We start from the raw sequence: 288,358 nt of genomic DNA on the forward strand, positions 1-288,358 counted from the left end.
TAGTTTAGTTTTAATTCAGTTAGCAGAAACAATACCTTTATTTGGCCAGTAGGTGGTGCTAAAACAAATACTTACCTGTCCTGTAGTAAGTGAATATAAAACAGTTGGAAGTTTCCAGTTAGGAACATAAGAACATAAGAAAGTTTAAAAACGAGAGGAGGCCATTCAGCCCATCTTGCTCGTTTGGTTGTTAGTAGCTTACTGATCCCAGATTCTCATGAAACAGCTTCTTGAAGGATCCCAGGGTGTCAGCTTCAACAACATTACTGGGGAGTAGGTTCCAGACCCTCACGATTCTCTGTTGAACTGTGCAAGTCGGTGTTCTGCGTGGTTATTGTAAAATAATACTAAATACAGATTTAGAAGCTTTTAAGAAACACTTCAGTAACACCGGTGTATAAGTCACTCCCCCTTTCAGGACCCAAACAAACTACAGTATGGATTTGCTGGGAGTGGCAGCAGTTGCAGCAGCAGTAGCACCAGACTAAGACCAGGTGGGACTTGCGACCAGCCCCGCCCCGCACTGTTGCTGATGCTGATGCACTTACTACTGCTGCTGTTTCCTCCGTCCACTTCTTCCCATTATTATTATTATTATTATTATTATTATTATTATTATTTTTTTTTTTTTTTTTTTTTTTTCCCAAAAAAACACTTCTGTTGCAAAAACAAAAACCTGCAGTATTCCTGGTCTGACACTTGGAGGCGCTGTCATACCAGTTCTAACACCAACAGTGAACAGGATAGCTGCACGCCAGAAATGGCCAGAAACCACAACAAGGAAATGGCGGTGTAAACTGACACGCCACAGCGCTCAGCATTTTATTAAATAATAAACAAAAGATTTAAACAAACACAAAACACCAAACAAAAAGGCACGTTGGCCAAACAAACAAGTATCATGCTGGTTTTTAGCCAGTACGTATAGCAATTGTTTACTCTAGTGTAATACTTTTACCTCCTAACTCCTCACTTGTTCTTCACTCTCGAACACCCTCTTCTCTGATCGCAGACAGCTGCAGGCTTTTATATTCTGGCCGAGGGGTTAACTAGCTATTAATTAATTACCTTATTACCCCTCGGCCATAGTCTGCACAAGATTAATAAGGATGCGTGACTGTCAGCTAGTTAAATAATCAGTAGCTGATCAATCACGCATCCTCACAAGGTTTTAAAATCAAAAATACAATACAATAACAAATAATTATGGCGGCTTTACATCTGCACCGCAAACAATAAGACGATAAATAATAATAAAACAACGCATAGGGGCGGGACATTCTGCCACAGCCATATAGGAAAAATAAATACTTTAACTGATTAGAAGACCTTATTGTTGTTCTCCAAATTACTGTAGTGACATTGTTGATGCTAGTGTAACAAAATACTGTTTTAGCAGACAGTATTTCATCATACTACAACTCGAGCACGTACCCGGTTTATGTGGTTTATAGAAATGTGGTATAAGACTACCTAGATAATTCAATATTTGTAGTTATGAAAATATTTTAGCGTTTTCTATACTTGTGGTTATGAATGAGATTTATTCACTCATTCCCTCGTTTTAACCATTTATAACCTTATGGAACATTTGTTGTATTGCTAAAATTATATACCATTATTTGCATCCAGTGTAATGTTACTACCAAGAAACTGTCAATGCAACTGTATAACTCTGGATACATACATTATATGGCAACTGGCCGCTACTGTAGTACTCTACAGTAATGTTATTTGAATTATACAAATAAAAACCTAAGAGTAAATAATGAAATCTTGGTATAGAAAACAGCATAATATAACAATAAAGCCTCCTTAGAGGTGTTTGCGTATTTGCAATGCGTCTTTGTTAGGGCTTTTTTATTTCCTTTTGGCTGCTGCTCGCTGGTGGGAGAGCCGTCCCCCTCTACACTAGCAATTTCCATAACAGCATTCCATTATTTGTCTTCATCTCGTTAACATGCATTTTGATTATCGAGTTCCCCTTATCTAGTCGTTGAGATTCAGTTTGAAAATCACTGGCTACTAAAGCTATTGTTACTATACCGCAAGTTCGATAAAATAATGCTGATGTTTGAAAATCCCCCCCACTAAGTCAAAATGTGTCAGTCTTGGACTAAACCTGTAATGGAACTTACTTGAGAAAATGTTCAGGACATGGTCACCATTATATTTTGCATACAGTGTTTTTACAGTGGCTCTTAAAAGTATTCACCCCTCCTTGGACGTTTCAACGTTTTATTGTGTTACAACTTGGAATCAAAATGGATTTAATTAGGTGTTTTTTGCCACTGATTAACACAAAAAAGTCCATAATGTTAAAGTGAAAAATAAAATCTACAAATTGTTCTAAATTAATTACAAATACAAAACAGAAAATAATTGATTGCATAAGTATTCACCCCCTTGAGTCAATATTTGGTAGAGGCTCCTTTGGTAGCAATTACAGGCATGGGTCTATTTGAATAAGTGTCTACCAGCTTTGCACAACTGGACACTACAATTTTTGCCCATTCTTCTTTGCAAAATTGCTCAAGCTCCGTCAAGTTGGATGGATGGATCTTTGGTGAACAGCAATTTTCAACTTTTTTCCACATATTCTCAATTGGATTGAGGTCTGGGCTTTGACAGGGCCCCTCCAGGATATTGGCCTTTTTGTTTTTAAGCCACTCCAGTGTGGCTTTGGCTGTATGTTTGGGCTCATTGTCCTGCTAGAAGATGAATCTTCTCCCAAGTCCTAGGTCTCTTGTAGACTTCAACAGGTCTTCCTCCAGGATTTCTCTGTACTTTTCTGCATCCATTTTGCCCTCTATCTTCACAAGCTTTCCAGGCCCTGACGAAGAGAAGAATCCCCATAGCATGATGCTGCCACCACCATGCTTCACGGTAGGGATGGTGTTCTCAGGATGATGTGCGGTGTTAGGCTTGCGCCAAACATAGCACTTAGAGTTGAGGCAAAATAGATCTATTTTGGTCTCATTAGACCATAGAATCTTCTTACACTTGGTCTCAGAGTCTCCCACAAGACTTCTTGCAAACTTTAGCTGAGATTTGATGTGAGTTTTTTTCAAAAATGGCTTTCTTTTTGCCACTCTCCCATAAACGCCAGTATTGTGAAGCACCCGGGGTATTGTTGCTGTATGCACAGTGTCTCCCAGCTCAGCCATGGAAGACTGTAACTCCTTTAGAGTTGCCATAGGCCTCTTGGTGGTCTCCCTGACTAGTGCCCTTCTCTCCCAGATATGGCCTGTTCTAGACAGATTCACAGTTATGCCATATTCTCTCTATTTCATAATAATGGACTCTACTGTGCTCCGGGGGATATTCAATGCCTTGGAAATGTTTTTATATCCTACCCCTGACTGGTGCTTTTGAAGAACCTTATTCTGGATTTGCTTTGAATGTTCCTTCGTCTTCATGATGTAGTTTTTGTTAGGAAATTTATTAACCAACCGTGGGACCTCCCAGAGACAGGTGTATTTAACCTGAAATCATGTGAAACACCTTAATTGCACACAGGTGGACTCCATTCAACTAATTATGTAACTTCTAAAGACAATTGGTTGCACCAGAGCTTATTTAGGTGTGTCATAGCAAAGGGTGAATACTTATGCAATCAATTATATTCTGTTTTATATTTGTAATTAATTTAGAACAATTTGTAGATTTTATTTTTCACTGACATTATGGAAAATTTTGTGTTGATCAGTGGCAAAAACTCCTAATTAAATCCATTTTGATTCTATGTTGTAACACAATAAAATGTGAAAAAGTCCAAGGGGGTGAATACTTTTGAGAGCTACTGTATATACTGTAACTTTGCACATTTGCAATTAGTCATTTGCAGTGCACAGCAGCATCATTCATTTCTTTCACTTTACCTATAGCATCCTATTACCTACAGAATACACTTATGTGCCAACTAGGACAATAATAAAACCACAATTGTATCGTCTGGTAACCAAATATTGACATGAATATAATGTGGTAGCCATCTTAGGACACAGGACAAAATGAAGGACTCTGTTGTATTTAGGCCAATTCCATAGCACAAACTATGTTGTCAAGCATCTCAAGCTGTTTTGAGATACTAGTAGTGAATTGACATAAGTTCATACTGTATAAGCTCCCCTCATGGGGATAGACTGCGAAAATGAGCACATAACCTGTAGGATCTATACTTATTAGGAAGCAGACCACGGTATTTAAATAAAGTGAAACGAGGTCAATTTAATATGCGTGTCCGATATCATGTTTTCATTTTATATCTTCAGATATTCTAGCACTTTCTCCTTGGGTGGACATTATCAGAAATATTATTCTTGACATAAAGATGTTAAATATATGGGTCACTGATGATGGCTTGAAACCTAGCAGTGCTGTTGGGTGCACTTGCAGAATAGGCTCTTGTGCTGTAAATAGCGTGTCCACGATAAACAGGCATACAGGCAATCTTTTAAGGTGATTCAGTACCTCCCCACCCCCCACCCCCACCAACTCTTACCCACACACACTTTTTACAAAATATAAATTAATACAAGGGGCAAAGCTACATTATAAATATTGTCTAACATTGTGCCTTATCATATAATTATTGTATAAATACATAGCTAAAGAATTCGTACACTTGTATTTTATAAAACACACTAGAATTACTCACAAGGAAGAAACCAAAATACTGTTTCTCAATGAGGTGGAGCTGGACATAGACCGGCAGCAAGGGATTGATTTCATGGTCATGCAAATGTAATGAGATTTGCTAAAGACTAAGCCTCACAACCAAAAGTGTTATCCCCAGTGAGTAGAGGAAGGAGTAGAGGAGAACACAATAGTATGTAAAGAACCCGTGGCTTGAATATTGTCCAGTACTAGATATGTGTATTCAGTGGAGCTGGCAGCAGAGAGGAATGTTTTTTTACCAAAGGATTTTAAATGAAAAAAGGTAACCAAAAAATGTATCGATCACAAAAAAATCAGTTCACATGTTTCAGTAGCTGCCCCCCCCACCCACATCCAATTACGTGGATATGTCCGGAGGTAATGGTCTCTTCACCTCCTGTAATTTTTCTTTACAATCACTTTGTCACAAAGTTGATGAATGCAGCATGCTCAACCCAAATCTTGAAAAAACACAATGTGAGATGCCATATGTGAAGCTGGGACATTAAAAAGCCAAGCGCCTGGTGTAGAAAAGGAAAAATGAAAGACATGCCTGGTGTCAGTTTTGTTGAAGGAGACATGATGGGGTTTCAAATCAGCAGCTTGAAACTAAATAATTGTATTCTGAAACAAATGAAGAAAATGCAGTTGACAGAATGCCTACAGGTAAAATAACTACAGGTATGACATGTTATTGCTTTTTAAACCCAGCACTGGTATTGATTCTGCCCCCCCTAACCATTTGGTGGCAAACTTAATTCTTAGCAGCATTATCAAACAAAAAGTACTCCCTGTTTTCTGTGAATATATTATATATGTGAATATATTCTGTGAATATGTTACACAGTGTAACAATTTTTTTTTTTTTTTTTTTTTGTTCCTGGGTAGTAAGTGTTATTTCCTAATTGCTTATGCCTCAAAAGTATAGAAAATGGCTATTATTCCCCACAAACTTTGCTTTTGTGACCAGAACAGGTACATTTCAAAATATCACTATTTCCAATGAGAAAACGGGCGCTTTTGTGTCTTTTCGTTCACATAAAGTCAGAAAAAAACAACATATGAATCCAAATTAACATACTAAAAAGTAATACTTTTATACTAAAGTAATACATAAATGACTACAAAAGATTTAGAAGTGAGTAGTTTTTCGAGATTTACGATTATACTGTAAATTTACTTACTACCCAGGAACAAAAATTGTGTTAGATAGTGTTATGATTCCAAGCAACTGGAGCTTACAAACTTAAAACACTTATCCATTAAAACATCCAATATGGGTTTCCTTAAATGAATGGTCATTTCAATTCCATTCTTCAGAGCTGCGATTGGTTGGAGAGAGTCTTCAAAATACTTTAGCGTCACCTGGTAAAGTCATGGCCGTGAGGTGTATAGGGTAAATCATAGCATGCCCTCATTCACTGTTGTGCTCCTGGATAGCTTGTCCATATAACCTCCAAGGTGCGTTACCCGTGCTCTTTGTCCAGAATTGATCTTCCATTGTTATTGTTAAAGGAAATAAAATGGATTAACATAAATAAGTGTCCAAACATGCACATGAATATATAGCATGCAGATAAACCCGACATGCCAATAATATAGATTTCTTGTTTATTATGTCTCTGCCCCTTGCTTTTTCATCCTATACTTTGGGCAGTTTAACCTCTCTAATTTGGATGAGGTCAAATGAAATAAAAGGACAGAGGGTGTTGGAAAAAAAAAAGGAAATAGATTTGTTTGAGAATTCATGACGTTTGGACATTTAAAAATCACGTTCATGATGGAATTCAAGTCATGATGGTAAAAAGCCAGCTGGCTGATTGAAAGCAGGCTCTCAGTTGACCATGTTGATGCAATGTTCATGAATTCTTTTATGGCAGATGTTTTCTAGGAGACTTGTTGGGGTAAATCTCTACTTTATTCACATGGTAAGCTCTGATTTTCAATGTTTACTCAACCAAGCCTCTTTGCTAAAATGATCCAACAAATGTATCTCTTTATAGGTAATGTTCTATACATTCCCTTTAGTAAAATGAGTTTGGATTTGTATTTATTTCAACACCCACATTCATGCATGAACAGCATTTTCTCGTGCATACTGCTGTTGCATTGACGATTTTTTTCTTGTTTTGTACACATTCATTTTGTAGCTGTAGGGTTTTTAAATACAATGTTGTAGATACTTGTAATGAAACTGAGCAACAGCATTGGAAGTGATTCTTTATCAGGAAGTAACAGAGCTGAAGGATGAAATAGTAGCAAAACTATCTTCAACACAAGAAAAGGGGGACCAGTAATAATTTGGGTAGTAACAGGGTGGAGACCTCACTCACTGCAAGTAAGCGCCTTAACCACTATGCAAAGAGTTGGCTCATCTACATCCATGGTTCTAGAGCTTTCAACCTCATCTCATCACAGAGGACAGAATCAGTAACAGCAGTGCATCACGCAACACTGTCCATTATACTAGTGCAAATGAGAGGTATTACAATTGTAAAAACCTTGCTAATCCTCTTTTATGCCTGACATAATGCCTGACTTTAAACACTAAAGACACAGAAAATACACTTTGTCTAACGTAGGAATCCACAAAATGAGTTTCTGAGGGATAGTTTAGCCAATTTATTTAACCATTTCTGTTGATTGTTTTGTATTACTATCTGTCTATTATATAATATATATATATATATATATATATATATATATTATATATATATATATATATATATATATATGGTTGATACTTTACTTTCAGAGAGGTGATGGAACAGAGGTTTGCAACATTGGAGACTGAAGATACTGCATACCAAGGTGCCCTTAATATTGAAGAGGATTTATACTGCCAGCATTAGGACATCTTTGAAGTATTTTTCTTCAAGGTTCTTTTCTGCAGTAGCTGCAGCATGTCTTATATGTGACCTGCAAGCACAGTTGTAGCACAAAACTAAAATGTTAGCAAAATGTTTCTTCAAAATAACCCAGTTAATTTTCCTGTTGACTGGCATGCTTTCAGCCATAACATGCTGTGACCCTGAAGACACTGCTGAGGTGCAGGAAGTGCAAATGTAACAGAGGTCCTGAGAATAAGGCATAGAAACTGAGAACTTTATTTAGCCTTAACAAGTACCAGATATCATGTTTGAAAATTAAAATACATCTTTGCACATTTGAGACCTATGCAGCCAATGGAAGTGAACAGCAGGCAAGATTGCAGATAATACATTGGGTATTGTCAGTGTGTTCCTTTCCAATCTCGTCCCAGAATGAAAAGGTCCCTCATAATATATCATGCCTGAAAGAGTTCCTATATTATTGAAATTGTGCTGTGTGATCACATTTGTTATAATGGAGAAGAGATGGGATATTCATTTTCATCTTTATTATTTTTTTTTTATATATACATGATGTCCTGTAAGTTATAGGTAGGGCTGTATTTGTTAAAAAAATGATTTATATCATAGTCTAAAAATAGGTATTTAAAGATATTTCACAATCAAATATAATATTTATTAAAGTAGAAAAATTGCGTTGTCACATTCAAAATTGAAAATGTTCTCTCAATCATTTAATGGAAGCAAACTAAACCAGCTGCTAGGTTACTAAATTCAGTGTAACATGTAGTCAGTCAGTAAGGCAGCAATTTGCTGGATTTGTTTATAAGTGATGAAAAATGTACATATTTACACTATTCTTTCAGAATTTACATTTTTCATGGAGGACTGCATATTGCATGGCAATGGGTACATTTCATGGAAATTGTGAAATCTGTGATAACCGTGAACAAAATAGGCATATCATAATACATATCATATTATGCCTCAAAGGATTTATATTAAAAAGGGCATGTTCATCTTCAAACCTGTTCAACACTCACTTCTTAAAAACAAAACAGTCCTTTCTTAGCCATTTGTCATCCTGCTTAGTGAACTACAGTCCCGATCTTCGAAAGGTTTGCGCACCCTGCAGAGGGGTATACGCGTCGCAAATGGCCGTTGTGCCGAAATTGGGCCAAGTTGCCATATTCGAAACGTCCTTTTGCACATCGCAATCCATTCTGCGCTGTGCAGAAATAAAATGTATGCATTGCGCAATATGGGGGGAGTGGCCGACAGTATGAATGATCCTGGTATATTCGATGTTATGAGCCAAGCACAAAACCAGGTTTGTGACACACAGAATAAGGATTGTAAAAGGACTGCATTAACTCCGAGCACACTACCATTCCAGAACTGACTACAAACAGGCAACAATGGGAAATGTGGGTAGCATGCAGCGTGTCCATCGACATGTGGATGTGAATGATGCAAGGCACACCCAGCAACAGCAACCCCGACATAGGCGAAGATATGCTGAAAGGATGTACCAGCCTCGGCACACATAGAGGAGCTCAGCAATGAGCAAGTCGTGTCCAGATATCGTCTCGACTCATCTATGCCACATGCTGCATGATGACCTGGCCAGAACAAACCTGCGCGGTCATGCCTTGTCTGAGCAATTGATAGTGTCTGTCTGTATGTGTATCTTGGCTGCCGGGACCTTCTAGAAGGTAGCAGGTGATACAGTGGGGATCACCCAGTCAGCCTTGTCCGGCGACCTCGACAGGTTCATAACCGCGGTGTTGTGACGTGCTGAGGAACATATTAAATTTTCCAGTACCAGAGTAAACAGGGAGGAGATAATGCAGGGTTTTTTTGAGGTCGGCGTAGTAGGTGCAATTGACTGCACCCATATTGCTATCCGGATACCTGTTCAGGTTGTCCTGTTCTATCAGGATTCCAGTTGTAATAGGAATAGTGAGAAATTTGAATAGCTATTCCATGCCATGTAAACAGGGTATTTCCAAATTAATCCATCTGTATTCTAGATACCAGTATTCCCAAAACGTGATATCGAATACCCACTTAGTATTAGGACACTATCAGAATACTAGCCCTTCTAGACACCTTATTCAGAAAAGGCAGTTTATTTCTAGACACACGAGTCGCGATTTTATAATGTATAATATATAAGACAACGGCTTGTGTGCCCAACACAGCCTTTGCAAAAATTGTGCACAAATATATTAGTACTTGTATGACCCCAAACTGGCTGGACTATGCAATATCTTCCTTTTTTTTTTTTTTTTTTTTTTTTTTTTTTTTAGTTTTTTAGTAGATCAACAGTCAATACCAGGAGAGAGATATAATCCTTTATCTAACTAGGTAGTCACACTGAGATTAAAACCTCTTTTACGAGTAAGACCTAGCCAAGCAGTTAGCAACAAGTCAATCGGACAACAAGAACAAATACACGATAAAATACAATTAAGACACGGGCAAATCACATTTAAAACAATAACACCGTGTAACAATTTTTTTTTTTTTTTTTGGTTCCTGGGTAGTAAGTGTTATTTCCTAATTGCTTAGGCCTGAAAAGTATAGAAAATGGCTATTATTCCCCACAAACTTTGCTTTTGTGAACAGGACAGTGATATTTTGAAATTTACCTATTTTTCAGAACATTCCAGATAGATTCAGTGCTGAGTAAACTTGGAGTAACTTCTAGAACTTTCTAGAACTTTCCAGTAATATAAATAGTAGTATAAATACAGGGGCCTTAAGCCCACCAGTTCAGTTTAGTTCCAGCTGTCTAAGTGGATACATATCTGCATTTTTCTGAGACGGCATCAAGAGGCTGCAAGCATCCGGCAGACGCATTTTGCTATGTCTGCGGCCAATTTGTCAAGACAAGAGCGAAAAAGTACTCCGTGGAAGCCTCTGCTGAGATGTGTGAGGCCTACAATGCATATTTCGGCATCCCTGTCGGGGATCCAGAGAAACCCTGGGAACCTCATTAAAAATTATTAAAATTGTAAAAGTTTTTAATTTAAAAATGTTTTACAATTTTCAATGTTATTGAAAAAATATATCATATATGAAAAATGTTGCGAGAATCTCTTACACATTAATCATGGGTGAAATAAATGTATTTTTGTAGGATGGTACAGAGGGGAAAAGAGAGCCATGAAGTTCGCTATCCCAAGAATTTGGCGGGAACCCACTGACCACTCAAGCAACTGCTACTTCTGCATGGTGGACCCTTCCAAACGTCGGACCGGCAAGAATGCACCTGCTATCAAGTATCCGGACCTTCCTTCATCCATCGCCCTGGTGCCACACTGCCATGAGCTCCCCATACCCACTCCTCCTTGGAACAGCTTTGTCGCAGAGGTTCGGGGCTTCCTGGGCAATCACAAGGCCGAAAACTATGTGGAACTGGTTGAGACTCTGGTGAAGAACTACGGCACAATGGGCTGTAGGATGTCCCTCAAAGTCCATATCCTTGATGCTCATCTTGATAAATTCAAGGAGAACATGGGAGCGTACTCGGAGGAGCAAGGCGAGCGCTTCCACCAGGATTTACTGGACTTTGAACGCCGCTACCAAGGACAGTATAACGAGAACATGATGGGAGACTACATTTGGGGGCTGATTCATGAAAGTGATTTACAGTATAATCGTAAATCTCGAAAAACTACTCACTTTTAAATCTTTTGTAGTCATTTTTGTATTACTTTAGTATAAATACATGTTAATTTGGATTCATATGTTGTTTTTTCTGACTTTATGTGAACAAAAAGACACAAATTCGCCCATTTTCTCTTTGGAAATAGGTACATTTCAAAATATCACTGTCCTGGTCACAAAAGCAAAGTTTGTGGGGAATAATAGCCATTTTCTATACTTTTGAGGCCTAAGCAATTAGGAAATAACACTTACTACCCAGGAACAAAAATTGTATTACATAGTGTAATCAAAATACACAAAAGTAGTCAACTATTTAAAACAATTACAACTCTCAGTCACAAAACCATGCAGTTTTAAATTGCATTAAAGATATCTGGGTCTGTAGCTTTAGTTTGGACTGGAACTCATACCATAATAAGCAAAGGATCCTTTAACAGCCTCAGTACGCACATTTGGGATTTTAAAATGCAAAAAGAAAGAATGAGATCTGAGGCTATGGTTACTATGGGAAGCTATACAGTATTTATTTAAATAAGAAGGTAATTTACATTGAATAGCCCTGTATGTCAGAACATACCAGTCTTCAACCTGCGTAAAGCCAAAGAAGGCCAGCCTACCACATCGTATAATATATAATGATGAGTATTAAATCTTGTATTTGTAATGTACCTCAGTGCTGCATGATATAGCAAGTCCAGTTTATCTAAAGTTGATGGTAATGCAAACCTGTATACTGCATTACCATAGTCAATTTGCGGCAAAAACATACAAGCAATAAGCCTCTTTTTTTGGTTTCGATAATAACATATATAACATGTTCATATCACAGTGAAGTTTATAGCGTATTCCCATGCCCAACAGATGAGTCTGCAAACATGCACCTCTGTCCAACCTTCCTTGCTGTGCAGATGCCTGTTCTGTTCCTATTAATATGGCCCTATTAGCATATGGTAATGCATTGGTAATTAGAAACATGTGATGCAAATGTATTCCAGGTGGATATATATCAATATGCACATAGCGCAATCAAATTTGAATTGGGCGAAAGCCCTAATTCATTTGAATATACCAATATCTGTGCACCACTGTCTCAAAGAGTATTGGAGTAACATTCCATTCTCGTGATACTGTACAGAACCCCAACCACCCCCCCATCCGCACACACTGGATGTGCAGATCAGTTATGTGTTTTATCACTGAGTATTGTATTGATATGATGGACAGCGGTAGTGTGTTTACATATACAGTTATATGTGTTCTTCACTGCTCCACAGGCATATCGGCATCCAATATGTACTATCAAAGTATGGAAATAAAGACTGAGAGAAGGATGAAGAGGGGCGAGGGGTCCTGCATGTTATCTTTGCTGTGTGTTGCCACACATCTGTAAATTAATTGTATAAATATGTCATACACCCATCTTGTGGCCCATGTCTTTATGTTGCTGCACATTATGAGTGTAGGGATGGGCAGCTACAGCTCGGCCAGCCAAACACCTTTAGGGCACTCTTGCTGTGAAAGGCATGCTAACGTTTTCCTAAAACCAGACCGGTGATACGATCAACCAATCAAAGACCTGTATTTTCTCTGCAGCAGTCCAATCATAAGTTAGCTGAGGCGGGACAAACAGTTCTGTTAACTGTAATTTCTGGCCGTTTTTATGCAGCTGTCTAGTCTGCTGAATGTCGATGTTGCTAATTGTACAGAGACTGTTCATTTATTGAGAAATCATAGTAGGCTACAATTAACATTTTAGGAACGTATTTAGAATTAATTATTATTCTTATAAAAAAAATGTCATAACACTCAAAACCTTACAAACTGGGCTTAATCATGATGTTCAAATGGGTGAGTAGAGTGAATAACATAACGCATTTCTGTGTATTGTGTATATAATAATGCTTGATTGATGTTTACTTTGCAGGTGAATGAACTCATTACATTTACATATCAGATAGTGTGCTACCACAGTAGACTTTGTCACGGCACTTATATAAAAAAAAAATCATTCAGAAAAAAAAACAGACAATATCCAAAGCTTTTTTCTTTATTTTACTTCAAAAACACACAGCTATGTTGGATCAGCTGGCCTTTAAAGAAACCTATACAGTATTTCCTTGTGATACAGTACTGTCCGTACTCAATAAAACAGTGGTGTTATCAGTTCATTAATTTGAAAACTCAGTGCCTAGCTATGGAGCCAATTGTGTATTTGAATGGTCTGTATGTATGTGTGCACAATATATTGTGTGGTCTCGTCTGCTGTCATATCGGTACATACTGTGGCAACACCAATGATAGCAGCTTGTCGTGGTAAAGCCGTTAGTAATGGTGACTGTCCATCATTTCTGCATTCTCACTTGGCTGTTGTGTGCAGTTGCTATATTGGTAGTGAATGCACAGAAGGTTTTGCGAGGCACAAACAGAATTGCGAATTGCTCAAAAAACTGCTATAGTCTAATGTCTTGCAACTGCTTTGTGTTGTTTTGGAATATCTCTCATTTTGTGCCAAAGCACTATTTTTTTTTGTGAGGCACAAATTTAGCCAGGGGATTGCGCGAAGATCGAAGATTGGGTCCTACATGTCCCAGCTATAAGTGGTAAGCGTTTCATCTGTTTTAACATGGTTTATACGACACGATAGCGGCAGACAAAGCCTTGTTTACACTTAATGTTTTCTTGGCCATTTCATGAGATCGGGAAAGCATTTCATATGCTCTGTGGCCGTGTGACAAAATTTTTTGTCAGTTTGAAGAAAATCTGTATGGTAGTTTTTAAGTTACACAATTGTGAAAAAATTGGCTTTGACAAATTAGTCAGAGGGTTTTTTTTGTACTAAATTAACTTAAAAACAGCTGCATGTTCAAACCCCGTATCAAGGAGGCAGGTAGCACTCATTGACCAGGAGTGCCGTTTTTTTGGAAACGTAAACATTTATCAAGTGTTTAGTGAGTTATTAAACTTTTAATTAAAGTTATTTTAATTTAGTTATTAAAACAGTTGGATGTTGGGAAGGAAGAGGCAAACTCAGATGAGATTTGAATCCTTTACCTGACGATCATTGGACAAGTAATTACGTTGTTAGCCATAAGGTACTGCTGTTTCGATTGGTAATTGTCTGGTTATCAACACTTAATAAGCTTGATATGATTGATTGATTAAAAGTGAGTTCCCTGCTTGAACCGCAGCTTTCCTATCTCGTGCAAATGACTTACTATCTAGTGAGAGTGAGATATTATAGTAAGTTGTGTGCATGAGATATTATGTCCTGCACACAAGATAGTAGCCTCCTATTTTAATTTTTACACCATGTACCTTTAGGGGTTTGTGACGAAGTGCCCGCCCCTGTGTGTATTTTCTGTTATATGTTGCTTGGGGTGTGTTAAATGTTGATGTATAGTCATTGGTACACGGGATATAAACAGGTCTGTGTAACATGAGTGTTTAAAACTTATATTTGTATTTAGGCATGAGGATTGCACACCACTTCACATGCAAGTAAAATGTAATATGTGAGCATGGGGAATTGCACTTTATTAATTTGCGTGCAGTTGTACTGCGACTCCAACTGAATGATTGATTAGAGGTCGAGTCTTGGTTCAGCTGTTTTCACATACTCGCGGTGAGTGAAGAACGAGATTGGAGATGGAGGTAAAGAGAATAAAACTAATAATAATGTAAAGTAAAAGAAGCTCACCGTGTTTTGTTTAGTCTGTTTTGTTTGTCTATATATTTTGGCGAATGTGCCATGTCCTGTTTTTGTATTGTTACAACCGTTTAGTTTCTGTCTGTTTGTTTATTTATTAAATGCTGAGTGAAAGCATTCAATCAGCTCCACCAAACTCCACCTCTCTGTCGTTTTATTTCCTGTGTCTGGTCTGACATCACCCACTCCGACAAGTGGTGTCAGAACCAGGATTACCAGCCCCCTAGACGCAGACCAGAGCAGTAACAGCAATTTGTTGGTTAAAAAAAAACAAAAAAAAAACAACAAAAACAAAACAAAAAAAAAGTCAGATGCCGCCAGGCTGAGGGAGTGGATCGGGGACAATACTGGGCTGGAGGCACTGTCCATGTCCATAGCCATCCGGGTCCTGTGGCTGATGTACAGGGAGCGATGGGAGGCATACGAGAGGGAACACACCCCAAACTCCCTGGAGGAAGGTGTGGAGTTGGTCCTCTGCTACCTGGAAGCAGTTATAAATAGAACAACAGCCCAGGTAGCAGGGTCTCCAGCACCCAGACAGGGGGGCCTTGGGGATCCAAAGTCCAATCTCCACCAGCAGAGGGTGAGTGCCTGCTGGGATCACTTCCCCTACCGTCACCATGTGGAGAAGAGAAGCTGGTGCTTCCTCTGCCTCCATCACCTTCCCCTGCAACTAAGGAAGAGCCGCACTAGTCCCCTACAAGTGAGGGAGAGCCGCACCAGTCCCCTGCAAGTTTAATAAGGGTAGACTACACGCTGCTCCCACCTCCGCCACCAGGAGATTACACACCACTCCCACCTGCGCTGCCAGGAGACTACACACCTCTGCCACCTCCACCGGCAGGAGCAGAGCAGCAGGAGCTGCCTCTGCCTCCTCCACCAGCAGAGGGTGAATGCCTGCTGGTATCACTTCCCCCACCATCACGAGGAGAGGAGCTGGAGCTGCCTCTGCCTCCATCACCGTCAGGGGGAGAGGAGCAGGAGCTGACTCTCCCTTCCCCAGAAGGACCAGGACTAGATGCTGGCGGTCCTCAGCAGCCCTTGCATAGGCTGCTGAGGGAAGCACGGGGAAAAACCGCCCGGCTGCAGTGGCCGAGAAGAGGGCCAACAGCCACACCCCAGCTTGTTCTGACCCCCTGTCTCGCTTCGCCCAAGGATGCCTTCCTGGCATCGCCTGGGGTTGCCTGTCGCTCCGCATCGCCTGGGGTTGCCTGTCGCTCCGCATCGCCTGGGGCTGCCTGTCGCTCCGCATCGCCTGGGGCTGCCTGTCGCTCCGCATCGCCTGGGGTTGCCTGTCGCTCCACATTGCCTGGGGCTGCCTGTCGCTCCGCATCGCCTGATGTTGCCAGCCGCTTCGCATCACCTGGGGTCGCTGGAATTGCTTCGCCAGGGGTTGCAGTCAGCTCTGCTTGGCCGCAGAGGTCAGTGTGAGAGATTCGTCCCACTGTCAGCACGTCTGCTGACAGCTTGGCCAGTAGCAGCCTGGCTACTGGCAACATTGCCACCCATCAACCCCATAAAGTCCCTGTTCTTGGCCCAGGACTTTGAGCGAGACTTTTGGGATTTTAAGGGGGGAGGTGGCCATTGAGGCCATGTGTGCTTTGCACATAGGGGGGTATATGTTACGAAGTGCCCGCCCCTGTGTGTATTTTCTGTTATATGTTAAGAACATAAGAACATAAGAAAGTTTACAAACGAGAGGAGGTCATTCGGCCCATCTTGCTCGTTTGGTTGTTAGTAGCTTATTGATCCCAAAATCTCATCAAGCAGCTTCTTGAAGGATCCCAGGGTGTCAGCTTCAACAACATTACTGGGGAGTTGATTCCAGACCCTCACAATTCTCTGTGTAAAAAAGTGTCTCCTATTTTCTGTTCTGAATGCCCCTTTTTCTAAACTCCATTTGTGACCCCTGGTCCTTGTTTCTTTTTTCAGGCTGAAAAAGTCCCTTGGGTCGACACTGTCAATACCTTTTAGAATTTTGAATGCTTGAATTAGGTCGCCACGTAGTCTTCTTTGTTCAAGACTGAACAGATTCAATTCTTTTAGCCTGTCTGCATATGACATGCCTTTTAAGCCCGGAATAATTCTGGTCGCTCTTCTTTGCACTCTTTCTAGAGCAGCAATATCTTTTTTATAGCGAGGTGACCAGAACTGCACACAATATTCAAGATGAGGTCTTACTAGTGCATTGTACAGTTTTAACATTACTTCCCTTGATTTAAATTCAACACTTTTCACAATGTATCTGAGCATCTTGTTAGCCTTTTTTATAGCTTCCCCACATTGTCTAGATGAAGACATTTCTGAGTCAACAAAAACTCCTAGGTCTTTTTCAGAGATTCCTTCTCCAATTTCAATATCTCCCATATGATATTTATAATGTACATTTTTATTTCCTGCGTGCAGTACCTTACACTTTTCTCTATTAAATGTCATTTGCCATGTGTCTGCCCAGTTCTGAATCTTGTCTAGATCATTTTGAATGACCTTTGCTGCTGCAACAGTGTTTGCCACTCCTCCTATTTTTGTGTCGTCTGCAAATTTAACAAGTTTGCTTACTATACCAGAATCTAAATCATTAATGTAGATTAGGAATAGCAGAGGACCTAATACTGATCCCTGTGGTACACCGCTGGTTACCACACTCCATTCTGAGGTTTTTTCCTCTAATCAGTACTTTCTGTTTTTTCTACATGTTAACCACTCCCTAATCCATGTACATGTGTTTCCTTGAATCCCAACTGCGTTCAGTTTGAGAATTAATCTTTTGTGCGGGACTTTGTCAAAAGCTTTCTGGAAATCTAAATAAACCATGTCATATGCTTTGCAATTATCCATTATCGATGTTGCATCCTCAAAAAAATCAAGCAAGTTAGTTAGGCACGATCTCCCTTTCCTAAAACCATGTTGACTGTCTCCCAGTACCCTGTTACCATATAGGTAATTTTCCATTTTGGATCTTATTATAGTTTCCATAAGTTTGCATATAATAGAAGTCAGGCTTACTGGTCTGTAGTTACCTGGTTCAGTTTTGTTTCCCTTTTTGTGGATCGGTATTACGTTTGCAATTTTCCAGTCTGTCGGTACCACCCCTGTGTCAAGAGACTGCTGCATGATCTTGGTTAGCGGTTTGTAAATTACTTCTTTCATTTCTTTGAGTACTACTGGGAGGATCTCATCCGGCCCAGGGGATTTGTTTATTTTAAGAGCTCCTAGTCCCTTTAACACTTCTGCCTCAGTTATGCTAAAGTTATTTAAAACTGGATAGGAACTGGATGACATGTGGGGCATGTTGTCAGTATCTTCCTTTGTAAAAACTTGTGAAAAGTAATCATTTAACATATTTGCTATTTTTTTTTTCTTCCTCTACGATTTTGCCATTTGTATCTCTTAAACATTTAATCTCCTCTTTGAATGTTCTCTTGCTGTTGTAATATTGGAAAAACATTTTGGAATTGGTTTTAGCTCCCTTAGCAATGTTCATTTCTATTTCTCTCTTGGCCTTTCTAACTTCCTTTTTGACTTGCGTTTGCAGTTCCGTGTACTCTTTCTGTGTACTTTCTTTTTGGTCCTTTTTTAATGCTCTGTAAAGTGCCTTTTTTCGCTGAATATTTTTTTTAATTGATCTATTAAACCATTTTGGCAATTTAGTTTTACATTTAGATTTGTCTACTTTAGGGATGTAATTGTTTTGCGCCTCTAGTACTACATTTTTGAAGAACAACCATCCTTCTTCTGTGGGTGTTTTCTCTATTTTACTCCAATCTACTTCTGTTAGTCTCTGTTTCATACCTTCATAGTTTGCTTTTCTAAAATTGTAAACCTTAACTTTAGTCTTTACTTTTGGGGATTTAAAAAACACTTCAAATGAGACCATGTTGTGGTCTGAGTTTGCCAGTGGTTCTCTGACCTCTGTTTTAGTTATTCTATCTTCGTTATTTGAAAAGACTAAATCAAGGCATGCCTCCCCTCTAGTGGGTGCCTTGACAAATTGTGTTAGGAAGCAGTCATTTGTCATTTCCACCATTTCTATTTCATCCTTCGTGCTACCCACCGGGTTTTCCCATTTTATTTGGGGGAAGTTGAAATCCCCCATTAGTATGGCTTCTCCTTTGCTACACACATTTCTAATGTCATTGTATAACAGATTATTGTGCTCACCGTCTGAATCTGGCGGTCTATAGCATGCTCCTATTATTATGCCTTTTGAATTTTTGTCTGTTATTCTGACCCATATTGATTCGGTTTTATTTTCTTTGTCCAGGTTTAACACCTGGGCTTCAAGACTGTTTTTTATGTATAGCGCTACCCCTCCTCCTCTTCTGTCCTGCCTGTCTTTCCTATACAGTGTATACCCACAAATATTATATTCGTCCCCATCACTCTCAGATAACCACGTTTCTGTAACACCTATCACATCATAGTTACCTGTTAGTGCAGTAGCTTCAAGTTCTAGAATTTTGTTTCTGATACTTCTAGCATTTAGATAAATACATTTAATGGTTGTCTTACCTGAGTTGTTGTTCTTGTTTTGATGCGGTCTCCCTTCTGTTTTTTTGTTGATTTCTCCCCCCTTCCTTTCTAGTTTAAATGCTTCCGAACCTGCTCGAGGATCTTTTCTCCGAGTAGACTAGTTCCCTTGTTATTTAAATGCAGTCCATCCCGTCTATACAGATAGTCCTCGTTGTAGAATGTGGTCCAATGATCAAGATAGGTGAAGCCTTCCCGTGTGCACCACGTCTTCAGCCATGCGTTTTGATTAATTATTTCCAGCTGTCCATATGGTCCTTTGCAAGGTGCGGGTAGTATACCAGAAAATACCACAGTTTTGGTTTTCTCTTTTAATTTCCTTCCTAGCTCTCTGAATTTATTTTGCAGGGATTTTGGTCTGTCTCTTCCAATGTTGTTTGTACCGATGTTGCGTGGGGTGTGTTAAATGTTGGTGTATAGTCGTTGGTACACGGGATATAAATGGGTCTGCGTAACACAAGTATTCAAAATGTATATTTGTATTTAGGCACGTGCAAGTAAAATGTAATATGTGAGCACAGGGAATTGCACTTTATTAATTCACGTGCAGTTGTACCGCGACTCCAATTGAATGATTGCTTAGAGGTCGAGTCTCGGTATAGCTGCATAAAAGCAATCCCACATACTCGGGGTTCTGTGTTCGGTGAGTGGAGAACGGGATTGGAGACGGAGGTAAAGAGAATAAAACTAATAATAACGTAAAGTAAAAGAAGCTCATCATGTTTTGTTTAGTCCGTTTTGTTTGTCTATTTATTTTGGTGAATGTGCAGTGTCCTGTTTTTGTATTGTTACAACCTTTTATTTTCTGTCTGTTTGTTTATTTATTAAATGCTGAGCGAAAGCATTTGCTCTGTTCCACCAAACTCCACCTCTCTGTCATTTTATTTCCTGCTTCTGGACTGACGTCACCCACTCCGGCCGTCTTTGTGACAGGGTTCCATACATTACTATGCCACACATACATCACATTTCTTTTCCAGCATATCAGACGCATGTTTTTGTGTACTTCCTAAACAAAAATGAAATCCTCAAAATAGAAAGAAAAGAGCTAAATTGGTTATGATAGTTGTAAATATTTGTATACTTGTAAAAGTACACAATAAATAACTTGTCTCATTCCAGATGTGTTACTATTCTGACGATTCTAATATATTTTTCAGATTCACATATAAATCTATGACAACATGAAAACAACCATGTCGGTTCTAGTTTTAGACCTGACTTGACCTGCCCAGTAGTGAAGTGAACCAACCTACTGTAGCATTAAAGCAGTGTGTGCTGGAAAGCCTTGTCAGAACATGGGTCAGGTAAGGGCGCAGTAACAAGTTCTTTTTCGGAATTGTCAGGTCTTACTGTCAAGTAAATTTGTTTTGTCATTTATATATATATATATATATATATATATATATATATATATATATAATATATATATATATAGATATATATTATATAATATATATATATACTGACACACTGACCAAATGACTGTAGTTGGAAATCTGGAAGTAAATTTCCATTGACCATTTGCTTAGACCTTTTAAGCCATGTAAATTCTGTGACTGTTTTAGCACATTGTGGCTTAAATAGAGTCAATACATTAGTAGGGTTGTATCTTTTTTTTTTTTTTCAAAGTGAAGGAAACGCAATTAAAAGTTTTAACTGGGAAATGACAATGAGAACAATAAAAAAAAAATGTCACTGAAGCAAGAATGTGGAAATTGACTTGACTATCCTTAGCGACTGTCACCTTAATTTATTTATATATATATATATATATATATTATATATATATATATATATATATATATATATATATATATATATATATATATATATAATTAAAGATCGTTAAGAGAATTATTGTTTGAGAACTATTTATTCAAGCAAGACATGGATGTGCCTTTTTATTTTCTGAACAATAAGAGAGAATAAAGTAGAACGGGATATTGTGTCCCAGGCCTTCACTATAACGACTGCATAATGATGTGTTCTGTCAGGACTGATACAATCTGTATCTCAGCATAAGCCCTCTAGCTGTGCAGGGGAAGATAATCAATTACAAGAGTCCTGCTCCATATGTGGCACGCAGCAGCAGAAAGATAGATGGTGAAATGTTCTCCTCCCAATCTATGGACATCTAGGAGGAGATTTTAACAGTTGACTAAAGCAGCAGATGTTCTGTACTTCCAGCCAGAAAACAGACTTCATTAAATGAGACACATAGTACACTTCAGGTCTTATTACACAGCAGTAAAATTAGTCTTTCTGATATACAGGATTCTAGTAATATGAAAACAGAAAAAAAGTTATTCTTCCTTCATAAATATAATATATTAATATAATATAAAATGTATATATAAAAAAAAAAAAAAAAAACACTTACATCCTTTAATTTTGGTAATATACTTTGTCACGGGCTTGTGTAGTATTTTGTTCATTGATAGTTTCTATAATGAAATGCTAAGTCCTATAGCACGTTAAAAACTATACACGTTCTATGGGCCTCATTTACTAAAGGGTGCTAAACTTTATGATGCACAATAATTGAAATTAGTGTGCACGTTCATGATTGTCATATTTACTATTGCAATTTTTTCATTATTACGTGCAATACTTGGCATATTGTGCCAAGCAATAAATTTAGTGAGTCACACTGTGGTAATCAGAATGAATATGTAATTTGTATGGTAATGCATGGTGATGAATTTAAATGAGCATCCAGCTCAAATAATGGGATGAGCTGTATTCACATGGTATTTACTAAAGGACGTTAATTTTTGTGCACGTATTAAAAGGATTATTAATTAGTGTGTATAGAAACCAGACTTTAACCACTGATAGGCACCCTATTTAAACCTCTTTTTTCTGGTCTAAAAACTAGTTTGGTTCTTTTTACTGACTTGATTTGTTTCATTAATTCAGTTTAGTGATGCTTGTTTGATTAAATAACTTGAAAGAAATACATCTTGCTGAATTTGCTGGAATGGAAAAAGCCCAGAAATGATAATTGATTGCCTAGATCAGGGGTCTCCAATTCTGGTCCTAGAGGGTCGGTGTCCCACCTGGTTTTTGTTCCAACTGTACTCTAAATTACTTAATTGGACCAATTAAGTGCTTATCAGATGCTTAATTGGTCTAATTAAGCAATTCACAGCCTCCCCATTAAAAGCTGTAATGAACTGCAAGTCCTGCTAAAGCACATGGGAAATTATATAAAATTTCCTACACAGAGGACAGGTTTACAGGAATTGAAAGTGGGCTTCTAGCAGGTTGCTGGCTTCCACAATGTAATGGGTGCTATTGATTGTACTCACATAGCACTGTCACCCCTATCCATGGAGCCTGCACTGCAGAGTGACAATGCCAACAAGGAAGAGAACTGAGGCTACGTCTCATCAATCAATGTCATTGCACAACATGACTTTTCTTGTTTATGCATTAAAGGAAAAACTGATAAGGCTTCAAAGAATACATGTTAAAATTAAAAGGTAAGCAGTGCAGTTTCACTTTACGTTGCTTCTTCCTGTCCCCTGCTGAGTGCTGTGTCTGTTGATCACTGGTTTTCGGTCACTGGTTTTCAGTCACCTCCACCTTTCACAATAATCTACTGACCAAAAGATATGCCTGGACTGCTGGAGCTTTTTATGTGAAGGTGGTCACATGTAGAGTTTGCTTTCAATATAGTTACAGAGCAGATCAAAAACGAATTGAAACTTCTGAATGAATGAATTTATTGACAGTAGTACAGGAATAAGAGATTGTATCTATCTATCTATCTATCTATCTATCTATCTATCTATCTATCTACCTAGAATATATCTATCTATATCTATATATATATATTATATATATCTAATATATATATATCATATATATATATTATATATATATATATATATATATATATATATATTAATAGCCAGCCATGCTATGCATCTCATTCACAGGGTTTTAATAGCCAGCCATGCTATGTATCTCATTCATACATGGTATAACCGACTGCCATCTTGTTTTCAGTACTGCATTGTTTAGACATGTATTTCTTTTTCTGGTTCTTTTTTTACTCCTGGTTATTCAGAAATAATGTTACCTTTTACCTGCTGACTCCACATTCTTCTTTACTATACCATGAAGCAGATGGCATTAACATAATTTTTAACTGCTTGATTCCAAATTATCATATAGACTAGGAATGATATCAGGAGATATTTCTTTTTGGGAACTAGCTTGCACTGACAATACTACACTAACTGTTAATTAACCATGTTAACTTAACAGGAACAAACAGAGGGAGCTGGTTTACAGATTGCAATGAGATACTGTGTATAGTATGTATGGCTTGATAATTAAACTCTGCCTATGCTTTAGCTCCAGTTCTACACTTCGAATGGGGGAAAAAGGTCAATACTTTATTCTGTTTGAGAGAAAACTGAAGTGGTTCTGAGGATTCATATTCACTACATTTTTGCAGGAATATTTGAAAATCTGATTATGTGTCCAAAATTGTATTATGATTCAAAGCATTACCTCCTACAGGATTTAATTAATTAATATTTTCTGACAGGAGAACTTGGATTATATTACTTAGTGGTTTGGTTATAGCTTTGTAAAATTAATAGATTTTTTTTATTTTTTAAATTTTTTTTTTACCTCTTTCAGAAAGATAGGAGATAATTAAAGACCTGAGTAAACGCATTGAAAATATGACTCTTTGTAGTTAACAACATAACCTATAAATCTTACCTCCCATGCAGTTCTATTCATTGTGCAGCTAAAAGAAATATGTATTATAGCAAATGTGCATTTTCATTTTAATATATGATATCCGGTACTAAAATGCTTAAAGAAACCATTATCTGCAAGCCTTGCTTTCAGTTCATTTTGACCACCTTTCGTAATTTCACTTAGATTGGTCCCCAGCCCAACCAGCACCTACCATTAACCGAGCAGCTGCTTCTCCTATTGACTGGCATGCTTCACAGTCAGTGATTTGTTTTAAACCCAAGATTTGAATTGCCAAGCTCAAATGACCTGAGAAGTGAAACAATATCATACTTCCTGAGAGTAAGGGAAGGATATAGAGCATCTAGCTTAGTGCCAGATATCTGTTATATATAGATATGTTTTACAATGAAAAGACATGTTTGCTATGACATTAGTTTCTTTCAAAATAGCACGTTTGAGTGAAAGGAAGTGCAAAAGGTAAGATTTATGTAATTACTTTGTTAGCTACAAGCACATTAATACATCTACTGCGCTTGCTTAAAAAAGAATGCATATCCATTTTGTTTGCAATTGCTATCTGGTTTAATTTGTGTATTTTAATGGATAGAGAGAGGTAAGGCAGGTTTCATGCACTGAGTTATGTATAGTTGATTAAGCTTGAGTGAGAAACTCCTTGTAAAACCTAGAGTAGCTCTAACTGCTATACAGTTCAAGTCTGGTTTCCTTTCCTGTTGTTTGCACTGCTGCAAACTTTTTCTACCTTATCGTATGTAGGTCATATTTAACTGCTTTAGCTGGGCTTTGTTGTTCTGTCTTACATTTTCTGGGTCCTGGCAAAATTATGTTCAAAGCTCACTCAGGTACAGGATCTATCTATAACTTCTGCTCCAAGGTATAATCTCTGCTGAAGCCATGCTGCTGGGCATGAAATTGCATTAGCTTGCTATGCTGCTCAGAGCCCCTCCAATCGTTGTGCTGCTGTTTAATGCAAGTTGTTTTTTTATGTCTGTTTTGACTCTGGACCCTCTTGGATTTCAGCAGATGGCAATAAGTCATAACACTTTACAGCCAATCAACTCACTCACAGTAGTTATCTAGTCCCTTAATAGGACTAGATAACTATTGTTCAAAACACACAACTTATGTTTGTGAAGATAATACATTTGCCAGAATTCACCTAAAAACACACACACACATGCTATCAAATTGGGTTACGATGAGACATTTTATGGGCAACACATTACCAGTACTCTACAAAGCCATAGTGAATTAATGGATTCTATTGAACAGAATCCACCTAAAAATGTAGATTGAATCTGTCACAGAAAAGGTTGCAGTAATGGAAAGAAACATGGTGGCACATTCTACTGCCAACATAAAGGTAACTTACTGTTAAACCCATAATGTTAAAACCATTTTCAACAGGGGGTATTTGTATGGTAGAGGAGTCTCCAGCTGTTCAGGAAGATGTTAGTATACATTTCCATTGAGTCTCCCATGGTGTAGATATTTATTTGTGCAGATTAGCAGACAAAATCCATTCCAAGTGGATAGAGCTCTTTTGTTAAAGAGAAGTAAATCAGAAACAAGATCTCAACATGTCATCTGCATTGTTATAGACCAGGGATGTCCAAAGTTGGCCCTTCCACTCCTTGTCTTTATTCCAACCCTGTTCTAAATTGTTTAATTGAACCAGTTAAACCTCCACCCAGACCCTGAAGAGTTAATGATCTCATTTCACCTGTTAAACCTGGTGTGGAGTAGCCACCCAGGACCGAAATTGGACACCCCTGCCATAGACCCTGTAAGCACTCTTCCACTAGAATGGAATCAGTATGACTCTGAAAGCCTAGGAACATAAATCAGTGTGTACCAATAAATATAAAGCTTGCAAGGTTTTCATTCAGGAAATCTATATATCATTAATTCAGTTCCTAGTACATCACATTCATTCATTGGTCAAGCTACAAGCCAATTACCAGCAAGATCCCAACAACTCATTAGGGATATAAACCTACTTAGTAAACGCAGTCCTGCCGTGCTTCGAATTACCATCTCCTCCCCAACCAGCACCAGCTCACTCCCATCCTCGGAGAGGGCGGGGATACGATGCTCCTCTGCCTAATATTTTTTGTTCACCGGGATGAACACGATGCGTAGATGTATTATTTTATTCTTTGTTTTTTAGCAGGCAGCATCGTACTACTATGAAGGATGAGGCTGTGCTCCAACCATTTGTATTCTACTTTTTATTTTTCTTCAACCATTGTTTGGGTTCAATGTTTTTTGGAAATATGTAAGATTTTGTATTATAATAGGTGGGTATTTAACACAAAATGATCCTGAGTGAAATACTATTCTTTACTCTATAATTTCCATTGCTGAAATATAAGCCATGAACTAATTTTATAGACATAGAAGACAGTGTGAGTGACAATTTATGATTTCTTAATAGTTCACAGATGTCATCAAAGCAACCATTGTCTGTCAACATTATTTACAATCTCAGTTAAGTTGCTATCCTAAACTGCCAGATGGGATCAAGCTTGGGCTTTCAGCTGCCAAAAACATGTGATTGTCTTTGTTCAGTCTTTTATATAGGAGTAAGGGGGGAGGGGGGTGGTTCTGCTAATGAGACTATAATGCAGAACTTTGACATAAAAAATATAAATGTGCCTCCAACCAAAAGAAGGATTGCTAACAAAAGCAATACCCCATTATTAATAATAATTATGTAATTGTGAGGCAGAGCAGGGGTCAAGCCTGTGATGATGGTTGGTGATAATGGTGGGGGGCAGGGGTCTGAAATTGGCCAATAAACTTCAACACTTATTGATTTGTGTCAAATTCTCAGATAAGCACAAGGACCTTTCATGCAATGTAAGGGTACAGTAAAACCTAACATTCACAAATTATTACATTGATCAGTTCATACCTGTCCTTCGGATGAGATGTTAAACTGTGGTCCTATTGTAAGTGACTCTGCAGCAACAGTAATTGATGCATAGTTCAACCCCAAGAACCTGCTTAATGACTATTAATAATAATAATAATAATAATAATAATAATTATTATTATTATTATTATTATTATTATTATTATTATTATTATTATTATTATTTAGTAAGCAATATAGAATACACTACATACATTTAGTTTAAATATGTACTCAATGGCTTAATTTTTAGTAGTAGTAAACTGATGTGATGGATGTGCATTTTTACACGTTCTATCCCTATCAATTATAACATTTTAAAAAGTAAATTGACAAACATATAATATTGCCCTATAGGAAAGGAAAATAAAATACAGTGTCATATCAAGGGCAACACATGATTCGTGGGCTAAACAAAATATTATTTACTCATTTACTATAATCTATTCCACAGAGGTATCCAACATAATTTATCAAGTTTTGAAGACAGTATCTAGTATAATGGTGTACAAGACAAAAAGGAACATGAAAAATCTCAGCATGTTTCAGACATTCTAAGAATGACAATATGGTTGAGTTAAGCTGGACTCGTAAATGATTGGTTGACCTTTACTTTTTATAATCTTCAGCTTCTTTAGCTCTGCCACTGAACAGCATTAAAATAGATTTCAAATTAGGGAGTGTCTGTTTTGGCTTTTTGCTGCATTCAGTTAAAAGGATCAGTCAATACTGTAATAGGAACACATTATAGTTCATAGGGGAACTAGTGCATTGTTCTAAATAGAGCACCTACATTGTTTGTTGAGTTTGGGTACAAAAGAAACACAGAATAATACACAATATCTCAAATTAAAATGATATCTTAACATCAATACCATCTAAATGATGAGAACTGTGCCGATGGCCATACACATCTCTCATCACCTTGTAACTGGATTTAAAATGAACAGCCTGTGTGACTGTGCACAATTAGAACTTAATTAACACTCCTTGGGTCTCCTGAAGCAATCTCTGTCATTATAGTAAGGTTAATTATTGACTGTCACAGAGACGGCCGAAGTGGGCGGCGTCAGAACCAGGAAAAAGAATGAAATACACAAAACACAGGACGGATAAAATGAAATGATGATGGCGCTGGCTGGCGCCGGTTTATTGTAAAATAAAAGGGTTTAACAAACAAAAGACAGGACACGGCACTTCGCGCCAAAATAAACAGACAAACAAAACGAATAGACACAGACAAAACACAGAGTGGACGAACGCTACACAAACAATTGAAATCTATATTTATAGTTATCTATCTCTTTCTCTTTCTCTCTCCCGTTCTCCACTCCCGAACACCCAACCGCGAGTATGTGACAACGTGCATCTATATATACTGTTGTGCTGGGATTCAATTACCAATTAATTATTCACTTGAATCCCAGCACATGAATTAATAAAGTGCATTCTCCGTGCTCACATATTACTACATTTTACTTGCACATGAAGTGCTGTGCAATCCTTGTGCCTAAATACACATATACATTTTAAACACTCGTGTTACACAGACCCGTTTATATCCCGTGTACCAATGTCTATACTCCAACATTTAAACACACCACACGCAACACATAACAGATAATATACACAGGGGCAGGCACTTTGTCACATATACCCCCCCCCCCGTGTAAAGCACACATGGCCTCAATGGCCACCTCCCCCCTTAAAAGCCCAAAAGTCCCGCCCAAAGTCCTTGGCCAGGACTGGAGGCTTCCAGGGGCCGACAGGTCGTAATGCTGTCAGCTGCAATTCTGACAGCGGGGTGGCATTCTCCTGCCAGGGTAGTCCTGGCAGCGGAAAGGCTGCTTAGGGTGTGGTCTCCTGACCTTCCCCCTTCTTCGGCGCCGGCAGCTCCCCTTGGTGGGGCTTCAACCACAGTTCTTCTTGCAGGGAAGAAACTGCAGAGGGAGCAGGTCTCCGGACCTCCCCCACGACCTCTGGCAGCGAAACTGCTGCTGAGATTGGTGGTCTCCAGATCTCCTTCCCCTTCTCCGGCAGTGAAACTGCTGCTGGGGTTGGTGGTCTCCAGACCTCCTCCCCCACGATCTCCGGCAGCGAAACTGCTGCTGGGGTTGGTGGCCTCCAGACCTCCTCCCCCTTCTCCGTGGCCGGCAGCTACCCTTCGTGGGGTTCTGGCCACAGTACTTCTGGCTGTGATGCGGAGCGGCAGGCAACCCCAGGCAATGCTGAGCGGCGGGAAGCCCCAGGCGATGCAGAGCGGCGGGCAACCCCAGGAGATGCGGAGCGGCGGGCAACCCCAGGCGATGCGGAGGCATCCTTGGGCGAAGCGAGGCTGGCATCCTTGGGCGAAGCGAGGCTGGCATCCTTGGGCGAAGCGAGGCTGGCAGTCAGGACAAACTGGGGTATGGGTGTTGGCCCTCTTTTCAGCCACTACGGCCGGGAGGTTCTTCCCCCTGCTTCCCTCAGCAGCCTATGCAAGGGCTGCTGAGGACCGCCAGCATCTAGTCCTGGTCCTTCTGGTGCAGGGAGAGGCAGCTCCTGCTCCTCTCCCCCTGATGGAGGTGGAGGCAGAGGAAGCTCCAGCTCCTCTCCTCGTGATGGTTGGGGAAGTGATATCAGCAGGCATTCACCCTCTGCTGGTGGGGGAAGTGATACCAGCAGGCATTCACCCTCTGCTGGTGTGGGAAGTGATACCAGCAGGTATTCACCCACTGCTGGTGGACAGGGACCCAGCCGGCATTCACCTTCTGCTGGTGGACAGCGACCCAGCAGGCATTCACTCTCTGCTGGTGGAGGAGGCAGAGGCAGCTCCTGCTGCTCTGCTCCTGCCGATGGAGGTGGCGGAGGCATGTAGTCTCCTGCCAGTGAAGGTGGCAGAGGCAGAGGCAGCTCCTGCTACTCTGCTCCTGCCGGTGGAGGTGGCGGAGGCAGAGGCAGCCCCTGCTGCTCTGCTCCTGCCGATGGAGGTGGCGGAGGCTCCAGTGTGTGCTCTCCTCTGTACAAGCAGGTTCATTCACATCTCAGTGTGGAGAAAGGTTAGTATTACATTCTCAGGGCAAGGTGAGTGATCATACAGGACTCAAAATGAGAATAGATGTCAGAGGTGCTGCGGGTCAAAATCCTTTTAGAAAAATGAACCTTGCGTGTTTAAGTCTATATTTAATCTGCTGGTGCGTTGGTGGCTTTTTGGTCTGAAACCACTAGCAGAATGAACAGGGTGATGATACTGTGTTGCTGTATGTAGTTTATTGGTACATTTCACTTGTGCTGGTATGCAGTAGAATTTAATTGTTTAAAACAGAGCACATAATGATAATATGTGACATTAGACAACTATAAAAGTGTTACATTAAACTTTTATTTTACAACATCAAAGCTCAACCATTAAATGTTTATCTTTAAGTAAGGTCAAATGTCATAAGTGCTGCCCCAGGATAAATGGGTAGAGAGTGTATGTATAACTGAGTAATTTCCTATGTGTCAAACTGGTAATACAAGATAAGGTTCATTACATGAAATCTAGATGCTCTGCTAGTGCTGATTCTGCTAAGTCAGCTGCCTTTACTGATGCTTTATTGATGCTACAGCGCCGGAGGACCAAGCAGCTCTGAGGTAGCTGCACGACGGGCCTGCAGAGTGAAAAGAAGAGGATGGCTGACGACACACATTTCGGAGGATGCATGTGTTTGTCTTCGTCTCTCCCGAGTCAGCGCGGGAGTTGCAGTGGTGAGCCAGGCTTAAAATTGGGCATTCAAATTAGGTAGAAAATGGGATAAAAAAAAAAAACAATTGGCGTTTCCAGAAATAATAATAATAATAATAATAATAATAATAATAATAATAATAATAATAAATAATAATAATAATAATAATAATAAATGTGTTTTACTGCTTTGCACAAATTGAAATCCGAGAAAACCCAGCAGAGCTAAACCAAGTGTGTGTAAAGTGTCGCGCGATCCAGGATTTGCATAAACTAGTAAGTATGCTAGAAATGAAGCTGGAAGAAATGAGACAGCAACAGGATCTTGAGGAGCTGGCACACCTACAACTCATGGAAGTCTGCCTCACCCCTAACAGAATGAAAGCCATCAGGGAGATAGAAGGTCAGAACAGCTAGGTTCAGGTAGGCAGAAGCAGGGAAAAAAAGAAACTTTGTCAAACACAACCACCAGAAATCAAAACAACCAACAAATTTGAGTCACTTCAAAATTCTTATGAGCAAAACCAACAACAAGAGAACAAAAGGAACAACATCCAGGACCCTATTGACAGTGGTGACCAGACAGCAAAAAGAAGGGAGGTCATGATTGTTGGGGACTCCATATTGAGAAACACAGCAAGTTCAATTCGTAGTTTGGACCCCCTTACTACAACAGTGTTCTGCCATCCGGGAACCTCGGTCAATCACATCACTGAGAACGTGGACAGGCTCTTAGAACAAACAGGAGACGACCCGGTAGCAGTCGTCCACATCGGTACAAACAACATTGGAAGAGACAGACCAAAATCTGTGTAAAAGAAATTCAGAGAGCTAGGAAGGAAATTAAAAGACAAAACCAAAACTGTGGTATTTTCTGGTATACTACCGGCACCTTGCAAAGGACCATATGGACAGCTGGAAATAATTAATCTAAACTCATGGCTGAAGACGTGGTGCACACGGGAAGGCTTCACTTATCTTGATCATTGGACCACATTCTACAGCGAGGACTATCTGTATAGACGGGACGGACTGCACTTAAATAACAAGGGAACCAGTCTACTTGGAGAAAAGATCCTCGAACAGGTTCAGAAGCATTTAAACTAGAAAGGAAAGGGGGAGAAATCAACAAAAAAACAGAAGGGAAACCACATCAAAACAAGGACAACAACTCAGGTAAGACAACCATTAAATGTATTTATTAAAATGCTAGAAGTATCAGAAACAAAATTTTAGAACTTGAAGCTACTGCACTAACAAGTAACTATGATGTGATAGGTGTTACAGAAACTTGGTTGTCTGAGAGTGATGGGGACGAATATAATATTTGTGGGTATACACTGTATAGGAAAGACAGGCAGGACAGAAGAGGAGGAGGGGTAGCGCTATACATGAGAAACAGTATTGAAGCCCAGGTGTTAAACCTGGACAAAGAAAATAAAGCCGAATCAATATGGGTCAGAATAACAGACAAAAATTCAAAGGGCATAATAATAGGAGCATGCATAGACCGCCAGATTCAGACGGTGAGCACAATAATCTGTTATACAATGACATTAGAAATACGTGTAGCAAAGGAGAAGCCATACTAATGGGGGATTTCAACTTCCCCCATATAAAATGGGAAAACCCGGTGGGTAGCACGACGGATGAAATTGAAATGGTGGAAATGACAAATGACTGCTTCCTAACACAATTTGTCAAGGCACCGACTAGAGGGGAGGCATGCCTTGATTTAGTCTTTTCAAATAATGAAGACAGAATAACTAAAACAGAGGTCAGAGAACCACAAGCAAACTCAGACCACAACATGGTCTTGTTTGAAGTGTTTTTTTAAAACCCCAAAAGTAAAGACTAAAGCTAAGGATTACAATTTTAGAAAAGCAAACTATGAAGGTGTGAAACAGAAACTAACAGAAGTAGATTGGAGTAAAATAGAGAGAACATCCACAGAAAAAGGATGGTGGTTCTTCCAAAATGTAGTACTAGAGGCGCAAAACAATGACATCCCTAAAGTAGACAAATCTAAATGTAAAACTAAATTGCCAAAATGGTTTAATAGATCAATTAAAAAAAAAATATTCAGCGAAAAAAGGCACTTTATAGAGCATTAAAAAGGGACCAAAAAGAAAGTACACAGAAAGAGTACACGGAACTGCAAACGCAAGTCAAAAAGGAAGTTAGAAAGTTCAAGAGAGAAATAGAAATGAACATTGCTAAGGGGGCTAAAACCAATTCCAAAATGTTTTTCCAATATTACAACAGCAAGAGAACATTCAAAGAGGAGGTTAAATGTCTAAGAGATACAAATGGCAAAATTGTAGATGAAGAAAAAAAAATAGCAAATATATTAAATGATTACTTTTCACAAGTTTTTACAAAGGAAGATACGGACAACATGCTCCACATGTCATCCAGTCCATATCCAGTTTTAAATAACTTTAGCGTAACCGAGGCAGAAGTGTTAAAGGGACTAGGTGCTCTTAAAATAAACAAATCCCCTGTGCCAGATGAGATACTCCCAATATACTCAAAGAAATGAAAGAAGTTATTTACAAACCGCTAACCAAGATCATGCAGCAGTCTCTTGACACAGGGGTGGTACCGACAGACTGGAAAATTGCAAACGTAATACCGATCCACAAAAAGGGAAACAAAACTGAACCAGCTAACTACAGACCAGTAAGCCTGACTTCTATTACATGCAAACTTATGGAAAATATAATAAGATCCAAAATGGAAAATTATCTATATGGTAACAGGGTACTGGGAGACAGTCAACATGGTTTTAGGAAAGGGAGATCGTGTCTAACTCTTGCTTGATATTTTTTGAGGATGCAACATCAATAATGGATAATTGCAAAGCATATGACATGGTTTATTTAGATTTCCAGAAAGCTTTTGACAAAGTCCCGCACAAAAGATTAATTCTCAAATTGAACGCAGTTGGGATTCAAGGAAACACATGTACATGGATTAGGGAGTGGTTAACATGTAGAAAACAGAAAGTACTGATTAGAGGAAAAACCTCAGAATGGAGTGTGGTAACCAGTGGTGTACCACAGGGATCAGTATTAGGTCCTCTGCTATTCCTAATCTACATTAATGATTTAGATTCTGGTATAGTAAGCAAACTTGTTAAATTTGCAGATGACACAAAAATAGGAGGAGTGGCAAACACTGTTGCAGCAGCAAAGGTCATTCAAAATGATCTAGACAAGATTCAGAACTGGGCAGACACATGGCAAATGACATTTAATAGAGAAAAGTGTAAGGTACTGCACGCAGGAAATAAAAATGTACATTATAAATATCATATGGGAGATACTGAAATTGGAGAAGGAATCTATGAAAAAGACCTAGGAGTTTTTGTTGACTCAGAAATGTCTTCATCTAGACAATGTGGGGAAGCTATAAAAAAGGCTAACAAGATGCTTGGATACATTGTGAAAAGTGTGGAATTTAAATTAAGGGAAGTAATGTTAAAACTGTACAATGCACTAGTAAGACCTCATCTTGAATATTGTGTTCAGTTCTGGTCACTTCGCTATAAAAAAGATATTGCTGCTCTAGAAAGAGTGCAAAGAAGAGCGACCAGAATTATTCCGGGCTTAAAAGGCATGTCATATGCAGACAGGCTAAAAGAATTGAATCTGTTCAGTCTTGAACAAAGAAGACTACGCGGCGACTTAATTCAAGCATTCAAAATTCTAAAAGGTATTGACAATGTCGATCCAAGGGACATTTTCAACCTGAAAAAAGAAACAAGGACCAGGGGTCACAAATGGAGATTAGACAAAGGGGCATTCAGAACAGAAAATAGGAGGCACTTTTTTACACAGAGAATCGTGAGGGTCTGGAATCAACTCCCCAGTAATGTTGTTGAAGCTGACACCCTGGGATCCTTCAAGAAGCTGCTTAATGAGATTCTGGGACCAATAAGCTACTAACAACCAAACGAGCAAGATGGGCCGAATGGCCTCCTCTCGTTTGTAAACTTTCTTATGTTCTTATGTTCTTATGTTTTTCAAATGGCCATTGGTGGGATAGCATATCATTGATAGTGAATAATATTTCAACTAATTTATCACACGACTTATTAATTAAAGGAAAAAGAAAATAATTAACCCAGAGGTATATAATGAAACTGTCCAACCCAGCTATTGTAGATCACTGTGGCTGAAAACTGGCGGAGACATAGGATTATAGAGATCTGTTCTAGACATCTTCCATGTATACTCCCAAGGTTGTCTGGATTAGGAGCAGTAGACGTTTTCAATGAAATGCAGGCTTCCATGTGAAAATGGGCATGGATTTCCCGTGTTTTACATCATACTCACAAGTAAAGGAGATTTACCCTATCCCTCTTTGTGGTCGTTATTTTCTACCACAGATCTGATCCTGTCTAGCTGTTCTCCCAAACGCGCACGTGCATCGCCACTACACGTGTAATAACCACACATGGAAACTCCCCCAATGTGTACAGCCATCTGTAGTATAAACATATCAGTCACATGAGGGACAGTCTGAGTTGGCAACAATGTGTACCACTCAGTGTGTCATAGCTCTTTGTCTAACTGTAGGTAACAACTTTTCATATATACAGTGCCTTTCAAGACCAGATCCTCCCAAACCAAAATTGTTCATCAGCTATTTAAAAATCAAATATACAGCCCTAAGTCTATCTACATATGCAAAAAATTGTATTCTTAAATTGATGAGCATGGCTTGGGAACATTATCTCAATTTTATTTAAGTTTATAAAAAGAAAATCTCATTGCAGCCATTTTCTTATATGATATGGTATATATATATATATATATATATATATATATATATATATATATATATATATATTATATTTATATATATATTGAGATACCAACAGGTCACTGGTTGTGGTGAATGCTGGGCTTTATATTACTCAACACAGTCAGCGGCAACATAGGGCAGTGCAGTCCAATCCAACACATTCCATGCATGTCCAGGGGCAGTTTCAACCATTAGATATATAAGTAAAATGGATGCTGGGTTTCTGTTTATCATGGAGAGATTCTCTGCATGGATTTACAGAGAGTGGATATCAAAGCAGGGAAGTATAGTTCTTTATGGTGTCCAGTGTTGCTTTGAGCTGGGATTAAATAGGTGTTCCCAAATCTTGTTTGTGCTCCACAATATGACAATATGCTTGCTGTGGTGTATTTGATATCATAAATATAGTAGAATGAACTCACTGCAATTTGAACTGGTTTTTACTGAAGAATAAACGGTACAGTATGTAAATCATAAGAGCTGTCTGTGTTACATGCTGTCAGAACACTGAGCATAGCAGCTGCAGCATGCTGTCTCCATATTACTGCACAACACTAAACAATTAAAGGTGCGGTCACCAATTCCATACAAAACACTTGCAAAATATAAAAAATATAAACATGCAGATTTCATGAATAGGTTAACCATTCAGCAGAATGAGGCAACAAACAAACCTGCTTGTAACGGGGTAGGTCTCGGTTTTACAACAGCAGTTTAAGATTGCACATAGTTACTGGTACACCTGGTGGTCCCTGCTGGAAACACTGGTACTTGAGATGAAAAGGTTGAAAACCACTGCTCTAGTGCATTCCAGTGCTGTCCTGTCTGCCTCCTTATTGATAGAGTTAGGACCATTTTTTTTTTTTTTTTTTTTTTTTTAATATGCTCTTAATATTTTTACTTGCCATCTCACTTCAAAACAATAGCCGTAGCATATAAACCAACAAACTTAAAATCACCAATCACAATATTGGGCTTTTTATGGCAATAAAAAAGAAAGAAAAAACAGTGTCTGCTTATTACAGCCCAGAGAATAATGTACCCAGGAGGGGAAGCTCTTCATATCTCAATTCACAGCACTGTGGTGATTCATGCAGCGCATGTGTGCTATATTTAAAATTCATCTGACACAAGGGGGACATTTGGGTCTAATAATGAGACAACATGAAGCTTGTGTTTTCAGTCTGCATAGGGCAATTGTATTAATTATTAATTTCAGGGTTTAAAAGGAGTCTGATGAATATTTATTTTTTTTATTTTCTGCTATGACCTTTGTGCCAGCACTGAATGCACAGCCCCTAGCTCAAGTGGGGTCCATTCTAGTACATAAAGTCAACGTTTTCAAGAGAATGTCACCATGTATCACACAACATACTGTATGCTGTAGCGTTTACATTATGATGAACTTTGCCTCAGGCCATATCTGTATCACTCAACAAAATCTTTTGACAGCATGCAGTATGCATCTCTGATTTTGTATTCATTGTTTTACTGTCTATTAGGTGAGTTTTGACATTTTAATATAAATAATGAGTATACATTTTACTAACCATGTTATTTTTCACTGATACAGAAATGTATTGTTTTAAAGGTTGGGGATGTTAAACATTATTTGCATTGTGTGTATGATGTACAAGAACAATCTGACCTCTACATTCCTTCTGCTTCCTCTTCCTTCTCTGACCTCTTCATCTCCGTCTCCCTTGACTCTATAACTCTCTCCATCTCCTGCTAAAAACCTAGATGTTATTCTTGACCCCTCCCTCTCCTTCTCTCAGTGCATCTCTTAGCAACATTTACTGAATCCATCCTTTTCTCACTACTTATTCCACCCAACACATGGTCCAACCTCTTGTACTCTTTACACTGGACTACTGTAACTCTCTCCTTACTGGTCTCCCTGCTTTGGCAGTAAAAAAAAAAAAAAAAAAAAAAAATCCCGTAATTTTCCGATAAAATTCAGAATGAACTGGAAATTACTGTCTACTTCTGAAAGCTGTTCAAAATATAGAGCACAAAACCCACACTGCATAATACAAAACATAGCCTTCAAGTCTTAAAATAGAGATAAGTGCAGTGTTTATTATTAAATATGTATCTGCACCCTAAGCACTTCATTCCATCAAGTCTACTCAAAGTACAACAACTTGATGAACTAAAGTTATTATCCTTTAATAAAGCTGTATTGTTTTCCTAAAGCTAATAAAATATAATTTATTTACAGTGCCGAGAAAAAAGTTTGTGAACCCCAATGATAATTATGGAAATTCCATAGTTTTACCATGATAGCCTTCTTGAATTAGATATCCAATAGGGTTCATACTAACCAATTCCATGTCTTTTGAAACAAAATGATGTATGAATTAGACAAACAATAAGTAATTAAGATTCAGGGTATGAGAAAAAGTAAGTGAACCCCTGGTTTTATCAGCTTAGTTAAGGGGATAATTAGGTTGATCTTCAGGGGTGAGTTTGGGAGGCCCCACCCTATATAAAGATCAAAAACTTTGTGAGTTTGGTCTTCACCATACAGGTCTGTGGAAACATGTCATGCCACGATCAAAAGAAATGTCTGAGAACCTCAGAAAAAACAATAATTGATGCTCATCAGTCTAGAAAGGGTTGCAAAACCATTTCTAAGGATTTGGGGCTCCACCAATCCAGTGTCAGACAAACAGTCTACCAATGGAGAAAGTTCAAGACCACAGTCACTCTATCCAGAAGCGGTCGTCTTACCAAATTCTCTCCAAGAACAAATCAGAAAATCATCAAGGAAGTCATTAAGTACCCTAGAGTAACATCCAAGGATCTACAATAGCCAAAGAAGGAATTACATCTTTATTTTTAACCACCTATTGTACTTTGGGATGTTTAAAAGTAATTCTGTCTATCGCTATTGCATGGTTATAAACCATCTATAATTTTATTAACACTCTACAACATAGTTATTATGCATCTATTGTACATTTATAAAACATTAATAAGCAACATCTTAATATAACATGTTACAGTATTATTATTACAATTAGAGTAACATAGCAAGCCATGCAGTATTTAATAATAGAATAAAGATGACTGACTGCCTGCTAATTCCCTCAGGCTATTTGTCTAAGCTTTCCTCTGAGAATGTGCTTTCACACTTTAACCATGATGATGACTGTAAAGGGAGTGTTTCTATTTCTAGGCAAGTTAGTCAAGCTGCACAGTTCCACATGATCAGTGATTGAGGAACCTTTCGCTTTCTGAAGATTCTTTTCACAGGTCTGAAAGTCATGTTGTCCTGTGGTCTAGCTTTCATAATGTTTGTGATATTTTATTTGTCACGGCTTGACGTATGCTGTTAACAAGACAATACACACACACACACACACACACACACACACACACACACACACACACACACACACACACATACACACATAACATAGTGGTGCCTGTTTCAATTCAAAATAATGGAATGTGTTTTTTTGTTTGTGTGTGTAAATGTGTGCATGTTTTCCTGAATATGTGTTTTTTAATACTGCTCTCAATTCTATTTTCTAGCATTAACAGGGTACAATAATATTACCTCCCTATTTAACCAACTTGCAATTACCTGTCACAGGTGGTGGGTCAAAGGACAATTTCAAACATAAAAGTCCAGATTGAAACATTCCATAATAAATGAACAAATTAGCAATTTGGCATGTATTTATGTATATTGAGGATGTACTGCAATGAGTTCTAGATTAAATATACTGGAACTAAACAATTTCCATGGAAAAAGAAAAATAAGACCCACTTTTTTCTCACTATTTTGGTAGTACTTTCAGGGTTGTGTGTGCTTCCGTGTAGTTTTTTTTTTTTTTTTAGCTTGAGTATTTGTCATTCCAAATGCAAATAACCTAATTAATATTAAAATACAGCAGGGTCTATTTAAATGTTTGTGTCTGAGTTCCAGTTGGTCTAATGTGACTTACTGATATCGTATAGCTTTCTTAAACTGTGTTTCTACAAAGTTTTTAGGTTGTGTTAAAACAATGAAAGGGCAGCATGCCTTATTTGGCCACTAAAACAAAACAAAAAAAGCATGAAAAAAACAAAAACAGACATAACGTTACACAAATATTAATAAAAAAACAACATTCCATAAGAAAGCTGGAATAGAAGAGATGGAGCTACATTTTATTTACAGTTTATTTTAATTGTGTTCCGTGTAGTCACTGCATTGGTTATTTAAATTGTTAGACAAAGCGAAGGAGATGTGATACCTTTTACGGGACTAACTAAACAGTGCACTACTTAGCACTACAATTTGCTCACAGACTACCTTGGCATGGCTGAGCCAGGCTATTTATACCTTTCAGCCCCAGCCCCCTGGAACATATCAAATTAACAAAGATAAGCAACTAATACCAGCAAAATATTTCTTAAAATGCAGCATTTAAATTTTACTTTTCTTTATTTCTTTTCCTAAAAACACAAAGTCATAACAAACATTTCCTATAAGAGAGATACTTCCTTGGAATAATAAAACATTATTTCCAATGTAATGCTTCCCTCTCATCTATAACACAGTAAGCGTGCCCTTTACTGCCGATATCTAGGACTGCTATACCGTGTGAGCCCCCTTACTGAGACATACCTCCTATACACACACACACAGAATCAGACTCCCAGCATGCGGTAAGTTCCACTTTCTTTATCTGTTCCTAATCTCCATTAATAAAATTATACCACCCCACTACCACATTACTGCCCTAAAATCGAACCAAATCCTTATTCTCCAAAATGAAGCAAATCCTTATTCTCTGTGATTTCTTTCCTAAACAAGTCAGAACAACATTTCTATAAGATAGATACTTCCTTGGAATATAAAACATTATTTCCACTAAAGTTAAAAGTAAATTGTTTATTTGCTAACAGACATGCTGCGAGATCCATGAATGTAGGTGTCCATTCATTGAGATCGCCGTCCCTGTGCGACTAGCCATTCAACTACTACCTGTATTTAACTTTGATTTTCTATTTATTTATGCATTTATATTTTCAGGAATCCGATCAACTCCACCTGCTCCTGGACCCCAGCGTCTCTGTCTGGTAAGTACGCTTACCTTTTAGTGCACATTTTATTATTTTTCAGAATTCCAAACAGGCATTCTCCTTTAAAACTGTATACATATAAAGAAGTCCATATCGCAGAGTGTTTTCTGTATACATTGTTTACAATGTCTTTGAGTTGGGAATGGAATTCAGTCCATTACATTTTCCCCCCCTTCTGCAGTCGCCGTCTGAGGTCGACGTGAAAGGAAGTCCGCAAACTGATTTTGTGCCCCAAAAGGTTGTGATGCAAGAAAGCATCGCGTAATTCAGGCATTAGAATCTCTCATCTATCTCAGCCATGATAATGCACGATGGTCAGTTTCAAGCACATTCGGGCCCATTAAATACTGTCTAAGGTAATCAAGTGCCCACTTGACAGCAAAACACTCCTTTTCAACTGTGGAGTATCTGGACTCCCTTGGCAAGAGTTTACGGCTAATAAAAGCAACTGGTCATTGATCCCCGGTATCTCCTTATAGAAAGACTGCTCCCAGGCCAGTTCCTGAGGCATCTGTCTGCACAGTGAACAGTTGGTCAAAGTCTGGACTTTGCAATACTGGCTCATGACATAATGCTTCCTTCAGATCCTGGAAGGCTGTATTGTACTCTGTTGCCCACTGCACTTTGTTAGGGCCTGATTTTTTAGTTAACTCTGTTAAAACTGTGGCTATGGCAGAAAAGTTAGGGATGAAGTGCCTGTACCACCTCACCAGCCCAAGAAACGAGCATACCAGTTTTTTTTTTTTTTGTGGTTGGTCTCTATGAGGTCTTTATTGCCTCCAACTTCCCAACTTGAGTCTGGATCACTCCATGTCCCAGAACATCCCCCATGTACTGAGTCTCTTTCTTTGCAATGGAACATTTCTTTGGGTGAATAGTTAACCCGGCACTCTTTATCCTGCTCAGCACTTTACTCAAATGCTTCAAGTGATCCTCCCATGTCTGACTATAGATGATGATGTCATCAGGTAAGGGGAACCCCTCTGTTCCCCTCAGAATTTGATCATTTAATTGTTGAAAAGTAGCAGGTGCACCGTGTAACCCAAAGGGCATTACGGTGAACTGAAACAGTCCATATGGTGTTTTAAAAGCAGTACATTCCCGACTGGCTGATGTTAATGGTACCTGCTAGTACCCGTGGGATAAGAGTCAAACTTGGAGATACTGTTGATCTTACGGAAGCCAATGCAGAATCTTATGCTCCCATCTTTCTTGAGAACTAAAACAACTGGACTGCACTACTCGCTGCATCAAGTTTAATCATCCCCAAGTCCTCCATCACCTCCAACTCCTCCTTTAAAACAGGCAAGTGTTTTTTCAGAAATATGGTACAGTCTCTGACGAACAAGGCTGTCATCTTTTATAAGGATCCTGTGCTGGATTACTTCTGTACATTCTGTTTTTTCTAAGAACAAATCAATGGGAAGACATTGTAACAATTCTTGTTGTTTTTCTTTTGACAAGTGTTACAAATCTTCCCCGTCTTTGTGTTGTCTCAGGAAATATTGTTCCGTGAAATCCTCATCCCTTTCAACAGCTCGGATAAACAGGTTTTCAGCAACAGGGTCGGTGTGAGTGAACCACTTCTTAAGTAAATTAATGTGCAAAACTTGCAGAGAACTGATGCTCTGGCATGTAAAGTTCATATGTGACTGGTCCCATCTTCTGAATCACATTGTATGGCCCTTGTCATTTTGCGAGTAGCTTATTCTCTGAGTTTGGAAGCAGCAACAACATCTGTTCTCCAGGTTGAAAAGCACTTTTCCGAGCTGACTGATCATACCACTTTTTCTGCGCCAACTGAAATTTGCTAAAGCTGTCTTTTGTGCCAGCTGATCTCTCATTTTAAGGACATAGTTGATCACATTAGTTTTCATTGGTTGCTCCTCCTCTTCTCAGCTTTCCTTTAGCACATTAAGAGGCCCTCGTACCTGACATCCATAAAGGACTTTGAAAGGTGAAAAGCCGGTGGATGCTAGTGGATGCAGAGAGAGAGGAGGTGGTGCTCAGATGCTCAGTTGAACTGGAGTGGAGAGTAGACTAGGCTGACACCAGGGAGTTGCAGGTACTAACTCTGGTTGAACAAATACATAGTGGGCAACGTTGAACATAAGAGTTGGCATTTTAGTGTACCTGTTCAATAAGATGACTTAAGACATATTTTTATCATATAAAGACAAAAATGTGTGTCTAAAAAAATAATATATTACTTTAAATCATTCTTTAGACTGTCAGTAAAAAACACGTGCAACCTAAAAAGATTCTTAATTCTGTATCATGTTTTTATGAACTTGTTCGCACAATACAAGTAATCTGGAGCAGTGTGATTTCCCCCAGTGATTCTGTGATTGGATTTGAATGAAAGCACACTCCAAAAATTTAATACAATAAAAAGCATGACTGTCTTCTTAATAGTAGCCCATTATCATAACTTTTACTGTAGAAAATGCATTCCTATATTGTGATTTATTTATTTTTTATTTTTTTTAATAAAAAAAAATATATCTTGGTTTTATCTTTAGGGAATCTCATCTCCTATCCCAATTAGCCAGAACAACTGTTTTTGATGTAGTACAATTTCAATGCAATGTTTATTAGAATGCTCATTCATTTTTACATTTCAAATGAAGACATTTCCAATCCCTTAGCTACTTTGTATGTACACTAATAGGTCATTATGGCTCTAAATGACTCTTGTGCTTGTAACAGCGTAAAGCACAGGGGACACCTTTTTTCCTTCTTCATACACTATTTCACTACATTTACCATATTATGCTTTACCATATTATTTATAAGCACTTTGATGTTAAAAAAAAAAGCTTTCATTTAGGAAATGACATATCAGTTTGCTTATTAGTATGGTTTTGTGACTGCGAGTGATTATTGACAAAACCTGTGCCAAATGTGGTTGAGGGGTAAATTAGGTAATTGATAGTCACTTCACTCGTTGCCCAAATTATAAAAGACCTGCAGCTTAAGCTGAATGGGGTTTGGAGTGTTTGGGAGTGAAACAGGAGTACAGAGAGGAGGTAAAAGAAGAAATCTAAAGAAACAATTGCTACGTGTGCTGGTTCAACACCAGCACCATACTTATTTTAGTTATTTGTTTTGGCCAATGTTTTTTTTTTTTATTTTATAAAGTGTTTCTGTTTTGTTCAAGCTTGTTATTTATAATTAAAACATGCAAGCAGTACATTCATAGCCCAGAGCTGCCTGTGTCTGTATGTATCTTCCTGACCTGACATCACCACCCAAGCTGTCCATGACAGGTTTTCAAAACAGTTTACAGTGTAACTCTAGACTCCCCTCCCAGGCCTGGCACACAGCAATTCTATTGTCTTCCCTCTAACTTGATAGTTTTCTCAGGCTTTGTGCCAGACAGCCAAGGACAAATCATTATAAGCACAGACAGAAAGAGTGGAAATTGGTAATTTTAATCAATCTTTGCTATTCTTTAGATTTTTGCTATCCTTTTGTTTTTGTTTTTGTGCAGCTTGTGCGTATTATAATTTGAAAAAAAAAACAAGCAATTTCTAAAAACAAGCTGAAGATCTCATGTACACGTTGCTATGCAACAAAGCTTGGACCCAAAATAACCACTTAATTGAGCTGTTCACGTGCTACTCTCTCTTTTCCTGCCCATTTATTGCTTGTTTTTTGTTATTCTGTTACCAGAGGCTGTATGTACCAAATACAATAATATGTCAAAACTTTCAAGGAGATTTAAAGATTCACACACAATTCAAATGCTTTAGCAGTGATATATGAGACTAATGCAGCTGTTTAGCTATAGTGTTGTATTTGAAATATTTTTAAATCCTGAATTTTCATTAAACAACAAGCAACCATCCAAAAGCTTCTTAGCACAATACAAGTAATGTCAATAAAGTTAATAAGAAGTAAAATAATGTTTATTTTTGCACTCTATGGGCTTTATTAACCCAGATTATTAAAAGACCAGAGCATTAGCAGCAACGGATTTAGACCATATATTAGTCCAGAGAGAGCACCATTGTACTGCATTCAATAACCCATGTGTAATAGAATCCCATCTTGCTTGTCTTGCACTTTTTACTCCCTTACATAGGTCCATGTGACGTTTGGAAAGAATTACATAGAAAACATGTATTTTCATCTCAAACAAAATTATATCTGTTACCATACTAGGTTTAAGTAAGCTCTCGGTTTGCATGCCAGGTAGTCAATTACTCTTACACTTTTTAGGTCATTTCAATGCAGCAGTGTCTTCAGGGTCAAAGGATGTCACTGTCTGAAAAGGACATCAGTCTTTAGATTGTGAGCAAGAACAGAATGAGGGCATTACCAGTGAACATAATACTGCTGATGTTTTTTGGGAACATTTTAGATATGTAAAGCTGTTAGAAACTGATATAATGAACGTGCTTGTGTACACTGGAACTTACTCTGCCTTGTCACTGAACTAAATAAGGAAGTAACCTATGACTGGTGGATCCTATTTCAAACTATCCAGCTCTCCTAGGCAGCCTGCTCATCTTTCAAACCCCACTGTCCAAATATTCTTTCCTGATGGATGGACGTAGGGGACAAATATTACATTATCACTGTAGTGCCAGTGGATATTTCATATTATACACCATCACAACTTTTTGAACAGATCAGTTCATTCCATTGCTGTATGTCATGATACACTACAGGTTTTAATTTCTGTTGTGTGTGAAATGGAACTAGCTTAATATGAGAAAAGAAAAATCTTCCATCACCACAGCAAACCCTTGAGAAGACCGAAGAAGAGAGCAAAGAAAAAAGCTAAATGCTATCTGTATGCCTCGCAGTTTATTAGAATTTGGAATGCTTACATATTCTTAAATATTCCAAACATGTATTTCCTTTTATTAGAGCCACTGCTATTGTAATGACAAAAGTTGCCATTGTAGATGAGCATGTCAAACTTTGATGTCAAACTGTGATGTCAATATAGCTACGGCACATTTTTCTGCGCAGTTATTTTGGTTATTGTTTGTATAATAGTAAATTATTATTTGCTGTTTATTTTTTTATGTTGTATGTGATGACATCAGCATCATCTTGTGCTACAGGTGCTTTCAACACCCACTGTCAACTTTCAGTCAATATAAGACAGCATAAGCCATTCATGTTCTGAATCATGTCAGTGTTCTCGTTCAGTGCCACTACTCCTATCCACATGATTTCCGGTGCTTCTCCTCCAAGGTACAATAGTATCACATATTAGTTGCATGGGAATAGTTGCATACATGATTTCTACCGGGTTACTAGACGTCATATGGTTTATCGGGTAGCATTGTGGGCAGCCGTGTTATGTTCCTGGGAAGGTCTTTGCACTCAAAATTAGGGCTGTGACTTAGACTCAAGGGCTACTTATTTAAGGGATAAGCACATTGCTGTGGTGTGTTACAAGGTACTGTGACAAAGGAACCAATTCATTACAGCTTGAGAAGTTATTTATTCATTTGTTAATCTTAGAGTTCCCTTTTTAATTGCAGGGCTCAAGCATCCATGTGAAATTTTCATTTGTAAGCAGGGCTTTTTAAAACCGGTGTCAATAATTAGTGTCAACTCTCAGCAGTGCTTTTTTTTGCTGTGCTGTTATTGAGTAGTAACAGAATGTCTGACCTCCATAGAAAACAATGCAAAAGCAGTGCCTGGTTGTTGTATAATTTTTATTAAATATGGTCTCTGGACCTTTGTATTCACAAAACAAAACTAATGCTTCATAAAAGTCATATTTTTTGTTGTTGAATTCAATCAGGTTTGGTATTCCTGACACTTTTCTCAACAGTTTCTAGTAGGATTGGAATTTTTTTCTTTTTCAACACACTTATTACCTTGGGATGTTTTACAGAAAGTATTTCCGGACTAATCTGGACTCAGTTATTGTTAGTTGTCAATGCCTTTAAGAAGGTCTAAGGGGATTTCAGTAACACGCACTACGCTCATCACTAACTATCACATAACAAATTATTCATTACTTTATTTTATGTATTATACATTAGTTTCCATCCAAACAAAGCTTAGATACTGGTACATTGCTTCCACAGCTTCTAGTCTGTGATTATATTTGTCTACTTTGAAGCAGGAGCCTTGCAGCTTATGGAATGTGGGATCCTTCAAGGGTGTCAGAATGTACCTCATCACAAATACATGGAATGTATTTCTCTTGTAGCTCTAGTCTTATCCTAGTAGTTGAGACTAAGTCTCTCTGATAAGAGAGCAGCCGTGGTCAAAAGACCACCCAAATATTATGAAAGTCTATGTTTTTAAACCTATTACTAATATGATTTGGATTATTAATAGTACTGTTGTAGTACGGTAACTGTGAAAGTATTGCTTCCGAAATCTGTGTAGGGTGTATTTTTCTGACAAAAAGCCCAAGTTACCTTCAGTTTAAAGATGTAGTTTATGATAGCACATGTTTAAAAATCATTGTGTTTTGCAATAGCTCTCAATCCACATCAATTCATCTTCTCACTCTGGCTCTTGGAGCAGCAGGGGGACACCCTGCAGAGCAACTTATTACAGAGAGGGAACTTGCTCTGTTTGTTTGTTATTATGTAAGGTTTTCTTTTGGTTTGATTTTCTTTTTGTAGAACAAAAAAAGGTCCACATTTTAGAAAAAGACCCTTTCACTCATTAGTGCTGGCTACACACATGCCCCTATCTCCACACATCCAGTTATTATTCAGAGGATTGCATAGTTTATACATAATAGAAACTACACATAAAACACAATCATTAGTCAAGCTATGTTCTGCCAGTCTGCATTAACCATTTATGATTCCACCATTTGCCTTGTTTAAAGGGCACATAATGACCTTTTTTATTTTATTGTGTTACATGTTCCCATGTGTTGCTACAACTGTTTACATAAGATATGTGTATTTTTTTTGTTACATTTATGACCAATTTTTTAAACTTTAAATTGCATTCCCTGCCTTAAGATGGCTTCCCATGTACCTGCATGTACCCCTCAGAACTACATTTCCCATCATCCTCCAAGTCAACACACTGAAGTTCTCACTTGAAGACAACAAAAAAAAAATCTACAAGTTATAATTAGGCCTGAATGGTTCAGTGGACAAGTTAAATTAATGAAATATCTTCAGCTTGTTATATAGATGGGTAAGAGGAGATCTGGGGTTGAGGTTTGTAAAATCTTTAATTTACAGATGTAGTTTACCCAGGTCATTAATATAACATTTAGAACAGAAAATAGGAAGCATGTTATTACAGTACAAGTGCATGGAATACCCTACCAGGAGAACTAGTAACATCTAAAACACAAGGATCATTCAAAAAACATTATGACTGTGCATTTAGTTGGGCAACATGGTGTGCTAAGAAAGGAAGAAGCCTTGATTACTTTTTTTCCTGTTCTGAAACATTTCTGATGTTCTTGTATTCTCTTGATTTGTAATGCTGAACAGATTTCACGATTGCCTTTGCTAAGAGGCAAAAATACATAAACATCACAGATGGCTCATTGTGATAACATTTGGTCATGCACTAGTCAACTGACTTAATAAACGCGGCAGCTTTTAAGCAAGATTTGTGATTCAACTGCACATCACTGTCTGCACAGCTTTGCAATGGTACAGTAGGGAGGTGGGAAATATGTTAGCATATAATGGAGTGCTGATACTACTGAACTGCACAAATGACTAAATATATATCAAATAGTGTAAAGGTAGCCTTAATTTTCATCGTGCACACCAGAGGGACAGACACAGAACTGATTTTTGATAGCACTTGTGTGCAATTTTATTATTTACAATAATCAAAATAAACAAAAAACAAACAAAAACTTTTTCAGAGTACTACCTGAAACTTTCTTCTTCACTAGTTACGGCTGGATGGCTAAACCAACAAAACACTTTTTTAAACAAACACACAGTACCTCTTCTTCTGGCTGTTTCTTTAGCCTGGCAGCACAAGACTGTTTCTACATTAGCCTGTTTCTCAGCAACAACAGCAGGATTTTCTCTGCCTTTAAGCAGGGCTTAATTGGCCTCAGGTGTTTTCTCTATTTCTAGGAGTTGTAGTCCTGCAGCTCCCTTCTTGGACTACAACTTTTCTACTTTCTCCCCCTACTCTGCCACAGTAATAAAACCTGAAATGGGTGAAACTGCTATGCAATAGGAGTCTCATTTACTTCGATGTAAAGCAACATACAGTGAAGGTAATATAATAGTACCTAATAGTGATCTTAAATGCTATATAATAGAAAAACAGATAATTGTCTGCTGTATACAAAATAATTTCATTAAACAGTATGTTCATGAACTTCCATTTAAATGTCTGGTTTTGAAAGAAACACATGTTATAGCAAACACATTTTCTTTTTAAAATCTGATATGTGGCACCAAACAAATCCCTATTTGCAATTCTTGTTCATTGGTATTAAGTATCGCACGTCTAGATTGAGAAATGATCCTGATCCTTTCAACACCTCTGATTATCTGCTCCCCCTGTTGACTGACATACTTTAAGACCATGGATGTAAAACATAACCAGATACCCTAAAAATAAGCCAAGAAAACTGAGCATATTCCTTAACCTTTTGTAGTGTAATGGATCTCTGATGAGTTAATAACAATGATACCAGTATAAGACACATACTTGCCTCTTTCCTCTTGATAACAGACAAATATGTTTGTCTTTGAACTTTATGGTTTAGGGTTCTACCTTTTCCTTAAGAGAATGGGCTGAGATAACAATTTATTTCAGTAGTACCAGTTTCTTTCAAAACTGCTCATGTGGGACCTACCTAACTAATGCTAGTGCAAAATATATACTATTTATGGAACTATTTTGATTGATACAATCACTTTAACCCTTACAGTATATGATGTGGGTTGGTTGAGTTTAGTTCTTCATATGAGTATTGTAATTATTTAAATCTGGTCATTGTCAGTTCCAGTTTTTGATTTTCATGCAAAAGGGCGGCGATTCCATGAAAATGTATCTTTGTTTAATATTATACTACGGGGAAGACCAATTCTTTTTGATGATCACACTATTTGAAGGGATAAATTCATCACCACAATTGCCCTTAATCTACTGTATTGATAATTACCAGTGTAACAAATGTTCCATTTTAATGGAATGACCCAAATAACCTATTATAGAAATTGCAATGCCTTAAACTGTACACTATTTGACAGGGCTTATACATATTTTATTACTTTCTGTGTTTTAATAACATTCAAAACTTGAAAACCCATATGTGGCAAAGTGCCCCACCCCTGGGCAATTTATTTGTATTGTATGTTCCGTGTAGTGTGTTAATGTTGGAGTATAGTCATTGGTACACGGGATATAAATGGGTCTTTGTAACACAAGTGTTTAAAATGTATATTTGTATTTAGGCACAAGGACTGCACAGCACTTCACATGCAGGTAAAATGTAGTAATATGTGACCACGAGGAATTGCGCTTATTAATTCATGTGCAGTTGTACCGAGACTGTAGTTGAATGATTGATTAGCAATCGAGTCTCGGTAAAAGCGATATATTTTCACTCACTTGGGGTTGTGTGTTCGGTGAGTGGAAAACGGGTGTGGAGAAGGAGAGTAAACAAAGTAAAATAACATAATTAGAATTGTCTTGACTCACTGTGTTTGTTTGTCTCTTAGTCCACTGTTTGTTTAGTGTTAGTCTGTTTTGATTCATCTCTTTGTTTTGACTACCAGTGCCGTGTCCTGTGTTTTGTTTGTCTTGCAACCTTTTATTTTCTGCTCTGTTTAATTATTAAATGCTGAGTGAAAACAATCACTCAGCTTCACCAAACTCCACGTCTATGTGTCTCTTCTGTGTTGGTTCCTGTTTCTGGTCTAACGTCATCTACTGCAACCGTCTTTGTGACACGATAGAACACAATTTTAGTGGTAGCACTTGAAATAATGACTAACAATTAATATGAATTTTGTCTTGTTTCATAGGAGTAACACCATAATAATGTTTTATAGATTGTTATAATAGATTTTCTATTTCTGCAGATAACCAGGCTACAAATTCATAATAAAGTCAAGAATAGCTGATAATGCATTGAAAATTTTTCTTCGGTTTTTATTATTATTTAGCAAAACCGGTTATTTTCACTTATTAAAAATAAACACCACTCCATTTCCAGTTTCTATAATAAATTGGATGTACGTTTCACTGATACATATACAAAGCTTCACTTACTGTGTTGAAGTGAGTATGTCCACATTTAGGATTCAGGCAATATTGAACACTGGATGCATTTTGAATCTGAGAATTGTGAGAAGTAACAGATTTCATGTTACGCCCCATTACCGCCCGTGCATCTATCACTCTGTAGAGTTGTTGTTTTTTTCAGCCCACCTCAGTCACAAGTCACTCTAATGTATTCTATTACAAAGGTACACACACATTGATGATTAGTCAGCAGCAATGTCTTTGCACACTGCCCGCCTCCTGAAAGCAGGTTTCTTTATATAGAATGAGAGTAGTGCATGACTGACATTATTTAAAATATATTGACAAAACACAGATTTATTGGTTTAAACAAATACAAACCGAATGTTCTAAATAGGTCTTTGGGGGTGATTGTGTGGTCATTATGGGTAAAATATATTTCATATTTAAACATTGCCTTTGTTTTAGGATTGAAAGATCTGCTTAATATTTGGTAGTTAGGCGAATTTACAAAAACATATGGTGAGACCTAATAATTACAATACAGTGTCACTGGCACTGTTCTTAGGCATCTAGCAATATCCATCAAAACCTCTCAGTGGTGCTTATGTTGTTTTAAAAGGTTTTTCCCTTCATTTCTTATGATGAATATAAGATGTCCTAATCTAAAATGACTTTTGAACATTTTTTTTTTTTTTTTTTTTGTATTTTATCTCCCAGGAAACAGCAAGACAATGTCATTGATGTGAGCCCTGTAATTTGTATGTGGTAATTACACTGTCAGCACTTTGTAAGAGCAGATTCAAATAGCTTGCTTCACTTTAGTGGGTTTTTTTATATATACATAGTGTACTTGACATGTTAACATGACCATTGGAGGGAGCTTGTCTATTTAAATAGATCATTACCAGCAGTGCATAATGAATAGTCCTCAACCATTAAAGATGTTCTAGTCATGTGATTGTGATGAGAAGTTAAAAGGTCATGCTTTAAATCATAACATAGGTAAATATTGTAAGAAATATGCTCAATGTAGAATGTTATTTAAAACTCAATAAAACATAATGAAAATGCATGCTGTTTAATGGTAATGCTATATGTTGTCCTTGATATTAATTGGACATGTGCTTTTTCCATAATATTGCCTAACAAAATAGTAGATTCCCCTTAGAACCAAATTGTTTATTGTAAAATAAAAATATATTCTTTAATGAGGATTTAATGATTTAATTTTACATAGTTCTGTCTTGAGTTTGCACTCTCCTATTAAGCATCTGCTTCAGGTAACACAGTTTGCTCTTTTGAAAGGTACCTATCCAGTGCTACTCTTATTATAGCCTAGCCACCCATCAGTCACCTAGCCTTAGGTAATTGTACACTGGTGAGTTACACAAGTGTTGTGTCTAAATGCTTTCACTGTTTACATTTTAAAAGCAGACCAAAATAGGCTTTTTACTTACTTTTCAAAAACAAAAAAGATTCTCACGCTGTTTGCTGTGTTGTTTTTCACAAAGTCCCCTTGTTTTAATGATTTCAACACCAGCAGTATTTCGATCCGTCACTATGTAGATCAATTGAATAAACCCCAGTTTTAGTTTCATCTAAATAATATGTCATTGAGTGTTTAAATTCTATTGAGGCAGTTTACTGGTATTGATGACTGCTCAGAAGCATGTTTTTCTCGTTGTACTGTTTAGGTTCCGGCATCGTGCACACTTCTTATATATGCACATTGCTGGCCATTCAGTTTTGTTTAGGATATGGCAGCCTAAAACGCTTTTAAAATTTAAAAAAATAACACAATATCAATATTGTGCTATTCTGCTCTTACAGGATAGTAAGAGATGCAAAGTATTGTGTCTACAAAGTGTAAGGTTGAACCTGAGTATTCAGACTGCAAATTAATGGTCACGGCTAACAAAATAATTCCATCTCACCTGATGTGAACTTGCTTTTGTTATTTAGGTCTCCAAAAGTACAGTTTTTAAAGAATCACATGTATGTATATTTAAACCTGATATGGTAACTGAAACTTAACTTGGTTAAACAAACCTCTATTTACAAGCCATGCTTTCAGTTTGTGTTGTGTCAAAAGTGACCAAATTGAGCACTGCACTTTTTCACTTTTCACTGATATATTGATTTGTACTGTTTGTTATAATTTTGCTGTGATTTATTTGGTTGTTTTATTTTATATTACTATGTTCAGTTTTTGATTTGGTGTGTTTTATTATTTTGTTGTTTTTATTATTAGCACACTGGTGATCAAATGGTAGAACTGCTTGACATTGTGAGGAATGTAATTGCATCACCTGTTACCCATTACCTCATTACGAACTGCCTATAAAAGGTGTGCTGCCTGCACAGTATAGGCAGAGAGCAGGACAGACTGTGTTGCTGGGGGATCCAGAATGCAGGAAGAACCTTGTCTAGCTTGTAGATATGTGCACAGTGCTAGAATAATTTTGTTCAGTGCGTGATTGGAAAACATTTTATTTGACAGTATAACATATATATGGACTTTACTAATATATAGGAGTTATGAAGTGTGTCAAATAGCATTATACAGATGGTACAAAATTGTTGTGGTGGTCTGTATATAAGACAACTTGCTGGAGTATTTGTTACAAACTTAAAATTGTGATACAATACGTTGCGATGCAACTGCCCTGACGGAGGCTTTTGTTTTGTTCTTTTTGCTTGTTATAGCAGGTACCTGAGCCCAGGGTTTTGCGCTGACCTCCTGTTGGACAGTGACCAGCTGGACAGCATTCGGGATGGGGAAAAGCTGGCCCTGGGTTTTAACAGGGCCTGTCTGTGGGACTAATTTATAGCGAGAGGACAAGGGCCAATTTCGGCCTGGAGTTATACTACAAGCCGGGACCCAAGGGATATGAGGTTGTATATTTCTGTGCTAATTATCATGGTTGAGAAGTAGTGGGACCCTCCCTGCCTATTTGCACAATTTAACTTGTTTTTAGATAATGTTAACCTAATCCAATTGTTTTAGTAAGAATTGTCATTTTAGATAGATGATATATTTATAGTTTGTTAGGATGGTATTTTATTTTGTAAATTGTGATTTAGGTAAAGATTATTGTGGCCATTCATGAAAACATAAATTGACTGTTACCTGTGTTGTCGTTCATGGGGGTGGGGGATCTGGATTGGTGTCACAGAATCCCAAAAGAACCTTAAGAGAGAGTGGAAAATGGCAAGGTTAAAGTTTGTACACATAGTTAACAGTGTTTAGTTTGTCATCTGTCTACCAGTTTTGTGTGTTAAAGAGTGAAATTGTTCCTACCCCTTCAACTGGCTGCTTCCCCTATTGAAATGCTTTCAGTCAATAACTTGCTTTGACCCAGAAAACACCTCTGAGGTGCAGGAAGTGCAAACCAATACCCTGTTTAAGGCATACAATGCCTATAGAAAGTCTACATCCCCCTGAGTTAATACTTGAATAAGTTTCCACCTCCTTGAGTTCATACTTGGTGGAAGCACCTTTGGCAGCAATTACAGTTGTGAGTCTGTTGGGATAGGTCTTTTCCAACTTTGTACACCTAGATTTGACAATATTTGACCATTCTTCTTTGCAAAACTGTTCAAGCTCTATCAAGTTCCTTGAAGAGCGTTGATGGACAACATTCAAGTCATGCCACAAATTGTCGATTGGATTTAGGTCAGGGCTCTGACTTGGCCACTCAAGGACATTTACCTTCTTGTTCCTTTGCCACTCCAATGTACCTTTGGCTGTTTGCTTTGTGTCGTTGTCATGCTGAAAAGTGAACTTCCGTCCCAGTTTCAGCTTTCTTGCAGAGTGCAGCAGGTTTTCCTCAAGGACTTCTCTGTACTTTGCTCCATTCATTTTCCCTTCTATCCTGACAAGTGCTACAGTCTCTGCCAATGAGAAACATCCTCATAACATGATGCTGCCACCACCATGTTTCACAGTAGGGATGGTGTTCTTTGGGTGATATGCTGTGTGGGGTTTGCTCCAAACATAACGCTTTGCATTTAGGCCAAAAAGTTCCATTTTAGTTTCGTCAAAACTACAAAAAGTTTTGCCACTTGGCTACATGTTTTTTACATACTTCAAACGGGACTCAAGGTGGGCTTTCTTGAGTAATGGGTTCCTTCTTGCCACCATACCATACAGGCCAGATTTCTGGGCTGCTTGGGATATTGTTGTCACATGAACACATTGACCAGTCTTGGCCATAAAAGCCTGTAGCGCTTGCAAAGTTGCCATTGGGCTCTTGGTAGCTTCTCTGATCAGTCTCCTTTTTGCTCTGTCATCCAGTTTGGAGGGACAGCCTGACCTAGACAGGGTCTTGATGGTGCCATACACCTTCCACTTCTTAATAATTGTCTTGACCGTGCTCCAAGGGATATTCAAGGCCTTTGATATTTTTTATAACCATCCCCTGATCTGTGCCTTTCGACAACTTTGACCCAGAGTTCTTTATATATAAGTAATTTATATATACGGTGGCTCTCAAAAATATTCCCCCCCCCCCCCCCCCCCCCCTTGAACTTTTCTACATTTTATTGTGTTACAATATGGAATCAAAATGGATTTAATTAGGAGTTTTTGCCACTGATCAACACAAAAAATATAATGTCAAAGTGAAAAATAAAATCTACAAAATTTTAAAATTCAAAGTTCTAAATTAATTACAAATATAAAACAGAAAATAGTTGATTGCATAAGTATTCACTCCCTTTGCTATGACACACCTAAATAAGCTCTGGTGCAACCAATTTTCTTTAGAAGTCCCATAATTAGTTGAATGGAGTCCACCTGTGTGCAATAAAGGTGTTTCACATGATTTCAGGTTAAATACACCTGTCTCTGGGAGGTCCCACAGTTGGTTTGTACAAAAACTACATCATGAAGACGAAGGAACATTCAAAGCAAATCTGGAATAAGGTTTTTCAAAAGCAAATCAGGGGAAGGACATAAAAACATTTCCAAGGCATTGACTATCCCCTGGAGCACAGTAAAGTCCATTATTAAGAAATGGAGAGAATATGGCACAACTGTGAATCTGTCTAGGTGATATGTCTATCTCTCTAGACAAGAAGGGCACTAGTCAGGGAGGCCACCAAGAGGCCTATGGCAACTCTAAAGGAGTTACAGTCTTCCACCGCTGAGCTGGGAGACACTGTGCATACGGCAACAATAGCCCGGGTGCTTACTGGTCTTTATGGCAGAGTGGCAAAAAGAAAGCCATTGTTGAAAAAAACTGACATCAAGTCTCAGCTAGAGTTTGCCAGAAGGCATGTGGGAGACTCTGAGACTAAGTGGAAGAAGATTCTGTGGTCTGATGAGACCAAAATTGAGCTTTTTGGCCTCAAAGCTAAGCGCAATGTTTGGCCCAAGCCTAACTCCGCACATCATCCTGAGAACACCATCCCTGCCGTGAAGCTTGGTGGAGGCAGGATCATGCTATAGGCTTGCTTCTCTGCTTCAGGGCCTGGAAAGCTTGTGTAGATAGAGGGCAAACCTGCTGAAGTCTGCAAGAGACCTGGGACTTGGGAGAAGATTTATCTTCCAGCAGGACAATAACCCCAAACATACAGCCAAAGCCACATTGGAGTGGCTTAAAAACAAAAAGGTCAATGTCCTGGAGTGGCCCAGTCAAAGCATCAATTTAGAATATGTGGAAAGAGTTGAAAATTGCTGTTCACCAAAGGTTCCCATTCAATTTGACAGAGCTTGAGCAATTTTGCAAAGAAGAATGGGCAAAAATTGTAGTGGCCAGATGTGCAAAGCTGGTAGAGACTTATCCAAATAGACTCATGGCTGTAATTGCTGCCAGAGGAGCCTCTACCAAATGTTGACTCAAGGGGGTGAATACTTATGCAATCAATTATTTTCTGTTTTGTATGTGTTATTTGTAATTAATTTAGAACAATGTGTAGATTTTATTTTTCACTTTTTGGACTTTTTTGTGTTGATCAGTGGCAAAAACTCCTAATAAAATCTATTTTGATTCCATGTTGTAACACAATAAAATGTGGAAAAGTCCAAGGGGGGTAAATACTTTTGAGAGTGTGTGTGTGTGTGTGTGTGTGTGTGTGTGTGTGTGTGTGTGTGTGTGTGTGTCTCTCTCTCTCTCTCTCTCTCTCTCTCTCTCTCTCTCTCTCTCTCTCTCTCTCTCTCTCTCTCTCTCTCTCTCTATATATATATATATATATATATATATATATTCAGTACTGTGCAGAAGTTTTAGGCAGGTGTGAAAAAATGCTGTAAAGTTAGAATGCTTTCAAAAATAGACATGATAATAGTTTAGATTTATCAATTAACTAAATGCAAAGTGAGTGAACCGAAGAAAAAACAAAATCAAATACATATTTGGTGTGACCACCCTTTGCCTTCAAAACAACATACATTTTTCTAGGTACACTTGTACAAAGTCAGGTATTTTGTAGGCATATAGTCAGGTGTATGATTAAACAATTATACCAAACAGGTGCTAATGATCATCATTTCAATATGTAGATTGAAACACAATCATTAACTGAAACAGAAACAGCTGTGTAGGAGGAATAAAACTGGGTGAGGAACAGGCAAACTCAGCTAACAAGGTGAGGTTGCTGAAGACAGTTTACTGTCAAAAGTCATACACAATGGCAAGACTGAGCACAGCAACAAGACACAATATAGTTATACTGCATCAGCAAGGTCTCTCCCAGGCAGAAATTTCAAGGCAGACAGGGAGTTTCGGATGTTCTGTCCAAGCTCTTTTGAAGAAGTACAAATAAATGGGCAATGTTGAGGACCGTAGACGCAGTGTTCGGCCAAGGAAACTTACTGCAGCAGATAAAAGACACATCATGTTTACTTCCCTTCGCAATAGGAAGATGTCCAGCAATGCCATCAGCTCAGAATCGGCAGAAAACAGTGGGACCCTGGTAAATCCATCTACTGTCTGGAGAAGTCTGGTCAGAAGTGGCATTCATGGAAGACTTGCGGCCAAAAAGCCATACATCCGATGTGGAAACAAGGCCAAGCGACTCAACTATGCACGAAAACACAGGAACTGGGGTGCAGAAAAATAGCAGCAGGTGCTCTGGACTGATGAGTCAAAATTTGAAATATTTGGCTGTAGCAGAAGGCAGTTTGTTCGCCGAAGGGCTGGAGAGTGGTTCACGAATGAGTGTCTGCAGGCAACAGTGAAGCATGGTGGAGGTTCCTTGAAAGTTTGGGGCTGCATTTCTGCAAATGGAGTTGGGGATTTGGTCAGAATTAATGGTCTTCTCAATGCTGAGAAGTACAGGCAGATACTTATCCATCATGCAATACCATCAAGGAGGCATCTGATGGGCCCCCAATTTATTCTGCAGCATGACAACGGCCGCAAGCATACAGCGAAAGCCATTAAGAACTATCTTCAGCGTAAAGAAGAACAATGAGTCTTGGAAGTGATGGCATGGCCCCTACAGAGCCCTGATCTTAACATCATCGAGTCTGTCTGGGATTACATGAAGAGAGAGAAGCAGCTGATGCTGCCTAAATCCACAGAAGAACTGTGGTTAGTTCTCCAAGATGTTTGGGCCAACCTACCTGCCGAGTTCCTTCAAAAACTGTGTGCAAGTGTACCTAGAAGAATTGATGCTGTTTTGAAGGCAAAGGGTGGTCACACCAAATATTGATTTGATGTATGATGATATTTTTCTTCTGTTCACTCACTTTGCATTTTGTTAATTGATAAATCTAAACTATTAACATGTCTATTTTTGAAAGCATTCTTACTTTACAGCATTTTTTCACACCTGCCTAAAACTTTTGCACAGTACTGTATATATATATATATATATATATAATATATATATATATATATATATATATATATATATATATATATATATACAGCTCTGGAAAAAATTAAGAGACCACTGCAAAATTATCAGTTTCTCTGGTTTTACTATTTATAGGTATGTGTTTGGGTAAAATGAACATTTTTGTTTTATTCTATAAACTACTGACAACATTTCTCCCAAATTCCAAATAAAAATATTGTCATTTAGAGCATTTATTTGCAGAAAATGACAACTGGTCAAAATAACAAAAAAGATGCAGTGTTGTCAGACCTCGAATAATGCAAAGAAAATAAGTTCAGATTCATTTTTAAACAACACAATACTAATGTTTTAACTTAGGAAGAGTTCAGAAATCAATATTTGGTGGAATAACCCTGATTTTCAAGTACAGCTTTCATGCGTCTTGGCATGCTCTCCACCAGTCTTTCACATCGATGTTGGGTGACTTTATGCCACTCCTGGCGCAAAAATTCAAGCAGCTCGGCTTGGTTTGATGGCTTGTGACCATCCATCTTCCTTTTGATCACATTCCAGAAGTTTTCAATAGGGTTCAGGTCTGGAGATTGGGCTGGCCATGACAGGGTCTTGATCTGATGGACCTGAATAATTGACCTGGCAAGACAATGCTCCATGCCACACAGCCAGGTCAATCAAGGTGTGGATGGAGGACCACCAGATCAAGACCCTGTCACGGCCAGCCCAATCTCCAGACCTGAATCCCATTGAAAACCTCTGGAATGTGATCAAGAGGAAGATGGATGGTCACAAGCCATCAAACAAAGCTGAGCTGCTTGAATTGTTGCTCCCGGAGTGGCATAAAGTCACCCAACATCAATGTGAAAGACTGGTGGAGAGCATGCCAAGACGCATGAAAGCTGTGCTTGAAAATCAGGGTTATTCCACCAAATATTGATTTCTCAAGTTAAAACGTTAGTATTGTGTTGTTTAAAAATGAATCTGAACTTATTTTCTTTGCATTATTCAAGGTCTGACAACACTGCATCTTTTTTTGTTATTTTGACCAGTTGTCATTTTCTGCAAATAAATGCTTTAAATGACAATATTTTTATTTGGAATTTGGGAGAAATGTTGTCAATAGTTTATAGAATAAAACAAAAATGTTCATATTACCCAAACACATACCTATAAATAGTAAAACCAGAGAAACTGATAATTTTGCAGTGGTCTCTTAATTTTTTCCAGAGCTGTATATGCACTTTGGAGTCAATCGTAAAACCTCTTAGTTTTTCTTCATCTTTTAGCCATCCAAGCAATGTAGATTCTGCAACATGTACAGTATATCTTTTGAGACTGCTGCTTGGGTTTCACCTTTTCTTCCTCTGTCCACAGCATCAAGTTTAATTGTAATATTGCTGTCTGCCATGCTTCGTACTATATACCTGAAATGTTCACCCATTGTTTGAGAGTCAAATTACATTATGGGGGAAATCGGAACCACGACCTTACCACGTTATAACCAATTCCAAACTATAACTGGTTGCGTTATAACAAGCTAGCACTGTACTTAACAAAAAGCATGCATGCACATACTATATATTAACATAAAGCCTTGTGACTTTCTCCAAAGACTGACTTTATTTTATATAGCCCCTCTCATAGTGGACTACCATCAAAAAGTGCATTACAAGATGCAGTAACAACAAGAAAAATCTATAATACTTTAATTACAGAGAAATGCATAATACATGATTGTGGCAGAGCAAAGCTCTGCCCTTTTTAAATTGGCAGGGATGGGGTTAACTTCCCCTACCTGCCTGGGTTTATTATGTTCAGGTGGCTGGGGTTGATTAGTTGATTAGGTTGATTAACGATCAATCAGCGCCCAGCCACCTGATATAAAAGGAGGCCTCTGCTTCTCATTTGGGAGGAGGGAGCTGAGGAAGCAGGTTGGTTTTTTTTGGTTGTTTGGAAAACTTGAATCCAGTGAAGGCATTGCCCAGCCTGGAAACCTTATTTTTGTAAGTTTTGCTTTTTGTCTTTCTTTTTGTGTTTAAATTGTTTTGTTTTGGCCCTTGTGCCCTTTCATTTTTGTGTTTATTTATAATAAAATAGTTATTTTTTTGAACTGCAGTCTGTCTCTGGGCCTCTATCTACTCGCCAGCCTGCCACAATGATATACAGTAAAAAAAAAAAAAAACATAACACATTACATACAGTGGAAAATGCATAATACATGATAGTAACATAACCCATTAAATAGTAGCAGCAACACAGCGGCTAATAGCAGATATCAGGCTTAAAGATCATGGAAAGCAAAAGAGAACAGGTGGGTCGTCCCCAGAGCCAGAGAGGGGTGAGAGCCGCCGAGCGACGATTGGAGCATCAGCCACGCCAAAGCTGGGAGAGAGTCCCCAGAGCCAGGGGTGAGGAGTCAGAGCCATGAAGCTAAACGAGTATTCTCCAAATGTGGTGCCCCCAGAGCCAGAGATTTTTGTTCCCAGAGCCAGAGAGGGAGGAGGAGCTGCCGTGGGATAGGGGTGGAAGCTCCCAGGCCAGAGTCAGAGCCAGAGAGGGGTGAGGACCTCAGCCGTTCCAGGCAGGGAGCATAGCTGCCGTCGTCCCCATGGGTCAGCAAGGGTTGAGGAGGTACTCAGGAGGGAGGAGCAACTGCCGTGTGTGATGAAGGGCATTGTAGGTGAGATTATAGAGGGTTGCAGTAGTTGAGTCGAGAGGAGACAAATGCATAACAAAGCCGCCGTATCTCCACATCTCCGGCCACCAGAGGGAAAGGTAGAGACAGACTTCGGAGATGTTTTGAAGATGGTAGAAGGAAGATTTGACTACGGAGAAGATGTGGACATCAAAGGAGAGGTTGATGGAACTGAGTACGTTGTACATGGGGGGGGTGTGTGGCACGAGTCCAGGGACATGTTGAGAGTGTGCATAATGGAGGAATCAAGATCAAAAGCACAGAGATGGACAAGATTAGTTGGCCAGGGCAACTGAAGGAGCATCAAGGTGGTCAAGTAATAAACTGGGTTTGTGGTGGGCAAGCGTAGAATAGATGTTGTCGATTTCGTTCCGAAAGAGGAGAAATCATGACAGGTAAGAGAGAAGGATGGATGGGGACATGTTGAGTTGGATCTGATAAGGAGCATCAAGGATAATAAACTGGGTTTGTGGTGAGGAGAGCTGTAGAATTGATGTTGATTTGTTCAATGGTCTTAAAGAGAACATTGGGTTTACCGTGTCCCATAGTTATGATTTCAGAGAAGTACACACCTAAGAGCACACCTGTAACTTCCGAGATGATCTGTCCAGATCTCTGTGAACTGTTCTTGAAGTTCGAGGGTGTACCATGGGCAGTTTCGATCATTCTTGATCATTTTTGTAGAGGGTCACCGCATCATCAACTGAGGACAGGAGAGTACCAGTTAGAGGGGATGCAGAGACACATTCTGAGAGTTTCAGAGGATTCAACAGATTCTTGGGATGGAAGGAGATAACAGTATCAGTAGCAGAGGAAGGAGCAGGGTGATTAATATTAGCAGTGATGAAGAAATAGTCAGAGAGAGAGAAAGAGAGAGAGAGATATCTGAGACAGAGATTGGAGATATCAAGGCCCTTGGTGATGAGCAGATCCAGGGTATGTCCTCGGGTGTGAGTGGGGACGTTGACAGAATGAGAAAGTCCAAGAAGTCTAGAAACGTGTTGAATTCAGTCACTAGGGGGGAGGAAGGTGAGTCAAAATAAATGTTGAAGTCACCTAGGAGTAGCATTTTGTTAGCAGACGTGCAGACGAGGGAGAGGAAATCTGAAAACTCGGCAATAAAAGCAGAGTTGCTCTTAGGTGGATGGTAGATGACAACAACGGTGAGGGACATGGGAGAGGGGAGCTTGATGGTGAGATGCTCAAATAAAGAAAAGGCAGGCAAACAAAGAACTGAGGAAACAAGCACAGAATTTGCAATAACAGCAGTACCCCCGCCGAAGCCAGTGAGGAGAGGTTTGTCGCGGTTTACAATACATGCAGTATTGTCGCTGGTCCACTGTATTCTAGTCTTTAATTTGTAGTTTGCAGATATCTTAACAACAATGCTACCTAATCACTTTGTGCATTGTAACTCCCTCTAGTGGTCTAGCTGCAGACAGACCATGTGACCTACTGCACAGGCATCAGAATGCAAAAGTTTATCTGTTGTGTCTCCTAGTGAGACTTAAACTCGCAATAATTTAGATTCTCAAGTATAATACATTATAGCCTTAAGTTAATGTTTTATATATATATAAAACAAGTTCATATTTATTTATTTATTTTTAAACTAATAATAATAATAAATAAATAAATAAATAAATAAAATTTCATTAAATACACATTTGGTTTGACAGCAGAGGTAAATCAACTGAGGAATATCTTTTTTTTTTCAACTTTCACTTCCTGAAACAGTGTACACTACTAAATCATTTGCAAAACTGTTGTCATTTGAGATGTTAATTAAAAAAGTTGGCGCAAATAAAATAAATGAACTTTAAGACCTTAAAGGAAAAATGAATACAGAGTGTTGGATTAAATGCACTACACTGTTGGACTATCTTTAGAGACTTCACCACCTGGACAGCCCAGGATTAGTCGAGGATTTGGTCTAAAACAATGGCAACCATTCAAGAACATGCCAAAATCTGCAAGACTGAAGAATGGTGCAATCGTGGAGTCTTCCAAGATGAATCCACAAAAGCTACAGTTGTTTTTTTGTTTTTTTTTATTGGATTAAAACCAGGGGTTCTGGTCATATGGACTGTCCCTGGCAGCGCCCTCCAAAGCAGGTACATAATGTGAAGTTCATTCTTCACCTGGCAGATATTGTTAGGTAAGCTATTAGGAGATCATTTCATTTTGAAGGGCCCTGAGCATGGGATTCCAGAAGCTGGACAGAACCTGCTTACCAGGACACTGGATTTCTACATCGGACCATGACAAAACGAGACTAGTAATACACAGCTACAAAATATCCGTACTTGGTTTTAGAGTACCACTACTTCTTATTTAAGCCCACCCCATTTCCAGTGGTAAAAATATGCATTAAGACTTTAAAAATATGCATTAAATCTACATTAATAACTTGGATTCTGGTATAGTAAGCAAACTTTTAAAATTTGCAGATGACACAATATATATATATATATATATATATATATATATATATATATATATATATATATATATATATATATATATATATATATATATTTTTTTTTTTTTTTTTTTTTTTTTTTTTTTTTCTCAGCCATGGTGATCTGCAATACGTGTTGGTCAGTTTCATTTTATACCTCTGAGTTTATTTTTAATTAATGAGTCGTAAGATACATTAGATGAAACATTATTCACTACTAATGACATGTGATAAACAATTTAGGCAAGAGCAGTAAAACACATTATTAACCAGCCAGGCACGAGGTATTTTGCTTTATTTCAGCAGCAAAACCATTCCTCTATGCATGGAAACCACAATTTCACAGAATTTCACTAGTAATCTTCAAAAACAGCATGAGTTCTTGCATAGCTAATTTATATATCAACCCCCACCTTTCCCGTTCATTTGCATGATGTTGGGTGAAAAGCCTGGTTTACTCAAGTAAAATAAATTGAGTGAACAGAAATCCAAAAAAGCATTTTACACAAGACATTTTCATGTAAATGTGTCGAGTTAAAAAAAAAAAAAAAAAAAAACGTGCATGGAAACCTCATGTTTGAAGCATGTCTGTTTTCTGGCTGCCAGTATGAATGCCAGTAATGGCTCCTCTGCTCATCCCTAATACCCATAGCCTGTTGGGTCCTGTTCCAATTAGATTATATAGTGTGGTAATGGTTTTCAATCAATATCAATTCTGTGCTTGTTTCTTTCTTGCTAACACTGTTATCTCTTTCTTTCTGTTTAAGGTTAGGCATATGACACCAGTATCTCAAGAATGCTGAAACCTATCACAGTTTTAGTGTGGTTCCCATGGAAACCCATTGAAATCAATTAAACTTAGTACAGGGATGAGCTATAAAATGGCATTTTCTCTTATAATAGACTATCACAGGAGTCTTTTGATTAATCAATTATTAATTCCGTAATCTAAGTGTTCATTCAGGATATTTAGCACCGTGGGAACAAACAATGCAACGTTTATCAGTTATGCTCAACACTCTCACAACAGAGTGCCATTGTTACTGGCTATACATAATGTTTACAATACTACACTCACATGATGCAGTGCCATTGTTAATGGTTATACATATAGCTTGAGTCATGGCTCACTGACTCCTGACCTCCTCTTTCTACTGAGTAATAGTTGTCTACTTTACGTTCTTTCTTCATTACCAAGTGCCATGTTAAAATATATCCATCAATTACAATGTCTTTTGAAATTCTTTCAGAACATCAATCTTGGGAATGAGAATATCCCACTCAGCCTATTATTAGCAGACTGTGTATAGTGGAGACACTTGTACTGTATATACCTATGTCTAGAATGCCACTTATCCAAATATACAACAGAAAATAAATGTGAGGGAAACAGTTTGGTTGAAATATCTATAATTGGTATAGTATTCTACTTGCAGATTCTGTTGAGTAAGCACTCTGTGACAGTTTTAGCTAGTCAGATTTAGTAGGGATGAAGACAGCAGTGTAGTGCAGCCTGTGTTTTTGGGAGAGCTCGCTCTGAGAAGAGCTGTTTGTGCACAGGGCTGCTGTCTCTTCCACGCCGGATGCCTGCCTCACCTGCCTGAAGGGTGAGGAGTGGTGCTTTGCTGTTGGTGAGGTCGGGCATATAACACCTGACCATCCCCCTCCATGGCAGGAGAGGGAGGAGCCCAAGCATCCAGCGTCGGTGGAAGAAACACTGCTCACTTGAGGACAAACATCCAAGGAGATCTGGGCTTTGACGAACAGGCCCTGAATTGTGGATGGTAAGAGACCTCCCACAGGCGATTAACCTGCTGTGGGCCCGAGATTGGGAGTGTTGGGAGACCTGGGAACAGAAACACCACCCAGCGTCCCTCCAAGACATCGCAGCCATGGTGCTCAATTACCTGGCTGCAGATATGAGAGGGGTCCCTCCATCTCTGGTTCCACAAGAGGGAGATGTCCCATTGCTGCCATCTCCAGCGCCAGAGGGAGAGGAGCCATCGTCGCTGTCTCCAGTGCCAGAGGGAGAGGAGCCATCACTGCCGTCTCCAGTGCCAGAGGGAGAGGAGCCATCGCTGCTGTCTCCACCAGCAGAGGGAGAATGCCTGCTGGTTTCGCCTCCACAGCCTGAGGGGCAGGAGCACGAACGTCCAAAGCCCAAGAGGGAGGATGCGGAGTGTCCGCAGCCCAAGAAAGGGGAGCCCCCAGGTCTACAGCCCAGGATGAGAACAGCGGAGGAAGAGTGCCTGCTGTTCCCACCTTTGCCAACAGAGGGTGAATGCCTGCTGGTTCCACCTCCACCACTGTGGGAGGACTACATGTCGTTCCCACCACCACCAGCAGAGGGAGAATGCCTACTGGTTCCACTTCCACCACTGTGGGAGGACTACATATCATTCCCACCACTAGCAGAGAGAGAATACCTGCTGTTTCACCACCACCCTCACGAGGAAAGGAGCAGGAGCTGCCCTAACATGCGGGGAAGAGAATCAGGAGCTGCTGCCACAGAGCCAGCACAGCCCCTTGATATCTTCCCTACACAGCACAGCAAGGACACAGGCACCACTTTCCCGTGATTAAAGAGAGAGCCGCACCACTCCCCTGCAAGTGAGGGAGAGCTGCACAAGTCCCCTGCAACAGAGGGAGACTACACGTTGCTCCCACCTTTGTTACCAAGTAACTACACGCTGCTCCCATCTCCACCACTTCCACCATCGGGAGCAGAGCAGCAGGAGCTGCCTCTGCCTCGCCACCTCCACCAGCAGAGGTTGAATTCCTGCTGGATCCATCTCCACTGCCATGAGAGGGCTGCTTTTAGCTCCCACCTCCACCAGCAGAGGGTGAATATCTGCTGTTTCCATCTCTACTGCCCAAGGATGTCCGCCTCGCTCTGCCCAAGGATGCCTGCCTCGCTCCGCCCAAGGATACCCACCTCGTTCCATCCAAGGATGCCCGCTTTGCCTGGGGTTGCGTGCTGCTCCTCATCGCCTGGGGAGCTACTAGTTACAGGGTACGAGGGATAAGTGGAGCTCCTGCTGTCGCCTCTATGGCCAGGCGGTCCCCTCCCGAGTTTGCCTCCCGAGGGTCTGTTGCTACTGTCGTCGCCTCCCGAGGGTCCACTGCTGCTGCAGTCATCTCCCGAGGGTCCTCTGCTGCTGCCATCACCTCCCGAAGGTCTGCTGCGCAGTCACCTGGGGTCCCCGACACTGTTTCGCCTGGGGTCGCCAGAACTTCTTCGTCTGGGGCCGCTGCCGGCTCCGTTTTGTCTGGGGTTGCTGTCAGGCCTGCTTTTCCGCAGGAAAACTTGTGGCTGAATCCCAAAACGGGGAGCTGCCGGCTATGAAGAAGGAGGTAGAGGTCAGGAGACCACCTTCCCCCGCGGCATTTTTGCTGCAGGGAATTTGGTGGCCGGAGCCCCAAAAGAGGGAGCTGCCGGCTACAGAGAAGGAGGGGGGACAGGTCAGGCCAGGTGTGCTCACAAGGGGGGGGGGGGGGGGGGGGGCATATGTGGGGATGTGCCCCTTTGTGTTTATTAGTGTGTTTACTGTTGGTGTTTAGGTATAAAATACACAGGATATAAATATGGGTTATGAGCATTCTTATAAAGAGTCTTATAAAGTGTAATTTGTTTTTACACGAGGATGGCACAACTCACGTCACATGCATATTTAAGTGGGTATTGATATGTGAGCACGGGAGTACACAGGTTGGTTCATGTCCTGGGATTCAAGTGAATAATTAATTGGTAATTGAATCCCAGCACAATTGTATATATATATATATATATATATATATATATATATATATATATATATATATATATATATATATATATAGGATAACGGGTGATATATGGAGAATGGGTGAGAGAGAGTAGAGTCAATTTAAAATAATATAGCAATTGCTACAGCTTGCTCGAAGTGCCAGCACAGTACTTGTTTGTTGGGTTCATCCAGGTCTGTTTTGTCTGTCTGTTTGTTTGGCCAACGCGCCCTTTATTTTCAGTGTTGTGCGTTTTGTTTAACTCTTTTTGTTTATGTTATTATTTAATAAATAAACTGAGGCCATGGCTCAGTTTTCACCCGCCAACAAAAGCGTGTTATGGTTTCTGTACCTGGTTCTGACATCACCCCTGCAAAGGCACACTTTCACACCCTCATTGCCATGGTGACTGCTATTTTAACCTCAAAACCTTGCTGCTGTGTGTGTGTATATATGTGTTTTTTTTTTTCTTTACTGCCTTGCAGTTTAAAATAAAAAATAAAAGTACTATGATTTCCATCGGACCCAGCTCTGCTGTGCCCCCCTCTTGAGTGGCATCCGCCGGCTTGCTTGTTTCAGCCTGCCTTCAGTTGCACGCCCTGCTGTGGTGATTGCTATTTCACTCTCACAACCTGCTGTTGTGTGTGTGTGTGTGTGTACAGTGAAACTCTGATACATACTGCCTTGGGACCGTAAAAACAGTATGTTATAACCGAAGTATGTAATAACCAGGTACATGCACATACCCGCCAAATCAGCACAAAAATCAAAAACTAGTACAGTACTAATTGATTAATGTACATATACAATGTATGTAGTATAAAGGTTTATTACAGAAGAAACAACATAAAACAGAGTAACATGTAACTAGTACTGTAAATTACTATATAGTATGTAACATTCTGTATATTAATTATTTAATACAGTAATTCAATGTTACCTTGGACAGCTGGTCAGCTAAATGAATTATAAAATATAACAAAAAAACATGTAATTAATGTACTGAATAATGCTGTACTGTAACTAGTAAAATAAACAAACATACAAAAAATACAGTACAGTAATAATAAATTATAGAAATAATAAAACTGATAATAATAATAAGTCAATAAACATTACCAAACAAACTGTCAGTTCAGGTACAGTACAGTAATCATTGCCTGTACTCTATTTTAAGAAGTATTTTAGGCCCTGGCCACATTAGTGTTTTAGAACCGAGTTAAGGTTTCAAAGCCTGTTTAAAAGTGCTTAAAGCGATTTGCATCCAAACTAAACACGGTTCATAACTGAGTTCAGCAACCGAGTTTGAAACCTACTCGGAGGTAGTCTCGAACTTGGTTGTCGGCATAACTTGGTTAGATAAACTGGTTTAACTGTAATCTGGAAGTGAACCATGTTCAAGTCTGGTTACACAGTTCCCCTAGTGCTTTGTGGTAGTACGTTGCCATAATCCCCCTGGCTACATGAGACGAGAATAAAGAAAAGACAAGCCTGAATTAAAATACAGGAGGATTTATTCTTGTCATATTCCATTGGTACAGTCAGATATGCTAATGTACTGTAGTACACAAAACTTAAAATGTGTCCAAAACACTTTTTAAATTATCTTAGATCACATCACATATTAGCAAGTTAAAGGTCTTTATTTTGACTTTTAATTAAATTAAAGAATGTCTTATCTGCCCCAGATTTTCCCTTTGTGCAAATGCCCATCTAATTTATTTACTATGGCATGGGCATTTTTTCCCCCCATACAAATTATTCCCCTTTTGATTACTTAGGCACTTTCTCGTAGCTCCTCTGTTCTGCTCCTGTGTTCAATGAAAATAAACAACAACAGAAATACATGAATATAAGTTGAACAGAATGTTGTTCGTCTTACAGTGGGAGAACATGTATACATTACAGTGGTTTCTGGGATACAGTCATCCAGCAAAGTGTTTTTTTTCAACAACAGCTGGGTTAAACTAACCTTGTTTCATTATGGCAATCTGGACGCTCTAACACTGTTGGGCTAGGGTTCAGGTAAATCGGTTTTGAACTTGGTTGTCGATTTTTTTGCTCTAATGTGGCAGGGCCTTAGACGACTGCCTCAGCGACTGCTGCTTTTTAAACTTGAGCTCTTTGACAACATAATTCTGACTGCTTTTGTCCCTTTAAGATTTCTCCAATAATGTACAATTTGTCCTTCAGTGAAATGGACAATCATTTAGCACTGACCATGATAATACTGCATAAATTAGAGTAATAGAAAGCAAGGTCAAGTTCAAACAGCAAGAAGTAGGCCTACGAGTACGCAATATGCGCAGCACAGACCACTGCGTGCCATCGCGGTGCGTGCGTAATAACAGGAAGTATGCACTATCAGAGTACTTACTAAAAGGAGAATTTAAACAGGATTTAATACAATTTTATTCGGTTCCATGATACTGGTTCTTTATATCAGTGTGTACGTTATATCCCAGGTACGTTGTAAATGGGTTTGACTGTAACCCATACAAGGTCCATTCAAAGAAACTGTTACACAAACCAAGAACGTCATTTTTTTTGCTTTAGTATGTCAGAGGGCCTGTGACAGGATGACAGAGTAATTGAGGCTCAGAGACAATGTAAAGGCAAAAATAAAGTTCTTTATTAAACAAAAATAATCAAATAAATAGGCACAAGGGCCAACAGAAAAGAGGTTCAAACAGAAATAATAAGTGAACTTACAAAGTAAATGGTCAGGTTCCAAGTCTTTTTTAAAAACAAGACACTCTTCTTTCAAAACACAAAACTCTCCAACACAAAGCAAACTCCCAAACAAAAGAACACTTCCAGCCAGGGCCTCTCCCCTGGCTTTTATCCCCTGTGGCTGGAGCCCAATTAATCAATAATCATTCAATTAGAGCTCCAGCCACATTCTCACATGTTTTTTCCTGGCAGGGAGGAATTTAACCACCTCCCTGCCAGTTCCAAACACATTCATATAGACGGGGCAGTTCCCCATCACATATCCCCCCCCCTTGTGCCAAGCACACATGGCCCCAACGGCCACCTCCCCCCTCAAGTCCCAAAGTTCTTTGTCTGGTCCTGGGATGGGGAGACGTCCGTGGTCCATGGGGGCGGCCAAGGTGGAATATCTAGTTCCCCATCTGGCATCCTCCCAGCGGGACTGAACCCTCGTGACCAGGCTCCCTCTGGTGGCGGAGGCGGACGGCGGCCAGGCTCCCTCTGGTGGCGGAGGCGGGAACGGCGGCCCGGCTCCCTCTGGATCCTGGCGACGTGGGATCCCCTGGCCCCTTTGGCGATGCGGGAACCCTCTAGCGGCGCTGGCGACGCTAGACCCTCTGGCGGCGCTGTCGACGTTTGACCCTCTGGCGACGCTGGTATGGGAGATCGCCCCCGCTACAACCTGGGGACCGTTCCCCTAGTGGATCACCGTGACCTGAAGGACCACCGCGACCTGGGGAACTGCACTGGTGACCACTGTGACCCTCCGGGGAGGCCGGTAGCTCCTGCCACTCGAGGTAGGAGAGATTGAGAGCAATGCCGTCGTGGAAAGGGGACCTGCTGCTGCCCGCAGTTGTCGCTGGGGTCCGCTGACCCCAGGCGTGGTCGTCGCTGGGGGTCCGCTACCACCTGTCGTAAGGATTCTCTTTCGTGTGACTCTGGGCGAGATCCACTACACCCGTCTGTCCGTTGGGTCCGCTTCGCCTCGTCAGCCGGAGGGGTCCGCTCCGCCTCCAGCCGGAGGGGTCCGCTCCGTTTCGTCGTAGGGTAGGTCCAGGCTACCAGCATCTAGCTCGCTTGGCGAACCCGCTACCGCTTGGTCGTAGGGCCCGGTGCAGCGTCCGTAGAGGCGGTTTCTAGTCTCCGCCATCCCGCCGCGCACTCCCTCATTGGGCAGCTTGTCTCCGCACTCCCCTCAGCAGCCGGTACAGAGGCTGGGAGGGACCTCCAGCATCTTTTGCTGGCAGTGGAGGGAGAGACAGCTCCGGCTGTTCCCCCTCTGCTGGTGGTGGAGGGAGAGACAGCTCCGGCTGTTCCCCCTCTGCTGAAGGTGGAGGGAGAGACAGCTCCGGCTGTTCCCCCTCTGCTGAAGGTGGAGGGAGAGACAGCTCCAGCTGTTCTCCCTCTGCTGGTGGTGGAGGGAGAGGCAGCTCCGGCTGTTCTCCCTCTCCTGGCGGTGGAAGCACCAGCAAGCACTCTTCCCCTGCTGGCAGAGGTGACACCAGCAGGCGCTCTTCCCCTGCTGGCGGAGGTGGGAGCGATGGGCAGTCCTCCCACTACGATGGAGGCGGGACCAGCAGGTAATCCTCCTCTGCTGTTGGTGGTGGTGGAAACAGCCTGTATTCTTTCCCTGCAGGTCTTTCCCTGGGCCTGTAGGCTTCCCCTTCAGTAACCCGGGCTACCGCGCACCTAAGGGCCGGAGATACCGGGGCCGCTACCTTCGCAGTGCCCCCGGCTCCTCCTCTATGGGTTCTGGGAGCAGCGGCTCCTCCTCTCGGCGATGGCCAGCGGGGCGCTACCCCTCTATGGCCGATGGCAGAGCGGCTCCTCTCTGGGTGACGGCAAAAAAAAAGGCAGTACGGACTTTTATGTCCTGCCTAACACGTCGAAACAGCTCCTGGGCACGACGCGATTTCAGCTTCCACTGAGGAAGAAAGTTTGCTGCGATTATGTGATGGAGGGGGCTAGTTCTTGAAAAAGGTCACCCCCTACCTCCCCTGACATTACGTTGTGACCAGTGCTCTGACGATTCCGCTGCAGCACTCTCATCCGAGTTGCTCAGCGACCATCTCAACATGAGTATACAACGAGACGCTGGCAACCGTTGTTTACTCACTTTAAAAAATGGCTGACCTGAATTTTAACTATCCGCCTGGACCAAAAGAAGGCGGATTCCATGTTCCTATTCTCCATTGCAGATTAACTTTACAGGGGACTGTCCTGAGTTTTTCTGGCCCCCTCCTTAGCTCCCTGCATGTTTTCAAAGTGCATAGTAATCCATCCTAGCTCCCTTGCAGCTGTCAAGTGATTGGGGTGATGAATTACCCCCACTACTTAATCTGCGTCAGTCATAGGAAGGAGGGGTGCACCAGACAGAGTCAGTATTTATGTATCTGTTCCCGACAGGGTGTCACTAAACACGAATACAGAGACAAATTCCGTCCCAGTGGTGGAGTTGCTACGTCTCCACTTAATTATGGTCACAGTTCATTCCCTTAGATGAACTACTACTGGCCGACCTAAGGAAACAAGGAGTAGCTGCCGTTCGCATGACTGTCCCTGTTCAACTCATCACGGTAAACGTTGGTGACCGGACAAGTTGATCCCAGTGCCATGTTATTCATTCACAAAACAATTTTTGATAACACAGCCCGACCTGCCTCTCAGTAGTTTCGGTTGGGTTGAGCCCCAATGAGGGTGACGACGGCTAGGTTCATACCAGTCACGAAGCTGCGTTGGGGTAGGAACTGATTGCCGACCGTACAATTGGTGGATAACGACCCTACACACCTCACTATGTGTTGGCAGTTACCAGACTACTGTCTGTGTGAGTTGAGGGGACCCTGGTCGGATCATTGGACTCGTCCTGCACATAAATGCCTGGGACCAGCTGAGTAGCCTGGCCCCACGAGTTGCCCTGTAGCATTTATGTATGCTTTCTCACCTATACAGCTGCTAAATACTTTTCTAAAAAGTGGATATGTACGAGAAAGCTTCAGAAAGCGGCCCAGGAGAGTATCTTTTTTCGACCCTGTGCCACCTGTTGCATGGCCACCCTGGGAGAGTCAACGTACGCTTCGATCTCCTCTCAGTTGAAGGAACCTTTTTGGTCCGTAGGGACTTTCCAGGAAAACCGTCGGCCTTGACCCTGGCCCTTGAAACCAGACCGCGGGCTAGCCCTACTGGCGACCGATCGGATACCCGAGGATACCTATGCAACTCCCAAGAGGCAGATTCGATCCCGTCTTTATATCCTGTAATATGGACATTCATTTTTCAGCTTCAAGTCTGGCTAAAATCCATAACCATATTTGCTTTATTCAGTCATCTGCAGTTTCTGCAAGAACTGCTGATGCTGGAAGTCGCCTTGCGTATTTACGGCTATCTCTGCGGCACACATAAATCACCGATAGAGACGCCATGTCCCCCATAGATTCCGGGTGTGAATTTATGATTTTTTGGCTACCCATTTTCTTAAAGGTGCTTGGTGATTATGCCCTCCTAGGAGGACTGTTCTCCCTGAATGGAGCCTTAATATTGTACTGGAGGCTCTCACGAAGGTCCTGTTTGAGCCCATACACTCCATAGAGTTGAAGTACCTGTCTATGAAGACAGCCTTCCTCTTGGCTATCACCTCCGCTAAGCGGGTCAGTGAGCTGCAGGCGCTGTCTGTGCACAGCTCCTGCATGCGTATTTGGGAAGATGGCAGCAGGGTGTCACTGCACACCAACCCTGCTTTCCTCCCCAAGGTGATCACAGCATTCCACATTAATCAGTCTGTGGAACTGGAGTCCTTCCATCCACCTCCGTTTGCTTCAACAGAGGATGAGAGATTGAATTTCCTCTGCCCAGTGCGGGCATTGAGATGCTACATGCATAGGACAAGAGCTCTGTGTCAATCTGACCAGCTCTTCATCTGTCACAGGACACGGACCCTAGGACAGCCCCTCTCTAAGCAACGTCTGTCACATTGGATTGTGGACACAGTCTCGACTGTGTATAATAGTGCTGGCTTGCCCCCACCTGGTAGGGTAGCCGCACACTCCGCTAGAGGGTTGGCTACATCTTGGGCCCTGTTCAAAGGTGCCTCGATGTCTGATATTTGTACTGCGGCTAGCTGGGCTACGCCTTTCTCCAGGTTCTACCATATTAATGTGGTAGACCCTATTCTGCCTTCTTTAAGGGTCCTTGAGCCCCTGCTTGGAACAAGGGTCCCGTTCCCAGGGACTCCCAAGTTCACACTGCTGACCTCCTGGAGCTAGAAAGTGTTGTTGTGCACACCTGGGTACCTAGGGTTTACCCTATACAGTAATTGCCCCTTGATAATGAAATGTGGATATACTAGCGCCCCAGCGCCTTCAACTTCCTTACCTTCAAGAACCTTTAAGGACCGGGACCTGTCCCCCTTGATCATGGGTGCACAACGTGGTCACACACTAGGTGCCGCTTGAGCCAACGTTTCCAGGTGTGATGTGAAAGGAGGGACACTCGGGGTGAATTAGATGGAGTCCGCCATGGCACTGGCATATCGCGAGTACCCCGGCCATCCAGTTGGGGTGACCTCTCGCGGGGTTAGCGGAAGAGCCAGTGGACGCATGGCTGGAAGCTCAACTTCTCTGTTGGGCGTAGAGGGTGGTCGGGGTCAAGAAAGTGGATTATTCAATGACCAGGGGTAGCTCACGCTTTCCACCACCTCCCAATGTGAGGGAGAACGTGACCAGGCCCAGATGTTCACCTTTCCATTTTTCCATCCGTCTCTCTTTTCTGTTTTCCTAGGATGAAAAAGGGAAGAAAACAGGTCAGATGCAGGGGGAAAATCTCACCAATTCTTTCCCCTGCTTTGTCTGCCACGGTTACGTGTGCGGTCAGGACTGCCTTTTGGATTAATTGCTGATACTGTGACCAGTCCCGGCCTAGAATTATGGGCTGCGGCACCCTTTCCACCACCTCCATGTGAGGTAGCACTGTGTCCAGCTTATCAACACGTATGCTTTCAGGGTGGGGTATGTTGCCGTATCCCCATGGATACAGGAGATCTCCTGTGGCCGCCACGGCACACCGCCTAAGAGAGCTGATCGAATTAAGGTCTGTGCACACCGTGAGTCCAATAAAGCCTGGGTACTCACATTACTAACCATTACATCAATAATACAAGGCCCCTTTCGACCATTTCCCCGTTCCTTAGCTGCCTCAGATGTCAAATTGCACATCACCACGTTGCACTTCATTGCCGAGGGGCACAGGCAGGCAATGTGTCCAGGTTCATGGCACCTAAAACAGATGATTGGGGTAGAAGGCACTGGGGTTAGCGGTCTGTCCCACTGCTGATAATGCAGCGGGTCGTGGGTAGTAAATCTACACCAGCTGGGGGGCAACCACTGCCTCCATGGTGAGGAGGTGGGTCGGCCCATTGGGATTGGTGGTTTAGCCGATCGGGGTCCTAGGGTAAGAGGTGTTAGTGGTGCTGCTGCTGCAAGCGCTGCTCCGCTTCAGGCGCTGCTCCACGGCTGGTGAGAGGAGGAAGAGGGGTCAGTAATCCAGTCTTGATAGAAGCCCGGGAGTCCTCAAAATCCTCCGCCAGTTTGGGTTGTGACGTCGTCCCAGTCCTGTGTGTCTGCGCCGACCACATGGCAAAACTGCTCAAGGACCATTGCCTCACCCATCCTGCACTGGTCTTTTGTGCAGGGTTGAGCCAGTGCACCATGTGGTCCCACAGTTTCTGGGTGACCACCCTGGGGCGGGTCTCCCGTGGCATCCGTTATTCCCGGAAACGCATCCGGTGTGTTTCCCCTTGATGTTGAGGCGTTGGAGGATGGCCCGCTTGACCAGGTCGTACTGGCTGGCCTCTTCATCAGCCGTGGCTTGGTAGGCTGCCTGAGCCTCCCTGCTCAGGCAGGGGCCCAATTGACTGGCCCAGTACTCCCTTGGCCATTGCGCAAGGCAACCAGGTATGCCTCGAGGTCATCCTCTTCTGCACCCGCTCCTTAGGGGGCACCATCACGGGTACCGCTGGTGTCTGGTGTGCATTCCCGAGCCCGACCCAATACTATCATCACCGTGTATCTCTCCTCTCTCTGTCTCTCCTCTGTCTCCCGTCTCTGTTCCAGTGCTTGTTACAGCGCAGTGAGTGTGGCAACATCCATTCCACTCTGACACCACGTGTGAACGTGTGGTTTGCTGTGCGTGGTGAGAGGGTGATGCAGGTGCTCCAAACAAGGACAGACACAAAGTTCATGGTTCACGATTTAATTCCTCCAACCCCTTTCACTGTTCAGAAATAATAAAGCTGGCTCTACCCAACAATGGGTATCACCAAAACGAGGGTTTACAGCCCCGAAATAATAATAAAGAAAACACAAATAGACACGTCTCCAGACAGTGCTCTTGGTGGAGGTGCGGTGCTGGAACATTGAGTCGGCTAACTGCAGGTGCAGTGACGTTCAAGTGAATCGCTGGCCCCAAGGCTGCAGCTCCCAGTTCCATGCTGAAAACACACACGGTTGCAAAACAAACACCGACTTTTAGCTCCGTCTCTCAAAACACAGTCCTCGTTTCTTCCCATCAACCACAACAAAGGAACCGATCACGACGTCCCAACCCCCTGAAGTACCCATAGCTAGTTCAATCACTTCTCCAATTCATGAATGATACTTTGCTCAGCGTACTAGGGCAATGACTCCTGGTACAGTGATGTCGTTCCTTTCCTGAATGGCCAGCTTCCGACTGTCCCCGGAATGAACTGCCCAACCATTCAGTACGGCGCACGTAATTCCTGCTGTGCAGTGCTGTCACAGGTTGAGAGGGAGATTGTTGATCCAGATTCATTCGCTCTTTGTCACACCCTCTTTGCCGTTCCTTCTCCCTCGCAATGACTTTGGTATACATTATCCCATACTTAATGTAGTGGTGGTTGTCTTCGAATTGAAAGGGAACGTTAGGTTACTTACCGTAACCCTGGTTCCCTGAAAAAGAAGACAACCACAACCGCGAGGTCGCTTCAGTCGCCCTCACGGGTTTGATGGAAAAAGAGGACGATCTTCCTTTGGATGATGGTTTTATTCCCTTGGTGAGTGGGACTGAGTGCCTCATCCTAGGAAGGGGCCTTTCGGCAGCTCTGGTATAGAAAGCTCAGCAATACCTACCCGAAGGGCGGGAATATCCCATACCTAATGTCGAGGTGGTCGTCCTCCCTTTCAGGGAACCAGGGTTATGGTAAGTAACCTAACCTTTTAAAATGTTCTAAGAAATGAATTAACAATCATGAATAAAGGGGTTATTTTACTGGGGAGGGATTGCTTGCCAGAAGTTCTTGTATTAGAGTCAAACACTTCAAAACAGTACAAAGAAATGGCAGGCTTGGGGACATTAATCTCCTAATTCAGTTTCCTTTTTTGTATTGATACTATCTTGCCTATGTTTCTATTTCAGATCACAGGGATTGTTGAGACTGTCATGTTGTTTTATGAGTGTATATTTAGACACAAAAGTTAAAACACAAACTGTAGTAAATTACATTTAAAAAAGATTATCAATTAATATATTCGATGAGAAAACGGTTGAATGTTGGTTAAGTATACAGAAACAATATTTTACTCTTAATATAGAAAACTTTTAGAATAAAATAAACATGTTAAAGAAAAATAATAGAGGACAACTATATATCATTATCATATGCAATTATTTGAATTCTACGACAGAATTTCATACCTGCTTTTTTCAATATATGCTTGACCTTTGCATTTGCAATTCTAATTCTCTTTAGGTCAAAGGAGCATGACGACCTGTATTACTTTAGTCATGCTATTGGAACAGCCAGGTGTTTGACATGGATTGTTGTATTTCATTAAGCTATTTTAATGTCATGCCGATTTATTTGAAATGTGGCTGCTTGAAGAAGGGGCCCAATGGCTGGAGCACTTGGAATAATATTTTCATCAATAAAATTTTATTTGTATTCATACTTTAGATATTGTTTCCAAAATGAATCAGAAAAAATATAATACACAAAGGCTGTGAAAAAAGACCTCATTCATGACCTTTCCTCTTACAATTTGACCAGGAAGAAGGCTTAAAAGGCTACTCTGCTTTTGGAAAGGATTTGGATTATAACTTTTGGAATTCTTATGAGGAAAAAGTTAAGTGCAAATAATGGTTACTATTATACTTCAAGTAGCTGACTTAAAAGTGCCACTTGAGTTAGCATAAGCTTTTTTAATACTTCCAATGTTAGTAAACATTAGTTAGTATGTGTATTGATTGAATTAGTATTTCATTTAGTTAAATGTAAAATGTTGTAAAGGTTAACTGTTTACAATGTACCATTTTTTAGGTATGTGCTGATAAAAGGTTTCTAAAAAACAATATATACATCTGTGACGGAAATATGAGTTCTGGTGATGAATCTTCCTCCCGACCTGTGAGAGCGCTAAAGAACGAGAGGAGAAGTATCTGAAAGGGCTGGCCTGACAGTTCGTTTCCGAGTCAGGGAAGTGGGTCAGCCTGGAAAGAAGCGAGACTCTGTTGTAAGACCGTATTGATTTGAAAGGTAAACGAGAGGCAGCTGCAAGTAATAAGGCAGCTGCAACCGTTTACCTAGATATCATGCAGGATTACATATAGGGGCCAGGGTAACGCTGATCTTTTCCTTCGTTTGGGTAGAACGTTTGGAGGAAGAAGGAGTGAGGATGGAACTCGCAGTGTTTTTGTGATATACGTGTTGTGTTTGTTTATTAACTGTCTGTGTTTGTTTCACTGTAGACAGTTAGAGCACTACTCCTGAGCTGTCGCAAAGGGTCAGCACTGTCCGGAGCAGCTCTGCACACCACCCTATCTGTGTATTCACCACCCACCCTCACGTCTGCACTCACCCAGGACTGGTGACCGTGGGTTCATTTTTGTTCTGGACTGTGCCCTGTTTTGTTATCCCCACGCTTTACACATTGTTATGTATCGCGGGGGATTTATTATTTTACGATCACCAGACATGGATTTTAAATAAAAGCACCTTTTCACTGGAAACTGTTGTCTGCCTGTCACTCCTACATTGCATCACCGCTATACCTGTTCCCCTCCACTAGCCACTTTGCCACATCCCATATTTCAGACCTCTGTTTTGTAATTTTTTTACATATGTGTGCTTGTCACGGCCAGGGTAAAATACTTCTCTAAAATCATAACTATAGGACACGGTAAACCCAATGTTATCTTTAAGACCATTGATCAAATCCTACATCCAGCCACCTACAGATCTAACTACTGCCCATCCTCCTCTCTTACCTGTCACGATTTTTCCTCTTCTTTCAGAACAAAATTGACAACATCTATTCTACGCTCACCCACAGCAAACACAGTTTACTACTTGACCACCTTGACGCTCCTCAGGTTGCCCCTACTGCCCTCTTCTCCTTCTCTCTGATGTTTCTGGCTTGCTGTTGAAATCAACTACTGCTACATGTCCCCTCGACCCCTGGCCGACTAACCTTGTCTGTCTCTGTGCTTCTGATTTTGCTCGCTCCATTATGCACACTCTCAACCTGTCCTTGAACTCTGGCTTGGTTCCTGCTGCCCTTAAGCTTGCCGGAGTTACGCCGTTACTCAAAAAAACCCTCCTTTCACCCAGCTGACTTATTTAATTTCCGTCCCATCTCCAATCTCCCTTTTCTCTCAAAAGCTCTTCAAAGGGCTGTAACCAGTCAGCTGATGAAACATCGCACGGACAACAATCTACTTGAATCTCTATAGATTAACACAGTACAGAAACTGCTCTGCTCCGGATTGTGAATGATCACCTGCTCAGTGCTGATGCTGGTGGTCCCTCTGTGCTTTTCCTTGACCTAACAGCCACTTTTGATACCATAGATGATGGCATTCTTCTTGACCACCTTCAGAAGTATGCTGGAATCTCTGGGACCTGTCTCTCCTGGATGTCCTTTTACCTATCCATACACATGCAGTCTGTTTTCACCACTGGACTCAGTGGTTTTGCAAACCCAGTCACTTGTGGTGTCCCCAAAGGATCTGTTCTTGGGCCCCTTCTCATGCTTCCCTTGGGTTGCCTCATCTGCCAACACAGCCTCATGTTTCACTTCTATGCTGACAACACCCAGCTCTACTTAAAACTTGACCCTGTTAGCCCCTCTGCCATGGTCCGGCTGTCGGCTTGCATTCAAGACATCAAGGCTTGGATGTCTGCTAATTTTCTTTAGATGACCATTAGAATATATGAAAAATCTTGTATTTTTGTTTGTGTTTAATAAAACAATACAGCCATGTCTTACACCTCAGTACCTGCTTTGCTTTGGTTTTTGGTTCCTGCATCTGGCCTGACGTCACCCCTCAGCCAGCCTGTCACGGTCTGGCTTTGTTTTTAAATATTACACTGTGATGTACAGTACAGTAGATAGAAAATGCAATACCTAGTACTATAGTTCAAGTTATAAAGCAGAGCAAGTATATTTGTGTAGAAATTGGAATGCATATTTTGAAGTAATGTTAACAGGTTTTAACTGTATGTCAATTTGAATGATGTTGCTCCAATGTATCAGACAGAATCACTAGCGTGTGTCTAGAGCAGGGGTGCCCAATCCTGGTCCTGGAGGGTTGGTGTCCCTCCTGATTTTTGTTCCAACTGTACCCTAAATTACTTAATTGGGCCAATTAAGCTTCTAATAAGTGCCAAGAGAACACCAGCCCTCCAGGACCAGGATTGGGCACCCCTGTTCTGGAGGGATACTAGCATTTCAAATGATCTGATTGAAGCTCTATCATCATGCATGCAAATCCTAATGAATACCAATTGTATGTGGGCCGACAGTACAGTACATTCTAGATTTATTTCACAGCTGTTGTTCCCTAAAGGAGGGTGAATAATACATCCTAAGATTGCTGCATTTTCAATTGACCTAGCACCACTAAGAGAACTGTATCTGAAATAGCTAATGATGAGCTCGCTATTTGATTATGAATACTTGCTGGATACTGTCAAGGTTAAAACTCTAGTTAGGAATACTTGCCTGTGTTCTGGGGTAAGTTTAGCCATATCTCTGTGACTGTAATTATGTCTTTCATATTTAATAATGCCTAATGCAATTAATATACACCATGCTGCTGGCTGAGTTGTCCAAGGGTCAGAATCACTGCCCTCTTTACGCCCTGCAAAGTATGGTTATCACCAGCGATGAGGATTTAGTGGAGGTATCATAGTTGATTAAGCTCATGAAGCTATATTATTATTATTATTATTATTATTATTATTATTATTATTATTATTATTATTATTTATTTATGTATTTATTTATTTATTTATTTGGCAGACACCTTTATACAAGGCGACTAACAGGTGTTACAGGGCAGTACAGGATTACAATGCAAGCTTAATATTTAAATATAGTGTAGTTACAGTAAGTGCAATTGTACTACTAAAATACCATATGAACTAGGATGTTACAAGTTAGGATTACAACAATTTATATCTACAATGACCTATTAGTAGTGCAGTCGTGCAAGGATAGTGCATTAGCTGAAGGTCCAGAAGATCTACAAGTGCAGTCTAAACAGGTGGGTTGGGAAGAGTTGTCGGAAGGCAGTGAGAGATGGAGCAGTCCTGAAGTTCTCCAGTAGCCTATTCTGCCACAGGAGGGGCTAGTGAAGAGAAGGAGTGGGCATGGGGGTATGGAGAGTGGAAGGAAAGAATGACCAGTTGGCCAGTAGAGGAAGAGCAGATAGTGTACAGAGTACTGTACTGTGTACAGAGACACAAGAGATAGGAGGTAGGAGGGAGCAGTGTGATGAAGAGAACAGTAGGAAAGAACAAGGGTCTTAAATTGAATGTGAGCAGAGATAGGTAGCCAGTGGAGGGTGTGAAGCAGAAGGGCAGTGTGAGAATAGATATATTCTCAGAACTGCCTGCCTGGATTTTAGTGTTTATTTATCTATTCAGAGTATAGCTGCTGATGGTTATGCATTGGAGTTTTAGCTTGGTAATCAGCTGTTTACAATGGAAACTCTTCTTTTATAATGGAGGGAAGGTGAAGTTGAACATCATAGAAGCATTTTTGACTATTACATAGCTTCTGTTTTCCATATAGACTCAAGCAGACATATAATTGTTCCAGATCAGGTTAAAATGAGGCCACCAAGCTCATATGTGGTCTGTGCTGTCATTCACAAGAGGCCTCCAGAAGTGAAGGGCTGGTGAACTTGACTCTTGCATTTTAAATGTATAACTGATTTAAGGTTTACAATTGTGCATTATTCTCTTAATCAAGTGATTCATGTTAAGTGGTTCCTGCTTCTGTCCAATAACATGCCTCACTCATGCAGTATGTCACACCTACATTGTTGCATGTATGGAAAAAACCGCTTATCCAATTGTGAAGAACATTCCTTAGCCAAAGTTGAAAATGTCAGAATCCGTGAATAACTGCTTATGTCTATATGTCATGTTTAAAGAACCACATATCAGATTCTCATGCAGCTTGATCCGAATGGATCTAATTTTATTGGCAACAAATATTTTTTAGTAATATCTTTTCAGCTAAATACCGTATATGTTAGAACTAGCGCCGAGTCTCAACTGTCCACTCTTTTTTTTTATTAGTACCCGGTTTTACTGGCAAAAGTTTAATAATCATCCCCCAGATTTGAAGAAATTGAAAAAAACCTCGAGTCAAAATTTTTGGCATTGGATTTTAGTATTCCCTAGCTTTCAAGATTACAACGTTGCCTGCTTCAACACATACTCTGGAAGAACAGAAAGATGCTCTTACAGGTAGGCTTAGCCTTTAACTTTCTTTACCTTCAGTTTCTACTTCTCGCCTGAAGAACACACCTTTTGTGGTCTCAAAATCTATTGTATTAAAAGGTATCACCAGTACAATACAATACAATAAATAAATAAATAAAATTAAATAAAATTAAAAAAAAAAAAAAAAACAACATGTGTTGTAGTTCTTCTCGATAGACCAGTGCTGAATGATTGACTTATTGATGGTTGCAGAGATATATACAAAAGGACACTGTGTTTTATTAGTATCAGTGTTATTCTGAATATAGTTTCATGTAGTTTACATTAATGCACTTCATAAGGAGGAAAAAACAAACAAAATGTACTGTACGACATGTGGGTGTAGTTCAGAGAGCTGTTCTTATTAGCATATCAACTTACTCCCACAGATTCCCTGCAAACAAACAGCATATATAGATCACTTTTAAAACTAGTTTCAATGTAGTTGCAGTGAAGCCATTGTTATTCACAGGATATGTGTTCTGTGGCCTTTTGCAGTAGTTAAAATACATTGAAACAAGTGAAGAAAAAAGTCCATATAGATTTTTTTTTTTTTTTGCTATGTTTTTATATTTTTCACTGGAAGTATCTTGAAAGTCATTGTTAAAGATTTTTATTGTTGTATAATTTTGCTAGCACTTTGTAATAAAGACTATTATCCTGAATGTGGTTTGTTGTTTTTATTTGAGAAACATGCTGTATCAAAAGAAAAATAAAGGGAAACATCTTCCTATGTTCTTTAGTTTTTAGCACCCTGTTACGTGTGTGCTTTCTGATTTTAGTTTGTGCTTATTATTTGCCATGCTCATTAACAAGTCCTGCAAAAATTGTAAATGAGTGTTGAGTCTTTTCCTTCAAGCTATTACTTGAAGTTAAATATAATTAATGATGTTTAAATAAGTACTAACTAATGCTTTCAAATCTGTTATTGAATGTATTAACACTGGGTATGGGTCAGTGGGCTACATTCTAAAGATGTCTTTCATCTGTTTTGCAATTGATGATGCGTAATGGACTTCCAAAGGAACAGCTGTGTAACTCATGTTTCACATTTTGAGAATGTGTCTGAAGAATTAAAAACAGACCATTCTAATGACCTTTGATCTATTTTTGTTCCATGTGAGGTGGTGACCTAATGTCATTAGCATCATTCAGTCCCACTACCAGGCATACAGAAAAACACACAGCTTGTGCACCCTAATAATACATTACATGAAGTGTTCAGCTGAAGCTTAATGTTTTCAGTAAATAAAACAATGTTGAATACAAAAATATCAAAAGAAAATAAAATGTTCCTCGAGGTCCTGAATAAAGAGCGAGAAAAAAAAAAACTATGAATGAGTGAAAGGGATGAGCATGGGAATGAGTGACATGGGCATCGTCGTCCAGAAACAGCTTGATAGCGCATGAAGACTGTCCTTACTACCCAGTTCCAAAATTTGTAAAATAAGCATCTGGACTCAAAGGAGTTCTACTGCCTGGAGTCTTAATGCAAATATTTTGAAGCTGCTTTAATTTGAATGCTTCTGTGTGCAGGTCAGTCAGTGTTTTTTTTTTTTTTTTTTAATTATTATTATTGAGTAAGGTAGTTTCATTTACTGTGCATGTATTCAAGATGTGGAATTAGTTTTATTTGGCCTGTTTATTTTGTTGCTGCTTACTAGTTATTGAATTTAAGTGTAACAGCATTATTCATATATGGTGAAATATAAAGAATCAAAGTAACAGGCTATAATAATAAACCAGCATTGTAAATGATCATTTTCTGTATGTTTTTTGTACAGCTGGTGGTGGAACCAAAATATTGCTGTACAGCAAGTCACTGAAGTAATGGATTGAACATCCTCTTGGTCCACTTGTGCTGGAATGAACTATTTGTCTATCTAAAGCTTTGTATTTCAAATATCAGGATATCTCAAAGTAAACTGATAAAAAAAAGAATCAAAAGAAGTTTAGCACACAACAAGGAGGGGTAGTAATACTAGTGGTTGTGCTAATAAGAGGTAAGACAATGGATTTTCAAAATGCTGCAGTACTGTATAGTAAGTACGTAGGGCCAGTACCTGGAAAATAAATTCAATCATTATAACATTGTAAACCTAAACTTGCAGGAAAAAGATGAGCATTGATTTTTAATTCTACTTGCAACTGGGTTGATTCTTTCTGGCTTTATTTGTTTTGTTTGTTTAAGAAGAAATGTGGGCACCGGTAATACTGTACTGAATATTACTGTCTCATTATTAATATTGTACTGAATGTTACTGTCTAATTATTAATACTGTGCTGTACGTTACTGTCTGATTATTAATGTTGTGCATATTTACATTGTATATCTAGCGTTAATGTCACAACTGTGTCTTTGCCAATTACCATTAAAGAAAATACCCATTATAGCTCATAGTGTAATTATTAACCATAATAAACATACCTCAATAAGAACTAGCGATTCTGATTTAATTATCCCTATATTCATGATGAAAAGAGATTAACAATTAATATGATGTATGTGTAAGTATTTCAAATCAATCATAAATGTGCATTTGTTATAAGACAAAAATAAACCTAACAATCCAAATTATATATATATATATATATATATATATATATATATATATATATATATATATATATATATATATATATATATATATATATTCTCAAGTTCGTGAAAGAAGAATAAAGGTTAGGGTTCATAGTTAAAAACATATGTATAAAGAAGAAACAAATTAAAACATTCAAGGAAAAGTAATGCATTGTTAAATGTTCACAATGAATCCTTGATGTGCTCTCTGGTCATAGAGTTCTGCATTAGTGAAGCAGTCTTTATAGTTCATCATGCATTGTTTGGATGAGTCATGCATTACATATACATGCGCCAGCTTCCAAGTGGCTAAGTATTCATGTACAAAGTTACCGCATCTAGTTGAATAGATGCACATTATGTATTGTGACAATATCAATATCATGGCTTCAGTTCAGTTACTTGTAAAAACACACAATATAAGTTTGATACTTATTCTGTTGGTGTGATGTTTAAAACAAAGTCTTCTTAACATGGCTGTCCTCTCTGTAGAAGTTAGCTGTGCAGCTGCACAGTGCAGTATCTTTGTGAAGACTGTACTGTAGGCAAAAGCTTTCGTCGTTCTGGAGACAGCCCATCTTCTCCAGGACAGCTTTGAAGATTGCATCATTGCGTCTTCGTTGAAGAACTTCAGAGTTTGATGAGTTTAGAGCAATGAGATTGAAGGAAGAGCGAATCCAGTGAGAATCCCGAGAGTCCAGCATCCAGAGAGAAGAGCAGAGAGAGTGAAAATCCTTATTTTGAGTTTAAATAACATGATGTATAGGAGTTCCTTTGTACAGCTCATGCTGCTCCGAGGACGGGTACCTCCAATCCTCGCCCGCCATCATAGTCCCACACCTCCACCCCTTTTTTCGCCACACATCGGGGGAACGTATGTCCCCAACACGCCGAGGGGGTAGTGCCCCGTCAGGGGACTGGTGCGGCTCTTCTTCCCTTGTAAGCAAAGTCCTTTCCTTCCTGCGGACAATCCTTGTCAGTCCTTTCATTGGTTTGCAGTATTTGATTGACAGTTGCGTGTCACACAAAAGAGTGTGTTAGAAATGGAATGTATCCGCCTATTTCACTATCAAAGGATTTTACATTTATCATTTAAACCTCCTATTCAATATAACTTTAGTTACATTCATTGGAGAAGCATACCAATTTCAGTTTTATTCTCTATACAAAATTATGATTGAAAGCATATAAAACACATCATAACACAAAGGATAATCTTTAAAAATAGTTTATAATATTCATTTAAAACAATAAACACATCAGATTTATTGGGAAACTTACTTAAAATAACTATTAAGTTTGTGTCTGCAAGTTATGCAATTAAAAATGATTCTTAAAGGATTTTAACTAACTTTTAACACAATAATGGAACAACTGCATTGTCACCATAGCTTGCTTTGGTAAGTTTTATGTCACCGTACAATCAGATAGCATATTGGAAGATGAGCTTCAAAGAGTTAACACAGTTTGTGTTCTGTACCTAAAACCTTTGTAGTAGATCTGGTTTAAAATGTTCTGGAATTGGAGTTAACAAGCCAACCCCCACAGCATGTAACACAGACAACGAATTAAATACCTGGGAAATGCTTATATTAAAATGAATTTAACCATGAATTTCTTTGACATTAATACTCTACTGTAAGTTACTGTCTTTATGATTGTTTCATTGAGAGCCAGTAATTAATAATGAGGAATGAACTAACCCCTTATTAATGGCTGTTTAATCTTCTTTGGGGTCCTGCAGATTGTACATCTCTATAGTGGAGAGCCTCTCCCCTGTCCTGTATGTTGTAGTAATTACAATAATGATAATATTAGTTGGGTTAATATTGTTATTACTGCCTTGATAAATATGCAAATCTGTAAACAATTAGCACATTTCTCCTGCATGTAATTTCAAGCTGTTTTTTTTTTCATAATAAAGTAATGTTCCCATCACTCCACACATTAAAATTACCACAATTAGTGTGGTACATTAATTCTTCATTTCATTATGAACAATTTTACCTTTCATGTAATTCAAATACTACCTTGCGTAAATTCCCACATGTTAGTTACTTTAGATTTTAACCCTATAATGCCCAGACCAGGAAAAAAAAAATCTAACTCTACATGATTAAACTGTAATGTTTTCTGTTTGTTTGTTTTTTTTTACACAACTCTTTAGGTGACTTATTGGTTACTATAAAATATAAATGATAACAATAAATGTTTTTTTTTTTTTTTTTTTTTTTTTTCGGATGTACAGTTGTATCCTTTTTCAAACATATATGTAAATCAAGACTGTATGAGGCACCCGAGACATGGGCCTTGAAATCATATTAATAATTATTATTTAGACTCTCTTGCATTTTGCTTTGTGGCAATATCAAATGCACTCAGGATGACAGCCAGTCATGAAATATGACAGAGGCACTTGCACAACTCACTTGCTTACAACTCACACAGCTAAACTCTCTCTGTTTTGTCAACCTGCTTAACCTCATTTTATTGCAAGGTTTGAATAAACACGGTATCAACACACATGTGATTTTATAATTAATATCATACAAAACCTTTTGCATGTAAGCAGTCTTGTCTTCTCAGTATTTGGACAATGACATCAGTATTCAAATTCAAGTTTGATAGATTATGATCTCAAGTTAAGTGTCATTCCAAAGACCTTAGACTCAACAACTGGTTGCGCCACCTTTAGCAGCAATAATTGCAACCAAACGCTACCTGTAGTTATTGACCAGTCTCTCACAGTGCCATGGAGGAATTTTGGCCCACTCCTTCAAGCAGAACTGCTTCAACTCAGTGAAACTTGTGGGTTTTCAAACATAAACTGCTTGTTTTTCAGGTCCTGCCACAACATCTCAATGGGGTTTAGATCTGCACTTTGACTAGGCCATTCCAAAACTTTTAATTTCTTGTTCTTCAACCATTCTGATGTAAACTTGCTTGTGTGTTTCGGATCACTGACTTGCTGCATGACCCAGCTGCTCTTCAGCTTCAGCTCGCGGATGGATGGCCTGACATTCTCCTGTAAAATTCTCTGATACAGAGCAGTTCATGGACCCTTCATTGATGGCAAGTCGTCCAGGTCCTGATGCAACAAAGCATCCCCAAATCTTGACACTACCTCCACCATGATTGACCGTTGGTATGAGGTTCTTACTCTGGAATGCAGTGTTTGGTTTTTGCCAGACATAACGGGGCCCATGTTGGCCAAAAAGTTCCACTTTTGACCCATCTGTCCATAGAACATTGTTTCAGAACTCTTGAGGATCATCCAGGCGCTTTTTGGCAAACTTGAGATGAGCATTAATGTTCTTCTTAGTGAGCAATGGTTTCCGCCTTGCTACTCTGCCATGAATCCCATTTTTGCCCAGTGTCTTTTTGATGGTGGAGCATGAACACTGACCTTAGCCAAGGCAAGAGAGGCCTGCAGATCCCTGGATGTTGTTCTAGGCCCCAGAGCCTTAGAAATGGCTTTGTAACCATTTCCAGACTGATAGGCATCAACAACATTTTTCCAGAGGTCTTCAGGAATTTCTTTTGATCTTGGCATGATGTGCCTCTAGAACCTGTGTGCTGACAACTTCACTCTGATGGTAAGGGCCAAAGTTAGTCAGATTTATATTGGGCAGGGCTGGCCCAAATCAGGCCTGATTGTTGACCAAAGTATTTAAACAGCTGACCCTAATTATCCTTTTAATTGGGCTGAGTTAATTAGGGGGGCAATAACTTTTTCACACCTGAAGATGTTTGATTACCTTGCACACAAACAAATGAAAGAAGCACCAAACATTGGTGTCATTTTTTTCTCTCAGATTCCATCTATATACTTCTACAACTCACAAAAAGATCTGACCAGATTCAATGTGAAAAATGTGCAAAAATGCAGAAAATCAGACAGGCGGCAAATACCTTTTCACGGCACTATACAAGTGCCTTGGCCATTTCTCATGTCTTGCTATGGCCCTGTATATAATATTGTCTCGAAAATACAACAATCTGCTTTAATGTTTATGTCTGTGATAGCAGACACAGTAGCATTGTTAATGGCAGCCAGCCCAGCTAGCTCAGGAGAACTTGAATGCCAAAGTCTCTCAAGTGAAAATAAATAGGTCAATCCACAGGATTGTGCTGCTACTATACTTGAACAGAAGAAAAAAAGATGCTGCTGTAATCTTGGGACTAAAGGCAAAATATATATACAGGGCCAATATACCTCAGCAGAGATCAGCAGTTAAACTAAGCTGCTAATAACTGAAAAAGTACTGAAAGTTATTTCAGGTGAACCGGGAGTACTGGAGAACATCAAGGTTGAGTAGATCTCTGCAGCTCACTTGATAAACACACAGCCATGTGGTGTACAGAATTAGTCGTAAAGCCAGGGAAGCTTAGCTTTTTGTCCTGGTCCTGCCAAGTTGTTGATCCTGGGACCCACAGGCACAGTTGGGTTTGCTTTATTGTTCCTGCGGATTAGGGAGACAAAATAGGCAGGGACTATTTCTACTCACCACAATACAGCGGTCCCAACTGGAAAAGTGTCTAATGAGGTTGAGCCGACACCTACATGTGTACAAAACAGTTTCAAAACTGTGCTGGAATACATGAAGAATGTACTTCCTGTAAAGGGTTAATTCAGTCAGATCTCAAAGTATTCCCTCGTCCGGGGGGAGAATCATTTGAATAAGGGGTCCTTTCTCTTTTTCACACTGCTGGTATAGTGGGACTCCCATGCATATTTAACAGCTGAGGTTCATCAAAGGGTTTTGTATTAAATCATTTGCATTTAAAGTGCTAATGAAAGAGTAGAACCTGGTTGTTGCTGCTCCCACCGTAGTATAAAATCTAGCTGTGCAGTACAGTTTCTTCATTTCATTACCTTTATTTTGCTTATGCAATTAAGTGTTTGAATGGGCTACTTGAATATGACCATAGTAATTTCAGTGTTAACAGCAGACCAGTTACAGTAATTGAAGTGAATGCAATAGGCTTGAATGCAAATTAAATTTTTTCTATATGTGTATAAAGTGAGCTGAATTTTCTCACCTCAAATGGCAAAAAGTGGCTATAGTTTGTTTATTCGTAATAAATCTACAACACTTTGACAGAGAACATTTGCCATCTCTCTTATTTTAGATCATGTTTTTGTGTATGAGAGAGAGAGAGAGAGAGAGAGAGAGAGAGAGAGAGAGAGAGAGAGAGAGAGAGAGAGAGAGAGAGTGTGTGTGTGTGGCGTTTTCTTGCCCCGGTTGCCATAGTTGCATTTTACTGTCACAAAGGATTTCTGCATGACTCAGTTCAAATTCATGGAAAAGTGAGAGTGGAGAGAGGAGAGGAACAAATGGTATGATTATCTGTATAAAACTGTAGTTTTCAATTATCTTAATCTAGGAAAATAAGTGAGTAACAATGAGTAGCCACTGCAGGAAACTCTTAGGGGTACAAAGGTGGGCCAGTCGCAGCACAAACATAGTGCAGTTTGCATTTTCGTTGCAACATTTAGCCATATAGAGAAAATATGTTAATGAAAAGAGCCGCAACATTTGTTCAAATAAATGGCGGGAGTTGAGTTGTGGTTTGCTGCATATATATTAAAAAGACTTGAATCACTAAAGCACAACCTTCCAGAGAATACAATTTTATTTTGCATGGATGTAAAATCCTTGTATCAATACCCACAGCAGAGGTGCTGAGCATGATCAACGTAGTTTTAGAAAAGAGTTATTTTACATTTGTTGATAAAAATTACAAACAAAACGAGAGTACAGCAATAGGATCTACATTAGGAATGCATTTTGCCAGTACATACATGGGGAAATGGGAAGAACAATTACTTAGAAAATCAGAAAGAGAACATTTAGAATACATTCGGTTTGTTGTTGATGTTTTTCGGGTTTGGACACATGGAGAAGAATCTCTTTTCCAGTTTCATAAAATGGCAAACGAAATACACAGTAATATTAAGGTGGACCTTCGATGGACAAGAAAAGAAATATAATTTTTAGATACCGTAGTAAAACTTGAAGAAGGTTCAATTGAGACTGACCTCTTCTATAAACCTATTGACATGCACCAATATTTACACATGTCCTCTGCACATCCAATACACACTAAAAGGGCAATCCCAAAGGGGCTAGGAATAAGAATACGAAGAATATGCTCTAAAGAAAGTGACTATGTAAAACAAAGATATGTATTAAAACCAAATCTTAAAAAAAGAGGATACAAAGAAAGAATTAGAGAGACAGAGTTAAGAAAAGTGGATATACTAAAAAGAGATGATCTACTAGATTATAAAAATAGAGATAAAAAGGTCAAGAGACTCCCATTAGTAATGACGTACTTTAAACTTTTGCCCAATATTTCTAAGATAGTTTGGAAACACTTGTGTATTCTATATAATTCAGAAAAATTGAAAAAAGTGAAGCTAATTTAGGTGATATTCTAGTTCACAGTAAACATAAAATAATAATTTACAGAATAGGTTCTACAAATACTTGCACTAGTACATGTAAAGTTTGTAAATACATGGACAAAAGTAGAAATATAATTAAACATAAGAGCACCACATATCCACTAAAAACTAATACCATCTTTCATTAAATGTTAGCTTGCGTAACTTCAGGAGAAGTTTAGCAAGGGGGTTTCCAATTTCCTGTCAATTAGTTCCTATTTAAGCCCTGATCACTTGTACCTTTTGCTGTATAGCGTTTCGTTTTCCTCCTCCTCCCCTCCTCCACCTTCTCATACATGCCTTCGCATCGGGCGTCTCTGGGGGGCAAGTGGTCTCACTTCCCTGACCTCAGGGCATGGCTTCAGCTAACCCTTGATCTTCAGGGGGGTTCTCACCATGTGAGTCAGAGCGGACCCTCGGCCACACACTGTTCTTTCGCAGCTCCTATGCTTATCTTGCCTCACTCAAGGCGGTTCTATACTCTGTCTCAGTTCGGGACGTGGCTACTCATGCTCCAGTCCCATACTAACCTCTGTGCCTTTTTCTTATCTCAGGTCCCAGGTAGCATGAAGTCTCGGCCAATTGGGGGAATAACGAGCGCCCCTTTACAGAAGTCTCAGATGCTGGGTAACTCTCCCTCTCTATCTCCTTTCGTGTCCCAGTTTTCCGGGACCATCTTCCTCTGAGGGGCAGCTCCACGAGTCATAACTGTGTTTTCGGTTTTCGGTTGCTAGGTCCGTCGGCCCTGAGCGTGTCGGCATCGCCGTCCTCAGTCAGTGACCACTTTTGTATCCCGTTTCCGGTTGCTAGGCCTTCGGCCCTGAGCTCGTGTCGGCATCGCCGCCCACAGTCAGTGACCACTTCTGTTTCCTGTCTTTCGGTTGCTAGGTCCATCAGCCCTGAGCTTGTGTCGGCATCGTCGCCCTCAGTCAGTGACCACTTTCTTTATCCTGTCTTCGGTTGCTGGGTCCTCTTCCCCTGGGCTCGTGTCGGCATCACTGCCCTCAGTCAGTGACCACTTTCTGTCCTAGCTTCCATGTCCAGCTTTGCTGGTCTGCTACTAGAGTGGGCCTCGCCTGCTTTTCTATCCTAGCTCTCAGTCCTTTCTAGCCAGCACTCTGTCCTACTAACTGCTCCCTTCTGCTTCTTCTGCCCTATCTCTACCCCTATCTCTACCCCCAGCTCACGCCTCGTGAATTAGAAATAAAAAAATGAATGAACCAATAGTACAGCACTTCACCAGTCAAGGACATGACATAAACGATGTAAAGTTTGTAATATTAGAACAGCTAAAATTAGATAATGCGACATATAGAAGAATAAAAGAAAGTAAATGGATAAATAGCCTGAACACAATTATGCCAGTGGGACTCAACAGAAAAGAATGAACTAATTAATTCCAATAAATATATAAAAGTTAAAAATAATTAAATAAACAAAATGAATTCAAAAGCTGTGCATGCTGATACGCTGGGGAGACCATATCAAGGCTGATCCTCAGAGCCAGCATTCCATGATAATATAAATATAAGTTTATATAAAATAATGTTAATTAGAATTAATATAGATATAATTAAAAGTGATGTCACATATAGAACACCATTACATCATGAAAGAATAAATCATGGATTTGAATATAAACAATAACAAGTAGTTGTCATGCAGTCAAACAGCTATAAATACCTCCAATGTTTTGATTCAAACACAGGCTCCCTTGAGAAAGATATGTACAACATATCGAAACGTTGGGCAGCTGGCTCTTTGAGCTAATTATATATATATATATATATATATATATATATATATATATATATATATATATATATATATAAAGTACTGTGCAAAAGTTTTAGGCAGGTGTGAAAAAAATGCTGTAAAGTAAGAATGCTTTCAAAAATAGACATGTTAATAGATAAATAACACCGTAACACAAATTTTTTACAAAAATGACTACAAAAGATTTAGAAGTGAGTAGTTTTACGAGATTTATGATTATACTGTATTTACAGTATAATCGTAAATCTCGAAAAACTACTCACTTCTAAATCTTTTGTAGTCATTTTTGTATTACTTTAGTATAAATACATGTTAATTTGGATTCATATGTTGTTTTTTTCTGACTTTATGGAAACGAGAAGACAAACATTTGCTCGTTTTCCCATTGGAAATAGTGATATTTTGAAATATCACTGTCCTGGTCACAAAAGCAAAGTTTGTGGGGAATAATACCCATTTTCTATACTTTTGAGGCATAAGCAATTAGGAAATAACACTTACTACCCAGGAACAAAAATTGTGTTACATAGTGTTATATTTATCAACTAACTAAATGCAAAGTGAGTGAACAGAAGAAAAATCCACATCAAATCAATACTTGGTGTGACCACCCTTTGCCTTCAAAACAGCATCAATTCTTCTAGGTACACTTGCACACAGTTTTTGAAGGAACTCGGCAGGTAGGTTGGCCCAAACATCTTGGAGAACTAACCACAGTTCTTCTCCAGATTCTCCAGATTGTTCAGGTTCAGATTGTTCACAATCTCCGGATTTTTCAGGTTGGTTGGACGATGCTTGTGGACCGCAATTTTCAAATAGTGCCACAGATTCTCAATGGGATTGAGATCAGGACTTTGACTGGGTCACTGTAGGACATTCACCTTTTTGTTCTTGAGCCACTCCAATGTTGCTTTGGCCTTGTGCTTGGGATCATTGTCCTGCTGAAAGGTAAATTTCCTCCCAAGCTTCAGTTTTTTAGCGGACTGAAGCAGATTCTCTTGCAGTATTTTCTTGCATTTTACTCCATCCATTCTTCCTTCAATTGTAACAAGTTGCCCAGTCCCTGCTGATGAGAAGCATCCCCACAGCATGATGCTGCCACCAACATACTTCACAGTAGGGGTGGTGTGTCCTGAGGTATGGGCAGTGTTAGGTTTGCGCCACACATAGCGCTTTGAGTTTTGGCCAAAAAGCTCTATCTTGGTCTCATCTGACCACAAAACCTTTTCCCACATCGCAGCTGGGTCACTCTCATGCTTTCTGGCAAACTCCAGACATGCTTTCAGATGGTACTTTTTGAGTAATGGCTTCTTTCTTGCCACCCTCCCATACAGGCCAGTGTTATGCAGAGCTCTTGATATGGTTGACTGGTGCACCATTACTCCACTCCCAGCCATTGAACTCTTTAGCTCCTTCAAAGTGATTGTTGGCCTCTCTGTGGCTTCTCTCACAAGTCTCCTTCTTGGTTGAGCGCTGAGTTTTGAGGGACGGCCTTTTCTTGGCAGTGCCTGGGTGGTGTGATGCAGCTTCCACTTCCTGATTATTGATCCAACTGTGCTCACTGGGATATCCAAACACTTGGATATTATTTTGTACCCTTTCCCTAATCTATGCATTTGTATTACTTTATCTCTAACTTCTGTAGAATGCTCTTTGGTCTTCATTTTCCTTCAGATTCACAGCCTTACCAATGATCCTTCAACAGTGGATTTTTTATCCAGAAAATGTGACAGCAACTTTAATGGTTCACAGGTGGAGGCCAATGGTAAGGTAATTGTGTCCTCGTTAGGGCAATTTCTTTCATCAGTGCAAACTGGGAGCTTCCACAGCACAGGGGTTGAATACTTATGCAAGCAAGATATTTCAGTTTTTTATTTTTCTTAAAAATATTTCCCAACATAAAACCAATGTCACCTTACAATAATTGATTCTGAGTTTCAGTGTTTAAAAATAAAATATCAAACAGAACGAAATTTCAATGTACCATTTGTAATTTGGTAATCTGAGAGAATTGGTCAGGGGTCTGAATATTTTTGCAAGGCACTGTGTATATATATATATATATATATATATATATATATATATATATATATATATATATATATATATATATATAGGGTATATATAATATCCGTCAAATTCCAGGTAGTCTACGATATCATAATTCCATCAGATGCTATAGTAGGGCCACCACCTTCACTCCCCAAAACTTTTTTTTTTTTTTTTTTTTTATCATACTGTACGTCTTCGCTAAACCTGACATGTTTGGCCGACATAAGGAGGTGTCAGGTTTAAAAACAATACAATAAAATCGCACACCCATACATTTATAGTGCTCAATGCATTGGTTTACAATGCGAATAAAAGATTATTTTAAATTGAAACTAAATGATGTGAGGTATTTTCTTAAAATTATTATTATTATATTATTATTATTATTATTATTATATTATTATTATTATTATTATTATTATTATTATTAAATTGAGCCTACTTAGTAACCTACACAATTAACTAAACATAGATCGCGGTCCCAAACAGAATGAGCTGGAGGGGTTAGTGGTACATGTGTGCAGTTTATTGCTACCAATACACTGGGGAAACCAGAAATGTCATAGAAATTTGTTTCCAGGGTTTGTAAGTACACCATGCCTTTAGTGAAAATTAGGTACTTGGGTGTTCGCCTCAGAAATGCGTTGGTCACAACTGGCAACACACTAGAAAAAGTGGACTGGGAAATGTCAACAACAATTGTGACTGTTGTGACTACAACATGCTTTCAAAAGTTCTTAACAAATTAATGCAGTTGTAAGTGTTGCAACTGCCAGCAGCTTTAGTACATTTCATTGTAATATCTGAGAATCATTTTTTTTTAAATTTATGCAAGAACGCCCATAATTACAAATTGCAAAGAAAAACTGCTGCCACAAAGCATTCCCTAAAAAGTTGCTAACAGCATTGCGCACGTTTAGTAAATTTCACCCTAGACTTCCGACTGGTTTGCGACTATTGCGATAGGCGCGACACAATCTACCTAGTCTTTTACCTTAAACATAATTTAACTCTTCAACAACATATTTTTAGCTTATTAACAGGAAACATTATGTCAAAAACCAAAATCTATATTTGGAGTATAAACATGCTGGCGGAGAACTGAAACAGGAGCATATCATGAATATTATCTAACAAGGTTACGAAAAGCAATACATGCAGTACAATTTATCAGAATTAGAACATCCTTACCGGTATCGCATTGATACGGCACAATTCATTGTCATTTTGATTTATTTTATTTTATTTATTTACTTATTTTTAATTTAGTCTCCAATTATTATTATTTTCTCCCCAGTTTAGTGGTGTCCAATTATTTTTAGGCTCAGGTCACTGGTACCACCCCTGCGCTGACTTGGGAGGGGCAAAGATGAACACACATTGTCCTCCGAAGCATGCTATTAGCCGCCCACATCTTTACACACTTCAGACTCACCATGCAGCCACCAAGAGCTACAGCATTGGTGGACAATGCAGCTCTGGGCTGCTTACAGGCAAGCCCGCAGGCATCCAGCCAGACCACAGGGGTCGCTGATGCACGGTGAGCTGAGGACACCCTGGCCAACCTAACCCTCTCAGCCAATTGTGCGCCATCCATTAGGAACTCCCACACAGTCAGCAGTAACATAGCCTGTATTCGAACTTGCGATCCCCAGGCTATAGGGCACATCCGCGGGGAGCGCCTTTACTGGATGCAACACTCGGGAGCCCCATTTTATTTATTTTAACCATATTTATTACATTTTTCAGATTTTGCATGTTTCCTTCCACATAACATGCACTCTAAAATAAACGTTCTACAAAACATTGCCCTCCATTATAACCAGGGCCCCGATTTTATCGCGTTTCCCTTAAAGCAATTTCGTTTGAGGAAAAACACACTTTTTTCGCATTTTTTCTTTGTACTCTTTGTAAGTTTTTTTACTGCCAAACACTAATTTTAGTTTTGAAAACTAATATAAATAAATGCAAAGTGTATAGTGTACAAAACATATAAAAGCAGGACAGAGGAAAAAATAAATAAGGCAGCACTAGAAGTTATTTGCACACTGATACCATCAAAACAGCACAGCCATAAATGCATATTAAAATATGAAAGAATACCAAGATAACTAGTGTATTCATATTTATATCAATACGTGTAGTACTTACCTAACTGATTGTTCTAATGTGTTGTTAAAAATTCGATTGTTAAAAAAAGAAAGAACAATGTTCAACGTACTGTTTTTAACTGGAACTATTTACAAGGTCGTTCGATTTATTTGTTCATAATAGAGTTCAGAGCCATGCCTTTGATAACAGACTTGTAATATTTATTCATATTTGCAGCATTATCAGAAACAAATGCAGCAATTCGTTTCCATTCAATACTGTACTCGCACAGAGTTTTGACAATTGACTGCACTATTGTTGCTCCATCTGTTTTTTCAAGGAACACAGATTGTAGAAGTTTGACTGCTGGACAGTTATTCTTGTGATCGATTTTGTAAACTACTATAATCAGTACAAAGCGATCTTCATTGTCTGTTATTTCGTCTACCAATATAGACAGCCATCCATCTTTAACAAATTCGAAAAGTTCGCCTCTTTGAGCTTTTTATCGTATTTTGCACTATTCATTATACCAATCCACCTTTATTAAATACAGTAGTTCATCACATATTCAACTGCAGTGGGACCAGAGTAAGAGTGGCCATGTAAAAAGTCAGACAAATGAATCCTGTTTTAAATACCAATTATACACAGCTGTAACAATTATTATATTCACACAAATATTGTTTTGAGATTCAGCTTTTATCAGGGAACTCTCCTAAATCCCTTGTTTAGAAAGATACAGGATATTAATGCTTGTGACAGAATATCTGTCTGCCATGTGGGTGCGCGCATTCGCTACTGAGTGACAGGCAGGAGATCGAGACAGAGGTTGAAGTTGATACGCCCCGCAGGCGAACAGGATTAATTTACATATTAAGTTAACATACTTAACAACGCATGTGACACTATCAGCAATGGCAGCACATGGAACACATGCAGCACGGTCTACAAAAACTTTGGTGGGATCTACAATCTTTGAACTAATCTTTTCTGTTCAATAATAGCTTGATCATGGTGGATAAACAGTGATGGCGGATATGTGACAGGCACAACAGATTACTGTAATAGACAAATGGCTTGCTTGCATACACCCACTGTACAGATAACTTCAGTACATTTTGTAAAGCATAATGCCTAACCTTATTTATCAAGTTTCAGGGTATTTTTGTATACACCTTTACCCTTAGAAATCAATATGGAGCTTGTTTACTTATGGATGACAACATTCTAAAAAAGAATGATGAGGTGTCTCTAATGGTAGGAAACTTCGTTTCATTCAGGGGCTTTGTATTCCAATGTGCAGTTCCAGTTTATATTTACTTTTGTATATTGTAAGAGTTAAAACTTAATTAGCCAATAAAATATTCAATTTTATAGCACACATAGACTATTTATTAAAAAACCAGATGGGTTTAAAATAGATATATTAAACTGAATACAATAGACATGCAGGAAAAGTGAACATAGCTGTTTTTGTAAGCAGACCAGGTTAGTGCTGAATGCAAGGTAAAAAAGAATGTGCCTCTTTCCAAATTCCAGGGCGCAAATACGCTGTGTCTGGTCCAGAATCCCTTGCGAACAAAGGGGGAAGGGAACTGGTCAGGCTGTCAGAGCCCAAAGCTCTGGACTGCCTGATAGAGACTTGAAAGGGAAATAGATTTGGGAAGTGCAATGACTCACACAACACTGCAGTTCTGTGTGACAGGGATGCTGAGTGGCAGTGACGTCAGGGCAGAAACAGAAATTTTAGACAAGGCACAGTACTTTGGGTACAAAGTGCACTGCGGCGCTATTTTTATTTTAACAAAAATAAATAAAATATATTAACAAAAACATTGCTCACAGAGCAAAAATAAAAAGGTTTTACAAAATAAATCTCGCACAAAAAACTCTGAGCTTCCAGCACTCATAGCAGTTGTTTTTAGTTTCTCTTTTATTTTATCCTCTCTCACTCCCATTCCTCCTCTCTAATACCCACCCAGAACAGAGATAGCTGCAGGCTTCTATATTGGTGACCATCTCCCAACTAGCAACAAATTAATCACTTAATTAACTCAGTAAATGGTCACCTTCTACATAAGATTTATCTGGATAGGGCTTCCCTATCCACATTGCCAAACACTAACAAACACAGCTTTTTCAGTCACATTTATACAAAAATAACAATAAAACATTGTAATTTAATTAAATACAAAATACATTAAAATCAAACAAACTATACATTATAAATCACAAAAATAGTAATACGCAAATACAAAGTAATACAAATGCACAAGGGCAGGGATCACCAGTATTTACAATAGATTAAGGGCTTTGCCCTCCACCCTTTTAAAAATGTGCAGGGCTCTTTCTACTGCCCTGCCACACTCCAGAACACAAAACTGCACCATGTCTTTGGTAGAGGAGGCGGTTGTTTTTACAAAAGCAGCACATTGAAGGTGAGCTTGTGTAACAAGCAGTGCTGTGTGATGTTTCCTGTCAGTGAGATATGAGAGAGGTTAAAAGCTCTGCAATCCGAACCCATCCCAGCTCTTTTACATAGTGGTTAAGAAAGCTCGCTTGCAGTGTATGGGGTCGCTGGTTTGTGCCCAGCCTCTGTGTTACACTTGGCAGAAACGCTAGTGAAAAGTGTATGAACAGACTGAAAACTATGAATTTAGCTCCCACTTTCCATTGACGCTGACATGATTTCATCTAGCATAATGGGGCTTTGAGCAAGCCATTGTATATATTTGAATACAATTGTTATCACTATAAACTCTGTTGAAGAGGGATGCTCATGAGATAAAGGCTAGGAGACAGTCAAGTAGAAAGGACACCCACCATTTAGTCAAAATGACTGCTGGTATATTCTGCTGACATGTCTATGCATTCCCCTGATAACTGGGGGCAGCAAACTAATGGAGCAATTCTTCTGACCGGCTACATAATGTGCTTTGCAATGTATTTGTTTTCAAATTCAATAAATGGTGATGTCAGTATTAATAAAACCTGCAATAGCATATTAAACTGCCCACTTAAAAATAAATATTCAAGGAGAGAATATGTATAAACCATTAAAGGTTCATAACCCTACGTGTGGCGGTGATTCCTTTATTACATTAGGAACTCATAGTAGCAATGGTAGTTTTGTATTTCTTCAGTTATGTAATCATCCCCATAATTTAAATCATTAAAATAAATACAATGCAAAACAAAATCCAAACCTTGAATAATGAACACGTCAGCAATAAAACACCATTAACCTTTACAGAGCCATTGTATATCTAGAAAGTGCATGGTTAGGGTTAAAATAAGTCCCTTGAAAATGAAAACTTTATGAAAGCCTTCTGTGTGCAATTTGTTTGCAGTTTGAAATAGAAACTGCATAAATGGAATGCTTTTGTAAAGTTACCTGTGGTAGTTCTTATTTGTGAAAAAAAAAAAAAAAAGTTTCAACAGCAAAGGACTGAGAACAAACAATCATGGGGCTTCCATGTGGGTCAATTTACATGTGAAATGAAGATGCGCATGGACGTGGTAACTCCAGACCAGATGCAGGACAAAAAACAGAGACACCGCAGGTACGGTGAAAAAGGGCGCTTGTGCCGTTTGTGTCAAACAATTATAAAATAAATGTTTAAACAGAAAACACTGCTCACAGAGCGAAGATAAAGGTTTTAAATAATAATTTTTAACAAATCTTTAACACAAAAACACCCACCCCGAGTGCCGGGAGCGGCATGATTTTATATTAGGGAGTACTAGCGTGAGTACTTTATGCATAGCTAATTTACATATCAACCCCCACCTTTCCTTTTCATTTGCATGACATCGGGTAAAAAGTCTTGTTTACTCGAGTAAAATAAATTGAGCGAATAGAAACCCCAAAAAAGCATTTTACATGAGACATTTTTCTTGTGTAAATGTCTCGAGTTAAAAAAAAAACTCACATGGAAACCCCATGAATCTGTATAGTTGCACATGAGTCATGATATTATGCTATAGTATTGCAATGGATTACTAGCTGGACAAAAACAACTGAAAGAGGCTAAACCTGTTTTAGAATTAACAGGTTTCCAACAGTGATTATTGCAGTATTTTGTGAGCTCCTGAAAAATACAAGCCGCCTTGTATTTGATGAACTATTATTTCACTTCAAATACTGATATGCACACACTGGTATGTACTTTTGTAGGTGTTTCTACTTCACAAGTTTTCTTAAACCCCTCCAGCAATCTGCACTGACCGAAGGGTTAAAGCTGTAGCATAGGAAAATATAGAAAAAGGACTGGGACTGTGGGCATCACAAAAAAGGCCAGAGCAATGATATACACAAGCAATTCAATAACTTCCAAATTGTGTTTTTGTACATTTCAAACTTGGTATAAGTGTAGCCTTATAAATAAACCAGAATGTATTTATTAGCAACCTCTACCTATATGGGGGTAAAGCAGAAGTGGTGACTAAATAAGAGCTTTTAAAAAATCTCCTGCTGATTAGACAAAAGAGGACCTTTTTCACATTCAATGGTAAATCAATAGAGCAGAATGTTTACTCTCCTTTAAATCTAGATGGCTCTGAACTAAATTTGTATGGCTGTACAAATTTAGATTTTAAGACCGCACAAACAATTTTGAACCTCTCTTTTGATCAATACATTCACTGCATTTACTGTGCTATGTTTATTTGTTCACTTCTGAGATACAGTCGCACTTCATTTTAAAGTGAGTTTGCTGCGGGTGAACCCCTTTATCATCAGTCTACAGAATATCCCCAGTCTGTAGAATATTCCCAGTCTGTAGAATATCCCCAGGCTACAGAATATCTCCAGTCTGCCTGAGTTTAGGTTTTTTTGCCAAGTACTACAAAAGAAAAAAAAAACTAAATATAATGATAAATTAATGGGAAAAAATTAGGACTTTTTATACACAAATCTAAACATTACTGGCAACGAGTGTTGGCATGGATCCATTGGTAGCGGAGACACTGTGTCAAAAATGATGTAACTGGATAACTTTTGAAGGATATACTGTAGATGAAGAGATTCCAGTCTTAAGATCTCAGTATGGTTTGCATTTATGCTGAAATTATTTTACTAATATATATATATATATATATATATATATATATATATATATATATATATATATATATGATAGATATACTTCTTCCCCTACAAAATGCCTCGAACATGAAAATTCCACAAATACAAATAATGTCTCTTGACCTAAATAATAAGTAACAATTTAAAGGTAAAACAAATTTGATACTCACACTTTCTTAAAGTTTAACAGTACATTATTTATGTGCATATTGTACAGTATTCTAAACTTGGTAAATCATAAATTCCCCATGGTCCAGGAAATTCCACATAAAAATGAAAAGAAACCCTACTTTTTAAAGAGAGCTTGTCTACGTACTTGCAAATCCTGCCCCTGTTTAAAAGATCTGATAAGTATGCCTTAGAATAGCCTGGGGATACAAGAAACAAGTGGATGAATTGCATGAAGAAATTTGTTCTTGATATGGATATTCATCTTTGACATGATCTCCAAAGGAAAGTATAGAGAAGCAAAATATATGAGACTGTTTATACAGGCTTATACAATGGCATTGTACAATAGTTGGCTGTCTAGGCATTCTAACCATGTCAGCGTGGTAGGTCGCCACTAAGCTTGCTTTCTTTTTTGTAATTGTTTTTGTTTTTGGAAGGCCCCCCCTGATTTTCCCCCCTTATGTTGCTTCACCTCACCTGGATGTTTTTAATGGCTGGGTTCCAATGCAGATACTGAAACAGAATATAAAGAATGAGAGGTTGTAGACCTTTTGTTTTGGCCCTTATGCTGTTTATTTTGTTAACGTGTTTTGTTTTGTCTAATGCTTAGTGTTTTGTTTATTTGTTTGTGTGTTTAATTAAACCTACGCATTGGCGCTTTACTGCAGCTCTTCTGTGCGAGTCTCCCTTCCTGGTAGAATCACCACTGTACGTGATGCTGTCCTGTCACACTCCTTGAACAATTCAACTACTTTCAACAATTCAACTACTATATTGTTTTCTTAAACTAACAATTGCTAAGGCAATTTGCATCTGCTTTCACACACCCTTTTGAGTATTGACATAGCAAAAACATTATAAACCAATCCAGCATGCCAATTTCACACAAGTCATAGTGTGTATTCTATAAGTAACGCATTTCAAATGTCTTTCATTTACACAGTTTTTTCCCTTATAATTTTTACAGCACTATGACCTTCAGATGGCAAAATGTAGGTTGTACTCAGTGAGTAGCTAACTGAAATTGGGTTGGGGATGTATAACAAGATGACGTGTATGGTGACGTCAGACCCAGAAGAAACACTCAGTACTGCCAGGTGAAATGTGAATTGCGCTGTTGAGCGGTTTAATCAATAAATAGACAGACAGAAAATAAAAGGTTGTATGACAAACAAGACACAGGACATGGCACTGGTAGCCAAAACAAAGAGTTGAAACAAAACGGACTAACACTAAACAAACACGGTGAGCTAATATTTTAACTACTGTTATTATTATTGTTATTATTATTACCTCTGTCTCCAATCCCGTTCTCCACTCGCCGAACACACAACCCAGATTGAGTGAAAACATACTGCTTTTATGCAGCTGTACCGAGACTCGACTGGTAATCAATCATTCAGTTGGAGTCGCGGTACAATTGCACATGAATTAATAAAGTGCAATTCCCCGTGCTCACATATTATTACTTTTTACTTGCATGTGAAGTGCTGTGCAATCCTTGTGCCTAAATACAAATATACATTTTAAACACTTGTGTTACACAGACCCGTTTATATCCTGTGTACCAATGACTATACACCAATATTAACACACAACATACAACACAAAATACACACAGGGGCGGGCACTTTGCCATATATACCCCCCCTTGTGCAAAGTACACATGGCCTCAATATCCACATCCCCCCTTAAAATCCCAGAGAGAAACTGCTGCGGGGAAAGGTGGTCTCCTGATCTCTCCACCCTTTATAGCTGGCAGCTCCCTTTGGGGGGACTCCAGCCACCAGAACTCCTGCAGCGAAATAGCTGCGGGGAAATGTGGTCTCCTGACGTCTCCCCCTTTCTCATAGCTGGCAGCTCCCTCTGGTGGGGCTCCGACCACACTGACCCCTGCAGCCAAGCAGAGCTGACTGCGACCCCTGGCGAAGCAGTTCCAGCGACTCCAGGTGATGTGGAGCGGCTAGTAACCCCAGGCGATGCAAAGCAACAGACAACCCCAGGCGATGCAGAGCGGCAGGCAACCCCGGGCAATGCCAGGCAGGCATCCTTGGGCGAAGCGAGGCAAGGAGTCAGGACAAGCTGGGGTGCGGGTGTTGGCCCTCTTCTCGGCCATTGCAACCTGGAGGTTCTTCCCTGTGCTTCCCTCAGCAGCCTATGCAAGGGCTGCTGAGGACTGCCAGCATCTATTCCCGGCCCTGCTGGTGAAGGGAGAGGCAACTCCTGCTCCTCTCCCCCTGATGGTGATGGAGGCAGAGGCAGCTCCAGCTCCTCTCCTCGTGATGGTAGGGGAAGTGATACCAGCAGGTATTCATCCTCTGCTGGTAGAAAGGGACCCAGCAGGCATTCACCCTCTGCTGGTGGACGGGGACCCAGCAGGCATTCACCCTCTGCTGGTGGAGGTGGCGGAGGCAGAGGAAGCTCCTGCTGCTCTGCTCCTGGCAGTGGAGGTGGTGGAGGCAGAGGCAGCTCCTGTTGCTCTGCTCCTGCCGATGGAGGTGCCGGAGGCATGTAGTCTCCTGGCGGCGGAGGTGGGAGCAGCGTGTAGTCTCCTGGTGGCAGAGGTGGGAGCGGCGTGTAGTCTACCCTTGTTACAGGGGACTGGTGCTGCTCTCCCTCACTTGCAGAAGACTGGTGTGGCTCTCCCTCACTTGCAGCGGACTGGTGCAGCTCTCCCTCCTGCTCTGGAGACAGCGGTGGGACCTCTCCCTCTGGCGCTGGAGACGGCAGCAGTGGCTCCTCTCCCTCTGGCTCTGGAGGCGAAACCGGCAGGCATTCTTACTCTGCTGGTGGAGATGGGAGCTGCAAGTCATCTCCCTTCAGCCCAATGAAGACGCAGGTAGGCATGGCTCCTCCCACTTGAAATGCAACCTGCTGGGGCAGTCCCATATCAGCAGCCAAGTAGTTGATCACCATGACTGCCTGGTTCACAAGGGGCACTGGGTAGAAATGTTGTTCCCAGCATTCCCAACATTCCCCATCTCTGGCCCACAGCAAGTCAACAACCAGTGGGAGGTCCTCCCTGTTCCACTTCGGGTCCAACACCCAGTTCAGCATCTCCTCAGAGGACAGGAAAGGCTCTGTCTCCTCCCTCTTTGGCAGTGGATGCTGCAGGACCCCTCTTTTGGGCTGTGGACATTCAGGCTTCTGCTCCTCAGGCTGTGGAGGTGAAACCAGCACAGACTCCTCCCTCTTGGGTGGTGGACACACAGACTCCTCCTTTTTTGGCTGTGGAGCTGACATTTGCTTCTTCCCCTTTCTGTGGGCTGGTCTCAGGGCCTTCAGGCGAAGCCACTCCTCCGCGTCCTCCACCTCTCCCCTATCGAGGGCCCTCAAAAAGAAAGGGTCTTCATAGGGGCAAACTTCCCGGAGGTGCCTATACTCCATGCAGGAGGCGCACCATGGAGCCCATCCTTCCTTCAACTGCCTTTCTTCCTCCCATCCCATTTGTTTTTTTTTTAATGAATTTTTCACCCGCAGTATCCCTGGTTTGACACTTGGAGGCGCTGTTGTCACGGTTCTGACACAATATGTAAGAGGATGGTGTGTAAGATGACGTCAACCCCGGAAGAAACACTCAGTACTGCCAGGTGAAATGTGAATTGCGTTGGTCCACCCAGGGTGCAACAGTTGGGTTCCAGAACCGGACAGAGAGAGGGAGATTCACGAGAGTCAGAGATAAGCTAAGGGGAAGTAACCAGCTGGAACACAGGAGTGCATGAGAAAGCTTTACTTACCATTGTACACATTTCTGACGGACTCCTTCTTTGATCCCCCTTCCCCCTCTCAGGTTTCCCAGGATCTCTGTCTTCATCTTCTTCAGTGGGTTGGTGTATCTTTGCAGTGAGGTCCAGTGGCGGTTCGATACGTGGGATAGTGGACATCGGGACGAGCGGGCAGCTGATCTGTTTAGAACCAACTTTAATCTGACTTCCAGTACTTTTTACTGGACTCTGAGTGGTATCTAAACACAACCATTATTTTTATATATACTTTTTTTAGACTTTTACCAACAGGAGGGGATTACCTCAGTTTGTATTTTTTTGGGGTTCTCCCTCATTTTTAACTGTTTCTATTATATATATATATATATATATATATATATATATATATATATATATATATATATATATATATATACTGTAAACCATAAATATTTGCAACCAAAATATTTGGCTAATCACACCCGTAAAACCTATTTTAGTCCAGAAATGTTGCTGATCTGCTGGAATATACTACATATATATATTGTTAGTGGAATTTTATTTTAAGCCAAAATGAGGTACGGAGGATGATGGGATTGGGAACTGTTTTGGGCAAAATGTTCATTGTTGTTGTTATTTATGTGGTTTTTTAATTAGAGTTCATAATAGCATTTATTGTCTGGATTGTTGTGCTGTAGAATTCTAAGATTGTTGACTCTGTTCTGTGTTTGCCCCTGTTTGAGTGTGTGTCACCCTGAGAGTCAGTGTAGCGCTGCGAGGGGGGTGGATGGTCCTAACTGTTAGCTGCCAATAAAAAAAAAAATGATAGATTACAAATGTAACCTTGGTTCCCTGGAAGGGAAGATAACCGCCAAAACAATACTTTTGGGATATGCCTGCTTGTCAGGTATTTGCTGAGCTTTTTATATAAAAGCTGCCTATAGGCCTCTCCGTGTCCTCAGTCCCACCTCCTGAGGTAATAAATAATCACTGCACTAAGACTTCATTCTCTTTTGCATTGAACCTGCGAATGTGAGTGGTGTGACCTTGCAAGGTTGTTGGTCATCTTCCATTTCAGGGAACCAGAATTACATCCATAACCATCATTCCCTTTCAATTAGAAGGTGACTGCCAAAACAATACTTTTGGGAAAGTATACCAAATCCGCCGCGAGGGAGAATCAGCGGACAGCATATGAGGGACAACTCATTACCACCATCTAGTGTTTGTGATGTGAGAATGCAACCTCAAGGATCTTGATGCCTATTGCAGGCATAGAGGGATCTATGACGTTAAGCCGGTAGAACCTGATAAATGTATGCGGAGTAGCCCAGCTAGCCGCAGTACAATTATTGGTCTACAGCCAAGCCCCATACTTCTTTATAGAATCACATACTTCTTCATAGATGTGCACACTGATAAATCCTCTCATGATTATTTGTTTTATCACCAAACTCCTCAATAATGCGATCATTATTTTATTACTATCACATCTCAAAAAGCTCTGCAAATGGCTGTGATATTCTTTGTGTGCTGGATGCAGATGTAGCTATCTCCTTTGTTATGTCCGTGTTATCCCTGTAGTTCAAGGGGCTATAAAAAACGGCCTTTTTTTAGGTTTCATTCGGCTCCTATTGGTCTCACTCGGCCATTGAAAGGTTTTCTCAGCTTTTTCCGGAGAAAAAAGGGACTGGAAAGGGAAAATCGTAATGTCAGACCTGGTCCGACATAGGATTGCAAAGGGAGAGGGAAGGAAAGCCTCTAGTTTACTGACTGATTCAAGTGAAAAGCTGTAATCACCTTGGGGAAGAAAGCAGGGCTTGTGCTCAACAATGCCCTGTTTCCATTATCCCAAACACGCATGTAGCAGGGGTGTCCAAACTACAGCCCATGGGCCAAACATAGCCCGCAAGCTGTTTTCATCTGGCCCACAGAGCAATGCAATTTTATCATTAGCCCTCTGTACTTGCTTGTTGGGTTCATACACATCTGTTTTGTCTGTCTGTTCGGCCAACACACCCTTTATTTTCAGTGTTGTATGTTTTGTTTAAAATGTTTTTGTTTGTTTTATCATTTAATAAATTACTGAGCCCCGCGGCTCAGGTTCACCAGCCAGTCATTGTTTGGAGTCTGTGTTCTTCCGGGTCTGATGTCTCCACTAAAGCCATCCTGTTCACAGATGGCAACTATGATTTGCAACAAAGTCTTAGAAGCGGGTGGTCAGGCTGTTAAACTGCATTGTATAATTTGTCAGGAAATTATGTGTGCCAAAGTGATCAAATTGGTAAACATAATGATGACAGTTGTGAAAACAATCAATTTTATTCAGTTGAGAGCACTTAATCAAAGGCAATTTAGGAATGTTCTCAGTGAAGTGGATGCTGAATTCGGTGACGTAATGTATCTGTGGCAGGCTGGTGAGTGGATAGAGGCCCAGAGACAGTCTGCAGTTCAAAAAAAATACTAATTTTATTATAAATAACACAAAATAAAAGTGCACAATGGCAAAATAAAGGGATTTAAACACAAACAAAAAAACAATTCAAAAACAAACTTACAAAAACAAGGTTTCCAGGCTGGGCAATGCCTTCACTGGATTCAAATTTACCAAACCAAAACCAACAAACACCAACCTACTTCTTCAGCTCCCTCCTCTCTACTGGGAGGCTGAGGCCTCCTTTTATGCCAGGTGGCTAAATGATAATTGATTAATTACATTAGTTGATTGCTCCCACCTGGGGCAATCAACCTGGGCAGGGAGGAGAATTTAACTCCATCCCTGCCAGTGTTTCCAAGGGCAGAGCCCTGCTCTGCCACAGTATCATTCCGATGTACACTGGCTCAGTCGAGGTTCAGCATTGAAATGCTTTTTTCACTCAGATTGGAAATAGAGCAGTTCTTAAAAGAAAAGAGAGAGTCTCTTAATGACCTCACAGATCCTGCATGGTTAGCGTACCTTGGCTTTTTAGTTGACATCACTGGGCAACTTAATGTGATCTATACTAGCCTTCAAGGGAAAAAGGGCATAATTTCATATATATATACTGCAGCTCAAGGTGGACTGCTTTCAGCTCTAGCGCGTTTATGTGCAGTGATGTTTAGCGACCCGACCAGGATCTGTGTACTCCTCTGCCTGCCCAGACAGCCCCTAATCCAGAGTTGGATGTGTCTGTCCGAACCACCTGACGGTTGTAAATCACTCCCATCCTTATGCCTTCGCTCAGGTGATGGGCTTGCTTCCACCAGTATAGTGATTTCCAACACAGACAAGACATCATCGTTTTTTGCATTGTTGAGGGTGAGACCCAGCCTCGACAGATGCTCCATCACAATCGTTGTGTGGGCCACTGCTCCCTCCTGGGACTGGGAACAAGTTAACCAATCATCCAGGTAGTTCATCACCCTGATCCCTTGCAGCTGCAAGGGGCTAGCACTTTGAAAATATGCGGGGGGCTAAAGAGAGGCCGAATGGCAGCACTGAAAACTCGAACTTACCTGAAAGGTGGAGCAGGGATATTTCCTGTGCACTGGACAAATAGGAACATGAAAATACGTGTCCTTCAGGACCACTGTTGTAAACCAGACTGGAGGATGTGGCAATGTGTGACTATCTGTAACCTCCTCTCCCTCAAAAACCCATTAAGGTGTCTCAGGTCTAGGGTGGGGCAAGGGCCATCATCCTTCTTTGGCACCAAGAAGTATCTCAAGTAGAATGTGACCGTGATCCCTCGAAAGGGAGGAGGTCCCGAGTGGAATTGCAGTGCATAGCCAGTGTGTACGACAGCGAGCACCCAGGAGTCTGAGGTGCAATTGCACCAGTATTGCAGGTGGTGTTGTGCAAACAGGTGGGTCTGAGGCCGCAAGCCTTCAGGGACCCTGCTGGGGCTGCTTATGCTAGGACAGAGACTGCCTTTGGAATTGTCTCCCTGGGTGCTGGTGTACTGGGGCCCCATATCCAGCCTTTCCCCATTCTTGCTGCCCCCCCCCCCCCTTGCGGTGCCTCCGGTTGCCTCTTGGCGCCGTATGTATTGGAATTGTCCAAGTTAATGGACAATTCACAGCTGTCTGCATGCCACCACTAAGCCTGCCAGGCTTCTGCCCCGGGCTTGCCCTTGGAACCCCGAGATCTGCAATAAAGTGCCTGAGGCAGTGTGTAGCTCTGAACTAGTGGTTCAGGAAGGGTAACACAGCGCAGTATGCCATCCAGGTAGGCCACCAAGAGACCTCCTGTGTTAGCATGGTGAGTCGCCTGCGCTTCAGCCGTATAAGCCTTTTTCAGGTGGGCTTCAGTGACCCTTACGCAGACCTCCTAATGGGGGGGCTCGCACTAGTGCCGCTAAGGTGGAGTCTACCGGAGGGAACTGTGCCAGCCCTCCTGTGCACCTTCCATGGAGGCAAGTGTGGCCGCACTTTTGGATACACTGGGCACTGAGGCCAGGTGTTGCCAGGAGGATTTGACAGAAGGTCTGTTAACACCGGAAAAGGCTTGGGGGTCGAAGTCTGTGCTGATCTGAATACAGACCTACGCTGTTTGGAGACTACCTTCTAGGGGGTCTGTAGGAACTTGGCAGCTCATTCCATAAGAGCCCGAACCGAGCTCGAGGGCGCTTGAACCTCACGCTTTGATGCAAGCTCAGAGCTGGAGACCATTACCAGCGTTAGGTCTGGGTCTTGAGTCTCTCCCCGTAGGACGGACTTCTCATATCGTGAAGCCGCTATATAAAGCACATCCTGTTTCTCCTCGCTCATCATCAAGTCCTGCTCTGAGACATCTGGAGCAACCATCAGGCAAAGCCGAAGTCTGCTCTGGGCAGATGCTGGTGGCGGAGCTGGGGCAGGCGCAGGGGGAGCCTGTTGCCTGCTTCAGTGTTTAAGTATTTGAGCTATCTGGCCTGCAAGGGTCTCACCTGTGAATTGCGTCATTCTATTGTGCAAGTTTTTTCCTTGGATCGGGCGCAAATAGCACAGAATGCCCTCTCTGCCAAGGCAGCAGAGGAGTATTCTTGGCCTAGGCAGATTCCGCCTGCAGGACATGCATGGTTGAAAATTAGACATTGGACCACCGAACGTTGAAGCATCAAGGCATCGAAGCTCTTGAGCGTCAACAGAGCCAAAGCACTGAAGCACAGTGGCACCAAAATCCTCGAGAGGATCGATTGTGCTGGTGCAATATGTGACTTGTAACTAAGGGCGCTGAGGCCCTGGGGCACCGTGGGTGTCAAAGCAGGCTCCAGGATCCTGGGGTTAAGGGTGCTGAAAAACACAGAACACACCGCTGTAGGGAGCTGTGTAGCATTGCAGGCGTCACACGCCGAGTCGACGAGTCCTCTAGGTACCAAGGGTGACGAAGCACTGAGGTACCAAGGCTATGGAGCACCAGGAACCCGACAGTCTCGAGGATACTGGAGTGCAAAGCTTAAAAGACCTCAAAGCATCTAAGTGCTGAGGCGTATAGTCCTCGAGGCACTGAGGGTGTCAAAGCACCGAGGTACTGAGGCTATGGAACCTAGTGAGCGCCGAGAGTACCGATGCGCAGAGCATATAAACCTCAAGGCATCGAAGCACAGAGGCGTTTAGTCCTCAAGGCACAGATGGTGTAGAAGCACCGATGTACCGAGGCTATAGGGTGCTGGGGCACAAAGGGCACCAATGCACAGGGCTTAAAGCCTTGAAGGTGTAGAGGTGCCGAGGATGCTCGAAAGGTCTCAAGGCGTCAAAGCTCTGAGGTATGTAGCTCCCGAGGCACCGAGGATGCCGAAGCACCTTTGGCTATGGAGCACTGAGGCACAAAGCCACTGATGTCGGGAAGCACTTGAACACCGAGGACACCGATGCACCAAGGCGTCGAGGCTTGAGGACGCGAAGCACCGAGGATCTTAGTCACAGAGGACCCGAGGGTACCACGAGCATCGAGGCACCGAAGCACCAAGTACCGAGGGCAAAGCACCAAGGTACTGGGCTATGTGTCTGTGTCCGGACTGCTTGCAGTCACATGACCAGGAACAGCGTGTACCTTGCAAAGGTGTAGAGCATAGCCGTCAAGACAGTTGCAGTACAGTCACACAACCAGCGCAGCATGAAGCTTGCGGTGGAGTGGAGCACCCAAGATGACATCTGAACCGCGTGCAGCACACAGCCGGGGCAGCGTGTAGCTTGCAGTGGGGTGGCACAGCCTGCAGACCGGGAGAAAGGAGAAAAGAGAGACAGAAAAGAAAAAAAAAATGTTTTAAAAGTTATATCTACTCACCGCTTTATGGGTGTGTTGAACAATGTACTTGTCTACTCAACAATACAACCAGATAATGGGCCGAATGGAGGAAGCAAGTGATTGTTATTATTTATTATTTACACTGCAAGACAGTAGCACAGAGAAACATTCAACGGTAAACTGGAGTGTGATTTTTTTTTTTTTTTTTTTTTACAGCTGCAAAAAGCAGAGTAAAATACAGAAAAACACATCAGCAAGCTTGCAGGGTTACAAAAACAGTCGACAATTACTACGCGATGTAGGCTGTGGAAGATTATATATAATCTATCCCCAGTAATGTTGTTGATCCCCAGTAATGTTGAAGCTGACACCCTGGGATCCTTCAAGAAGCTGCTTGATGAGATTCTGGGATCAATAAGCTACTAACAACCAAATGAGCAAGATGGGCCAAATGGCCTCCTCTCGTTTGTAAACTTTCTTATATTCTTATATATATATATATATATATATATATATATATATATATATATATATATATATATATATATATATATATATTAAACGAAACACAATGCGTAGCATTAGCTCAGCCTTCAGCTGCCAAGTTTCTGATTCCAGGAAGTGGCAAGCCGACTCCCAGCAATAAAATTGCAAGGGAACTACAGAAAAAAAACTTGAGAGAAACCTCTTAAAGTCAATAACACAACTGGAAGAGGTTGGTTAGTGTTATACTCTCAACAACCAACCTGTTCGTGAAATGCAAAAGAGACTGTTTATTACCTCTGGAGGTGGGACCGACGACGTCACTCCACGGAGGCACCTATCATCAGCTTTGATATATATCATAATATATCATAATTAAACCATAGATATGCGCGTGTGTATGTTTATGTATTTAAGTGTAACTCCGTTATTATTTGTAATATATTGAAAAACCAGAACCTGGTGGGGCAAATTTGCCATGACACCTGTTTTAAAGTATATGAAACCTAATTTAATGTATATGAAACCTAATTTAATCAATTATATATTATATATATATATATATATATATATATATATATATATATATATATATATATATATATATATATAACTTATTTATTTGTTACCTTGAAAGGCTGTTACAGGTTATACAGTATAATAGATGTTATGCACATGCTAAGCTGACTATACTCTGTATTGACTATATAATGTGTTGCAGCTGCAGTGTTCTTGTTCTTTATTCACAGTAAAGGCTCCACATGCTGGGCACAATGTAATTTGTCCATGGCACTTTTGCTGCGACACTACCTTTCACACGAGTGGCCATACGATCTGATTGTATCAACAAATTATACACACCAGCTATATCCAGTTCTCTGGAATAGACTGTTCTCCCTCATTGCCGTGTCTTTATAATCTTTGTTTCTGCCATTGTACAGCTCCTGGTATTGTAATACTGCAAGAATGATCTTTCCTTGTGCCATTGTTTACTGAAGGCTTGCAAGGGAGGCTGTTTCTCATTGGTCAATTCCCAAGTTGTCACGTGACAAAAAAAATCGCAAAAACAGACACCAGTCCTATTTTTTTCTCATAGTTTTACTGTTTCTTCAGTTTCGCCCATAGCATTGCAGGCAGTGTGAGCGGCTCGTATCAAAACTTTTTTTTTTTCTTTTTGTCGTGGTGCAGTGTGTCATACAAAACATTTGCTTGTCGCATAGAAATCAGTGCGTATAGGCCTTAAGCCAGTACCTACACATAATTGTGACAGGGTGAAAGCCCTAAATGTGGGGTTGGCAGGGAGTGTTAACACCTTAACCCATTAAACAAGTGAGACTAGCTGGAGCGTTAATGGACAATTAAGCTACAGTCACATGGTATATAAGGAGGAGAAAGTTCTTAGTTTGAAGGTTGGTGTGTAGTTTAGCTGTGATGTAAAACTGCAGTTTCCAAGCCTCCTCTTTCCTGACGCTATCCTGTTAGTCAAGAATATGCATTTTTGATGAATTCACATACTCTCATCTTTATGGGTTTCAGGTGCTGCTTATGCAATAGAATTGACGTCTCGGTGGGGGGGGCAAGTTAAAATGAAATGTTTTGTAACTAGGGTGTGTTTAAATATCCCATTAGCTGTGACAGTTCTAAAGGATATCACAGTGTAATCTTAATAGAGCAGTCACAGATATAGTAGTATAAACTGACAAACAGGAGTTGGTCATGTGAATAAAATTGTGAAGGTTTCCACCTACAAACAATTCCACAGTTTCCATGATTCTCTCTCTCGGGGAAAGTGGAATAGGGCTGCAAGTCACGGTTCTTAGTAGCCGAGGATATTAGCATTAACCGCACACCAAGAGGGAGAGCTGTGTTAATCCTGCTGTCATTTGCTGTTTAGACAGCATTGTAAGTGCACAGAGACTCGCAGAGTAAAAACGGCAGATCTATGGTTGGAATTGAGCGTCTTCTTCGCCAATGCAAAAGGAAATATGCAGCGCAGTTTTGCCTTCTTCTACACCAGCTTTCTGGGGGTGGTTTTAGGTGTAAATTTTCCAAATAATATTAATATAGGTGAGTAAAAAAAACATGAATGGCTAGCTCTTGAAATTATCCTTGACAAAATGGTGTTGTGATAGTGCGTGTATTATTTTTTCTCCACTTCTTTTTGGTTGATTGATTGAATAGAAAGCGTGTTTTTTTCAGATGCAGTTTATAGAGTTTGAGCACAACGATGTTGATTTTGTGAATGCATAGGTGTTTTTTTCTGTTTTTGTATCGAGAAGGAGGAAACACACGCACTCAATACAAGTTAAAAACTGTCTTTCTGTTTTCAAAAGCATTTGCACAACGCATTTATTATCTTTAAAATACATATGCAGCACCTTTCTCTGTGCTCAACAGTTTACTTTATTTAACTGTGTAGCCAGTTTTAGATTGATAATTGTATGTCCTTATTGTCTTGCGCATCAATGAAGTAAAAAAAAAAAAAAAAAAAAAAAAAAAAAAAAAAAGAAAATCGCAAGTCGGCGTATTCGCACTTGCTAACAAATTATGGCATCCTATATGATTATATACAGTACGTGTTATAAAAAAAATAAAATAAAATAAAGCCTTTGTGTTGGTCTAATTGATGCAATACCTTAACTGATATTTCACCTAACAGTATTTTGTCTTTTGACCAGGGGGTTTATTTCCCTCCGATTCCCACGAACATGCTGCCTTTCGGTTTGCAATGTTTCACCACAAAGACATTCCAAAACTGCAGCCCCAGGTGGATATGGTGGATATCAATAACAGCTTTGCAATGACATATGCTTGTAAGTATAACATTATAACTCGTTATTACGGGTTCACGTGAGTATACTAACATTATCAGCATGTGACGAGTCAATACAGAATCCTTCTATATTCTTTTATATTGCTATGTACGGCGAGTTCGTATTTTACATATTCTGGTGTTGAAACAGTCTCAAATATAGTCGTCTGTACAGCAGTCGGATGGATGTATCTGTATATGACACATAAGCGTATTTTAAAATAACTAACCTTGTGTATGTGTGTACATTATATTTCTATCAGTCAGTATCAACGCCAAACAAATTATATTTATTATTTATTAGCAACAAAACAACAGTTCTTTTTGTATATTTAAATTGATAAACCAGTCCACTTCAATGGTTTGTTGATGTACAATTACTTGGTTTCGTTCCTGCATTATGGAAATGCAGAGCAGCTGTGAGCCATTCTAAGTGCCGGTGGATTTGTAAACTAAAGTATTTTCTATTGCTGCTAACAGCTTATTTATTAGGGCAGGGACATTCGTACCAACAGTACGCTTCTACTTGAGGCGCTTCCTTTAGCTGAGGTACTGTGTAGTTTACATCTGGAACATTGCGCTTCCTTACTCCCAGTGCATGTATCACTGTCGTTTAATGGAGAACGACAATACCATTTCTTAATTTCAATTAGACGTAGATATGTATTACATTAACAGCAGTAACACCCTGCAATATACCAGCTTCGTGCGTGTTTACTAATTACAAATTAATCAAGTTCGATACTTTCTATTTACCAACGCTCTGTATAAATAAATACAAAAAATAAACAAATACTTTGTTCTTTGGTAGTCAGATAACATGCCGTAGTGTTATTATTATTATTATATTTTATTATTATTTTAATAAGTTATCAATGCAAACCATTACGTTTTCCTCTGACGGAAATTAATATCTTAAGACATGAAACTGATTTATTATTATTATTATTATTATTATTATTATTATTATTATTATTATTATTATTATTATTATTTTCTGTACAGAAGCTGACCTTTTCGCTTTCAAAACTGCCAATACTTCGTTTATAGTCGTCCACAAAGCACCAGTGAGAAAGTATCCATGTTGTATCTTAACAGATTTTAGGGTGGCGATGGAGCTGTACTGTCGCTGTTTTAAGTTTCTTCTGTGTAGTTCATTTCAAAGCTATGGAGTAGAATAAACCACACTGTATAGCTGACAGCTGTCAGTTGGAACACCTAATCGAGCTGTTATTGTTGCTCCAGTAAATCCTCTTCCTAAGAACGGCTTTTCCCACTGGGGAGTTTATTGAATTATTCATCAGATTGATTATAATTGTAGGTTTTTTTTTTTTTTTTTTTTTTTTTTTTTTTTTAAAGATTAATGACACATTTATCATTGATCCTATATGTATGATTGATATTTTGGATTTATTTATTTATTTATTTATTTTTCTTTCTTATTAGGTAGATCATAATTTCAGTACCATAGCAGCATTATCTGGTCTGGTTCAACCTTGGTTAAAACAGATATGTGTGTATCAAAGGATTCTGTACTATATAGTTTTTCATGTTTTTCAATTCTGTATATTGATTGCCATAAGCAATTACTGTAATATGTAAAGAAAATGGAAAGAAACTAAACCAAAATAATCAATATCTAGTCAAACTGAACAATGGTATAACATGAGTTAGTTTCTGACAGGACTTTAAAATGAAAACCTGTTGTCTGAGGAGGACATCAATACAGTAAGCAGGTTCTTACCTTGTAGGCTATTCTAGAGTGCTGAAATGATCTAATTATATTTACAACTGAGCTGATCCTAAAATGTTCTACTGGCCTGATGACAGTTAGTCAAATACACTAAAGCATAGTAGTGCTTGACCAGGGTTTGCAATATTGAGATTTGTGTGATAACAGAATTGTTGCATTGTTGAATCCATGTATATGCATAACTGTGTTTTTGGGTGATGCACCATTAGATGGCAACATTGTTTGCTGTAAAACTGTGCTTATACTTGTAAACTGGTAAGGCCATTATTTTCTGAAAATATCAGAATACATTGTATCATAATACATTGCCCCCCTTTACTCTTTTACCCCCCCCCCCCCCCCCCCCCCCCCCCCCCCCCCCCCCCCCCCCCCCCCCCCCCCCCCCTCCTAATTGACTGCCCCCTAGGGTCTAAATACTGAGGTGGGTGTGGAGATTGAGATTACTGGTATGCTTAGGGCAACTGATTGACAATTATTTTATGAATGAAAAAAAAAAAGCCTGTGCTTACTTTGCAGATGGTCCAGAAATGTAACAGGAGCTTTAAGAATGAAACTGCCAGAGAGACAGTTGTCTTAATGGTGAGCTGGTCAAATTAGTTTTGTAGCTTGGGAATGAAAAATGGGGTGCACAAGAGGTATTGACTGATAATTACCTTCCTTTTGTGGTATTGTTCTACAGGGTGATTGATAGCTTAATTATGACCTATTTGGTAGACAAAGGTACTAAGCATTTTACAGCTTTGAATGTAACAGTAAGGGACCTACTGGTATTTCAATTATTTCAGACTAGTTTTGCAACATAAAAGTTTATTGTTAATGTGCTAAATGTGTTGGGAGGGGAGGGAGGATTGTCATTCTGAAGGGTTGCGATGTGGGAGGGCTTTTAAAATCTTTGCATGGTACTTTTCAGATTTTTTTCAAATGGATTCAGTTTTACCACTATTGTACAAAGCATAATTTTAAATTCCTCTTTGGTGTCTATACCTTGCTTATTTATTGTTGATGACACACATCTGCATGGCCTTTTAGAGTAAATGTGCATCATAATAATAATAATAATAATTGAGGGCCAGTTACCAGTTTGCTACACCACTATAAACGTAGACAAAAGGGGGTGACACAATGCAAATAATTATGGATGCAAAATTCTAATTGCATTACAGCCAGGCAATTATTTTGCACTGCACCCTATGTAAGTTTAAGAGCAATGCAAATTACTCAGCGCGCACAAGTAATGATCCGCAATTATGATAATGAAGGTCTCAATGAACACATCGGCCTATTTAGTGGCTGCACTTGCAGAGCTAGGAGTACAGAGAGCAGTAATCGCTGTATTACATTTGTGGAGCATGAAATTACAAAAGCAAAAAAATAAATAAATAAATAAATGTCAGTGGAAGGGAAGCAAAGGAAAAGAAGAGTTTTCTGAGAAGGAGCTGAGAGTCCTTACGACTGAGTTCACTTGGCATGAAACTGTTTGGAAAAGCCAACAACAGTTGGAAAATTATATGTATTGACCTACCCTTTCCAGCATGACATCAAGGAATTTGTCTAACACTCTGGAAAAGGTGGATTGGGCTAGCCCTCCAGACATTCCAACTGTGATCTAAAAGGAACCAGAGGCTAAACAGTGCAGAGAACACAACACTTTCACATGTGCAGGGATATCAGTCCCTAGATTGACGCTGGGGTCTAGCTCTTCTCCCAGTTCAGCTGTTAGGTCTATGATGACTTGCAGAGTGAGACAATAACACTTTAGCACAGCATCCTCCGGCATTCCAAACAAACTGACCCTGGGATTGAATGTGCAGGGTCTTCTTTGTCCTGCCCTTCTCCTCCGAATGTGTTCCTGCCTCTCCTCAACAAAAAAAAGTTCTGCTACATCAGGAAGTGCACCACAGGAGCCACTCTGAAGCGAATGACATGTCTCTGCAGGTGTGTACTTTTATACAGCTCTTAGTTACTCACTTCTACAATGGTTTATACATAGGAAGAGGTGTCAAGTTTTAAAGGGTCGGCAATTGCCTAAGTGCAAGACAAAATCCATACATCACACTATAATGTTTGCGCCTGCTTAGTATCCAGTTCCTGTGCAATTCCATGCTCTTTTCTTCATCTGAATAGTATAATTTTAATGGATTAATATGGCACAGTGCAAATTTTGATCACAGGTTCAAACCGCCAGGTGATCATCATTCTTTACATACGCCACATTTTGCTGGTATTCTTATATCAACCCCAAAATGTATAAAAAATTGTTCAGTGTATATAATGCAGCATAGTTCTCAGGTATGACTGGTGACACATTGATGATCTAGAATTGTTTATACTACTATATACAGTAAATCTGATCTAAGTAATGGATTTTTGCATAATTCTGTTTGAGCCTGAAAGCATATTAAAGTTCAATAAAAATAAAATAACATTTCTAACCGTTCTCCATGAAAACACATTTTCCATAAATTATCAGAATACATTGTAACAGAGCTTGATTGTCAAATTGATTCAGACACATAAGACTGGGTTTACCTCAAGCCCTTGAGAATTATCATTTGCTTTGCAAGATAATCAAGTGATCTAATGCAGAGTGCTGTAGGTTATAGCTGTATAAAATGGCTCCAGTGAAGATAGTAAAATACAAACTGTATCTTATTTTTATACATACTGTATGAAACAGAATCACTTTTTAGATCTACAAAAATGCGTTCTGTAGTTTTTTTTTTTCTCTCATTTAGTAACTTGATGAAAAAACAAACATTCAGAATATGTGCAATTACAATACCCTGCTAAAACAGTGCTCCCCATTTTTCAAATTGTTCAGAAAATCAAATTCCAACTGTGAAATTATTCAATTAAGAAGCCTCTTTAAAACGTATATAATAGAACCCTGTTAGCTTTAAATATAAAGCACTCAGTATAACACTGCACTGCAAATGCCAGATAGTGTAGGCTCGTTGGTGCATTTTCTATGACAGTAGGGCACAACAAGCTTGTACATAACACTAAAGATTCACCCCCATAGTCAAGGCCACGTTTTTACTTTCCCCATTTACTCCTATAGACAACAATGGGAAAACACTTTCAATCTTAAAGCCATCAGCAAAATGAATAACACTTCTCCCACATAAACAGTCAGTATTGGTTGTAAATTGATACTATTTGGAGAGTACCCATGCACGTTTGGGATGTATTCTTAAAGAGGAGACAATGGCCTGAGTGGGGGAAAAACTGGCTATTAAAATCCCTGTAGTTTTACATGCCCAAAAACATAAAGTATTCTGGGGGTGCCACTGCAATTGTGAGATGGTTTGATCATTGACATCTTTTGCATTATATATATATATATATATATATATATATATATATATATATATATATATATATATAGATATATATATAGATAGATAGATAGATAGATAGATAGATAGATAGATAGATAGATAGATAGATACAGTACTGTGCAAAAGTTTTAGGCAGGTGTGAAAAAATGCTGTAAAGTAAGAATGCTTTCAAAAATAGACATGTTAATAGTTTATATTTATCAATTAACAAAATGCAAAGTGAGTGAACAGAAGAAAAATCTACATCAAATCAATATTTGGTGTGACCACCCTTTGCCTTCAAAACAGCATCAATTCTTCTAGGTACACTTGCACACAGTTTTTGAAAGAACTCGGCAGGTAGGTTGGCCCAAACATCTTGGAGAACTAACCACAGTTCTTCTGTGGATTTAGGCAGCCTCAGTTGCTTCTCTCTCTTCATGTAATCCCAGACAGACTCGATGATGTTGAGATCAGGGCTCTGTGGGGGCCATACCATCACTTCCAGGACTCCTTGTTCTTCTTTACGCTGAAGATAGTTCTTAATGACTTTCGCTGTATGCTTGGGGTCATTGTCATGCTGCAGAATAAATTTGGGGACAATCAGATGCCTCCTCGATGGTATTGCATGATGGATAAGTATCTGCCTGTACTTCTCAGCATTGAGGAGACCATTAATTCTGACCAAATCCCCAACTCCATTTGCAGAAATGCAGCCCCAAACTTGCAAGGAACCTCCACCATGCTTCACTGTTGCCTGCAAACACTCATTCGTGCACCGCTGTCCAGCCCTTCGACGAACAAACTGCCTTCTGCTACAGCCAAACATTTCAAATTTTGACTCATCAGTCCAGAGCACCTGCTCCCATTTTTCTGCACCCTTTCCTGTGTTTTCGTGCATAGTTGAGTCGCTTGGTCTTGTTTCCACGTCGGAGGATGGCTTTTTGGCCACAAGCCTTCCATGAAGGCCACTTCTGACCAGACTTCTCTGGACAGTAGATGGGTGTACCAGGGTCCCACTGTTTTCTGCCAATTCTGAGCTGATGGCATTGCTGGACGTCTTCCTATTGCGAAGGGAAGTAAACATGATGTGTCATTCATCTGCTGCAGTAAGCTTCCTTGGCCGACCACTGCGTCTACGGTCCTCAACGTTGCCCATTTCTTTGTGCTTCTTCAAAAGAACTAGGACAGCACATTTGGAAACCCCTGTCTGCCTTGAAATTTCTGCCTGGGAGAGACCATGATGATGCAGTATAACTATCTTGTGTCATGTTGCTGTCAGTCTTGCCATGGTGTATGACTTTTGACAGTAAACTGTCTTCAGCAACCTCACCTTGTTAGCTGAGTTTGGCTGTTCCTCACCCAGTTTTATTACTCCTACACAGCTGTTTCTGTTTCAGTTAATGATTGTGTTTCAACCTACGTATTGAATTGATGATCATTAGCATAATTGGTATAATTGTTTAATCATACACCTGACTATATGCCTACAAAATCCCTGACGTTGTGCAAGTGTACCTAGAAGAATTGATGCTGTTTTGAAGGCAAAGGGTGGTCACACCAAATATGGATTTGATTTTGATTTTTCTTCTGTTCACTCACTTTGCATTTAGTTAATTGATAAATCTAAACTATTAACATGTCTATTTTTGAAAGCATTCTTACTTGACAGCATTTTTTCACACCTGCCTAAAACTTTTGCACAGTACTGTGTGTATGTATGTATGTATGTATGTGTGTGTGTGTGTGTATATATATATATATATATATATATATATATATATATATATATATATATATATATATATATATATATAAACATGTGTAAACAGGACATTATTAGCAGTTGAAGGATACCAAGATATTTAATAAGTAAGGTGTCTGAATTTAATAAAAGGGATAGTGAATGTCCCACTCATATTGTGTTAAGACTGGTGACTCTATCATTTTGACCGATGTACAGTTTGTACTATATATTGGTTATCACAATGTTTAATACAGTTTTCAATTGTAATTGTATACATTTATATACACAAAGCATGTATTAAAATATAATCATGTAATGTCTATAACTTACTAAACACTGAAATCAAACACAGTTGTGTTTTTTTCTAATATTTAATTTATTTTTTAAACATATCATTAGACCTATACTGTATGAGTACACACAGCAAGGCATTTTATAAATAATAGTCATTCATACAAGAAAACATGCAGCCATTTATGAACCTTCCGGCCCCTGGAGGCCTGGTAATAGGATTTTTATCTTGAATGATATGTTTCAGTTTTACTTGGAAGTTTAGGTCTGAATACCTGATACGTAGGTCTGTTCTTTAGCATGGCCACGCGAAAGCAAATGAACAACAGAGATAAATAAACTTAGAAGAAAAGATTTCAGAGAAGTGCACAGCACAAGAAGTTATAAATAAAAGTCTAATTTATTTTATTTTTTTTCTTCTACAAAATGATATTCCATTGAGTCTAAGCCTGTTCACAATCAATACAGATAATGTGCTTCACCACATGCCTTTCTGCTTAGTGCACATCTGCCCGAAGTTTTATTTTTGTTGCGCTTGCCAACCTGGCATTTGCGTCTCTTGCGGCTCTCAGCGGGGTTGCCAGCTTCAGCTGTGGGTACACGCTTGGCACCCTCCCTCTGTTCCAAATGCTTCTTGCGAAGTTCCTGTGCTAATTGTAAAATATATTCTCTCCTTGGTAAATTCTTCTGCGTGCATTCTTTGTAAAGTACCCAGGAGTTGCTGGCTGCTAGGTCCAATACATTGTAAAACACCTGAACAGACCACCGTCGGGAGCCAGCTTTCACGGAATACTTATGTGCCATCTGCTCCAAAACATCAACTCCCATATTTTCTTGCATTGTAAAACTCCACGGTCTCTGGTATTTTTTTTCACTAGTCCCAATGCTAATTGACTGACCAAAACAAGCAGGCACCAGCCTTTGAAAAGGCTGATTGAAAAACAGTAGACTGTCAGTCATTCACTCAGGCAGAGAATAGAGACTAATCTAATTACAGTTAAACACATTGTGGGCTGGTAAATACAAATAATAAAGTAGAATACTGTTCTGTATAATCACATTACAATTGTTTTCTGTGTGGCCGTCAATGTGACTGCTCCTGGAGCTTTTAGGTATAATGTAATATATCTCTGTCTCTGTCTCTCTATCTCTAATTATTAATGCACTCCCACATTTCATGCTTTGTGAGAATATTTAATACATACTCACAGAAAGGCACATGAAAGCGCAACCTCATATGTGTTACACGACTGGAGAAAATTACATTTTAAAACCAAATACTGCCAAAATGACTGCCATGGGCTTCTAGTGTTAAAGTTAAATGCGTGGTTTAGCTATTGCAGTGTTCTATTTTATATATGTGTCATGGTGAAATTGTAGAAGCCTACATTCTGATTTCTGAAGACACTTCTGAAGATACTTCTGGAACATTTTAGACTGAACAAACTGAAAATTACATTGCAGTGAGCATTTGATTGCTGTCATTATCTTTTCTGTGAAGGCTTTCGTTTTTCTAAGGCTGCAATGTCTCATAATCATGGTCCGTTTGAACTATAAAACATTCAATGGTGGAATTGGTAGTCCAAAATAAAATGAAAAAATTTCTACTGGAAAGTTACTAGTAATTAACTTAAAACATTACCAATGTTATTAATTTGTCAATTTTTCACTTAATTTATAGTATCCTATATGAAGCAATAAAAAGGCCAACTAAAAGTATTCAGTAAACATCAGATCCCTACTTTGAGAACATCAACTCCCCAATGAATAGGATGACATTGGTAGATTCTTTTAAATAAGTTACTGTAATAATATCTATCAAATAAAAATAAATGACAATTTGCTAAGCTAATTTGTGTATTACTACAGTTTTAAACTAACATATGTTTCATTGGAAACAGTTTACTGCTTTTTCTATAGTTTACCCTTCTGTGTAGCCCAGTGCATCTGGAAACCAGAACCCTGTGTCCTTTGGTTGTCTGTTTACTTTAATTGGTAACATACATTATTGTGTTGCAACATGGAATCAAAATGGATTTAATTAGGAGTTTTTGCCACCGATCAACACAAAAAAAGTCCATAATGTCAAAGTGAAAAAAAAATCTACAAATTGTTCTAAATTAATTACAGATATAAAACAGAAAATGATTGATTGCATAGTATTCACCCTCTTTGCTATGACATACCTAAATGAGCTCTGGTGCAACCAACTGTCTTTAGAAGTCACATAATTAGTTGAATGTAGTCCACCTGTGTGCAATAAAGGTGTTTCACATGATTTCAGGTTAAATACACTTGTATCTGGGAGGTCCCAGAGTTGGTTAGTACATTTCCTAACAAAAACTGCATCATGAAGACGAAGGAACATTCAAAGCAAATCCAGAATAAGGTTCTTCAAAAGCACCAATCAGGGGTAGGATATAAGAGCATTTCCAAGGCACTGAATATCCCCAGGAGTTCAGTAAAGTCCATTATTAAGAAATGGAGAGAATATAGCACAACTGTGAATCTGTCTACAACAGGCTGTCCTCAAAAACTGAGTATCCGGGCAAGAAGGGCACTAGTCAGGGAGGCCTATAGCAACTCTGAAGGAGTTAGAGTCTTCCACGGCTGAGCTGGGAAACACTGTGCATTCAGCAACAATAGCCTAGGTGCTTCACAAAACTGGCCTTCATGGGAGAGTGGCAAAAAGAAAGCCATTGTTGAAAAAAAACTTGCATCAAATCTCGGCTAGAGTTTAACATGAGGCATGTGGGAGACTGAGACCATGCTATGGAGATGCTTCTCTGTGTCAGGGCCTGGAAAGCTCGTGAAGATAGAGGGCAAAATGGATGCAGCAAAGTACAGAGAAATCCTGGAGGAAAACTTGCTGAAGTCTGCAAGAGACCTGGGACTTGGGAGAAGATTCATCTTCAAGCAGGACCATGACCCAAAACATATAGCCAAGCCACACTGGACTGGCTTAAAACAAAAAGGTCAATGTCCTGGAGGGGCCCAGTCAAAGCCCAGACCTCAATCCAATTGAGAATATGTGGAAAGAGTTGAAAATTGCTGTTCACCAAAGGTCCCCATCAAACTTGACAAAGCTTGAGCAATTTTGCAAAGAAGAATGGGTAAAAATTGTAGTGTCCAGATGTGCAAAGCTGGTAGAGACTTACCCAATTTGACTCACGGCTGTAATTGCTGCCAAAGGAGCGTCTACCAAATATTGACTCAAGGGGGTGAATACTTGTGCAATCAATTACTTTCTGTTTTGTATTTGTAATTAATTTAGAACAATTTGTAGATTTTATTTTTCACTTTGACACTATGGACTTTTTTTGTGTTAATCAGTTGCAAAAATTCCTAATTAAATCCATTTTGTTTCTATGTTGTAACACAATAAAATGTGGAAAAGTCCAAGGGGGTGAATACTTTTGAGAGCCACTGTACATCTTTCCAAGCACAGCACAGTAATATTAAAATGTGCTTACCGGGCAAGTATCGGATCACTTCTTGTGTTGTAGGTCAACCCTAACTTAATAGTGTGGGCTACAAAAGTAATGTATAATATGTTTTTATTGACATGAATTCCTTTGTAAGCAAATGTTTTCATGCCTTAACTGTTTAAGTTTAGTCCAGAATGATTTGATAATACAATGGAAGTAGCATCCAAATTACCTGTATGAAAGTCCTTAACTAGAGAATACTGTGGTTTATCAAATGCTTTTAATCTATTATTTATCAGCTTGTAGTTACTAATTGGTCTCGAGTCCTTCTTATAAATATTGATCATGTCTGGGCTTTGTATTGAAATTCCCTTTTAAGCAACTGAGGACTGGTAGCATTTTGCTAAGGTAAGACAGGCAACCTCAAGGGAAGAGGCATTTTAAATAATTACTGTATAACATGTGAGAGGTGAGTAAAAGCTTACAGCTTGTTTGGACAATGAATTAGTATACTTATCAGCTCACTGTCAGAAGGTCACATTTTTTTTGTTTAATCCAAGTAAAGTGGCTCCATTCAACACTGTTAGGCAATGAGGCTTGTATGTTTATAGACCCTCGCCTGCCTACTTCTGTTAATACAGATAATTTTATCGGCCATTCAGCTGGGTCTGCTTCGCATGCAGCTACAAGCTGGCTCAATGCGTTCCACCTCAGTGCCAAACGCAACAGACACCGTTGGCTGACTGTGTCTTACGCATGCTCGGCAGCCCTGTGCTGGTGGAGGATTACCTTGTACCTGCACAAAGGTGTCGGAATGGGAGTAGTATTGAACTGCCAAGTGGTGATGACAGATGCTTCCAACCTGGGTTGGGGAGCGGTCTTGGAAGGCAGAGGAGTATGTGGATCCTGGTTGGACCGCAGGACATCACTGCACATAAACATGCTGGAGTTGCAAGCGGTATCCCTTGCTCTCCACCACTTCCTCCCAGTGCTAAGCAGTACACATATGCTGATCCGGCGTATGTCAACTACCAGGGGGGCCTACGATCCCTGGGGTTGCATTGCGTGGCCTTCAAGCTATTGATGTAGGCTCAGAGGAACCTGCTGTCCCTACGGGTGACGCATATTCCTGGAGCGGTGAACTGGGCAGCGGACCTCCTCTCCAAGAGTGGCAACTCCAAACTCAGACGGTGGAGCGCATTTGGGAAAGATTCGGGAAGGTGCAGATCAATTGCTTCGCCTTGGGAGAGACGACACATTGCCCCCTGTGGTACTCCCTCCACCGTTTAGGCGGTTCACTCAGCATAGACGCCCTAACACACGAATGACCCAAAGAGTTTTTGTAAGCTTTCCCGCCTATACCGCTGCTTCAGGCTTTTCTCGAAAAAGTCTGGGTAGAGAAAGCGTCAGTTCTCCTAGTGGCCTCCAAGTGGCCCAGGAGAGTATGTATGACCCTGTGTCAGCTGCTGCACTGCCAGCCTTGGGACATTCCACTTCATTTGGATCTCCTCAGTCAGGCTAAAGGCTGTCTTTGGCAGCCGGAACCGGGCAGGTTCCAGCTATGGGTCTGGCCCCTGAAAGGGACAGCTGGCTAGCCCTAGGGCTGTCGGATACGGTTGTGGGTATGCTGCAGAACACTATGGCAGACTCCACTAGGTCTTTGTATACCTGTAAGTGGAAGTATTTTCAGGCTTGGTGTCTGGCTAGAAGACATTTTTTGGCTACCCATTTTCTTAAAGGTGTGCAGCGATTACGCCCTCCTAGGAGAACTGTTCTCCCTGAATGGAGCCTGGATATTGTACTAGAGACTCACAAATGCCCCGTTTTGTGCCTTTACACTCCATAAAGCTGAAGTACCTGTCTATGAAGACAGCCTTCATCTTGGCTATCACCTCCGTTAAGCAGATCAGTGAGCTACAGGCGCTGTCTATGCACAGGTCCTGCATGCGCATTTGGGAAGACGGCAGCACGATGTCTCTGCGCACCAACGCTGCTTCACTCCCCAAGGTGATTACAGCCTTCCACATTTAAAAATATTTAAACAAGACAAACACTTACTCACCGAGCTAACTAAAAAGATTAAACAAAAACACTCGGGCACACTAACATTTTTCTTTATCTTTATCTATCATTTGTAATTTTAATTTTCTTTCTTCTCCGCTCTCGATCCTCCTCCTGAACACCCCGCGAGTGCAGAGAGCTGCAAGCTTTTATAATAGTGACGAGGGATTAACTAACTATCAGTTATTCAATAATCCCTTGGTCACATTCTGCACAGGGTTTCTAAATAATTATACTGGCAGAAGACGAGCTGCCAAAACACCCCTCTGCCAGAACACACACACACGGCTTTCGCCATCATAAATATATATAATAAAACCTAAGAAAATACAAACACGAGTACAAAATAATGAACTGCAAAGGGGCGGAGGGATACCCCGCTGTAAAATAAACAAATAATAGACAGTCCTGTACAGGGCTCCTCGCCCTGTCACAATCAGTCTTAAGCAGAAAGATATTTAATAAAAAAAATATTTTTGTGTTAATTATAAAAACGGATTTGTGTTTTTTTTTCATGTTTTTTTAAATTAGTTAGTTAACCGTTTGAAATAAGGGCATGTGCCCCGGTTGGTTGAAGCCACTCTTCTTCGCCTTCTGGCTTGCAGCGCACCTGGGGCATGGTGATATTTGAGACATTTTGACATACAGAAAATTATTTATTTACTGTAATTTCTCATTAGTGGCAGTAATGTTAACGTATGTGAAGTCTCTCTCTATTTTTAATTAACTGTCTATTTACAGTAGATACTGCCCATATAATTATGTATATACTCCACTATTGTGGGGCTGTCATAATAATTGCACATACAGGAATCTACACATTAAAAAAAAAGTGATAGGAATTGCATTTCAATCCCATTGCACTGAAGCAGCGCTTCAGTATACAATAAGCATGGAGTTTCTCAATAAAACAAAGAATTAGCATAATAGTACAAGCTAACAAGCCATATTTTCCCCAAAAGAAATAAACAGCTAATGCTTAATGACAGTATCTTTAGACTCCCATTCCAGCTGACAGTTGCAAAATCAGCACATCATTGTTTTGTCAGTCGGCTGCACACTTCCCCTAATGCTCAAATTCTTTATGGCATTGTTTAATTGTTAATTGTGCATCTGCGCAAGTGCTAGACAGAGCTTCGGTTTCCCATCAGACCGTGTCTATGGCAACAACTGAGCCTTTACAACTGTGATTGCAAGTATTTAACGTATTTTTTGTATAGACCAATCAATTTAAGAATGTAATTCTGTGTTTGCTTTATAATGGTTTTTCATTTTAATTTGTTTTATATGTTGCATTTCATTTTATTTAGTGTTATTTTCTATTTGTGAAAAACACTGGGCTCTACATATTCCTATATTTAAAGTAGCATGCTGCATATGTTGCAAAGAAATTTGTATTATAAAATGAGCTAAAAGATACAGAATAAAAAAATGAGCAAACCAGTTTACATATATACATTTAAACATAAATCAGTTTTGTTAGTGATTGCAGTAATAATACAGGCCTCTAGGTAATTCTACAATAAACAAGAGTAAATAATCTCACCAAATACTAAATATTCTTCTACATGTTTTCAGTACTTATGATATCCACGTGTACATCTCTTGAGGTGATGTCTTTCTCTCTACCTCTTTATTATGTGCTGTCTGTTTTATTCCTTTAAACTTAAATTGCCTTAACATTTATTTTATTTATACTACTGTACAGACGATCTGTATAATTGTTTTTTAGTTTTGTTTTTTCTTCCTTTCCAGAGAATTACAAAGATCAAAAAATCTCTTTGCACATGGTTCCCTTTGAATTGCATGCACTACTACTAAGTGCAGCTAATGGTTGTCACAATGTATGTATGGAATGTACCTTCCTAGTTTTCTTTTTAGCAAAGCCTGCACACCTCCGTTAGCCCCACTCATCACTAATGCACCATCGTACCACTGGCTGGTGGTTGGCTGATGATGTTGTCAGCATTAAAACCATCTTCAGAGAGGTCCTTTAGTATTTGAGCTGTAACGTATTCTACATGTAACTGAAGTAATTCAAGCAAGCCAGTCAAATGTACCTCAGGTTTAAAATCACTGGACAGATTTTCAACATTACACTTCGTGTGACATCACTTTTGATACAGTACCCACTAGATTCAGAATGCATATATTTACTTTTAAATTGTTTAAGTACCTTTTTACTGTGGATCTATCACCGCAATTTGTTAATCTTTTGATGTGTGCTGTGTATTCTGTGCAGTGACGGCGTTTGTCCCACGGTGGCCCCATGCAAAGCTTGATTCTGGGGCTTCTATTACCTAGTCTTACCAGTAATACTGCTCTGTGAAACCATGACTTTCAAACTCAATAAAATGAAGGGATGGCAAAAAATATGTATTTTCTTGACAGTGGAGTTTGATAATTTCAGCTGTTGTACAGAACAGCACTAATCTCAGTTTACTAACCTTTTTCTTTGCTCTCTCTGTTAACTTTCCTTAACTACAGTACTTCTCTCTCTCACGACCGGATGTGAGCTTTTCAATTTGTATCGGATTAAAGTAGAAAATGAAACAGGGAAGATAATATACACTTTTTGCCCACTCAAGTTCACTCTCCTTAGTGGTATTATTATTATTATTATTATTATTATTATTATTGTTGTTGTTATTAAACAGCTAAGGAGAGTGATCTTCGGTGAGCCAAAGGGACATTTGATGGTGCAGGGCCTGCTGGTACAGTGACATAGTTTGTTTGATGTAAGATTCTAAAATACCGTAAACAGAAATACTTGCATGGTATTATGTGTTTTATAATTACAGTGAAACATGGAGGTCAGTTTAAGGGTGGTTAACAAATTAATACCATTGAATTTATATTTAAAAAGGTAATTATGCATGAATTACTTTGTCATATTTTTGTTCAAATTTCACATTTTTTATGGAAGTTTTAAAAAGGCAGTTGGTTGTTTTATGTTGGTTTTGTTAGAAAGGTAATTTAACAGGTTTTAAAATATTTTGGAGTACAGATGGTGGCCATACTACCGAGTACAGGGATGGTGACCAATTACCATCAATAGAAGCCAATCGGAGTTAAAAAATAACTCCTTTCCAACCTTTTCTTATAGTCACTGTGTTGTTGTGCTTAACATTTATATTCATCATAACGTTAAATTACCTTTCTGATTTCAATGTTATCCAACATTGGATTACTTCTTATAGTTCTTGCTATATACATGTTAAATGGCTGAAGTAACTTTGAAAGGCTTTGTTTAGCCACTTTCTTTTGAGACGTGGGCTCTCTTTGGTTACCATACACAGTTAGAAACACACTGAAAATAAAAACCATCATGAAAAATTATATAAATATATTTGGCCAGATAAAATTGCATCCGGGCCAGTAAAAACACTAGCTCAGTGGTCCGAGGGGCCGGTAGTTAAAAATCTAAACGTAGAGCGGTGCCTCTGCAAGAAAGCTGAAACTGGGATGGGAGTTCACCTTTCAGCATGACAACGACCAAAAGCACACAGCCAAGGCTACACTGGGGTGGCTAAGGAACAAAAAGGTAAATGTCCTTGAGTGGCCCCGACCTAAATCCAATCGAAAATTTGTGGCATGGCTTGAAGAATGCTGTCCATCAACGCTCCCCAAGGAACTTGACAGAGCTTGAACAGTTTTATAAAGAAAAATGGTCAAATATTGCCAAATCTAGGTGTGCAAAGTTGGTAGAGACCTATCCCAACAGACTCACAGCTGTAATTGCTGCCAAAGGTGCTTCCACCAAGTATTAACTCAGGGGGGGTGGAGACTTATCCAATTATGATCTTTCAGTTTTGTATTTTTCATAGAAATGTTTTTCTCAATAACAACTTTTTTCCCCTTAACAGTGTGGAGTATGGTGTGTAGATAAGTGGAAAAAAAATCCTCATTTAAATGCATGAAACTCTGAGGCACTGACACAACGAAATGTGAATAAAAGTTCAAGAGGGTGTAGGCTCTGTACTATAAATACTGAATAGGAAATCTCAGCGTCTGATACAGTTGAAAAAAAATAAACATTTCACTTTTGGATAACATTTTACTTTTATGCCCCAATTATTAAATCAGCTAGCATTTTAAGATTGTGGCTGCTTTGTGTCACATTTGCAGATCTAGAGCCTTCTGATTCAGTGTGACTTGTTGTCTTGGGATGAGACCTTTACTCAGTGTGCTGCAAACAGGGCTTGAAAATCCCAAAGGATGACTCCCAAGGTCCGTGTGCTGCCTGTGCACTTTACTGAAACTCAATGTCTGGGCTCCCTTCATCTGTCTGTCTTCTCTCTCACTGTGAAAATACACTTCACAGTGTGACTCCGGCTAAGGTCAGGAAACAGAATGGAATTTCAATCTGCTCAGTAAATACCGCAACATGAGATCCATACCAAACCTTGACAGAACTAGTGGGGCAAAGAAATGCCAGGATAAAAACTTTAACCCATTGACGGCCAAGCGCTAATGTCCATGTAATTTCCATGTGCCGTTGCTAATTTGCGAATATTTATTTTCTGTTTTAGTGTTCACAAACTGGGGATATGGAAACCTGTCCTTTGTAGAACAACACACATTTTAATGTACAGAATAAAAACATTATTTGAGTTGTGGTGAGAGACAGGCTTGTGATACTGACAGAACACATACATTAAACATGTGCTTTCAGTGCAGTGCAGTTTTACCTTACTGTTGCCTTTGCAACAGTTTTTAGTTGGGGTTAGCCTATAGGGTTCTTTTTTGACTCTTACCTTGGTTCTTAATATTGATGGCACTTTGTCATTAGCATTATTGAGATCTGCTGCAGTTTAAAGTATTAAGATAGAAAACTATGCAATTGCCTTTATGGGAAGAGTTGTTGTATTAAGTTAAAATAACAAATTCAGTAATTACAATAAGGTATTATAGTCAATAGAACAACATATTTAAGCATGCATAAATATTTATATATATTAGAATAACACATTGTCAGGAACTTGTAAATACCTCCATTGTTTGTTTTCAAATAAATGCTCCCTAGAGAAAGGTATGAACCATACTCAAACATTGGACAGATGGCTCTTTTAGCAAAAAGAAAGAGATAGTTATTCAATGTATGAGGATCACAGAGAAAATGCCCAGCCTTCACAGGAGGCCAGGCATGTTGTTTATGACCATCTTCATGAGAAATAAACTCAGCACTCTATGAACCTTCACAAATTCTTTGCATATAACAAGAACAATGTATGGAAAATAAATTCTCAGAATCCAGCTGTTTGATTTAGGGTTATTTTCCTTAGAGCAGCAATGTTGTCGCAGGAATTAAATGAAGCTCCAAAATTAGATCCTGTGGGGGGGGGGGGGAAGGCTATTGTAGTTTGTTTAATGGAAATTGTGTTATCATTTTCATCCATGTATCCTAGTAAGAGTGTAATTTTTGATTGTACATACAATATGTTAATGTAATTAGTTTTATTTGTTTGGGTTCAAGCTGTTATTGAACATGAATATGTTTTGGCTTTTTACAATATGCTTGTGATAAGCAACCGGTACTGGCATTTTTCATAAAAGTGCAATGGATATGTTTTTAACCTGTTGGTTTTCTTTCTCTGGTCCCCTAAATATATGTGTAATGTTTTCAGAGAGCACTGACACACTTATGTGTGTGCCTAATAGCAAAATGGTGATGTGAGTTTACCCCAAATAGCCAATAGGCATATTTTGGGAGATGATACAATGTCACTTTCCTCGGGGTATGAAATCCCAGTGTTCCAGTCAGCCAGCAATAATGATTCTAGCATCTGCCTCCCTCCACCTGCCTCAACTCCACCTCTACAGCACCCTCCTATATCGGGGTTTCCAAACATTGTCTTAAAATATGTGTCAGACGATTGTCTCACTAAACCCAGCGTGCTGGAAGCCAAACGGTGGGTCTTTTTTACGTATTCTATTGTATTTATGAATCTGTTTAGTAAAATCATGTTCTACTCAATATTTGGGCCAGTGGTCTTGATCCATAATGCGAGGCAATTCCTCAACAGGTTTTGCTGTGTGCCAATGAAATATTCAAGGCAGCCCAAAAGTACAGCAACTGAACGGTCCTGTGCTTAGACCCATATAAATTGATGCTAGTAATATGACAAACCTGAAATAAACAGCCAGCAGTGTACATTACTATCTGAAATGACAGCCAAACTGTATCATGGAACATATTGTAAACTACTGTATACCTGTTTGCATGTATCGATTGTAAGTCAACCAAATCCAGTAATATTTATTTTTCCCTTGTCAGTTTGTTCGCAGTTTTCAAAAGGAGTCTACGCCATCATTGGATTGTACGACAAAAAGACTGTAAACATGCTCATGTCCTTCTGCGGAGCCCTGCACGTCTGCTTTGTTACACCAAGTTTTCCCATCGAAACGTCAAACCAGTTTGTCATGCAGTTACGGCCGGAGTTACAGGATGCCCTGGTCAGCGTAATTGACCATTACAAATGGACAAAATTTGTGTATATTTACGATGCAGAGGCAGGTAAGAGAATTGTTTTCTATGTGTTTTGCTAAACGAGTTTGTTCATTGCTGAGTTTCTGTTTATCATTTGTGTGTATGTAGTGTGAAAGATAACCTGCTGTAAAAATAAAAAATAAAAAAAGAGAAAAAAGAGTTATAGAACTGCAAACCTCTATACATGTGGATAATATCATCATAAAAAGTGAACAGGGCCAAGGCTGTCTATTTTAAGCACTGTGGCGGCAGATATAGCCAATACATAGACGTTTGCAGTCCTATAACTCTGTATACTGCTTAATTAATACACAAGTAAAACAATCCAGCTATATTTTTGTCCATTAATGACCAGCCTTTTATTTAGTGCACTGTGCTTTTCATTGAAAAGAGGGAGAAGGTTAATAATGAGATGAGAATACCATTATGTGTCTGAGTTGTGTGCTTGATTGTTTAGCTGATTCCAAAAACAGGAGGTAGGCAGCCGTACAGCTGCTGCCCTTTACACAGTGCAATAACTATAGCGATACATGTGTTTTAATGTATAGCAACAAGAACAACCAGGCTCTTTCCCTCTACAGTAAAACTACTAAAATGAAGCCCTCTGACATAAACTTAAAACTGGGGTAGTACTATTTTGTGTTGCCCTTTTTAAGTAGCTGTTTTAATTCCATGTTTTTTGTATGGAGATAATAGCCAGACTGACATATTCCTATCCCATTACGTATGTGGCTGCAAGGCCAGGGGATGCAATATGACAGGATCTGGTTGTGTTTTCCATAGTAACTTGTGTTACTGTGCTACTTCAGACCAAGTTTGCTTTTGCTTTGCTAGCAATACATTGTAGTGCACTAGATTGGGATTCGAACATTCAGGCTCCGTTACTCGAAGATGCAGTAATCTGTCATGAGTCCGCCCGTCACATATCCACCCTAACAGTTTATCTGCCATAATCAACCTCTTCAGCAACATTAGTTTATTATTGAACAGAGAAGATTAGTTCAGTGATTGTAGATCCTACCAAAGTTTTGGTAGACTGTGTTGTATGTGCTCCATGTGCTGTTTATACTAGCAGTGTCACATGAGTTGTTCGGTGCGTTGATATGCAAAAATCCTGTCTCGATCTCCTGCCTGTCACTCAGCAGAAAATGCACGCACCCACATGGCAGACAGCTACTCTATCATAAGAAGTAAACAGACTTTTTAAACCAGGGATTTAAGGGAGCTCCCTAATAAAAGCTAAATCTCAAAACAATAATTGTATGAACATAGTAATTGTTATAGATGTTACACACAAATCCAGCTGCAAACATCAGAGAGCTTTTTTTCTCTCTCTCTTTTGCATTAAGTTTTATAAGGAATAAATAATGTCAGCATGGGAAACAAGTAAGTCATTATTTTGCTTTCAAAAGCCTTTCTCTTTATTATTTTAAACTGTGTTTTTTAAGCACAGCAGAAATACGTTTCTAAAACTGCATTCTTGAAAAATACATAATTTGATTTTGCTAAGCTCCCTGAATCGCTGGAATATAATTTATTTATTTGCACTGAAAACAATAGAGCATTGATCACCTGAGTTTACTGAAAACAAAAATAAATGAAAAAAGAATAATCTTTTAAAACATCATTGTATTAAAGACTTAATAAAAGTGCAAATGGAATGAAAGTGAAACAAAACGTTTCTGTTTTTCAAAACAAATCAGATCTGGTACATTATGCTGTGTTCGGGCTTTAACTTTTTTTTTTTTGTTGAATTGAGCATATTTTACTTTTATGTCGTTTTTAATGTAATTTGTCATTTTTCCACCATTAAGAAAATAGAATCTGAATATTTATCATATGCAATACATTGTGCTTTGTACATTTTTTTTTACTCGTGCAACTCTGGTGGACTTCTCGTGAATTGTTTTTTTTTCTTTTTAGAGAAATTGATTGTCTGTATCCAGTTTAAGTTTGTAAAAAAATATGTATAGTTAAATGGTAAATGTATATATTTTTGACAATAGAAAAACACCCATCAGATCGCAATTGATTGCACCTGTACCAAAATATGACAATGCACTGTTTGCAATCTGACAGTGTACCACTTTCTGACACCACATCAGCTCTATAGTCCAGGTCATCTAGGTACATTCAAACAGTATTCTAATTCCAAAAGAAGATAGTGACAGACACATGGACAAAGGCATGCAAATAGAATAATCTAGCTAGAAAAAAATAAATCTAAATCATTTTTTTTTGTATTTTTAGTTTTTTATTATTTGTGCATTGTTCCAAGGGATACTAGACAACATCCGTTAGGTAAACTGACCCCCCACTACTACCATGTGACAGTGATGGCTGTAATGGGGACGTCAGACCAGAAGAAACATACAGTACCGCCAGAGGAAATGATAAATGGATGCGCTGCTGCGCAGTTTATTATTATAAAATAAAACAGTACAAAAAACAGGACACGGCACTGGCAGCCAAAACAAAGAGACAAACAAAAACGAACAACACAGACAAACATGGTGAGCTGAAATTATGATTTACTTTACTTTATTACTTTCTCCTCTTCACCCGTTCTCCACTCACCGAACACACAACCCCAAGTGAGTGAAAACATGCAGCTTTTATGCAGCTGTACCGAGACTCGATTGCTAATCATTCATTCAATTGGAGTCTCGGTACAACTGCACGTGAATTAATAAAGTGCAATTCCCCGTGCTCGCATATTATTACATTTCACCTGCTCGTGAAGTGCTGTGCAATCCTAGTGCCTAAATACAAATACATTTTAAACACTCTTTTTACACAGACCCATTTATATCCCGTGTACCAATGACTGTACACCAACATTAGCACACTGCATGTAATGTACAACACAAATAAATAGCCCAGGGGCAGGGCACTTTGCCACATACCACTAGTTTATGGAAAAATGGTTTGAGTTTGTTTCAAGGACTCAGACTTGGACTTGAACGATAGTGACTCGGACTTGAACCCTGATGACTCGGACTCTACACTCAGGACTTGGACATGGACTTGAGGTTTGAGGACTCGACTACAAGTGTGGTGCTTACTAATAAAAAGGCACTTTAGGTGATCTGCCCTACAATACATACGGTATGCCTAAGGCAGTCAGGGTCTTTTATATTTTTATTTGTATTTGCTTGGAAGATTTGTGGTCAAAGGCTAAGCCTATGAAATGAGATATAGGGCTGCTTGTGTTCACATTTAGTTTTATGAAACCGCTAAGATAGCCCCTTGGGATTAAGAGGCACTTGAGAAAGCATCCTTCATTGTGTGTTTTTCTCTGCTTATTTAGTCTTATTTATTGCCACTATTGGGTTTCCCATAGTAACCCCATTGATTCCAAAAAAAGTAGAGGAGGAATGGTGAAAGGCTTTGTCTCAGGGAATGGCAAACATCGATAGCTATAGATGTAATTTTTCAAGTGGTGTTTGGTCTTTATTCCTGGAAAACTACAATACAGTGAGTGCTTATTTCTGTGTGTGACAAGATTCATTATGTAGTTTAGATGTTCTCTGTAACACTTGTGTGACCTATTTTGGACAGATTTGACTGTAGTTAACTTTCTGCCTTTTGTTCCTGAAATGGAATTGCGTACCCTGAAGTGCTAGTCCAACTCCTCAGCTCCTTTTTTTCTGGGGGGGGAGGGGGTGGTCTAAAGCACATAGAAGAGTTGTCATTTGAGCATTTTAGATTGTCAATACTATCGAATGCAATTATTTTCCATGGAAGCAGTTTAAACTAACAGGTAAGGGAAGTGGTATTGCACATGCCGGTTTTTCAAATGCCTTAGTATTTATATCACCTGTCTTGTCAGCTTCAATTCACTTTATTATGGCAATTGTTCAACACAGTAAATTAACAGGGGTGCTAATGCCGGAGGGTATTGTTTTTTTCCAAAGACATTGGCTTATATAAGTGATCCTTCATTTTTCATTCCCTTTATTTAATGCAGCATTTTGATTGCTCAATTATAGCGCCTTAAAAGTTTAGTTTTATATGGATTTCATGACAAATTGGTAAATGTATGCTGTAAATCTATGTGTAAAGCATTAAAGATGGAAATTAGCAAACATATTATCAGTATAAGTGTTTAGTATTTTTAGTCATTTATGTCATTTTTTATGTATTTATAGCAATTTGTCATACTGTACTCAATTACAGTGGCTTACAAGGCATCAAGATCTCGTAGTCATGTTTCTAGCCCACTTTTAAATCTAAAGAGCTATATTGGGGAGCTCATGGAAATATATCTGGCCTAGATTACATCTGTTGGACAATCCCAGTTTAGAACCTTTACAAAAAAAAATATATAAATCATTGTTTTATATATATATATATATATATATATATATATATATATATATATATATATATATATATATATATATATATACAGTGCCTTGCAAAAGTATTCAGACCCCTGACCAATTCTCTCATATTACTGAATTACAAATGGTACATTGAAATTTCGTTCTGTTCGATATTTTATTTTAAAACACTTAAACTCAAAATCAATTATTGTAAGGTGACATTGGTTTTATTTTGGGAAATATTTTTAAGAAAAATAAAAAACTGAAATATCTTGCTTGCATAAGTATTCAACCCCCATACATTAATATTTGGTAGAGCCACTTTCCGCTGCAATAACAGCTTTAAGTCTTTTGGGGTAAGTATGTACTAGCTTTGCACACAGTGTCGGAGTGATTTTTGGCCCATTCTTCTTGGCAGATTTGCTCCAGGTTGTTCAGGTTGGTTGGATGACGCTTGTGGACCGCAATTTTCAAATAGTGCCACAGATTCTCAATGGGATTGAGATCAGGACTTTGACTGGGCCACTGTAGGACATTCACCTTTTTGTTCTTGAGCCACTCCAATGTTGCTTTGGCCTTGTGCTTGGGATCATTGTCCTGCTGAAAGGTCAATTTCCTCCCAAGCTTCAGTTTTTTAGCGGACTGAAGCAGATTCTCTTGCAGTATTTTCCTGTATTTTGCTCCATTCATTCTTCCTTCATTTGTAACAAGATGCCCAGTCCCTGCTGATGAGAAGCATCCCCGCAGTATGATGCTGCCACCACCATACTTCACTGTAGGGATGGTGTGTCTTGAGGCATGGGCAGTGTTAGGTTTGCGCCACACATAGCGCTTTGAGTTTTGGCCAAAAAGCTCTATCTTGGTCTCATCTGACCACATAACCTTTTCCCACCTCTGTAGCTCCTTCAAAGTGATTGTTGGCCTCTCTGTGGCTTCTCTCACAAGTCTCCTTCTTGTTTGAGCGTTGAGTTTTGAGGGAGAGCCTTTTCTTGGCAGTGCCTGGGTGGTGTGATGCAGCTTCCACTTCCTGATTATTGATCCAACTGTGCTCACTGGGATATCCAAACACTTGGATATTATTTTGTACCCTTTCCCTAATCTATGCATTTGTATTACTTTATCTCTAACTTCGTGTGGCAGAATGTGCGTAGCGGTGGTGTAAAATCAGGAGACTCCAGTCCAGTTTTCTGTGCCTGGGGTTTTTATTTCCTTCCCCAGGTCAGGGAAAGCACAGTCAACAAAAATAATAAATAATAACAATAATAATAATAAAAAATAAGGAAGCCGGGATACACAACAATGTGTAACCTGACCACAAAAAGTGTAATGGGTTTGCAGTCCCAAACAATAAATAAACAGATAAAAAAACACTCCATCTCCCCTTCACAATCCACGTCCGAAACGATGCACTCCCGTGACCCCAGCACTTCCGGGTACTCTCTCCTCCGACGCACTTCTCCGGAGCGTCCCGTTAGTGTTCTAGGATAAAAAGGAGAGGGGTTAGCAGGGCCACAATAAAACGACCCGTTCGTTCTTTCTTTCTTTCTTTCTTTCTTTCTTTCTTTCTTTCTTTCTTTCTTTCTTTCTTTCTTTCTTTTGTTCTTTCATTCTCTGTCTCTCGCTCTCTGTCTTTCTGTACCTTGCCAGAAGGACCAGAACCATGGGCCACGCCCCCATTTGTACGCTCCGTCCCGTCCCGATTGGTCAGCGAGGGCAACCACAGTCAACCAATCCCTGATTGCCACCGCGCTTTCCGACCGGGTCAATGACGTTGTGCATCGCAGCTCCGCCCCCTTTCCAGGTGGCCAACTTCCACCTCCCCTGGGGGTGACTGCTCCTCCTCCCTAATGTCCTCACCGGTCGGAAGGGAGATCTAAAACAAAAATCCATTCTCTCTTTGTCACACTTCTGTAGAATGCTCTTTGGTCTTCATTTTCCTTCACATTCACAGCCTTACCAATGATCCTTCAACAGTGGGGTTTTTAGCCAGAAAATGTGACAGCAACTTGTAAGGTAATTGTGTCCTTGTTAGGGCAATCTCTTTCATCGGTGCAAACTGGGAGATTCCACAGCACAGGGGTTGAATACTTATGCAAGCAAGATATTTCAGTTTTTTATTTTTCTTAAAAATATTTCCCAACATAAAACCAATGTCACCTTACAATAATTAATTCTGAGTTTCAGTGTTTAAAAATAAAATATCAAACAGGATGAAATTTCAGTGAACCTTTTGAGCCACTGTATACATACACACATACAGTACCAGTCAAAAGTTTGAGTACACTTGCTGGAAACTAGGTTTTTTTCATAATTTCAACGTTTTACGTCGTGTATGTTTCTGTGAATATTTGAAAACGAAAACACATGTTACAATAAATAAAACGTAAGGAGTATCAAAGCAATGTTCAAGAAAATTGTCTCTAAATCTTGGATTCCTCAAAATACCCACCCTTTGCCTTAACAGCCTCACAAGCAAGAGGCATTCATTTAACAAGTTTCAGCAGGAAATCGCCCGACATCTTCCCAGCTCTTCTGCAGCAATTCCCAGAGATGTAGGGCACTTGTGGGTAGCTTTGCTTTGACTTTTCTGTCCAGTTCATCCCATACAAGTTCATTGGGATTGAGGTCTGGAGACTGGGCAGGCCAGGTCATTAGATTGAGTTGCCCTTCACTTTCCTTCTTCGCCAGATAGTTCTTGCACAACTTTGAGGTGTGTTTCAGGTCATTATCTTGCTGAAAAATGAGGGACTGCCCAACTAGCCGTAATCCTGATGGAGTGGCATGCTTCTGAAGTATGCTATGATAGCCATGCTGGTTGAGCTTGCCATGGTCTTGGTAAAGATCACCAACTGTCACCAGCAAAGCAACCCCAGACCATGACACTGCCTTCTCCATGCTTGACAGTTGGAACCACACATGCAGAACTCATGCACTCACCCTCTCTGCGTCTTACATATACTTGGCAGTTAGACCCATATATTTCACATTTGGACTCATCGGTCCATAAGACTGACTTCCGCTCCTCAAACGTCCAGTTTCTGTGTTTTTTGGCCCAGGCAAGTCTCTTCCTCTTATTCTGCACTCTTAACAATGGTTTCTTTGCAGCAATTCTTCCAGTTAGGCCAGCTTCACGCAATCTCCTCTGAACAGTTGATGTTGAAACTTCTGTACTTCTAGTAGCATTTATCTGAGCTTGTATTTCAGGGGCAGTTAATTGCCGGTTTCGCAGTCTTGTGACTCAAATTAACTTGTTCTCTGATTCTGAGGTTACCCTTATCCTCATGAGTGCCAGTTTCTTCAAATCGTTTGATGGTCTTGGCCACAGCAGTTACAGACCCTTGCAAAGTTCCTTCAATTTGTCTTAAAGATTGACCTTAATTTCTTAAAGTAATTACAGACTGTCTTTTGTCTTTGCTTAACTGAACATATTTTGTCATTTTCTGCTCCATTACTTTCAGGAATGACAAACTTGTGCCTATGATACCTATATTTATAATAATCATGGACCCTCACCTGTTAACAATAATTGGTGACAAAAGGTTAATTAGGTAACATTCTAGTTAACTCAGATAACATCTAACAAAGACACTTTTATACTTAGGCCAGTGTTCTAATGCCGTGTTATACACATTTCAGACTTTTAACTGACTTGGGCATCAGACTGAAATTCCCCTTTCTTTGGGTGACCATTTCCTTGAAATTAACAAGATTTACATTATCATTTAAAAATAAAAATTTTGAATACAGTTCAAGTACACTTATGATTATCAGCTTATATAAGTACATGTATCATGTAATGAGATATTAAGTGTTTATAGACAAGTTTATACAGTTAAAAGCATAGATAATCATGAAAAACCTGGTTTCAAGCAGGTGTACTCAAACATTTGACTGGTACTGTATATAAATATATATATATATATAATATATATATATATATATATATATATATATATATATATATATATATATATATATATATATACCCTTTCTTAGAATGAGTCATAGCCTTTTTCACCCATCGCATTAATTCACATAGGCAGCAGGACATTCTTCATCCCTCTTGCACATTTGGCATTGAAACCGAGTTCTGGGAGAGAGAATCCCCAGTGCCAGAACAGCTGACCCCTGCATCCAAGAGTGATTTGAAAACAGAAATTAAACATTATTAAAATATTTACTTTCTGTAGCTTTGCATTAATTACACATTACTCCTGGTTATTGCATTTATTGTAAGTTTTATTTCTTTTAATCAGAGTGCATGTAATAAATGTACCACTTCCAGGAGAATGTTTTGCTCTGTCTGTTTCATTAAAGTATGTAAAAAAATGTATTCAACCACAAGATAATGCTAGTTAAGGGCAGAGGGATCATGCAAATTGACTAGAGGGCTGGAAGAGAAATATCTAAATTGAAAGAAGTATTAAAAGACTTGGCAGCGATCATTCCCTACACAGACTCACCAGGAGCTGTTGTTCCCAGTTTGACTTGGGGGAGGGGGTTTGGATTAGGGCTGTTAAATTTGTAAACACTACAGTTTAGTTTACTGAATGTTTACAAAGTACACACTGGGAATTTGAACAACTATTTCCTGTCCTCTTTCTCAGAACCCAGTCAGTGTTCAAAATCCCAAACAAGGGTTACAGCAATAGATACATTTAGGAGTGTTGAAAAAACAATTGACTGAACTATAAATTGATTTTTAATGGAACTATTTTTTCTTGGACCAGTTTAACAAGCTTTCCTGTTCTATCATATAGCAATAAAGTGTTCCTTTTTGTTATGCTTCTTTAAACTACAGTGGAGTTTGCAGGATATATTATTAACCCCCCTGCTGATGCAAGTAGCACATAATGCCAACCAGTGACAAGAGGGAGGTTGTGGGTCTGCAGTTAAAATTACCATGGGGGAGTTGTGACAGGGCAGAAGCTCAGTGAAAATATGTGTTTTAAATCTTAATGTGAAACACAGATCAATATGGCATGTGTAGTTCAAACACTAAACTAGCTCACTCAGCCTAGTTGCTTACTCATAAGTTGACCAGTGGCCAGTACTAAGGAATCCTGTTTTAGTATAACATAAAACTGTGGGACACCACCGCTTTTAAAGGAGCATTTTGGATTGACAACCTTTTTGCACACATTTTTTGTTCCTTACTATATCCACTAGGTGTGTTCTAGAAATCTATATTTCATTGTATAATTTTGATTACATTGTAATATTGACAGGCATTATAGTGATAGAGATTACCAACACTAAGAGAACAGAAGTGTAAAATAAATCAATTGATTATTTAAGCGATAGTGCCCGTCGATGAAGGCTGTACCGGGTGGTTGTTCACCTCAACTGGAGTTTGAGTGCATATTTCCCAGTGTATTTCAACATCTTCAAGGGTGAAAATGTCCTACGATGTATGACTGTGGGATGGTAGCTCTGCACAAGATCTCTTCTTGTTCCGAAAAGTAAAGGTGTGCAGAATGTTCTGAGGTTAGGCTGAAATAGTTACCTCAAGTGACAGCTAACTGTATACCTTCCATATACAATATGAGGCTAGAAGTGTAAGGATGCATTGATGTAGAGAAGTGGTGTCTGAATATATGATACTCCTTGAACGCTCAGGCAGTACTGCAGTAATTCAACACATGAGGAATGCCAGTATTGTATAAATCAATACTTTTCTGTGCATTGATGAAGGTACTGAGCTGCTCATGCAGTGCAAAAAGCAATAGTCCGCTTTCCTTAACTGCAGACAGGGATACAAGTATCCCTGTCAGACTCTGTCCTTATCTGACATTTTGATTATTTAAAACTCTGACAGTAAATAACGTTACTTCTGCTGTAGTAGAAAAACCATTAGTTGAATAAAACAAATGCATCTCCTAGTAAATCGTGGTCCCCTGGGCCTGATTTGTCACTATTTCATGGCTTATAGCGTTCATGCTCAGTTCAGTCATGTCCATCTTTGCTGGAGATCATTACAGCTGATAGAGAACATCATGTCCTTATCAAATGCTCAACAATGTTTTTTTTGACACAGGGAAATTTTGAATATCAAATTAATATCTAATTCTGATTTTGTCACATTATTGAACCAAATCGTGCATTAAGTTCCTTTTTATGAGTAATCCCCCTAAAGCGATATAATTTTTTAAAAGAGGTAAAGAAAGAAGGTAGAAATGTGGAACACTGCCTCAAATTATTCCATTCTGTCAAATAATTTGAAAATTGGTCTCGGTATATTTGTGACAAAAGACTGAACATGCATGTCAGGGTTCTTGTGATAAGCAACTCTCTTGTGGTTTTCTTGTGGTTAATCAGTTCACCAATAATTCTTGATGGAATTACATCCATTCATCTGTATGTCACACATCACAGCAGAATCGCTTATCAAATTGTGAATCACTTCTTTTATCCTGTACAGTATATTATGGTGCTTGTGTTATACATATCCTCATTCATTTTATAACAAATCTATACATTTAACATAAATGTTATTAAAAAACCCTTTCTGTTCAACTTGCATATTTAATCTTAAGAAGAGTCCAGGGAATACAGACATATTTTATGATAAAATGTTTCCTGTGGATTTCAGGAAATGGAGTAATTCTCTGGAGTGCCAAGCTCACAGTAAGAATACGGAAAGTTATTCCATTGGCTGTGCCCCCTGCGGTTACCCTCTGAGGTCAAAGCTCATATGACAGTAACATTTATAATTGCAAGCAGTGTGCAGTCTGACAAAAAAACAACTATTCACACCTTTTCTTTCTTGTACCACTGCTCAGTTCGAAGTCCTTTGGAAAGGGTCAATTTACTAACTGCAAAGACAAATTGAGTAAATTACATTCATGTTTGCAGTTATATAAACACTGTGTGCGAAATCTGCTGACAAACATGATGTTGACCTCTGACCATATTGAGGCTATGTGGCTGTTTAGGTTCCTGGTGAACACTGAGTTATTCTTTTCGTTTTGTACACAGCGGCACAAAATGAAGGTGCTGTGCAGTAAATATTTACCTTTTCACAGTCACTCAGTAATGTGGACCACAGGCTTTTGGGTAGTGCATTCACAGTTGGTTCCCAAATGTATAATATGAGCCTTTCAGTCAAATTCCATTACCAATGTTGTCCAGTAAAAATTAACCACTGTAAGATAATGTCTTTACAGCTGGTACAAAGAAGCACTAGATAAAACACCCCCATTATTGGCTTTGGCAGTGGTACACTCCAATAAATGTAGGTTCCTCTCTGGGGTGAATCTTTACTTTCAGGTCAGGAAATGATGACATGACAAAAAGAGCAGTATAAGCACCACAGGGCCCCGTCACACTGTAATAGCCTTTCTGGTAAATACAACATAAACTACTGGGGGCTTTCTTATAGAGTTTCATCCCATGATCAGTGCTTTTAAGCAGGTCCCTTATCCTTCATTAGAGATTTGGGTAAATAATCTTTTAGGCTTTATCTCCATGAATAAAAAGAAGCTTGTATTTCTGCTTCGTGGATCAGGAAAGCTTAAGCTCTGTTCATCCTAATAACTTGTGGCAGTGACACTTATGCAAGGTAATTGTTTTTGAGCTAATCAAGCATGCTTTGTTTATTAAGAAGTCAATTTTCATTTACAGATTTTGTCAGTCTTTTTTTATAGCATCTGCACTGTTTAAAAATCAGTACAATCAAAGTTACAAATAGTAATCTTATTTGGGAGACAAGTAAGTGTTTCTTTTCTTAAATATTTGTATTAGTTAATTTCAAGGTATCATACTTTCAACCATTTAAAATTCTAAACTATTACCAATTGGAAATGTATGTTTTGTATTATTTTATGCATCATCTGTACTGGTGGTTATGTATCTTTGTACATAATGTAGTGTTTTATCATACTGGTAGTGGTGCATATTGTTATGGCAGGTTGTAGGGTGTTATGATGAGTTTGTAGGAGGTTATAATATTGTATAATGCACTGATGAGACTGCACATGGAACACTGCTCAGTTCTGGTCCCTGTAAGAAAAGGATATTTGTCTTGGAGAGAGTCCAGTGAAGAGAAACCAGACTAATATCAGGGCTTAAATAATTTTGCAATATGTTTAGCATTGAACAAATAAGAATTATGGAGGACTTGATTGCATTGAAAGTTAACCCTAGTCAGTACTTTAAGCACAGCATATGAAGGCTATTGAAATTGATTAAATATTGCTACAAGAAGATATTCTATATTAACGTTGAGAATTTTAGATTTATTATTATCAATAATTGTTTGTGGCGCGACAGGGATGGAAATAAATTATATTACATAGTTTCACCCATTCCAGGTTATAGTAAGAGCTCAATTAGTCACAGTGTATAGGTAACAATCTCAGGTGTGCTTTATTGAACTCCTAGTAAAACCAGTAATGGATCAAACTGCTATGCAGTGGGAGTCATATTTCTGTTCCTGCACGATTATTTATTGCACTGAAAATTAATATTGACAATTGTATTGTCATTAATAAGAGTTTCTGTAAGTCATCTATAGTTAAACAGGCTAAGCACCACAGCTACTGAGATGCTTGTTCTTCTCTCTTCCTCAATCTGGATTTGTGTGGTGGTGTTAAATTAGTTCCATATAATTTCATTGGACAAAGGAAAATTAGTTTAATTAGTTTCCCCTCTGTTGTGGAATTTAGTATTAATTTAAAAACCCTGCGCACAAATGTCAAAGAAAAAGAAGATGGAAAGAACAACTAAAGGGAAAAAGTCACAATTAAACAGTTAAAACATTAGGTTTATCAACGGCATTTTTAACCAATAATACAAAAATGAGTTATCATCCAGCTCTGTTCTGTATGCTGTGGATTTTCCTGATAGTCCCAGTTACCGAGGGCCTCTTGAATGTGTTCTTCTACACATTCAGTTTTTTAGTTTTTTCATGAAACGGTAGAGTATTATATTATATTTTTATATATATATTTAATATATATATATATATATATATATATATATATATATATATATATAGATAGATAGATAGATAGATAGATAGATAGATAGAGGCTGCTTTTTATATGTTCACAACATTTTAAATTTTCAGTTTGTGTTGACTATTGTTCTTCTTATTGGTTTATATTATAAATTGGAAGTCTTTTCCAAGGGAAATTTCTATTAATCAAAACTGGGTTAAGCAGCTGTAATACTCTTTTGGTTCCACCAATGTTGCATTTTGGCATTTCCCTCTTTACATTTTTGTCAGAGCAACATTCCTGAGTTTACAGTATCTTAGCTGTTATATGCATAGTTGGGCACTATCGAAAATACATGTCATTAAAATAAGTATTTTCATTACATTTGTGCTTTGTACTTTGTAATGCAAATGCCAATTTAGAAGTATTTTGTAATTTTAAAATACTCCAAAATACATGGTCAGTAATAGTTTAAATATTAACCTGCAGCTGTATGAAATGTAATTATAGTGATCGCATATTCGATAAATAAATACCGGAAGATTCCATCAACTAATGCTTCTGGCTGCTGAAGAGCTGGGTCTTGTATCAGGGTCTTCTAGTGGGAGACCCCGTGAAGAGGAAGAAGATGACTTCTTTGTTTTTATGGATAACAACGATTTTTCCCAGATAATACTTCCTCAACAACAAGCAACAAAGCTGAACTGGAGATCCTTCATTTTCTTGAAGGAAGGATGTGGCATCTTTAGAGCAATACCCTTTCATAAAGAAGCTGTTTATACACTTTAATACCATTCTTCCTTCCTCTGCTCCTGTTGAGCAGCTCTTCTATTTTGCTGGCTTGATTTTCAGCCCCCAAAGAAATTGGCTGTCGGATGACCTCTTCCAGAAACTTGTTTTGCTGAAGGAGAACTGATAGAGAACTACACAGTGCCACACATCAGTCTAGTACATCAGTGTGTGCTGAAAACTACACTAATGCTAAAAATTAAATAAATACTGTTTGAATATTCAAAGGTTTTTGCTTACTATAGAATTACTCTCCAATTTTCCCCAACCCTGGTTATGTGAATCTCAGTTCAGCCAATTTGCCAGTGAAGGTTGTAGGGGTTTTGGAGGGCTGCAGTGTTGCCTAGATACCATTCTGCAGTTGTCTTTGTGCTCTGAAGAACGGGGAAGGAACACTGAAATATAATGTGGGCGATTCCATGTCTAACATTCTGATTCGTAGGAACCTGCTTATCTAAAACATCGGTTTTCCATTCAGAGGTCCTGAGATATCACCTTGAGAAAAAGTGGGTCAACCTGCTAATGTTAGTTTATGTGGAAAGGAATATCTTGGGATCTGTTTCACATTAGCTTCATAGATCTCATAATACAGCATTTGATATGAAATCGAAATGAACCTCCAACCCAGTGCCTCATTGAGAAACAAGCCCCTAACAGAATCCTGAACGGATGGTGCTGCATGAACCAGGTGAGACTGAACCACTTATCAAATCTGCAAACTTAGCAAATGGCTTCAAATAATCTAATTTCGAAAATGTAGAGCCTTGCAGCTAGCAAAAGTGCTGACACCCGGAGGATAACGAGTGTTATCAGCTTCAACAGTGGCAATGTAATCTTTGAATTTTGGAAATCATAAGCTTTACAGAATTTTGTTTTAAATGAGTATGTGTCTTAGGGAAAGAGACTGGGAATTCATATCTGTGTTACACCTCTGAGGAAAGCTTCAGATGCTTTGCTTTTGCTGTCCCCTGGATATTTGTTGAAATGCCCTTCTATGGGGAATCTGATCTCAGTGGTCCAGCAAAAATATATATATATATATATATATATATATATATATATATATATATATATATATATATATATATATATATATATCTTAAACTTTCAGCTTTTTAAAAAAGATTTTGGGTGACTACTAAAGAGCCTGTTGTGGTTAAATGGGTGTTTTGTTGCCGCTGGCCCCGGTCTACTGTATGTCTGTACTCCTCCTTCAGTCGGTTGCATCTCCAGCCCCGTCTGCACAGCTGTGTGATCTGTGATGCAGAGTATTTAAAAAGCATCTTGACAATTCCTGCCGTACCTTTCTCTCCACATAAATTCATCCTGGTCCGATGGTATTATCTCATCTCCTGTGCCCTGCGTTGTTTTAAATTGTGTAACAAGGCCCAGTAGTTCTCCACGTTATCCAGCCATAAACCACAAAGTCAGTTTGATAAGTGACTGATTATTCCATAATGCAAACGTCTGTCTCGCCACTGTGAAGCAGCAGCGCTAATCTAGTATGGATACCTTCTGTCATTTCCCCAGATAACAAATGGCAGTATTAAAAAAAAAAAAAAACACTTACTGATTTGTGCTGTGCCATGATGAAAACAGGCAGTAATATTTTAATTTAAAATTTAATGAACAAACCAAGAATTACAAGCAATGTAACACATCAAATAAATAAAAACTGCACTTTTGATAGCAATGTTCAATTCAACATCTATAAATCGCTTTTTTTTTTTTTTTAAATTAATGCATTTTTAGTTTTATTATTTTTTTGAAGAGCAGTTTTTTCTTAGTTCAGGTTTAAATGGAAAGATATTTAATATTTAATGCAGTGATTTTTTTGTTAATTAAAGTAAAACATAGTTTTTTCAATTTTGTTCACCCATTTTATATCACCACGTCCCCGGGCGGTTACATATACAGTCAACCTTGGTTAACGCGACATCCCTCAGGATGCCATACAGTGTTGACTTCTCCAAGGTGTCAGGTTAACCACAGGTGCACATGAGCCATGGCATTAACATGCATGTAAATAACAGAACTCACATGTTTACAGTATTTACGGGTTTACATTAATTAAATGTCCTTATGAAAATGGTTGAAAGAACTACAGTGAATAAATCAATTACTGTATGCTGTACCGATAATAGGTGTTGAGTTGCGAGAAAAGCATGGTGTCGAATGAATCCATTTAAAGGCAGGATGCATATATTTAATATGGAGAAAATCCGGTACCAACATTCCTGAATTAAGAGAAGTGTTGAGTTATCCACCAGTTGAGTTAACTTAGGTTGACTGTATATTTATTTGTATGTGTATGTCTCTCTCTCTCTCTCTCTCTCTCTCTCTCTCTCTCTCTCATTCACTCTTAAGGATCAGTCAGAATCCCAACATGTTGTATATCTTGTATACAGATCTCATCCTGTATGTAGTGCATTTTAACACATTTGTTTCCACATTTTGAGCAGCTTTGCAGTTCTGTCACCCACACTGCGCAAGATTACATTTCTTGCAACAATAACTGCAATTTACTTACGATAGTGCCCCTCAATGAAGGCTCCACCATGTGACAGTTGACCGCGACTGGAGTAATGCGTCCTGAGCTGAGGGAGTGGGTGCTAACGAGACAAGGTCAACTACCTTCATCGAGACAGCACTTTTGCTATTAGAAAACCTATTTTCAAATTATTTTCTTTAAAATAACACACTAAAATCTGTCTCAGTTTGTTGTTGTTTGGAAGATGCTGTCTAAGCTTCAGTTGAGCTGTCGGGCTGTGATTGGCTAACTCGGCAGTTGCAGGTACAGGACTGGTTGCTTTCGTCGGTACAAAGTGTTGATAGGCTGGTTTTGGTGTATAATACAATAACTATGGACCAATTGTGTGTTTGTTTGGTATTTGTTGTCCAACAGATGTAAACTGAGCTTTTAATACATCAAATCAAAATTACAAAGCTGGTACTTGCAGATTGATTTTAAGTTTGATTCACAGTTTATGCAGTGGCGTTCCAGTGGGCATCTACTGTCTATTATTGTAGAAGCCCGCTAGAGCTGGAAGATGATGGGTTAATGATACTGAATCATTTTCTAATACCTATTATAAATACAAATAATAATAAAAATTGGCAAGAATAGAGAGAGCAATCTCATTGTTCCAACCTGTGCAGATATGTCACTATGCAAGCATGGCTTTAGAACTTTCAGAACCATTCTGCCTGATTCACTTGACACCCAGTTCACTCAGGGAGAGTTGGGGTAGGGTGGGGGGTGCTGTTTAAGAGCAATAACATACTCCAGGATGTTATAATTATGGCCCAACATAGACCTAGGCTGCTTAATGGCACTTGGATTACCTTGTGCCAAACACCCCAGAGCGTGCAGATTTTGGACCATATTTGAATACACTGTCGTGTACTGTGTGCTGCTGTGTGCTTTCATGAAAGAATGAGGAATTAGTATTATGTGTGGAGGTTTCCAGTGCATTTTGTTTGAACTCCATGCTGCACAGCTCCTGAGTTTGCCCTTTTTACATAAACTACAATTTGTAAGTTGACCCAAATTTTCTCAAGACCACATCTCCACACACAACTGACCCAATGGAGTGATTCCATGATGAATCTTGACATGGAATCACCCTGTGTTTAGTGTTACATCAACAGAAAAGACATTGCTTGTCAAACAGACAACTTGTTCTCATCAGTAATGTTCTTCCATTATTGCCAATGTGGTATTGCGTATTTCCGATCAGAGTCAATCGCACAAAAAGCAAATGGTTGCAAGAGTTATAGATATATTGTTGCAGGTCTGTGACATTCATATAGATTGTTCCCATGAAGTCTGTGCCAGGAGCAGTTTGCAGAAAGTACACAAAAGACTCTGTCACCGCAGTGAATAATTTATAATCATCTGCTGAATAGTCCAATTAGCACATCCTCAGCCAGCTAAATTTATCAATATTGCTTGAGATATGTGGAAAATAAAGTAATTTACTCCAGTATTTAATTAACAAGTACTGTAAGTAGTATCAAATGGCATTTTAAATGTGTGGTTGACAGAATTGAAAGGTTACATTATCACATGATTTAAATGGCTGTTTAGTGTCGGCAATTAGGACTCTCCAGACAAGCTTGAAGCCAGGTAAAAGTAAAGTAAAAAAAATAATAATAATATTGGAGCAACATAACCCAGACCCAGTGAGAATGATTCCAAACACTAAAATACTACAGAAAATCTAAAAAAGAAATGAAAATGACATGAAACAATATTTGATCTTGCTGCAGTGTGCAAGTAACTTATTGTTTGCGTATCTTAGCTTTGAATTACATCAGTATTACTGCATTTGAACTGACAAACATAGTTTGCCACATTGATACAGTGCTTGTGGGACTTGGTCGTATTAATACGTATTTTCTAATGCTTAAATACCACAAGGAAGTGATGCAGATTCCCTGAGGCAATTAGCAGGGATTCATATAAGCAGACCGCAGGCAAGACAGAATCTAAAAATGCAGACCTAGACTGTGAGCACAACCGTCAACCACAAATTGTCTATAGAAAAAATAACCATATGGTGATAAAGCAGTAAACGTAAAAATAATGGGGTGATGCAATAAATGTGGCCACCACTGTAAGCAAGCAAACAAATAAATAAAAGTTGTGTGCGTACATTCAAATAAGCCTCCTTTCGATCTTGTCCAATTATTAAACTTAAAAATATGCGATGGTAGATGTGTTTCCTGTGTGACATTTTTGATGTGTATCATCAAAATTGGCATGCAGGGATGAAAATTTTTTGGTTCCTGTTATTCAATGACAAGGCTCAGAAAGACTGATTTGATTGCCCCACTGCTTATTATTCCCATGAGACATCTCAGAACAGTGACCGAGTCATCGGTGCTTAGGCACCGAAATTAGAGCAATCTGGCGCATCAAGGTTAAAAAAAGAAATAACCACAATGTAAGTGTACAACAGAGAAAAGGTAATGAGACTTTTTTTTTTTTTTTTTTTTTTTGCGGAAAGTGGGGAAAGGGACTGTACTATTATTACAGTAGTCTCCACGGATATATGAACACCTCCTAAGAGAACACTTCAACTAAGAGAACACCCTTATGGTGAAACAATTTTCCCATTGTAAATGCTCCACCTAAAGGAACAGGAACTTTGCTTAAAAGAACATCTCTTTTTACAACAGACAGTGATTAATTTACAACTGATATAGTACTGTTTTGTAACCTGATAACTCATCAACACCAAACTTAAATTCAAATCATTTGTTCAAAACAAACTTGTCTTTGCAAGAGTGTCTTGATTGGTTTATTCAGTCTTTCCAGAACTGTCGTCATTTATCATTGCCTCCTGTATTCTGATTTCCATGAGTGCATCTCGTTTCTACGAAGTAGCATGTAAACAAACAGTGAAACGTGCCACTGTTTCTCTTGCTACAAAAAGTTGAAAATTGTTTGAGCTATTGAAAAAAAATGCAATCAGTCACAAGCTGCCGAGCAATTTGGTGTTTCCTCTTCTGGTGAGTTGCTACACTATTCTTTTAAATAATGTTGTCCTTGTCTTGAATATTGCTCCTATACATGTATTTATAATTAATCTAGAGCTGCTGCTGCATTTTTTAACATGTGTATGGGTGCTGTGTTAATTTGACAGTTTATTAAGATTAGTTTGTCTTTTACTTTACTATTATAGTTTATTAACATACACTTGCCTATTGCTTTTCTCCTATTCTGTTCATTTCATATGTTGGTGCATGTGTGTCATGACAAATAATACATACTTTTTATTTATTGATTCATATCGTGTCTGGTGGCCAACTTCTTCTTAGAGAACACTTTGCTTGCTTCCCAAGGGGTGTTCTCTTAGCCGAAGACTACTGTATTCAAATGAAAGATCGAATGCATTACATTACCTTGTTATTGACAAAAGTAATATTACAGTAATGCGTTATTTAAGTAGTGTGCTACCCCAGCTCTGTCTTCTACTATAGTAATGTATGTCTATGTTTAACACTGTTATTCTAACGTTATATTATAAATGCAATCCGCATATGAGAACTGCCCAATTGTTTTAATTTGAACATGTCTTCAAACACTTGCTTGTCCTTCTTGGCTAGTAAATTATTATGAGTCTGTAAATATTGTGACATGTTTAAGCATTAAGGTTGTCTGAAAAGTCTTAAGTTGAACAATGTTACATCTTTCAATATAATTCCCCACACTATTTCATGATGTTTGCATGCAATGTGAGTGGTTCAGAGTGGCTCCTCCAATATCAAATTGCATTCTGCCTTTATCTACTATATAGATTGTTTGAGCTTGTGTGTAGAACGCTAAATGCCGAGACTGTACTGCGTTTAACGATGTAATCTTAACACAATCAGCCCCACCTGCTCTCTGTCTGTACAATAGTGTATAAATGATAATAGTTTAGTATTACAGCCAAAGAACTCCAAATAATTGCAAACACCATCAAATAGTAAAGGCTACTGTAAGTTAAGCAAAAAACAAAAAAAAAATACATGTAATTTGAAGCTACTTCATTAAATTGTATAGCCTTCTATTGCTGCACGTAGTTGACAGAGAAAACCACATTGTAACTCTTTGAGTCACACGGGTAGGTTTCTAGGATGTAGGAAGCGAGCACAGAAAGCTAGCAAATTAACACCAATTAAATAGATTTTAGTGCAAAATGAAACCTGATAGTGGGACATTGTAGCTTTGACATCAACTGTGCAACTGTAGATTAAAATAGAAACTGAACACAAAACAATATTCTCTATTATGATTAAATAGAGTATCCTCCAATTGGATTAGCAGTTTGAAATCTAAAAAGCACGTCTGTCTGAGTATGATATTTTAAATTTGTTTTCTAATTAAGGATGGAAAAAAATAAATAAAAGGAATTCCTATTTGCAGACCTTTTAAAATGTCAAATGGTTTGCATTCAAGCAGCTGGGCTGGGATTCAGAATAACAGCCGATAGTGTTTGCCAAGTCACCCAGCCCTCAGACTTAATGTGGTAAAACTGTGTAAATACATAAACGCAATGTCATTTCATATGCATACTTTATTGCAGTAACATATCTCACATACTGTACAACGTGCCACGGTAAATATGAATTTTTTTTCGCCATGGTTTTACTATGCTTGTACTCCATGAGTTTGATCATAGTTTTCTATAACTTACTACTGGTGTGTTTTGCTATTTCACGTTATTATTCTTTTGTTATCCCCGCTGGTAATACACGTTCCAGGGGACGGGGATATAGTGGAGGGCGGACATATATACGACTCATCACATTATGATGATACCTGAAAACTGTATTGTGGCATCTGTCCGTCTATCTGTATGTCAAACGTACTTTTTGTACATGTACATATAGGGGATGTAAGTCAGTGGTCCTCATTCAGTGGAGATTCATTTTTGCATTATGATTTTGCATTGAATTGGTTTGTCTGTGCAGGACTGACGGTTCTACAGAAAGTGCTGGACACTGCTGCAGAGATGAACTGGCAGGTCACCTCCGTGAACGTGGAAACCACCACCGAGGACGGCTACAGGAAACTCTTTCAAGATCTGGACAAGAAAAAGGAGAGGCAGATTGTCCTCGACTGTGAGCTGGACAGACTCAACGCTATTTTAAACCTGGTACATTTCTCACATTGGATTCAAAGAGCTGTTGTTCTGTGAGCTTGGTCTTACTGCTTTGCCTAATTAGGTCTGCTGAATAGTCCACTTGAAATTTCTAAGTCAGTTCTTAGGAATCATCTGTGGAAACCATGATGTTTATTTGGCGATTGTCTGTGATACAATTAAACATTCTTTATCCACAAGTGGAAAGATGTTTATTCTACCCTGACAAACAAGGTTATGAGTCTTAGGTATATAGCATTTGTGGGGCAATCTATGTGTCACCAGATTGAATCATTAAATTTACACATTAGCTAATTAAGATTGTTAGCACTATAAATACCCTCTTCACTTTCCCCTCAGTTGCTTTTCGATTTCAACTTAACCCACCACCTCCCCATCTCCACCTTTCTTAAAAACAATTTCTGTGTTTTATCAATGGGAGTCTCCGTCGTCCATTCGGCCAAGCAGCGAGCCCTCGAACCAAGTTAGGTTTGATGCCAAATGAAAGAGTATATACTACATAATTCTCGTAAAATTGCATGCTCCGCATTTTCCACAATAGATAGTTGTACTAAAACATTCCATGATTGGTGTTTGTCCCAAACTACTGAATGTTTATTGGTAGTATGGTACTTACTGCCTATATAGATGCTCAAGTTGAAATGAGTGGCAGTAATCTGAAGAGATTGTTGAAGGAGAGGTTGCAAAAACAGTGTATCTGGTGTTTATCTGTGCACCCTGAGATTTGAAGTTTTTTTTTTTTTGGAAGGCTGGATACAATCGTTTCTGGCGATGTGTTTCAAAATGTTCACTAAATCAAGTTACATCATGTCAAATGCCATTTGTTAAGGCTAGTACATGTCTGCTGTAAAAAAACGAAAAGCAGGCACAAAGAGTTCTGGGAAGGATAGTGAGTTTTCATTTCTGCACTTAACCTTTTCTTTTAGTCTAATTTTTAGGATTGCAGTGTTACTGTTTTACATATTGTAACAGTGAAGCATATATTGTATCATGTTTATACAATTTAAAGGTATTATAGGTATTATAAAGGTTTATAAAGATTGCAGTCTGATCCAGCCCTTCAAAATCAATCACTTATCAATTATTACTCTGAAGCTTTAAATGAAACATGTAATTAGAAAGACCAGTGACTAAGTATACCTAACAGCGCCTGTTCTGCCAGGATGGACTTGTCTGTCTTATACTGCATGACTGGTCTGCTGTTTTGAGTAAAGTTATCTTTCTTAGACCTGTATGAAAGAATTTGGTACATAGCAAAAAATAAATAATAAGACAAAGTAGTTAATGTTTGGTTTCTGAATGATTTGTCATTTAACCATTGCTTTGTCACATGATTTGTTGTAATAGATGCACCTATTATTAGCACAGCTCTGTATACCTGTTGACATTTTGATTTGTTCTTGCAGATCATCAGCTTAGGAAAGCATGTGAAAAGCTATCACTACATCTTTGCCAACTTGGTAAGTAACTGGCTTTCTTTTTCATAGTTTTAGGAAACAAGAAAAGCTGAGCTATTCATATTGGATTAGCCTTTGTCTTTGTGTGTGTGAAAAATCCAAATTAAGTTTGAAGGAGGGCAGTACAATAACTTATTTTAAAGGACTAAGGTTGGTGTGGATGAAAACAAAAAGGATTTGTTTCTGAATAAATCCTGCTTAAGTAAAACACGCATCCCTAAAATGTGTGGGCAACCCTTATAGAATAGCTACTACCATTGAGGTACCATTGTAGACAAGTGAATTTCATTAAAGAAGTGCTCACCCAGTGTTTTAAATACATTTTCTTACACCTAATTGGGACTAGCAGTATTATACAGTAACGGCCCCCCTTGTCTGCTGTTGATCTTTTTGGGGCTTTGCTTATATTTTAATCTTCAATTTGAAATTTGCAGATAACACAACGCTGTAGATGAGCAGCTGCTGCTTCCTGACGCCTAATCACTTCATGTATTGTATTTCAAACTTTCAATACAATGTTCTTACAGCAATCAGACCATGTGACCCACAGCAATGGTACAAGGATGCTGCAGTTTATCTGCAAGAAACAAAACTGAAAAAAAAACAAGCACATATAGGATGGAATACCAGTTATAATGTTAATAATAACATAGTTGCTAATCCATTGGAACCATTATCTTGATAGAGGATTATGTTAGTACTAACACATCATTACAATGGTTTACCAATGTGTAGCAGTTTATGGTATGATAAAATATAAAATGTAAAACAAAATGAAGCAGTTTGATATATGAATTTGTAATCTGCTAGTTGAATGATGGGTGGCTTGAAGATGGGAACATTGTCTCACTGGTCTCATGTTGGAAAAATTGCTAAACGGGGGAAGATTTGTCAAATAACAACCAGTAAGTTTGACCATAAATATAATAACCATATGTGGCAAAGTGGCTGGTGATTGTGCAAGTTGTAGAGGTGATGCAGTGCAAAAGTAATCACAGACAGTTTGGAAAGCTTTATTTTTTTAAACCGGGTCTGGTGACCAAAAGAAAATGCCCTGGCAATACACAACAATGTGTAATGCGCGGAGCCAAATACAAAACGAGGTTACAGTCCCAAACAATAATCCTTATCCGCCCCACAATACTAAAACATGGTCACCAGTCCGGAGTGTGTGTAATGGTGGGTGACAACAGGTAATTTTAGTGACTTGTGAAGTGCTGTTCTGGCTTGTGCTGGCCCAAAAGCGACAGCTCCAGAAACATGTTGAGCTGTCTGGTGATTTAATAAACAAGACAATTACTAACAACACAGAAAAGCAAACAACTACTCACAAATACTTTTTCACAAATCATAGTTATACAACGGCTCTCACAGTCCTTCCAGGTCAATGAACAAAACCCAAGCAAAGGAAAAGTAACAATTCTCCGGCCCCTTTATGCTGTCATGCATGACCCCTTGGTAGACGATTGCAGCTGCTTTTATTGCTTACAGCTGCTACCTCGTTTACCCTCCAGGTCGATACGTTCCTGCAACGGAGTCTCGCTGCCTTCCAGGCTGACAGACTTCCTGACCCCGGAAATGAACTGTCCGCCAGCCCACCCAGAGACTTTCCTTTTGCTACTTCGTGCCCTCACAGGTCGGGAGGGGGATTTCCAACCAGAACTCATTATATTTCCGTCACACCATAAAACACCATAAAAGTTTGTTATGTTGCATACCAGTTTTGCCATAAATATATACTAATCTTGTTTCCAAGGACACACATTTTATGCAATGTGTCCCTTAAAGTTCTCATAAAACTGTTCTTACACATTTCATTATACTTTGGAACCATTTTATCTCATGAATATTTTAGTGTCCTGGAGCTAAATAAAGCAGCAGCCAATCAATAAATACAGCATTTGCATCAGAACAAGGTGTATAATTAGTAAAGTGATTGCAGTCAGATTGGGAATACAGTGGATGAGAATGTATGCAAAAGTTCTTCAGTTTGTATGCAATTATAATTAAATAAGTGTGGAAAATGGGATGGCAGAAATGATTAGTTATAGAGCAGAGGTGACCAAACCGCAGCGCCCAGTGGGTGATGCACACTTTGCGGCTTGAATGAACTAAAAAAAAGAATAATAAACAAAAACTAAAAGAGAAAAAGTAAAAATAAACACAAGAAATTTATTATTTTTGTTCTCTGTATTCATTGGTGTTTATTATTCTTCTGTTTCTTTGATCCTGCGTGTTCACTGCAAGGGCATTTTGTCACTTTTTTCGTTTCATGGAGACAATGGCATTGAGCAAACCCTCCACGAGTGATAACCGAAAGTATGAGGCTTTAAGCTAGAATGGGAGGAAGCGTTTGCTTTCCCTGAAAACGGTGGTAAACCTCTGTGTCTCATCTGCAACAAATCACTTACACTGTAGCCTGTACAAGGCAAAGAGCCTCAAACGTCATTATGAAACAAAGCTCTCAAAAGTATTTAGTACACCGTTACAAGAAAACTTTTTTTTTTTTTTTTTTTAAACCCAGCAGATCTTTAAGAGCTTGTCTTTTTATTTGGTGTTTTTGTTGAAATCAGGGCATTCTCGTATTTTGCTTCATAATAACTGCATATGTTTTATTTAAAGTGCATAATAAATGCAGTTTAAACAGAAATAATGGAAAAACACATTTAAAGTTTAATACACTGTACAGTACAATAGAAATTATACAGAAACAGTAACACAGAGTCTGCATTGTTCCCTTGTTCTTGTGTATTTTGCTGCCATCAAGAGACAAGACTCCATTATAATGTTTGATCGAATTATAGAGAATATGTGATGTTTGGGAAATGCAAAATTAAATCAGTAATTCAGGAAAGACATAAGTGGGACTCAGTCTTGAGTTGTTTTCTTTTTGCATTAGCCAGGAGTTTATTCTTCTCAAATACATTTCTGTTTTTGCATGTGTTGAACTGTTTTTTTTTTTTTTCTTCTCACATCAGTTCATGTGTTGAACAGTTTTCTACTGTTACCCTGAAGGTTTTGAATGTTTTAATTCAGTGTGCCAGTTGAAGCAGGGGAGACCAGGCACCAGACTGAGGTCAGCACAAGCATTGTCGGACCCGTCAACTTGGGCATAAGCTTTAGATATGCTTGGATAGTATTTTAAATATAGGACTTGTATCCATCATGTTTGAAATTGTTGTATAACAGGTGAATTGTAGATGACTGCATACTGCTACTGCTGCTGATAATAACAGTAATATTAATAAATGTTGTGTTTTGTATAAACAAAACACAACATATATTTCAAGTGAATGACTCTTAGGTAATGTAAACTAATTATAATTTGTGTTAATAAAGAATTTAAGCAAAAATCAAAGGGAATTTCTAAATATAATCGAATTTATTAAATGTAGTAATCTGTTACGAATAAGAGCGCAACACAGGAACTGTTTTATAGCTAATTAACAAGCCACATAACAAGATACTTCTTCTTCTTAGTTGTAATAGCAGTGGTAGGGCTAGGAGACATAGAAAAAAATTATCAATTCTTAAATGTTCATTGTGCATTTAGTTTTTATTTTATTTTTAATGCATCATCATATTGAATCACATGTATGTGTTGACAAATGCTTGGCTATTTCACTAGATTTTACTTGTTAAGTTTCCATGTACAATGTAATATTTATTTTTGAGGTTTATCTGTGTTTTTGAAATTTTAAAAGCACTTATTATTGATATCACAGCTCCAGTTTATACCTTAACGACACAAGGCTGAATAACTTGTGGTTGTTATAAAATGCACGTTGTATTATGTTCAAAATATAGCACTTTTAATGATACTGACAAGTGATTTTTTGCATCCTCTGTGGTAACACTAGGAATTAAATTGCAATCCAATATTGAAAATGTTATCCAAACATACAGAAATCCATTTATGTTATTATCTTTTTTTTTTTTTTAAAACAGGTGTTTTACAGTATATTTACACTAGAAAGCCTTTGGCTTTTTATACAAAACATACTGTTACAATATTATCAGCAGTAATAGTATGCAGTAGCCTACAATTCCCTTGTTTATCTGAGTTGATTTATATCTGAGTTGACAGGGCCAACAGTGCTTGAGTGAGTGTGAACTGGGAGAAGCCTTGGGAGGACACTGGTTGGGTTAGGGTCGGGATCGGGGGCGGGGGCGGGCTCCCGGTTGGGGTTGGGGTCAGGCTCGAGGTTGGGGTTGGGCTGAATTTGACAATTTGATTGTGAACCGGGAAAGCCTTGGCAAGGCATTGGTTGGGTCGGGGGCGGGAGCGGGCTTGCAGTTGGGGTTGGGGTCAGGCTAGCGGTTGGTGTTGGGCCGAATTGGACGAGTTGATTGTGAACCAGTGAAGCCTTGGCAAGGCACTGGTTGGGTTAGGGTCGGGGGCGGGCTCGCGGTTGGGGTCAGGCTCGCGGTTGGAGTTGGGCCAAATTCGACAATTTGATCTTGAACCGGGGAAGCCTTGGCAGGGCACTGGTTGGGTTGGGGTCGTGGGCGGGCTCGCAGTTGGGTTTGGGGTATGGGTCGGGGTTGGGGTTGGTTCGACCTGGACGAGTTGACTGTGAACTGGGGAAGCCTTGGCAGAGCAGTGGTTGGCTATTTATAAAAGCTGGTCATTTTATTATAATTTATGATTTTCCCTTGGCACATTTTCTGAACTAGGTAAACAGCCTATTGAATTGAACGTATAGGTTCTATCAAGTATTCTTTTTATTTTGTTGCTGCAGCTAGTGCATGACCACAAATTGACAACATTTCTCAGTGCAGGATTGGCCCATTGACCTTCAGTGGCTGAAGACACCTGGGCATGGTACCTTGACCAAACTGGGAATGGTACTTTGTCCAGAGTATGCCCATGTGTGGAAGAACCATGTGTTCAAGACCTGCAAATTGTTATTTGTGAAGGGTGTCGGTCAAGCCTGTTCTAAACCTCCATGCATTCACCATTTGGCAGAGTTAAGGACAGAGGATCAGATCTCCTGTCATAGACTTCATCGCAGGAGACAACCAGGACTAAGGTGTGATGCAGATCTTTATTAATTTCATCCCCAAGCATCACGGTACTCAGGATAATGATGAACAGACAATCCAATACTAAACAGGGAATATATGCCTTTTCTATTTCCGTAACGGCAGACATAATACAATTGTGATTTTAACCCAGGGTGTCATGACATCCAGCAGAGCCCACATTCTCACTCATAGAAATTAGGAGCATGATTTTCTTCCATAGGATCTGTAGCAATTATTTTCCTCTTTAAATTTATTCAAATAGATATTTAATGCACAATACATTATCCCACAACATGTACCCTTCCCACATCAGCACACACACTATGTACTGTACAAAAGGGTATCAGTCTCTTGGGCATAATTTTCGATGTAGTCATACCTGTTTCTATAGTAACCCATCAGATTCACTGCATTGCATTTTGTTCTGTAGGTGCCTGCCTACCAAAATAAACAGCACTGTCAAAATATATGGTTGGAAATCTGAAGCACAGATAATGCAAAACCAGATTTGACAAAACTCAAAGCACAAATTATTTATTTATTTCTAGACTGGGAATTTCAGCCTCACAACTTTAGCAGAAGTTCCCTTTTAATTTTAGTTTATACTTTATTATTTTTTGAACATATATCTAATTTGTACTGCTGTATTACATTAGTATTAAAAAAAAAAAAAAAAAAAAAAAAAGAATATCCTCTCTTTTCCAGGGTTCAGTAGCTTGGTAAAATCAAGTGTTTAGGGTTGAGAGGATTAATAGTCTTGGTAAAGCGTGACCTAGTCCAAAAATAGTAAGAGTACACATAAACGGTGCCTATAATAAGTACTCACCCCCCTTGGAGGTTTTCACAGTTTGTTGTGTTACAAACTGAAATTTTTATGCATTTAAATTGTTTTTTTTTTCCTTTGATTTACACAACCTACTCAACACTTTGAAGAGGCAAGAAATGTTTTATTGTGAAATAACAGTAAATAAAAAAAACAAACAAAAAACTGAAATGTCTTGGTTAGATAAATATTCACCCCCCTGAGTCAATACTTGGTAGAACAACCTTTGGCAGCAATTGCAGCTATGTGTCTTTTGAGGTACGTCTCTACCAGGTTTGCACATCTGGATCGTGCAATATTCGCCCATTCTTGGTAAAATTGTTCAAGCTCTATCAAGTTAGATGGGGATCGTTGGTGGACAGCAATCTTCAAGTCTTGCCACAGATTCTCAGTCGGATTAAAGTCCCGGCTTTGTCTGGGGCTACTCTAGGGTATTCACTTTTTTGTTTTTAGGCCACTCCGGTTTCGCTTTGGCTGTGTGCTTGGGGTCATTGTCCTTTTGAAAGGTGAATCACCATCCCAGTCTTAGATGTTTTGCTGCCACCACCATGCTTCACAGTAGGGATGGTGTTACCTGGGTGATATGCTGTGTTGGGTTTGTGCCAAACATAACGCTTTTAGGCCAAGTAGTTCATTTTTTGTTTCATTGGACCACAGAATCTTTTGCCACATCTTTTCAGAGACTCCCACGCACCTTTTTGCAAATTCCAAGAGGGATTTTACATAGGCTTTTTTTTTTCAGAAATGGCTTCCTTCTTGCCACTCTTTCATACAGGCCAGATTTGTGGAGTACTTCAGCTATTGTTGACATATGGACAGTTTCTCCCATCTCAGCCATGGAACGCTATAGGTCTTTCAGAGTTGTCATTGGCTTCTCTGACCAGTGCCCTTCTTACCCAGCTGCTCAGTTTGGGAGGACAGCCTGCTCTAAACAGATTCTGGGTGGTGCTGTATACCTTCCACTTCTTAATGATCAACTTGACTGTGCTTGAAGGGATATTCAATGCCTTTGACATCTTTTTATACCCCTCCGCTGATCTGTGCCTTTCCACAACTTTATCCCGGAGTTATTTTGAAAGCGCCTTGAACTTCATGGTAGTATCTTTGCTTTGTATGCACTACCCAACTGTGAGACCTTCCAGAGACAGGTGTATTTAATCTCAAATCATGTGAACCACTTTTATTGTCCATTTAACTTATTGTGTGAATTCTGAAGGCAATTGGTTGCACTTGAGCTTATTTAGGATTTTCATAGCAAAGGGGTTGAATACTTGTCTAATGAAGACTTTTCAGTCTTGAAAGTGTTGAGTAGGTTGTGTAAATCAAAGGGGAAAAAAATCCCATTTAAATGCATCAAGATTTCAGGTTGTAACACAACAAACTGAAAACATCCAAGTGGGGTGAATGCTTCCTATAGGCCCTGTAATAGCACATTAAACAGGTAAGAAATAAAATATTATGCACATGTAGATATAAAGTTTCCAGGATTTACTTCTCAGTCATATGCAGCTCTCTGGGTACAGGAAGCATGGGTAAATCTTATAGGAATTGAAAATAAGACCCCCATTGCATAGGACTTTGATCCATCCCTGCTTTTACTAGGCATTTAATCAGACACACCTGAGCTTATTACCTGTACACCGTGGCTGATCGAGTTTGTATCAGAACCTGGGATGGGTGAAACTGCTATGCAGTATGAGTCTTATTTCCATCCCTGAATGTAACTGTATTAAAATCCCTGGAAACACAGTTTAAAGCAAACCTTTCCCAAAAAACTGGTACTGTGATATTGATTTATATTTTGTATAGGGGAAAAAAACCACAGGTAATTTAGATTGCTGTCAATCAAACAATCGACAGAGGCAACATCAAATATACACCAGCTACTCCATCTTCTTTATATCTGTCGGCAGTGCATTGTGTCTTTTTTTGTGGTAGAAGATTTAAATGGACCCGCTGAGCTATTGAATTTTAATTTGGCCTGCTATGTATGGCTAGGCTGATGCATTTACTTTTTCCTGTTTTCAGACTAATGTTAACTGTGCAGCACTGAATGACATAATAAAAGTGTTGGAACAAGAAGGCAGCCCCCTGGTGATCGGAAGATACTTCTGCCTGGTCCAACGAGGGACAGCTGTTCTTGTATGTTTGTTTAATCAGCATGGTTCCTGTTCCCTGCCATTCAAAAGGCCTAATAGCTTTACATTAATTACCAAAAGGCATTAGTACTGTGTGTGTGTGTGTCTGTGTTGCATTGTGCAGCACTAGTTTAGTTCTCTTTTATTGCAGTGCTTTTGCTGAACATATCATACATAGTTGGATGGTTTAGTTATTAAACGATGCATTTAAATGTGTATTTAGTTCTCTACTACTAAGCTCTTAAGCGTTTATAAGTGGTAGCAATGGCCAGCTATAAAAGTGGTGAAGTATGGCACACGATAGGCTCCATGATGAAGTTGAGGTCAATGCGATATGCAGTTTAGTTAACCTGTACTACATCTTTTACAAGCTAGAGGGCGTTATCTGGCTAGAAAATAATTCATAGGTCATAGATTACTAGAGAAATACTAGCAGATGAAGATCAGGTCATTATTATTATTATTATTATTATATTATTATTATTATTATTACACTATGTAACACAATTTTTGTTCCTGGGTAGTCACTATATCACTATTTCCAATGGGAAAATGGGCAAATGTGTGTCTTTCGTTCACATAGTCAGAAAAAAACAACATATGAATCCAAATTAACATGTATTTATACTAAAGTAATACAAAAATGACTACAAAAGATTTAGAAGCGAGTAGTTTTTCGAGATTTACGATTATACTGTAAATTTACTTTTCATGATTGGAGAAGTTTTGCATTGCCTACATTTGCTACCAAGAATCGTTGCCAATTTGTCATTTCTATAAATTATTTCTTCCATACACATGGAATCTGTACCAGCAGGTACGTGTAGAAGGTGAACATGCAACACCTGTCGGTTTGATGAGCAGTAGTTATATCTAGTACATAGAATGTCATGACTTATTGTGACTGAAACCATGCGAGATACTTCTGGACAAATTTCAGACAATTTGTTGAGAAACTCTGCAACATCTTGCAGCTCACCTCTGTTGAAGGGTTCTCATAAAAAGTGACAAATATCCACAGTAGTTAGAGGTGCAGTGGATTGCAAGTGATCCCGTATAGCTCCCGTATAGCATGAGGTGAAATTCAGGTTGCTCAAGCCTCTGAATGGGTGTGTAACTGCAAGTGTTCCCTTTAGAAGATTGAGGCTTTTGCTGTTCCTGAACATCAGTGAACATTAGCTCAGTGAAAGAAATGCACTCTGTCTTTTACCTTGTGTGTATTGGTCTCCTTCAAGCTTATCAACTTAGGGCAATAAATCCCTCTGTGCCTATTGTACTCTGCAACTGCAGTTTGAGGTGCCTTAATGCAGGTGGGGTCAAAAAGTTAATAAGGTGCACACCGCTTAAAGATGTAACTCTGGAAAGTGCAACGAAACTTTGTCCATAGTAGGAAATGGAGTTACCAAGATCCATCATAACTGTTTTTAAAGTCATACCCTGACATTTGTGAATGGTGATTGAATGAGCACCAATGACTGGGAACTGCTCTCGAACAATGTAGACTCTGTCCATGATTTCAAACTTTGAGAGTAAATGTTGAAAGGTATGGGTGACTCCATTGTTAAATGAGATGGTTATGGCTTTGACCATGCTTGTGTTTTCCAGATAGTAGGAAACTGCTTGAAGCTTCCCTATTTCCCCATTGAAGAGACAAGTGGCAATGTGAATGTTCTTGTGAAGCACCAATTTGCAGTTTATTTTGACTGAATATATATGTGTGTGTGTGTGTGTGCGTGTGTGTGTGTGTGTTTCCCAATTGTGGAGCTGCATTCGTGCCATATAAAAATGTGAGAAACATCATCCGTGTGTGTGTATCCATCTGTCTATGGTTATTCTTGTACAGTTCTGCAGTTATGTACCATACAGCGCTGTGAACACGGTTTATATTTTCTGCATTCTTAAATACGATAGTTCATACATTAGTACAGCCAGGTTGGTCTGTCAGCCCCGTCAACTCACTCATATGTGTTCTTGGGTTGCTTTGAGCTCCCTATGAGATATTCAGATACAAATAAGCCCTGTATGAAGCTAATTTGATACACAAATCATATGCAAAGTTTGAAATGTACGCATGTTTTCAGTACCAAACAATACTAATGAGAAAGTGTCTTCGATTTCAATTAGATTTTTTTTTTTTTTTAATACTTGGGTCAAGGTATGCGATAAATGCAGACAATTAAATGGTATTCCTTTTTTAATGTACATTGCATCTTTTCATCTGCAATCAACAACACAGTGATGGAAAAACAACTACTTTATTTACTTATATCTTTATTAATATAATTTGGTCTGGAGCGGGGGAGCAGAGTGGGAATCACAAGGAGTGGAGCGGAATGAAAGAAAGAGCAGAGCGGAGGATATTAGGAGCGATGAGCGGAATTGTCACCGCTTTGCTCCACTCACATTCTCTGAACATAACACAGACCCTTGCCTTTAAAATATATTGTCTTTAACAAGGATCTAGGATTTGCACATAACAGGAGAGTAGAAGTGAGTAAACTATGTATGCCTTATATGAGAAGTGGATAAATGACCTGTTGCCCAAATTCAAAGTGGGTAAATGCTGTTTCCCTGCATATACCCTTGACTACACCACTGAGTAAAACTCCAAAGAAAAGTTTAAAGTACCTGGTATTGCCAGACAGTCTCCCATCTTATACCAGCCAGGCCTGAAAATTATTATTTTATTTCTTAGCAGACACCCTTATCCAGGCCAACTTAAAATTGTGACATTTTTTTTTTACATGCAGTTACTCATTTTATACTGTGGGGTCTTTTTACTGGACCAATCTAGGTAAAGCAGCAGTGTGTCCCCTACCTGGGATGGAACTTGCAACATTCCAGTCAAGAGCACAGTGCTCTAACCACTACTCCACATATGCTATAAGTGAAGAAGCACTAATGTCTCCTTGTATAACAGTTTTTTTTTTTTTTTTTTTGTTTTACATAAAATGCACCTTTTGTATATAGGTATACAAATGTCAAATGCTCTGGATAAAGCATCAGCCAAATTAATGAATGACATTTTTTGCGCTTGCTATTTTATTTTATTTATACATTTATAATATAAACATACATTTCTATGTTTATTTATTTAAATATATATATATATTTCTAAATATATTTATTTCTCTATGCATTTTTTTTTAACTCTACCAAATAAATCATTCCTTTATTTATTTAATTAAAAGAGGAACTACAATTTATCAGAGATTTAGACAAAGAAGGTACATGCCACTCTTGTGTACAATTCCATTCTATGGTATCTACCAAACAGGAAACTAGGTATTTTCAAACGGGAAATAGAGCATTTCTAGAACTGAGTAGAACCTTCAGGTTTTTCAGCGAAAGCTGGTCAGGCATGGATGTAAGCTTAATAAAATCTACGCATTTCAACAACAGCGCAGTGGGCTAAGGCCCATGCGCTCTTCAAGGACGTCATTTTGCAAGTTCAAAAGTTTTTTTTTTTATTTTGGTTTTTGGTGCGATGTGTTTTTTTAAAACATAAATAAATCGTTTACTATAAATGTTGTAGACATCAAACAGCTTGCGTTCCTTGGTTTATTTTGACATTGACCAGCATGTAGAATCACACGATTGGTAGATGTCCAGCTATTTAGCTTTTCTGTTTGAAAGGTTGCTACACACGACTTATATCTCATTGTTTATAAGAGGTATTTATGGTTTTTTTTTTTTCACATTTGATGTAAGAAAGTTTCAGACTTTTGGTAATGGTACAGATGGTAATTCTAAGTGATTTAGTTTTGCTGCTGCAACATGGTGAAAACAGCAAAACTCTTGGAGCTGTATAGACAAGCTTTTCTAACTTGTACGAGGAACTACCGCTCCTCTCAATATTTTGTTCATACAGTTTTGTTTCATGTCCCTGATTCCCTCATGCTGGTGCTCCAGTTGATTTGCTGTATAAATTTTAATATAAAAAACAACTACTGTGGAAACTCCTACCATGTGTTATAGCCACAAGGCTCAGGCAGCTGGGGAACAAAGGCAAAGAAAGAGTCTGCCTTCGCCTACACAAGGCTGCGGGGCTAAAATCCGCACCAAGATTTGGAGATTCAGAGAGCATTAGCAAACAACATAAGTTTTACCCTCATATTCAATTTAATATTGACATATTTCAACTTTAAAAACTTAAATTCAGTCAGGACAACAGCCTTTTCAGTCAGGACATTCTTGTGCTAAATAACCACCTTATTATAATACAAAATCTTACGGCTTTCCAAAAACACTGAACCCAAACAATGGGTGAAAAATTGTTGGAGCACAGCCTCATTCTTCGGAGCATCCTGGTGCTGTCTGCTAAGTAAAACAATAAAATAATAAATCTATGCAACGTGTAAATACCGGTGAACAAAAAAATTTATTTTCAATAAACGGTTTACTGTTAATATCTTAAACCAATTTAGCCTAACATTTGTATAATTGGGCTAGATTATTACATGCTCTACATCCATTACAATGATATATTTAAATACATTTACCAGCTTTGTGAAACCCTGCCAGAGGCTTGATAGAAGGGGCTTCGGTGTAAATTCCACAAGTCCTGTGTAGTGCAGGCTCGCAGCAGTTTCAAAGCATGTTCTCCTTTTAGTCTGGGATGTAGCCGAATTTAGATAATATTCCCTCCACATCAGCTGAGCAGACGGGACACTGAGGATGCGATAAGCAGCATGGCTCAAATCTGTGAATTCGGTGCAGTGGATTTTTTTCAGAATTTAACAGAGTGATGCTGCCATTATCTGGAGAAGATATTGCCATTTACACATGGAATTCACTTTTCTACCCATTTTAGCATGAAAAGTAGTTAAACTGTAATTGCTTTGAAAGCTGTTAACTAAAGCGTGAAATGTGTACGTGGTGGGTGTGAGATTAATTAACAGTACATATAGATACTCTTGTGTGTGGGTGTGTGTGTATTGCCCTGTGTGTATAGCCTCCACTACATTGCCTGTTTAAGCAGACCGCTTTGCATATACATTTAGCCTAATTTATTATTAACATAAACACATACATCTAATGTCAGTTATTGTATTTTCTTAATGTTATCATCTATTTTTTTGCACCTGAGCTGTCCAAAATTCTGGTGAAAATTGATAAAAGACTAATAGTGTAATAGTTATAGGTTATATTTAAATGGTTAAACAAGGGGTAGAAGTTTTAATAATTTTAAAGTCTAAATAACATTTATTTTTAACAAAGTGAAACCCAGCACAATGTTTAAAAGTAAATCAATAAGTTTGTGATATAGTGTTTCCTAGAGGGAATGTTTTGAGGGGAGGACAGTTCCGCTGGAGAGGAGTAAGAGCGGGTGGCTCGTGGTGGTGTGCTCACGCTATGCAGCGAGAGAACAGTCTGTGAGTTTAATCTGGAATGCCTGTAATGTTGGACTGTGATTGAAAATCACCTTGTTGAAGACAATATCTGGAATGGTCTTGATTTACAAACCCACTCTGCAGTCTTGCAATAATTTTTGTAATACCCAGAAATGTTTTGATAAAAATCAGTATAAACTGAAAACAAAGGGCCCTACTTATAGGTTAATGGGAACTTGATGGTAATAGGCTTGTAGATTAACTAATGAATGTACTAGGCACTTGTACCATACAGTTCCTATACAACAGTTTTTAAAATACATTTGAGAATATAAATACTTGATATAAGCTTTTATCAGCCAGGTAGATCTCAAACTATCTCTCTTTTAAAACAGTCGTGCTTTGAGTTTAGCTCCTCCTCTCCAGCCTCAGCCTAGCCAAGGGGGTAGGCAGCCTAATTGCCTCCCCTCCTATCTGTCTTCACCGACTGCTAGCTGCCAATCAACATTTCAAGGCGACATCAAGTCAACTAAGAGGGGAGGCCAAGAGCCAAAACCAATTTTGACTTGATTGTCCCTTGCAAGTCACTTAACCTCCTTGTGCTCCATCTTTCGGGTGAGACGTTCTGCAGCTGATGCATAGTTCACAGACCCTAGTCTCGTATCTTGTAAACCGTTTTGTGATGGTGGTCCACCATGAAAGGCACTATATAAGAATAAAGATTATTATTATTATTATTATTATTATTATTATTATTATTATGAATTGGTTTTGGCTCTCGGCCTCTCATCTTAGTTGACTTGGTTTTGCGTTGACGTTTTGATTACCACACTAGCACCATAAAAAGGACAACAAAAAGAATGAAAAAATGAAGTGTAATTGCATAATATGAATTCCTTGGATAGCTGGCCTGTTTAATTAAGCCACCGCTTTATTCCTCCTTTAGGATAGTTTAACCCTGCTCATGGCGGGATGAAAGGTCAGTATATATCATGGGGTTTACACTTTAACAGGGAGTTAGTGAGCTATTTCCTTCACAAACCTTTAAGAAACTCTTTGTTTCAGGAGGGAAATAATGACCCTTTTGCAACTGTAGTGATAATTTTTATGCCACCTTATTGCCACCTCAAACTGCCCTTTAGGTAAAATTTGCTAATGACTTTATTAAACTTGACTAAATGACTTTACGGAACAGCACTAAATAGTGATTAAGAACACATAGCATGGGATAATAAATATATTACTCAAATAAGAGGATATGAATACTTCCTTTAATGTATCTTCCAAGTTACTGCATGAACTGTATAATGAATGTTGAAATGGTTAAATGTGTCTTTGTTATTACTAAATAAACCTCATATTTTTCTGCAGGGTATGTATATATGTATTTCAATCATCCAGCAACCATTTATACTTCGTTCTGTATATTGTTTACTATTGGTTATTACAGTTTCAGTTAGGTATCAATTAGTAGTACAGATTCCTCACTGGACAGCAGTATTATAACACCTGTACACAATTCAGCTCATTTTCAAGATGTATCAAACCAAGAAGACTGGGATTGGAAGTGCATGGAGGCTGAACTCTGGTCTCCCCAGGGCAGGCCTGAGGCATGCTCGCAGGCAGTGTGGGGAAGCTTAAGGCTTCCTTACTTGTGCTTTCCCTGCTCGTGGATACATTGTGACAGATTGGTGCCAATAGAACATGGACAGTAAAATCATTTACAAAAAATACTTCTGAAAAACAAGTTGTGTGTCCTTTATGTATTTATTTATTTCTCAGGGATTCATGGACATTGACTTGAATCATTTCAAGCATGGCGGAGCCAATGTGACTGGGTTTCAAGTGATGAATTACACAGATCGGAATGTCAACAGGATCATGCAGCAGTGGCTAGAGTTTGATAGTAGAGAGCATCCCAGGGAACCCAGGAAGAGGCTCAAGGCAAGGCTGAGTTGTTTGACCTTTTCAGCCGAAACAAAGATTCCATCAGGTCTTCCAACGTCAGCCAGGTGGTCTGGAGGATGTACACAGAACACATAGACACATGTATAATACCATGTTCAGAGACACGTATAATACCATGTTCAGAGACACATGTATAATACCATGTTCAGAGAACATTCTTAAAATCCTAGGACAATACCCATTACCCACAGTGCTGTTCTAAAACACGTACTGAAAGATGGCCATAATATTCCTGCTAAGAGGAGGATTTAACTAAAACGTACAACACCAAATCATTGAGACCTTCAGAAAGACTTCCAACTAGGTTTCTTTACATATTAATAAAGATAGTCGATTCCCCAAAACATACCAAAAAACCCACGCTGACTATCAATAGATCTGTAAGCAAAAGCACGTATTGGTGTGATTTACTGTGTTAGGCAAACCACCTTCTAGTTTTTTATGCACTTCCTACACAACATTAAAAACTTAATATTAACAGCTACCCTGGAAACTGCTTCACACAAGCACAATGCAACCCAGTGTATCAACAGAAACTCAGCCATGTGTTTTTTTGGGGTAATATGTAACCCTTGTAATGACTAGGATGTTAACCTGTGCAGTCTGTTTTCTGTATCCAGTATACAGGAGCGCTTACCTTTGACGGTGTCAGAGTCATGTCTGAGGCCTTTCAGAACTTGAGGAAGCAGCGAATTGATATTTCTCGAAGAGGGAACGCTGGTGACTGTCTTGCCAACCCTCCTGCACCATGGGGCCAGGGGATAGACATTCAGAGAGCACTGCAGCAGGTAGAGCATCTGCATGTTTAGCTACTGTGTGTCGGGTTAAACATCACCTCAGCATTTCAAAGTCGTTGTGGTGGTTGCTGGCATGCCTTTACAACATTGTTACATTGGCACCTAGTAATGAGCACAAAATAAGACTGAAGCCCAGTACACACTGCCCGATGCGACCGACGTGTAACACACTAATATAACAAGGGTATTGCATCGCAAAATATTACACATGTTTAAACTTTGCGAGCCAACTGAAATCGATCTGTTAACCCTGTAAAATCACTAACAAAGCAAAATACACGGCCCGATGAGACTGAAATTGGACAGTATGTACCGGGCTTTACGGATTTTTAAAGGAACTGCAAACGTTTTCCAACTCGCAACCACAGTTTTGAACCAAATGCAAAAGGCATGGCCTATTTATGTTTGTGAATTGTGGAACATGTTTTTCTGTACTGTTTTTTTTTTTTTTTTTTGCTCAGTGTGTATTTCTCATTTAATGCTTTGGCTTCATTCTGGGATTACATTTGAACTGTATCGCTGTCCTCCTAATAGAAAGAAATTCCAATTAACAAAAACTGTGATAAAGATAATTGCAATTATATTTTTCTTCAGCTGCTAAAATTGCCAAAAACATTAATTATCTGATGTTTTGTTATTTGGTACGTCCTCAAAGTCACAAGGATGATAGCTGCACCATAATTCAAATATAATCCCAGTCTTAAATGCATTGCCTTAGTTAGTAAAACTCATTCTTAATGAACATAACAAGTGAAGCAGTACACACAATCTGTAATAATAATTATCTAATGCTCTGACATAAATGCTGCTAACATAAATATCTTGACTTTTATATCTACCTTTTAAGCCATCTACCTACAAGACTCAATTTGAGGTGATTTGCATGGCCAGCTTTAGTATGTAGTTCATTTAACCAACAGATAATGCTACCCTGTAATTAAATGGCTGTGAAAATCATTATTTACTGTATCAAAAGAAATAACAAATCTGAAACACATTCTTGTTGAAATATGTGCATAGATGGATTATCCATCCAATCTGTTTAGAATTTTTGCTGAGTCCCCTCAGGTCAAAGTCACTCGCATAACCTTGAAAACAGACAAAAAAGGGGTCTTTAATGGACTTCTTTCAGAAAGATTTTTGGATTGCATTTGCATCAGAACATATATTGCTTCACAGCAAGGGGTAAACCTAATTTTACAGAACAAAGAAACATTGCTCTGCCATACCTGCATGGCTCAACATGAAGCTTTAGAAAGTCCTAAACTACTTTTGAAAGGCACAGGCACTTCCCCAGTTATGTACAGTTTTACTTTGATGTAGAATTACTGTTTATTTTTTTTTTAAATCTACCTGAAATTCTGGGCTTGATTTGTTTGTAAGCATAACGTTCACAATTGTCATATGCATTTATTAAGTCATGATTTATCAATCTTGCAAAGGCACTTGTACGCACATTTCTAAGTAATATGTGACCCGGGACAGCAGTCAGTCGGAAGTCGCATATGTAGATTTTACACAGCGGACAGATTACTGAGTGAAGTCTTGAATTATCGATTTTGAGTTTTACACGTTTTTGTGTACTTAACAGTCCAAACTATCGTTTTATCAAGTGTATTTTGTGAAATAATGTCTCTATCATACTGTAAATAAACAGTTTGGTAACAACAGCGACCTATAGATTGTCAAAATTAGCTGAAACAAAGACTAAAATCCGTACAATTCACGGAATCACAGCAACGTCATCCTTTCACGCATAGACATCATCCGGGTATCTTTTGAAAGCTGTGGTTTCCTTCTTTCCCGCTAAGTGGGTCATTAATAGACTGACATCTTATTTAGCCAATGAAAACGGTTTTAAGAAGTGGTTGCAGTGTAAACAGTTCTGCTTGTTGCTATGCGTGACGTCATTTGGCTTCTGTAGTATGCACCGATTGGCTGAATGCCTCCACGCGCTTTGACTTCTGGGACAGCGGCATTGCTAAGGTTGTGAACGCAGAGAACTTGCGATATTAAACCCCGGCAAAATAAATAAATCAATCAATCACAGGCGAATTATGTCTTTATCAAAAGAACAGGATGTTGCAAATTCTCTTAACATTTTACGATCCAGGAACATGGAATCTGCTGCGACTGACAGACAGTGGATGGAGCTGGTTTCGGGATGTTTTTGTGATGGTGCGTGCTCGTCTGAGTCTCAGTGAGAATGGTGATGTAGATGACTCTGATAATGTTGACAGCATAAGCGAAGATGATCGGTTCAGTGCTGATAGTGATGACGACGCGGTTGTCATTGATGAAGTAGCTGTGGTGATGGAGAATCATGTCACTGACATTGTTATTGATAACAATACTAGAACCGAGTTGCAAAAAAAACAAAAAAAAAAACAAAACATAATTAGAGCTGTGTAAATAAGTCATCTAAATACAGCTGCAAACTGAATGCCGGGAAACCCTGTGTTGAGGTATTTTCTGACGAAAATATATATTGATCTGAGGACGTCAATGGGTTCTTTGCCAGACTTCGAGAAGGATCTTATTCTCTTAGGAAAAATCAGCGCCACTATCAGCAATGACCTAATCAGCACTAATCCTGGACTAGCTAATGTTAACTGAGGTAAGGTAGTCCAGAATATGCAAATACCAAGTGAAATGTAAATGTAAATAGTTCAGCATTTTTAATTTAAAAGCATTTACATTTTTGTTTTTAAAAAAATAGCTAAAAAAATGAATTTTTCTATGTTTCAATAAATGAAAAATAAATATTTGTATCATAATTTCTTTGTCATTTTGCAGAAAGGTATGGGGAGATATTGGTGAACATTTGGTGTATGTGTCTGAATTCTAACATAATGGTTGCTAAGGGAATATCTGGAAAGTAGGTGTCCCATGTTTCAACTTAATTTTCTCAAAATGGCGTCTTCTGACTTTGCTGATTTCTTTTAAAGCTTATTATATGTCCAATCCATTGCCGCAATAAAACAGTTTTTGAAATTTTTGACCAAGTGGCTGATTTCGCTGTCCTGGGTCACATGTGTGTTAATAAATTTTAATGTCACCAACGTTATTCACATGTGGACATTTGCATTTAAAACACCCCTATATAGCCATTTGTAGTAAAAATAGATGTCTGTCACGGCTCAGTTTTCTAGGCGAGTGCCCACACTGCTGTTTTTAAAAAATGAATCTCTGGTAGCTGCAACTTTTAGTAGAGGTAGACAGGCATCAGATATAACCTGCACATTCATTGATTGGTACTGTTTTGTGTTCACGAAATTAAATGAATTCACTCTTGGTGCTTTCATTGCTACATGAGTACAGCCTGTAGCACCGATCATATTGGGAAAATCAGCAGTTGAATGTGCTGTTCTTCTGTATAAGGAAATTGAATGCACTGACAGTGAAATGATCGCGTCCCAAACCCCAGCAATCAATGCGCTAAAAGAGTGTCACAAAGACTGCTGTAGTGGGTGACGTCAGACCAGAAACGTGTACACAGTACTGCGAGTGAAATAATGAATGCATTGCTGCGCGGTTTAATAATCAAACAGAAAACAAAAGGTTAAACAAAAAAACAGAACACGGCACTTGAGGCCAAAATAAACAAACTAACAAAACTGATTAACACTACATGAAACAGACACTAACAAACAGCGAACGAACAAACAAACACGGTCAATATAAATTAATTATTTACTTTACTTTTTTACTTTCTCCTCTCCATACCCGTTCTCCACTCACCGAACAGACAACCCTGAGTGAGTGAAAACATGCTGCTTTTATGCAGCTGTACTGAGACTTAATTGCTAACCAGTCATTCAGTTGGAGTCTGGGTACAACTGCACATGAATTAATAAAGTGCAATTCCCCATGCTCACATATTATTATATTCTACCTGCACGTGAAATGCTGTGCAGCCTAAATATAAATATACATTTTAAATACTTGTGCACGTAACCCCTATAATCCCGTGGCACCATGACTGATATACACCATATAACACACTATGTGCGCTGACATAGAGCACAGATAAATGTCACAAAGAGGTTTCTCCTAACCCTTTAAGGTATCTCTGATCTAGAGACTATATATATATATATATATATATATATATAATATATATATATATATATAATATATATATAATATATATATATAAAAATTATAGCTCATAAATCCAAACTGATAATTGTAGTTGTTTTTGTTAGCAGTTCTATAACTATGTAGCGATTAATATGCTTCTGCTTACTTACAGGTTCGTATAGAAGGCATGACTGGAAATATTCAGTTTAACGAGAAAGGACATCGCACCAATTATACCATCCATGTGATGGAGTTGGCACCTATTGGAGCTAAGAGGGTAAGTTTTCAACTTCATTTACATGCTGGAGATAAAACTGTAATTTACTAATACAAGTACACAAACATGCCAGCTAATTACTTCATCTTTTATATGCTGTACATTACCTGACTCGTAAAACATTTTATGATCTAAACTGCTATGCAGTTCTTTTATAGAAGGTTTAAAGTGTCCTTAGAAAAAATAATACATGTTAAAGCTGGAAAGAAAGGGTTAAAAAAGTGTCTTATTTTACCCACTTGTCATTCATATTATTTGATTTCCAATTCTTGTTTCGGTTTTTCTTCACATCATTGGAACCTAGTTATAAAATGTCAAAGCACATAAAGGCCACAAGCCTTGCTCATTTTATAATGTGTATGTGATCAATGGAAACCAAATAACATGAATGACATTGCCACTCTACCTTTAAAATTATATTTCATATTGTCTACATGGTCCTGTTATTTAGTGTATTGTTAGAACATTATTAAATATTCTTCAATGCTGAAGTGATCTGGGGAAACATATTAGTATTGCGCTGTGCAGCCCGCGGGTCAAGCATTGCACAATAAAATACAGAATACTGCAACACTGATCTACTTCCCCACTTCAATCTCCCCAATCAGCAATGTGTTTACAAAGCAGTGTTTGTTTGGAATATTTTGTAAGAATGGCAAATAATAATCTTCGTATAAACAGCAATAGAAAATCATACAGAAGACACACACGGTATATGGATATTTAACATCAATTAAATATTAGGAAAATGCATTTTGTAAAATATCCCTTTAAGGTACTGCAACATGGGTGGGGACATATCTTGTAACCTTTCTTTGCGAATAACCTAAGCCCTAAGGTGTATTTATTTTTTGCATAAGGCCATATATCTCTTAAGAGCTTCAAAGTGACAATATGCAAAACCCATAACCAACACCTCCAGGGCACATTTTGTTCTACCACCATAATGTTTTTATACAAGTTGTAGAATTGCGTATTTAGGATGTCATTTTACCTTCCATAGTTCCTTGTTTAGTAGTATTGTCTTCAGGCTAAAATGTACGGTTCTTTCTACACAGGTAGGGTATTGGAATGAAGACGATAAGTTTGTGAGCACAGAGTCAGACTCCCATGCAGGAAATGAATCTACTGGGTTACAAAATAGGACCTACATCGTAACGACTATTCTAGTAAGTAATATTAATGTCATTTCACAGGGCGGGAGCCAGGGCTGCGAGAGGAAGGGAGTGTTTTTGCAACTTAGGATCGGAGGCTCAGCCTCAAGAACAGGGGAGTGAGAAAAGGGGGGACTCCAACTGAGAGAGCCTTCCCTATGGAGTCAAGACTGGCCCTATCGGCCTCCGCGCCCCTGAAACAGTCCTCTGACTTCTCGGAGAGCCGTTATAGGCTCGGCCTCGTAACTTGGTCCCAGTTAGCGACTGGGTTTGACCCTCAGAGGATGGAACGGCTCATATGAAGCCTTGATGTAAGAAAGAAAAGAAAATCTGAAAGGACACAAATAATTGTTAGTTATGGGACACAAGCACTAAGAGTATGAGGGCCACGTCCCAGGAGGATAAAGGAAGAAGTAAGACAGAGCCTTCTTTCATAAGGCAAGAAAAAGCACATGAGCTGTGAAAGGATAGTGTGGCCAGTGATCCCCTCTGACCGCATGAAGAACATGTGGAGGTTGGGGAAGTGAGAATCACTATCCCCCCTGAGGGGACTGACACAAAGGCACAAGGCATATTAAAAACAGGAGGAGAAAAAAGCAAAACACAAGAGAAAAAGTTGAGCTGTGACTGAGTTTAAGAAAGGAGTTAATGATGATAGACAGGTGAAATTTGGAAGGAGCAAAGCACTGGCTCACACCCCCTGAACTTTCACTAAAGTTAACTTTGAGTTATATTGTGATCTGAGAAGTTTGTACCCCCTTCACCACAGGAACCGAAAAAAAACAGGCGACAATACTGGGAATCATACTGCATGTGGAACAATAACAGGTAGAGGTGCAATCAGCACCCTAATGTCGTATTTGATTATCGTATAGACATTTATCAATGATAATCGATGCATTGATGTTTTATTTTTCAAAATAAACATTTATTTATTTATTTGTTTATTTATTTAAACAAGTTGTAATAACTAAAAACACCTTTGTGCATAATAGTTATAAAAAAAGAAATACAAAGGACTTAAGTTTAACAACTGAAGAATATGCGTGCGTCTGCTTCAGATTAACATTGTAATAATAATAAAAAATACGATATTAATTTCTGAACTATGGTTGTTCAATATTGTTTACATTTTATGTCCAAAAGAGAAGCATTTTAATTAATCTGACAAACCTGAATAATGTAACTATCGTACTAAATTCTGCTTCTTTTTGTATATATTGCCATATAATCCAAACACAGCATGCTTTGAAACAAAAGGTAATTGGTAAATTTAATAGAAAAAAAAGAAAATACTTGGCCTACTTCTGATTTCTCTTATCCAATGTGTAATGTAGACTTGAAGTGTATATCCTAGCAACGCGCTAATTTACCGTACTAACACTAGAAGCAGCACATTCACACTCAAGATTTTAATGCAAACCAGCAACAGGAGACTTAAAACTGGGTGCAAATTCGATGCATCGATTCACCAAAATGTAATCGAAGCTCTGTAAAATTTAAGCGCAGATGATCAGTAATCAGTGCATCAATTAATTGTTGCACCCCTAATAATAGGATATGGTTCCCATACTTTTTAGACCTCTGTTGTGTAATCGTATGTAGTTTTGGGTTTAGAATAGTCTTTAAATGCCATTTTTGACAATAGTAGATGATGAAAAAGACAACTTGATGTGAGAAAACTGTCAATACAATGCAAACAATATATATTCTGTATGTTCGTGGTTACTTGCGGTGCAATCAGCAACCAATTTCCAAATCAAATATCGGACAGATAATCGACAATCAACCAGCAATCAAATCAAATCTGATTGCAAATCCTTTCAGGCAACTGAAGGAACCCTCCGCAGAGAACTGTTTATTGTGTTCACTTAGCCCAGTTCATGGCGCAGTTTACAGTGTTTTTATTAGAGGTATAGGATAGTGAGTCCCATCTCTGCTGCAGTAAACCACGAAAAAGTCAATTCACTTTAGAAACAATTAACAAAAGCCCCAATACACAGCTGCCTTTTCTTTTGAAAGTGTTTTGTGCCTTGGATCAGAGAGTAGTCAAAATAAGTTTCCATAACAAGCCTGCTTAAAATACCACCTTCTTCAAGGGAACATTTTTCAGGTGTAAAAGGTTTAACATTTTCCTCAGGTTTATTTATCTCTGGGATGTTACCCAGCATTAAAACGGACATGACTGCTTCTGCTGGTCTTTGAGCTATATCACAATATATAATCTTTATTAATTCTCTTTGTAGGGAAGGCAGGATATGGCTAGCTGGGCAGCAGCTGTGGAGATATGACTCAGCTGAACAGTTGATGAATTACTCCCTTCGTCTCACTATACTGTGTTTATTTTTTACTGCTGTGACGAATGTAGATTCAAGATTTAATATTCTTTAGATACTTTATGGTTTTCATAAAGCTGTGACATCTGTGTCATTTACCATGCTTGTTGTATTTCACTGAGGTTTTTCTCTGCTTAACTTATTTTTTTAAAGAGTGCGTAGCATCAAGCATCACATTTCCATTACTATTGTATGGTATTTGTAGTCATTCTGAGTGGTTCCGGTTTCTGTTTCTGGAACTAACAGCCTTCCCTTTCCCATTTAAATCATGTAACAATGTAACCTTTGAACCCAGCCCTACTGACCTTTGACTGGAAGACAAAGCTGTTCAGTCCTGACACTTTCACTCCAGACAAGCTCAACGCCAGGTAACACAGATTGAGATCAATCAATATGGAAGCAGTAGAACCCAGAAGTGCTCGCAATGACAGCAGACACCATTAAATAGTAAGGAGGATTTAAAAAGCAATTAAAGACACATTTTAAGTTAGTTATTTTTGTGCTTCTGGTATACAAACTGAAACACAAACTTGGTATTTTTTGCCTTTGAATACATTTTAATCAATGCATATTTAAGTTATCATTACCATCTCATAAGGACATTGTCTTAGCATATATACCTATTTCATAAAATAGTGACATTTCCAGTAGATCAATGTCCAGCGCTGGTTTTTTTTGTTTGTTTTTTTTTTTTGGCTCCCTGTGATTTGCCTTTTTAGCAAGTCTGTAGACCATCGTTCATCACATATTGTTTATCTCTGTAGCTTGTGTACAAATGGAGAAATGTCAGGCATCTTCCATGCCCACGTTATACTTCACTGATTTCACATCAGAATCCCATTCTCTGCGCAGTTGACTGGGGATAGGTATTCAGTAAGAGCCTGCAGCAGGGGCACGAACCTGCAGCCTTTCATACTTCACCCCAGTTCCCCAACCACTGAGCTGTAACTGCCTGCATAACCAAGTAGACATGTACTGAGCATGCAGGGTGTCCAGAGTGGAACACACAAGCTCATTCAGTTTTGAAAGCAAACCAATAGTAAATACCATGCAGTTCTTTTTGATGTTTTTATTTATTTTTCACAAATGCATTGTTAGTTTTACTGCATTGAATTGCGCAGAGAAATGATTAATAGCATGCAGAGTGCATGGTTGGGTAACCTTAAAGTCTTAAAGTGACAGTTCTCAGTTTCTAACAACTACAATTATACAAAAAGTATAAATAATTACAATAGTAGTAACAAGTACATTTGTGTACTCCAGAGTATACTGCAGCCCATTGTGATTGTCCAGGACCATTAGCCTTTTAGATAGTAAACAACTTATGAAATGTAGCTTTCAATTAAATATGTACCTGCTATGGACGCAGTAACTACTACCTTGTGTGCCACAGTAAAAACCTGCTTTTTATGTATTTTACAACCAAATAACTGTGTCAAACAGAAGCTTGTGATGCATGTTTTACTTGGATAAGGCATGTGTAACCAGAGAGATCTGTGCTGACTGTCTGACGCATGCGTGGTTCTACAGGGTAGCAGCTTTGTAAGATCTCCCTCTGTCATGGCGATGACACGGAGAGGTAGGGAAGAGGGTGTGTTGGCTTTCCCTCTCTCTGAGTGGCTGAGAGGCGGGTCTTGGGGGATTGCACGGCCCATTCGGGTGGCCGTAATTGAGAATACACAAAGACGCTGGCCAAGAAGGCCAGTGTAAACGTAGACCAGGCAGGAACGAAAGTGGTTGGAGCGAGTGACCAAAATAGGCAAGCATGGCTGAAGAAGACAGCCAGCCCAGAGAAAGAAGACCATATAGAAAATAAATTGTTACGTATCCGAGGGAACATGTAAAAGAAGAAGAGGAACCTTGCCCACCCCAGTGTATAGTGCTTAACAGCGTAGGAGGGAGACCTGAGCTTAGCAACAGTGATGGCACTGTGTAAGCAGCTCCTTTGTATTTATTACTGGGTTTTATTTTCCCTTTTTCTTTAGCCTTTTGTTATTTATTATTTCAGAGCACCTGTGAGTGCGCCAGCATTGAACTGTTTACCAGTCTTGGTATTTCTGAGGTCCTGTTTACCATTGCCGGTATTCAGGCCATGGACAACAGTGCCCTCTGCGGGCTAAAAGAAAATATATAAAAATAATAAAGCTGGGCACCAGTGCAGTGTTTTCAATTAAACCTTCTGTCTCCCGTGTATGTCAGTGAATTGCCCACCACCCTTCCACAGCATGTTATAAATGAGATTGTTATACATAGGGATTATCCATACATTACGCTGGAAGTCAAATTTCCACCACTCTAAGCAAAGCGATTTCAGTTCTGTCAAATTTCCAGTATGCAACTCCACGTTATAAAAAGATAGTGTTTCTGTAATGTCTGTAGTGGGGTGCAGGTTGTATAGTACCAGGAGACTGAAACCTGGTATGCAGTGCAACACAAATGTTTACTGGGTGACACCACACGGATGTATTTACAATAATGCAGTAATTCAGTGCTCGTAAACAATCACAGTTCCCTGTATCCCACAAGTATTTGTACAATCCCCACGGTGTCTCTTGCAGGCTTCTCAGTGCTTGCCCAGTCCAGTCCGCCGAATCCTCTTGTGGTTCCTGTGTCCTTAGCAGCATTAGTCCACCTGGGAAAAGCAAGCGATAATTGTAGGACTTCAGTGGTTGTTGTTGTTGTTTTCTTGTTATCGTTCGCTCCTGCACCAAAACCACTCCAGCTCAACTTCCTGACTCAGCTGCACAGTTCCTTAGATGTACCAAGCCCCACCTTTTTAATCCGCTACAGCCAATCGCTACTCAATAAAACTGTTTCTGAAACCTCAGTCTGAACTAGCAGGAACTCAGTACACCCATGTAATTTAGCAGTATAAGGCATGCCAGGGGCTGGCCACTAATGCATTAGAAGACACTGTACAATGACATGGTCTTAAGTCTACTGAAAAGGTGAAAGAAAGGGCACAGAATCTAAAATATGGGATGTATGCATTTTATGGTGTCCATTTATTTAGCAGAATTTAAATAAGCATATATAAATATATATTTTTATTTCTATATTTTTTCTCACAGGAAGCTCCCTATGTAATGCTGAAGAAGAACCATGAGCAATATGAAGGCAATGAGAAGTATGAAGGCTACTGTGTCGAGTTGGCGGCGGAAATTGCCAAGCATGTTGGCTACAAATACAGACTAGAAATTGTACCAGATGGGAAATATGGAGCCAGAGACCCAGACCACAAAGTCTGGAATGGCATGGTGGGAGAGCTGGTCTATGGTGTAAGCTTCTTTTGTAATGCATAACTTACAGTTGCTATGACTGTGGAGAGTAGAGGTGCAACCCTAACAGATAATCAACAATGATCAATGCACTGAGAAAAGCAAGAAGCAAAACAATGTGTAGACCTCAAAAAAGACTTCAGATTCAAATGAAAACATGCATGTACACACACACACACACACCGAGGAATCACAACTGTATTAATAATTCACTGCTTTATCTAAGATATAGTATTAGAGCTAAACGTTTCCTGGAAGTTAGTTATGGCTCCCCAGCTGATTGAAAATGAGCTTTCTTTCCTGATTGTTTATAACACGCCATCCTCACTTCAGTGATCTCAGTTAACGCATACTGAACCATTTACTGTAGGGACTAATTTTTATATTGTCTTTAATTTGAACTTCTAGAAATAAAGGGAAAATGGTACTATTATCAACAACATAGGAAGGGTTATTATAATATTATAATAATGTGCATTTCTTTTTTTTTTTTTTTTTTAAATACAAAGCTAACCTGTAGTTTGTTGGTGCTTGGTTTCCATGGGTTAGTCAGTGACAGGTGGCCTTTAGAATGTTTCATGTCTCCAAGATCCACTGCTAATTTAACAACACTAACTGTTCATTTGTAAGCCAGTCATAGTATTAATGTGAGTGGAAACCTAAAATCCCAGAAAAAGGAACTAGATGCTGATTCACTGTGTCTGCAATAGGATTCCATTCTTGTTCAGTGGTCTTTAATAAATATTGCTTCTTAAGCCCTTTGGGGCATTAACTCTGCAAAGAGTTTAGAATGGAGCTTGGAGGCTCTTCCTTGTGAAACACAAGTCATATGTACAATCTAGTCTAGAACTGTGGTCCTCAGACCGGGGAAGGTGAGATGGATTCCCCAGCATTGGGATGGAGGTAAGATCTAAACAGAACCATTTTGGAACAGTTATGTTTAGATTAAGGAATGTTCTGTCAACGACTCTTTTTCAGCACAGTTTAACAACACAGTTTGTAAAGTGAGTTGTGCAGAGTTTATAGGATCCCCTACGATTTGTAAAATAGCAATATGTACCAGGCAGAATGTCAGCAGCAGTAATAAAACAAAAATAAAATAATATTAAGGTGCTTACTCTTTAAATAACCCCCCTAGGAAATATGTTAGTGAGAAATAAATACCTTAAGGGCTTAATACATATGTACTGTAATATATATATTCAGTGTATGTAAAATACTTCTTATCAGAAAGCATCATCTTCATGTCATACTCTTTGTCACTCTCACAGCACATATAGTCAGGCTAATAGATTGCTGATGGAGCTATAATCAGACCACATGCTGACAATTAAATGGGATTTCCAAATCTTGTTATTGTTTAATATAGCAATGCTTAATCTATTACTATCTGTAAAGAATAGAATCTCTCAAAACCCACTTTCATCACTTGCATTTGTTTCATTTTATTGCATTATTTATTTGTCGGGAATATTTAACAAAGGGATGGATTTAATTTAAAAGCACAGCGCCAGGCTTCTGACGGTATTTTAATGTCTCTATTCAAAAAGTGGAAAAAAAACTGTCCCAACAAAAACGACTGGACATGCCGACTAGTCCCACAAAATACAGTAACATCTCAGAGTTACAATCGCCACACTTGCGACCAAAAGCACCTGCTGAAACCAGAAACAGGGTCCCTGGAATCTGTAAAACATGTGAAGATAAGTTGTTAGGGATTTTACCAGAATAATGCAGCCACCTTAGTTTTTCACTTGCGTTAAAAAGCTTTTATTAATGCAGTCTACGTACATTAAACCTCTGAAAACAATGCACGTGTGTTCAAAACTTTGGGGTTCTACTGTTGGTGAAAGCTAGTCCATCATTAAACTGATTTACAGATTACCCTTTTTTACCAATTTGGAGGCAACAAGCTTAAATAAGGGCCCCATATTAACTGAAATTAAACGGAATAACATGATAAAAAAAAAAAAAAAAGGTAAAGAGTGTTTCTCCCGCCTTACTTGCCATGTGAACAAGCCATCAAGTAGCCATTCTGAGGAGGGCAGTAAATGTGCCCCCCCCCCCCCCCCCCCCCCCCCCTTGCTGATTTTAAGACTTAAATTCGGTACAGTCACCTGTACAGACTGGAGTATTTCAAATATCTCATCTATTACACTCAATCAAAAAAGTAAGGCAAACTAGACTAATAGAAAAGCAGGCACATGTAGACAAATGTCTCTTCACCCGTCTACAGTCACCAGCCGAAGCGTTTGTCTACTGGATTGAAGTTGTGTAACACCATCACCATTTACAGCTTGCTTTTTTAAAGCAAACTAACTGAATTATCTCTTGTTTCATTTCTAGAGAGCAGACGTTGCAGTTGCACCCTTGACCATCACGTTGGTAAGAGAAGAGGTAATTGACTTCTCCAAGCCGTTCATGAGCCTGGGCATTTCAATCATGATCAAGAAGCCTCAGAAGTCTAAGCCAGGGGTGTTTTCCTTCCTGGACCCCTTAGCCTATGAGATTTGGATGTGCATCGTCTTTGCCTACATTGGGGTCAGTGTAGTGCTCTTCCTGGTCAGCCGTTTCAGCCCCTACGAGTGGCACTGTGAGGAGTTTGAGGAGGGGCAGGATCAGCAGCAGCAGAGCCAGGAGCTGCAAACCAACGAGTTTGGGATATTTAACAGTCTGTGGTTCTCCCTGGGGGCCTTTATGCAGCAAGGATGCGATATTTCGCCAAGGTTGGTCACCACCCCTAATATCTTTAACTGTGTGCATTTTCGGTCCCATACTGATGCCATGGTGCATATACTTGTATTTCTTTTCTTTTGACCAAACCCTTTTCTGTTGTCTTTTTTTCTCTATAAAAAGAAGTACTAATGGGGAATACATGAAGTCATTGATGCATGATGTCATTGATGCATTTCTAAAAGAAAGCTTGTATACACCATGCCGAGGCCGTAAAATGCATAGAGTTGGTGTAGCTGCCACCCTGTTGGAGCTGTACCGTGTTTTTGCTGCATATTCCCATTTTACGGTCAACGGTTCATGTGTATATAAAGATTTGAATAGATGTAAAGCAGAAAGAGGACGATTAGAAAGGTGTTAAAGGTGATATTCCACACAGGTATATTTCAGTAGAGTTAGGGTTTGGTACAAGTAGTGAGCGCTTCTCACTGGTCCTCCCAAGAACTGACTGCAGACAGCTGTGATTTATACTATTTGTTAAATACTGATAGGCCTGTAAAATTAATGTCAACAAGCATACTAGTTTATTTCAACTCCAATCTGCAGCTCCTTAAGTGATATGAAGATAGATCTGACAGGTCAGAATAACGGCTTTAAATATATGTCGACTTAATTGCATGCCCCGTAATTCCTTGCGAATGGAGACAGTGATTGACGCGCAGGCTTAGATTTGTATGGCACTGCTGATTTGATCATTTTCTTTCTCAAGGTGCACTAGTCCACGTACCAGCCGTGGTCACCCTATACCTACAGTAGATTGGCAAACTAGCCCTGCCAACAGGTTTATACTGAAGACTCACATAGATAATGTTGACTGCCTGTATCATGAGTTCTGGCCTAAGAATGGCTCCTAAAAGTGGGACTTATCTTTTACAAGATGCTTTTTTGCAAACTGCGAATGCAGGTCATAGTAACCTGCTTAGTCATGGCTCCCACACCTGATTGGCAGAGCCACTAAAGACTCTTGTGGACCACTTTCTGTTGACAGGGTAACCTATATATATATGATATATATATATATATATATATATATATATATATATATATATATACACACACACACACACACACACCACATGGTAGTGACAATTGTGTTGTCACAAGTGACAATTTCAAGCAGTATAGAAATATGAAAGAACAACATTGGAATATATAAACATTCCCATACTTAATATTCTCTTTGGTACAATATTGCGTACACAGTAGGAAAGGAAGTTCATCCCTCAGCGAAGTGCTTCATTGACTGTAATTGTGTGTATTTATTTTAGTTAACCTCCGTTGAACATTTGCCTTGTATGCTGTCAGACACAAGAGCCTGTTTTGAATCAAGTTTAAAGACCAATTGACCTGTAGTTTCTTGCTAGTTTCATATTGTTAAAAGTATTTAACGCACTTCTGAAAAATTGCTTTGCTTCAGATGGGGCCTGCACTTTGTTTTTAAAGTAGCTTTTATCTGTTTATAGATTTGTATACCTACACATTCTGCTGCTTTCTTATGCTTATCATGAGTTGAAAGAGGAGAGTACTGATTTGAATTGAGTGCTTAGTCGAATGTATATTCGCACAAGCAGCAACAGGTTGATTGTCTTCCCTCTGTGTCTCATCTGTGCAGCAGAACCCTAGTCTCACCACAGTAGGCTAGTTCTGAAGCTTTGCATGCCGTCTGCCTTAGCACTGTTTTGTCACAGGGCTAGATTTACTGTGTGCGAATTTGGCTGCCAGCACATTTTTGCTTGTGGCTTTACTGAAACATGCCAAAGCCTTTCAATGTAGAAGCATTCCTCTGGGTGAATTTGTGAGAATCATTGTGTGAGAATTTTCTAAGCCCTTGGCAAAAAAAAAACATTTAAAATAGGTCAACCCTACACAGTGTTTGTCTACTTGGTTTCTGTAACTGTAATTTAGCCTTGTATACCACATCTCCGGAGTGCCACGATTATAATATTATCATTAGCAGGGCACCTTTTGAAAATTAAGCACTTCATTACTCTCAAAGGTTTTATTTCCAGTAGATAACAAGTTTTAGACACACCAAATGGTAGCATATATTTTGAGTTACACACTGTTGAAAAAAAGGTATTTTTGCATTTCATTGATGTGAAGTTGTGGTTTTTAAGTGTGTGAGTGTAGAGGGGTTTGCTATTTATTCAGATAATACTAGTGGTGAGAATGTGAACAGACTGGACAGTCAACTGGTTTTCTTTCTACTAGCTGAGTGTACTGAAGGGGGGGGTGATTTAAACACTGGAATAATTTTATTAAGTGAGATTAATGAGATTATTGTTAGGATTTTTTGTTATGTGACATTTAATTAACAAAAAAAAAGGTCACAAATAATAATGGTCTGCTTCCCTGATTTAACTTGAATTTTTTATGTAAAGCCTTATTATACAAAAAGGCTTAGGCTATACATAATTTAAATAACCATCTTGCATCATCATAAGGCACACTTAATGAGAAATTAGCACTGGGAATTAGAGGGCACTGTTTGGTAGCATCTCTGATCGTACTGCCAGGATGAACAAAACATGGATCAAGTGAAGGAGACAAACACATTGAATTATTCTACAGATTTAGAGATATTTAGAGTGTTAAGAATGAACTTGCCATTTAGGAATATCACACTTTAATTAAGGCCAGTTAAGGGTCCTTACTACTGAAGGTGCATACAATTTTGTATTGGTACCATTGGCTTTTGGTCACTTAAAGGTCTTAGTTTAGATGTATTTAACTGGTATCTGAAACAAATGGGCAAATGGCAGTTTGTAGCATGCTGGTCTTATTAGAGAGGCAATTGGGGACTGTTGAAGGTGGCCCTAATGCGTAATACACTGTGGTCTTAATATAAGCTCTGTGCACATCCTGGTTCCGCATTCTCTTATACCATCATAGTTACTTCTGGTTAATTTCTGCTTGCGTTAGAATACAGTATTCAAGTCTGATTTCTGACAGCTTGTGAAGTGTGCCACGGCCTTGTTTTATACGCGTATCCTTCAGGACTTAGCAAGGATCACAGTTAATGATGTCCATACAATAGTTCAACTGTGCAGAAAAGCTTCATCAAACAAACTGGAAAAGAGTTTGAAAATTAACGTTTCCAGCTACCTCTGCAACTACGAGGGGGAGCTGTTTAAAATTTTCAGTCTTTGCATATCTGTAAAACTGTTGTTGTAAAATCAATATTTAATAAGGATACTTGGTGAATGAGTAAGTTATATTATTATATTGTTGTTTATATGTTAACATATAAAGTATAATTATGACATTAAAATATAAAAAGTATTGTATGTACTCTTACTATATTGTGATTATAGAACTGTAAGCATTTTAGTTAAAGTTGCTCTTAGGACTGAAGAAATTGTATATTTTACCTGCTCTTAAATAACATGTACTTTATCGTGATGATAGCGTAACCGTTTGGAATATAATATTTGTTTTATGATAAAATTAGCTAAGTGGCAAACTGTACAACATCGTGAAATTATTGTTGTAATGCTATGATGGTTTTATATTTTATTTCAAACACTGTATTCCCTCAGACATAATGTCTATATTGTTGTCGTTTACCAGTATCAAACAAAGACAGGCTGACAGGTGAAATCAGTGTGAGGGCCAGTTGTTTCAGATTGATGAAGAAGAATGAGAAGCCACACAGTTTGAGTGTAGGATACAAATTAGTGTAGCTGCTATTCAAGTTCAAGGTTTGATTTACAGTTACCAGGAGTTCAATTTCAAATTCTTTTCAAAGTGACTAATACTTTTTGCATTAGTTACATAGTTACTTTTTCGGTGACAGGCTCAGGTTTTTCTCTCCTCTGCCAAACAGCAAGCCTTGGCTATTGTTGACGATAATCATAGCATGTGCTGAGAAGTGTCAAGGTTTCTTTTTTTCACCTTAGAAATATTGCCAGACTGCGTCCCATGCTTTCTCTACCTGCAGCTGAAAAATTGGTTCATGCTTTTGTTTTCTCCAGGATCGATTACTGTAATGCCCTGCCCGCTGGGGTGTCTAATAGCATCCTCACTAAAATTTTATTAATTCAAAATTCTGCAGCCAGAATTTTGTCTCGGTCCTGCTCAAGAGATCACATCTCTCCTGTTTTGGACTAGCTGCCTATCAGGTTTAGAATTGAGTTTAAAATTTTATTGCTGACATATACGGCTCTTCATGGGCTAGCTCTGACTTATCTGTCAGATCTTTTATCTTTTTACACTCCCACTCGCAACCTCCTCTCTGCTGATCTCAGACTGCTGTGTGTTTCACCTGCGCTCTATGGGTGACAGGGCCTTCTGTTGTTATGCCCCCAAATTATGGAACTCTATTCCACTAGAGATCAGGGACTCATTGTCTTTCAGTGTTTTTAAAGTTAATTTAAAGACTTACCTTTTTAGAAAGGCGTTTTTTATGATTTTTATGTTTTATCTCCTTGTGTTTCTTTCATGCATAATCTGTTTATTTATTGCAGTACTATTAATGGTGAAGTGCTCTGAGATGACTGCTTTTAAGGGCACTGTTCAAAATAAAGTTTATTATGATTATTTTTATTATTATTATTCCACTGAAAGAGCACTGGTACCAAATTAGCCGTCGCCGCCCTTCACAGGTTGCTTTGAGCACATAGCTTTTAACAATGTGTCTGCTGCGCACTTTTGTGTGTTTTCTTGCCGTAAATTGCTCTCGGAGGATGTTGTTGAGCCACTTCTTTTTAATTTCTTAATTTACAGGAAAAGAGAGCAAGCTTACACTCGAGTTGTATCACGATGGCGGTGAACAAAAAGGGACTCGGCAATGGTCCGAGGTGCTTCCCTCTCGTTTCTGATATTTCACATTTCGGTTTTTTACCTGTAGCACTCATTGTACGAATAATACCATATCTAATAGAATAATAACGAAATAATCTTCAACAAACACGCGTATACCAAAAACGAACTATGATCACCATCAACAAGTATTAAACAGGAAGTAAGTATACCGGTATAAGTTAAACTGGAAGCCCACTGACGCCATCTTGTGCACAGAGCCTATTGAAGGTGACTTATATTGCTGTCAATTGGGATTTTTTTACTGAGGTTGTAAGATTCTGTTACGTTTTCATAGCCATCTTGTAAAACGTCCTTATTGTATTTCTATTTGAGAATGCATTACTCTGCATTTATTGCATGTGTAACAGGGTGGAGACTGGGCACTATCCTGCACCACAATGCAAAAGTAATGGTAGTGTATCATACCACACTGCCCGTTACACATGTACATTCAGTATTAACGTATACTGATGAAGTAATACATCTGTGCATATCTGTCCATAGGGACAGCAAGCTGAATTGAATCTTTAAAGAGTAAACTGAATGATAATCTGAAGTAAGATGCTGAAGTCGATCAACATGGTGTCTCAAACTTGAAGCAGGGTCTTGTTTAAAGAATTTGTGGGTATGTCAGTGATTTATAACTATTTCTTTATGCACAGTCCCATCTTTAATTTTTATACATCTATTTTTTAAATTATTTACATAATTACATAAGTTGCATTATTGAGTATGTTGTGTGCTGTGGGGTGTTTTATTCAATGTTTGAAGGCATTAAAAAATTAGCCTGTGATAAAGAACTGAGGCTTGAGTTAATGTAAAGGGAATACAAATAGGTGCAGGCCGCTATGGGCAGCTAGGAAGGAACTGATTCAGTGACACAAGTCAGTATAATGGTTCTGTAGGAATAAGTTCCTCACTGATCTCTAAATCCTCCAGTCATTCAAAAGTCTTAATCAGCAGCAGAGCCTGCTCGCAATCTCACAGAGGCAGCACTGCTGAGGCACTTCCTTGTGAAGCAAAACTCCTTCTTCTTTTAAATCACTCTACATAAATGTCTCTGTGAATCAGGGGTACAATTTTAATCGTTTTTTCTTATGTTAAACATGTCCACTGACACCAGGTGGTAAACCTATGTGAAACTGGTACGATGTGCATTTGCAGTACACCTTTTATATTGAACATGGGTCTATTGGGCTTCTACATCCTGTATCATTTCCATTCAGTTCCGAATTACCTGTGTTTTTAACACACTGTAGGGTTTACAACAAAACACATTGCTCTCTATCGCTGGCTGAGATGCAATTTGCGATTGTTTTGATATTTTTATGTTCTTAGTAATAAATGTGTTTAGTTAATTAATTAGCTTTGTACTGTTGAATTTGTAAGTTATACAGCATTTATCTAGTCAGCAAAAACTGCTGAAAACTCATTTATGGCCAAGGATATGTGAATACAAATACAGTCCAGATTGTTGAATGGGACTTTGAATGAATCCCTTAAACACGGAATGGAAAGTAATATATATATATAAATATTTTTTTTTAACTCTGAAGCCTGTTCTCTAACACTGCAGTGACACAGATACAGATTTTTCTGCCAGAAACCCTTACTGTATACAGGCCTTTTCATTCTAACAGGCACAATGCTGAAAGATCAAACATACATCCTTACACCATTCAAGAGTTGGGATTGACAGCGCCAAAGTCCTATTTTTCCACTGATCATGTATGAAGTGTATGCAGCCCGGATGTGGGTTACTTCACACCAGCAGTGCTCACCATCAAAGACCCTGTTTTTAAGGAAGTTTTCTATTATAGATCTTGTATGGGCCTGTTTTAATAAATTTCATGAGATGTGATCGCACAAAGATTGCTTTTTAAGGTTACTGTATTTTTGTCTGTGAAACTTCATAGTGTCAATAACTTTAAACACAGCATCATAAATTATGAGGTAAACCCTACAAGAGATTTTATCAATGTATAACTGCCCTGATAAGGGTGGCCACCGATCGATATATATATATATATATATATATATATATATATATATATATATATATATATATATATATATACAGGTAATCCAGGAATAATCAGAGATATCTGATTGGTACAATCCAGGGGAAATCTATAAAATTCTGTAGGTCCATAGGGTTATACCATAGACAGTTTAATAACTGAAAGACATAAGAACCAAGGTACTTCATGACTGTTAGTTGAGTGTTACATGTTTTTGTTTTGACTTGTTAATTAGGTTTTTTAGAAGTAGCTTATTTCTTGATTTTTGAAGATAATAATGTTGATTAAAATAAAATGTCTAAATGGTACATTCTGTAATATGACTTGCCTTATTTCCCTATTTGATTATTGAGTACCTATGTGTACCTTAGCTGCTGGAAACTAATTTAGGACTGCACTTGGGCCAATGAAACGTAAAAGACCTTAGAGAATGTGTTCTATTAATGGATAACTTGGTGTTACATGATTGATGTTAGTTTAATTCTAAAGCCACTGGCACTCCGAATTGACTGAAGGAGTCTGAAAATCATTCTGAACTGTAATGTGCACACTTATTTGATTGGGGCCTAGTTTGTTGCAGACTGTATAACCATAATTGCTTGATGTTCCATGAGTTGCATGTAAATGTTGACCTTTGTAAGAAGCATGACATTTTTCTACAGTTTCATCGTTTCATTTGAAAATTGCTTTTCTGCTAGGTTTCTGATATTGTAAACACAGATTGCTGAATCATAATTTTAAAAGTTATTTAGTTTTAAATAGTTCTGTTTTAATTGGTCAAACCTTGCAACTTCATTGCTTCAGCGTATATATCAACATTGCCGCTCTCCCCAAAATAATTAATGATTCTCAACTCGTATCAGTGAAATTGGTCACCTAATGTGTGTTGGATAATACATTGAAATGTATGCTTAATATATTTGGTTCTCAGTGCTGGTCCTGGAGGACCACTGCCCTGCTGGTTTTTGTTCCAACCAAGCAATCAATTACATAATTGAACACTTAATTGAACTAATAATTAGCTTAATTTGACTTGTTAAATAGTGTAGCTTATATAAACATTGGATAATTTAAGTTCCTTATACAATTTTATACCTAAATTGAAATCTCTATTTGTTTAAAATAATTAAAAAGCTCAGATTAGGCAAATTATTAGTTCAATTAAGGGTTCAATTATGTAATTGAGCGCTTGGTTGAACCAAAAACCAGCAGGGCAGTGTTCCCCCAGGACCAGGAATGAAAACCACTGTCTTAGAGTAGTACTGTCAGCATGAATCATGAAGCATCAGCTGGAGGGCTCCTGCCATGACGCTGATGTTTTATGAGTACAGCTCTTTTTAGTTCTGGTTGGGCTGACATTGAAGTTTGGAGTTCATGTCCTCATCTTTCGATGGCTTCTTTGTTGCTGTTAATACTAATTGACATTGGTGGTCTTCATTTTAATTCAAGATTTAAAAAAATGAAATTGATCATAATGCAGTTTTCAACTAGAGCTCAAGTATAGCCGCTTCAGTGAATTTTTCAGGCTGGTATTTTTTGTAGTTGTATACAGTGATCCACACACGCAGTAAGTTGAAAGCTAGCTGTCTGACTAATCTCAAGTAACCCTCTGTCAAACAACCTCAAGCAAAGCTACAATTTCTAAATAAAAATCCTAATCCTCCAGTTTAGATGATATTTTTTAATGTGTTTGAGAAAGATAAGGTAATGTCTAGCCACACCTCCGGATATTTACTGTATATTCATCAGTAAAAGACGATCAATTTCAAGCCAAGCTCTGCAGACCTAATTCATCCTGTCCACATCTTTTATTTAATATCAAAACAACCTGACCTAGGGCATTGCATGTTTAACAGCAACGTATTTGTTTCCGAAACGGTTAAATGAATAGGATATCTTCTTCCTGGACAGATGTTGCTAAACCCTGCTTTAAAAGCATCACAGAACGCTCTGGGGGGAAATTAGGTTGTATTTGGAACAGCAGTGTTGGAATTAACACTAATGCAATATTCTAAATAGGTGTTCTCCTTTCTACTGTGGTGTTTCATATTTAGAGTTGTGCTTCTGTAACAGGGCAGAGGCTGGGTGCAAACCAAGCAACCCTGCACACCGCAAGTGAGCATGTTTACCACTATGCAAAAGAGCAAGGCTCCGCTGCATGCATGGCTACAGAGCTTGTAACCTCATCTCAGAATCCATAATGGCAGTACATTACTCATCACCATTACAGTACATCAGGGACGATGAAAAAAAAAAAAAAAAGAAAAATCCTCTTGATATTGCCATCAATTACGTGAAGATTATTGTAACAGGTGAAGACTGTTCTCCTTAAGCACTGAACTGATTTCAATTACTGTACCACCGTTATGAACATGTGCTTCACTGTTATGTTCTTGTTCTTTGCTTTGTAATTCTTAATCCATTAGTAATGCATCAATTAATTGTCATGTTTGTACAGTCATTGTATATGCAAATTAAAATATATTAATATAACTTTTTTTTTTTTTTTAAGTATGTGTTTAGTGCCTTGGAAAAAATAAAATAATTTTAATTTTTGAAGATATTTCTTAACTTTTTTTTAAATTAATACTGTACAGACATAAATGCAGCTTAGATGCAGGTACTGTACATATATTTTAGAAAGATTGTTTTAAGTGTTTTAACTTGGTGTTTTATTCCTAAATTTAGACAGTGATTCTGCTATAATGTAACGGAAAGTTGAGGTGATATATTGTTTGGTATAATAACTTTTGTAAAAACATGCCAAATTCCTGGCATTCAAATAGGTGGTATGCAGGTCAACATGAGAACCAGAATTAAAAAATAAGACTAAATAACAGATAAATGCGCACATTATAAAATAAATTAAATACAATAAAATAACAATGTGTATTGCACAATAAGATAATTTACTTAAATTTATGTCTGAAACATCAAGTAGACACTAACAACTTAGCAACCACAGCATGACAAATGCCTTTTGCAAACGTGGTGTTTACACAGAGCGGTGCCATTTTCAACCGTAGTTACTCATACTGTATTCCTTGAGAAACGCTACCATTCAACAGATTTTTTTTTTTTTTTTGTGAGAAACTATGGAAAATAAATTATATTTCAACCCCTGCCTATTTTTGTAAAACAGGCCCTTTGAGTTGTACTCATTCTTATAAATTGTATTGTGAAATGCAGACTCTTTGATTGCTGGGCATGTTCTCCCATTTGCTGTAAAAACACAGCCATCCCTTTCCCTGCTCCAGTTTAGCAACATCAGATATACAGTCCACTGTGATCTCAATGCATCACCCTATAAAACTGTGGTTATGTTGTCATGCCGTGCATATTTCTCAGCTGTCAGGTTTAATTGTGATCTCATTATGTCTTCCTATTTTCTATACACAGTATTTGCTTACAAAAATGGTTTAAAAAGAGGGATGACTTTTTTTTTAATGTTTATCGAGTACCTGGTCTGAATAAACAGTCAGCAAAGTCATTATGATTTATTGTAAAATGTCTTTCAAATTCAAAATGAACCCTCTAAATATGGAAAACTGGCTGATGGCAATGTTTCTGATGTCATCTACCATCTTGTAAGGCCTGGTTAGTGTGTTAAATGTCCTCGGCCATTTATTTTAAAATGCAGCAGTAGTTTTAGTTGCTTCGGAAAACGATTGTTTCCCCAAGATTCCAAAAGTAATTGTCTGACAGTCTTTAGGCCTCAGTATCCCTGTCAGTGCTAGTTATTTTAGAGTACTACAGAATATTAACATTGAATTCCTCAATGTTTATGAGACTGGCTTCAGGTGTTAATAAAGTCTTTCACCCAGAGTCAACAGTGCAACGTTGTGCTATTTTCTATATTAATCTTTAAAATAATATGCCTTGTACTTACTTGCTTATCTTCAGTTTAAGCACCTTGTTTGTACCCACCTCTCCGCTTAAAAATATCAATAACTGGTTGAATTGAGTTTGGGAGTTAAGCGCAGGCTTATGTGTTTGTGTAAGATTATATTCAGCAGTTAAAATGTGTTTACTACAAAGCTAATATACCATATTTAGCCAGTGTGCTAATGAAGCTTATAAAAAGTGTTCTCCATCTAATTGTTTGAAAATATTAAAATACTTGTTTTATGTATTTGTTTAGTTCAGCCTATTGGTTTGCATTTTACCTTATATACATGTGTTTAATGCAGTACAGAATAGAACACCAATAATATAGTCTTTAGCCTAAATGACTTTAAAGGATAGATTCAGGGGACATGTACTAGAACAGAGATTGAATAGAATGTAGTTGCAACAAGACATGCACAAACTACACTGCTTGAACAATAATCACGTTCATCCTGTGTCTTAATCATCCCCTCCCTCTTTCCTTGTGAAACAAGATCAAACATATTTACTGTGGAAATATGACTATTTAATTAGAAATCTTCCACAGGGAGCACTACGTTGGCTGTTCCACGGAATAGCATTTCCAGGGCCTGTTTCGCCATACCACACTAAGCAGACCTTACGGGCCAGGTGCCCAGTGAGCTCAAGCGTACACCTGCAGAGCTGGCCTTTGTCCTCCAGGGGCTGGTAGCTTGGCGACATCCACTTAAGAGCTCCTTGGTGTAAAGAGACAATTAGCTTGGTCATGGGAGCGGTGGGCATCCACTGACCTTCACTGACCTTCAGTTCTCCTAAGTGGCTGTGGAAATTTATTGCAGTGAGAGAAACAAAACAAACAAAAAAAAAATTAACAAGTCCTGCCCTTACCTAAATTGCATTCTTAAATTGTATTCAAGTTCGTGAGCCTCCATAGGAGAATTGATTGATCTTTAAGTTTTTATGAAAAGAACATATAGTACTTAAGTCAAAGTACTCAATATGTTCAGGGTATTCTTTATCTGAATACATTATTTTAAAAATCCTTCAGCTAAAATAAGAAACAGCTGAGAAGTGCTCTATTTCGCAACTAATATAAAAAAGCAGCTTAGTAATTGATCTTGGGTTTCAGTGATTTCCGGAGGCACTGCTTAATAGCTCATCACTTTTGTGTGTGTCGCTTTTCTTGATTTAACAAAAACATGTCTACGTCAACTGGTATCTGATTTACATTTCTAGTAAAAGGTCAAAAAGCTGACAAAGAATTAATATCCAATACAGAATTTAATACATTTGGAACAACATTATTTAGTGGTTAGAATACAAGTTTAGTAGCAATAAAGTATTTATTCATTGATATCTCAGCCTCACATTTCCATGTATGAATGAGGGGAACCTGGGGATTTTGATTTTAAAGTAATGTAATAACAAAAGACCAGGTTTGTTAAAACTGTTCCCAATGATAACACCACCCCCACTCCAATAGTCTCTTCTTTCTGCTTTTATTCCATCACATATCTTCAGCACATCTACAGTATGCTTTTACTTAAGTCTGCATTAAAGGCAATAGACCAAAGAAACCAGGACTCTTTTTAGTTTGCTATGCAGGGTTCAGATGTAGGGCTGAGAGGATACATGTTTAAAGGTTACCTGTTACAACAGAGACAAACCAAGACATTTCTGTTTTTACAGCATAAGCAGAAATTTAATTACACATTTATCTGTCCTTTGTAAGTGGAAATGTAAGACAAATCCAAGCATTGTAATATGTTAGCTAAAAATACTCCTGAAGAGGTTCTAGCTATTGTAATAATTCCATTAAGCTTATCAGCTGGGCTCTTCTATTTGTGATGCAGGTTTCATTAGTGGAGTTCTGAAAGAAGCATATGTTGAGGTAAACATGTGTTTTTAGTTTAGCAGGTTGACAGTATATAAGGTTAGAAAAGTTTCTAGTCTCTCTTCTTTGGTCATTTTTATCACTGCCGGTTGGTGAATGACAGAAAGAAGGCGTTACAGGATTGGAGTCCTCCTTCAGAATGTGACCCCAAAGACATTGCTGTGACCTGAAAAGTACAAGTGGAAACTGCATGAAAATAAAGCTTTAAAATAAAGAGCTTTCTTTAAGCTTCTGTGGTTCCAGATGCCATGAAAATCAATGATTGATATAACATTTGTTTATTTCAGTAACTATCTAGCTTTGATAAAATGAATGAAAAGGCAGAACGTATATTAGACTAGCTGGAAGCAATGCATGCAAACTGAATATGGTATCTGATACCATTTAATGAAAATACACTTTACTCATTGAAAACGGCACATGTGAGATGTACATTTTAAATAGAAGTGCATGACAGGTAAGATTTATAGAGTTATTTAAGTAGCTATGATTCTTTATGTCATCCCTCAGCAAGTATAGCAAAATATGACCCCACGACACTCTTCCTGTGTTTACAACTGGTGTCGGACCATCTGATTGTATCTATTGGTTAGGGGGGGTATTGTCTAATAGCTGTGTAACTCCCATGTGGCATTGTGTTTTAGATCCCTCTCTGGTCGCATCGTTGGAGGCGTGTGGTGGTTCTTCACCTTGATCATAATCTCATCCTACACGGCCAACTTGGCTGCCTTCCTGACGGTGGAGAGGATGGTCTCCCCAATTGAGAGTGCTGAAGACCTTGCCAAACAGACTGATATTGCATACGGAACTCTAGATGGCGGATCCACAAAGGAATTCTTTAGGGTGAGATGAATACTTACACAAATAACTAAACAATCACCTTCGGTCAGCAAAGTGCATCAGTCATTTACATTGACAACTTGTATATCAAAGTTTCACCCTGGGTTCAATTTGTTAGGGTAAGAATGTAAAGAAGTCTACAACTAGTTTCATAGACAGCAATTAGCAACTAATCTTGGATTACTTTACCTACAGTAATATTAGGCAGGCCAGCATTAGTTCTAATTGGGGTCTTTGAAAAAGATTCTTTAGGTGTCTCTTATTTATTAATATGTATTGTTTATAAAAGTTTTGGGAAACAGTTTTAGATTGTAATACATTAAGTGAGAAATGCTTGAATTATATATAATTTTTGACAGTATTATCATTTATTGAATTTAAATGTTGTATTTTAAATCTGTATTTGTGAACATATGAATTATTGCATCCTGTTTCCATTTCTAATTGTCAAATGTACAAGACTGAAACAGAGATGTCAACTTCTAGGTGTTGGTATTAGTGAGACCTCTGCTGAAAAACCTTTGAATAAAACAAAGTAATAATCTGGGTACACCACACACTAAAAAAAGAATGTGTATATGTGATCGGGTTTAACATGTAAATTATTCAAAACAAGTACATCTACACATATTTCTTTGTAAATACTGAGAAAAATAATTATTATTAATTAAATATAATATACTTTTATTGATTTTCATTTTTAATAACAAACTTATGCACAAACGTTAGACTCCATTGCATGACCGTAAGACTCAAAATTGTGAAAAACCGTGAGTTTCACTTGTAAACCTTAGACTTGATATCCATGCTGAAACAACACATGCTTACTGAAAAGATTTTCAGTTTATGCCATGTCAGCCATATTATTCAAGGTTTTTCTTGAATGTCAATTTCCAGGTGTCTTGCGTTTTATATTTGGTTTTATATTTGAAGCACTTGTTGCCAGTACATGTAATCTTGAGTTATCAAAGTATCTTAAAAGGCTGACAGAGAAAGAAATGTCAATATGGCATTTGGGGGAGCTATTCACAACAAGAACCTGGTAATTAGTAGCTTGTTTACATTATTTACATTATTTCTTCAGAGATCCAAAATAGCAGTGTTTGAAAAGATGTGGTCATACATGAAGTCTGCAGAGCCGTCGGTCTTTGTTAAGACAACGGATGAAGGAGTAATCCGGGTAAGAAAATCCAAAGGAAAGTATGCCTATTTGCTGGAGTCCACTATGAACGAATACATCGAACAGAGGAAACCTTGTGACACCATGAAGGTGGGAGGCAACCTGGATTCAAAAGGATATGGAATAGCGACACCCAAAGGATCTCCATTAAGGTACATGCTTACGTACTATCTAACTCTATTATGTTCCTGGTGTGCCAGGACTAGTTTGAACAGCTTTGCCAATGTTTAATTACATTAATCAATTAGAATTGATCTCTGTCCCACCAGGCAATTGGATACAATGGCTGTTATTACAGTTAGAGACATAGTTTAGGTAATATATTGGTTCTCTATTGCTTTGGTACATAAATACTGATAAATATTTGAATTACACTTTGCTGTAATCCTGTGTAATTTGATGTAAACTAAAGTATCATTACCTTGCCCAAAAGTAAAGGTACCCAGACACATATATAGCAATTACATTATGTAATTAGGAATTTCTTCTGTTTTGCTTGCCTAGCAATGAACACAGTGTTAGTAGCAACTGGACAGATTTTGAATGTATTTCAAGTAATTAGCATAAGTGCAAAAATACAGCCATGTCCATGAATACCAAGTACCAGAATCTGAAAATGTCAACAAAATGTCACTTATTGTAGCTGTGCCTTATGAGTCACTGTTTGTTCATATAAGATACGCAAACAATAGACCAGTTTGTGTGCAACCCTTTTTGTCTGTGTATATACATGTGAATATTTTGTATATTTATGTTTTTTGCTGTTTTTGCATATTTACTATGCTTAAAGAAATAAACCTTTTAACCACAGGAGCTTTTGAAAAGACTTCTAACGAAATGTGCTTGTAGACATGACCAGCGTGCAACTGTTTCTGACCCCTTTGCGAACTTGGTAAATGGAAAATATGGATTAAAAAAAAAAACTATAGCTGCACAATCCACCATTTAGAAGTGTTGTTAGAAAAAGTAGAAGGGACATGTTTGCTGGAGTAGTTAGTGAAATAATGATCTGAACAGAAACAGCAACAGTGAAAGACAGGGAACACACATTATAGGAGGTTAAACAGGTGAGAAATATTATAAGAATGTAGAGTTTTTTTTTTTTTTTTTTTTTTTTTTCAAACTGTGAGAAAACCGGTGTACCTAAGGTAAGTCACCTAAAGAATCCTGTGCATTCATAAAGCTGATGCATCACATTGTTTTACCACGTAAAAATACCCTACAGACACACAACAACACAACTGTATTCATTGTCTCTCGAAGAGAAGCAATTTCTGCTTCATCACTCTATTGTCCTCTTCCAGAGAATCACATCCTCTCCACCAGTTTTTAGCCTGGAAGAGAAAAATTCTGCATGGACCCTTAACAGTTTCTGCTGGAAGCAGTAGTGAGAGGCAAAAGGATCCACCCCACATTTGACATATCCATCAACAAAAATGCCACATACTGTATTTGAGTTGACCTGTTGGAAACCTGTGTTATTTCCCTGTTCAATCAATTGTTTAGGGAGGAGCCGCATACAGAACATGTGTGCAATATAAAGAGTGTTCTTCAACAGTGCAATGTAGCAAGGCTCTTTGGTTGTTTTTTGTTGTTTGTTAGGGTAATATTGCGGCATGGACTGGAACATAGCTCACTGTGAATGCCAGCTGACTGCGTGACCATGTAAAGACCTGTACTTCATGACAATGTATTGCTCCGAAATCATTACGCGCATTAAAAAAATCAGTAAAATTAGTAAAATCTATGAAGTTTTCTGTAAGAAAGAGTGAAATAAAATGTTAACGTTATAGAGGTGTGTTTGAAATTATTGTAGAATTGAATGCTATGTTCTGGGCATTCCTCCTCTAATTGGAAGTTTGATTGAACAGAGCAATAAAACCGGGAAAAGAGGCAGGTCATGATATGGCAGAGTATGTTCTGATTTGAATCTACCCTTTAGTTTATTGGAAAGCACCTCAGAAACTGATTACGAAGATTCACTTTATTACCATTTTACATTTACATTTTTACAAACTCTTCAATCAAAATCTGCTCAACATGCCTTTCAAGTGCTTTAGATTTATTTATTTTTTTCCCCTAAGTGTTTGAATGTCTTGTTAATTGAATGCCTGACACTGAATTTTCCAGTGTGTTCTCGTCTCGGTACTGACGAGTATTATTTTATCATTTCAAGAAACCCAGTTAACCTGGCAGTGTTAAAACTGAACGAGCAGGGGCTCTTGGACAAATTGAAAAACAAATGGTGGTACGACAAAGGAGAGTGCGGCAGCGGGGGAGGTGATTCCAAGGTCAGCCCCAGTAGGAACATGCTAGCGGGTAAAAACAAACTGAAGGGTAACCAGCAACACACACAAACAACCACTTGGGTGGAATACTGGATAAAGTGTGACAGTACTGGAACCAGGATTTAAAAAAAAAAAAAAACACCACAAGAAAGACCAAATTGTGTCTTTAAACTACTATATAAACAATGTATGATTATTATTAAGAACTGATCGATGGTGTTAACTTTTTTTTTAAAAAACACTGCAGTTCGCTAAAGAACTAAACAAAGCTATAAAACATTGACAATATCTGTTTGTTAAAGTTATTGTTTAAGGTTCAAGATATACGTTCAAAGTTATAGATATATGTCAAAGTAGCAGAAACAAAATTGAATGATACCATATACAACAGTTACTGTTTCAGAAATGTATTTTCTAAAACATACTGCATTCATGTGTAAGTTTTATAATAATTTCAATATGTCTTTATGTATGACTACATACTGGGGCAACCAAGCGTTTGCTGTTGCTGGTTACTCAGAGTGATATCGTAATACACATCTTGCTGTGCCGGGGAGCAAGGCAGACGTCAGATGGAGTATTAACACATCTCACTGTGGAAATGCAGTAGAAGCTGTCAGTATAAATAATAGGTGTATGTATGATGTGTATTGAATAACATAATATAACATTGATAATGTTATTTATGTTATTTCCCTCGTGAAGAACTCCTGTAAATCTAGCTGTATTGAAACTCAATGAACAAGGCATCTTAGACAAGCTGAAAAACAAATGGTGGTACGATAAAGGGGAGTGTGGAAACAAGGACTCTGCAAGTAAGGTCAGTCCCCAGGTCATCAAAAATAAAGTAAAAAAGACATTATTTAGAAGCTGCAAAAATCATTCTTTTTATTTTCATTTTTTAAAATGATTTTCCTTTTTTTAAGGCCTTTGGTTTGCATGTGCTTTGAATGAACGCATCACTGACATGAAATTATATACAGGCCGATTATACAGTCGCTAGGTCACTTGGCACTGCTGTGGTAGTGTGGGATGATAGGGGGAAAAACATTCTTGCAATGAGACTACTCATATACTTCAAGTGCTGTGGTGTATTCACTGCCTGTACTATTATAACTTGTTAATATTTATTTATGTACTTCATCAGTCAGTCTATAAAAAGCAAAACGTATAAGAAACTAAGACAAGCAGACAAACATTTTCGCTAGTGCCTTTGTTTGCTACCGAATAATATATTGTAAAATCCACTGTATAAAAATATTTTTTGCTATGGTTACTTTTATGTGATGGTTAAGTTATCCCATTTAATCCAAGTTGCTGGATCTATGGCTCTAGTTTATTGTTTCAGTTTAAATCGTATAAACACTGTACTATGGTGTTATGCCTGTTGCCCAGTTACCTGTTTACAGTGCGGTTTAAAAAAATACTAAATCTGTCTCAGTAGGCAATGCAGTGTAATACAGCAGAGAAAAAATGAAAATAGTCTTTCATAGATAATACGGTAGCACGTTCAGTTACTTAATTGGTCTAAACTATTTGATTAACTGGACACTTCTCTTCAGGCCTCAAAATGTTTCATGGGTCGTGTACCTTGAATCAAGTGCATTTTTAAAACAATCAACTGTAAAAGACCTTGAAAAATATTAAATGTCAAATTCAACAAATGATTAGATTAATTATGTTAATTGAGAGCTTAAGTTGGAATGAAAACCAGAATACCCTGCAGCCCTCGACCAGTTGAGTTTTGTCACCTCTGTATTAGATGAATGGGACAATTAGCAATGTAATTATATTAACTATTTGGTAATTACCAAAGGTTCCTGCTTGTGCATAGTAACTACTAATAACATCAAAATGTGGACAGGCCACGTACCAGCAGTTACCATGTAAGAGCAGGGGTTAATGGTAATTACCCAGTTATTACCATTGTATTATATGGTTATGTATATCCTGCAATCTAAAGTGTGAAGCTCATGCTATAAAACATTAAGAACACTGAAAAAATTCAGAGTGGAAGAACTCTATTTTGCCTCTAATGAGAAACAGCTTTGTACCTCACTCGAAGCGGCACATCTTGGGAATTAATTTGTCATTCCTCATGATCGGTGGCATAAAACTCACTGAACACAGAATTCCTGGCAGTGATATCTATTTGTGTCATCCATGACTAGTAAGCACTCAACAGTGCTGAATTTAAAAATACTTAAATAAACGTAATAAAATAAAAGAAACGTTTCAAGTAGAAGTCTTTTTTTTTATCCATCTATAGCTGAAGAAAGTCAGCTAGTCGTAACATTTGTCATTTAAGTTTTTTTTTTTTTCATTTATAGCCTCTGTTTGAATAGGAAGTTTATAATAGAAAATCATAAAATACAATCCACAGATTGTAGGGGAACACTTCAACAGCACAGTGACCAGTGACTATATAATCACCTTGTATGGTATGTTAGGATAGGTTCTATGAAGTGCATGAGCCTGCAAATTTCATCGTTACCTGTGACTAAGCTCAAGAGCATTTGGGTGACTGGCTTTTAAAAAGGACTGGCTTTAGAAATAACACTCTGGTCTAACATTCTGTAACTCAGAAAACAAACCATGTCTCGTATAGGTGGAAAAAAGTGAATTACTGCCACATCTAGAAGTGTTTTCTGCTTGCTTTAATACAGCCTGTTTAAAATGCACTGTGAGTAAGTTGCATGACAGCTTCAGGTCGCAACCAGTGTTCATCTGTCACGCCTTTTAATACAGCTTCATTGTTTGCATTAAGTAATATGAGGTTTAGAGTAATAGGAATTGAAATGATGTTGATAAATCAGATAGGTAGTTCAAACAAGGTTTTGTTTAATATCTAATTATTGGAGAAATACCAAATAGAAATTATTGAAAATGGATCTTAAAATTACTAGAAGCATTGTCAATTTAAAGTTAAAGTTAACAATTGCCAATATCAGTATAAACTTGACAATTAATTAACTGTTGCTTAACGTTAAGACAAGTATTTAGACATACAGTATAGGATAGGTAGTTGCAGAATGTACTTTGAAATACTTTTGTTAGAACAATAACCTTAATTGTTGTCTCTGTTGCGCTTTTTGTTTTCTTTTAGGACAAGACCAGTGCCCTGAGCCTTAGTAATGTGGCTGGAGTCTTCTACATCCTTATTGGTGGGCTGGGACTAGCCATGCTGGTCGCCTTGGTTGAATTCTGTTACAAGTCACGAAGTGATTCAAGGCGAATGAAGGTGACAAAGAATGCACAGGCTTTTAACTCCTCTACCTTATAGGAAACAGGCACTAATATTACCTGTAAAGAAGGTTACAGCGTACATTGAATGGAAAGTGTTAAGATATAGGGGTAGGAATGAATGTACTGTGGTGCTTTGTTCTTCAAGCCGTGATATGGCCAATGTAATACCCTACATGTTTTTTGATAGGCTTGTCTTTCTGTCATACAGAACACTATATTCCATTTTTCAAATTATTTACTGTACATTTAATCAAAGTGGTAGTTCCCTTTCAATTTGAAAATAACCATTAACGTATGGGACATTGCCGTCAGGCAGTAGGGATTGGCTGAGCTTTATAGCAAAGCTGCCGATAAGCCTTTGTGCGAGCTGCCATGTAAGCCTGCCCCCCTGGGAGCTTACTATACACAGCGCGCAGAGACTCTTCCTCTTTTGTCTTCAGCATCGGTAGGTATTAGAGCTTGTACTGATTGTACTCACAAAGCTTAGGCTTGAGAAGCTGGTTTTGGCCCCTTCTCCGAGTTTATTTCAGTACGTTTATTATTGGTTATTGGATTATATAATTGTGTTATATATTTTATATATTACTTTATATATATCCTTCACGCTTTGCTTCGGCATCGCGTTTTTGTTTAACCTCGTGGTCTCTGTCTTCTCCTATTATTTATAATATTATTATAAATATTATTATTATATTGTGTGTTTTTGGGTTGTATATATTTCTATTTCAGATTTATATATATTTTGACGTGCGTCGTTGGCTTTGCTACGTGCATATTGCAGTCGGTCTTGCGTGACTAGACCGTGTGTGTGTGTATGTTTGTGGAGTCTGCTTTGCAGCCCTCTAGAATCTTCCACTGCTGTGTGTTCCCCACCGCGTGGTAGCTGTACGGCTTGCCCTACAGTCCCTTCTACAGTACACCAAGCACTCACAGCAGCGTTCCAGAATAATAAAAAAAAAAAAAAAAAAAAAAAAACCTTTTCACCAAAAAGAAGATGACCACCAAGAACATACTCCCATTAGCACCTAGGTAAGTATTAACACCAAATAAGACACTGTATCAGCACCAGCGTCTCCGCTCTGCGGGTCAGTTGACGCATAGGCATCTTGTGCTAGTGTCTCGACGCTCGGTACTCACTCTGCGAGGTGTCAGCGCTTCGGTGCTCGGTGTACTGCTTCCGCGCTTGGGACTCGGTGCTCGACGTCGACGCTATACGCTCAGCGCTTCGACGGCACGTGCTCGATGCTCTGCGCCTCGACGCTACGCGCTCGGCACTTTGACACCACGCGCTCTGCGCTTCGACGCCACAAGTTCGACACTCGGCGCTTCGACGCTCGATGCTCGCCGCTTCGACGCCACGTCCTCGACGCTCGGCGCCTCGACGCTACGTGCTCGGCGCTGCGACGCTCAGTGCTTCGACGCTGTACGCTTCTCCGCCACACGCTCGACACACGATGCCTTGACGCTATACGCTCGACGCATTGGCGCTCTGCTGCTTGCTGTCCGACGTTCTCGACTCGACGCTTGCGGTTCGCTCAATGTTTACGGTGCCGTGCTCGCACAAGATGTCGGGCTTTCACCGGTGCACGTCCTGCCAGGCTAAGCTGCCTGCCAGTGACCCTCACGAGGAGTGCGTGGCATGTCTCGGGCCGGAGCACCCCGCATCCACGTTGGCGGATAGGGCTTTTTGCAGTCTCTGTGCTGTCTTTCAGACATGCACCCTTCGACAAAGGGCCAAGAAGTCAGTGGGTGGGCACTCCCCTTCACCAGGATCTTCCCACACTGTCTCAACCCCGCCGTCGTCTACTGCGACGCCGCCAGGGAGACTGCAGCTCTCCACGAGCCCAGCATCCCAGATCTCAGCTGGTCAGAGGTCCCCCACCAGATGCGCTCGGGCTAGCAGCCCCTCCCCTTCTAGGGCATGCCCTCGTCGGGAGTCTAGGTCGCGCTCCAGGTTGTCTTGTCGTAGGGGACACTCTCGTTCCCCTCGTCGAGACAGGTGGTGCTCGGACAAGTCTGAGGTGGCGGAATTAACCTCCAAGATGACTCAGTTCATGGAGGTCATGATGGGACAGCAGTCCCTGCTTATGTCTCTGGCTACTGCAGTGCCTCGAGCCCCAGAGCAGCCCACTGGACCCATCTCCAGCCAACCAGTGGCCCCCCCACAACCTCTGGGAGAAGTACAGGCGTGGAAAAGTACAGAGCAGTTTCGAAGCAGAAAGGAGAAATTGCATCTTGAATTGCTTTAATCAGAAAACAGAGGACATTGGGGAAACACAGCAGCAGCTCAAAGTCAAACAGCCGCGTGTGTTTTTCTGATAACAAACAAGCTGAAACTCGGAGCAGCTGATTCAAATTCAGCGCCGTTTTGAGACACGGGCGAGGGGAGGAGCCAACAGCACAGCAGAACAACGCAGTTAAACAAGGCAGTCTTCCCAGCGACAGCGAGTGGGAGAAGTACAGGCGTGGAAAAGTACAGAGCAGTTTCGAAGCAGTTTGAAAGCAGGTTGACAGCTGCAGAAGAAACTAAACTTAAAAAAAAAAACCTCAACATGGTCTTCAAGCCAGTAATCTGTGACACCTGCTTGATGTGGGAAATCCGAGAAAACCCAGCGGAGCTAAACCAAGTGTGCGTAAAGTGCCGCGCGATCCAGGATTTGCATAAACTAGTAAGTATGCTAGAAATGGAGCTGGAAGAAGTGAGACAGCAACAGGATCTTGAGGAACTGGCACACCCACAATTCATGGAAGTCTGCATCACCCCTAACAGACTGAAAGCCACCAGGGAGATAGAAGGTCAGAACAGCTGGGTTCAGGTAGGCAGAAGCAGGGAAAAAAAGAAACTTCGTCAAACACAACCACCAGAAATCAAAACAACCAACAGATTTGAGTCACTTCAGAATTTTGATGAGCAGAACCAACAACAAGAGAATGAAAGGAACAACATCCAGGACCCTATTGACAGTGGTGACCAGACAGCAAAAAGAAGGGAGGTCATGATTGTTGGGGACTCCATATTGAGAAACACAGCAAGTTCAATTCGCAGTTTGGACCCCCTTACTACAACAGTGTGCTGCCTTCCGGGAGCCTCGGTCAAGCACATCACTGAGAACGTGGACAGGCTCCTAGAACGAACAGGAGACGACCCGGTAGTAGTCGTCCACATTGGTACAAACAACATTGGAAGAGACAGACCAAAATCCCTGCAAAACAAATTCAGAGAGCTAGGAAGGAAATTAAAAGAGAAAACCAAAACTGTGGTATTTTCTGGTATACTACCCGCACCTTGCAAAGGACCATATGGACAGCTGGAAATAATTAATCAAAACGCATGGCTGAAGACGTGGTGCACACGGGAAGGCTTCACCTATCTTGATCATTGGACCACATTCTACAACGAGGACTATCTGTATAGACGGGATGGACTGCATTTAAATAACAAGGGAACTAGTCTACTCGGAGAAAAGATCCTCGAGCAGGTTCGGAAGCATTTAAACTAGAAAGGAAGGGGGGAGAAATCAACAAAAAAACAGAAGGGAGACCGCATCAAAACAAGAACAACAACTCAGGTAAGACAACCATTAAATGTATTTATCTAAATGCTAGAAGTATCAGAAACAAAATTCTAGAACTTGAAGCTACTGCACTAACAGGTAACTATGATGTGATAGGTGTTACAGAAACGTGGTTGTCTGAGAGTGATGGGGACGAATATAATATTTGTGGGTATACACTGTATAGGAAAGACAGGCAGGACAGAAGAGGAGGAGGGGTAGCGCTATACATAAGAAACAGTCTTGAAGCCCAGGTGTTAAACCTGGACAAAGAAAATAAAACCGAATCAATATGGGTCAGAATAACGGACAAAAATTCAAAAGGCATAATAATAGGAGCATGCTATAGACCGCCAGATTCAGACGGTGAGCACAATAATCTGTTATACAATGACATTAGAAATGTGTGTAGCAAAGGAGAAGCCATACTAATGGGGGATTTCAACTTCCCCCAAATAAAATGGGAAAACCCGGTGGGTAGCGCGAAGGATGAAATAGAAATGGTGGAAATGACAAATGACTGCTTCCTAACACAATTTGTGAAGGCACCGACTAGAGGGGAGGCATGCCTTGATTTAGTCTTTTCAAATAACGAAGATAGAATAACTAAAACAGAGGTCAGAGAACCACTGGCAAACTCAGACCACAACATGGTCTCATTTGAAGTGTTTTTTAAATCCCCAAAAGAAATGACTAAAGCTAAGGTTTACAATTTTAGAAAAGCAAACTATGAAGGTATGAAACAGAGACTAACAGAAGTAGATTGGAGTAAAATAGAGAAAACACCCACAGAAGAAGGATGGTTGTTCTTCAAAAATGTAGTACTAGAGGCGCAAAACAATTATATCCCTAAAGTAGACAAATCTAAATGTAAAACTAAATTGCCAAAATGGTTTAATAGATCAATTAAAAAAAATATTCAGCGAAAAAAGGCACTTTACAGAGCATTAAAAAAGGACCAAAAAGAAAGTACGCAGAAAGAGTACACAGAACTGCAAACGCAAGTCAAAAAGGAAGTTAGAAAGGCCAAGAGAGAAATAGAAATGAACATTGCTAAGGGAGCTAAAACCAATTCCAAAATGTTTTTCCAATATTACAACAGCAAGAGAACATTCAAAGAGGAGATTAAATGTTTAAGAGATACAAATGGCAAAATCGTAGATGAAGAAAAAAAAATAGCAAATATGTTAAATGATTACTTTTCACAAGTTTTTACAAAGGAAGATACTGACAACATGCCCCACATGTCATCCAGTTCCTGTCCAGTTTTAAATAACTTTAGCATAACTGAGGCAGAAATGTTAAAGGGACTAGGAGCTCTTAAAATAAACAAATCCCCTGGGCCGGATGAGATCCTCCCAGTAGTACTCAAAGAAATGAAAGAAGTAATTTACAAACCGCTAACCAAGATCATGCAGCAGTCTCTTGACACAGGGGTGGTACCGACAGACTGGAAAATTGCAAACGTAATACCGATCCACAAAAAGGGAAACAAAACTGAACCAGGTAACTACAGACCAGTAAGCCTGACTTCTATTATATGCAAACTTATGGAAACTATAATAAGATCCAAAATGGAAAATTACCTATATGGTAACAGGGTACTGGGAGACAGTCAACATGGTTTTAGGAAAGGGAGATCGTGCCTAACTAACTTGCTTGATTTTTTTGAGGATGCAACATCCATAATGGATAATTGCAAAGCATATGACATGGTTTATTTAGATTTCCAGAAAGCTTTTGACAAAGTCCCGCACAAAAGATTAATTCTCAAACTGAACGCAGTTGGGATTCAAGGAAACACATGTACATGGATTAGGGAGTGGTTAACATGTAGAAAACAGAAAGTACTTATTAGAGGAAAAACCTCAGAATGGAGTGTGGTAACCAGCGGTGTACCACAGGGATCAGTATTAGGTCCTCTGCTATTCCTAATCTACATTAATGATTTAGATTCTGGTATAGTAAGCAAACTTGTTAAATTTGCAGATGACACAAAAGTAGGAGGAGTGGCAAACACTGTTGCAGCAGCAAAGGTCATTCAAAATGATCTAGACAAGATTCAGAACTGGGCAGACACATGGCAAATGACATTTAATAGAGAAAAGTGTAAGGTACTGCACGCAGGAAATAAAAATGTACATTATAAATATCATATGGGAGATATTGAAATTGGAGAAGGAATCTATGAAAAAGACCTAGGAGTTTTTGTTGACTCAGAAATGTCTTCATCTAGACAATGTGGGGAAGCTATAAAAAAGGCTAACAAGATGCTCGGATACATTGTGAAAAGTGTTGAATCTAAATCAAGGGAAGTAATGTTAAAACTGTACAATGCACTAGTAAGACCTCATCTTGAATATTGTGTTCAGTTCTGGTCACCTCGCTATAAAAAAAATATTGCTGCTCTAGAAAGAGTGCAAAGAAGAGCGACCAGAATTATTCTGGGCTTAAAAGGCATGTCATATGCAGACAGGCTAAAAGAATTGAATCTGTTCAGTCTTGAACAAAGAAGACTACGTTGCGACCTAATTCAAGCATTCAGAATTCTAAAAGGTATTGACAGTGTCGACCCAAGGGACTTTTTCAGCCTGAAAAAAGAAACAAGGACCAGGGGTCACAAATGGAGTTTAGAAAAAGGGGCATTCAGAACAGAAAATAGGAGACACTTTTTTACACAGAGAATTGTGAGGGTCTGGAATCAACTCCCCAGTAATGTTGTTGAAGCTGACACTCTGGGATCCTTCAAGAAACTGCTTGATGAGATTTTGGGATCAATAAGCTACTAACAACCAAACGAGGAAGATGGGCCGAATGGCCTCCTCTCGTTTGTAAACTTTCTTATGTTCTTATGTTCTCTATCAGACGTTTCCCTTCCGATACAGCCGCAGCAGGACTGGGATATAGATGCCGTCTCCAGAGATGCTTCTGACATCCTGGAAGGGGACAGTGTAGAGGCTGAGGTAGCCTCCCACCACTCGGACCAGGACGCTGAGCCCGAGCCGATGGACACTGACGACTCTGTGTGGTCTGTGGTTGACAGAGCTTCCACGGCGATCTCTGTTTGAGTCGCCTTCGGCTTAGTCCCGTCAGTCCAGGATGCTCCCAACATTCCCGGACTTTGTTAAAGAGGTGCAGTCTACTTGGGGCGCTCCAGCCTCTGCTCCTGCGACGTCTCGCAAGGCTTCGGCCTTTACTATGCAGGGGGCCAGCAAGGCTGGCCTAGCGTCCTTTCCACCGGTGGACGCTGCGTTCGCCGCGTTGGTGAAAACGAAGACACTGTCTGGGCTTACTAAGGACCCAGCATGTCCTAATAAACAGTGCAGGACCACAGAGATACACCTAAAGAAAAGGTATTCTGCGGCCACGGAGGCAGTCAGACTGTCTAACGTAGCCAGTCTACTGACAGTCTGCCAGGCGGCACTAATTAGAGACCTTCCGGAGTGCCCTTCTGCGGCCCTCAGAAGCAAGCTAGACACGGTCAGCCAGCTGCTGGTAAGGTTAGCCCAGCTCAACGCGCGGGCTCAGGGCAGGAGCATTGCTTCAATGGTGGTGGCCAGAAGACAGCTCTGGCTCTCGCAGGCGAGAGTGCAGGAGCCTGACAAGGCCACCTTGCTGGATGTTGCAATCACTGCCAGACACACGTTTGGTCTGGCAGTAGAGGAGATGCTACAACACTCCGTCAAAGCATGAGAGGTGTCGCAGTAAATGGCCAAGATGTGGCCAAGCAAACGGTTCCAGCGAAGCGGCCCCAGGGACAGCCCTGGCGCAAGGCACCTCCACAACAGCAGGTGCGACCACGGGGTGGTAAGACCCCCCCCCGCAGGTCTATCAGTGCAGCCTGGGGTTACACAACCGCGGCATGTAATATGGCGCCCTAGCGGAGGTGGCAGGTCACGTCCTCATAGCTCCGGCCAGGCCCCTCGTGAGTGTGCGCAACCAAAGCAGCCCTGAAACACCCAGGCAGCTATTAGCCCACCCCTACACTGTTCCACAGCTCCAGTTCTGGCAACAGTGCACCAACGACATCTGGGTGCACAAGACCATTTCCACCGGGTACACCCTTCAGTTCCGGTTAAAGCGGAAGGGTGGTTGTAACTGCAGTAAAGGACTCGATTCAGTCCTCAGCTCTGAATGCAGATACAGACACTGCTCAGGAAGCGTGCTATTCAACAAGTAGACCCTGCTCTGATCGACCAGAGGTTCTATTCCAAATACCTCCTAGTGCCCAAAAGGGATGGCGGGTTCCGCCCTATTTTAGATCTGCGAGTACTGAACAGATACCTAGCGGTTATTGTTCAGGATGCTTACGCACAGGCACATCATCCAGTCTGTCCGGCACGGTGAGTGGTTTACCACCGTAGACCTGACAGATGCGTACTTTCACGTTCCCATCTGCCCAGGTCACAGGAAGTATCTGCGTTTCGCATTCCAGAGCAGGGTGTATGAGTTTTGTGTCCTCCCATTCGGTCTGTCTTTAGCTTCTCGGACCTTTTCCAAATGTATGGATGCCATTTTAGCTCCTTTGCGGGCTCAAGGTGTCTGACTGCTGAACTATCTGGACGACTGGCTCGTCTGCGCACAGTCAAAGGAGCAGCTGGCACTGCACACAGTGATGGTTACAAACCATCTTCAGCGGCTGGGTCTGAAGGTCAATTCAGAGAAGAGCCGCCTCGTTCCAAGCCAACAGACCGAGTTCGTGGGGTTGTATCTGGACTCAGTGTCCATGGAAGCGACCCTGTCGACACAAAGAGTTGCCTCGCTGGAGCGGTGTCTCTCTCTGTTCAGGTTGAGAGAAACAATCAGCATGGAGCTGTGTCAGCGCATGCTGGGGCTCATGGCTGCCGCCTCACAAGCCCTTCCTTTGGGCTTATTACACCAGAGACCTCTACAGGCCTGGTTCAATGCCTTCGCTTTACATCCGCGGAGAGACAAACACCGCAGGTTGACGGTATCCCGAACCTGCTGGGAAGCACTACACTGGTGGAAAGTTCCGGCAAACGTCCGCAAGGGCGTTCGCCTGGGTCCCATCTTCCAGAGGGAAGTGGTTACGACCGACGCTTCCAACTGAGGTTGGGGAGCAGTCTGGAACGGTTCAGGGACCCGTGGAGTATGGTCAGGACCCTGGAGGTCAGCCCACATCAACGCTCTGGAACTCAGAGCAGTGGACCTCACCCTCCGGCACTTCTTGCCAGTGCTTCTAGACAAGCACGTGTTGGTGCGGTCGGACAAAACCACGGTTGTGGCGTACATCATCCGCCAGGGCGGCCTGCAGTCCCCCCGCCTTCACCAAATGGTAGCACGGCTGTTGCTATGGGCACAGCCGCGCTTGACCTCTCTGCGCGCAGTTCACCTACCAGGCAGAGTCAATTACGCAGCGGACCTATTATCCAGAGGAGGCCCTCTTGCAGGAGAATGGCATCCCCACCCTCAGGTGGTAGAGCGCATCTGGGAATGGTTCGGCAGAGTGCAGGTAGATCTCTTCGCTTCGCGAGAGACCACGCACTGCCCTATGGTTCTCGGTGAGGGATCCCGACAGCCCCCTAGGAGTCGACGCACTGGCTCACGATTGGCCGCCAGTCCTCCTGTATGCTTTTCCTCCGACTCCGATGCTCCCCGCCTTCTTAGAGAAGGTCAGGGTAGAGCGAGCGACAGTGATTCTGATCGCTCCTCAGTGGCCTTGGAGAGTATGGTTCCCGAGTGTGGTGCAGTTACTGCATGGTCAACCGCAGGAGCTTCCCCTGCGAGCAGACCTATTGTCCCAGGCCGAAGGTCGGCTTTGGCACCCGAGCCCCAAGCTCATGCAGCTATGGGCTTGACCCCTGAGCGGGAGCGCCTGTCAAGCTTAGGGCTTTCGACAGCAGTGATCTCGACCATTGAGTGCCAGAGCGCCCTCTGCCAGGTCGCAGTACACGTACAAATGGCAGTTGTTCCAAGATTGGTGTTTGGCTGGGGGCCATGACCCAATATCTTGTCCTATGGCAGTAATATTACAGTTTCTGCAGAAACTGTTAGATGAAGGGAAATCTCCCTCTACACTTAGTGTATTTAGCCACCATCTCAGCCTGCCATGTACGCATTGACGGATTATCACCGGGTTGCCATTTTTTTTGGCATCTCAGTTCCTTAAAGGCGCAAGACGCTTGCGACCTCCAAGAGTGACCAACTTACCGTCATGGAGCCTTGACGTGGTGCTAGAAGCCCTGACCAAGGCACTGTTTGAGCTTCTCCACTCAGTGGATATGAAGCTCATGTCTATAAAAACCACGTTTTTGCTGTCGGTAGTGTCAGCAAAACGCGTCAGTGAATTACATGCACTGTCAGTGCACCCTTCCTGTATCCGCTTCGCAGGAGACGGTTCTAAGGTCTCCATGCATACAAATCCAGGCTTTCTGCCAAAGGTTATATCCCCGTTCCATATGAACCAGCCGGTTGAGTTGATGGCGTTCCATCCTCCTCCCTTTTCCTCTCCAGAGGAACAACGGTTACACATGCTCTGCCCTGTGCGGGCATTGAGGTGTTATGTTGACCGTACAAAGACCGTGAGGCAAACAGGACAACTGTTCATATGCAATGGTTCTAAGACGTTGGGTCAGCTGTTGTCAAAACAACGCCTTTCCCACTGGATAGTGGACGCTATTACATTAGCCTATGAGTCTGCAGGCCTTCCACCGCCAGGGCAGTTGAAGGCGCATTCCACTAGGGGTATGGCAACGTCCTGGGCCCTCTTTAGAGAGGTGCCAGTGTCTGATATTTGCGCGGCAGCCAGTTGGGCTACACCGCATACCTTTATGAGGTTTTACAGATTAAACGTGCTGGATTCCTCTGCTCCATTGCTTGGAGCGTCTGTGCTACACTCTGTGGCACCTCAGGATGCCAACATAGTGTCTGATACCCCACCTTAGGACAGGTGTCATTGCGAGCACAGACACTGAGGTGCAGCTCCACATATGCCTAGATGTATTGCCTACGCAATTGCGTTATGACGTAAGTCTGTCCTACTGCCGAGAATCCTCCCTCGCGACAGCTTGGGTACACTGTTCCCATACGTTAATGGTTATTTTCGAATTGAAAGGGAACGATAGGTTGCGGATGCAACCCTGGTTCCCTGAAAGAGAAAATAACCACTAATCCGCGAGGTCGCTCCGGAAGCCTTCTCAGCCCGAAGAGCAAAAGAGGAAGAGAGTGTCCGCGCGCTGCGTATAGTAAGCTCCCAGGGGGGCGGGCTTACGCGGCAGCTCGCACAATCTCAGCCAATCCCTACTGCCTGACGGCAATGTCTCATACGTTAATGGTTATTTTCTTTTTCAGGGAACCAGGGTTGCATCCGCAACCTATCGTTATTACATAACAGGTATGCAATGTAAACACTTCAGTAATTAATATGTATTTCATAAAAGGCTCTATAGCCACTTATTTTTGTGTTTCTGTTACAAAGGCATACAAAAAGTATATGGTTATCACCATCTACCTATTAGGAACGCTATCTTGTGGATTACCATGTAATCCAATGAATACCAGCATTGTTTTATTTGATGCTGAAGAAGTAAACAATACTGTTATTTGGAGAAATATCCAATCTTCGTATAATGCATTTATTTTGAATTCACTTAGAAATGGTTTAAGATCTGTGGATAGTCTATTTACTATTGAAGAAAAGGCCATTTCATGTGTATTTAGATTTTTTTTTTTTTTTTTTTTTTTTTTTAAATATGGGATTTCAGTTGTAAACTTAGATTGATGGCTGATAGCAGGAGCTCAATTCACAGGTGCTTCTGTATCCAGAACACTGCTGTTAACCGACTCTTAATTCCTTTAGAGAAGTGAATCATTGAGGGATGGTTCTGTATTTCTCTAGTACAATTTAAACACCTGAGAGATACACCAGGTTAGATCGGGACTGACCTAGCAGCCTGTGGTGGTCCAAAGGGTACATCAGCACTAATAAAACATAAACTATCCCACCTAGCCATTCCAAATGTATTTGGTCATTGTATAACAATTTTTTTTTTTTTTTTGGTTCCTGGGTAGTAAGTGTTATTTCCTAATTGCTTATGCCTCAAAAGTATAGAAAATGGCTATTATTCCCCACAAACTTTGCTTTTGTGACCAGGACAGTGATATTTTGAAATTTACCAATTTTTCAGAACATTCCAGATAGATTCAGTGCTGAGTAAACTTGGAGTAACTTCTAGAACTTTCTAGAACTTTCCAGTAATATAAATACAGGGGCCTTAAGCCCACCAGTTCAGTTTAGTTCCAGCTGCCTAAGTGGATACATATCTGCATTTTTCTGAGCTGGCATCAAGAGGCTGCAATGGTGGCATTCCTGATGGGTCTCCAAGGCGGTTTTACCAAGTTTCCCTGCTATCTTTGCCTTTGAGACAGCAGGGACACCAATGCGCACTACCACAGGCAGGACTGGCCACAGCGGACCGAGTTCTCTGTGGGGAGGAACAACGTCAAGTGGGAGCCACTGGTGGACCCCCGGAAGGTGCTGATGCCACCACTGCACATCAAATTGGGCCTTATGAAACAATTTGTCAGAGCTCTAGATAAGGAGTCGGCAGCCTTCAAGTACCTTCAAGACTTCTTCCCTAAGCTGTCTGAGGCAAAGGTCAAAGCCGGTGTCTTCGTCGGACCACAGATAAAAAAGATCCTGGAGTGCAATGAATTCTCCAAGAAGCTCACTAGTAAGGAGAAAGCAGCTTAGAACAGCTTTGTCGCAGTGGTTCGGGGCTTCCTGGGCAATCACAAGGCCGAAAACTATGTGGAGCTGGTTGAGACTCTGGTGAAGAACTACGGCACAATGGGCTGTAGGATGTTCCTCAAAGTCCATATCCTTGATGCTCATCTTGGTAAATTCAAGGAGAACATGGGAGCGTACTCTGAGGAGCAAGGCGAGTGCTTCCACCAGGATATACTGGACTTTGAACGCCGCTACCAAGGACAGTATAACGAGAACATGATGGGAGACTACATTTGGGGGCTGATTCGTGAAAGTGATTTGCATTATAATCGTAAATCTCGAAAAACTACATGGTTGACTAATCTTTTGTAGTCATTTTTGTATTACTTTAGTATAAATACATGTTAATTTGGATTCATGTGTTGTTTTTTTCTGACTTTATGTGAACGAAAAGACACAAATTCGCCCATTTTCTCATTGGAAATAGGTAAATTTCAAAATATCACTGTCCTGGTCACAAAAGCAAAGTTTGTGGGGAATAATAGTCATTTTCTATACTTTTGAGGCATAAGCAATTAGGAAATAACACTTACTACCCAGGAACAAAAATTGTGTTACATAGTGTAATCTGTATGCATCCAAACATTTGCATCATGCCGCACAGCCAATGTCCAAAATCATTGTTCTCGAGCATCTCTTCTGAGCCAAAAAACTTGCCTTCCGCTTGTACAGTCAGATGTACTGGTGCATGCCCAATGAAGCATTGTGTAAGCTATATTACCTCCACGTGGAAACACACTAGTCTGTGTGACAAACACGGTCCGTCTAATTTTCCATATGGAAGGAATTTGTACCTGCTTTCGTTTTGTGTAGTAAACATCTTTCACATTGTACATGTTTCCTTCGCAGGTTGCATTTTGATTTATTATTATAATTCATGTTGCATTCAATAAAAAAAAAAAAAAGTGCTGTGCAAGTGGTTGCAGGGAAAAGAAAACCAAGATGGAGTTGTTCTTGTTCCCAACTAATGAAGGGACCTATCCACAATTATAGCAACACTGTTTTATTTTCGTATATGTTCCCACGCTCCAGCTGATTCGGAATGTTTACAGAATGGTCGCATATTAAATAAAGTAGGTAATGAGATTCGGAAACAAAGTATTTCCTTTCGGAATTAGGTCTTTGAGGATGATCCGACCTAAAAAAAGAATGACCTTTTTTATCCTTCATATTTGGATTTCATTTGCATTTTCTGGCAAACACATGCACAATCATCTACACGACACTAAGTGGGAAAGTCAAATTCAGCCACAAATTCCATCTCCCTATCAGTTTCTGAACAATCTGATGTTGAAATGTTGTCTGACATGATTTTGGACGTTCCCGGTGTAAAGTCACACTGTGATGCTGAGGAAAATTGATTGAAACTGTTAATGACACAACTTCGCTATTTAACAACAAAAGCGCTGTGAGGCGAGAGTGTATTAAATGGAATGTCCAGACAGTAATTTATGTGTACAGAAATAAAATAATTAATTTTTATTATCTATACACAACAAAATAATTAAATAACAAAAGAAAACAAAATGGTGTGAGGGAAGGAGTGCAGGGGTGAAATCCAAAACAGACCGTAAGAACTCGTCTTTAATCGTCTTCGTGGCGAACCATACATAAACAAAAAAAGACAAAAAAAATGTTAGTGTTTTCAAAAAAAATCCCGCTGCAGCAAACTAGTCTCTCCCTCCACCCGTTACTCCGCCTATTTTACTTTCGGACCAACCTCGAAAACAGTAGTACGTTCCCTTTAGTATGTAATGTCCCGCCTGTGTAGTCAGTGGAACACCAATCCCCAACTGACAAGTGTCCTTATCCTTCACTTGACTCCAGTGGCTGGAATTTACATACTCGTACTTCTGCCCCTCACCAAGGTGCCGCCCCTCAAAAAGATGACTTTTGCCATGGTCACGAGATCTTGGTAAGGGAAGTCCAGAGTTGGTTTGATGCCATCTACTGTCGGGAGGCTGAATCACAGACCGAAATCCCTTTGACTCATCACAGCGCACATGATGCATAATTTAATATACAGCATAAGGTTCCATTATATTAACGTTCGTGGTTCCAATTTAGCCAGTTAATCCCTGCAATTTGTGGCAGTGGAACGGTATGTTTTTTTTTTTTCTGTTTGTAGATTTTTGCTTGCCATTGCAACTGTCTGTGTGACAAAGTGGTTTGTAGTACCCAGGTGTAAAGGTGATGTGATTATGAAACAGAAGACAGCCAACAAAGTTCACAATCCAAACATGTTTATTTTGTAATCCCGGTCTGGTGACCGCAACAAATAATTACAATGGGTTACAGTCTCGAAACAATAAACACAGTATAACCCATAGAAAGACACATACGATCACAAGTCCAGAGTGAGTGCCAATGTGCAAGTGGTGAAATACAGTTTATTAGTGCACAGTGGTGAAGTGTTGTCTGGGTTGGTGCTGGCCTTAAGCAACAGCTCCTGGTATGTGTTAACCATCCAATAAACAAACAAGTACAGTTAGACACAACAAAACAAACAAACACTTAACACTCACTGTTACTTTTTTATTCTCCTTCATGGGTTCTCTTGCAACCATAACAAAGGAACAGATCGTTTAGCCACGTTTCCTTTTGTACCGTCAGTCACGCCCCTTGGTAAGCAAGTGAAGCCGTTTCTCCTCCAATCCGTGGTTGCCACATTGCTTCCCTTCTGAGGAGATGACTTGGTGTACCATGGCACCTCCTCCTTTGTAGATGGCAGACTTCCACCTTTCCCTGGAATGAATTGTCAGAACATCCAGTACAGGGCACTCTGTTCCCTTTACCCAGCGCCTTCGCAATTCAGGAGGGAGATTTATCACCAAGAATCTTTTTTTTTCAGTCTGTTTGGGTGTTTTTGTTATTTCTGTATACGCAAGATGTCTAATAACAAAAACACCCAAACAGACACGTTACAATGGCAAGCAAAAATCTACAAAGAGAAAGAAAAACATATCACTCCACTGCCGTATCGAAGCTGTGTCATTAACAGTTTAAATTTGAATTTTCCTCAGCAACACAGTGTGACTGTACACAGGCAACGTCCGAAATAATGCCAGACAATATTTCAACATCAGATTGTTCAGAAACTGATAGAAAGATGGAATCTGAGGCCGAATTCGACTTTCCCACTCAATGGTGTGTGCATGTGTTGTGTCAGAAAATACAAATGAAAACCAAATACGAAGGATGAAGAAATGCAATATTATTTTTTTTAGGTCGGATCATCCTCAAAGACCTCATTCTGAAAGGAAATGCATCATTTCCGAATCTCATTTGGTAGTTTATTTGATACGTCTCAATTTTGCAAACATTCCGAATCAGCTGGAGCTATAGCTAAGACTTTGGGGACATATATTGAAATAACACAGTGCTGCTATAACTGTGGGTAGGTCCCTTCATTAGTTGGAAACGGGAACAACTCTGTCTTGGTTTTCTTTTCCCCACAACCACTTACACAGCACAGACTTTTTTTTTTTAATGCAACACATTAATCATAACAATACATCAAAATACAACAAGCAAAGGAAACATGTACAGTGTGAAAAATGTCTACTGCACAAAACGAAAGCAGGTACAAGTTCCATTCTTATGGAACATTGTACGGACCATGTTTGTCCCGCAGACTAGTCTGTTTCTACACAGAGGTAATATAGCTAAAGCAGTGCTTCATTGGGAATACACTGATACATTACAGATCACATGTGAGGGTACCTGCGAAAGTCATGTTTTTTGGCTCAGAAGAGATGTTCGAAAACAGTGACTTTGGACATAGCAGTGTGGTATTATGCAGATGTTTGGGTACATACAGATTATTATACAATGACCAAATACATTTGGATCAGCAAGATGGGATAGTTTATATTTTATTTTTCATGTAGTGCTGATGTATTCTTTAACAGTGTTATAGAAGGGGTTTTGAGTTGTTTGACCAGCTTTGTACAATAATAATGAAAGACTCTGGTATGCCTTGTAAGACTTTAAATTGGTAATATAACGCAGAAAATAACTCTTGAATCACTCAAAAAGAAAAAATGCACAAGAATCAAACATACAGTAGAAATATAGGACTAAAACCAGGATGAATCAGATTGCGGGTAACCATCTCCATATGACTAAATCTAATTAGGAATTATAGGCATTATTAACATTAGGTAGATAGATTACGTTTAGGCATGCTTAAAATTCAAAGGTAGAGCACAGCACGCAGTCACGCTAAAGAATCAAGAAGTGAAATTCAATGTTGCTGCAGTATATCCACTGTTTTGTCATTTCAAAAATGTTCACAAAACAAACATTCAACTTTAAAGCTACAGTGCAGTACAAAAGCACATCATGAAAAAACACATTTGTAGGTGAAAAACAGTGGACTAAAAGTCTATTTAAAAAATATATAAATGCGTTAAGTTTTGATCCACTAAAATAAATGGCTTTACATAAACTCTGTAAGTAAGACATTGGAATGTCCATTGTGAAAACACAACACAAAATAAGAAGTTAATGTAGCATCTGAAGTAGCACTCTAGCATTAAAATGTTTAATGCAGTGCCTAAAGAAATCCCAAATATGGTCTGTAGCGTAACAGGAAAGCGCAATTTCAAACTTTAGAGAAACCTGCCTAGAAGTAGTTGCTCTGTGCATTGAATGATTCAGACAATTGCTTGCATCATCATGATCGATATCAATATTTTGATATGATATCGATAGCGTTCGATATCGATAATAAAAAAAAAATGCACGTGTCAGCGGTTCATTGCATTTTGTCCTTGCGATTTACTTACGCTATTATTAATGTATTTTTTAAATGTGACCTTTCGGTATTATAAATGAGATGAACTTTTAAAACATAAAAACGCATCTGAAAATAACGCAAAATTCTGTATGACACCGCACAATACTTTTAGAGGTGTCATGAGTCAGCATTCATAAACAGCAGCTGAAGATTCAGTTACTTCCGGATTGGCTAGAAAATTAACAATCACCGAAGTCTGTGTGCAGTAATTATAGAAATATTTCAGTTTTGAGGTGACTAATGATGGAATAGTAAAATAATGTAACAATACCTTGTTTTTCTCCATGGCTATTGTGAAGCAAAGCACCACTATGTTAAAGTAAGATTGCTTTTAATATATAAATATGTTAATATATATACAGTGCCTATAGAAAGTCTACACCCCTTTGAACTTTTTTCACATTTTGTTGTGTCAGTGCCTCAGAGTTTCATGCATTTAAATGATGATTTTTTTCCACTTATCTACACACCATACTCCACAGTTAAGGGGGAAAAAGTTTTTATTGAGAAAAAAATTATATATTAAAAATACAAAACTAAAAGATCATAATTGGATAAGTCTCCACCCCCCCTGAGTTAATACTTGCTGGAAGCACCTTCGGCAGCAATTACAGCTGTGAGTCTGTTGGGATAGGTCTCTACCAACTTTGCACACCTAGATTTGGCAATATTTGACCATTCTTCATTACAAAACTGTTCAAGCTCTGTCAAAACTTTTTGCCACATGGCTACAGAATCTCCTGAGTGTTTGTTTGCATACTTCAAACAGGATTCAAGGTGGGCTTTCTTGAGTAATGGCTTCCTTCTTGCCACCTTACCATACAGGCCAGATTTGTGGAGTGCTTAGGATATTGTTGACACATACACAATTTGACCAGTCTTGGCCATAAAATCCTGTAGCTCTTGCAAAGTTGCCATTGGCTGCTTGGTAGCAGTCTTGGCCATAAAATCCTCTAGCTCTTGCAAAGTTGCCATTGGCTGCTTGGTAGCCTCTCTGATCAGTCTACTTCTTGCTCGGTCATCCAGTTTGGAGGGACGGCCTGATCTAGGTAGGGTCTTTGTGGTGCCATACACCTTCCACTTCTTAATAATCGTCTTGACCGTGCTCCAAGGGATATTCAAGGCATTTGATATTTTTTATACCCATCTCCTGATCTGTGCCTTTCAACAACTTTGTCCCGGAGTTCTTTTGAAAGTGCCTTGTGCTCATGGTTGAGTCTTTGCTTTGAAATGCACTACCTAGCAGAGGGAACCTACAGGAACTGCTGAATGTATCTTGAAATCATGCGAATCACTACAATTTAACACAGGTGTAGGCCACTTAACTTGGTGTGTGATTTGGCAATTGGTTACACCTAAGTTAATTTAGGATTGCTATTACAAGGGGGGTGGACACTTATCCAACCAAGCTATTTCAGTTTTTATTTTTAATTATTTTTCTACAAATTTCTAGAATATTTTTTTCACTTGAAAGTTATGGGGTAGGATGGTTAGATAAATGAAAAAAACTATTTTAATGCATTTTAATTCCAAGCTATACAGCTACAAAAGGTGAACATTTTGAAAGGGGGTGTAGACTTTCTATATGCACTGTATGTATGTTTCATATTGCAGTTGTGTTTATTTTTCTGTGTTTTGGAAGACTTCGAAATTATCTATCAAAATACGTGCACAATATCGATATACATTTTTCATGTTGTTGCCCACCCCTAATTTTAATGCTATGGTGCTTCTTCAGATGCTATGTTAATTTATTATTTTGTGTTATGTTTTCAAACCGGACACTCCAGTTTATACAGTACTGTGCAAAAGTTTTAGGCAGGTGTGAAAAAATGCTGTAAAGTAAGAATGCTTTCAAAAATAGACATGTTAGTAGTTTATATTTATCAATTAACAAAATACAAAATGAGTGAACAGAAGAAAAATCTACATCAAATCAATATTTGGTGAGACCACCCTTTGCCTTCAAAACAGCATCAGTTCTTCTAGGTACACTTGCACTCAGTTTTTGAAGGAACTTGGCAGGTAGGTTGGCCCAGACACATTGGAGAACTAACCACAGTTCTTCTGTGGATTTAGGCAGCCTCAGTTGCTTCTCTCTCTTCATGTAATCCCAGACAGACTCGATGATGTTGAGATCAGGGCTCTGTGGGGGCCATACCATCACTTCCAGGACTCCTTGTTCTTCTTTACGCTGAAGATAGTTCTTAATGACTTTCGCTGAATGTTTGGGGTCGTTATCATGCTGCAGAATAAATTTGGGGCCAATCAGATGCCTCCCTGATGGTATTGCGAGATGGATAAGTAACTGCCTGTACGTCTCAGCATTGAGAAGACCATTAATTCTGACCAAATCCCCAACTCCACTTGCAGAAATGCAGCCCCAAACTTGCAAGGAATCTCCACCATGCTTCACTGTTGCCTGCAGACAGTCATTCGTGTACCGCTCTCCAGCCCTTCGGCGAACAAACTGCCTTCTGCTACAGCCAAATATTTCAAATTTTGACTCATCAGTCCAGAGCACCTGCTGCCATTTTTCTGCACCCCAGTTCCTGTGTTTTTGTGCATAATTGAGTCGCTTGTCCTTGTTTCCACGTCGGAGGTATGGCTTTTTGGCCACAAGTCTTCCATGAAGGCCACTTCTGACCAAACTTCTCTGAACAGTAGATGGGTGTACCAGGGTCCCACTGTTTTCTGCCGATTCTGAGCTGATGGCACTGCTGGACATCTTCTGATTGCGAAGGGAAGTAAGCATGATGTGTCTTTCATCTGCTGCAGTAAGTTTCCTTGGCCGACCACTGCGGCAAAGGGTGGTCACACCAAATATGGATTTGATTTAGATTTTTCTTCTGTTCACTCACTTTGCATTTAGTTAATTAATAAATATAATCTAGTAACATGTCTATTTTTGAAAGCATTCTTACTTTACAGCATTTTTTCACACCTGCCTAAAACTTTTGCACAGTACTGTATATTTTTTTAAATGTAGTGTCTTTTAGTCTTGCGTTTTTCACCTACAAATTTGTTTTTCATGATGTTTTTTTGCACCGTACACTGTAGCTTAAAGTTGAATGCTTGTGTTGTGAAAATATTTGAAAATGGCAAAACAATGGACATACTGCAGCAACTCAATTTTATTTCACCAGTCCAGTGTTTGCTCCAGGACTTACAGAATGATGGTCAAAGTGGCCCCCTCTTATTTTTAGGGGGACATTTTCTTCAGTGAGGTCCTGACTGGTAAATTCTTACCTTCCAGCTGCCCTTTATTTTGACAATTTCTATATCAAAAATTGCATTTTTGTTATTTGACATTTTTGATTCTTAGCTGTTTTCGGACAGTTTTCAAAACACTTTTTGCTGTATTTTTACAATACATGTTGACATTGTTGATATGATAAACGCATATATCTGCTTCAGGTACTGTTTGTTTTCTTTTTCAAGGTTAAACGATGGCCCATGTTACACAGAACACTAAAATAAAATGTGAAATACACAATTCCGTTGGTTTTGTGTATTTGCTGTATTTTAACATATTTTAATACTGCACACAATGGTATAGTTTTGAAAGTGCTACTTACCAAAACCATGACTGCACGTGAACTGTACTTAAGCGATAGAGCCCGTCGATGCGGGCTCACTCAATCGTTTTCTAATGCATAATAATTCCCTTTATTCCGATTATGGTCGAGTTTTCTCAATGCAGGATCTATTGTAGGCATCTATACAGTACTGTACAAAATCACATATACATATATATAAGAAGACCTGATGTCATACTACCGTGTCTTCAAATAATTACTTTTGCATTACATTTGTTTGTTATTTTTTCTTAATTCTCTTTAAGCGGGCCCTGTAAAAAAAAAAAATAAAGTCACACCGTAACCGCACAGGATCGCGCTTGTGACATCAGTTATTTTATACAATGTTAACTATTGCACGTGAACTAAGAAATCTGTGTGCACACGACCTTTGAGATGGAAACTTTACATTGGTACGGAACATTTATTTAGATAGCTTACAATATTGCCGGACATTAAAGTGGGGACGGCTCAGTTGCGGCGGGGGGCAGGCCCCCCCCCCCCCCCACACACACACACACACTTTTGCCTTAACAACCATTTTACGTCCCTGGGCGTTGACTCGGCAGAATCCAGTATTACTGAAATGCATTTTATACAGTAAGGAAAGTAAAATTAAATATTTTTTTTGGTTTGTTTTTGGCACTAAATGTATTCTCTTGGATTACTTTTTTTTCTTCCCAGCATAACATCAATGAAGCCATGAGTTCAACACTAACCAGAATGAGTGGAACAGAGAGCGGAGGTGAGAATGGGAGGATAATGAGCCATGATTTTCCAACGTCAATGCAGACACTGCCTTGCATGAGCCACACTGCTGGGATGGGACTAAGTGCTACTGGACTGTAACATGGATGAACAGGACAGCAAACTGGGTTTTCTAGAAATCTACTGCCAGAAGGACAATGGGCTTATAAAAAAAAAAAACTACATTAAAAAGTACTAAGAACTTAAAAGATTTACTTTTCTAAACAAAAATGTTTGTTTAAAAACGATCATGCTCTGCAATAAAGAAGACAGCTGGATTCATTAGGTATACATTTACGTGTATGTCGCACAAGGAATCAATCTGAAATGAAGGTAGGGCTGTACCAGTTGTATATGTTTACTTAAATTCATGGTGTGTAATATATTGGTTTGTATTATCAGTGTTAAATAACATTGTCTGCCTTCTCTAATGCTTTCTTTTTACATTTAATTTTAAATGTGATTATATATTGTTTTTTTTTGTTGTAGTCAAAAGTAGTACAAACAAATAATAGTAATAATTTTAACAGTCCGCCATTGATCCCCCCATCCTTGATAAACTATTTTCTTAAAGATGGCGTTTTGCAGAACTTTAAAATATGGGTGGCATATTTTTAAGTGTCATTAATAACAATGTATTAACACACACTTGTTACATAGTACTACAATGTATAATTACAGTACTAAATTAAGCTTTTCTAGCTTGTTAGAACTTTTGACAATAACTACACAACATTAGTAATTACATTTAGACGCTATAATTATTGTTGCGTAAAACTAGAACCCCTGTATTGCGCTTCTGTTGTCTGTCAACTGCTGGTAATCCAGTCGTCGCAGCATTCAAAACAGATCTCCTTCCTTGCATGGTGTGATTGAGTAGAGCACTGCCATACCACAGTGCCACCTACTGACCGAAATCTACTGTGTTGCTGTACCTGTAATAGAGAATGAATTGTGTATCCCCCAAAACACAATGGAGTTTAAACAGCAAACTCTCTATCGACGTTAATTACATTCCACCAACTCAAGTTCATGAGTTATCACTGGCCAAAGAAAGTGTTTGTCTGAGAAGGAGATGAAAACCAAACAGAATGTGTCTCCCTTGATGGGGAGAAGTCTTAATAAAATGTGGGATTGAATTATTCATTATAAAGGAGAAGGATTAAGATTTTATCTTATTTTAAAATCAGATAAAATAGCCCCAACTTTATAGTATTTTTTTTTTTTCCCAAAAGGCTGTGGAGCCAAACCAAACAGATTATTCAGGGCATTTTAAAGCTACTAAGTGTCCATACAGTGACAAGTCATAAGACGGGACAGTCTGAACATTTACTGCTTTGGAGTTTTGTGCTGTTTTTAAAGGCTACCTCGATAGACTCAATTAACTTATTTGATAGAAATAACACTATGTAACACAATTTTTGTTCCTGGGTAGTAAGTGTTATTTCCTAATTGCTCATGCCTCAAAAGTATAGAAAATGGCTATTATTCCCCACAAACTTTGCTTTTTTGACCAGGACAGTGATATTTTGAAATTTACCTATTTCCAATGAGAAAACAACATATGAATCCAACGTAACATGTATTTATACTAAAGTAATACAAAAATGACTACAAAAGATTTAGAAGTCAGTAGTTTTTCGAGATTTACGATTATACTGTAAATCACTTTCACGAATCAGCCCCCAAATGTAGTCTCCCATCATGTTCTCGTTATACTGTCCTTGGTAGCGGCGTTCAAAGTCCAGTATATCCTGGTGGAAGCGCTCGCCTTGCTCCTCCGAGTACACTCCCATGTTCTCCTTGAATTTACCAAGATGAGCATCAAGGATATGGACTTTGAGGGACATCCTACGGCCCATTGTGCCGTAGTTCTTCACCAGAGTCTCAACCAGCTCCACATAGTTTTCGGCCTTGTGATTGCCCAGGAAGCCTCGAACCACTGCAACAAAGCTGTTCCAAGCCGCTTTCTCCTTACTAGTGAGCTTCTTGGAGAATTCATTGCACTCCAGGATCTTCTTTATCTGTGGTCTGACAAAGACACCGGCTTTGACCTTTGCCTCAGACAGCTTAGGGAAGAAGTCTTGAAGGTACTTGAAGGCTGCCGACTCCTTATCTAGAGCTCTGGGGTCCACCAGTGGCTTCCACTTGTCGTTGTTCCTCCCCACAGAGAACTTGGTCCACTGTGGCCAGTCCCGCCTGTGGTAATGCGCATTGGTGTCCCTGCTGTCCCAATGGCAAAGATAGCAGGGAAACTTGGTAAAACCGCCTTGGAGACCCATCAGGAATGCCACCATTTTGAAGTCTCCTATGACCTCCCAGAAAAATGCAGATAGGTATCCACTTAGGCAACAGGAACTAAACTGAACTGGTGGGCTTAAGGCCCCTGTATTTATACTACTATTTATATTACTGGAACGTTCTAGAAAGTTCTAGAAGTTACTCTAAGTTTACTTAGCACTGAATCTGTCTGGAATGTTCTGGAAAATAGGTAAATTTCAAAATATCACTGTCCTGATCGCAAAAGCAAGGTTTGTGGGGAATAATAGCCATTTTCTATACTTTTGAGGCATAAGCAATTAGGAAATAACACTTACTACCCAGGAACCAAAAAAAAAATAAAATGTGTTACACGGTGTAATCAACTTATCTGTCTGACCTTCCCAGCTAAAAGAACATTGCTGGTGCTGCTACCAGTAACAGTCATTATTAATAAGCTGTGTTGTTTTGTTTTTTCCCTGATCTCGTATTAGACACCCTGTCCGGATTTAGAATCCCTTCTGCTACATAACAAGTCCCAGATTGAGTCTTTAAAACTGTCCCTTCACGTACAAAGACGACAGAATCTGAAGTTTGGATGTTAGAAGTAAAGTAAAAATGGTACTGGTAGTTATTTTTTTCTGGTGTTCCTGTTCTCCACTATCAGTAATTAAACATTACAATACATCTCTTCTATTCACTTTCAATAGAAGTCCTGCAATTTCAATTACCAAATGACACCAAGGCTTCCATTCACAGCACAGCAAAGTTTACGTGCACCTGAATAATAGGACTGATTGAAAATTCATTACAAGTTGTTAGCCAGTCTATGATAATGGGCTTTGTCTGAAAGCCCAGAAACACAAGGCAACAGTATAGTACTGCTAATTTATATCTGTGGTCAACCAGTAAGACATGTAGTACAGAAGCTCTGATACAAGGTAATAACAGATAAACTGAAAAAAAAATATGGTTAACGCATTTCTAAATGAGTGACTATTGAAGGCCTGGAATTCCAAGGAAGTCAATGTTCAGTCATAATTTGTAATGTCTGTGGTTACGTCTTTTCTAGACTAAGGGTTTAGAATCTATGTTTTATAGTAAACAATAAATTCTAATTTGTAAGTTTTACACCATTGTGTTTTAGATGCTTTGTTCTGTAAAGCTGTTTGTCTGGGCCATTTTCAATTTAAATACAGTATAGTACAGTAGCATTTCTAAAGCTTCTTTTGTGAGCATAATATCTCAAGGCCCAATACAATAAAAAGCTATTGATCTGGATTTTCAGTAATACACACTCCGGAATTGTCAAAATTGAAAAGCTTACAATAGTACCCAAAACATACTCTCTGACCTACTGTCTTCAGGAGAACAAAAACAGTCAGATTAAAACTAAAATAAAAGATTGTCCAAATCTTTGTATGTCACTTTCACAGACTGACATCAAATTCACTCCCCTCAAAAAAGCCAGGACTGTGAACTACAGTGCATTCAATTCAATGTTACTATACAAATCCAAAATATTTGAAACAAAAAACCTGTACTGTTAGCGAGGGGTGTAGCGATACATTAATGTCACAATAGCGTACATGTCGCAATTGACAAGTCACAATGCAATGCGTACCATGATACAAATGATGCAGACTTCAATACAATATATCATGTAAAGAAAGTATGACAAACCATTACACCCCTTCTGTTTGCAGTCTTTGTATTTGTGGGTCTTAATTTAACATGTCTTTCAAAAAATAAAACGCATCTTGTGTGAGTGGAATGGAGATTCACAGGTTGTGTGTCTCTCTCTACAGACATAAACACTTTCCCATTATTGCGGAGCTACAACAAAAGGTGGGTGTTTATCAAGTCTTATCTAAACAAAAAAATACATTTCTAGAGTTGCAGCTTCACAAAGCAAATAAGCTGTACCGCCAGTTCGATTGTAGGCATCATATTACCATTGTATAGTATAACAGAAGCTTGTTGAGCTAGTTTCTGTTGGGGTCACAACAGATGCTCAGTGAGTGAAAGGGGCAGTAACTACATATTTGGCAGTCCTTATTCTTGGAACAACTGTAGCAGTCTTAAATACAATTTAAGATAAAATTGATTTTGGCATTACCCACACATGTTTTCTGTTCGTCCGTCTTGAAAATGCCTGTTTTAAATGGAGACGCTCCTTTGAATCAGTTATTATCCGAAGCTACAAGTGGATAAGCTGTTTTTGCCCTTAGACCAGCTGGTGTTTGTGATTTGTTTTTCTTTGGCTGTCAATTTATGGAAACTTAGTTTGCTTTGGAATACCTGTAAGCGTAGGATAAAAAGTCGAGGATTTGAAATAAGCAAAGTACAAAACCAAATTCATTAAATAAATAAATAAAATGTCTAACACCCTTCCATCTATATAACATAGAATTCAAGAACATAATAAAGCTGCCTAGCATTTGGTTACTAAATACATCTACAACGTTGCTTTCATACTGTATATAATTTTTCTTGTTTTTAATGTTGATGTTTTTAGTTGATTAATTTATATTTCTGTAAGTAATATATCTTACACATTTATATCTGTGTGTGAATCCACCAGCAGTTGTAGTGATTTTGTAATATCTACTGAACTAAGGTGCTTGCTATTAGTGTACATGACTTGTGTGTTTTGTTTTGATTTGTAACTGTCAAAACTCTACCTTCGGATCTCCTGACACTCCTGTGAGCTCAACCATCCAAACAGCATCCTTACACAGTATCCTTCAGCACATCACTGGTCTGCTTCTAACTCTAGAAGCACAGTGTCACCTTCTAACCATCACATTTCACAAACTGCACTGCATCTGTGTCAGGTTAATGTTTACCATTATGTGTAAAGCTGTAAAGCTTTTGCTACTTTGTTTCATCGTCGTCTGTCAAAAAATGCCAAATTAAACATGACAGAAACTTCCAGGATTATAGATCTTAGTTTCTGTGTCCAGCTCAACCCACAAGCACACTTAAATAACTCCTTCGCAGTAACCTTTTGCATAGAACTCATGGCATAGTTATGCATTAAGATAGATTTGAATTAATCTATAGACTTGCATTTGGAAAGTATTATCGAGACTGGTGTTTCGTACAGCGCACTGTTATATTGTTATCCATTCAACAAAATCAGAAACAGTTTTTTTAGGAAAAGAAAAACAAAGTTTTTTTTTTTTTTTTTTCCCTCTTATGGAACAATAATATGGCACAACCAACTGGGGAAAATGAGAAACACATTGTTCTAAAAAAAAAAAAAAAAAAAGGTTTTATGGAACTAATAGTATTTGTTCATAAAAAACACTATTTAAGATATTCAGTTATGTGCATAATGATGGTGTCAGATAAAAATGGAGATGCTGATGTGAAATCCAATCCAATAACATAGTTTTACTTTAATCTTTGGTTTTAGGTTACTAATTAATGAAAAATGTTTTATTTTGCTCTAACACTGTATTATGTGTTTATCAGTTTCTTTTCTACTACAGCACTATGGCATTCTCATTTGTTCATTTCAACTATATTTTCAAATGAGATGTGACTTGAGGTTCTTCCTGATGATAAATCAATTGTTAATCAATAGATGAAAAATTTTCGTATGACAGGCCTATGAGTTTAAAATATTTACTGTACTATTTTGAAGGATTTTGGTATACTGTATGTATATTTTTGCATTTCATATGTCAACAATTACACCGGCAAAGGTGTTCCATTTTGACCAGTTCCCTTTTTTTTATTGTAGTCGATGTATCTCATCTTACAGCCTATTTTGATCCTTGTCTGTAAGTACTGCAGTGAGAAAACAATACACATTAGAAATCTGTTCAGACTGAAATAAATAAAGAACTGGTAAGGATCACATAGTAACAGTCACGATCATGTGATCTGGGTGTTTTAACTGACAGAGCCCTGGGGGTGATTGGAGGGTGTTACCAATTGTATTTAAGCTCAATAAAGCCGCTGAGAGAAAACTATACCTTTTATGTTTGCAACATTTAAAACAGCTTCCAATTAACATATGTGTGAACTAGCATTCTGTACTATGTGTTATTGCTTGTTTTTGTTTTTTTTTTTTTTTTTTTTTTTTTTTTTTTTATTGCATGTTAGCCTTTTTTCAAATCTTTGCTATTGACCAGCTCCTTATAGTGAACAGCTCATAATCCTGACTACATTCGGTCATGTCATTTTAATTCGGCAACAACTTGAACATCTCCCTCTATTTAGATTATTTTACTCGGCACCTTGGTCATAATAGAGGGGTTCTGAATAGATATTTATCCACCAAGCAAACTGTTGTGCTTGGTGATATTGTTTACCCTAAATAGCCATGGTTGTCTGAAAGAAAAGTAAAACAATTTGTGTTCCGTTTTCATCACCTACTGTAAAATATATATTTTTTTGTTGTTGTTTTTGTTTTAAATGAGCAATCAGTGCTTCAATGCCTCTATTTTCTCATTTCTTATTTTCAACCTTTTAGATGGCTCATAAGAGTGGCCCATCAGAAACACCGCAATGCAGCATTCCCCTGTTGTGATTAGATTTAGAACATTCTGGAAAGATCAATGTCAACGGTATCAAAAATTATAGATTAATTTCACGTCTATATATCGTCATTGTTATCACACTTTGAAATAAAGCTTTTTCATACTACTTCCTCTGTCTCCCAGGAGTTCTTTTTAACAATGTTTCCTCAGTTTGTTCTGCTGTGCTGTAATTCTCAGATGTGATGAGAAAATGATCTCCCCAGTTTAGAATTTCAAATTACTTTTCCCTCACCTCAGAAATTCCCCACAACAGCTCTGGAGAACTGAAGGTCAGTGGACATTCTCTGATCCCACGACCAAGCCAGTCGCCTCTTTACACCCAGGTACTCCAGAGCAGATGTCAGCGAGATCACCAGGTGCCTTGCCAGCAGGGTCTGTGTGAACACAATGAGCAGAAATATAGAAATAGTCCCTGCCAGAGCCAGTGTGATGCTTCCTCTGGAACCCCCAAGACCGGTGACTTCACAAAGCCAGGATGAGAACCTGCTCTGCACTCCCCTTGTAGTGGAGCACAGAATTTCAAAGAAAGTGCAGATGCCACACAAGAGATTTCCGACAGTGTCTGAAGTATAGTGTCTTGCAAAAGTATTCAGGCCCTTCCAATGATGTCCCATTTTGTGAAATTACATAATGATGCATACACATTTTTTTAACTTAATATTTTATTCTAAACTTGAATGTTCAAACTGAAGACTTCTAAGGGTAAGATACATTACAGTAAATGTCAGCAAAAACTAGAGAGAAAATACTAAAATATGTTGATAGCATAAGTATTAAGACCCTTCAACTCAATATTTGGTGGAAGCACCTTTGGCCGCAGCAATTACAGCTACAAGTCTTTTTGGGTAAGTCTACCAACTTTGCACACCAGCTTGGTGCAATTTGTGTCCATTCTTCTTGGCAGATTTGCTCAAGCCCTCTCAGTTTGCTTGGGGATCGCTTATGGACAGCAGTTTTCAAGTCTTTCCACAGATTCTCAATAGGATTCAAGTCAGGACTCTGACTGGGCAACTCAGGATATTTACTTTCTTATTCTTAAGCCACTCCAGTGTACCTTTGGCCTTGTGCTTCTATCATTCAGTGCAATTACATGACAAATCATTTTCCAAAAACGAATGTTTTCGGAAAACTGAATCAGAAAACCGAGGTTTTTGGAAAACACAGGATATTTTTGCATGCAAAGTACTGTTGTAGCCCAAGTACGATTTGAACAGACCGGACATTTCTGCAACAAAACAGAGACCAATTCAATAACTCAAGTGCTCTATCAAAATGTCAGGTCTAAAATTCAAAGTTTACTATACTATACCTCTAATCAGATTCCCCACAATGTGCAATCAGCCTTTCTAACAGCTCATCCTGTTCTATATTACCAGTTTCTTTTGCAGACATTATTTTAAATTATCTAGTCATTTTAAATCTGGAAAACATTTGCTGACTCAATATGGGCAATTATCAAATACATAGACTTTAACAAATGTATTATTTTATCCCTAACTAGACAAATAGATGCTTGCAGACTGACTACAGATTATTGTTATTTTCTCTGTTTTCTAAAACCACGTGCAGGAGAAAATGGTCAAAGTGTGCACATGCACAATATGCTATTTCATAGTTTTCCGAAAACTGTGTTTACATGTGTGACGATGTGCCCGCCCCTGTGTGTATTTTCTGTTATATGTTGCATGTGGTATGTTAAATGTTGGTGTATAGTCATTGGTACACGGGATATAAACGGGTCTGTGTAACACAAGTGTTTAAAATGTATATTTGTATTTAGGCACAAGGATTGCACAGCACTTCATGTGCAAGTAAAAGGTAATAATATGTGAGCACAGGGAACTGCACTTTATTAACTCACATGCAGTTGTACCGAGACTCCAATTGAATGATTGATTAGCAATCGAGTCTTGGTACAGATGCATAAAAAAGCATGTTTTCACCCACTCGGGGTTGGGTGTTCGGTGAGTGGAGAATGGGAGAGAGAGTAGGAGAGTTATAATTTCAATTGCTATTGCGTGCTGGTGGGACCAGCACGATACTTGTTTATTTAACTCACCGTGTTTGTTTGTCAATCTGCTCACCGTTTGTAAAGTGTTAGTCCGTTTTTGTTTGTCGTGGTTTTTTTTTTCACACACCTCTCCTGGTCCGACACTTGGAGGCACTGTTAAATCCCACGCAAGACACCATGTGTCACAGAGACGCCCGAAGTGGGTGGAGTCAGAACCAGGAAGGAATGAAATACACAAAGACATAACAGAGGAATGTGAAATGATGAGACGCTTGCTTGCGCCTGTTTATTGTAAATAAAAAGGTTTAAACAAACATGAGAAACACAGGACATGGCACATTCGCCAAAAGAAAAAAGACAAACAAAAATGGACTAACACTTTACAAATGATGAGCAGATCGACAAACAAACACGGTGAGATAAATAAACTACCGTAAAGTATTGTGCTGGTCCCACCAGCACGCAATAGCAATTGAAATTATATCTCTCCTACTCTCTTTCCCGTTCTCCACTCACCGAACACCCAACCCCGAGTGGATGAAAACATGTTGTTTTTATGCAGCTGTACCAAGACTCAATTGCTAATCAATCATTCAGTTGGAGTCTCGGTACAACTGCACATGAATTAATAAAGTGCAATTCCCTGTGCTCACATATTATTACCTTTTACTTGCACGTGAAGTGCTGTGCAATCCTCGTGCCTAAATACAAATATAAATTTTAAACACTTGTGTTACACAGACCCGTTTATATCCCGTGTACCAATGACTATACACCAACATTTAACACACCACACGCAACATATAACAGAAAATACACGCAGAGGCGGGCACTTCGTCACAACATGATATACATTTTGTTAGTTTTGAAAATTTCATCGGAAATTTGTAGTCCGAAAACTGACTTTCGGTATATTCCGATACATTTTCCGAAAACTGTGTTTAAATGACTTTTGATATCGGAATTAGTTTTCCGAAAAATATCAGAATTCTTATGCTCATGTAAACGCACTGATTGTCCTGCTGAAAGGTGAATTTTCGCCCCAGTTTTAAGTCTTTAGCAGACTGAAACAGGTTTTCCTCAAATATTTGCCTATACTTTGCTCCATCCATTTTTCCTTCAATCCTAACAAGCTTTCCAGTCCCAGCCCCATAGCATGATACTGCCACCACCATGCTTGACTGTAGGGATGGTCTTTACTGGGAGATGTGCTGTATTGGGTCTGCACCAAATCTAACGCTTGGCATTTAGACCAAAAAATTCCAATTTGGTCTCGTCTGACCACAGCAACTTTTGCCAAATTTTTTGCAGGATCACTTAGGTGCTTTGTTGCAAACTCCATGCGGGCTTTGAGATGGCTTATTTTTAGTAATGGCTTCCTTCTTGCCACCCTGCCATACAGACTACTTTTGTGAAGTGTTCTGGATATTGTTGACTGATGCACATTTTCGCCCACCTCAGCCATTGAACTATGTAGCTCTTTCAAAGTTGTCGTTGGCCTCACAGTGGAATCCCTCACCAGTTTCCTCCTTGCCCGGCTGCTCAGTTTGGAGGGACGGCTTGATCTAGGCAGTGTCTGAGCGTTACAATGCACACCTTCCATTTTTTGATGATTGAGTAACCTGTGCTCACAGGGTTATTCAGAGAGTTTTATATTTTTTGTACCCTTCTCGTGATCTGTGCTTTTCAATGACTTTATCCCTGACTTGCTTTGAAACCTCCTTGGTCTTCATGGTTGAGTCTTTGCTTGAAATTCACTACCTGACCAAGGACTCGCAGAAACAGGTGTTTTTATTCTGAAATCACCAATATTGCACACAGACAGAGGCCATTCAACTAATAGTGTGGCTCGTTAAGGTCATTTTGTGTACCTGAAATAATTTAGGTTTGTCACAGCAAAGGGTTTGAATACTTATACAATCATGACTTTTCCATTTCATATTAATTATCTATTTGCTTATTTCTTTTTGTTTTTGCTTTGAATGTGTGGAGTAGGTTGTGCATATAACACATATTAATTCCTTCTTCAAAGTGTCATGACTGCAGACTTTAAAGCAACAAATGTGAAAACTGAGAGGGTCTGAATACTGTTGCAAGGCACTGTAACTGTAATCAGATAACTTATATATGCCAGGCCAGTGTCTGAAATGCATTCATACTGTAATCTTCTATAGTATCTGTGCCAAATCATCGTTTAATTACATTCTGTTATTGTCAAAGGCTAAAGATGATTTACTTTAGGGAACTGTGGCAAAGTGGCTAGTGGAGGGGAACAGGTGTAGCGGTGATGCGATGCAGGAGTGACAGGCAGACAACAGTTTCCAGTGAAAAGGTGCTTTTATTTATAATCTAGGTCTGGTGACCGTAAAATAATAAATCCCCGTCGATACACAACAATGTGTAAAAAGCACGGAGATAACAAAAACAGGGCACAGTCCAGAACAAAAATGAACCCACGGTCACCAGTCCTGGGTGAGTGCAGTCGTGAGGGTGGGTGGTGAATACACAGATACGGTGGTGTGCAGGGGTGCTCCAAACAGTGCTGACCCTTTGCGACAGCTCCAGAGTAGTACTCTAACTGTCTACAGTGAAACAAACACAGACAGTTAATAAACAAACACAACACGTATATCACAAAAACACTGCGAGTTTCACTCTCGCTCTCCTTCTTCCTCCAAACTTTCTACCCAAACGAAGGAAAAAATCAGCGTAACCCTGGTCCCTATATGTAATCCCACATGATATCAAGGTAAACGATTGCAGCTGCCTTATTACTTGCAGCTGCCTCTCATTTACCTTTCAGATCAATACGGTCTTACAACAGAGTCTCGCTTCTTTCCAGGCTGACCCACTTCCCTGACCCGGAAACGAACTGTCAAGCCAACCCTTCCAGATACTTCTCCTCTCGTTCTTTAGCGCCCTCACAGGTAGGAAGGAAGATTCATCACCAGAACTCATATTTCCGTCACAGGAATATATTCTCATTTTAAATTCTATAACACAAAATAGTTAAAAAAAAAAAAAAAAAAGTTTGTAAACATTGTTGAAGAATTTTAGTAGTCACATTGATACTCGAATCATCTCATAGATTATATGCGGGGTGATTCATAATTCATAAGCATTGTTTTTGCCTTGTTTTAAGTTTTACTTAAATGTTGATATTATTGAACAGCCCTCTGGTGCCCAAGCAGTGTAGTCCTCCATGTACCCTCCATTGTTGTGTGAATTACGAATCTCCCTGCATACTCAGGAAGTCTGGAATGTCTCATCTTTATGATGGGATGATCAATGTTAACTTGAGATAGAGACTCCCAATCTCTGTGTTTCCAGCAGTATTAACAATAGCAAATTCAGGTGGCATGTAAATCATCTGCTGTGGATTGGTTCATTTGCTAAGTGCCTTATTTTCATGTTTTCTCTCTATACATTTACAACCAAATTTGAATTGCAAATGCATTTAAGGGCTTTAGAAGAATAATTAACTTGCCGAAAAGACTGAAGGAATGTGTATTTAATGAGTGTGCTACGGCAGCCACTGCTAGCCTTTCCAGAAGTGCCAGATCACAGGTCATATTTTCCAAGTCTTTACTCCAGTCTTTATTCTTTTGTTTTTGAAATTTAAAAATTCAATGGTAACATAAAAAACTGAGAGCCCCTGAATTACATTACTTAGATGCTAGCAGTACCATTAGGTATTTTCTCCTTTCCAAACACAGGAGTTAAAGACTGCAGTAAACTTTGAATATATGGCCACACATTTTCCAGCATATTCAACTACAAAGGGCTACAGTATTTTCAAAGTGTTTCCTACTCCTATTTTTTGAAAGGAGAATAAATAAGAGAAAAAAAAAACACCTTGAGTGTGCTTAAGAAAAATGGAAATATTCAGTGCTTATAGTGGGTATTCACCGCCCTTGGACATTTTCACAGTTTGTTGTGTTACAACCTGAAATCTTGATGCATTTAAATGTTTGTTTGTTTTTTACCTTTGATTTACACAACCTACTCAACACTTTTTGAAGAGGCAAGAGAATTTTTATTGTGAAACGACAGTTAATGAAAAAAAAACTGAAATGTCTTTATTAGATAAGTATTCACCCCTCTGACCCAATACTTGGTAGAACCACCTTTGGCAGCAATTACAGCTGTGAGTCTGTTTGGGTAAGTCTCTACCAGGTTTGCACATCTAGATCATGCAATATTCACCCATTCTTGGCAAAATTGTTCAAGCTCTGTCAAGCTGGATGGGGAACATTGGTGGACAGCAATCTTCAAGTCTTGCCACAGATTCTTAATCGGATTCAAGTCTGGGTTTTGACTGGGCCACTCTAGGATATTTACTTTCTTGTTTTTAAGCCACTCCAGTGTCGCTTTGGCTGTGTGCTTGGGGTCATTGTCCTGCTGAAAGGTGAATCTCCTTCCCAGTCTTAGGTCTTTTGCGGACTGAAACAAGTTTTCCTCAAGGATTTGCCTCTATTTAGCACCATCCATTTTGTCCTCTACCCTGACAAGCTTCCCAGTCCCTCTCAACGAAAAACATCCCCATAGCATAATGCTGCCACCACCATGCTTCACAGTGGGGATGGTTTTACCTGGGTGATGTGCTGGGTTGGGTTTGCCCCAGACATAACGCTTTGCATTTAGGCAAAATAGTTCCATTTTTTTTCATAGTTTCATTTTGGACAGTTTCCTCCCATCTCAGCCATGGAACACTGTAGGTCTTTTAGAGTTGTCATTGGCCTCTTCGTGGCTTCTCTGACCAATGCTCTTCAGTTTGGGAGGACGGCCTGCTCTAAGCAGATTTTTGGTGGTGCAGTATACCTTCAACTTTTTAATGATCGACTTGACTGTGCTCCAAGGGATATTCAATGCCTTTGAAATCTTTTTATACCCCTCCCCTGATCTGTGCCTTTCCACAACTTTATCCCAGAGTTGTTTTGAAAGCTCCTTCGTCTTCATGTTAGTATCTTTGCTTTGAATGCACTACCCAGCTGTGGGACCTTACAGAGACAGGTGTATTTAATCTTAAATCATGTGAACCACTTTTATTGCACACAAATGGACACCATTTAACTTATTGTGTGAATTCTGAAGGCAATTGATTCTAATGAGCTTATTCAGGAGTGTTATAGCAAAGGGGTGAATACTTATCTAATGAAGATTTTTCAGATTTTTATTTTTAATTGATTTGTTTTTTCACTCCCCCCACCCCCCACACACACTTTTTCACACATTGAAAGGGTTGAGTAGGTTGTGTAAATCAAAGGGTAAAAAAATCCCATTTAAATGCATCAAGATTTCAGGTTGTAACACAACAAACTGTTAAAATGTCAGGGGGGGGGGGGGGGGGGGGGGGGGGTGAATACTGCCTATAGGCACTGTATAGCTGAATATATTTTGGTTTTAGTTTTGTTAAATTAAAAAGATATTACACTAGAGTAAACACTTTGAAATTACGGCCCAAAGTTGAAAGTTTATTTTGATGGTAGGTGACTTGTAGAATATGCCTTTATAGAAAATATCAAGTGGAATAAAGAAACACCACATGCTTAGATGGGAACACCTACACACACTTGGTGGGAAGAAAAACTAATCACAATCTTTGAATCCCTTCAAGGTCAGAGCACAAAATGTAAAACAATCTCCTTTTCTTCAAGTTTAGAAACAAAACCTCTCTAGCAAATACATTTTAAAATGTGTGCTGCAAAGCTGAAAAGCACTCAATACTTTTTTAAATACACTGGAAGATATACAGTATACTATATAGATCAAAGAACCCTGACCATTAATAAACAAGATTTGCAGCTTTTCCTATAAAATGTAATAATATTTTCACCTCATTATTTAAACAATTTCCACTGTTGACCTGGAGCAGGTTGCAGCAATATTATTATTATTATTACAGCATGTCAACTTTTCATATACAAATTCTGTCCCACACCACCCAGGGATGTCTGTTCACCATCACCACGCAGGTGGCAACTCTAGGCATCCTGCAATATAAACTCTACAACAGATAGTACTGAAAACATTTTAAAAAGCATGTACTGTATCTCCAAATTACAATTTATCAACATGTTTTACTTTCTATTACTTTGTATGATATGTGTAATCTTTGTTTTTTAAATGTATTTATGTTTTAGATAAAGAAAACAACCATAGAGGTACGCTGCGCGTCTTGAGTTTCAAGCAGGCCATGGTTGGAGCTCGCTTGTCAGCCAGCACGGTAATATCACCCGCAGCTTATTCTAACTCGCCACGTAGTAGCTATTAGCTTACCTACACGTTGTGCATTGGCTATAGTACCCCTGCATTAAAATGTTTTTCAAAAAAATGAAGATAACCACCACAGCCATATTTTTTGTTGTGTATACTTTATTGTATTTGTATTTAAAATTATACAGATGGGTCTGTATCACCTTAGGCCTTTGGCTTGTGTTTTCAGAGCACTGTAGGTAAGTATAGTACCAGAACCCTTCAGACCTGCCTTGTACTTCAGTACCTGCAGCATTGGGAATGTTTACATTTCTGAGCACATCACGACCACCCAGTGATCTGCTTGACGAGTCAGCTGACGCTCAGGCGTCCTCGCGCAAAGCATTCCTGATCTCTTGGTGAGCAGCGCTTCGACGCTCTGCGTACTAGTGCTCTGCGCTTCGATGCTTGTTGCTTCAGGCCTTGGTGCTTGCGCTCTGGTGCCTAGGTACTCAGTGCTCGGTGCTCGCCCCCCTTTTGGAGCATGTGCGTGGCGCTTCGAAGCTCAGTGCACATTCGGCGTTCAACGCTTGGTGCACGCGTTTGGCACATGTGCATCGGTGCGGCGCTTCGACGATCGGTGCGCGCATCGGTGGATCAACTATCGACACTCGGTGCACACGCGTCGGTGCTCTACATGGCACTTCGCTCTGTAAATGCGCTCGGCAGTTCGAGGCACGACACCCAGTGCATGCACATTTACGCATGATGCGCCGCTTTGATGCTCGGTGCATGCGCTTGCGCTTCAGCACTCGACGTTCGGTGCACGCGCCTCAGTGTACACACTTGACGCTCGACACTGCGTTTTGATACTCGCCGGCTGCGCTCGGCGATTCAGCATTCGACGCTCAGGGCAGGAGCCTCAATGCTTGGTGCACAAGCTTGACGCTCAGCGCACACGCCTTAGTTCGGCGCAGTGCTTTATGTTCAGTTCACGTGCTCGGCACTTTGACGCTCGGTGCCCGGTCCATGCATTTCGACATTTGGTACAGGTACAGTACTGTGCAAAAGTTTTAGGCAGGTGTGAAAAAATACTGTATAGTAAGAATGCTTTCAAAAACAGACATGTTAATAGATTATATTTATCAATTAACTAAATGCAAAGTGAGTGAACAGAAGAAAAATCTACATCAAATCCATATTTGGTGTGACCACCCTTTGCCTTCAAAACAGCATCAATTCTTCTAGGTACACTTGCACAAAGTCAGGGATTTTGTAGGCATATATTCAGGTTTATGATTAAACAATTATACCAAACAGGTGCTAATGATCATCAATTCAATATGTAGGTTGAAACACAATAATTAACTGAAACAGAAACAGCTGTGTAGGAGGAATAAAACTGGGTGAGGAACAGCCAAACTCAGCTAACAAGATGAGGTTGCTGAAGACAGTTTACTGTCAAAAGTCATACACCACGGCAAGACTGAGCACAGCAACAAGACAAAAGGTAGTTATACTGTATCAGCAAGGTCTCTCCCAGGCAGAAATTTCAAGGCAGACAGGGGTTTCCAGATGTGCTGTCCAAGCTTTTTTGAAGAAGCACAAAGAAATGGGCAACATTGACGACTGTAGACGCAGTGGTCGGCCAAGGAAACTTACTGCAGCACATGAAAGACACATCATACTTACATCCCTTCGCAATAGGAAGATGTCCAGCAGCGCCATCAGCTCAGAATTGGCAGAAAACAGTGGGACCCTGGTACATCCATCTACTGTCCAGAGAAGTCTGGTCAGAAATGGCCTTCATGGAAGACTTGCGGCCAAAAAGCCATACCTCCGACGTGAAAACAAGGACAAGCGACTCAACTATGGACGAAAACATAGGAACTGGGATGCAGAAAAATGGCAGCAGGTGCTCTGGACTGATGAGTCAAAATTTGAAATATTTGGCTGTAGCAGAAGGCAGTTTGTTCGCCGAAGGGCTGGAGAGCGGTACATGAATGAGTGTCTGCAGGCAACAGTGAAACATGGTGGAGGTTCCTTGCAAGTTTGGGGCTGCATTTCTGCAAATGGAGTTGAGGATTTGGTCAGAATTAATGGTCTCCTCAATGCTAAGAAGTACAGGCAGATACTTATCCATCATGCAATACCATCAGGAAGGCATTTGATTGGCCCCAAATTTATTCTCCAGCATGACAATGACCCCAAACATACAGCGAAAGTCATTAAGAACTATCTTCAGCGTAAAGAAGTACAAGGAGTCCTGGAAGTGATGGTATGTCCCCCACAGAGCCCTGATCTCAACATCATCGAGTCTGTCTGGGATTACATGAAGAGAGAGAAGCAAGTTCTCTAAGATGTTTGGTCCAACCAACCTGCCGAGTTCCTTCAAAAACTGTCTGTAAGTGTACCTAGAAGAATTGATGCTGTTTTGAAGGCAAAGGGTGGTTACACCAAATATTGATTTGATGTAGATTTTTCTGCTGTTCACTCACTTTGCATTTAGTTAATTGATAAATATAATCTATTAACATGTCTATTTTAGAAAGCATTCTTACTTTATAGCATTTTTTCACACCTGCCTAAAACTTTTGCACAGTACTGTACATTGGTGCTGCAACTTACCCGGTGCTCAAACTCATCAAACATAATGTCAGGCTTCCATAGATACCTGATTTGCAACTCCAAGTTGCCAGTGTCAGATCCACATGAGGACTGAGTTGCTTGCCTAGGGCCAGAGCATGCTACGTCTGCCTTGTCAGACAAAACATACTGCCAGCCATGCGCTAAATTTCAACCACGCACTCTCCGCCACAGGGCAAAGAAGTCAGTTGTGGGTCATTCTCCCTCGTCACAGGCTTCTCACTCTGGTCCGCCCCGATTTCGGGGTCGGCAATTCCTCCTCTTAAACTGCAGCTGTCATGCAGTCCATCTTCCCAGCTAAACGCTAGCCGGAGATCTCCAGAAACCAGACGTGCTCGGGAAGGTTTCCCCAGCCCATCTTCGCTTTTTGAATCACCGTCTGCACAGGTACATCAAACCAGGATGCTGCCAGCATTCCCAAACTTTATCAAGGAGGTGGGTACACAAAACCGTAACTATTGGTTACAGCCTTCACTTCCAGTTACCCCCGCCTTTGGGGAAGTGGTGGTAACTGCAGTAAAGGTCTTCAACCAGTCTTCAGCCCTGGGCATGGAAATTCAAGCCTTGCTGAGCAAACAGGCTATCCAGCCAGTAGACCCTGCTCCGAACGAGCAAGGTTTTTCCTCAAAGTACTTCCTGGTGCCCAAGAGGGATGGCGGGTTCTGCCTTATCTTGGATCTGAGGCTACTGAACATATACCTTTGTCCCCATCTGTCCCGGTCACAGGAAGTACCTGCGTTTCAGTGAGCATAACATTATGCCAGCTCATGCTAGGGTTGATGGCTACGTCCTCTCAAGCCCTCCCATTGGGCTTACTACACCAGAGACCTCTTCAGGTCTGGTTTAATGCCTTCCAGCTGCATCCACAGCGAGACAAACACTGTCAGCTAGAGGTTTCCCAAACATGCTGGAGAGCCCTGCGTTGGTGGAAGGTTTCATCCAATATTCGCCAGGGCGTGCGATTGGGTCCCATCTTCCGCAGGGAGGTGATCACCATAGACGCCTCCAACGAAGGTTGGGGAGCGGTCTGGAATGGGAGAGGGACCCACGGAGCGTGGGTGGGCCCTTGGAGGTCAGCTCATATCAATGCTCTGGAGCTCAGAGCGGTGGAACTTGCCCTGAGGCATTTCTTGCCGGTGCTTTGAGGGAAGCACATGTTAGTGTTGTCGGACAACACCACCGTTGTGGCGTATATCAACCGCCAGGGTGGGTTGCAGTCCCAGGGGCTTCAACAGATGGTAGCACGGTTATTGCTCTGGTCACAACCTCGTCTATTTACCAGGCCAGGCCAATCACAGTGGATCTCCTCTCCAGAGGAGGTCCCCTTCCGGGCAAATGGCACCTTCACCCTCAAGTGGTAGCGCGCATTTGGGAATGGTTCAGCAGAACACAGGTATATCTCTTTGCGTTGTGAGCATCCACGCACTGCCTGCTGTGGTTGTCGGTGAAGGACCTCGACAGCCCCCTAGGAGTCGACGCACTGGCCCACGAGTGGCCGCCAGGGCTCCTGTATTCCTTTCCCCCGATACTGATGCTCCCCACCTTCTTGGAGAAGGTCAGGGTAGAGCGAGCGACAGTGATTCTGGTCGCTCCTCAGTGGCCTCGGATAATATGGTTTTCGAACCTGGTGCAGCTCTTGCATGGTCGCCCGAGGGAAGTCCCTCTGTGAGCGGACCTCTTATCCCAAGCCCATGGGGGGCTGTGGCATCAGAGCCCTGAGCTGATGCAGCTATGGGTTTGGCCCCTGAATGGGAACGCCTGTCCGCCTTATTTCGACCATTCAGAGTGCAAGAGCGCCCTCTACTAGGTCCCAGTATACGTACAAGTGGCAATTATTTCAAGATTGGTGTCTGGCAGGGGGCTATGACCCAATATCGTGCCCAATGGCAGTAATACTACAGTTCTTTCAGAATATCGGCTTGCCACGTACGTATTGATGGGTTGTCACCAGAATGCCATTTTTTGGCATCTTAGTTCTTGAGGGACACAATGCGTTTGCGACCTCCGAAACGGACCAGATTACCGTCGAGGAGCCTTGATCTGGTGCTGGAAGCCCTTACCAAGACCCCATTTGAGCCTCTCCACAATGTGGAGTTGAAGCTGTAAAAAACAAGTTTTTACTAGCTGTGGTTTCATCTAAGAGGTTGAGTCAGTTACACGCACATCAGTGCATCCCTCTTGTACTCACTTCACAGGAGACGGGTCTAGGGTCTCCATGCGTCTAATCAGGCTTTCTTGCCGAAGGTTATATCCCCGGCCGAAGTGAACCAGTCGGTGGAGATGATGACGTTCCATCTTCCCCCTTTCTCTTACCTATAGGAAGAATGGTTACACATGCTCTGCCTAGTGTGGGCATTATGGTGTTATATTGATTGTACACGAGTCGTGAGGCAGACAGAGCAGTTATTCGTGTGTCATGGTTCTAAGACCTTGGGGCAGGCATTATCAAAGCAATGTCTTTCCCATTGGATAGTGGATGCTATTAAGTTAGCATATGAATCTACAGACCTTCTGCCACCAGGGCAGTTGATGGTGCATTCCACTAGGGGAATGGCGACTTCCTGGGCCCTCTTCAGAGGTGTGCCCGTGTCTGAGATTTGCGCTGCAGCCAGTTGGGCTACACCGCATACATTTACGAGGTTCTACAGGTTGAATGTGCTGGGTTCCTCTGCTCCATCATTCGGAGCATCTGTGTTAGACTCTCTCATGCCGCACAATACGGACACATAGAGAGACTAGTATTTTTGGTGGTAACAATTCTACCTTCGGACAGGTGTCATTTCGAGCGTAGACACTGAGGTGCTGCTCTGCACATGCGTAGATGGATGCCTATGCAGTTGCGTTATGACGTAAGGCTGTTCTGCTGCTGCGCTTTCTCCCTTGTGATGGCTTGGGTACACTTTTCCCATCCTTGATGATTCTTTTCGAATTGAAAGGGAACAATAGGTTGCGGATGCAACCCCGGTTCCCTGAAAGAGAAAATAACCATCAAGTCATGATGTCGCTTCTTGAGCCTTTGCGGCCTGAAGCAAAGGAGAATGTGATGCTGCGTGCACTGGGTATTCTAAGCCGACAGGGGAGCGGGCTTAGACGTCAGTGCATGCACCATCCTATCGACATCTTTGACATAAGCTCAGCTAACTCCTACCGCCTGGGGACGATATCCCATCCTTGATGGTTATTTTCTCTTTCAGGGAACCAGGGTTGCATCGTTTTATTGTTTTGTTTTTGTTTGTTTTTTTGTTTGTTTTTTTTTTTTTGAATGACCTGGGAAAGAGCATTATACTGTTGAGATCTACTGGATAGAGAAAGTGCAAGAGAAATTAGAACTTTGTAAATGAGCTGGGATTTTCAAAATAGTTAAAAGAACCGGCATTATTAAAATAGAATAAAAAAACAACTCATTATTTCAGCAACCATTGTCTATAAAAGGGGAGATCTGTGCTGACGGTCTGGTGCATGCGTGGTACTACAGAATGAGGGCAGCAGCCTCGTAAGATCTACTTGTCAGTCATGGCGATGACACGGAGACGTGGGGAAAAGGGTGTGTTGGCATTCCCTCTCTCTGAGTGGCTGAAGGGCGGGTCTTGGGGGATTGCTCGGCCCATAAGTACTGTGCTTGGTTTGTATTTGGGTGGCTGTGATTGAGAATACACAGGGAGGCTGGCCGAGAAGGCTGGTGTAAACATGGACCAGGCAGGAACACCAGTGATTAGAGCGAGCGACTAAAATAGGCAAGTACAACTGAGGAAGACAGCTAGCCTAGAGAAAGATGACCATATAGAAAATAAAGTATTACATACCCGAGGGGATGTGTGTAGATATACAGGGAACTCTGGCCACCCCAGGGTGTAGAGAATAGCCAAGTGTAGGACGAAGACCCGAGCTGACCGGCATAGCGGCAGTGGGGGCACTGCGTAAGCAACACTTTTGTTTTGTAGTTTTATTACTCCTTTAAAATTAATTTTCCTTTTTTCTTTCCCCTTTTGTTTTCATTATTCTTTGAGCACCTGTGAGTGTGCCAGCACTGAATTGTTTACCTGTGTTGGTATTCCTGTGGACCTGTCTACCATCATTAGTATTCAGGCCATTGACAACAGCGCCCGCTGAAGGCTAAAATAACTTACTGCAAAAAAAAAAGAAACAAATAAAACTGGGCACCTGTGCGGTGTAAATACACTTTTCTGTCTCTCGTGTCAGTAAATACCCACACCCTTCCACAATGTCATATAAAAACTACTTGCTCGTTAGATAGAGTAAGAAAGGTAAAATAAATAACTGTTGCTGTAAATATAAATCTCCAGCAAAGGTTGAAAAGGGACTTTATTGAGAATGTTATTTTGCTAATGAGGTTTTGTGGCAGGGCGGAAGGCCTGCACATGGGTAATATGTAGCTTATTGTATATTTTTGGGTTAATTGTTGTAAATAAATTGATTTAATTGTTTAACTGCTGTGGCGCTCCGCTGGGGACGATTACCTACCTACCTGTCTGCGTGGAACAGCAGCTGAAAGCAATCGGCTGTTCCAGCAGGCAGGTGGGCATGTCTCAGCGGAGCATCAGTATAAAACTATCACTGTGATCGGGGCTGCTGCAAGGCCTGTCGTTTTCACAGAACCTTTGATTTATAGTTTGTTGTATTGTATTGTGTTTTATTTTTTGTGTTTGTACAGTCTTGTACCGTCCTCTAAGCGCTACCATTGCTGGTAGCGTCACATGACATTATTGTTTACTTTTTGTTTGTGTTTATTAATTAAATCCTGTGCACCTGTGTTGGCGTAAAAAAGTCAATGTGTCTACCTCAGACTCTTGTGTGTTCTCCTCGGCCACCTGAGGTAAGTATACTAGGACACTACCACAGGTATTTTAAAGCTGTGGCAGTTACTCTCTTTAACATTTACTCAAATTGTATTGACTGTGGTGTGCAGGGTGAGTCAAACAGCACAGGTTTGTGTCCTGGCTATTTGAAGTTGCCAGTCTTCATTGAGAATTCTAGAGGGAGCGTTGCATTGGATCAGGTGCTCCTGTGGGTTAGGGAGGTAAAACTGGGGGTAACTGTTTCTCCTCATCACACTACAATAAACACTGCTGGCCAGGTGCCCAGTGATCTCAGGTGGATACCTGCAGTGCTGGCCTTTGTCCTCCAGAGGCTGGTAGCTCACTAACATCAGCTCTCAAGTTCCTGGGTGTAAAAGAGGAAGCTGGTCATGGGATCGGAGGACACCTACTAAACCTCCAGTTCTCCTGAGCTGTATGGGGAATTGCTGCCATGAGGGGAAGAATAATTGGACATTCTAAATTGGGAAGAAAATTAGGGGTAAAATAATTGGGCACACAAAATATTAAAGAAAAATAAAAAAGAATGCCTATTAACTTTAAATCACTGTCTCCTGTGAAAGTTCAATCATCCAAGAATTAGCTTTAAACTTTTATGCCATTTTTCTATAAATTCAGGGTTTTTTTTCACCATTAGCTGGTATTATCAGAGAAATGTTGATGTCTCTCCTTGTTGATGTCCTTGTCATTTCAGCTGCACAAGAGCACAAGGATCAGGCACAGCTTTTACATGACTTGTTAAAGAAACAGCAGTAATATCATTGAGATGCATGCAGTTGTCAGCAGACTCCTATTTGAAGCTATCAAGCTCACAACTAGCACTCACTGTGAGAACCAGATTTTGTAATGTTTGGTAAATTTGCGCAGTTCTTAGAAGAGCCTGTGGCTGACTGAGAACCTTAATGATGGTTCAGTGGTCTAAGAGGATTATTTTTTTTATTTTGTGCAATACAGTATGGGTGAAATAAATATACCTTCAAAATCCCTTTGGAGCATTCAGGCTTTAACAAGCTCCCTCAAAGCTGCTGACTTTAGTCTGAAATAACAAGTGTCACATTTTTTCAAGCATAAAGGATAAATCACAGGCCTTCACAGAAATGTAAAATGTTACATGTATCGCAATATATGTGACCCAATTAAGGAAACATAATAATAAAAATGAGTTACAGTGGATGAAAAGCACTAGGGACATATTAACAAAGCATTTACAATGGTGCTAAGTTAGTGCCATTTTGTTCTAAACTGATAATCAAACAGCTAATGTTCCTTGCGAGAAACAGGAGTTTTTAAATTAACCTCTTAAGTTATTTATTTGAAGGTTTTTCATGTCAGCATTTTGTTTATTTTTTTTAACTGGTGTTAAATACTTTGTGAATATGACCCTAATGTAGAATGATTATTAATTAGACAAAAGTCTATATAATGATATAAATGGGTGGCTCTAAATACTGCCCCTCTGTATTAGCCAGCTGGAGTTTATATGATGGCGCATACCCCAAAAGAACACCTTTTTGAACTTGGGAACCTTGTGGTAACTGTTGTATATTTGTGTAACTATATATTTGTGTGTGATTTTCTGAACCCCAGATCCTGTAATTAAAGAGTTTGTTTTGAAAGTGGTCTGATTGACAATGAACTCAGACAGTGAGTCTATTTAAGCATCTGTTTGAAGTTCTGGGCAAGGGGCTGGAAGACTCATTACCTTTCTTGTGTGTTTGGAGGTGAATGGTAAGCCAATCACAGCCATACTTTGTATAGCTTAAATCAACTGCAGTGTGAACTTGGAAAAAACTGGTTTTGTTTTCAACTTCTTTTCTTGGTAATTTTGTTTCTTTGTGGTTAAAAAACAGGGAGGGGTATTTTTTGGCCTCTGCCAGTCAACTGCAGTCTGATTCAGCAGTTCCAAGATAAGATTCAATATTGTCACCCAGAGAAGCTCAACCGTTGGGCATGCGCTTTCAACGGCACCATTTCTCCACATCAGACCTTTCTAGAAGGCTGTTAACACCCTTTAAACTTCAAGGGCACCCTCTACCATTACTCTATAAAAGTAAGCTGAAAAACTTCCATCTAGTATGTGGAGAATGGTTTTGACTTCCTGCATTGCTCCATCAGAGCTATACTTGTGTACCTTTAGTACATGTTGGATCATGGCAAAAAAAAATGGCCACTATCAAGGAGTGTCTTGCCTCAATTTGGGTTTTTCACCTGAAGGTGGACGGGTTTTCATCTGGTGCACATCCACTCTCTGTTCGCTTCATGAGGGAGGCTTAGATACTCTGCCTTCCAAACAGTGACTACTTCCCCCAATGGAGATTTGAGATTCTTCTTAACCAGCTCTCTAGACATATCTATACCTCTGTTCCTTGTGTTCATTACATCTGCTTGGGGTGGGGTGAGTGAACTTCAAACCTTGTCTGCTCCTAAAACAAGTACTTTCTTAGTAGAAGGTAGGTATAAGGGTACATTATGGTTGAACCCAACTTTTTTTTTCCAAAGAGGGTGACAGTATTTCATCAGCCTATTGAGCTTGAGTCCACACACAAATAGAGTAGACTGCGAACTACATTCCCTCTGCCCTGTCAGAACAAGAGCATATTACATTAAAAAAACAAAGGAGCTACATAAATCGGAGCAGCTCTTCATATGCCATGGTGCTAATAAAGTCAGGCAGGCAGTTTCTAAATCTAGATTAGCTCTATGGTTGGTAGAGCATGGAATGACATTCAAGGCTAGGTTTGCTGTTGGACTGTATGGTCAAGACACATTCTGGAGTGGTCTCTACATCCTGGGCTCTCTTCTGCGGTTCTTCCACAGAGCAGGTCTGCAAAGCAGCTGTCTGGGCAATACCCCATACCTTCATGAGGTTCTACAGGCTCAATGTCACCGATGAGCAACATCCTCACTTTGGGTCCCATGTCCGTGTTTGAGTCTAGCTGATCTTGACTCACTGCAGGTTTGGTACTGGTAAATGAAACTGAACTTTGTAAGAGAAAGTTGGGTTATCTTACCTTGTAATCGTGGTTCTCTGTAAAAGTCATCAATTCCATGTACGCACTTCATCACTCATCTAATCTCAAAGGACAACAAGGAAATTGTGGGGGTTGGCTGCCCAGGCATTTCCCCTTACAGAAGTCATAATGTCATTGTAGCTTGTGCAGACAACAAAGCTAGAGCTTTGGTATATACCTTTCAAGAAAGACACAGTTTAGGAAAATGACCTACTCTTAATTTTTTTAAAATATTTTTAATGAATTTGTATGACCTACTCTTAATTTTTTTAAAATATTTTTAATGAATTTGTATTCCTTTATAAAAAATATCGAATTGCTAATAAATTGATCCCTTTACCTGTTTAAGCCTGTCTAACTGTGTTGTCAAATCCATTTGAAAATAGTACTATACTACAATATTTGACAAAATCTTGCTAAATATCGATATGCATCAATATGCTTTGTATGAATAAATTGAATTTCTCCTTATACCTAATATGGATATTTAAATTAACCTTAATGATCCCCCCAAAAAAAAAAGTTGCCTGAAAAAAATGGATAATTGAGAGTTTACTATGGGGAATGTATGCAATATTGATTTTTATAAGGCTAATATTTTATTTCATATTCAATTTGCCATATTAATAATACAGTTACATTTGAGTGGTTTTCATGCTACTACAAATGTTTTCTTCTTGTAATCATTATTAATAATTCAACAAGATAACCATCAGGATTATTGATGAACTTTTCTACATGAGCAATTAATGCAAATTCAAACACTAATTGTGTTGTATGTAGATGGAAGCAAGACTAGAAGAGTCATCAGTAAAACAAAATTACAGAGGGTTCAATTAAGCCACAGCCTGTGACATAATGCATATTTAAATACCTAGACTTTTAGGTTACAGTATGTGCTTCCATCCTTTATCATTCTCCTTAATCTTTTACAAGACACCACGCACACAGGGCAATTTAGAAAGACCAATCAACCTGAACAGCATGTCTTTGGCCTGTGGGATGAAACCGGAGTGCCTGGAGAAAACTCACACGTACACGGGGAGAACATGCAAACTCCACACAGTCAGACAATCAAACGTAGGACCCTGGAGCTGTGAGGCAGCAGCGCTAACCATCACGTCACCGTGCCTCCACAGTATGTGCTTGAGTTTGAGATATAACGGATCTCTAAAGTATATAAGGTTGTCAGATAGAGATATTTAATCCTTGTATGCCTAAAAAAATGTTTAAAAAAAATTCCTTAGATATATTGTTATTTAAACATGGACACTGAAGACTAGAAAATAATAGACTTTATTTAAAAAAAAAAAAAAATTAAAAAAAACTTGAACAATTAATCTTTAATAATCAACATTAGCTGTCAGTAATAATCTGACCTCTTCAGGTTATCTGACTATTATGGACAGACAAAGATTTCTTATTTATATTAAACAGACTCAACTATATAATTATTGTAGTTATAGCAGGGCTGACCGTTGCAAAGATACCCAGACTTTCTTAGTGTGCAGTTTGTAAAGAAACACATGTAAATATGGCAAATTCCTATTTTAATACTTTATATCTGGTTATAGACTAGGTTAAATAAATCACTGTTTGCAAGGCTTGCTTTCAGTTTGTGTCAGCTATTGCTGTACTGTGTTTCTTTCAAAACTCCACATTTACAATGCAGTTAGTGGAAGTGCACAACATACAAGTTTCATCAAACTATTTTGAAAACTTAGGTTTATACATCCCCACGTGTTGCTAAAACTTTTAAAATAATGTACCTGTAATATCTCTTTTTATTGTTAACATCCTGACAACATTTTACAGGTATAACTTTAAAGTCTGTTTCAAAGCTCTTTTAAAAATTGCCGTTCTAGTGTATAGGGGTTTGAGATCTGTCCTCTAAATCACTGTAGGAAGAGCGATTTAAAAAACAAAAGAAAACAAAAAAAAAAGATAAAGGTGCTCTGGCTTTTCTGTTCTGTACCACATCATGAATTGTTATTGCTGTATTACCTGGTTGAATGTGAGCAATAATCCTTACACTATCAGTGCGCTACAGCTGCCATTTTGAAAAGCACTTTGAAACAGACTTTAAAGTTACAAGTGTAAAAAGTCAGGATGTTAACAATGAAAATAAAAATTACTGTTACATTATTTAAACAGTTGCACTCTTTAAACCACTGTGTTTATTTACCCTCACTGAAATTAATACAGTTCCAGCATGGTTTTAGTTGAAAAGTAATAAGCAGCTTGGATGTGGTCTCCCAGCAGCTGTCTCTTTTTGTGTAGAACAATCACGGCCTGGCCAAAGACCTTTTTTAGGTAAATGTTAAGTCCTACAAACTTCCAACACAAAAATACCAATATTGATTTACTTCATAATGTGGATAAGCAACTGTGGGTGTAATTGCTTAACAATGGGGGAAGAATGATTAATCATTTTGGCCATATCCGACCTTATATTACCAATTTCATACAATTGTATCTTGGGGGATTCGTTAGCTGGACTGTCCTGCTAATTGACATTGTCACTACAGTCTTCCTCTACATATTGATTAGATCAAGCTGGTCATTCTTCCTGGTGTGCCCTAGATTTATATGGAATCCACAGGCAGTGAGATGAGCAATGCACAGCAAGCCGTTGCTGTGGAGTGAGTTGGGTGTGAATGGTATGTAAGATTGTGACAAAGTGGTTAATAGTGTGCAGGTGAAGGTGATCAGAGAAACAAACAGTAAATAATAATGCTGGGAACTAATACAGTGGTGTGTATTACTTACATTTATAATCCCTGAGTTGGTCCCAAAATAATAGTCCCGTTATTGTATCCCCACATTAAACACAAAACACATACACAAGTCTGCTTAGTGCGTGAATTAGTGATTAATGATACAATACAGTTTACTGTGTGTGTAGATTTGAATTGCTGTCCTGGGTTTGTGCTGGCTGCGACAGCTCCGAACGTGTTACCCATCTAGTGATTACAAACAACAAAATAAAAACATTCACAATTATTCACCACAAAAATACAGGTCCTTCCAGGTAACTTCTTAATAACCAAAAACAAAGGAACAGATACATTGCTTCACCCCCTTTTTATACCGTCACTCATGACTCCTTGGTAAACGATTGCAGCTGCTTTTTATGATCTGCAGCTGCCACATCATTTGCCCTCCGGGTCAGTGAGTTAGTGAACCGAAACTCCGTCTCTTTTCTACATGACTGACTTCCTTTTAACCCTCGGAATGAAGTGTCAGGGCAAGTAGTCAGTATTCTGTTCCCGTTACTTAGCCCCCTCGCAGGTCGAGAATAGAGATTTACCACCATGAATCATTATCTTTCTGTCACAAAGATATAACAATAAATCAATATGAACATAATACAAATACAGAACAGCGATTTTGTGCAGTACAGCTAATAACAATAGAAGTGTTATATACATTTGCTTTCGGTTCTAGTTGTTGAGGTTGACACTGGTAAGGTGTAAGGTTGTGGTTTTCAATTGACTCTAGTATTATCATCATTATCAATGATTATCGATAAAGTATAATCAAGACTTTGTGGAATCAGCAGCTTTAAACTTTAACTTCTTTGTGTTACTTTCCTCACAGCCTGTCTGGATTTACTGTTTGTCATATGTGTGCGACTGCCTGTGCAGTATTGATTTAAAGGAGTGCATGTGTGTTGCCTTTCCTGCCTATTGGAGAGAACGCAGTTCCTCCGCAGTGGCTAGGCTTTGCTGTACCCCCACCGTTGATTGAATCCGCCAGCTGCCGTGCGCGCAATTAGGCGAAATATAAATAAATAAATATTATTGTGTACTGTTGATTATTTTGTTGCGTGTCCACCTATGTGTTTGACCCTGTCGCACAACCCTGCTTTGCCTGTGTTGTGCTGTGAATTTTAGCTGCAGTGTTGTTTAAAAACAGCAACAACAACAACAGCAACAGCTAGTCAGCTGTGTAATTCCTCCACCGGGGCTATGTTCTAACCTGTCCCGCTGTAGAGTAGACCTCGCCAGCTACCTCGGCCCGCACACTCTGGAATGTTGGGCCTTCAAAAAAAAAAAAAAAAAAAAAAATGTTCTCCTCCCTGTTGTTTTTCAACTCACCCACTGCGGCTTTAGCTTGTGTGTCTCCATGGTGTATGCTCAGGGTAGGCACCGCTGCATTAGCTGCCCCCCTGTGCTTCGGTACCTTGGTGCACACTCAGCCCTTGATACTTCGGTGCCTCGGTGTGCACAGTGCACACGGTGCTTAGTGCACGCAATGCGTATGGCGCCTGGTGCATGGTGTTGATTGGTGGATGTGCTACTTAAAGGTAGCGCATGCACTTACCGGTGGACGTATAGCATGTGTTCAGCACGCCACTTTGGCCCACAGGGATAAGACATTTTGTGACATCTGCACAGCTTTTCAGCCATGGGTGCTTCACAATGGATTGACTAGGGCCACTGGGGCGGAGGCACTGTCCTCTGTGGCTGAGCTCTCAGCGGCCCTTGAGGCCCCAGTGCTCCCGTTCCTCCAGGGTCTGGCCCCTGAATAGGACTACTGGTCAGCACTAGGGCTATCTGACACAGTCATGGGCACATTGCAGAATGCTAGGGCAGGCTCCACTAGGTCGCTCTACGCCTATAAGTGGAGATATTTTCAGAACTGGTGTTTGACTAAGGGTCATGACCTAGTCTCTTGCCCTATGCCAGTTACCTTGCAGTTTCTGCAAGAAAGAACTGCTTGATGCCGATCGGTCACTTGCTACATTGAAGGTGTAATTGGCCATTTCTATGTGCCATGCCGCCATTGATTCTGTATCTCCGGGTGAGCATTTCTTGGCAACCCGTTTTCTCAAGGGTGCTGTGTGATAATGCCCTCCATGGAGGACTGTTCTCCTCGAATAGAGCCTTGATATTGAACTAGAGGCTCTCACGAAGGTCCCTTTTGAGCCCATACACTCCATAGAGTTGAAGTATCTGTCTATGAAGACAGCCTTCCTCTTGGCTATCACCGCCACAAAGCGGGTCAGTGAGCTACAGGCACTGTCGGTCCACAGCTCTTATTTGGGATGATGGCAGCAGGGTGTCACTACATACAAACACTGCTTTCCTCCCTAGATCCTGTCTCAGCTGTGTATGACAATGCTGGTTTGCCTCGACCTGGGAGGGTAGCCAAGCACTCTACCAGAGGGTTGGCTACATCTCGGGCCCTCTTCAGGGGAGTCTCGCTGTCCAATATTTGTACTGTGGCTAGCTGGGCTACGCCACATACTTTCTCCAGGTTCTGTTGTCTTAATGTGATTGATCCTTCCTTGGCTTCATTTGGCACGAGAGTCTTTGAGGTTGCAACCTTGTACCTCTTATCTTGGGTTATGCGGTTCTGATGTGTCCCTCATCTGCTGTTGTTCCTTCTCCCTCGAGACTGTTCTTGTATACTTTCCCATAAGTATGTTGGTGGTCATCTTCGAATTGAAAGGTAATTTTAGGATACTTACCATAACCCTGGTTCCCTGAAAGAGAAGACGACCATCAACTAGCAAGGTCACACCAGTCTCCCTCATGGATTCGGCGCAAAACGTGTGTTGACTGTTTAATCCCTCTGTAGGCGGGATCGAGGACGTCACCCCAGGAATTGGCCTATCGGCAGCTCTGATACAAAGAGCTCAGTAAATACCTACCAATAGGCAGGGATATCCCATCAGTATGTTGGTGGTCGTCTTCTCTTTCATGGAACCAGGGTTACGGTAAGTAACCTAACGTTTTCACCCACTCAAGCAGCTCTGAGTGGATATCGGCTGGTGTTATTCACACAATATTGAACTGTATATATACAATGTATCCCTTCAATAATATATTCATTTAAACTCCCCCAAAAATCTGCACAATAAAAGAATAATCATGAAACTTTGATTAGATGCCACATTGAATTACAATTGGCAGCTAAGTGAATGAAGTGTAATACATGGGAAACAATAGAGGCCAGAAGCAGTATTCACAATGAATTCTCCAGCAGGACCACTTTATCTGTTACAGCTTCCTGGCAGTTTGCAGCAGCTCAGAAATCACTCCACCCTGAACATGTGTTTGGAAAGTGTATCTATTAACATTTAGGAGATGTTAAGTGGCATGTCAATACTGATACCGCCATGAGAAATGAGAATAAGATGATTTCACATTTACTGTTCTTTTCCTTTTAATTATATGTAACATATTCTACACTATACAGTATTTTTTTATATTTTGTATTATTATTATTATTATTATTATTATTATTATTATTATTATTATTATTATTATTATTGTCTAATGGGTATAGGAAACTAGGTGTGAAAGGCCCCTTAGCAACAGAACTAGACTTGGTGCATTTGCCAAACGGACTGAGACCACCTCTTTAGGTGGACGCAGTGCGGTTCATTGCCCAAGTGGACTTTGTTGTTCACACTTTACACCAAATGTACCGAACCGTACTGAGTGCTGACCAAACACTTTAAACTGACCTAGTGCAAACACAGCCTAAGTCGCAAGGCCTAACCTTTTGTTTTTCTTCCAGCCTGTGGTCTCACCCCTTGCAACATACAGGTGCCACCAGGTCGAAGAGGTGAGTTTACCCTGTGATTGGTTCTGATTTGTGTTTTTACACATTCTGGAGTAGAAACCTTTTCTAAAACATCTTGGCTTTTTTACGAATGCAGACTGTGAAAGGGCATACTGCCTGCACAGTCTAGTCTCTGTTGTATTTGGAGTTAAAACTCCCTGTCCCTAGACTAGAAAACTATTGAACCTGGCCGTGTGCATGAAGGAGAAACTGGGACCTTATCAGTTTAGTAGGAGCTTGGGGAGAGAAGATAGCTAGCTGCTTGGTTGCTCATTGGAGCTCATCAACTTTTTATTTTTTTATTTTTATAAACAGTAGATTTTTATTTTGTATTTTGTTTATTTGTATGTATTTTTTCAAATAAAAGCGTTTCAGGAGACGCGTTTCAAAGATTATATATAAGATATATATACACATGTACCTTATTAAGAATTCTCCAAGCTTCAGTCTTGTCAATATATATATATATATATATATATATATATATATATATATATATATATATATATACACACACACACACACACACACACACACACAGTGCCTTGCAAAAGTATTCAGACCCCTGACCAATTCTCTCATATTACCAAATTACAAATGGTACATTGAAATTTCTTTCTGTTTGATATTTTATTTTTAAACACTGAAACTCAGAATCAATTATTGTAGGTGACATTGGTTTTATGTTGGGAAATATTTTTAAGAAAAATAAAAAAATGAAATATCTTGCTTGCATAAGTATTCAACCCCTGTGCTGTGGAAGCTCCCAGTTTGCACCGATGAAAGAAATTGCCCTAACAAAGACACAATTTTTCTGGATAAAAACCCTACTGTTGAAGGATCATTGGTAATGCTGTGAATCTGAAGGAAAAAGACCAAAGAGCATTCTACGGAAGTTAGAGATAAAGTAATACAAATGCATAGATTAGGGAAAGGGTACAAAATAATATCCAAGTGTTTAGATATCCCAGTGAGCATAGTTGGATCAATAATCAGGAAGTGAAAGCTGCATCACACGACCCAGACACTGTCAAGAAAAGGCCGAAGCCATTACTCAAAAAGTACCATCTGAAAGCACGTCTGGAGTTTGCCAGAAAGCATGAGAGTGACCCAGCTGCGATGTGCGAAAAGTTCTTGTGGTCAGATGAGACCAAGATAGAGCTTTTTGGCCAAAACTCAAAGCGCTATGTGTGGCTCAAACCTAACACTGCCCATGCCTCAAGACACACCATCGCTATAGTGAAGTGTGGTGGTGGCAGCATCATGCTGTGGGGATGCTTCTCATCAGCAGGGACTGGGCATCTTGTTACAATTGAAGGAAGAATGGATGGAGCAAAATACAGGAAAATACTGCAAGAGAATCTGCTTCAGTCCGCTAAAAAACTGAAGCTTAGGTGGAAATTCACCTTTCAGCAGGACAATGATCCCAAGCACAAGGCCAAAGCAACACTGGAGTGGCTCAAGAACAAAAAGGTGAATGTCCTACAGTGGCCCAGTCAAAGTCCTGAAGTCAATCGTCGTCCAACCAACTGGAGCAAATCTGCCAAGAAGAATGGGCCAAAATCACTCCGACACCGTGTGCAAAACTAGTACATACTTACCCCAAAAGACTTAAAGTTGTTATTGCAGCTAAAGGTGGCTCTACCAAATATTAATGTGTGGGGGTTGAATACTTATGCAAGCAAGATATCTCAGTTTTTTATTTTTCTTAAAAATATTTCCCAACATAAAACCAATGTCACCTTACAATAATTGATTTTGAGTTTAAATGTTTTAAAATAAAATATCGAACAGAACAAAATTTCAATATGCCATTTGTAATTCAGTAATATGAGAGTAACCAGTCCCCAGGGTATGAAAACGTTCCGTGCAAGGCACTGTGTCTGTAAATATATATATATATATATATATATATATATATATAATAATATAATATAATATATATATATATATATATATATATATATATATAATATGGATGACCTACTGAAAAATTATGCATTAATTAGCATTTTTCCAAATGTTCACTAAACTAATCAATAATAATTTCACTGGAACTGTTGTACCGGTACTGCTGTTGTCAGTGTAATTCCATCTAGAGAATGATTTAAACTGCTTTGGATTTTTTTGCACAAAAGACAACATTAATTAGTGTTTGTCCAGAGCAGTTTCTCACAAAAGGATTTTTATAGACAGAGTTTTTTTGCACAAATTGGGTTGAGGTTTCTTTGGCAGGCTGCATTGAGGCATTATAATTTCTCAGTTAAATCTACAGTTTACGATATCTAATAGGCAGAGCTGTGTGATGCTCTATCACTGAATAAGGTTTAAAACACTATAGTATAACAATGTGTTCAGAAGAGCCTGCCTCTTTTGCACAGTAGGTGACTGTAAAAAAAAAAAAAAAAAAAGGTCTAATATGTATTTATTGCGACCTCAAGAGTAGAAATTACCAGACATGACTAACAATTTCAAACCACATTAATCAGGTTTTATTATCAACATGCAGGTAAAATTACAGAGATAAAATCACTACTACTACTGTAGAGTTTATTAATTAGCCCTGATACAGAGTAACAGATCATGTAAAGTACTTTATTAGCTCTAGACAATTGGCGGTGTTAACCGCCTCCTGTGTTTTCTATCTGTGCCGAGTTTCACATTGTAAGGCACACATGTAACCCGAAAATCCACCCAGCCCACAATAGATATATTATCCAACCCCCAAAATCTGCTGCGCCTTCCTCAGATGAGCTGATAAGGTGAGAGAGGGGAGGGTGTAGGTAGAGAGAGAGAGAGAGAGAGAGAGAAAGAGAGAGAGAGAGAGAAAAGAACAAAATAAATAAAGAGAAACAGACAGTCAGACAGACAGACAGACAGACAGACACAAACTCACACATGATACCCACACACACAAGGATGGAAACAAGACTCATATTACACAGCACAAACATCCATTCCTAGTAGCCATTATACATAGTTCATGAATTGAACTAATTCAGTTATCAGCAAGAAATAGTTAGTCAATTAAATGATTATTAATTATGATTAATTATTACAAATACTAAAATTGGTGTTACAAGACTCGTGCACAGGTTGGGTTCCAGTTTTCAAGTTTTTCATATCCATATACAGTTTGCAAACATGTTAAGTAATATAATACTAATACATAAGAGCTCTGGATAGACCAAAAGCATTTAGATTAACATAAGGTAGTACTATTAATATAAACACTGCATCCACTTTCAGCTAAATTATTTAATAAAGCCTTAAAGCAAGAAGAGCAATTCATCTTTGATGCATTACCTGATGTACAGCCAACATTTCCTCTCTAAATGTGCTCTACATTTTCATAAATGCAGCAATTGAGTTGTTCAGCCTACTGCTACATGTATTCTGAAGAGAGTTGCATTATTCAATATTGTATTCCCCTGAGGTACAGTATAACATTTACAGATAATATCTAGTATCTCTTGTAAGAAATGTTTTTAATAATAAGAGATTTCCCAAAGGGGAGTTGCTTGGAACTTCAGGTCAAGTGTCACTTGTCAGGTCACAAACTTGCTGGTTATAAATAGGTATGGCTAGGTCACATGGTAAAGGCATGACTGCATGTTGGGCAGAGTGAGTCATTGTGACGTGGTGCCCACCCCTTGTGTGTATTATTATTTATGTATGTATTAATTTATTGTTGTTATTATTATTGTGTTTATGTGTGGGAGGTCGAGCACCGTCCGTCTTTTATTATTTACTGTTTGAGACCGGCGAAAAACCCAATCTTATAATGTGTAGTTGGTGGGGATGGGGTTAAAACCTCTTCCCTGGATCTCTCTTGGTATTGTGACTGGAGCCTTAATAAGGACATTTTTTAATGGGTAATTAAAGCTCCAGCCACGAATATAAAAGACTCACTCTTGGCTCAGAAGGCGAAAAGTGTCAGAGGAGAGACATGAGTTTGGGTGAAAAGAAGTAAACAAAGAAGTTTCACAACCAGCATACTACTTGTTAGTGTTTGTTTATTTGGCCCTTTTGTGTTTAGTGTTTTATATAAATCTTTATTGTGTTTATTATTTAATAAACTTGCTGAGCGCTGTTGCGTTTCAGTTCTGCCCTGCCATACCTTGTTATGACTACCTGTTCCTGAACCTGATGTCACCACCCACACGCCACACAAAGCCATCTATGACAGTCATACAGTCAGGGGTACACTCTTCTTTGGAGATTTCACAGCGATTTTTGCATTGGCCGCAGGGGTCAGTGTGGCCAGAGCCCCACCAGAGCTGCCGGCTATGAAGAAGGGGGAGAGGTCAGGAGACCACCTTCCCCCGCAGCAATTTCGCTGCAGGAGTTCTAGGGTCTGGAGTCCGCTGCTGGAAATGCCATGGCTGAAGGAGTCAGTCTGGGAGCTGTCAGCACGTCTGCTGACAGCCTCACCATTGGCAGCATTTCCTCTGCAGTGGTATAGCGGGAGGAGAGACTCTCGCCACTGTCAGCACATCTGCTGACAGCATGGCCAGTAGCAGCCTGGCTGTACTTTGGTGTTGTATGTTGTGTGTTAATGTTGGTGTATAGTCATTGGTACAAGGGATATAATATGGGTTTATGGGTTATGCACACAACTGTTATTAACTGTTTAAAATGTATATTTGTATTTAGGCACAAGGATTGCACAGCACTTCTCGTGCAGGTAAAATGTAATAATATGTGAGCACGGGGAATTGCACTTTTATTAATTCACATGCAGTTGTACCGAGACTCCAGTTGAAGAATTGATTAGCAATCTAGTCTCGGTACAGCTGCATAAAAGCAGCAAGTTTTCACTCACTTGGGGTTGTGTGTTCGGTGAGTGGAGAATGGGTGTGGAGAGGAGAAAGGAAAAAGTAAAGTAAATAATTGATTTAAACTCACCGTGTTTGTCTGTTCGTCCACTTGTTTGTCTGGCTGTTTAGCGTTAGTACATTTTGTTTGTCTATTTATTTTGGACTCAAGTGCAGTATCCTGTGTTTTGTTTGTCTTTCAACCTTTTTATTTTCTGTTTGTTTAATCATTAAATACTGAGCTCAACCAAGCGCTCAGCTTCACCAAACTCCACCTCTCTTTGTCTCTTCTGTATTCGTTCCTGTTTCTGGTCTGACGTCACCCACTACAGCCGTCTTTGTGACACATTGGTACTGAAATAGTGTCACAATTGTTTTGGACTTTTCTTGTGTAGTTTTTTTTAAAATGTCTGAACATAGCAGATAAGGAACATGGTTTCTGTTTATGAAATTGTATGAACGCTATTCAGTTTTTCTTTTGTATGTTTTTGTATTTTTTATACGTTGTTTTTACATGTAGGCCCAACACGGGTTTTGGCTAGATACAGCAGACAAAACAACACATAGCTACCAGCATTATCAGTTTAATGAACTGTCTTTGTGTAGCCCAACAAAGTAATTCACTTGAGCCTTATTTTCTATAAAAGATACATTCCACGACTGTATTTTTTTTTTCCTGGAGGCAACATTTTATTCTCTCTTCCTGTATTTGGTGCTGCTGAAATTAAATAGCGGACTGCACTCCCAAGTATACCTCTCACCGTTCCCAGCTCGCATTCAGTCCCATTCAGATTGAGATGCAGTTATAGTACTCTCTGTATATTACAGACCTGTAAACTCAAAGACATTAAAATAGTTAATAAAACAAACACAAACCACACTATTTGCTTTAAATCTGATCTTACTTATACAGAAATCAAATAAATATGCAAAAGAAACACTTATATACATTTCCATATATTGCCTGCAGTGTAAGATAAAAACAAATTTTGAAACCAAAGTGCAAATGATGAAAAATCAACCCAGGAATACACCCCCTTGCTTAAAATCTAACTTGAAGCACAGCACCAATGACACATTCATCTTTTATGGTTTACTGATACAATAATTGTAGCAGTATGTTATTGCAAAATATTTGTATTTATGCCAATTTACTTTGATTTATTAAATATTAATGCTTCCTACCTGTGGTCGTCTGCATGGCCTAATTTTGTAGCAATACATAAGGATTCCCAACAAAGTAGATGGCAGTAGACACCAATACTGTTATCCCTATCTGTTTAACATTCAAATCGTATCCAAGTCAACTTATGTAAATAGCATGCTAAACAGGCAGACGTTTATTGTGATGGGGTGAGTGGTCCCTTATCTTACTGTATGTTCTGTTTGTGGTGGCAGTGGCAAGCCCATGCTGTGTATAATGCTGTTTTGTATGTGGTGTGGTGAGAGCTCTCCCACACATACACAGACACCATGGTCTAGGGGGAAGCCTATGCCGAGCTTAACTTCTTTCTAAAGCAGCATAGTTTTGTTAATTGTGTAATTATCATGTGTGTTTCGAGGTGCCCTGTTTGAATATTTCAGGAGCAGCCATATGCATGAATATACTGCATTAGAAAGACATCCTTGTAAATCCGTTAAATGGGGCAGTTAGTTAATTGACCCCAAATGGACAGTGTAAGGACTGATCAAGACATATAAGCGTGACTGGAACAGTGATTGAAGATGGCTGTACGAACATTTAGTAAAAGTGGTGTGTGTTAAAGGAAGAGAGACGCTCTGCACTTAGAGAGTGCTTATCTGGGGTTAGACACTGTAAGACTTTAATGGAGTTTTACAGCAAGGAGGTTTTAACATCTGTTATTACAACCCAGCCGATCACTATAGAAAGCATGTCAGATTTAATGCTTCTTTTTTCAATGGGTAACAGTTTCAATTACCACCAGTACGAAAAAATGAGGCTTGCAAAATTGGAATTCCTGAGGCTTGTGTGTTTATTAGGCTACTATTCAGAATGTTGATAAAGATTGGTATTTGTTTTAAAAGCACATTGTTGTCAAAGGTTGCAATGATGCAGTGTAATTGCAATGTACATGTAAATTGATTAAATTCATAGTATTTACTCCTAGCTAATTGAGTTTGTATTTCTGTATAATCCATTAAGGTTTTAGTCTTTTATTTCCACAAATCTTCAGGGGAGGTTTGTTGACAAATGATGGCCTTAGAAAATGAATGAGAAATTCAAATACTACCTGCTCCTCTGTAATATATACAATGTTCCCATCTACATCATGAAACCAGTCTATAAAATTGTGTCCCAATATCAAACTGGGGCTGCTGCCGAATTCTACAATCGACAATACAATCTGCAACCGGTCATTACAGACAAGATAAAGATCACCTGCATGTACCACGTTTTTGTCTAATTGCTATTCATAAATCAACATCAGACATTTCCCTGACTTGTAATATATTCTTTACTTGCATGTTCAGCCTACATATTATTTTTTTGGTTAGTTTTGCTGTCTGAACTTTAAAACCCAGCTCTCATTTCCGTTGTATTGGAGGCTCATTAGAAGAGATGGAGGTCTGCCAGCAGCAATCCTAGCTGGGGCTGAAAAAGCTCCAGTTGAAATGGATTTGATCTCAATATGCTGCTGATGGACTTTAACAAGTATGATTTACAATAGCTTTTAAGCCAGTCTAGTGGCAGCTATAGTTCTATAGCTATCTGATGTGAGTTCAAACTTTCCATGTGAAAATATTTAGATATAATGAAGGAATTTAAAACAAAAAATCCTTTATCATTTAATGAAGTGTAGGTTTACTTGATTATACTTTAAATAAATAACTCCATAAATAATACCATTATGAAGCACCTCCTTTAGACACAGAATAAGCTATTTTACAGGGACTGAAAATGTAAAGCAATTTGCCAAAAGAATCAGGGCAGGTTAGAGAGAAGACATATTTGCAAGCTCTATAGAGGCTTTTGAGTTTTAACGTCAGAATGCGATGAAATAGAACATTATTTACAAAGTGAATCTAAACAAGAAGGTTGCATTTGATGACTGTACCTGTACCAAGCTGCTCCTTACTGTGGTATGCAGATTTTATAAACTCCATGGGCCCTATATTAGAAAGGTTTGCGCACCGCAGAGAGGGGTATGCGCGTCGCAAATGGCCGTTGTGCCGAAATTGTGCAAGTTGCCATATCTGAAACGAAATATTGAGGGAGTGGCCGACAATATGCGTGATCCTGGTATATTCGATGGTATGCGCCAAGCACAAAACCAGGTTTGTGATGCGCAGAATAAGGATTATAAAAGGACTGCGTTAACTCCGCGCACACTACCATTCTAGCACTGACTACAAACAGGCAACAATGGGAAACGTGGGTAGCATGCAGTGTGTCCGTGGACTTGTGGATGTGAATGATGCAAAGCACACCCAGCAACAGCAACCATGACACAGGCAAAGATATGCTGAAAGGGTGTACCAGCCTCGTCACACGAGGAGCTCAGCAATGAGCAAGTCGTGTCCAGGTATCGTCTCAACCGAGACATGCTGACTCATCTATGTCACATGCTGCATGATGACCAGGCCAGAACAAACCTGCGCAGTCATGCCTTGTCTGAGCAATTGGCAGTGTCTGTCTGTATGTGTATCCTGGCTACCGGGACCTTCCAGAAGGTAGCATGTGATACGGTGGGGATCACCGAGTCAGCAGTTTTTATGAGGTTGCGCACCTGCCACACGTGGTAGGTGGAATTGACTGCACCCATATTGCTATCAAAGCACCTGTTTCGGTTGTCCTGTTCTGTCAGGATTCCAGTTGTATTCGGAATAGTGGGAAATTTGAATAGCTATTCCATGCCATGTAAACAGTGTATTCTGAATGAATCCATCCGTATTCTGGATACCAGTATTCCGAAAATGTGATACCAAATTTCCTCCATTAGTATTAGGATAATATTGGCTTACTAGCCCTTCTAGACACCTTATTCAGAAAACCATTTTTTTTCTAGGCACACGAGTCAGCATTTTATAATGTACAATATATAAGATGACGGCTTGTGTGCCTAACAAAGCCTTTGCAAAAATTGTGCACAAATATATTAGTACTTGTATGACCCCAAACTTTTTGCTGACTATACAATATCTTTTCCTATTTTTTTTGTCTTGTTAAGTTTTTTAGTAGATCAACAGTCAATACCAGGATATATATATATATATATATATATATATATATATATATATATATATATATATATATATATATATATATATATATATATATAATGTATTTATTATACTTTATTTAACTAGGTAGTCACATTGAGATTAAAACCTCTTTTACTAGTGACCTAGCCAAGCAGCCTAGCCAATACACAATAAAATACAATTAAGACACAGGCACATTTAAAACAATACATCACATTTAAAAGAAAAGACACAAAAGTTGTCAACTATTTAAAACAAATACAACTCTCAGTCACGAAATCATGCAGTTTACTCTTAAATTGCAATAAAGATATCTGGGTCTACAGCTGTAGTTTGGACTGGAACTCATTCCAGGACCATGGGGCATAATAAATAAAGGAGCCTTTACCAGCCTCAGTACACACATTTGGGATTTTAAAATGCAAAATAGAATGAGATCTGAGGCTATGGTTACTATGGGAATCTATAAGGTATTCATTTAAATAAGTATATTCATATAATTTCAATTGAATAGCCTTATATACCAGAATATACCAGTGCTTCAACCTGGGTAAAGCCAAAGAAGTCCAGCCTACCAAATTGTAAAATATACAATGATGAGTATTAAATCTTGTATTTGTAATGTACCTCAGTGCTGCGTGATATAGCGAGTTTACCTAAAGTTGATGGTGATGCAAACCTATATACTGCATCACCATAGTCAATTTGCGGCAAAAAGTTACAGGCAATAAGCCTCTTTTTTTTTTTTTTGTTTCCATAACATATATAACATGTTCATATCATAGTGACGTTTATAGTGTATTCCCATGCCCAACAAACGAGTGTGGAAACATACAATCACCTCTGTCCAGTACACTGCTTTCCTTATGTTCCTTTAATATGGTCCTATTAGCATATGATATTACGTCGGTAATTAGAAACATGTGACGCAAATGTATTCTAGGTGGACATTCAATATGCACATAGTGCATTCAAATCTGAATTGGGCGAAAGCCCTAATTCATCTGAATATACCAATATCTGCGCGATACCTGCGATGTGCTAGTTCCAATAACTGCACACCGCTGGCTCAAATAGTGTCAGAGTAACAGTTCACTCTTGAGTTGGGTACAATAGTACAAACGTACAATAGTACAAAACGACACTCAAAACCTTACAAACTGGGCTTAATCATGATGTCCAAATGGGTGAGTAGAATGAATAACATAACACTTTATGTGTATTGTGTATATAAAAATGCTTGATTGATGTTTACTTTGCAGGTGAATGACCTTGTTACATTTACAAATCAGAGAGTGTGCTACCACAGTAGACTTTGCCATGGCATGACTTATATATATATATATATATAAAAAAAAAAAAAAATTCAGAAAAAAGACAGTACCCAAATCCGTTATTTAAATTATTATTTTACTTCAAAAACATACAGCTATGTCAGATCAGCTGGCCTTTAAAGAAACCTATATGGTATTTCCTTGTGATACAATAGTGTCCGTTTTCAATAAAACAGTGGTGTTATCAGTTCATTAATTTGAAAACTCGACGCCTAGCTATGGAGCCAATTGTGTATATGAATGGTCCGTGTGTATGTGTGCATGATATGTTGTGTGGTCTCGTCTGCTGTTATATCGGTACATGCTGTGGTGACACCAATGATAGCAGCTTGTCAGGGTAATGCCATTACTAATGGTGACTTTTCATCAGTCTGCATTCTCGCTTGGCTGTTGTGTGCAGTTGCTATATTGGTAGTAAATGCGCAGACGGTTTTGCGAGGCACAAACAGATTTGCAAAGTGCTCAAAAAACTGTTATATTCCAATGTCACGCAACTGCTTTGTGCCATTTTGGAATATCTCTCATTTTGTGCTAAAGCACTATTTTTTTGCAAAGCACAAATGTAGCGAGGGGATTGCGCGAAGATCAAAGATCGGGCCCCATGTGTTTTAGCTTGGAACAAATCCTTTCAGGATTACATTTATTAAGCTGCCCTTAAATCCTACAATGCATGGCTGTGAGTTGTTCCCTACCCAGAAAATTCATTTGAGTTTCACCTGGTTTCACCTCTTCTACTTCAGCCTGTTTTATTTTTTTGTTTTTGTGTGAGTCTGCCAACCTTCAAGAACAGAGCCTAAATGCCATTAAATGCATTACTAGCATTCAGTATTGTATTGTGCAGCTGCTGTATGAGTTGAAAAAGTTAATAACTGCATTTGTTTGCTTTGTGGAAAACTACATGTATACATGTAGTCCAGCAGCAAGACAAGATAACGACTGCAGGTGCTTTCAGCTAATTACGAGGAGCAATGGGCCTTCAAGATCACAGAGGACATTATAAATGATGGGGTGATGTGGCAGGGTGAAGGTGTAGTGATGACATCAGCCCCTGCTGATGGATCTGGAAGACAGACACACAGGCAGAGGAATGTGTTTAAGCACTATAGCGCATATTTAATAAACACACAAAAGAAAATGCAGCAGACAAAACAAACAGTAACACAACACAAAACAAAACAGCTTGATGGCCAAAACAAATATATATATATATATATATATATATATATATATATATATATATATATATATATATATATATATATACACACACACACACCTTGATATTATAATAGATTAATCACTATCAGCAACGACACAGTGTGGGGAAGCAATCAAAAAGGCAGACAGAATGCTGAGGCAGACAATAATGCAAAGTGAATCTAAACAAGAATACGCTACTTAAGATAACTCCAATATTTCACCCCCATGCCAATTTCCCTTTAAAGGTGACTCAAAATGGTCTAAAATATTTTAAGCAATCATATGATTCTCAATGGTACTAAAGTGTAATGGAAGCACAAAAGCAGCTAGAATAGTATGGGTCATAGCATATTTTGTAAAATGATTATTGTCACCTTTGACTTGTATTACAGGGGTTTCTTTTTTGCTAACGGCAAAATCCATAGATTTTTTTTCCATCTGTTATTAAAAAATATCCTCCTTTTTTTCAAGTGATCTTCCTTTTCACCCGCCGGCGAATCACATTTCACGCATAATTTTCTGCAGTTCATGCATAATTAATGAGCATTTTTGGAGGCTGTGTGGTCCAGTGTTTAAAGAAACAGGCTTGTAACCAGGAGGTCCCCAGTTCAAATCCCAGCTCAGCCACTGACCCATTGTGTTACTCCGAGCAAGTCACTTAACCTCCTTGTGCTCTGTCTTTCGGGTGAGAGGTTCTTGTAAGTAGACGACAACACCACCTGATATTATAATAGATTAGCATCTATCAGCATCACGACACGTGTGGGGAACAACAAAAAGGGCAGACAGAATGCTGAGGCACACATAATGCAAAAGTGATCAAACAGAATACCCTACTAAGATAACTCCAATATTTCAGATCACCCCCCATTGCCATGATGGTGTGCCAATTTCCCTTACAGGGAACTAAATGGTAATCCTCAAAATATTTGCAGCAATCGGATAAATGATCTCAATGACTAAAGTGTAATGGAAGCACAAACACAGCTAGAAAATATATGGGTCAGACATATTTGTAAATGATTATGCACCTTTTGACGTTATTACAGGGTTGCCTTTTTTTGCTAACGGCAAAAATCCAATAGCTTTTTTTTTTTCCATCTGTTATTAAAAACTATCCCCCCTTTTTTTTTTCAAGTGAATCTTCATTTCACACATTTTTCACCCCACACCGGGGCCGCCGGCGATCACATTCAACCGCATAATTTTTCGTGGCAGTTCATAGCATACTTAATAATTATGAGCATTTTTGGAGGTGTGTGGTCCATGTTAAGAATAGCAGCTGTAACCAGAGGATGTCCCCAGTCAAAAAAAATCCCAGCTCAGCCAACTGACCCATTGGTGGTTTATACTGGACTTTACTCTGCACCTGATGCATAATTCACACACCCTAGTCTTGTATCTTGTAAAGTGCTTTGTGATGGTGGTCCAGTATAAAAGGCGCTATATAAAAATTATTATTATTAAGCTGTGTAATCTGCCCACAAAATGTATCCGGTTCAAATGTGTTATATGAAACACAACCAAAACCTGTCCCAAAACAGCATAAAAAAATTAAAATGCAAAACGCAAATGCAAACGATACTAGCTGTAAAAGCAAATAACGGCAAATTCATGCTTTTGGGGCTTCAGCTGATTGTGTCATTCGTCTCATCAGAACCACTTATTTAACTTAGGAAAACATAAAACAAACATGATATATATCATGTACACTGTTAAGAAAATATGTAATATTGCAGGAGAATGTAGCAGTGTAATCTTAACAGATTGTTTGTAGTACATGTAAATTGTCGTAAAACATACTGTATATAATATACTTGCCAATCCAAATGTGTGTGTGTGTGTGTGTGCATATACAAATGATCATTGCCGTCCATTCTCTGGCAGCCAGAAACAATATCACTATCAACATTAACAATTGCTATGAAGTTACAATATTTTAATCAAATTAAAATAAAAGGGTTGAAATACATCAGGAAGCAATATTTGTACGTATAGCAATTTAGGTCTTTGACTGTGCAATATTTACAGTTAAAATTGCGATCGTAAAGAAGTTGCTTTCACTCACTCCTATCAAAATTGCATCTTGTTCAAGCAAATGATGGTTATTTATTTAGATGCACCAAGAACCAAAATGTTATGTTTTACCTTACCACTTACACCTTAGTTAGCAGCATTGTGGTGCCGCTGAGCGTATTCAGATATTCATTTTTAGATAATTTTCAATAGCGGTTCTATACAAGCTTCTAACACATGTACACAGTGTCATTCTGTACAGACTTGATGTCTCTCACATAATATATATATATATATATATATATATATATATATATATATATATATATATATATATATATATATATATATATATATATATCAGCATATATATGAAGCACAACATACTGAAGCACAAGTCCATCTTTGGAGCTTTTTGACTGCCCTTGTCAATGATTACTGTAAATAAAATACAATTGTTCAACCTGTTCTTAGAAGTAAACATTTATAAATTGCCGTATTTAAATGGGTCATAACAAGATACAGTTTGTTTGATCTAAACATTTTGTAATAATCATGTTGTAATCATTGTAACCAAAAAAAAAAAAAGTGCCAGTTAAATAGGTTACTTGAATTACAATGATAACACATTTAGCAATGTTTTGCTCTTAACATTTTTCTAAAAAAAAATAAATAAAAAAATTCAAAATTATAATCCAATCTGTGTCTAAAAGCAAATGGGAGCCTGTCACAAAGACGGCCGCAGTGGGTGACGACAGACCAGAAACAGGAACTGACTCAGAACACAGGTTTTGGAATGGTGAAGGCGCTGATGCGCAGTTTAATAATGAAACAGACAGAAAATAAAAGGTTTGTAACAAAAACAGCACACAGCACGTGAGGTCAAAATAAATAGACAAACAAAACGAATAGACACTGACAAAAACAGGGTGGACGAACGCTACACAAAACAATTGATATTTTTACTTATGCTTCTCTCTTTCTCACCCATTCTCCTCTCCTGAACACACAACCCTGAGTATGTGAAAACATGTTGCTTTTATGCAGCTGTACATAGACTCGACTGCTAATCAATCATTCAGCTGGAGTTGCGGTACAACTGCACGTGAATTAATAAAGTGCAATTCCCCATACTCACGCATTACATTGTACTTGCACGTGAAGTGCTGTGCAATCCTCGTGCCTAAATGCAAATATACATTTTAAACACTCATGTTACACAGACCTGTTTATATCCCGTGTACCAATGACTATACACCAATATTTAACACACCACACGCAACATATAACGGGCGGGCACTTTGTCACAGAGCCTCTTTTTAAAAACTTCTTCCTGGTGTAAAATTCAAATTTTCTCATTATAACGTAATTTTCTCATTATAACGTAATATATATATATATATATATATATATATATATATATATATATATATATATATATATATATATATATATATAAATGCTCACACACAGTGCTAGGCTACAATGTAAATAAGAAAGTGAAAACTGAAGGTTAACCACTTCTTGATATCGTGTGATATGAATTAAGTAGTTTTCCAGCCTGGGCATGTCCCCTCCTTTCCCATGAAAATGGAACATCTAGAATTTTGACGGGGGCATAAAGGGTCACTCTAACAGACAGACGTATTGACCAAGCAAGTGGTAAGCAAACTGTTGGAAGTTTAAATTATCCACCACTTTTATATTTGGAAAATAGGCATGGATTCTTAGATCATTATGTATTCCACCAAAAGAAAAGCATCAGAATAACAAATAAACCAATCCAGCAAATAGATTCCACCTGTGTTTTCCGCAGCTTTAGAAAATAGAAAACTGATGGAAAAACAGTGGTACAGAAAAAGAAAAAATCTTTCGCAATAATGGAGTACAGCACTACCTCCAGTGGATCGCCTTTGAAAATAACCCCCAGTGTCTTCCCATTGTTGGTTGTGCTAGGGTTTCTTCGGGGTTATACACTAGTATTAAAAGATGCTCCCATTGCAGTTTTAGTCTTGCTTCAAACTTAATTTTGCTTGCACTCCAACTTTATTAAACATTACGCATTTGTTTTATTTTATTTATACGACAGATTTCAGTTAAATTTTACTTTCAGATGAGCAAATCTCAAATGCAATGAATGAAATCCTAAATTTCTGCTTTGGCAGCTTTAGACAGTAGCCCTAATCCTCAAGCAATTTGTACGTGTGTATTCTTAAACAAATTCAAAGTGTTCTTACACTTTTTGAAAAAAAGAGGAAATTAATCAGACTTGGAATTATTCAGCCTTTGAAAGCTCTTAAATCAAATATATTTCTGTGCTCTTCACTTACAGCAAAATAGGGCTACAAAAAGAGACCATTCCGATTCATTATTCCGGTCTTGTTCATCTTTCACAATTTCAGGTCACGTTGCTATAGAATGAGTACAAATCCACACAGTGAAAGACAAACCATTAAACCTGGCCAACCCAGTTCCACAGAATTAATAATTTGCAAGCAAATCTGGCATTTGTATGATAATTAGAGTTTCCTACATAAGGTGCACCTTTGCTGTTTCTAATCTTTCAAATGAAGGAGCTTTAAAGAGAGACATTTAAAATTCAAAAGCACCCACCGAACCATTAAAGTGTAATGCAAATTGATTGCTTTCCGAGTAGAAGTGTAACACTAACTGATGTTTCATTGTGATTTTTTAAGACATGGCATTTTTGGTGATTATTTTAATCCCATTGAGGACCTCGCTGCCTGCACCTAGTGTTATCTCTCATCCACAGTCATGCTCTCATTAAAAGGCAATTGCAGGCCACCAACTTTAACAAATGTGAAAGCTCCCTGCAAAAAAATATTTTGCGATTACAGCTGTACCCCTGGACATTTCAAAGCGACATGCGGAAAATGTGTTTCATTCTTTAAAACTAGCTGTGTGTCAGCGGGGAAGCAGACGCATTATTGTATTTTTCTAAAAGCATTAAAAAAAATGATGATCACTTTTTCTTTTCCTTTTTTTTCAATTGTAGGGAAACACAATGACAGAGGAACATCATTAGAGCACATGACGGGCAACAATGAACAGTCTGATGTCTTGCCATGCAAAAAAGATAACAAATGCTTCTTCGCTGCGATATTTGTCCATAACAATCTGGAAGACTACTTTATATTACTGGAAATTGAAACATGAGGCATCCATCTGTGGCACAGCTGGATGATAAATAAAGACTGATAACAATGCACCACTGAATTAAACTTTGAGGAGGAGGAGTCAGGTAAATGTGTATTTATTTTCATGTATTTGTATTTGCCCTTTCACAATCTTTGATACGGTATATTAGTATCACCTCATTTATTATTATTATTATTATTATTATTATTATTATTATTATTATTATTATTTTGTTTTTTTTTTGGGGGGGGGGGGGGGGGGGTTGGTGACATTGATTTAATTAAATATTTTTCACTGAAATTTTTTAGAAACAGCCTTACTTTACCAATCTTGAATCTGAGGAGGATGGTAGAACAGACAAGACTAATATATCCTCCTCTCATTTTATAACACACAAAATACCCCATTCTTTATTATTATTATTATTATTATTATTGACCTGGCTGGAGTAAGGCTCTAGACTGCTCAATTCTGTAATTAAGGAGATAATTCAGAGAAGGTCCTTGACTGAAATGGACTAAAGTCCTTCCTCCAAGTGAAATTGTAATTTCTTCAAATAAATCTCCCATTTTGGAATCTACTCTTCGTGCACAGGGTAGAAGGTTATGGTTTTGGAGAAGTCTGCTCTTAGTGCACAGGGTAGTTGATGGTTTTGGAGTAGTCTGCTCTTGGTGCACAGGGTAGTTTATGATTTTGGAGTAGTCTACTCTTGGTGCACAAGGTAGAGGGTTATGATTTTGGAGTAGTCTACTCTTGGTGCACAAGGTAGAGGGTTAGGATTTTGGAGTAGTCTACTCTTGGTGCACAGGGTAGAGGGTTAGGATTTTGGAGTAGTCTGCTCTTGATGCACAGAGTAGTTTATGATTTTGGAGTAGTCTACTCTTGGTGCACAGGGTAGTTTATGATTTTGGAGTAGTCTACTCTTTGTGCACAGGGTAGAATGTTATGATTTTGGAGTAGTCTACTCTTATTGCACAGGGTAGAGGTTTACGTAGACCCTTGGATTCATAAAATAGTTGGGGTACAGAGTTATTTGCTTCTAATCGTTTTCCAGTGAAACAACAGATTCAACAGCAAGTACATTTGCCAGATTGATTTGCCAGTGTTAGTTTTGCTGCAGGCAATATTTAATTTGAAAAATTTAAAGATCTGGTACTTAGAGGAATTTTAGCTTTATGTGGTATACACTGCTTTCTAGTTGGAACGTTTTATAACAACGGTGGCCAATCCTGGGGGCTTCTGGTTTTCGTTCCACCCAAGTTCTTAGTTGCTTAATTGAAGCAATTAATTTCTTAATTGAACCAAATTTTTCTTAATTTCTTCTTAGCCGTTGATGATTTATGATGATTTGATGAGACCTAGAAAACCAACAAGACTGTGACTCTTCAGGACGAGGATTAGCCACCCGTTTTATAATTTAAGAAACGTGGCTGTATAAAATTCTTGCTTATGACAAATATAACAGTATAATTCCTGGTGCACAGCAATCTCTAGGTTTGTAATTGTTTGTATTTATTGCTAGCAACCATATTTAGAAAAACTTTAATTGACTGTTTATCTATTCTTAATAGCCCCAGTATATTTATATTTAATCAGGAGTAACTAACGTTGCGTCTCATTTTATTTATGTATTGCATTATTTACCTTTTCCTTGTCTTATTATATTTAAAATCAGGTCAGAGTTGATATGTTTTAGTTTTTTGATTTTAAATAGCAAGTACTGTAGCTTTAAATGTTTTTTTTGTTGTTTTTTTCTTACTTTTTTTCCCTTTTTATGATAAGTTTTGAAAATCTCCTTTACAAAGTTGCCAAAACGTCATATTTCCCTTGCACTACACGTTTTGGTTAGTGATAGATACTGTCGCCATGGCTACCCATTGTCGATCCCTTTCTAGGGAGTCTAAGAATGTATAGATCAGGGGTATCAGTCCTTGAGGGCTGCAGGGTCTTCTGGTTTTCATTCCAACTTAAGCTCTCAATTAACATAATTGATCGAATTATATCTTATATTGGACATGCTTAATATTTTCTCAAGGTCTTTTACAGTTGATGGGTTATAGAAATGCACTTGATTCAAGGTACACAACCTCAGAAACATGCTGAGGCCTGGAGAGAAGCATTAAATGCATCCAATTCATCAAACCACAGTGAGGAAGTGACAGGACAAGACCAGGGACTCAGACCTGGAACAAAGGGCCTTAGGCAAGTGGACGACGCAACACTGAACTGTGGCTGCCACCACAATAGTGGAGCTACCACAGTGGAGCACAAGAACCGCCATGTAAAGCAATTGTTTGAAGGTTATAGGACTTGCCCTTCTTTGTTAATTCATTAAGTGTAGCCAGGTGTGTGCAGCTACATCTCACTCATTGTAATTTTTGCTGACTATTTGCAGGCTGTTTTATTATTTTTGGATTTTAAACACATTTTTAGCATTCTGTTTAAGTCCTGGGTTATTTTTAAACCTTTATCTACAACGGTTTAGTTTAGCTGGGATGGGCATTTGACTAAGGGAGCAAAAGTGGTTACAGTGAACTATTTAGTGTTGCTGCTGTTCTCATCTTTCCTTTAGGAGGAGACATATTTGATGGGGGGGGGGAATGTTTATTTTGTAACTTAGCACCCTATCCATTGTAATGAGTTTTTCTTTGGTACTTTACACCCTAGCTATTTTAATGGGTGTTATTTAGTCCATTTATCGCATGTTTTATCTATTTTATTGGCTGTATATTTAATAAATTGCTGTTTTATAAAGTCCCATTTTGTGTTTGCCTTCCTTGGAATGGTTAGTGACTGTCATGGTTCCCAACTGGTACACTTAGTGAACCTGTGTAAGCCTATTAGAATCTGAGTCCTGGTGCCCAACCTCAACCAAGTGGTGCAGTTGGCTACTAATAAAACCAAATTGATTATAAGTTCAGTGAAGAAAAATTGAGTAACCTCGTGCCATGAGACCTATAGGGGCATGAATATGACCACTTTGTGTTTTAATGCTTGTAGTTTGGCAAACTTATATCCAAAATTAAAAACAAACATATCCACAGAAAGGCCTTAATAGCTGTTTCCAATAATATATATATATATATATATATATATATATATATATATATATATATATATATATATATATATATACATACACACACAAAAATGTACAAAATAAAATATTTTAAAAACTGCCAATTTATATATTATGATGTTAGAGTTGAGAAATTTTCTGAGGATTTAAAAAAAAAAAAAGGTCTGTATGACAAAATGCCAGAAAAATCTCCAGCAATGTCAGCTATTTTATGGAGGTTGTCCAGACGAAGCAGAATATCACAAAGAGCATTGCCAAATCTTATGTTAAACAATTTAACCTTGAAATGAATAAATACAAGTAAAAAGGTGTTTATTAAATCATTGAATAATTTTGCATTATGAGAGAATCATATTTATATACAATATATAATTCAATATAACAAGAAGTTGAAAATAAAAAATTCCGTAGAAAAACGAACTATAACAACACCAAAAAAAGTATATAGAAACACCAATGATAAATGGTGACAAAGCAGTAAACTATATTGGGGTATTATATAAATGTGGCCTCCAGTGTAAGCAAACAAATAAATAAATGCATTTAATGTTTGGCATATAATCATAATGTTCTGTATATTTCCTGAATTTCAATAATTTTGCATTATAAAGAGAAAATCATATTTATATGCAAAGGTTATAGAATTCAAAATAACCACAACAGCAAATCCACAATAACAAAAATGTCTATAGAAAAACAAACTGTATGGTGATCATAAAGCAGCAATCGTAAAAATAATGGTGCAATGCAATTAATGTGTCCACCTGTGCAAGCAAACAAATAAAAATGATGTAGTGTGATGTATGTACTGTCAAGTGCAAGCCTCCTCTCGATCATGTCCTGTACTACTTCAAAATACATGCTGGAAGACGTGCTTCCTGTGTTTTCGAAGTGTATAATCAAAATTGTCAAGTAGGGTGTGGCAAAGTGGCTAGTGAAGGGGAACAGGTGTAGCGGTGATGCGATGCAGGAATGACAGGCAGACAACGATGTCCAGTGAAAAAGGTGCTTTAATTATAATCCAGGTCTGGTGACCGTAAAATAATAAATCCCCGGCTATACACAACAATGTGGAAACCGCGGACATAACAAAAACAGGGCACAGTCCCCAACAAATACAAGACGCAGTCACCAGTCCTGGGTGAGTGCAGATGTGCAGGTGCTCGGTGCAGACACAGGTTGTGTGGTGTGTAGTGGTGCCCTGGATCGTGCTGACCCTGGCAACAGCTCCTGAGGTGTGCTTAACTGTTTAGTGGTGAATACAAAAACAGACAGCTACACGGACAGACACAATAACACAAAACACGAACGCAATTCACTCTGAGAGATCCTTTCTCAGTCCTTCTCTCTCCAAGTGTTAACTCAAACGAAGGAAAAGATCAGCGTTACCCTGGTCCCTATATGTAATCCCACATGATATCTAGGTAAACGGTTGCAGCTGCCTTATTACTTGCAGCTGCCCCTCGTTTACCTTTCAAATCAATACGGTCTTACAACAGAGTCTCGCTTCTTTCCAGGCTGACCCACTTCCCAGTCCCGGAAACGAACTGTCAGGTCAGCCCTTCCAGATACTTCTTCTCTCGTTCTTTAGCGCCCTCACAGGTCGGGAGGAAGATTTATCACCAGAACTCATTGTATTTCTGTCACATATCCCACCGCTCAGAGTGGAGCCGAAGGAACACTCGGCTAAATCTACCTTTCCTATTACTCCCCTCTCCCGGGAAAAATAATCCGCATTTTGGTGGTCTTTCCCCGCACAGTGTACCATATGGTACATGAAGGGCTGCAATGCCAGATACCATTGAGTTATCTGGGCATTTCTGTCCTTCATTGTGCTTAACCACGTGAGTGGGGCATGGTCTGTGACCAGATCAAATGAGTGTCCCAACAGGTAGTATCGTAAAGGGTGAGTAGCCCATTTAATGGCCAAACACTCTTTTTCAACTACGGAGTAGTTATGTTCCCGAGGTAGAATTTTTTTTCTCAGGTACAATATCAGGTGTTCTACTCAAGCTACTTTTTGGGACAAGACTGCACCCAAACCTACATCCGATGCATCAGTGTGGAGGATGAATCTCTTGGTGAAATCCAATGTGATAAGAGTGGGGGCCTGACAAAGTTTAAGCTTAATAGTATCAAACGCCCCCTGACACTCAGCTGACCATTTAATTAAATTTGGAGCATTCTTTTTGGTGAGATCGACTAATGGGTTAACCACTGTGGCGTACTTGGGGATGAAGCGGCGGTAATAATCGGCTAAGCCCAGTAGTGACTTCACCTGAGTCTTGGTTTTGGGGATCGCTGCATTAACCAAAGCCTGGATTTTGGTGACCGCAGGTCTCACCCTTCCATTCCCCATTAAAAATCCCAAATATGGAGTCTCTGTTTTGGCAAACACACATTTCCTCAAGTTAGCTGTCAGTGGCTGCCATTAGAGACTGAAGAACGGCTGCAACCCAAGCCAAATGCTCTCTCCAGGTGGAGCTGTAAATCACCACGTCATCAATATACGCTGCTGCATATTCATGATGTGGGCATAAAACCTGGTCCATCAGTCTCTGAAAGGCAGCGGGCGCACCATGTAGCCCAAACGGCATGGTTTTAAAGTGGAACAGCCCTTCTGGTGTTGAAAATGCGGTTTTCTCTCTGGAGCTGCGGGTTAAAGTGATTTGCCAGTATCCCTTCGTCAGGTCCAGGGTGGAAATAAACCTCGCTTTTCCCAGTCTGTCTAAAAGTTCGTCGGCCCGAGGCATGGGATATGCATCGAACTTAGCAATAGCGTTCACCTTTCTGAAATCCACACAGAAGCGGTTGGTGCCGTCTTTCTTAGCCACTATGACAATCAGACTGCACCACTTGCTCCTAGAATCACCCCAAGCTCCTCAATCACCCCAAGCTCAAGCATGTCCCGTACCTCTTTGCGAACGCCACTTCGTCGACTTTCCGGGATCCGGTACGGTCTATCTCGCACTGTGACACCTGGTGGAGAGATAATGTCATATTCAACTAAGTTTGTCCTGCTGGGCACGTCAGAAAAAAAACATCGCTGAACTCCTCAATAAGCTTACGCAGCTCTCTTTGCTGATCCGGAACCAATTGTTCCCCCATTGATATCATTCTTGTGCTCTGGGTCTCTGGACAGGGGCCTAAATCATCCTCCATATTGCTTGGGGCTATAAATAAGACCTCCCTTGCCTGCCAGGGCTTTAACAAATTAACATGGTAAATTTCACCTTCATTCCGGCATTGGGCTGTCTAATTTCATAATTCACTTTCCCTATAGCCCGAATCACCTCTGACCCCTGTTATTTAGCTCACACGTTTGACTCTGATGAGGGAAGCAGCAGTATTACCTCGTCCTCTGGTCGAAAGGTTCGAATCCGTGCATTTTTTTTGTAATGCTGCTGCTGTCGGTGCTGAGCCGATCTGAGGTTGTCTTGGGCCAAACGACCGACCAAATCCAGGCGATCTCTTAGTAGGAGCACATACTTCACTACATTTTTGGACGAGCCTTTGTGTTCCTCCCACCCCTCTCTCAGCAGGTCAAGAATGCCGCGAGGCTGCCGGCTGTACAGACCTCATTCTTTTGGTGGGAGGGTGCAGTTAGCTGGAAAATGGCCCCACTCCCCACAGATGCAGCAACCATACTGTACGCCCATGCTGTGTTGGAGGGCTTCCCAGCCAACCTCCCGTGGCTGTGGTGGGGTCAGCAGGCACTCCTCCTCTGCTGGGGAAGGCTTGGGCTGTGGCTGTTCGGGATCCTCCCTCTTGGATGTTGGCGGAGTCTGGTCTCTCACCCAGAACCACTCTGCCGCATCCCCAACCAGGCCCTGGTACCAGGCCTCCTCATATGGGGGGTCTCCATAGGGGCAGTCCTCCCGAACGTGCCCAAACTCACCACAGGCTCCGCACATGGGGATCCCTTCAGCCCTCCATTCTTCCTACTCAGCTGCCCAGTCCAGAGGTCCAAACCGAGTTGGAACCCGGTTCCACCACCTCTTCTGCTGCTGCGGGTGCTGCAGCTGCTGCTTCTTGCAGCTCCTCCTCTTTCCTCCCATTCTTCCTTCCTCACTCAAATAATTATAATGATTAATTAAAAAAAAACAAAACAAAACTTCAGTACCCCTCTGCAGTCCAGGAGGCGCTAGTGATCCCATGCTGGACACCACGTGTGGCAGGAAATGGCATTGCGGTGACCCAGACCAGAAGGAGGAAAAACAAAAACAAAAGGTACAATGCAGTGGCGCGTGCACCGTTTTATTTACAGAAAACAAAAATAAATAAAATTTTTAAACAATAACAAACACTTGCTCGCAAAGCAGAAATAAAACAATTACACAAAATAAATCTCGAACACAAATAATAAATTAAGGTCCGGCTGGGCAGTAGCCTCACGGATCCTTATATTCTTTTAAATTTAGTTTCTCCTCTCTCACTCCTCGCTCACTCTTGTTCCTCCTCTGAACACCCACAGAGTGCAGAGAGCTGCAGGTGTTTATACAGGTGACCATCTCCCGATTAGCAACAAATTAATCACTTAACTAATTTGGGAGATGGCCACCTTCTGTATGAGTTTCATAATGTGGATGGGGCTTCCCATCCACGCTGCAAAACAATAAGAAAACTCAGAGCACAGCTATGCTGTCAATCAAAATAATAAACAAACAAAACACACGGCGGTTCGCCGTCATCTATTAACACAAATATAAAACAACAAACAAATACGAAACAACAACACAGGAGCAGAGGGGGAGACCACATTCTAAAAATAAACAAACAATACAAATAAACAGCAGGGCTACAGACGTATTTTTAATATTATGTACACCTGCTGTAACGTTTTGGACAGAAAACTGGTCCCGTGATCGGTCAAAACTCCTTGGGGATCCCTATTCTAGCCATAATCTGTGCTAACTTGGTGGATATTGTAGCGGCACTAGTGGACCTCAATGGAACTACCTCTGGGTATCACGTTGCATAATCCACCACTACTAATATATGCGTATACCCAGAGTCAGAAGGTAACAAAGGGCCCACCATGTCCATTGCAATGCGCTCGAAAGGAGTGGAAATAATCAGCAGTGAGATCAAAGGGGCGGGGCGCACTCGACCCGGCGCTACTCGCTGGCAGTCTGGGCATGTGGCTACATATCTCGGCACATTAGTATGAAGACCGAGCCAATAGAATCGAGCCAATATCCGTTCCCTAGTCTTCTCGGCTCCGAGGTGCCCCCCAAAAGGGATATCATGCGCCAGCCTCATGACCTCATCTGACAAGACAGGGGAACCAACAATTGTGTTACAGGCTGTCCTGTGCCCGCGGCTAGGTTTACCCTATACAGTAATTGCCCCTTGATACTGAAATGTGGATATACTAGAGCCCCAACACTATCAACATCCTTACCTTCAATGGACCGGACCTGCCCCCGACCGTGCACCAGTGACGGGTCGTTCTGATGGCCCCACACTAGGTCCGCACTTGAGTACCACGTACATTGAGAGGGGCTGGAATAACCTCTGCCCTAGTCGGCCCAGTAACCTCGCTCTCTCGGTCATGCTGCGTTCCCACTCCTTTTGACTGGTGTTTGTTACCATTGCAGCACTCTCCCACCAGACCCCAGCCTTGTCTCAAAGACGATCCCTCCCATTTTGCAGTCCGTCTCTCCTTATTTGTTTTTCTAGGATGGAAAAGAGGGAAAAACATTTCAGTATGAAAAGGAAACACATCACCAATCCGTTCCTTTTTCTTTTTTTCTGCCACGTTTACGTGTGTGTCTGAGACTGCCATTATTTGCATCAATTGTTTGAATTTTGGCCAGTCTTGGCCCAGAATAACTGGGTGTGGCAACCTTTCCGCCGCCCCGACTACAAGGTGACGTTTTATCAGTCCTACCGATAAATATACTTTTAATGTGGGGTATGCCTGCCGTTTCTCCATGGATACAGGAGATGGCCACCTGACCTTGTGGCCGCCACGACACACCGCCCAAGAGAGCGCTCCTAATCAAGGTTTGCTCACACCCTGTGTCCACTAATGCGTGGGTTTTCACATTTCCTAAAACCACGTCAATTAGACAGGGCCCCTCCTGACCGTTTTCCCCATGCTTACCAGTTCCAGGTGTCCAGTTGCACGCAGCCATGTCACACTCCATGGCAGCGGGGCATGACCTGGCCCTATGTCCTGGCTG

General features: G+C 39.3%; 1 protein-coding gene across 2 annotated transcripts; it reads left to right on the forward strand.

The window, feature by feature from the left end:
- Positions 1-115,459: 115,459 nt before the first annotated feature.
- LOC121323747 (glutamate receptor 1-like) lies at positions 115,460-231,715 on the forward strand. 2 transcript variants are annotated; one of them, XM_041264936.1, is made up of 16 exons: positions 115,460-115,736; positions 116,348-116,482; positions 135,359-135,598; positions 157,092-157,276; positions 158,689-158,742; positions 173,844-174,005; positions 174,650-174,817; positions 179,082-179,186; positions 180,245-180,355; positions 185,748-185,954; positions 188,301-188,680; positions 201,917-202,115; positions 203,197-203,444; positions 205,469-205,583; positions 208,687-208,821; positions 230,193-231,715. In XM_041264936.1, the coding sequence occupies exons 1-16, from the start codon at positions 115,655-115,657 to the stop codon at positions 230,355-230,357; spliced, it is 2,691 nt and encodes an 896-aa protein (XP_041120870.1). In that variant the 5' UTR covers positions 115,460-115,654; the 3' UTR covers positions 230,358-231,715. The 2 variants fall into 2 exon arrangements, with proteins under 2 accessions (XP_041120870.1, XP_041120869.1); XM_041264935.1 differs by lacking the exon at positions 205,469-205,583 and adding an exon at positions 206,286-206,400.
- The last annotated feature ends 56,643 nt before the right edge of the window (positions 231,716-288,358 follow it).

The sequence above is a fragment of the Polyodon spathula genome, chromosome 12, assembly GCF_017654505.1.
Source record: "Polyodon spathula isolate WHYD16114869_AA chromosome 12, ASM1765450v1, whole genome shotgun sequence".
Taxonomy (NCBI): Eukaryota; Metazoa; Chordata; class Actinopteri; order Acipenseriformes; family Polyodontidae; genus Polyodon; species Polyodon spathula.

Coding starts and splice junctions, on each gene's coding strand:
- LOC121323747 (XM_041264936.1), top strand. CDS start 115,655: ATGCAGCGCAGTTTTGCCTTCTTCTACACCAGCTTTCTGGGGGTGGTT. Junction 157,277..158,688: donor TCAACGCTATTTTAAACCTG/GTACATTTCTCA, acceptor TTGTTCTTGCAG/ATCATCAGCTTAGGAAAGCA. Junction 179,187..180,244: donor CACCTATTGGAGCTAAGAGG/GTAAGTTTTCAA, acceptor CTTTCTACACAG/GTAGGGTATTGGAATGAAGA.